This window comes from Phyllostomus hastatus, unplaced genomic scaffold, assembly GCF_019186645.2.
Source record: "Phyllostomus hastatus isolate PE091 unplaced genomic scaffold, TTU_PhHast_1.1 phas_scaffold_55, whole genome shotgun sequence".
In the NCBI taxonomy this organism is placed as follows: domain Eukaryota; kingdom Metazoa; phylum Chordata; class Mammalia; order Chiroptera; family Phyllostomidae; genus Phyllostomus; species Phyllostomus hastatus.
In genome coordinates, this window is record NW_025334035.1 from 3,508,875 (window position 1) to 3,778,142 (window position 269,268).

Here is a 269,268-nt window from a genome sequence, read left to right on the forward strand (position 1 = left end):
TGCCATATCTACGAACGCGCCCCAGGCACAGGAATTCGGGGATCTCCTCCCGCCTCCGGTGCCACCCCAAAAACCCACCAACTCTGCTACTACAAAGCCATATCGCTGCTACTACAGCCGCCTCCTTGGGGCGCGGTTAAGGGGACGGGGAGGCGCCCCGGCTCGGAAGGCTGTGTGCGACCTGGCGGGGTGCGCCGAGGTCACTGCAGCCAGCCACCGGCCCTCCCTCGGAGGTGGGGTGCAGGTGGGGAAGGAGGTTGGGGCGCGGGGACCGCTCCCCCTTTGACCACCACCTGCTTTCCCAGGGCTGCGCTGGCGCAGCGCGGAAAGTGAGGGGACACAGTCCGCCGTGCGACACGGGTGTATGCTGCACTCCGCCCGGGGACCTGCTCCCCGCGCGCCGCTGTCGCAGCTGACGAGCAGCTTTTGGCTTATTAGGCGGCAACTGGCTAATAATGTATAATCAGCCCCTTCTTCCTGGAGGCCCCCCGCGCCAGCCTCCCTCTCTAGCCGCACTCTGCTCAAGGCTCCCCTCCCCTGCGCTCTCTGGGCCCCTGCAGGTTAACCGCGTCCAGCGTCCTGGGCCCGGACGCCACCGCTGTGGCTAGCCCCTGCTCCCTGAACTCGTTGCCAGGACGCTGCGCCTCCTTGGCCTATGCTTGTTCTTCCTTCTCGCCTCCGCCGGCTCTTCCTCGCCCCCTCCTGGCAGCCAGAGCCACTTCGGTGCGTACCCAGCGCTGCCGGCTGGCGCCAGCAGCAGCAGCTGCAGCAACTGGAGCGGGCGCAGGCTCAGGCCGCCCGAGTCGGGAGGGAAGGAGGCTTGCAGCGCTAGCTCGCCTTGACTCGGGGCTGGGCGGCAGCAGGAGGATCCCTCAGCGGCGGCCAGGCGTGTACCCCTGACCTCCAGTGAACGGGGACAGCGCCCCGAACCCAAGGGCGGGACCCACACCTTTCTCCAACGTGCCGCGCCCCCAGCGGAGCTCCCTGGGGGTCCCGAAGAGGATGGTCGGACGCTGGTGGCAGGCCGTTTTCCCCAAAGGAGACTCCAGTGGGGAGGAGAGGAGTGACCAGCTGTGGACTCGATTCCACAAGCCGACGCCTCAAGATTCTCCAGCTCCGGGATTGAGGAGGACCCTTCTTCAAGATACACACCCTAGTTCGACTACCTTTAATCCTTAGCTGGCTTTTCCCTTCCTCAGTCCAGGGTGCTCCAGTGCCGTGGGTGACTGGAAGGGCCACCCGGAAAGCTGGTGTGTGGTCCCTGGCTTTGAAGCAGCAGGTGGTTTTTCTACCTTTTCCTCCTGAAGCGACAGAGGCCGCCTAAGAAAGGGCGGGGGGGGGGCGGGGGCGGGGGGACTGGCCTCAGGGGCTGTGCAGATTCCAACCTGCAGGATCCCCTGAAGTCGCTTTCTTTCATGTAGCTTCAGACTCCATCAGGTGAGGAGAGCGGCTAGGAGAAGGGGGGTCCCAGGCTCCATTCTAGCCCACCTTTCCCCAATTAGGGCCTTCCCCATTTAAAGATGAAGGGGTTTGGGTTTGTTCAGCAGCCTCTATCCCTTCAACACCAAGGGAATCAATCCCCCTTCTGACACTCTCAGAAACTGCTCTCTTGCGGTACCAGCTGGACCACAGGTTTTCCCAGTGCTAGTTCAAGGGGTGCTGATCACCGTCCCTTCATTGCCCACAGTGGTTTCCTCAAAGTTTCCAGCTCATTGGTTTAAGCTAATTGGAATTCGCAGGTTCCTTTCAGCCCTTCCTGTGATGCAAGCCAAGTCAGCACCCTTCACTGCACAGGCCAGTGCTGTTTCTGCCGGGCTCAGCCCTCCCCCTTGTCCTTGTGTTGTGGGTGGAAACCAGGCTCTTCCACCCAAGGGATCACAAGGGAAGCATTCCAAGGACCCACACAGGGAAGATTGCAGTGCAGCAACAATTTATTCAGGTGGAAATAGAAGCTGTCCCCTAAGTTTCCAAAGTTCCATCTCTGTCCATCCCACCATGGAAAAAGTCCAAACTTGTCCTCAGCAAGACCAAAGTAAAAGCTAGTGTCCAGAGTTTCTGCTTCATGTCAAAGCTCAGTCCTTTTGAGCCCACTAGTCTGCTGCAGCCCCTGTGACAGAAAAGCAACTTCAGGGTTTACGAAGTGGAGTTTTATTCACCCATGCGGACGCAGAGGAGGCAGTCTCCAAATTCTGGGCCCTGAGCTCAGGCTGGGGCTTACTTATATTCTTGCTGCAAAGGCAGAAGCAGGAGAGGGGAGGAGCGCAGTCTCTCACGGGAAGCGGGCTTACAGAAGCAGAATGCAGGGGTTAGCATGTGACCTTGAGATAACTGCTAAGAATGGCTACCTCTCAGTTACATCCTGTCACACCCCTGTAGTTGCCAGACCCACATGGCCATGGGCTCCCAGGCAAGAGAGAACATGTAAATGCACAAGGCGAGTGCAGCTCCTGAGGGGGGGTAGGGAGGAGAGATTCTTTGTTCCTCTGGGATTATATTAGTTTGGGTTTGGGATGGACCAGATGTTTTTTCAAAAGAATCAATCAACTTCCCAAACTTTCATGGGCTTTTTGATAGGTCTACCCCCTGGTTAGCCTGACAGGCCTCTATGATCAAGCTCTTCCCCCTGCATCCCCCAATAACCACACAGTACCAGAGGGGGAAGGAGGATTGTTAGCCCACTTGGTAGAGCAATGCTATGATTCACTTGGAGTGGTAGCTGTAGCTTCTTGGTGAATCACACAGGCTCATGCTCCCGGGTTATTAAACTCAATATCCAATTCCCTTTGCTCTCTTTCCTTTATTAACTAGCTATGGTGCCTAGACTGCTGTGGTTCAGTTGGTTGGGTGTCGTCCCACAAAGTGAAAGGTCACCAGTTCAATTCCGTGTCAGGACATATGCCTGTGTTGAAGGTTCAGTACCCAGTCAGGGCATGTACAAGAGGCAACCAATCAATATTTCTCTCTCACATCAATGTTTCTCTCCCTCTCCTCCCTCCCTTCTCCTCTAAAAATAAATAAATAAAATCTTTAAAAGAAATAATTAGCCCCAGGAACACTTGGAGGCCCTCCAGTGCAAGGGAGGACCTGGCAAGGGAGGCCCAGCTGGGCAGAGGCTGACGGGGATGTTTGCGGCTTCTCGAGCGTTATTCAGAACACATTCACTGGATTCAGGACTCACATTCCTTAGAAAAGAGTCAAGGTCAAAGGGGAAAATGGAATGAGATTGAGTCCTTAAGTGTTTGGTACTCAAAAGCAATATGTAAAAGGGAGCTACAGCCCTGGCCAGGTGGCTCAGTTGGTTGGAGCATCATCCTGTACATCAAAAGGTTACAGGTTTGATCCTCGGTTGGGGTTTGTAGGAGAGGCAACCAATCAATGTTTCTCTTTCACATCAATGTTCTTCTCTCACTCTCCTCACCTCTCCCTCCCTCCCTCTCTCTCTAAAATCAATAAAACATATCCTCCAGTGAGGATTTTTAAAAAATGGAGGGAGAGTGTGCATGGGTGTGGGGCATCTGGATGGTTGAAAGGAAGGAAGACCTTCTCCCCTGGAGGACCTGATTGTATAATGCTCAATTTTCAGAATAGGACTGAGCTCCATAAGGGCTAACACAGGCACAGCGCTTACAGCTTGCCAGACACTGTCCCTAAGCACTTCGTGGCATTAACTCTGCACAACAATGCTCTGAGTGGTGCTGTGACTATCCCCATCTTACATATAAGTAACCTTGGTCACAGAGAGGCTGAGGAGATTGGCCAAGGTGACATAGCTAGAGCATCTACACTAGGATTGAATCCAGACAATTTGGTTAGCAGCGCCTAACCTCCCCATTGCACCACCATCAACCAGAAGCACGGATCAGTCACTGCTGCTGTGCCCGGCGTGCCCATATAAATCTTTTGAGACCCCAGTATTCTGGCTTCTGACCTGCCACTTGGAACCTGCTTAAGCTTTCCAACTTGAGCTGTTGCTCACCAATATCACCACCAAGTACCTCAATGAATTCTGACAATAATATTTTTTTGTATTTCTTGTGGATTAGAGAGCTCTGATGTATAACCAAACTACAATGTTATAGGTTTCTTAAAAGATTTAAAAATGGCACATCAATATAATGTATAATGACCATTTATTTTCTCCTCATCTGTTTCATACTATAATGCAATACCTATGATGCAAAGAAGAGCGGCCTTTGACCCTAAACTCATAGAGTAGCCACCTCTGTACCCTAAATGAGTCCCAAGGATGATCTGTCCCAATTAACAACACTTTCTAGCCTGGTGTCACTAAGGGGGCACCAGTGGGTGAGATATGATCTCTGCCTTCAATTGCTTGTCTCCTGGAGTTACTGAGTGTGAACAACAGTTACACTACAACACAGTGAGTGGTGCCGGAGAAGTGTCCAAATGCTTCGGGACCAGAAAGAAAAAGAACCTTGCCCTTGCTCGGAGAGCTGCAGGAAAAGAAGCTCAGCAGGAGACTGGGGTCCGATTGTACATGGCTGAACAGCCCGAACAGTCTCACCAGAGACAGGGAGACACTGAAGGCTCGAGGTGGGGGTACAGTTCAGAAAGATCAGCCTTCTAGATGCATGGAGGGAAGGAGGTTAGAGGGGAAAAGAATCAGTGAGAGTCCAGGCAAGAGATGAGGGTTAAACCAAGGCAAGGCACTGAAGATGGAAAAGAAACAATGTATTCAAGAGGGGAAAAAATCAAAGGTGACGTAGATAGGGCTTTTTTTTTCTCCTGTTCACTTCAGCTTCAGATTTATTTGTCATAAAAAATAAAAAAATAACTTCAGGCCCCGACTGGTGTGGCTCAATGGGTTGGGCGTCATCCCATAAAGCCAAAGGTCTGACAAAGCCAAAGGTCACTGGTTTGATTTCCAGTCAGGGCACATGCCTGGGTTTCTGTCCAGGTTCCTGAGGCAACCGATGGTTGTTTCTCTCCCTCTTTCTTCCTCCCCTCCCCTCTCTTTAAAAATAAATAAATAAATAAAATCTTTTTTAAAAATTAAAAAACAATAATAACTTTGGGCCCCAATCACTGAGCCACCACCTAGTACTCAGCAGCCTCCCTGCTCGCTTACCAATGCTCTGCCCACCCCTTCTCCCACCCCAGCCTTCCTCGGGCAGTTTCCAGTGAAGAAAAAGGAAAAATGAATCACACAGTGCGTCTGCTGTCCAGAACCTCCACTCTTTCGGCCCCTTTGCAGATGCCAGTATGGGTGATGGTCTGTTTCCTTCTGACACTAAGGATTACACCCACATAAGACTTCAACAGAGAACCAGTAGGAAGACCCTTATTACAGGAAGTCTAAGAAATCACTGGTGATTATAATAATAAAAAAACTAGTGAAAGCATTAAAGAAAGTTGCCTGCAATGTTACTGTAATTGAGCATCCAGAATATGGAAAGGTAATTCAGCTACGAGGTGACCAGTGCAAGAAAATACACCAGTTCCTCACAGAGATTGGATGGGGCTGAGTTGACCAGCTGAAGATTCATGGTTTTAAGTGCTTTTGTCTCACTGAGGCTAAGTGAGGACTTTCTTGCAATGACTGGAATTTCCCCTCTGTCCCTTGTCACAAGTTTAAAAACCTCGCAGCTTATATAATGTAACCATTTGAGGTCTGTAGTTAGACCTACTGCTTTTAACTGGGATTAGTATAACTGCTTTGTGCAATAAACTGAAAAGAGCTCTGCAAAAATAAATAAATACCTAACTTTGCGTCTGTCTCTGACCAAGGCTAAACAATCACGGAGACCTGGTTTCTAGGTTAGGTAATTTCAAACTTCCAGGAAATGAAAGTCAGATCAAAGGACCAGATTTCAAATCATGTCTGTCTGCTGTGGAGCAAGACACATTCTCTGAAACTCACTCACAGCATTTGCAAAGTGAGAATACTATCTACCTCTGAGTTTGTGGTGCCATTCACTTACCTGAGTGCCAATATAACTCCGCCATTTACTGAGCACTCACTATGTGCCAGCTACTATTCTAACAAGCATTAACTCATTTAATCCTCACAACAACCTTAGGAGATAGGTACTATTATTATCATCATTCTGCAGATAAACGGAGGCAAAAAGAGATGCAGTAATTTGCCAACTTCTCATAGCCTGGGGCAAAACAAGGGCGTAAACTCAATAGAACCACCTCTCATAATTGCCTCAGCAGCCTCCTACCCTATGTACAAGAGGTCCAGACTCTCCCTCCTGAGTCCTCTTTCTCCTCAGTCCTTCCTCTTCTCCTGTTCAGTCCAAGAACTTGACTCCTTCAGTCCTGCTTCCTGGCACCAGGTGGACAAACAAGCTCAGCTCTCTGATGTCATTTTCAGATATTGCCACTAGGTGTCAGTATCAAAAGCCAATCCTACAAGGCTGGTACAGGTGGTCTGTTGGTAGGATGCTCTTATTGGTTCAGGTTCCTGTCCAAGCTACAGTGGGATCCCACGCTGGGGCTCAAAGGCTTCATTTCTTCCATATTCTCACCCATGTGCCTTGATATTGTTCCTCAGATCACACTGGGAGTCGGGGCCAAGGGTGGTTTGAATCCAATGGGGCTCCTAGCCCCTTGTTGGTTCTGGACCTCTAACCTGTTTCCTACCCCAGTGCCATGGGCAGGGCCATGCCAATTGACCTCACTAGTTCCACCTTACTTCAAGTTTCAGGAAGCAACTGCACTCGTGGTCACAGTGTGTCTACATACAGGAGACCCTCACTGCACACCTTGTACAAACTGACACACCCCCGATGAGTCTGACTAAAGGGAGAAATAGCATTCTCTAAGCACACACACACACACATACATACTAAAAAGAAAAGAAAGAAAAAACCAACGAGATGTCCCATTGTGTCTTTTTTTTTTTTCAGGATAGTGGGTGTCAGGTCCCCTGGCCTATGCATAACTAAGAGGTGCTCAAGTGACTGCTCTCTGAACAAAAACCTACAGCAGAGTATACAGTTCAGTTCATTGACATGTCCAAGTGCTAGAAGCTTCTTTCCCTGTGACTAAAAAGGTTATTACGTACTTAGTGACCATTAGGGACCCTCTTCTATGCCAAGTAAAAGCTTACCACAGCCAAGGGACCACCAAGACCTTATGAAGTGTTATGAAAGTTTATTTGCAGACTTAATTTAAAAGGTTGATAAATGCGGTTGTCTCTCCCGGGTGGAGAGAATCTGAGGCTGAAATCTACTGTAAACACAAACCTCTTCATGAAACAGAGTCCCAAGACTGATCCTCAGCAAAAGCAGGGTAACGCCACAGAATATCAGAGGTACCCTATAGTGTGGACACAACTAGCCAGAGTTAGCAAATAAAAACAGAAGATGCTCAGCTGAGTATGGATTTCAGATCAGCAACAATAATTGTTAGGATAAGCATGTCACCTACAATATTTAAGAGAAAGACAAACTTTCTCTTAAAAATTATTGGTCACTTATTTGAAATTCAAATTTAGCCAAACATCCTGTATTTTATCCATCAACCCTACTTCTGGAGTATAACCATAATCAGAAGCAAATCAAAGTCCTAAGATAACAAAGTCAAAGTTACTTAACTTCAGTTAAAATTCATTCAGCTACTAAACACTGACCAAACTTTCTTTTATCTAAAACAGTGGCTCAGTGGCCTAGGCGCCTTCCTGCAAACTGAAAGGTCACTGTTTTGATTCCTGGTTAGGGCACATGCCTGGGTTGTGGGCCAGGTCCCTGAATGGGGGTGTGCGAGAGGCAACTGATTGATGTTTTCCCACACATAAGTAACATAAGTAAAAGTAAAATGCATTGAAAACAATAGCAAAAAGGTCAGGAGGGACAAATGGAATTATACTATTGCAAGATTCTCATACTATTGATGAAGTTACAAAATATTACTGGAAGATAGATTGTGATAAGCTAAAGATTTACATTAAAAACCATAGAGCAATCACTAAATTAACAAAACCTGAGTCATAGCTACTGAATTAATACAGTAAATAAAATAAAATACTAAAATGTATTCAATCCACAAGCAGAAAGAAAAAGGAAAAAGGAAACAAAAAACAGATGGGACAAATAGAAAACAAATAGCAAGACAGTAGATTTAAATGTAATAACACCAATCATTACATTAAATGGAAATGGTCTGATCTTGCTAATTAAAAGATAGAGTTGTCACACTGGATTAAAAAAGCAAAAGCCAACAATACATGTCTACAAGAACTATCTTCAGTAGAAAGATACAAACAGGCTAAAAGAATAAAAAATAGGCTAGGCTAATACTAATCAAAAGAAAGCTGGAGTGGCAATATTTCTATAAGACAAAGTCAATGTCAAAGCAAAGAATATTACCAGGGATAAAGAAGGTTATTTCATCAAAACAGAAAGGTCAATTAATGAAGATGATATAACCAAAACATTTATGTACCTGGTAACAGAGCTTCGAAATGTATGAAGGAAACATGAGAATGACAAGGAGAAACGAATCCACAATTGCAGTTGGATACTTCAGCATCCCTCCTTCAATCAGTGATAGAATAAGTAGATAGAAAACCAGTAAGGATAGAGAAGACTTGAACAACACTATCAACCTACTTGATATTTATAGAACACTCCACCCAAAATCAGAAGAATGCACATTTTTTTCTCAAGTGGACACATAAGATTTACCAAAGTAAATCATATTGTGACTTATTACCAGGATTTACTGGCCATAAAATTAGTCTCAATAAATTTAAAAGGGTTTTAGTCACTCAACATCTTTTCTCTGACCACAGTGTAATTAAATCAGAAATTAACAGACCTAAAAAAAAAATCTCCAAACATTTGATAACTAAAAAACATGCTTCTAAGGAACCCTATAGGTCAAAGAAGAAACCACAAGGGAAATTAAAGCTATTCTGAATGAACTGAAATTGAAAACACGGATGTCAACATGGGGCATGTTGCTAAAGCAATACTCCGCTGCTTCTGCTTCCACCTTAAGAAACAAACAAACAAACAAAAAGAGCAAATTACAGAGTAAGGAGAAAGGATGATAAACATAATAAAGATGAAAGCAGATAAATAAAATGGGAAGGAGAAAACTGGAGCTATTGAGTGAAATGACAAAACAGTTCTTAGGGAAGACCATGCAAAAAAAAATGAAACTAGACCAGCAACTTATGCCATACACAAGAATAAACTGAAAATGTATAAAAGACTTAAATGAAAGACACAAAACCATAAAAATCCTAGAAAAAAAACAGGCACTAAAATCTTGGGCATCTCTCAAAGCAATATTTTACAACAGCATGGGTGGACCCAGAGAGCATTATGCTAATTGAAATAAACCAGTCAGAGAAAGACAAGTACCATATGATCTCATTAGATGTGGAATCTAATGAACAAAATAAACTAACAAACAAAACAGAAACAGACTCACAGAGACAGAGAACAGGCTGACAGCTGTCAGAGGGGAGGGAGTTGGGGTGCTGAGTGACAAAGGGGAAAGGATTAAGCAAAAAACCTCACAGACACACACAGAGAAATGTTGTTCTCGATGATTTTTTAAAATATATCTTATTTGAAGAGAAAAAGTTAAATATTTTGTATTAGCCCTTTGCTGTAGGACAATAGGACAGGTGAAAGGTAGCTCACAAACTATGGGTACCTTTCTCACCTGTTACCTTCCCCCCATACTTCCCTATGCAGGTCCAGACCAATGGGCTGTTTCCTTACTATTAACTGAGGAAACAGAGAATTGAGGACTGAAGCATATCGTCACTGTCCAGACCGTACTGAAATCCTAACAGCTTTAGCTTTAAAAAAAAAAATGTCCCAAGCAGGCAGTAAAAATAAACTTAAAATAGGACAAACTCCAAAACTGTCTATGGTAGAATCCCAAGGCAAGCTGACAAAACTGGTTCCTTGGAAAGCAATCGGAGAAATAAGCAGAGTGACCTAGACCCTGCTCCCTTGCGTTTGAAGCACTTTGGGGATGGATCGGCCCCTTCCCTTTACTGTGTATTCACCTACACAGGTCTGTGACCATGAGAGCGCGAGCCCCCGCCTGGTGCTCCTCAGTGCAAGACCTCTGGCTGCCTCATGCAAATCCTTTCTCAGGGAGCAAAGCCTAAAGAATCTGAAAAGGTGGAGCTGTGTTTTAATCTGAGTCCTGAGAAAAAGCCTTGAAGAGGAGTCCCTGGCAGCGAGGCAGGAACAGCGGAAGCAGCAAGGGCCCTAGAATCAGACAGACCTGGGTTTAAATTGGCTATCATTTCCTGGTGAAGTCACTCAACTAATGAACACGTCTGAGTCTTACTTAGTATTGTGACATTAACCTCATAAGGCGGCTTGAGAATTAAATAAAACAGCATCTGCACAGAGTAGGCGCCAAGCAGTAATGATGTCGTATCTGCACTGGGCAGTGGTCGGAAGCGCTGGGGAAGCCTGCAGGTGGCAGGGCCAGGTGCTGCGGAAGCATGAGATTCTTTGGGGACAAGGAGCGCTCTGCTCTGAAGTTCCTGTTCAAGTTAGAAACCAAGTTCGACATACAGTGCCCGAAATGCCAAACTGTCGTCGTTCAGCTCCTATTACAAGGGAATGCAGAGTTGCACAGAAAACTGCTAGCAAAGCTCGTGATTCTGCCGCTTATTAACAGTGTGAACCGAGGCGGTTATCCAACGCCTCTGAGTTCTGATGAGGATGATGATACCTGCGTCAGAAGAGCTGCTGGGAAAATGAAAATGAGATGCAGTATGAGGCGACGTATTGAGCATTTGCCGTTTGCCAAGCACTATTCTAAGAGCTTTAGGTACGCGATATTACTTGTATAATAAGTAAGAACACTAAATATAGTGCCTGAAACATAATAAGCGCCTACTTAATGTAGATTTACATTTATTAAATGTTAAAGAAACATTACAGGGCAGAGGAAGAATCACTATGCTTTTGAGAGAAAGAAAATACCTTATAATACAGATGGGAATACCTTATAATAAGATGGAGTTGGAAGAAGAAAGGTAGCTGCTGGGTGCAGCAACCTCAAAACGTTTGAACTACTACAAACAAAACAACCACCCTTCGTCCCAAAGGACAGACCCCAGTTGGTATTTTCGTCGTCAATGTTTATGCCTTTCTGAATCCAGGAAGACGCTGCCAGGATCCACTATGCTCACGGCTATCAACGGAAACCAGCCCCGGCTACTTGACCATGTCTGTGCGACCACAGCTCAGCGGCCTTCGCAGTGAGGCCACACCCACCTCGCCGATGTTCTCCAAAGCGGGGTAAACAACTCAAAAGGGATATGGCTTGGTTTCCTCTTGTTCTCCCTCAGTGCTTACGATCTTGGCACAATGTGGATGTACCATGGACAAGCCAGGCTCTATCGGGGTAATACATTGACTTCCTGTATTGTAGCACCCTTCGTTGTCAGAATCAATGAAGTGAACTAAAATAATTTTTTTTAAATAAGACATCAGTCTGGACCTGTGTAGGTGAATGAAATAGAAGCACTCTAAAGTCAGGGGGGAAAAGTATACTTAACATGTAGGATTATCAACCACTGTTGGTTTTCTATAACATATTTCATTACTGATTTCATCTGAAAGAGATTATGACTACCATTCAAAAAACATCACTTTATTAAGACACTGTTGGTATGTCTTTGAGGTGGATTTCAGATTCAAAATAGACCCTTTCCCACACTGCTAACTTATTCTGTCAGTGTTTGTCAATAACATAGAAACCTCATTCAAGAAATTTATTGAATTATAATTACCTGAAACCCAGGGGTAAATCAAGGTTTTGTGGAGCCTGAACCTCATCTGTTTTGGGAAATCCTAATACAAACATGCACAATCATGAATATGAAAATTGCTGGGCCCCACCAGAGACCTTGGAAGGGGCCTCAATGTGAGTGAAGAGCCCCGAAACTTACGTTTCACTCAATTCATGATAAATCCACCTCAAACTTCTTGCAGACTTATTTAATGCAGGAGGAAATAGTGTTTCAACTTATAAAAACCCAGTAATATATCACATAGATGATAAAATGACTGAACTCAGGGGGTGGCATCCCCCCACGGCAAATTGCCTTTGGAAAGAGATGCAATAAAGTTTATACCTCAATATGGCAAATGTTTCCTGAAGCAAATTAGCTTTGTTAGAAAGATTTGGCCCAAAACAAAGGAGCTCAGCCCCTGACACACACTTACGGTATTGTGACAATCTTTCAAAAGTAACTGTGATTTAGTTGTAGAAGTGTAACTCTATTCAAATCACATGATAGGAATATTGATTTTTTCCCTAACACCAGCCAGCTGCGATTCCTTTATTACCTTTTCCTGTCATTTAAGATGAAACCAGAAACTCAACATAAACAAGTTGGTGCTTCCTCTATTAGGAAGCTTTTCCAGCCCACCGCCCGTTCCCCACTTTGTCTCCCTCCTATCTGGTTCCCCTGCTGTAGAGATGTTGGCCCGGTTCTCCTTGCTTCCCCATCAGCATCCATCTTCCTCCTTCCAGCCTCAAAGTTTTCTGGGGATAAAGTCCCTGTCAAATTCCTCTTTGTATCCCCAGCACTTAGTACAGTGCTGACATGCAGCGGGTGTGACACCTAGTGAATGTTCTTGAATGAATTCATTAATTTTTATCAACGGTGATTCCACATGTCCCCCCCCCCCCGTGTTGCATTCATAAATACAGGGAAACGCAGATTCTTATAAGGGACTCTCAGTGTTACATGCTGCTTAGTAAAGGCGGTGCGTTTAAGACATTGGATTGACTCTACCAAAACCTCTGGGTGTAAGAACACAATGAGGAAAACTGACTCTCAGTGTTCTGTCCCCAAGCTAGGCATCGGCAAATCAATGAGGGAAGAGGGGAGGCTGCTACAGATGGGCATCTGCAGGAACTGTCAGTCTAGCCCCAGACACACCCTGAACATCTGCATCTAACCCAGAACGAATTTCGGGAAACTGGACTTCTGAACAACAAGACAGTAAGGCAGTCTTCCAAAGGCAGGCTTAGAGGACAATCTTCTTCACCTTGAGTCTAACATCCCTTTCAGGCTGATGAACATACCCACCTATGATCTGCTCATGTCACAGAGAAACCACGGAATTTTTAAGCTGAAAGGGAATAAAACTCACACTTCTTATTGAGGAGCAGTCAGGAAAAAATTGAAATTAGGCTACAGCTATTATTTTCTTTATGAATATTTTTTCACACCACAGCATAACACAACCTATTTTCCCATACCTCAAAGGTCCCCATTGCCACAGACAATTCACTTCAGAGGCATATACTTTCTGAAAAAGAGTGTTCTAGGTGACTGGGGAGAGAAGTGCCCTGTGGCAGGTTTTTAAGAATTCTTTCTGTTTTACCGTTTAAAAGAGACTCGTGGCTTAGGAAGCACCCACACCTTTTGCTCCCTGGAGAACTCCAAACTAAACTTAATTCTTTCAGTTCTGTGCTGCCTGCATTTAGGCAGTTAGACACTTTGTGCATGAGCAGGAATCAAAGTCACATCCAGAGGTGGAATTTCAAGGACCAGTCACATAGCAGAGCAGCAGCACCGCTGGGACAGGCATGACAGAGCTACTTTGAGAGTTGTTTGCTCGGTGTCTCCCACTGCCCTTGCCAAGGAGCAGCACCGGGAAAGCGGAGCCTGCCACAGGTGAGTCACACAGGCCTCCTGGCCGCTTCGTTCCTTAGTTTCCTCATCTGAAGGAAAAAAATGCATGGCTCTAATGCCACACTTTTCAGAGTTCAAACTGGGCTTTCATCCAGCTAACCAATTACTGTATGTTATCTTTACACGTAGCTTTTTACATGTATTCATCTCCTATTTCACTTACATGTGTATAACTGTGTTCCATGCCAGGCCTGAAACATTCCAGAGCTCAGTTCTGTGAGTAAACTGCAACCAAGATTTTTACAAAAAAGAAAAAAAGAAAAAAAAAAGAAAAAGAAACACAAGCAAAAGAAGCCTGCAAAATATTCTTTCAGATCATTTATACTTTGGCAGTGATTCTAATTTATATACCATAAAAACAACTTCAATACTCTCTCCACACACTAAGTATATCTATCACACTGTGGAAGATATTTGCTTATGATTTACGCTTTCACAATTATACATGTGCTGCATTAGATATAAAACCGTAAGTGCTCAATAAGTACCGTATGAAGTGATCTTTAATTCTCTAGAATAGGGTCCTACAACTTCAACACTACTGACAGTTTGAGCTAGATAATTCTTTGTTACAGGGCACTGTCCTGTGCATTGTAGGATGTTGAACAGCAACTCTGGCCTCTGCCTGATAAATGCCAGCAGCGTATCCAGGGCTCTGACAACTAAAATGTATTTGGATATTGCCAAATGTCCCCTGGGTGCAAGATCACCCCTGTTGAGGACCACTGCTGTAGAATGCTTCATTCCAATCCGTGAGATTGTTCTCACACTGGTCTGTGCTAGAGACAAAAAGGGTTTGCTACATAATTTTAGTAGCTTTCTACTAATAAAATTGTGATGTTCGAAATGAATAACAAAGAAGTTTACAACTAAATTTTATAAACTTCTAAGCATAATGAAATTATAGTTATAACTTTCATAAACTGCAAAAAAGGTATGGTTTAAATGTACACCTTTTTAAAAAAGATTTTGTTTATTTATTTTTAAAGAGAGGGGAAGGGAGGGAGAAAGAGAGGGAGAGAATCACTGATGTGTGAGAGATACACAGATTGGTTGCCTCTGGGATGCCCTGCAGTTGGGAGCCAGCCACCACCCAGGCATGTGTCCTGGCTGAGAATCAAACCAGTGACCCTTCTGTTCTCAGGCTGGCGCTGAATCCACTAAGCCACACCAGCCAGGGCTAAATATCCATCTTTTAGTAGACTGTATGTTATTGCAGGATAAATTTCTAGGAAAAGTAAAAGAAAAATAGTGCCTCAATTATCTGTTAGATATCTAGTTAGCAGGAATAACCAGTACAGGTTAGAATGATAACACTGAATTGTAGCTTTTGTCGAAAATTCTAAACCTTAGCAATTGTGGTTTGAATCTTCCAGAGCCCCTAACCCTGATTTCACCTCTGTTAAGAGTCTCACCTTCATGATCTTCATAAATAAAATATACAACTATAAATTTTGATAGGTTTAAAGATAAACTTTCCTGGGAGCAGAATTGATTTTATGACCCTTTATGGTCTCATCAAATTTATATTATGAACTCAAAGTTTTTTATCTTCATATATAATTATAATTTCTCTTTTTAAAAAAAAATTATTTATTTTTAGAGAGAGGGGAAGGAAGGGGGAAAGAGAGGGAGAGAAATATCAATGTGTGGTTGCCTCTTGCACACCCCATACTGGGGACCTGGCCTGCAACGCAGGCATGAGCTCTGACTGGGAATCGAACCAGCAACCCATTGGTTCACCTGCTGGCACTCAATCCACTGAGCCACACCAGCCAGGGCTGTAATTCCTAATATTAAAAGGAAAAGTCTCATACATACATACCTTCCTGATTTAGTTCTGTTTTTCCAGGCCAATTCAATACCAGAAGAAATAAGGATGCCTTTTCACATAACTTGAAAAGAAGTTGCTCCTCTAATTAATACAGAACTTTAACTCAGAATGATACTTTCTATTATATTAATAGAAATTCAATTTTTTATTTTACATTGCTTTAATAATCCATGAATTTAATTGCTTCAGTTGTAGAGTGGTGGGACAACAAAAAACAATGTGGTACTGGATTTTTATTTGAAAACACCCACTCTTGTCTGTTACAGTTGACTGTCTTATTTTCATTGATTCCGGCTGCGGTCCTCACTTTTCATCTAGATGGGTATAACTGTCTTCTGACTGGTGTTTCCATCTCTAGTCTCTCCCTTTCTGATCTACTCTGCACATAGTCACCACAGAAGTGGTTCTCAGATACCAGCCAGCATCCCTTGGGAATTTATTGAAGACGCAAATTCTCAGCCCTACTCTGGACTGACTGAATCAGTAACTGGGGGTAGTGCTTGAGGTTTAACAAGCCCTCCAGGTGATTCTATTGTAGGCTAAAGTTTGTCCTAGTGGACTGGTGGGAAAGCCTGGTAGCTTGGCATGTGACCCCTGGCTTGACCTTCAAAGCCCTAGAAGGTCTGACTCTAATCTCCTTCTCTCCCTGCTTGTACTCTACAGGCACTCAAGGTATTTTTCCTGTGTTTGGCCTTCCCCCATGCTCCTTTTGCAAGCTTATTCTACCCACGATGTCTGTCTGATAATCCCCAGGGGCCCTCAAGGTCCTATTCAAACAGCATTGCTCCAGTAACATCTTCAGTGATCCAAATCGAAGTGTCTTTTCCATCTGCTGTGTCCCAAAACCAGTTTATACCTTGTTGCCCATATCCATTTCTTTTTTTAATATTTTATTTATTTATTTTTAGAGAGATGAGAAAGGAGGGAGAAAGAGAGGGAGAGAAACATGGATGTGTAAGAAATACATCAATTGGTTGCTTCTCATGTGCCCCCAACTGGGGACCTGGCCCACAACCCAGACATGTGCCCTGACTGGGAATTGAACTGGCAACCCTTTAGTTCACAGACTGGCGCTCAATCCACTGAGCCACACCAGCCAGGGCTCATTTCTTCTTTTTAATACAGTTATTTTTGCATCCTATTTTTCCTGAGCATAAACTCCTAAAAAGTGTGGACTAGGTCTTGCTCATGTGTACTGTCTACTGTGTTTAAAACTCACATGTGATCATATGCAAACTCAAATATTTGTAAAATAAACAAATAGCTGGGAAGTAGAGGGAGAAAAATGACTTTTAATAGAAATGTACTTTTATTACTTCATGACCCCTCTTGTGTGCCTCTGCAGCCCTCTGTCTTCCATGTTGTAATTGTGCTTTGTGGTTTGGGCTTATATGTTTATTTTCCCTGTGAGACCTTGAGTCACTGGAAGGAGAGGGGCCCTGTCTCCCCCATCTTTGGACCTAGAAGACTAGGTATAGTGCTTGACACATTCTTTTTTTAGCTTTATTGGTTGGCATTTTTAATGAATGGGAATACTTATCCTGGCATGAAATAATTAGCTGACCAAGTATTTCACAACAGAAGTAATGAGTGACCTAATCTATTAAGCAGTTACCTCATTTGTTTTTCTCCAGACGGTTTGTAAGGCCTGGAGCCCAGATGGCAGAGACACCCAAGAAGACAAATACAGAAGTGGCTTGGAAGGTTTGCTCATTCAAAGGACTATTTTTAGTGTCACATGAAGCACTTCGTACTCACTTCCCTTAAGCCTTCTACATTTGCAAAAAGAGGCTGGAGAGATTTTTATTTTGTAATTAGTGAAGTTAGGAGCATTTCTGATATGCTTATTTAGTGTAGACATTTCTAACTATACCACTTAACCATTTTAAGCATTTAATATTGGTATAGCAACTTCTGCATTGAAATCCTTAACACCAGTCTGTTCTCTTGGTAACTTACTATGTTCTTAATAATACTGTTTACATAATTTATCTGCTTAAACATTTAATGTGTAAATGTTAATCTAATTTAGATTAATTTATCAAAATATTCTGGGTTAACAGCATTCAAATAAATGTAAAAAGGTTCTATATTTTCTTGTCCTATAGGTGACTTGAGGTTGACTTGAATTCCTCTCATTTTACTAAATCAACATTTTAAAACTTTTTTTGTAAAGGCCAGGCAGTAAATATTTTAGGTTTTGCAGGCCACAGACAGTCTGTCTTGCATATTCTTCCTTGTTTCTTTCTCTCTCTTTTTTTCTTTTACAGCTCTTTAAAAGTGTAAAGATCATTTTCAACTTACAGGCTAAATGAAAACAGACCATAGGCTTGATGTGATCCATGGGCCCTTCACTAAATACAAGCAGATGACACATGAATGCTGATACACAGAGGTTCATGTGAGTATCTACAATTATTCGGACATCATCACCACTTTTCCACTATAACTGGAGTTTTTCCAATCTATATCTTATCTATATGCTTAAAAAAAATTAAAATGCATAAAAGATATTAAATGCTAGAGATGGGTTGGAGCCCTATGCAAACTTTCAGAATTGTAGAATTTCATTGCTGGGAGAAATTGTAGAGATTATCTAACTCAAACCCTTTATTTATTATATAGGTAATATAACTAAAAACTCATAAATAAATATAATTAAATAACTTACGAGTACTGGATGGATAGCAGGCCTTGAAATGAATCCTATGTACAATAATTCACTCAAATAATTTCCACTGAGAATTCTAAAAAATTACAAGGTTATCCTTGGATCAAAATGCAAAATAACGACAACTATTTACTATACAGAAATATACGTGGGGAAACCCAGGTAACGGCGCCATGGAAACACCCTAATTTTATTTAATTCAGAGATGGGGATCACTGCCCTGTTTTTCCTCTTGCCTTCTCCTGTATGTCCACCTCTCTCCATCACACACACACTCCCGCCCACTTTTTCCACCAAATCACGTATTCAATGCCTATTGTCTAAATCACAAAGTCTCCATTGGAACCCAACTCTGGGAGGCACCAATATTTGCAGAACTGCCATTTCCTCCTCTCTTTTCCCAAAACTTACCATGGAGGCCCAACACAGAACTACGTCAGAGCTGCAGGTGAAGTCATTCAATATTGCCCCCATTAAAAACTCCTTTTGAGAATTAAAATGCGCACAACATAACTGGAATACCCACATGACAAGGCTCACATCCAGGACGATCGCGGCCAGCACCCAGGGGCCCCAGGACGCCCTTCCCATCACAGCCCTGTGCCGACTCCCGTCATGTCAGCAGCAGCCTGGGTGCGCAATGAGACTTCGTCAACTATAAATTTATAAAATCTAAATAAACATCAAGTATTTCTGATAAAAATTTAGCAACCAAAATGAGATTTCTTTGTTTTTTAAGATTTTATTTATTTATTTTTACAGAGGGAAAGGAGGGAGAAGGAGAGAGAGAGAAACATCAATGTGCATGTGTGGTTGCTGGGGGTCATGGCCTGCAACCCAGGCATGTACCCTGACTGGGAAATGAACCTGCGACACTTTGGTTCGCAGCCCGTGCTCAGTCCACTGAGCTACGCCAGCCAGGCCAAAATGAGATTTCAGAGACTTAGTATGGAAAAAAGAATGTGAGCTCTCTCATTAATAATATTTATACTGATTCCGGGTAGAAATGACAATACTTTGGATATTTTGAAGACTTAATGTGAATAAAATGTAGATTATTAACAGTGTATATAATTATTATATGTTGAGAAGATAACATTTTGGATATGAGTTAAATAAAATATATTAACATTTATTTCACTGTTTCTTTTACTTTTATTTTTAAGTGGTTACCAGAAAATTAAGATTACTACTGTGGCTTGCATGATGCATCTAAAGCATAGTATTCCATTGTATGGTATACCAACATTATTTATTCTACCATTGGTGGGTACTGAGAGTTGTCTAGGTTTTAGTTATTACAATGCTACTTTGGACATTCTTGTACTTGTACCCTGACACACATTTGCCTGAGTTACTCTAGGATATATTAAGGGTACAAAATTGTTTTCCTAAGAAGTTAATGCTTTTTCAAGTTGGCAGATTGAGACATGCCAAATCTCTACCCCTCCAACATCCACCAAAATTCCCAAGAATAATGGAAAAGATAAAATTTTAAAATCACAACCTTAGCTCAAAACATGGGAGCAGCTGCACAAATGCTCCCGTTCCAGAAACACCCTGGAGCACCCTGCAGGTGGGCCCTCAGGACACTGCAGTGGGAACCGCTGGTAGCACCTCAGCCCCACATCTTCTCCAGGTGGGAGCAAACTGACCATCACAGCCCTGTGCTGTCCCCATTAGAGGGGACAGGGTCCCAGGCCACTGGAGAAAAGGTGCACCAGTGCCCTGACTGGCCGAGAGAAGGCATCTCTGCTGCAGGTGGGCACAGGTAACCAGGTTCTTGGTGATGGCGAATAATAAATTGAACCGAACGCACAGAGCTTATAGCAGAAAGGAAGAGAACAGATTTATTAAGTAATAATACACTCTACAGAACATGGGAATGGGCCAACTCCGAGCAGAGATTGATCCTCAGTGCTAGAGGGGGTCTATTCTTATAGGGCAGATATGTGCTGTCTAGTTTTGGTGGGCTTTTATTGCACATGTGCAAGCAGTTATATTTCTTTTAAGCTACTGCACATGCAATCTCCCATGATTTTGCCCACAGCAGGAGGGGGTCCCAAAATGTTGGTTTATTATAATGCTATTATAATGAAGCAGGGGTCATGTAGCATCTTCTGTGCAGGTACTTTCATGAGTCACTATGATTCAGCACCTTGTCAGAAAGCAGGAACAACTGGTCTTAGAACAGGGTCTCTCTCCTGCATAGATGTCCTTTGTCTTAGCCCTGGGGCACCTCGGGAGTTTCCTCCTCCTGACTATCTCCTGCCTCATCTCCACTTCCTTATTCTTGGGGACTTCAAGGGAATGACAAGCCCCAGCAGTTCCTTTCACCTCTGCCCTGGAGCCAGAAGACAGAAGTGATAGGATCTCAATTACAAAGATAAATTGCACTCAGGGATGACCAAACAACTTGTGAAAGCCAACTCCATTAAGGAAGGAAAACAAATACAAAGAGTTTAGAGCCAATGAATCAGAGTTAACAGGGAAAGCACTAGAGGACTTCAGAGTAGCATAATTAATATCCTCAGACAGATGTAAGCAGATAGTATAACCACTGAAAAGGATCAACTCAAGATTATACAAATGAAATGTTATCATTCATTAAAAAAAAGAGAAAAAACCTTAGTATATAAGCAGCAGAAATGACAGCTGATTAAATTAGAAAACTGAGAGACCCAGCCAATGATTTTGCCATAATGAAAGAGGAAGGCAACATGCCTGGCAGGTGTGGCTCAATGGATTGAGTGTCGTCCCGTGAACCAAAGGGTCTGCGGTTCGATTCCCAGTCAGGGCACATGCCTGGGTTGCAGACTAGGTCCCCAGTAGGGGGCGCACAAGAGGCAACCACACACTGATGTTTTTCTCCTTCTCTTTCTCCGTCCCTTCCCCTCTCTAAAAATAAATAAATAAAATCTTTTTAAAAAAAGAAAAAGGAAGGCAACAGAAATGATCCGCAGACAAGCCTGACACTGGGTCTGCCCAAGAAATGTTAAGGCCTTTGCTTTACCTAGGAACATGCTTGGGGTAAGGGTGGGGTGAGCGAGTAGTTTGCACTCGTACTTTATACCTGAGACGCAGAAAGGCACATAGATAATGCTCCAAGTGTGTAGTGAGTGGTAGTGGTACCGAAAAAGTTGGCATTCGAGTCTTTTTGGGTATTTTATTCAGACAGCTGGTGATTTGAAAAGGTGGCCTAACAGACCATCTTACATTCCATTTCAAATAGATCCTTTTTATAAGGAGAAGAAAAGTATAGGTAAGGGGTTTGGAATTCAGGGGAAAAGTTAATCAGATAAAAAGGTGCAGAATTCTATCATCTGTTTGTTTGTTTGTTTGTTAAGATGTTATTTGTTTATTTTTTAGAGGGGGGAAGGGAGGGAGAGGGAGAGAAACATCCATGTGTCATTGCCTCTCACACACCCCGCTCTGGGGGCCAGGCCCCCGACCCAGGCATGTGCCCTGACTGGGAATCAAACTGACAACCCTTTGGTTTGCAGGCCCACCCTCAATCCTCTGGGCTACACCAGTCAGGGCTCTTTCATCTGTTGACTGGTGATTCTTTATCTATGTTCTTGGCAGTGGACATCCTCACCCTGGAGCACAATGGCTCAGATACCATCTGGAATTGCCTGCAGTCCTCCTGAGACTCAAAGGTGGAACTGTTGATGGTCTCCTGAAGTCAGGGTGGGTCACACCTTAAGTTCCTGGAACAGTAGCTTTTTACATGCATTGATTACTAAGCTTACTGCCTATTACCTAAAACTAAAATTTGCACAGTCAGTAGAGAACCATTATAGAAGCTCTGCAAAATGTCAAAGGTAAGTAAGTGTGTGTTGCTGCGAGAAACCCCATCCTTGCACGTAACATTAAGTTGTACATCCTTCCAAGTCTTGGGGATCTGAAAACATACTATGCTGCCCTGTGAAATTATTTCCATCAAGTTCAGCTTTTGAAACGTTCTGCTTTCCTCCACAGTGTCTGTCGGCCACATAGTTATATTAATTCCATCTCATAGCATCACTCTCCCTCAAAGCTTAATTCTTTATTCATAGCTAATGGCAAAATATTACTACCCAGAAACTCTGCAACTGAAGTCAAGGACAGTTCTCAGTTATAAGATGGTTCATATTATGCAGAATATAATTACATTTTTTAAAAGACCATTAAAATAAAAACAGAAAAACTGCAATTTCCACAAAGAACTCTTGGAGTCCTGAGAATACATCAGAGACCCTGAACTCAACTGGAAGTTCACCACATTAGAAGGAAGAGCAGTGACGGTCGGAACTGTATGAAGGGGGGATGGTCAGAGGTGATGCTGTGACTGGTTGTTTCCTCACCAACCTCAGGTAATTCCTTCATGTTTCCATGGAAATAATCCAAAAAGAAAAAACAAATCAATAGGCCAACAATGTTTATAATAATCCTTTTCATGAGTATGAAACGTTAGAAAAAAACTGTACCTCCATACCTCTTAACAAAACTGTATGTGTATAATATAGCTGATATACCAAAAAGTCACAGGAAATAATGGTATATGAAAAAAATCAAGACAAAAATCAAAGTTGTATAAACTAATTATAACTTTAAAAAATATAAACATGACAAAGATTCAATAAGAACAGAGAAGAAATGGGGAATAATCCTCAGCTGCTTATAACAGAGTCTCCTCCGACTGGCTGCTGCCCACGTCAGACTACCCGGCGGAGAGTCTGGACGGCATGGTGAGGTGGGGAGTGACGAAGGGCAGGAATGTGTCTCCAGTTAGTGGGGGCTTCTTTTTGTGAAGCTGTTTGGATGAAAGGATACTAAAGATTTTTAAATAGCAAAATAAATTAAACCTGGAAGGAAAGCTTAAACTGAAAATGAGTCAGTTGCCAAAATAAGCTACTAACTGGAGTAAAACACACTAATCTGTGCAACTCCAAATACTCATTTTGACTAAAGCAAAAAATGTTAATAAGGAATCAGAGTTAAAGCCAGATCTATATTTCCTCAACAACATAAAAATATCAACACCAGGAATGAACTGACATTTAAGAAATACCCATGTTTGACTTCCTTTAAGTTTAAATTCCTTTAGGTGATACAAGCTTCTAAATTTTACAATATTCACTCTTGAGCCCATATCATTGACAACTATCCTTAGCCCCACCTCTGTAACTTCTAGAAATTGAGAAGTCTCAGGGTGTTTTTGGAGAACTTAACTATACACATGGTACAAACAATAGGCCATTCTAGAGTTGATTCATTTTCCTTCCCCAGCTTTCTTTCCTTCCAAAGAACTTATCAATACTTGAAATTGTATCTATTTATTAAATTTATATATTGTTTTTATATTATATATTTGTAAGCCCCTTAATAGCCAGGGTACTTTGTCTGTTCTATCCTTGGGCCTGTGACCATGGCACGTAAAACAGTGCCTGGCACACGGCGGATGCTCCATGAATATTTGTTCAATGAGTTCAGAAAGTGTCAGGTATAAATTTTCAGATATAGTGCTTTTATTTTTTAAAAAAAACATCCATTTGCCCTGGCTGGTGTGGCTCAGTGGATTGAGCATCACCCTGGGAACCAGGTCACAGGGTCAAGTGCCAGTCAGGGTACATGCCTGGGTTGGGGGCCAGGTCCCTAGTAGGGGGTGTGTGAGAACACATTGATGCTTCTCTCCCTCCCTTTCTCCCTCCCTTCCCCTCTCTAAAAAAATAAATAAATAAAATAGTTATTTTAAAAACTATCCATTTATTATATCACTCATGAGGGGAAGTATAGCTTTGCAGGGAAAGAAAGGTCTTTTTTCTTCTCTACGTTTGTGACTCAATCTTTTGAGACAAGAGGACTGTGAGATTTTCATAAAAGCTATGGGCTTTTTCCCTAGAAAACTGCACTTTCTTGAATATGTGCAAAACAGTGTGCATGTAATTCCCATTTGTGGATCATCCCTTTAAGGCAGAAGTCAATGGATAAAATTGAATGGATTTAATTCAGGGGGAAGCAACCTGAATGAGAGATAAAATTACATCTCTGTTCTCACAAGAAATGCTAACTAAAATTAGTATTGCACGCATTATGAATGTAGGCAACAAACCAAAGCAGATTAGCAGTGGAGTAGTTAATTTGGTCCCCAATAGAAATCACAGACATTTTCATATTTCATATTTGTTGCAAATATCTCAAACTATCATATATTCATTCTCATCACTACCTAGAAGTTATTAGACTTATCACTGTAGCTTATTTGATATGTTAAGAGAAGCAGATTTATTACTATACCAATAACCTTTTTTAAGAATATTTTGAAAACTGTATTTCAATTATAGGTTTCCTTTATTTTCTTATATATTTTAACTTATAAGTTGTTTTATCTTTTTATATTTTTTAGATAATATTTATTTATTTTTAGAGAGAGGGGAAGGAAAAGACAAAGAGAGGGAGAAAAAAACATTAATGTGTGGTTGCCTCTCATGTGCCCCCTACCAGGGACCTGGCCTGCAACCCAGGCATGTGCTCTGACAGGGAATTGAACTGGCAACCCTTTGATTCACATGCCTGCATTCAATCCACTGAGCTACACCAACCAGGAATTTGTAAATTATTTTAAAACATAGTCCCCAAGAACATAGGCTTCTGAAGATAAAGAGACATACAGGAAAAGACATAAAGGGCAGGAAATGCTGCCCTGGGGGTCCATCAGCCCCAAGTCAGGAACCTCTCCCATACAAGGTATGAATCTCAAGCTGACTTAGAAATCTTCAGACTCACCAGATCGATGTTATTGTGTATAAACTCCCAAACATGTGTTTTTTAAAGTAATGTTTAATTTTCAATTTATTTTAAAAATATGTAACATATATTCTCATGGCTCAAAATTTCCAAATGTATATAGTACACAATCAAGTTGTTTCTCCTACACAGTCTGTCAGGCTACCCCACTCCCTCTACTCCTCAGAGGAAACTAATGTAATTTATTTCTTGTGCTAAATGACTTTCATTGTTCTTACAAGTTTGGGAAATAAAATCTCCAAGTCAGATACTATCATGGGAAGTATAAACTATATATAGTTTCTTTAAATTCTAAGTTTAAAAAACTGCCTGGTGCTAACACTTTTTTTGCTTACCAATAAGACATCAGACTAAGAAAGGTATCTTTTAACATGGCCATAAGCCCTGTTTTTAGATTACTATGACTATTATGTCTTTTATTATTAATTCAGAAGTTATTTCCAACTTTCCTATTCAAGTTGAACTAATAATATGATACATAAATTGTCATGAAAAATGTCAGGTTTTTTTAATGTAAACATTTTTGCCCAACTTATGTGCCTAAACTGACTGTTCTTTTTTTTATTTTTATTTTTATTTCTTTTCTTTCTTTTTTTTTTTTTTTAGAGAGAAAGAGAAGAGAAGGGAAGGAAAAAGAGAGGGAGAGAAACATCAATGTGCAGTTGCCTCCCATGCAACCCCTACCACAAACCTGGCCTGCAACCCAGGCATATGCCCTGACTGGGAATTGAACTGGGAATTGAACCGGGAATTGAACCTTTGGTTCACAGGTCCACGCTCAATCCACTGAGCTACTCCAGCTAGGGTTAAACTGACTTTTCTACAAATTAATTGTTTTTAAAAAGGTAAACAGAAAAAAATAGGCAAAAAAGGACAGGGAAAAGTCAGAGAAGAAACACAAATATTCAGTAAATATATAAAGATATTCAAATTCACAAGTAATGAGAAAACTTGAAATTCAGATGGGATCTCTTTATTCACCCATTAGATCAGCCAGAAATGGAGATTGCCCCGTGGTGGAGGGCGGAGGGAAATGGACGCTGTCATGGCCTGTTGACTGGAGCGTACATTGGCGCAACTTCTGTGAGGGCAATTAAAATGTTACATCAATATAGTCTTCATAGCAACAATTCCATTTCTAAATACCAGTTCTATAGAAATACCTGCCCATGTTCACAAAGATGCATGTACAAGAATGTTCGTTGCAGCAATTCACGTAACAAGAAAACTAGACACATAATCTAAACATCCATCAACAAGGGGATGTTAAATCGCAGTACTTTCATACGATGGAATATTATGCAGGCATTTAAATGAATTGGGGAGCCCTCTAGGTAACAAAAAGGAAATAAATCTAAGACATATCATGAGGTGAAACAACCAAGTTGTAGGATGTATCATTTAGGTGAAAAAAAGATATGAAAACCACACAACACACCTTTAAATGTGTGTGTAGGCAAATGTGTAGGGAGAAGTCTGGAAGGATACGTAGTAAACTCGAAGCAGGGGTTGCCTTAAGGGCGAGGGATAAGGGCACAAGCAAGGTTTTCATTATACCTGTTACTTAACTTTACATATTGAGGACATAATAATGTATTACTTGTTATAGTGCAAAGTAAGTTTAAATTGACTCTTACTTATTTTAAAGAGGGCCTGCCAAGTTTAATTTCCAAAATAAACACAGAATTACAATCAGTAGAGGTTGATTTGGGATACAGGGGGAAATACCTTTTCTTCGGCTGCTGACCTCAAAATTCTGGACCAAGAAAGATCTTACAGTGCAGTTAGGTTTTCACATTCATTTCTGGAGAGAATATACTCACAATTTCTCAGCCCAGTGGTATGAGTTCCATATGTGTTCATCAATATAAGATTAGAATTTTCTTGGAAATTTCTATGAAGAAATTTCTATGAGACACAGCTCATAACCTTGAATACATACAAAAATAATGAACAGAATAAATACAACAATCATGGCAACCTTGTGGGGATTATCCAAATGCAGGAAACACCAGCTTTCTCACTTCCGCAGCTTTCACCTTCCCAGTCTGCACAATTACAGGTCCCCCCAGGTGCGGACCCTGGCACAAACAATGAGGCCTCTCCTCAGAACCTAAACTTCTTATCTTGGATAGGTAATACCTGTTAATTACTTTGAATGCATTTATTTCCAAGATCACTTGTGTCTAATATAACTCGTTCTACAAATCAATGAGAAAAAATAATTCAACAGAAAAATGGGAAAATTTTATTATTATCAGCAAATAAATATAAAGAAACTTTATGCCAGGCCACACCAAAGCTTTGGCTCTGTGGAAATCTCTCTGAGTGTTAGAAGGATGGGGCAATTAGAAATGAGAGGGACTAATATGGAAAAATTTTATAGACATATTTGATAGAGAAAAGCACAAATCACTGAGCAAGGAATAAAATATTGCCTCATTAGGGGAAAAATATTAAAAAAGAGAGAGAGAGAGACTGGAAGGATAGACACATACCAAAATGTTAGCATGAGTGGTGGAAAAGGGTTGGGTGAGATTTTCACACCTTATCCTATATACTTCTGTGACCATTTCTTTAAAAGGCTGTGAGAACATGTCCATGAATTACATGTGTTCAGAGGAAGCTGTTAAATTCCTGAGGTTCAGTTTCAACCACTAACTCTGTGGATGACTTTAAATCTTCACCTTTCGCTTCGCCCCCTTCCCTCCACAACAACTTCCCTATTTGGTTTCTATGCACATTTCTCGAGAAGGTCAGAAAAGGCAAATAGAACCCCATCTTCCCCTCCACCTAGGGGGCATTTCCACTGAACCAGGAGCCTTCTGCTTGCTTTATGCTCACCAATAAAAGATGCCCAAAAGAACTCATCACTGGCTCTCCTTCCCAACTGCAGTATGTCCGCCTGTCATGCCACCATTGTCCACCTGATCATCCAGGACAGAAACTTTATAGGGTCACATTTGATTTTTATCTTTCCTGTCCGTCCCACCCCCCAACTCTACTCAGTTACCCAATCTTGTCAGTTCTCCTTACACTGTCCCCAGGATCTTCTGTCGACTCCTGTAACAGCCACTCCAATTCGGCGCCTTCTCACTTGACTCCTAGATTTTACTAGAGCATTCTATTTGGTCTCCCTACATCAAGCTTTCCACTCTAGATTGCTCTACATATGGAACCTAAAATAAGCCTCTTATTTTAATCATCTGTCTCTCTCTCCCGAAAACTTTCAGTGGCTCTCCCTGTCTCCGTATAACTTTCAAACCCCTGTAGCTGATAGCCAAGTTTTTCCATAATCATATTTTTCACTGCTTCCTAAACCAATTTTTTTACCACCAGACTAGCCTATTAAGTCCTGGCCATTCCTGCATCCATGCCTTTGCTTAGACTCTACTCACCCTTTAAGTCCCAAGTAAACATCTCGCTTATCTGCACAGCTGTCCTGGACTTCCACATCCCAGGGACTACAGAGTCTGGTGAACCACAGTGCCTCTGGTCTGCGTCTCCTGTAGTACTTCATTAACTATGTTCTATAGACAACGTCATACTTCTGTGGATCCCACAGCAGTTATCCCTGGGTCGGGCATGCGATGGGTGATACCTAGAAAGCCAAGGGGTGACAAGGAGCTCCGGGTGTAACTGAGGGATCAAACAAGACTGGCTAACATGCATACCTGTCGGGCGCAGATATAACTGCTTCACACAGATTAATTCAACCAAATCTCATGGCAGTCCTATGAGGTAGTAACTATCATAATCCTCATTTTACAGATGAGAAAACTGAGTCCCAACACTAATGAATGACAAACCTGGGTTAAAACCCAGTGACTCTGGCTGTAAAGAGAATGGAACCAAAGTGGGAGGAGAGTAGAGGTTAAGGAATTAAATGATGGGGCTAAAAAATGGATGAGGAAAAATAATACATGCAATTACAAGACTGGTGAAGGGAAGAACAATAGTAAGAAAAATGAAAATAAGAAAAAGGTGACAAAAGATAAAAACAGAGTCCCTCAGTGTGGGTTGGGGAAGGTGGGGAGTGCCCAAGAAGACCTCGAGGCAAAGGCTGCCACATTAGGCAGAATGCAGAGAACAAATGTCGGTGCTGGGCTGTGATACAGGCACTCTGTGGAGCCTCTGCTGTGGGCAGAGGCCCACACACAACAGTGTCTCATTACTGCACACTCACGTATGTCCATGGTGGCATTCTGTCCAGTTGGAAAAACTGGCTCAGATGACTCTGGTTGCTGAGTGACGGTAACTTCCAGGTGGATGCTGACCCTGAACCTGCTCTGGATGTAGAACTATCACCTCAGGGCGCTTAGGAGAAGTAGCTATAGTCTTCGTCAGGTCCCACCTCAGCTAGGCGGCTCCCCTCTGTGATGGTCCACTCCAATCTGCCCTGCTCCACACCAATGAGAAGTCTTTAGTGTCTCAGCCAGGAAAACATACTCTGTCTTCCATGGAAAATGCGCCATCCTGGCCAGAGGGGAGCTTGCTTATATAGACAGAAATCCCTGCCCCCAGTCCTTGATTGGTTTTGCATGAGGACAACAAATCCTCACAGTTTGATTGATTAATCATACCATCATGATTGCTCAGAATAGAGCCATTGTGATTGGTTGGAGCTGCTCAGCTCCAGTTGGATGGAAAAGCCTCAGTCCTGTGGGTTGGGATAGGACTCCAGGAAACCTTTTAAGGGCTGGCTCTGCCAGAGAAACAAAGTGCAGGCAGGGAGTTTAGCTGTGCCGAGGCAGGCCGTCCAGCACAGAAACTTCTTTGAAAAGTGCAGTTGGTGTGAGAGGCCCCGGTGCAGAAATGGCTGCTAGGCTCTGCTTTTTGTTTTTGAGAACAGTTAGCCACCAGGAGCTCGTTTGGGTAGGTGTCCTTTTTTTTTTGCTTCTCCTTTTCAGAGGTCACAGTACTGATGTATAGCAGCACTTCCAGGTTCCCACCCAGCCCAGTTACTGCAGACTCCTCCCCCATGTCCTATCACCTCCCCTCCTTCTAACTCCCTGTCTGGTCTCCCTAACCCCCTAACCCCCAAACCCCCACAAGAGAGGGAAAATGCAAGACACATCAAATGACCAAAAAAAAAAAAACTAGCCCTGGCTGGTGTGGCTCAGTGGATTGAGCATGGGCTGCAAACCAAAGGATCGCTGGTTCAATTCCCAGTTAGGGCACATGTCTGGGTTGCGGACCAGGTCCCCAGTAGAATGCATGAGAGCTAACCACACATTGATGTTTTTCTCCTTGTCTTTCTCCCTGCCTTCCCCTCTACAATAAATAAATAAATAAAATCTAAGAAAAAAAGAGTCCATGGAAAGATATATGGCAGAAATAATAACAAATAAAAATAAAATTTAAAAAGCTAGACTTACCAGAGGAAAAAGGCACATTGTTCAAAATGGAGATGACACTGTTGCAGTCTGCAGGCCACACTCCGGCTTGCTCTCCTTCTCTTTCCTCAAGCCCCTCCTTTCCTGCAAAATTTGTGCCAGTGCAGGACCCATCCTCATTCTCTCTTCCCTTGTGTTGGTTTGGTTTTTTGGAAGGAAAGAAGCCTCTGGTTTTACAGACCTTTCTGCATTTCCAATGTAGTTTCATTCATTCATTCATTCATTCATTCATTCATTCATTTATTTATTTTTAACTCCCACCCAAGGACACACTTATTGATTTTAGAGAGAAGGGAAGTGGGGGGAGAAACATCAATGCATGAATATGAGAGAGAAACAGCCACTGGCTTCCCTTTTTACACACCCTGACTGGGGACTGAGCCCATAACCCAGACATGTGCCTTGACCAGGGATCAAACTCATGACCTTTTGGTCTGTGGGACAATGCCCAACCAACTGAGCCACACTAGATTTGTATCATATATCCGTTCATTAAAAGGGAATTGAGGGTTTAGACAGGTTGTAGCACATGCACACACACACACACACACACACACACACACACAGGCTCCTCTTTGCACCACCAGCCGTGTGGTTTCAAAATTGTAGTGAGGAAATGGATCAGTTTTGGTTAGTAAGGGAGTCTTACGTGGTCCTGTGTTTGTTTTTATTCTTTTCTTTAAGATTTTATTTATTTATTTTTAGAAAGAGGGGAAGGGAGGGAGAGAAATATCAGTGTGTGGTTGCCTCTCATGTGCCCCCTACTGGGGATTTGGCCCACAACCCAGGCACATGCCCAGACTGGGATCAAACTGGTGACCCTTTGGTTCATAGGCCTGCATTCAATCCACTGAGACATACCAGTCAGGGCTAATTTTATTCTTGTGTGCTAATGGGCTTGTGCAACAGTTGCTAGTGAATGGCTGATTAAAAAGCAAAACAGAAAATCAAAACAAATGTAATTCATCCAACCCAAAGTCATTTCTTTTTCATCCTAACCCAAAGATATGTCCATTGATCTGAGAGAGAAACATCTATTGGTTGCCTCAGGCCTCAACTGAGGATTGAACTGGCTACCTGGATATGTGCCCTGAGCAGAAATCAAACCCACAACCTTTTGGTGCACGGGATGATGCTCCAACCAACCAAGCCACCTGGCCAGGGCAATGACCTTTTCCTTTTTCTTTTTTTTTAAGATTGTATTTATTTTTTAGTTTGTAGAACGACACCCAATCCATTGAGCCACATCGGTCAGGGCTTATTTATTTTTAGAGAGAGGGGAAGGGAGGAAGAAAGAGAGGGAGAGAAACATCAATGTGTGGTTGCCTCTCATGCCACCAGGGATCTGACCTGCAACCCAGGAATGTGACCTAACTGGAAACCAAACTGGTGACCCTCTGGTTCACAGGCCAGCACTCAATCCACTGAGCCACACCAGCCAAGGCAATAACCTTTTTCTTTTTTCTTTCTTTTCTTTTAAGATTTTATTTATTTATTTTTAGAGAGGGAAGGGAGGGAGAAAGAGAGAGAGAGAGAGAGAAACATCAATGTGCGGTTGCTGGGGGCCGTGGCCTGCAACCCAGGTATGTGGCCTAACTGGGAATCGAACCTGCGACACTTTGGTTCGCAGCCCGCGCTCAATCTACTGAGCTATGCCAGCCAGGGCTGCAATAACCTTTTTCTTAAACTCAGCTAATTACTTAACAAAAATTACAAATTTCCACATTAGAAAGGTGATAGATTTGTTTTTAATGTCTGTGTAGGTTGTACCTCTGGTGTAGAATTTATGTTTTAAGTGTTTATTCACAGGTTGATTTGTTTTTAACTGTGCTCTCTGCATCCCTAAACCCAGAAGGTGCCAATAATAAAGAGTTCATTTGTTCCTAAAACAAACCTAGTTTTTATTCCATCAGTGGGAACATGACCCAGTATTGTGAGGTCCTTAAAACATCTGCAGTAAAGATACAATTAGTCAGTGTACCTAAATGGCCTGTTTAAGGGTGTAGCACCTCCCTTGGACAATGCCCCATATTCTTCAGCCTAGAAACATCCCCTTGCTAGGGGACATGGGATTATCTTTTTATTATGTTTCTAAACATTTTCCAAAGAAAAAAACTCCAGTTGTTAGATCAAACAAATGTTATTGTAAATTGGATTGAATTTTAAAGAGCTACTTTTGTATTTTAGACCTGTGAGATGTTCTCTTTCGCTCCATAAAAGCAGAAAGCACAACCCTGCTGTGAAAGGTGGTGGGGAGACAGAACAGTCACTCCCGACAATAGAGCCTTCAGCTGCAACGGGGAGAAGCAGCTGGAAGAGGGGGACTACAAAATCCAAATCAAAGTTAAAAACTGACTAGTGAACTTTTGTTCCTGTTGTCTTAAGAAATGTCCAAAACTGTACAGAATTTTTATAAGAGTTCAAGTCAAACAGAGCATATATTTGTAAGCAATGTCAACAGACTGAGAAAATGCTTTCAAGAATAAATTTGCAGCTTCTTTTATGCATTTGGAATTAGGGAGAATTAAAGAGGGAACTAAGGAAGATTACAAGAACATGGGAGAAAGCCGGGTGGGGATCTTATTACAGGATAATTAGTGAGACTACATCCCCTCTCTTCAGGGTCATCACCCTTTAGAAAGAGGAGTCTGAAAAGAGGCGTTAACCTAGATGCACAGAAACAACGACAGGGCGTGTGTAAGGCAAAGGTAAGCCTTTCACTAAGGAAGTTATATTCCTGAGGGAGAGAAGCATCTGTGAGAGAGAAACACATTGATTGGCTGCCTCTCACATGTGCCCCAACCTGAGACTCAACCCTCAACCCAGGCATGTGTTGCGGCCAGGAATCAAGCTAGAAAGCTTTTGCTTTGCAGGATGACACCCAACCGAGCCGCACTGCTCAGGGCTCCTCCTTAATTATTAAAGGAAGACTCTTGTTTTCTACATTCGCAGCACGTCTGACACTAAATGTGTGGGGGATTTGTCCACACCAACCAATTCTCCGACTCTGCTGACATCAACTAGATGTCCCACAATTCAATTCCGACTCTACTACCTAAAGTTAGTGCAGACCCCACAGGTTAAGAGCTCAGTCCCACAAGACTGCCCGCACTTCGGATGCCATGCATAGTCTTAGGTTGTCACCTGGACTTCTGGCCAACCAGGTATTAATCAGTGTTCCCACGATCCCCTCCTGAGATTTAGTAATTGGCTATAATGGCTCTCAGAACTGGGGCATCACTTACTTACATTTACTGGTTTATTATACAGCATATAATAAAGGGTACAGATGAACAGCCAGATGAAGAGATAAAAAAGGTGGGTCTAGAAGGGTCCGAGCTCAGGAGCATCTGTCCCTGTGGACAGAGGGCTCTGCTCTCCTGGTACATAAGTATGTTTACCAACCAGGAAGCTCTCCAAAACCTATAGTGTAGGGATTTTTATGGAGGCCTCATCATGTAGACATTATCAATTATTTACTCAATCTCGAGGTCTTCTACGCAGAATGGAGGGTGGGCTAAAAGCCCTAAAGCTTCTAATCATGGTCTTTCTAGTGAACAGCCTCCACTCAGGAGCCCACCAACAGTTGCCTCATTGGAACAAAAGATGCTCCTATCACCCAAAGATTTCAAGGGATTTAGGAGCTCAGTGTGGGGAACTGGGGACATAGACCAACCATATATTTGTTATTGTGTCACAGCTATCTACTAGATTCCCCTACGTACTTGGATGTAATAAATCTCCTTTTGGTTTGCCCACCCCCACCTCCAACCCCCAAATCATCCTATTTCTGTGAACCTCCCCCTTCTTTCCATATGGTCACTGCAGCAGCCGCCCTGACATGACCCTGACCTTGGCTTCAGTTTATTGACACAGTGTTAGTTGACCCAGAAAGAGCCAATCAAAGTTAAAGGATGAAAGTGTCTGTGTCTCCTGTGTGAGTCTGGAGAGAGAGAGAGAGAGAGAGAGAATGTCAGCTATAAAACTCAGGAGTGTTGTAAGGACAAACTGAAAAGCAGAGAAGCCAGTCAGCGATCCGAGAAATCGATGCGATAGATGCTCTAAAGGAGTAGAGCCGATACACAGAGAGAACTTCCCTTGTCCCTTAGTCCCCATTTGCATACATGAGGTCCCACTGTATCCCTGTCCAGAGATCCCAAGAGGTACTCCACATTCCTGATACACTCCCTTCTTTGTGTAAGCTGGTTCTCGTTGTATTTCTGTCATTTTTTAAACAAAACAGCCCAGATTAATTCCCGGGATCCGTTTCTGGAGTCTATTCCATGTCATTGGTTCATCTGTCCATTCCTGGGCCAGTGCCAAGTATGTTTTAATTACTTATTTTATAATACATTTTAATATCCAATAGGATAAGTCCCCTGACTATTATTCTTTTTAAAGATTTTATTTATTTATTTATTTATTTATTTTACAGAAGGGGAAGGGAAGGAGAGGGAGGGGGAGACAAACACTGATGTTTTGCCTCCCACGTGTGCCCGACCAGGGACAAACCTGCAGCCCAGGCACGTGACCCAAACAGGAACCAAACCGGCAACTTTCACTTCGAAAGATGACACCCAATCAACTGAGCCACACCAGTCAGGGCTGATTTTTGTTCTCTTTAAATTTTTCTGCTGGCTACTCTCACACATTTGTTCTTCCAGGTAAATTTAGAATTGTGTTGTCAAATTCCAAAGAAACATCACATAGGAATTTTGATTGGATAACCTTGAATTTACACATTAACGTAGGGAAAGCTCACATCACCGCACTACCAGGACTCCCAAGCCAAGAATGAGGCAGCTGTATTTCAGTTCTTTTTACGACCTTCATTAGAGTTTCACAGCTGTTTCCATACACATCTTGCACAGCGCTTCGGTTCATTCTCAGGTGTTTTACATATCGGTTGCTATTGGGCATCCTCATCCTCCTTTCTGGGCTCTGGGTGCGGGGCTCGGAGTGGAAACATCCAGTGCCCATATCACGTCCTTCGACCCACCTGACCACAGCCACCATAGAGGTGGACAGATCCGTGAGAGCTCAGTCGGGTCTTCCTGCTGACAGCAGCACACCCACCTCCAGCGGGAGCCACACATGTCCAATGTTCCACTCAAGTCCTCTCTTCAAGCCCTGCAGTTTCTGATTCAGCACCAATGAACAAACTATGCACGAACGTGAGAGAATAGTACGTTGAACACCCATGCACCCATCACTTGCTTCAGCAGGTACCCGCAGACCACATTTTGTTTCCTCTACACCAGTCCCACCTCCCCCAGCCCTCCCTGCTGAAATTGTTCCAGAGCTAATGCCAGATACATCGTATCAGCACATATCTCTAAAAGAGAGAATCTTTTGTTTTTAGCTTAACTACAATGCTATTATCATACCAAAAATAATTGACAATAATGCCTTATGCAATAAGTATTCAAATTTACCTGATTTTCCCATATTGTCTTTTTACAATTGGTTTGCTCAGATCAGGATCCAAAGTCCCCACACTGCCTGTACGAGGTCTTGTAAAGCTCTTCTAACCTAGAAAACTTGCCCCGCCTCGTTCCTTGTCTTTGTTGAATAGGCTGGATATTGACTCTGTGACATCCTCCCCCAGCCCAAGGTTTGAAGGGGTGCGGGCCAGTGGGCGTGCTCCTCTCCCCGCAGAATTCCCTGGACTGGTAGCTTGTGCCAAAAGTGTCAACGGGCGCAGGGCCTGGAACCTCTGTCGCAAAAGCCACAAACCTTTCACGGGTGATGCTGTGTCGCCCCCAGGCACCACAATGGAGATAGAGAACGTCTGCAATGTTTAAAATTGACCTCTCCTCTCTCGTATTTTTATCCTCATTTTTCACTCTGCATCGACCTCCAGAAGTAGTGCAGGTGGTGATTCCCCTCCTTCTCTGACGGGTCCCCCGGGGGCTGTTTCTCAGTGCTCCCCTTTAAGGACCCCAGGGGGTGCAGGCTGACCTGCACGTAGAATTCGTTCCTTCCTCCGGCTCCTCAGTGCGCAGCGCGCTCAGACTCCCTCTGTTGGAGACACTGCTCTCTTGTTGACGTTTCCCCTCCATGCTGGCTGCACATCCCACTCTCCTCCCTCCCTCAGGCAACCACCTGAATGGATCCTTGAAAACTGCGTGGCGCTGTTGTGCGCGGCCTATTGATTGTTACCAATGTTCTTGTGCTCCAGACCGCACCCCATTTTTTACTTTTTTCATTCAACACTGACTTTAAGTCTTCCCACACTATTGTGTGTGCACATAGTCACTGTTTCTTTTTCTTTTCTGTTCAATACACCCAGGTTTTTTTCCTAGCTTTGCTGAGGTATGATGTACAAACAAAAATTGTATGTATTTAGGTTGTACAATGTGATTTTTAAGGTGTACAGCATGATTTAATATACATACACATGTAAACTGATCACCACAATCAAGTTAATTCCTCACATAGTTACTATTTTGGGATGTGTGGTGAGAACACTTAAGATCTGCTCTCAGCAAATTTCTATTACACAATCCAGTGTTATTAACCGTAATCACCACGCTGTGTGGTAGGCAGGTACCCAGAACTCCATCCTGCATAACTAAAACTTTGTGTGCTCTGAACGACCTCTCTCCATTTCTCTCACCCCAGCCCTTGGCAACCACCATTCCATCCTCTGGTTGTAAGAGTTTAACTTTTTTAGATTCCATATATAAGTGAGATCATACAGTATTTGTCTTCCTCTGTCTGGCTTATTTCACTGTGCATAATGCCCTCCAGGTTCATCCATGCTGTTGCAAATGGCAGGGTTTTCTTCTTCTGAGATTGAATAACATTCATATGTATACAGTGGTACCTGGTACTCGTCGGCTTCAGAACTCATCAAACCTGATACTCATTACATTTTGATGAGAAAAAAATGTTTCAGCACTCGGTGCTTACTTGCCACTCTAGAACTTGTATGAGTCATGACGCCACCCCACAAGAGAAAATGCTTCATCAGTCATCACTTGCTCACAACTCATTGGAACAAATTAGTGACAAGTACCAAGATACCACTGTATACACCACATTTTATTTGTTTATTCATCCATTCACCACCAGACAGCCAGGCTGTTTCCATATCTAGGCTGCTGTGAATGACGCTGCAGTCAACATGGAGGTGCAGGTATCTCTTTGACATACTAGTTTCATTTCCTTTGGATATATGCCCAGAAGTCGCTGGATCATGTGATAGTTCTAGTTTTAATATCTGAGGACCCTCCATGCTGTTCTCCGCAGCAGCTACGCCATAGTCACCGTTTCTAAGTGCTGGGCTTTAGTCCCTCAGACACACTCACCACATTCTGGTGTCAGCAGGCACCTAAGTTGCCTCTGGTTCCTGCTTCCCAAACAGCACCGCAGTACACGTCTTCACAGTGTCCCATAAAGGGCCAATGAGAGAAGTCTCTGGCATGTGCAGCAGACGGAGGATGGCAAGGAGTCTGGCATATGTGCATTCTAATTCCACCAAATACCTTTCACAATGGCTATTCCACACCATACTCCCATCAGCAGTGCATAAGGTTCTCATTCCCCGCATCCTTGCCAAACTTGACTTCTTCGCTAAGTTTTGTCAGTCAGATGAATGTAAGGAGATGGCTCACTGATGCTTTACATTGGGTTTCTCTCACTACTAATTATTATAAGCATGTCTTCATATGTGTATGAACCCCAGGAGTTTCTCTCCTGTGAACTGCCTGGTTATATCCCTTGCTACTTCTCTAGTAGGTTTCCAATGTGTTTCTTTGTCTCTAGGCTCTTTCAGTGTTGCGTGTCTTCCCCTTGCCCCTCCACATCCAGTGGCCTTGAAGGCGGAGCTGTATGGCTGCATCAAATGGCCCTTGCCATCTGGTTTCCAGCACCAGCAGGAAATCAGAGGGACAAAGAAGAGTGAAGCCAGGACAGTGGCTCCCCCAAACCTTCCCTTCAGAGGAGCTGTGGGAAGCTGCTTCCTGTAACCAAAAGTCACAACAGACTGACGGAGTCACAGCTTTTGTCAGGAGACCCTCTCCATGAAGCTTTCTCTCTCCCTGGACTCCCAGAGGTGCCCACAACCCCTGCTGCAGGGATACCTGGGTCCCTGTCCTATTTCTTGTGGCTTCCCTAATTCTGCTCACACTTTCATAAATCATCCTTTTATTAATCTCCTCCAATTACCTGTTTCAAGTATGCCATCTGTTTCCTGTGGGGACCCTAGCTGATACATTGTCATTGAGCTAAAATTTTTCATTTTCATGCAGTCAATTTTACTTTTGTTTTGCTTTGTTTTTTGGTATGTGCTTTAGAGCACATTATTTATAAGGTGTTTCTGTACCTCTATGTGAAAATATTCTTTCTTCTTTTTTTTCTTAATCCTTTTATAATTTTACCTTTTATGTTTAGGTCTTGAATCTATCCAGCCCACCTTTGTATCTGATGGAATTTTTGCATGGAGTTATTTTTTTGCACAGAGAACCAGTTTTCCCAGTATTGTCCCTCCTCCACCTGTCGGAGGTGCCCGTAACTGCACATTACATTCCCTTGTATGCGTGTTTTTTCTTTGAGCTCCCTGCTCCACGCCATTGGTCTATGTGCCTGCTATTCTAGAGTCACTGTACTGTTATTATAAATATGGCTTTGTAACACATTCTAATGTCTTTTTTCCTTTTTCCTGGTTCTTGTTTTTCCCCACAAGTTAATTTTTATTTTGTGTCTATATTTTAAAAATAGACTAAGTTGTTTTTAAAAATCCAACTGAGTTTTACATTTTATTGCATTGAATTTCTGTTTTAATTTGGAAATTATTTTAATTTTTTCTTAGATGCTCTTTTTTAAATATTTCAATTTATTTATTTTTTAATATATTTTATTGATTATGCTATTACAGTTGTCCCATTTTACCCCTTTCACTCCCCTCCACCCTGTACACCCTCTCCCACCCATATCCCCCCTTTAGTCATGTCCATGTGTCATACTTATAAGTTCTTTAGCTTCTACATTTCCCATACTATTCTTGCCCTCCCCCTATCTATTTTCAACCTACAATCTATGCTACTTATTCTCTGTACCTTTTTCCCCTCTCTCCTCCCCCCACTCCCCTGTTGCTAACCTTCCATGTGATCTCCATTTCTGTGGTTCTGTTCCTGTTCTAGTTGTTTGCTTAGTTTCTTTTGGTTTTGCTTTAGGTGTGGTTGTTAATAATTGTGAGTTTGTTCTCCTTTTACTATACATGTTTTTTCTTTATCTTCTTTTCTTAGATAAGTCCCTTTAACATTTCATAAAATAAGGGCTTGGTGATGATGAACTCCTTTAACTTGACCTTATCTGAGAAGCACTTTATCTGCCCTTCCATTCTAAATGAAAGCTTTGCTGGATAGAGTAATCTGGGATATAGGTCCTTGTCTTTCATGACTTGGAATACTTCTTTCCAGCCCCTTCTTGCCTATAAGTTCTCTTGAGAAATCAGCTGACAGTCTGATGGGAACTCCTTTGTAGGTTACTGTCCCCTTATCTCTTGCTGCTTCTAGGATTCTCTCCTTCATTTTTACCTTGGTTAATGTAGTTATGATGTGCCTTGGTGTGTTTCTTCTTGGGTCCAACTTCTTTGGGGCTCTCTGAGCTTCCTGGATTTCCTGGAAGTCTATTTCCTTTGCCAGAATGGGGAAGTTCTCCTTTATTATTTGTTCAAATACATGTTCAATCTGTTGCTTTTCCTCTTCCCCTTCTGGTACCCCTATAATTCAGATGTTGGAACGTTTAAAGATGTCCTGGAGGTTCCTAAGCTTCTCCTCGTTTTTTTGAATTCTTATTTCTCCATTCTTTCCTGTTTGGTTGTTTCTTTCTTCCTTCTGGTCCACTCTATTGTTTTGAGTCCCAGTTTCCTTCCCATCCCTATTGGTTCTCTGTGCATCTTCCTTCATCTCTTTTATGGTAAGCTGCATTTTTTTTCATCTAATTTGCACCCAAAATCAACCAGTTCTGTGAGCTTCCTGATCACCAGTGTTTTGAACTGTGCATCTGATAGATTAGCTATCCCTTGGTCACTCAAAAGGATGAGTCCTGGAGCATTGATCTGTTCTTCTGTTGGAGACATCTCTCTCTCCCTCTCTCTCCCTCTCTCTCTCCCTCTCTCTCTCTCTCTCTCTCTCTCTCTCTTTTTATTGGTCTAGTCGCTCCTGTTACGGTGAGGGGCTGGGCACCCCAGTCGCTAGATTGTGACGTTGTATGTGGGGGCGGGGGTGGGAGGGAACAATGGTGGTAGCTCCATTCTCCTGGGACCTCAGTCCCTTCTCTGGGATCCTGGGTTGCGTGCTCTGCCCTGGTCCACAATCACCACCTCACTGGGTCCGCCAGCTGCCACTTGCGTACTCAGGGTCCACCTGCTGTGATCTTGTGTGCCCCAGATGCACTCCCGGTCGCCTTATGCGCCCCATTCCCCCTGTTCTCTGCACACCGCAACCCGTTCCAGCTTCTCCTCTCTGCCCCTCCTACCGGTCTGGATGAATGGCTCTACTTCAACTTCTTGGCTGTCCGACTTCCATTCAGATAAATTCTCTATCAGTTCTGGTTGTTATTCTGCCTCTCAATTGTTGTTGTTCTAATCTTGGTTGTTCGTGGGGGTATGGTGCGTCCACCTATGCCTCCATCTTGCCAGAAGTCCTCCTAATTTATTTATTTTTAAAGAGGAGAACAAAGGGAGAAAGAGGGAGAGACATATCAATGTGCCATTGCCTCTCATGCACCTTCTACTGGGGACCTGGCCTGCAACCCAGGCATGTGCCTTAGACTGAGAATCAAACCAGCAACCCTTTGATTTACAGTCCAGCACTCAATCCACTAAGCTGCATGTGTTGCTGCCCTTCAAAACCAGGCATGCTCATGGTATTTGTGCAGATAGAAAAATATTCACAGAGCCATTGGGATGTCTGGCATTCTTTTATTCACAGGTGGGTGAGCCATGCATGCTGCAAACTCCCCAGCATGGCACCCATTGTGGCACCTGTCCCCTTGCATATCTCTCATTATCATCATGCCCAGCAGGGAATCCCTACCTGTTTAAACACTAGAGGGGAACAAAGCTGGAAAACTGCCGGAACATTACATAACATAACAATTCTGCACATGCGAGCCCACTTCATGTCACGGGCACAGTTTATCAGACCCAGTCTCAAGGCTGTGAGAACACTGGTTATCAGGCCCCTCCAAGGCTATGGGAACACAGTTTCCCTTAGCCACCCAGACACCTGGGTGAGGAAGCCAGACTGCCTCCACTTAACCTACCATCCACCCATTTTGGGTTCCTCATCTTACAATCTACGTGAGGAAATCTTCCACAAGGTCCCTTGGTGAGGAGGGCAGAGCCCTGCACCCATAACCCACAATAGCAGTCAGGGCTACAGCAACAAGCAAGCAAAACACAAGTGCTGCCACAGCAGCAGTGCAAGCTTCAATAGCACACAGCCAAGACAGAGGCAATCAGGCCACCCCTAGGTACAACGGCCAGTCCAATTTCCATACAAGTAAGGCCACTCATGTGGGTCACCCACCCAGAGTGTCCAAGTGGGAACAGCAGCCCATGCACCATTCTGTGCCTCCCAGCATGTCCAAGTATATGGGTCTGACATAGACCCGTAGGAGTCCAGCCCATCTGGGCTTGTCCTTCATAGTTCTCAGTGCAAAGGGGAGCTGATCCAGCCAGCTATGAGCCACCCAAGTCATCCCATACGGAGTAGCCACTTAATGGCCTGGGCCAGTCATACTGCTGCTTAGCCCCAGCATAGATGTCAGTCCAGGGAGCATTCCACAAGGGATGTTCACTGTTCCACTGGTTCTGAAGCCAAGTCCAGTTTGAGACAGGAGCAGGAGAGATGCGCCCTGGGAGGCAGACCAACCTGCTCAGGGGCAGTTCGGCACAGACCCGGCATGCTGATTGGTTAGCCACTGAAGCATAAGTATGAACCCAGTCCACTAAGGTGTTAGGTTGCACCCTTAGGGAAAAAAGACAGAGTAGTTATAGGCACCAGTAAAGGCAAGTTAGGGCCCTCAAGCAATATACAAGCCAGCTTCTGGTCAGCTGATAAGACAGTGGCTGGAGAGGGGGTCTTCCTGGGCATGGACACCAGACCTGTTGTGCCTCAATGGGGGGCTCAGCATCTACTTGCAGTAACAGGGAAGACTCATAATGGGCCATAGGGAAATCAAAAAGGTGCCACAAAGAAGCATTTTGTTGTCTGCTGGCCCTGGATATGTCACCTTTAGGACTGGGGGCCATGTCCCAATCACCCAGGGCACTATTTGTAAGTTTATCTCCACCCCTTGGCCCCAAGGGGCAACAAGAGCCACCCAACACATGTGAGAGGCTTTTGTTTCCCAAGGCCATGTCCAAGTGGCTGTTTGCCTGCACTCCAGGCCCTCTGGAGCAGGCAAGAGAATATTCCCCTGTTTTCCCATGTCCAGTTACAGCAAAGCACCCTTAGTCTGCACCTGCAGTTGAATTGGAGCTGCAGTCCAGTGGAGCAACACTTCCACCAGAGCTGGGACTCCCCTCCGACTCCAACGGAGGACAGTCCATAAGCATTTCATCCAACCCCCAGTGTAGGGGTGGCAGCTGCAGCTCACAGGCCCTGCTCTAAGAGACCATTTTACTGTTCAGTCATTCAGCAGCTTGAGGGTGATAGGCCACATGGAACTTCTAGTCAATCTGCAAGTCCAGAGCCCACTGCTATAGCAAGGTCCCAGTAAAATGTGTCCCCTGATCACTTTCAATGATTAAGGGTTGCACATAAGTAGAGCATAACCACCCCAGCACAGCAATTACTGCTTTCTGATCTGGGTGTCAGGTGGGATAAGCAGCTAAAAGTCCTGTGGTCATGTCCATACCTGTGATAGAATACTTATATCACTTTGAACTAGGTAGGGGCCCAATTACATTCACCTGCCACCAGGTCAGCAGTACCCATCCCAGCACTACCTGTCCAGAAGTTCCCATAGGTCTTCGGGGATGCTCTCACGAGCAGACAACACAGGTCTCACAGGCTTCTTGTGCCTCTGTCAATGTAACAGGTGACCCCCAAGTTTTGATAGTGGACCACATGATCTTCTGCCCAGCATGTAAGAGGCGATGGTATAGCCAGTGGACTACTTCCCTCCCTGAGGGACTGGCAGGTTTCCCTGTTTCTAGCCACTGCTCCTTGGCTAGAGTATCAGCCTCATCATTCCCAGGGGAAGCATGAGGAGCATGTCCAGTAACACGATGTACAGTGATTTGTTTCTGGTGGCCTAACTCCCATAAGTCTTGCCACAAAGCCTGTCTCCACAATGGTTTATGCATAACCATCCACTTATTTGTAAGTGTGTCAGAGACTTCTAATTGACCCCAATGTCCATTCTCCCCTCTTCTCTACATGTAGAGTCACAGATATTTCCTGTACAGGGTCACATAGCAAATACTTGCCAGCTTTGTCACAACTACTCAACTCTGCTTACAGCTTGAAAGCAGTGGTGAGCGGCATGTAGACAAATGAGCATGGCAAGACCCAACACATAGGTGTTCTACATAATACGCAGAAACAAACACAGGGAGGCTGCCAAAGTGAGCAGACAAAGAAACATGGGCCAAATGGAAGAACAGATCAAAACTCCCAAAAAAGAACAAAACAAAATGGAGATAAGCAATCTACGAGATGCAGAGTTCAAAACGCTAGTTATGCCCTGGCTGGTATGGCTCAGTGGATTAAGCACTGGCCTGCAAACCAAAGGATCATCAGTTCGATTCCCAGTCAGGGCACATGCCTGGGTTGTAGGACAGGTCCCCAGTTGGAGGTGTGCGAGAGGCAACCATACAGTAATGTTTCTCTCCCTCCCTTCCTCCCTCCCTTCCCCTTTCTATTTAAAAAATCTTAAAAATGAAAACAAAAAAATACTCGTTATAAGGATGCTCAAGGAATTTAGTGAGGACCTCAACAGCATAAAAAAGATCCAATCAGAAATGAAGGACACACTAATTAAAATAAAGAACAATTTACAGGCAAACAAGAGTAGAGTGGATGAAGCCAAGAATCAAAGCAATGACCTTGGGACATAAGGGGTCATGGATGGAGCAGGGCAGAAATGTGACAAAACCCACAAGTTGAGAAAAATACAGCAACAAAATAGCAGGAGCCAAGATCCTAAAAGATTTTATAGTAAGTGTTGAACTTTTGCCAAGAGCTTTTTCTGCATTGTGTGATTTTTTTCTTTTGTACACCATTAATCTAGTCTTCTGTCCTCCCTAAGTCTATTTTATTAATAAATGTTTTCTGATGTTAAACCATTTGGATTCTTGGTATATATGTCACTTGAACATATCTCTTTTAATATACTCTTTGATTGAACTAGCTAATGTTTTATATAGGAATTTTACATTTCTAATCCTTGCAGTGAATTTTCTCTATTTGCTCAATTTTTTTAAATGCCCCTTTTCAAAATGTTCCTGAAAAGAATGTATATTCTGTAGGTAAGGAATGCAGTGTACTAGATAGGTGACACGGACACCGGCCCTCAGTGTCCACGGTGTTATGGATGAAACAAGATACATTCACACGGACTACTGAGTCCTATGGAGGAAAAGGGACAGCACAGCTACTCTCTCAAGGGGAGAGTGCCTCAGAGCGGCCTGGCCACTATCTCAAAAGGAGAGTGCCAAGTGCCTTTGCCTTGACAGGCCTTTATTGCGTTCAATTTGCACAGGAATACAGGTAAAGCTCATTAATCATTGTCAAGCAGTAAGGATCAAACAATAGATAGCATACAAAGAACTACAAGGGCTTATTCTGAGTCAGGGTCTGTTACCTAAAGGGCTACAAAACTTTGGGAAATGACCTCATTTCCTGCTCAGACCCTTATCATTTAATTGAGAGCATTCTTAGCAAAGCAGATTTCACAGGATTTTATGTATTCTTTCTCAGGCCTGATCACCTGGGGAACCCACCCTTTCCAGCACAGGGCTGCACTGCCCTCTGTCATTGTTTCAGGCTTAAGTTGGGCAGGGGAAGTAAGGCAGCCAAGAGATTAGGAGACTTCTTGCAGACAGAATGAGGACTCAGGCTATGTCAAAGCTGAGGGGCGAGGGTCCATCACCCCTTTTTGCTATAGCCCTCCAAATCCTTCCCTGGGGCCTCCCTGTGATCCTGCCTGTCTTAGGTCATTCCCCCCTTGGGGAATCTTACCCGTCATTGGCTAACCAACCAAGCATTGGGGGCCAGTTATGGATGAAGTAAAAGGAGCAGAAGCAGTGCTCCTGCCAGGGAGATAAGCTTTGTCTCCTTAGTGGCTTATGGTCCAAAGGTTGCTCAGCCTTAGCCTTGGTGGGGGTTGCAGCTTCTAAAACCAGGCAGGGCGGTTCCCAACAAATAGGTCTGTTGGATGATAAAGTGCACCCTAGCGTTCAAAACATCTGTTTCCTTGGTGATTGGTTTGTCTGTTTGATCTATCAATTACTAGAGAGATGTATTACAATCTCCTACAATATAGATTTGTCAATTTGTTCTTGTATTTCCAAAATTTTAGTTTTATATATTTTGGGGCCACGCACATAAATTTAATACCAATGTATTTTCCTGTTGAATTAAACCTTTTATCATTAGGAAGAGACCCTCTTTATTTCTAATAACACTTTGTTATAAACTATACTTTATATGATAATTGATTTAATTAGAACTTGCTTACCATATCCTTTTCATGCTTTTGCTTTCATCTCTCTGTTTTAGATATGCATCTTGGGCATATGGTTGGATCTTATTTTTTATTCTGTCTGCAAGTTCTTTTCCTTTAACAAGATAATTTAGTCCTTTGCATTTAATATAACCAGCAGCACGTCTAGACTCAGCACTAGCCTCTTTCTTTGTGCCTTTTCTTATCTGCCAATTTTATTTCCTTTTCTCTTTTTCCTGCCTTCTTTTAAATTAACTTTTTTTTCATCTTCCTCTTACTAAGTTTGGAAGTTATAAGCTCTGTTTCTAAGGGATTAGCCTAAAAATTACCCCAACGGTGGGAAACACTGTCTTTACTCTGCTGCTTCAGATCCGGAAGTGGGACATGACCGCATCCTCGGTCCTGTGCTTCTCTAACCTGCTCCTTTCTGACGTCCAGTGTCTGTGTTTCCCTTTCTCTCCTTCATATTATTTTGTTCACCTTTCCCAAGAATTCGATTTTTCTTTTATGGGTCATACTTATATTTTTATATTCTAGTTCATTAATTTTTGCTTTTGAAAAAATAAATCCCTTTCTTCTATTTTGGGGTTTGATTTTATTATTGTTTTTGAAGTTCTTTGAGTTAAAACTTAGCTTATTTCAATTCTGTCATTCTTGTTTTTAATAAATGTGCTAACAGCTTCCACAGCTCCTTCCAGGAGCCGCTTCAGACCGTCCCACGACCTCACTGTGCGGTGCTCTCCTTGTTCGTGTCTAATTCACTTCAGTGTACTTTGATTTTTCCCTTAAAGTTATCTACAAAGATGGTGAGAAATGTGTATGTTGTAGATCATTTTTGGCTCTACTTTTGTGTTCATGTCTAACTGTGTTTCATTGCAGTCAGAGCATTCCTCCTTTTTAGAACTAATTGGGAACTTACTTGTAGCTACATCTTGTCAGTTTTTGTTAATGACCAGTGTCTGTAAGTCTTGATCTGTTTGTCTGTTAACTCCTATCTTGGGTTACAGATTCTATTTACCTGGGGTTTCCCTTCCATGAACTGCTCTTCCTCGAATGTTTGGTGACTCTTGGTTGGGCCTCCACTTTGATTCATTGTATTTGTTGCCTGTGGATTCTGCTTCTCTTCACTATAATGCACACAACAGACACCAAGGAGTTTCATCTGAAGCTTTGGAAGCACTCAGCACAGAGGGGTGATTCTAATTCTGGGGCGTTGCTGGAAGGGGAATGGTCCCCATAACAGCACTGTTTTCTGGCTGAGACCCAGAGAACAAAGTAACTTGCCCTAAACCACATGCCTGTAAATAATGAATCTGCCGTCCAACCAAAAGCCCATACTGTTCTCCCAGTAACCCATGACCTGCCCAGGGCTTCCTGCTGCCAGCAAGCCCCCTCCCCTTCCTAATCCCCAATAAACCAGACAGATGAAAATGTTTCATATATTTCTCTTCTTTTTACTCTAAAAAAAGTTTACAATAACAAACTGCAAACTGCAGAAAGTGGCATGGTTTCAATGTCCCCAGCCCTCCGAACATCATTTTCATTCCTCAGACACCATCCTCTCCCTTTCCCTTAAAATCCTGCATGAAAACCCCCGAGAACATGAAGAGACCCCCAGAGAGGAGGATCCCCTTCAATAGGAGGAGGCACTGAGAAAATAAATTAGTGGGGAGGAGGCTCCTTGCTGGCCCTGTGCAGCTCTGTCTCACAGACCCAGCGGTAGGGCCTCCTGCAGACGTCATCGTTCCAGCGGCCGTCAGCCGTGAGGTGGGCACAGTCCTCGCCTCCCCCCAGCCCGTGCCCATGCCAGTCGTCCGGCTGATCTGGTCTCCAGTTCCTAGGAAGAAGAGGCAGATTGGGCCCCAGGGAGCCAACGCTCAGCCAAGCTGAGGAGCCCCTCTTGCCCATGGACCCGCCCAGCTGGGACAGCAGGGCCCAGGTAAAAGGGACAGGATGCAGAGCACACACTCACCGAAAGCCCTTCTCATAGTCTGAACCATCCACCCATTTCCAGGACCCAGTGTGGTCGGTGAGGCCAATCCAGGTGTTCCCAGGGCCCATGTGGTGCTGGACAAATTTCTGGGGAGAGAGGAGGGTGGTGACCTCCCCGGCAGAATGGCCAGACTCCCAGATGAGCCCTTCAGAGCCCTTACCTGCTCCTCCAAGGAGCCGATCACCACCAGGGTCGCGTTCTCCAGCTGGCAGTACTTCTCAGCTTCGGACCAGGACTTCCCAGTGTGAGAGAACCAATAGCAGCTGCCTTCATGCTCCACCCAGTTGACAGGGCAGCAGCTATTTTCAGAGCCTGGGAGCAGGAGAGGTGCACAGGGAGGGTCAAGGGGCTAAGGCTCCTCCTGGAGGAGAAATAGGCAGAAAAGAAGGGCTGGGCACCCCTGCCTCCTCACCATTGCCCTGGAGTATGGCCAGCTGACAGTTCAGGCTTCGCAAGTCAGACACAAACGTCTTCACATGGAGCAGCAAGCTGGAGTGATCTGGGGAGACAGGGTGGGAGAGGGGAAGGTTGAGAGTGAGGAGGGCAAGGAGGGCGATGTGAACACTGAGGGCTGGGAAAGGTCTGCATGTGTGTGCAGGACCGAAGATCAATCACAGATGCCCCTGCCACAAGACCCCTTGGTTTAGGTGAGAAATAAAAATTGCTGTCAGTAAAACATCTGAGAATTGTAGGGGGGGAAAACTGCAGCCCAGACCCCTTGGTTTGGCCTGGGAGAGCCCTGTATTCCACACACAGATGCTGACATGCATGCCCCCTCTCTGACCTTGACTCAGGTCCTCCTGCTGTTTCTCCATCTGGGACTCCAGGGCTTTCATCTTTCTGCCCACCCCTCCTCCTGCGGGAGAAACTGCTCAGTGTCCTAACATCCCTAGCATCCCACAGCTGCCCCCAGCCTCAGCCCCAGACCCCTCACCATGGGTGCGCAGGTCCTTGAACTCGGCCTCTGTGCTCACTGTGAGGTTGCTGACCATCTCTCGCAGGGTCCGCAGCTCTTCCTGCAGCTTGGAGTCTGAGCAAGAGAGGGTGCTGGGTCCACTATCACAGCTACCAGCACCCCACCACCACTGCTCCCACCAACCCTCCACATTGCTCCCTTCCCTGCCCCTCCCACCCCCGGCAGGCACCCACTCTGGGATCCGATCACACAGACAACCACCAGCAGCAGGAGACTGAGGCCCAGGGAGAGCAGGAGGAGGCAGGGTCCAGAGCAGAGCCGCTGAAATAGTGGTTGGGGAGGAGGTGGCCCTGCAAAAGGAGAGGGCATCGGGGTCTCAGGAACATGCCAGTCTGCGCAGCTCTGAGTCTTAGGAGGAGAGCAGGCTAAGGCTTCTCCAGCAGACTAGAAGGAATCACAAAGACTAAGAAATGTGGGCAGTGAGTGACTCTGAGGGTCCAGAAGCAACTAGAAGTGGGGAAGCCGAGAGGGTTAACAGAGGAAAGCAAAACTTTGACCCCGCCTTAGCCCTAGCCAGGCCCTGGGTCTTTGCTGACACCTAGTGGCCTAGCTGTGTCAGGGCAGCTGATGAACCTCATCAGAACCTTAAGGATGGAGTTTGTGAGCTGGGGAGTCCGGTGGAATGAGACACCAGCTGGGGAATCACTGCCCCTCCCTGAAAGTGCGGCAAGAGAAGTCAGTGTCTTTCTCTCTCCATGAATCTCACTGCTGTTTGGCTGGGTGCAGGAAGACCTCAGGTCCCTCAAGTTGCTTCCACCCAGGGAGTCCTATCTCAGTGAGCTGGAATGTGCGGAGCCTGCTTTCCGTTCTCTCCTCCCCAGCATCGCCTTTCCCCATCAAAAGGCACTGTGCACTCCCACCCCCAGGAACTGGGTCCTCACTTGGCCCAAACAACATCCCTGCTTAAATGAGAAAAACTAGGGCTTTGTTTTTCATGTAGGAGGGCCTCACCCTCCCTCTGATCAGAAATCCCGCGGCCCCTTCACAGAAATCTTACTCACCCCTCAACCAAAATGATTCCAGAAACCCCAGACATACGCGCATGCATGCGTGTGTGTGTGTGTGTGTGTGTGTGTGCGCGCACACACACGCCAAAGGCTCACCAGTATTGAAAAAGGAAAGGACAGCCCCAATCCTGTGGGCCCACCCCCTCCTCAAGATCATGAGAAGTGGGGGACACGTCAGGGGTTGGGCAGCATGCAGAAGCCTTGGGTCCCCATCACCAAGAAAGGGACTCCAGCCCCACACCCAACACCTCTCCTAAGAGGGGCAACTATGTTCTTGTGACAGGGGCAGACCCAGAGACAGGGTCACAGGTCACAGAAAGAAGCAGGAGCTGAGGTAAGAAAGCCAAAGCCACCTAATGCTCTCCTTTCAGAAATAGGAGGAGGTGTCCCTTCACCTTGTCTGAACTGATGGTCATTCTCCTCATTGTCCAGGTGCTGAAAATCTTGATACTCCTTTGTCATGTTAGGGCTGGCTGGACCTGGGACTAGGCCAAGACTGGCATTAGGATCGAGATAGGGTCTGAACAGAGTTGGTGTGTGGGGTCTTGTCCCTTTCTAAGTGATCGGTGGCTACATGAAGATCTTTCTTCTTTCCCTCGTTCCCTCCCAGACCTGTCACCCAAATTCATCCTCTGAGGTTTTTCCACCCAGCCCGTCCCCTCCTGACAGCTGGTTCCCTCCACTGCTCCCCCAATCCACCCCAGTCAATCCCCCTGCTTTTCTTCCCCTTTTACTTGCTGGTGGTGGCGAGGGTGACTCCTGGATCCCTCAATGCTGTGTAGATCCCAGTCTAAGTAGGAAGCTGAAGCCTGGAGCAGTGGGTGTGCAGACAGCCCTGGACAACAGGGGAGGGAGGGCCAGGGTCCATACAAGGGCCCTGAGTGCTGTGCTAGCGCGTGTCCGTTTGTGTGTTTCTAGTGTGCCGAACCTGGCATGTCCAATGCCAGAGACTTTGGACTTAAACAGAGGTGGGAATGGATTTGGAACTCAGATGTGTGGGGGTGGAAGCCAGGGGGGATGGGCTGCCTCTGCTTTCCTCTCTGGGAGGGGGAGTCTCTGGGTATATCCCCCTCACCTCCGCACACTGGTCACCTCACTACTCATTGCATGGTTTGGGAGGGGAGCCCAGAGGCCTGAGGTGCTGTTCAATGTTTCCCCTCCGCCCCTCCCTCTGTCACTTCCTGACTAAATTCCCAGAATTGTTGGTGTCTCTAAATACCCCCTGCCAAGATCAGAGGGATCTGTTATCCTCCACTCTTGCCCAACCTAGGCCTGTGACCCTGGCACCTGAGCCTAGGCCCCACTCAGGGGCTCAGCCCCCAGACTCCCCAGCTCAGGCTGACTGGCTTCAGTCTCCTGGGGAGGCAAGTTCCCCAGCAGTGTGGCAGACAAATGCGGGGAGAGGCAGCAGGGCAGGCTTTCCCCACTTCGCCAGAGGCTGGTGCCGACAAACCTCCACAGATGACTACTGCGTGCCTGTGCTTTTTAGTTGTTAACTCTTTCCGTTATCCCCAGAGCACTTCCGCAGATGAGGAAACTCAGACCCAGAAAAGTAAGAGCTTACCCAGGTTCATACTGCAAGGAAGCAGCAGAGGCACAGCCCGAATGCAGGACTTTGTGCGGTCACCACAGTCACGATGGCTGAGCCCTGAGGTCCCAGAGGCACTAAACCATGGTCCCTCACAGCTCCGTGGGGGTGGGGGTGGGTTCAAATAGGGTTGTGTTCAGAGAGAAGTATGTGAATTTATTTTTTAAATATATTTTATTGATTATGCTATTACAGTTGTCCCATTCCCCCCCTTCATTCCCCTCCACCCTGCATACCCTCTCCCACCCACATTTCCCACCTTTAGTTCATGTCCATGTGTCCTAAGTTCTTTAGCTTCTACATTTCCCATACTATTCTTACCCTCCCCCTGTCTATTTTCTACCTACCATCTATGCTACTTATTCTCTGCACTTTTTCCCCCTCTCTCCCCCTCCCACTCCCCTGTTGATAACCCTCCATGTGATCTCCATTTCTGTGGTTCTGTTCCTGTTCTAGTTGATTGCTTAGTTTGTGTTTGTTTTTGTTTCTGTTTTAGGTATGGTTGTTAATAATTATGAGTTTGCTGTCATTTTACTATACATGTTTTTTATCTTCTTTTTCTTAGATAAGTCCCTTTGACATTTCATATAATAAGGGCTGGGTGATGATGAACTCCTTTAACTTGACCTCATGTAGGAAGCACTTCATCTGCCCTTCCATTCTAAATGAAAGCTTTGCTGGACAGAGCAATCTGGGATATAGGTCCTTGTCTTTCATGACTTGGAATACTTCTTTCCAGCCCCTTCTTGCCTGCAAGGTCTCTTTTGAGAAATCAGCTGACAGTCTGATGGGAACTCCTTTGTAGGTTACTGTCCCCTTATCTCTTGCTGCTTCTAGGATTTTCTCCTTCATTTTTACCTTGGCTAATGTAATTATGATGTGTCTTGGTGTGTTCCGTCTTGGGTCCAACTCCTTTGGGACTCTCTGAGCTTCCTGGATTTCCTGGAAGTCTATTTCCTTTGCCAGGTTGGGGAAATTCTCCTTTATTATTTGTTCAAATAACTTTTCCACTTGTTGCTCTTCCTCTTCCCCTTCTGGCACCCCTATAATTCAGATGTTGGAACATTTAAAAGATGTTCTGCAGGTTCCTAAACCTCTCCTCATTTTTTTGAATTCTTATTTCTTCCTTCTTTTCTGTTTGGATGTTTCTTTCTCCCTTCTGGTCCACACTGTTGATGTGCGTCCCAGTTTCTTTCCCATCACTAATGGTTCCCTGTACATTTTCCTTTATTTCACTTAGCATAGCCTTCATTTTTTCATCTAATTTGCAACCAGATTCAACCAATTCTTTGAGCATCCTGATTACCAGTGTTTTGAACTGTGCATCTGATAGGTTGGCTATGTCTTCATCACTTAATTGTATTTCTTCTGGAGGTTTGATCTATTCTTTTGTTTGGGCCATTTTTTTTGTCTTGATGTGCCTGTTACATATGAGGGTCGGAGCCTCAGTTGTTTACCCAGGTGGGGCAACCCATGTTGCCTGTATGTGGGGGAGGGGTCCAAGAGGGAACAATGGCACTTGCTCTGCTCTCTGCTGGATTTCAATCACTTCCCCCATTTCTCACAAACAAATTGGGCCCTTCTGGTGCTGATTCCTGGGTGGGTGGGCTTGTGTGCATTCTAGGACCCGGTGGGTCTCTCCAATAAGCTCTCCTGTGAGGCTGGGAGTTTCTCCCGCTGCCTCAATCCCCACAGGTGTTTTCAATCAGTGGTTTGAGGCTTTATTTCCCCACACTGGGACCCTGGGTTTCACAGTCTGTCACACTCCCCAGTTGTTCCTCCCAGTTTATCGATGCACAAATGTGGGACCACCCCAGTTAGCAATCCACCACCTTGCCGGGTCCACCCGCTGCAGCCTTGTGTGCCGGCGCTCAACAATCTGACTCTGGGTCCACCACCTGCCACCTTTCCAACTACTGCGCTGCCACAAGTCCTCTCTGCCCAGCTGCCCGTCTCCACCCCTCCTACCGGTCTGGATGAATGTATCTTCTTTAACTCCTTGGTTGTTGGACTTCCATACAGTTCAATTTTCTTTCAGTTCTGCTTGTTTTTTGTTTTTAAATTGTTGTTGTCCTTCTTTTGGTTGTGTGAAGAGGCACAGTGTGTCTACCTATACCTCCATCTTGGCCGGAAGTCTCTGAATTTATTTTTTTAAGAATTCATTTATTTATCTTTTAGAGAGAGGGAAAGAGAAAGACGGGGAGAGAAATATTATTGTATGAGAAATACATCGATTGGTTGCCTCTCACAAGCACCCAAATGGGGACCCAGCCTGAAACACAGGCATGTGCCCTGGCTGGGAATTGAACCGGCAACCTTTAGGTTCATAGGGTGACACTCAATCCATTGAGCCACACCAGCCAGGGCAGAAGAGTGTGTGAATTTAAAGTGTGCAAAATTACTGTTGGTAGGATTGCAGATTGGTGCAACCACTGTGGAAAACAGTATGGAATTTCCTCAGAAAATTAAAAATAAAACTGCCTTTCAACCCAGCAATTCCATGGCTAGTATTATATCCTAAGAACCCTGAAACACCAATCAAAAAGACCCTATGCACCCCAATGTTCATAGCAGCACAATTTACAATAGCCGAGTGCTGGAAGCAACCTAAGTGCCCATCAGTAAATGAATGGGTCAAAAAAATTATGGTACATTTACACAACGGAATTCTATGCAGCAGAAAAAAGAAGGAGCTCCTACCCTTCGCGATAGTATGGATGGAACTGGAGAGCATTATCCTAAGTGAAATGAGCCAGGCAGTGAAAGACAAATACCATATGATCTCACCTTTAACTGGAACCTAATCAACAAAATGAACAAGCAAGCAAAATATAACCAGAGACATTGAAATTGAGAACAGGCTGATATTGATCAGAGAGGAGAGGGGAGGGGATAATGGGGGAAAAGGGTGAAAGATTTACAGGAGCAATTATAAAGGACACATGGACAATAACAAGGGAGGGTGGAAAAAGGGGAAGGAGGTGGGGGACTGGGGTAATGGGGAGGGTTGGGGTGGGGGGAGACAGATAACTACTTGAACAATGATAGAAAAATAAATTTGAAAAAAATAGTCTACTTTGAGACATATTTGGGTTAATTTCTTCGTTTTACTCTTAGAAATTTTGTTTCAGTAAATAATTTTTCAGTCAACCTTGTGCACACAGGCAAATATTTATGTGGGATACAATCCTAGATGTAGAACATTGTGTTAAAGAATATGTAACCTTCAAATGTTCAATGGAGATTGCTAAGCCATTGTGAACAAAGACTGTTGGATTCCCACTCTGCCAATGTTGATGAAAGAACCTTATTTAGAAGGCATTGTTACTTGGTTTATTTTTTCCCAATGTGTAGGATAGTATTGACATTTCACTGTTGGGTTAAGTTGAATTTTTATTGTTGAGGAGATTAAGTGTATTTTTAAATGTGTAGTATAGATATTTACATTTTGTTCTGTGGTTTGTGTATTCATGACTTTTATCCAAGTTTCCTATTGGATTTTTGTCTTTTTATAAAAATTTTCTTATAATAGCACTTTGATATGGAAATTAAAATTTTCTGTGTCAAAAAATAAATAAAGTGCAAAATTAGAAATTGGGCAATATTATAGACATTCATCTGTCTCACTTTAGGCTCTAAATATGAAATCATGCAAATCCTATTACAATTATTTCATGAAAATACTATACTTCAGTTATGAGAGTTTTACATTAGGAGACATTCCCTTGCATCAAGTGTGAAAAACTTGGCTACACACTTGTTTGCCTGTGTCTTGAAAAGGTAGTAATTTTGGTTACTGTTGGGCTGTTACTTTAGCATTCTCTGGTATTATGACATATAATCTGGTTTATTCAGGCAAATAAACCCTACGCTGCTGTTTGGGGCAGAATAGTGGTTGCCCTACAGGAGTAGTGACTGAAGGGAGCGCAGGGAGGTTCTGGGGTTACAGAAATGTTCAGCTTCTTGACCTGGACTCTAGTTGCACAGGTGTGTTCAGTTTGTGAAAGTGCAGAAAGCTGTACATGTATGTAGACAGCAGTGCCTAGGACCACTTTCCCTAAACCCATTAATTAGGGAGCAGTTTTTGGACCAGTGCTGAAAACACCCCCAATGCCAATAACTTTAGAATAGGAGTCAAAGGTAATAAAACACTGTGATGAAAGCCAGACAAACAACATGGAACATCCAGTTGCTAATTTACAAGGAAGCCCTCATTAAAATACTAGAGATTGCCCTGGCTGGTGCAACTCAGTGGACTGAGCACCAACCTGTGAACCAAAGTGTTGCTGGTTTGATTCCCAGTCAGGGCACATACCTAGGTCATGGACCAGGTCCCCAGTGGGGAGCACATGAGAGGCAACGACACATTGATGTTTCTTTCCCTCTCTTCCTTCCTCCCTTCCCCTCTGTCTAAAAGGGGGTAATAAAAATAAAATAAATGTTTAAAATATCTTTAAAAAATAAAAAATTGTTATAAAAAAGAGTTTATACCTTGAATTATGCAAGGTCTTCAGGGACAAAGCCTTTTGTATTGCTTTTTGTATGGCTAAACTACAACTTACCAAAAACTTAGTGTCTTAAAACAACATCTACTCATTAGCTCATGGTTCTGTAGGGCAGAAGTCCAACTAGAATTTCTGCTCATGGTCTCACAGAGCCAAGGTCAAGGTGCTGGCAGAGCTGTATTCATTTCTGGAGGCAAAGGAGAAGAATCTGCTTCTAAACCCATTCACATTGTTGACAGGATCCAGTTCTTGCAACTACATGATTGAGGTCCTCATTTTCTTCCTAGCTGTCAACCAGGGAACATCCTCTGCTCCCAGAGGCCTCTACATTCCTTACCACGTGGCTCCTGCATCTTCAAAGTCAGCAACAGTGACCGGAATCTTTCTCATGCTTCAGATCTCTCTGACTTCCTCTGTACTTCTAAAGGGGCTCCTGTGATTAGATTAGATCAACCTGAATAATCTTCCTGTCTTAAGGCCAACTGTGCACACAACATATATATACACAGTTAAGTCCTAACTTAACATCATCAATAGGTCTGTGACTTTAAATGAAATTATGTATAATGAAACCAATTTTACCATAGGCTAATTGATATAAACAAGAGTTAAACTCCTACTGCATCTCATCGTTATAACAAAATGACATTGAATGAAACATTATTCAAGGTCCTGCTGTATACACACTCATACATAAGATTAACTACACATAACATAACTGTGAGTGATAGCTCATCATATTCACCTGCTCCAGGATAACAGTGTGGAATACTGGGGGCCAGTTTTTTTTTTGGTTTTTTTTTTATTGATGGATTTGAGAGAGAGAAACTTCAATTTTTTGTTTCACTTATTTATGCATTCATTGGTTGATTCTTACTTGTGCCCTGACCAGAGGATCAAATTCGCACCCCTGGTATATTGAGACAGCGTCCTAACCAACTAAGCTACCCGGCCAGAGCTAGGGGCCACTTTCAGAACTCTTCCTACCACACTTCATACAAAGCAACACTGCCCCCTCTGAGTGCATCCCCTGTAGGATGTGGAGCATGTACAGCGAACAATTCACCACAGAGAGGCTCAATAACCCCTCCAGACCTGCCAACCCCACCTCCAGGGAAACCGAGAATGGCTCCCTAGAGAAGGACTGCAATGTTGGCTGGGCAGGGTTTTATCAGTGGGAATAAACAAGTGACTCTGGGGAGAGGAAACAGCAGCAGAAGAGAAATGGCCAGAGAGGTAGCTTGAGGCACCCTAAGATGGGCCCTGAATCTCAGGGTGAGACGTTTTGAATATCATTCAAAAGCACAGAGGTCTCCAAAGTAGGGTACATGCACCCTAGGGATCTATAGTGTGGCAAGAAAACATTAGAACCTCATTTATATATTCTGATCCATTTTCTTTAGATTTCTACTTGGGAATATATTTTATTATATAAAGTACATAGCAGATGTGTCCAGTGGTCCATGTGTATCAGTAATCTATTCCTGTAAAATGATCACTCCAAAACTTAGCAACTTAAAACAGCTGTTTATCATCTCACTCGGTTTCTGAGGGTCAGCAATCCGGGTGCAGCTTAGCTGGTGGGCTATGACTCAGAGTCTCTCGTGAGGCTACAGTCAGGATGTCATTGGAAGACCTGACAGGCTTGAGGACCATCTTCCAAGGCGATACCCACACAGCTGGCCAGTTAGTGCTGGCTGTTGGCAGGAGGCCTCAGCTCCTCATCCCATGGGGCTCTCCGCAGGGCTGCTTAACTATCTTCACAACATGGCAGCTGGCTTCCCCCCGAGTGATCCAAAGCACAAGACAGAAGCTGCAATTTCTTTTGTGACCTAGCCTCAGAAGTAACGCTGCCTGATCCCCACAATATCCTGGTGGCTACACAGTCAGCCTACTCCTATGTGGAAGGGAACGGCACAGGAGTGTAAATGCCAGGGGTGAGAATAATCAGGGACCATCTCGAAGGCAGCTACCACAACAAATATAGAACTATTAGGTGAGTGAGTATAAACTGGGGGACACACACCCAAAAACACTTCACTGATGGGCCCTGAACAACAAAGTTAAAGAGTGACTACAGACTATGGGACTTATGAAGAGCTGCAGACAGTATAGTGGTGGGGTCCGATCTGCGAGCTGAACAATGGACGGGCCTTGGGATGAGTGCTGGGTCAGATGTGGGCCACTGAGAGGCAGGGAGCTCAGTCAGGAGGCTGCTGGGTTGGTCTCAGTGAGAATCCAAGAGGCTCGAGGCCAGACAGGGAAGGCCACTTGGGCAGAACTTAGCAGAGGAATGGAGTGGACCTGGTGGCTGCTGGACATGTAATAGAGACGAGGGGATGGAGCAGGGGGAAGACAGCAGTGCACCTGACCAGGGCCAGAAGGCTGATGGAAGTGGCTCTGGAATCCACAGAGATTTCTGGGCTGGAGACATGGGAGCCAGAATCGTGGATGTGGCCCAGGTGTGGCAAAGTGCCCGTGATGACCTCCACCAAGTGAGAGGGCACAGTGAGAAGAAAGCAGCCCAGGACAGAGTCCTGCCAGTAGGACAAACAGAAGAAAGAGCCAGTCATACACACTGGAAGAGGAAGAGACCTTCAGGGGATCCCAGGGCTAGGTTCAAGGCTGCCAAGGAGGGAGAGAGATGGGCCTCTTATCAGGGTGAGTTGGGAAGAGAGAAGCGCTCTTCAGGTGGGGAGAAACCTGGGCAACTGGTGAGCATTGAAGGGGCTGGCAGAGAGTAAGAGCGTGCAAATGCTGAGAAGGAAAGATGCTGGAGGTCCCAGGGAGGATGGGAAGGGGTGAAAGGCTAGGATGACAGCAGAAAAAGCCTGAAGGCCACTATCAGATCTGAGTTCACCTTCCCCACATCTGGAAAGTGGGCTTAATGCTCATCTCAGAGAGTTATTGTCAAGGTTAAGTGAGAAAATGAGTGAAAACACGTAATATAGTGCCTGACACTAAGTGCTGGGCACATCCTATTTCCATTTTTATTATCATCACTAGCAGCACAGCCAAGAGTTGTGTTAGACCTCCACAGCCTCTGAATGTGGGAGAAGATTGGGTCAGGAGAGCAGAGGATACCTCTCCCCACATCCCAGAGGGTGGTTAGCAACGTCCCTGGAATGGAAGTGGGGCCCTGGGGTGCTGAATTATGAAGGATCCCTGGGTTCTGAGCGCTCTCTGCCCTTGCCCACCCCCAGACCACTTTCTCTTTTTTAAAGATTTTATTTATTTATTTTTAGAGAGAGGGGGAGGGAAGAAGAAAGAGAGGGAGAAAAACATCAATGTGTGGTTGCCTCCCACGAGCCCCCTACTGGGCACCTGGCTCACAACCCAGGCATGTGCCTTGACTGGGAATCAACCAGTGACCTTTTGGTTTGCAGGCTGGCACTCAATCCACTGAGTCACACCAGCCAGAGCCCCCAGAGTACTTTCAACCTTGTGTTTGGATGGGGCCTGCCTCGCTCTTGCCCCAGACCCTCATTCCCCTGGGCACCCAGCACACCTCAAGGACAGGTGAATGAACAAGTAGGAAGTAGACAGAGTGGAGAAGAGGGGCTCAGTGATTCCTTTCCAAAGAGGGTGACCTATGGTTCCCCAAATCTAGGAGAGGCTGAGCAGGGCTTGGGTGGCAATGAAGCAGGAGATGCTGTAGGAGGTACACTGGGGCTGAAGGGCTCAGTGCCAGGTCCAGCAGCAAGGGACGAGGGGCCCCCCCAGGGCTGGCAGGAAGAGATGACCGCTGAAAACAAGTTGAAAACAGGAACCCAAACCACCTACTCAGGGTTTCAGTATCCACTCCCTGCTGCCCGCGGCGCCTGACAGCCCGCAGCCTCCTCCTCCCTCCTGGCTTTCTCCTCCGCAGCCCTCCGTCTCTATCCCGCACACACCCCCGCCTCTCAGTACTGGCACGGCTGGGATTCTGTGACCCAGGACCCGCTCTGCTCATCTTTCCTACCTTCATTCGGAGGGTTAAATTTCTAGAAAAAATTTAAAACTTCAAATGTTTCTGGGTGTTATTTAACTTTCAAGTTTACCCAGTGATCGAGACTAGACCATTAAGCCAATGGCAAAAATTATTACCATTTTCTAAGTGTGCCAGGAAGGGCACCAAAGGCTTTACATGGATTATTCCCCTTATTCCTCACAGGCATCCTGGGAGGTGGATGGTTAGGTAATATCCCCATTTTACAGCTAAGGAAAATGAGGCTCGGGGTAGTTAAGCTCTTTGCCTGGTTACATACAGTGACACTACATCTCTCATTCTAACCTCCCCACCACCTCGGGACTGGCTCTCTACTGCCCCCTACCGTTCGTTCTCCACCAGCGTGGTTGGAGGAACCGGGCTGCTCCCTTCCTACAGCCTCCAACAGGCCTTTTTACGGCACTATTTTAAAAATTCATATAAAGCCCTCAGTCAGGCCTTGCTTACTTCTGTGATCGTATTACTATTTATCTCCCTCCTCCTACCCTGCCCTGCCCTCTTCCTCCTCCTGTCCACCAACAATCCAAACTTCTTCCTATCTTGCTGCCTCTCTCCACCTCTCACATACCCAGACCCCAGGCTTCCTTATCATTCAAGTCTCAACTCAAATGTTCCTCCAAGAAGAAGCCTCCGTGACCACCCTGTCTAAGCTAGCAAGCACACATACCCAGCAGTCATGTTCTTTGCTTAACAGCACCATCACTATCTCACATTACCTGCATTCCTTTACTCCCTACTGTCTGTTGCCTCCCCTCTCCAGGACCTCAGGTTCCCTGAAGGAAGGGAGGGATGTTACATCCCCAGCATTTTAAACACTACCTAGCACCAAGGAACATCCAAGTATTTGTTGAAGCAGACAGATTGGGATGGAGGAGACAGAATTTGAGGCCCAGTCTGTTTGGGAACCAGGGTGCCTATCCATTCACAGTCACCTTAAATGGCCAGGGACAAGCTTTATCTGTTTGGACGACTACATCCCCTCTGAGGCCTATGTGGAATGACAGGGAGAGGGAACTTTTTTTATATATATGTTAGTTGATTTTAGAGAAAGAGTAAGGGAGAGAGACAGAGAGAAACACTGATCCATCGATCGGTTGCCTTCCGTGTTCCCCCAACCAGGAATCAAGCCTGCACCCTAGGTACGTGCCCTGACTGGGGATGAGACCTGCAACCTACAGGGCAACGCTTCAACCACTCGAGCCACCTGGCCAGGGCGGGACATTTTGAGGTTTTTGTAGTCATATGTATGTCTATATTTATTTGAGTTTTTGTAAGGTACATATATTACTTTTGTAATCTAAAAAACAATGCATGCAAGACTAGGTAATTTCACCCTTTCTCAGTGAGCTCTCTACGGCCCTTGATAGCCAGGCACAACCTGCACACACCTTCCTCAGTTTGGGCTTCTCTGTCAGCTAATAATGGCAGAGAACATCAACATAGCCTCGAGTCTGTTCCTACAAGATTGAAAAACATCCTGGGAAGCAGAGCTTCTCCACCCAGCAAGACATGAGAAATCACCTGGGAGGTCTCCTGAAGTGCAGACCCCTGGGCCGCATCCCAGGCTCGGGTTCCATTGCATGGACTACTGCACAGAAAACTGTGCAGGGCAGCCCACAGGGAGGACCACTGGTCCAAGTGACACACCTCCGGAGCGCCTGCCTGTCCTCAGGACACTGTAGGCTGGGGCCGCCATGCCGTCCCCAGATCACTACTCTGGGGGGACTGGTCTCTCACATCCAACCCTCAGTTTCTGTCAGGGGTGGCTATAAAAACCACCCTTCTGCACTGTCTGGGACTTGACCACTGCGACTCTTAATACCTCTGCCTCAGCCTTCCCCACTGCGGCGCCTGAGTCAGGAGAAAGGGGCAGTTTCACAGCTGGTGCCAGCAATGGCTCCTTTACGTGGCAGCTGAGGCCTCCAGGGTGGGAGCCTGTCCAGGTGAACGGTGGCAGACGGACAGCTGAGAAGCGCCGCCCTGCACAGCCTAGCCATGTCTGAGGAGCTTCCATTTGGACTAAGGGCCAGGAAAATCTAACCCCCTAAAAGGATTAAAAATTTGCCCTTATATCCAATAATAATAATATATGTGTATGTGAAATATAATAATAGGTAATGGGCCATTTTCTTTTTTTTCCTAGTCTATCAGGAAGCTCAGATATCATCTTTACCCTCATAGCTATAGCAGCTGCCTCTCCTATTTGTATCTTTGGTATTAAGTCCTATTTCCCTCCCCTTATTATTTATAAAACTGCTTCAAATCTTTCCTATAGAGATGAGGCATAAAGAAACCCAATGAATAAATATTCACACAGCATTTCTTATCACCACACCTCTGTGAAGATCATCACCAGGGCCCAGCTCTGTGCACAACGCTGTGAACTCAAACAAAGACAGTTTCCTCTGCGTTTTCCTTACCGGAACGTCACGCTGCCTGACAGGACCGAGACAGCCCAGGGGAGTGCCCAGGGTTGAGCCACGCTTTCAGGAACCTGTGCCAAGTCTGTCCTCTTTCTGGCAACCCTGGACAGAGCTCCAGCCCCTCCAGGGCCACGCCTCACTACTGGCTCTGCACCCTTGAGTTGCAGGTTTCCTCCAAGGCCCCTTCAGGCCCCTCCGTCCTCTGGGAGGGAGGGGGGTGTAGAGAAGGATCCAACTTTTCCAGACTTGTCGCTGTGCTCACACCCTGTCTCCCACCTCACCCAGGTCCCAAATAATCAGGCCACACACCAGGTTTCAAGTATCTGTCTCTTCCTTTCACTCTCTCAAAAGAAAATAAATAAATAAATTGCAGAAGGCGGCAGCATTTCCAGTCTTCCCCTGGACACCCAACCCCTAACCCCTGCCCCCCACCCTCCCTCCCACATTCCCACTCCCTAGACCCATCCCTCCCCTTCCCCCCCAAAAAAAAAAATCCCAGGGGAAAAAAAAAGCCAAAATTAGACCTTCCACTCATGCAAACCGGCAAAGAAAAAAGGCGGGGGGGCATGTGGAAGGCAGGGAGCCCACAGTGGAGTCCCCCACTTATCCCCCCAAAAAACCACCTTTGAGAAGAAAAAAAATGGAAAAAATAAATGAGAAATCAAGGGACATGGGAGTCACGGTGTGGGCAGGGGTGCCCCAGGCCCTGCCTCAGGAGAGGGTGGAGGCCTGTGGCCCTGCATCCCTGCAGCAGGTGCTCCTTGAGGGGGGCCTGGCTTCTGGAATGTGTGTGTGGGAGCAGACAGGAAGTGGCGGCCCCCCAGTGGGTTCATGTGTGCGTTGGGGGCGGGCAGGGCCAAGGAGTCCTAAGGAGCGAGGGCCAGGGACCAGGAGCCCGGCTCCCCCCAGACCCCAGGTTCCTGGGGTTCAGGCACCCAGTTCTGGGGTGTGGGGATACATGCAGAGGAGTGTCCCCCCTCCAATGGGCTGGATCCAGTTAGAAAGGAAATAAATAAGAAGGGGTGGGAGGGAGGCTGGGGAGTGCGAAGGGCTTGCTTGGGCAATTCAGTCCAGATCAAGGGCCCAGGCGATGGAGGCGGGGTGAATCCAGGCCAAGCCAGGGCAGACATCAGAGTCTCTCTCGGGCTGGGACCCAGATATAGGGGCCTGAGAGGTCCTCAATGACGCGCTTCACCTTGTGGTAGATCTCCTCAAAGCTGTCGCCCTCCACGATGGCTGGGGGTGGGGTAGAACAGGGAGTGAGGCCAGATGCCTGGCCAGGGGCGCGGCAAGAGCCCAAAGGGGCACCTTTCTCCAGTTCTCTAAGCCATGAGCCATGGGTCTGCACCCCTCAAAGGGGGCACCTCTTTCTAAACCATCCACCCAATGGTCTCCACTCCCCTCTCCCACTCTTCTGCTACCTTATTTTCCTTTTTCAACTCTGAGCAAAGACGGACGTATCACGTGCTGGTAAGGGGCTGGCAGCAGCCTCACCTGAGAAGCACTCGGTGAATTCCTGCTCCAGTTTGGTGGCTCTGTCGAAGGCTTTGCGGGCTTGCTCCTCTGTGATCCGCTTATTAATTTCTCTGTGGAGACGGAGAGAGACACAGACCTGAGGGAGGGGTCCCACCTTGCCTTTTACCTCCTCCATCCAGGAATGTTAAATTGCTAACAGTATTTTCTTATTTGGAGCACAAAGCAAAACAATAAATAATTCCCAATACCCTCTGGGGCTGCAGATGACAGTCCCCCACCCCCACTACCCACAACCCACCCAGCCAGGTATGGTCACTCCAGGGACCTCTCCAGAGCCTCATCCTCCCAGCCTTCCGCCCCAGAGAAGGGATGCAGATTCCAACTCCCAACAGCCCTAGAGGCCCTGGCTCACCCCAGCTGTGTGTGCCCCAGGGCCTGCTGGGAGTTGTAGTCCTGCCTAACCCAAGGAAGAAAAAGAGGGGAGAGGCCTGAGATTTCCTGCATCCTCTAGGTTCCAGCTCTCTGTACAGATGCCCCTCAAGGGCTGCTACAGCCACTGCCCAAGGTTGTGAGGAGAAGAGTTCAACACAGAGGCCTTCTGAGGCCCAGGGCGACAGGTATGGGGGAGTGCAGGGGAGCCCCCTCCAATGACCATACTCACAGCACATTCTCCAGGGACCGGGGGCGGATGAAGATGGCGATAGGGTGCAGGTGGGCCGCCTGCAGCCGCCGCACGGCATTGGCTGAGACATCAAGGATGCAGTGCTTCCCCTGGGGGCAGGCAGGTTGGGCGGAAGGGGACCAGCAGGTGGCAGGAAAGGACAGACAGAGGTACCAGAACAGGACACAGTATATGGAAAGGCAAGGAACAGGAGGTTGGCCAAAGGGAAGTGACATGGATGTCAAAAGACACATTGGCAGAAAGAGTCAAGGTAGGAAGGGCATATGGACAGAATGAAAGACAGAGAGAAGAAAGGAGGTGGCAGAGAGAGAGCAAGGGAAGGGAGCAGCACAGCAGGAGGGAATTGGAGAGATGGACGAGGGTAGGGAGCAGGCAAGGAGGGAACCCAAAACAAGAGGTAGAGCAAGGCAAGAGGGGCAGAACAGAGTGGGGGAATTGAAGGCAGGACAAGACAGATGGGGCAAGAAAGAAAAGGAATAGGAGAAAGGAAGTAGGATAGAGGGAGGAGGGAGGGGAGGACGGACAGAGGACAGACAGATGGAAGGAACAAGGAGAGGCAGATGGGAGGAAGGAGAGGCAGATGGAGAAAGGATCCGTGGAGGGAGAGAGGGCAGGGTGGGGGCAGCAGGGGGAAGCAGGTAGCAGAGGAGTGGGAGAGGAAAGTGGAGACCCCAGGAACAAGTGAGAGGAGGGGATAGGGCCACAGGGGAGTCAGGCAGAAGGATGGGGTCAAAGTGGGGGAAGCCAAGCCACCAAGGGCAAGGCCACAGGGAGAGAGGAGAAATGGGACAAGGAGGAGGGAGGGGGAGCAGAGCAGGGCCAGATGGCGGTGCCGAGTTTGGGGTCAGGAAGCACGGGAGGTAGGCAGGGGGAGCGAGGCACAGAGAGCAGGCGGTCAGACAGAGTGGCCCAAGAGGAGAAGGAGGTGGAGCAGTGCAGTCGAGACCCAGCAGGGAAAGAGACAGAGAGAAAGAGAGTTAGAGAGAGCTGGAGGAAGGCCATGGGGTAGGGAGAAGGGAGGAGGCAGAGTAGGAGGCGCCCACCAGGCCCTACCTGCTCTGCCACTTCTCGCACGGACTGCACGCTGGTTCCGTACAGGTGGCTGTTGTACTGGCCGGCCTCAATGAACTTGTGCGCTTGAATGTCCTTCTCCATTTTTTCCCGGGACGACACAAAGTGGTAATCCCGGCCATCTATCTCATACTCCCTCTTGGGCCGTGTCGTATCTGCCAGGAAGTCACCATACCCCCTGAAGATCTAACAACCATCCCTCTAGCTCAAAGGCTGCCCATGTCAGCACCCCAGAGTGCTCAGCTTGTCCTTCAGTGGAAGGGGTCACTAGGGAAACCCAGACTGACTGAGACAGAACTGCCCTCCCAGCACCCGCTGGTCCTCCAAGTCTGGCCTCAAATGGCAACATGCATGGGACGTGAGCATGGCTGAGAAGCACCCCTCCTCTTCGAATCCCAGTGTCCTTCTGTACCCCAACACCCAAAAGTGGCTCTGCCCCCACCCCCACCTCCATCCCAGGGCCCGGCACTCACGAGGAACACAGGATCCAAACTTGTCAGGGAACTCAGAGAGAAGATCATCATTGGCACGGTCCTTGGTGGGCCCAAGGATGATGATGGGGCGAGCGTAGTGCACTGAGGGGAGAGAGCTGGCTCAGCGGAGAGCAGAGCCAGGGCGTGGGCGTGGCTGGGGCCAAGGCAGGGCGCAGGGCTCACCTTCCATCTGTGTCACCGTCTCGTAGCTCAGAACCGAGTCTTCCCGACCTAGTGAAAGGTAGGGCATATGTGAGGGGCTCTGAGACAGGGGGCTCGGGGTTCCATGTTGCCTCCCTGAGAAGCTCAGGGCTCCTCTCACCCAGGTCTTCCCAAATTGACCCTACCTACCCTGTGATCCAGAGCTGGAGCCCCAATCCTAGGAGGAAAGAGCAAGCCATGTGATTGGTTAAGAGTTTACCCCATGTGTCCCCACTCTTCCACCCAAGCTCACCCCCTCTTCCACCTACCTTGGCCTTTAACCTTGACCACTCCCGTCGCTCAACCCTATGGGAAACATGGAGGGAGGGAGGAGGGATAGGGAAATGTCCAGTGAGGGGTCCTACTCCCACTGGACCAGTCGATAACCCCATCTCCCAGCAGTCCCGGGGCCCCTGTGATCCTAAATAAGATGTTTGCCCCAAAGGCTCATGGGAGTTATGGTGCCCAGGAGGGCCAGCAGGCATATTACCCGGAAGTTAGAGGGCAAACCCATGCCCTCTTGGCTGCCCACCCTGGGGACCTTGGGAGATTTGGTGCCTGTGGCAGGAAGGCTGAAGGCCCTGGGAACCTCACCGCCGTTTGCTGGGGATAAAACCGATGTCATCAGTCTCACTGTCAGAGTGTACTCGCCGTGCCTGCCACCACTCCTCATCACTGGCGTCAATTACGTGCAGCACGTCCCCAAAGTGAAAGCTGAGGGCCTGGCTCAGGAAGCCGCAGTCCTTGGTCTTGTCATAGTCAAATAGGGCCCTGGAGAGCAGAGGGCCACTGGTCAGAGCATGGCTGAGGACCCCAGCCACCCTCAGACCCAGCTCAGAGGTTCAGGGTCAGGGGTCTACAGCAAAGCACAGCTGACAATGGCACTCCCACAGGGCCCGTGGGCTCTGAGGACCCCAAGAACTGAGTGGGTCCTCAGTTCTACAGTAGAACAGTAGAACAAAAGCTCTACTGTTACTCATAGTCACCACAACTATTAACTGGCATTCAATCAACGCCACATCAGCGATCAGACAGGCTATGGATTCAGTGCGATCTCTAAAGTAAAACCTAGGACACCACTCCCCCGGGAAAGCAGTCTGCAATACCTATGCACACCACAGTCATGGAGGTGATGTGGAATCTGCTCAAATTCATAAAAAAATTTTTTTCCTTAAATCATTCTTTGCAGACTCTGGTTACCCTTAATAGTATCAAGTTCCTGTCAGTCAGCCCCAGCCCCTGGTGTCAAGGCAAGGGGAGAAATAACCACTGAGAGAGGAAAGATGAAGAGCAGGGCAGTGGGACAGGAAGAGGAGGAGGCGCCAGGGTTGCTCAGCATCATCTGTGAGTCAGAACTGGACCTCAGCAGGGAGGGAAGGGCCAAGCAAGGCTCCCAATTAAGAGCGGATGGTGGTGCTGGTCAGCGAGAGAGAAAACACTGATTCGGCAAGACAGAAAGCACAGGTACACAGAAGAAAGAGATGAGCTCAGTTGGGACATGTTGAATGGAAGACGCCTGTGGGGCATCCCAGCAGACAGGTCCAGAAAGCAGATGGCCAGAAGCGCAGGTCTGGGGAGAGGCCAGGCCAGAGCAGACGGTTCCAAGACAGAGCTGCAGAGCAGAGCAGCAGACTAGACCAAGTGAGTGCACAGGAGCCCAGAGGGAGAGAAGGAAAGAAGCATAAGATACCTGGGGAGGGTGGAAAAGAGGAGCCAGTGGGAGAAAGAGCCCTGAGAAGGAAGCAAATGCCACTGGAGAGCAAAGGGGCTACATGAGAGAGAGATTGTAGCTCACCTTTCCAGACGGCCTCATCTAGAAGGGAGGGGCAGGCTGGGGCAACATTCTGGATAGCCTAAGGGCTCCCTGCTCTGGCAGGCATTAACCTTTGAGTTTCCAAATTGTTGGGCAACTGGCTGTGGTGGGGGCAGGGTTCTAAGAAAAGTGTCAGGGTAACCAGGGGCTAAAAGGCTGTAAGGATACCTGAGGCTGAGGCTGTTTTCCAATTGACACGGAGTATTTCAAAATGCTAATATGTGCAGCTGAGCCCATGAACACCAGCTGAGTGTCAGGACTGGATGGGAAGTGGCAGCAAGGCAGGGTTAGGGGAAGACATGGCTGGGGTGGGGGTGGTCACAGAATGAAGAGGAACCCAGCCCAGGAAGCATCCAACCTGATATAGAAACCCCTTTTGGGGTTGCTCCGCAGGGAGGCGGTTCCTGAGCCCAGGCTGCTGTTCATGAGCTGTTCCCGAAGATCGTGGATCTTGGCCTCAAATCGGCTGTACTCTGAGGAAGGACAAAAAGGTTCCTGAGCTCTGGCTCCACCCTCCCACCACCCTCCCGCCACCCTCCCTCTGTCCCCACTGAAGCAGGAGCTGAGGAGGCAGGGTCCTGACGACCATCTTAGCCCACAGGAGGAGCAGCATCCGGCCTGGTACCTTCTGGTTTATACTGAGCGATAATCGTGACTGTCTGACCCGCATTCTTCAGGGCTATGGCAGCCTGCTCATGGCTGGCATTGCGGAGGTCAACACCATTGACCTAGAGGGAGGAGGAGAGACTGAGGCCCTGGAGATGAGGGCCAGGCTCCAGCCTACCCAAGCCCCTGCCCAAGAGCCCTGGGCCCTGCCCTGAGAGGAAGGGTGGTATGGGCAGGGGCTGGCCTTCTCTCACCGAGAGGATCTGGTCCCCTTTCCGCAGCTCCCCACTGAGGTCTGCAGGGCCCCCAGCCAGGATAAAGGAGATGAAGATGCCTTCACCATCCTCGCCCCCAACAATGTTGAAGCCCAGGCCCGTGGAGCCTCGGTGAATGACAATCCGCCTTGGTTCTCGGGGAATGTCTTCCTCCCCCAGTAGGTCCTTGGCTACTGGGGAATAGCGCCGAGGGGATGTGGGGGTCATGGCTGTGGGGTAGTCAGTGCCCAGGTAGCTGCTGTGACTGATCTCGTTGTCCAGGTGCTGGGAATAAGCTGAGGGAAGACAAGGAATAAAGGGTGGCATGGAAATGCATGGAGGGAGACAGCACCCACCACCCCGCTTCTCTCTAGGGAACCAGGACAGCCACTCAGGTGCAGGGGAGTCATTCTGCCAAAGATACTAGGGTGGGTGGGAACCAGATCACAGAGATGCTGGGAGCAGGAATTCACAGGTGACGTCAGGGGTTGGTTCTCCTAGGGATGATGGGTTTGAGGTTCTATGTCCTAGGTACACTAGGACAATGAAGTCGAGGAGTATCAACACCAGGTTTTGGGGGCTTTCTTTGGGCTGTAGAATCTCTTCATCTATAAAATGCCTCTCCGTCTTTTGTTTTCTCTTGGCCATCCATTGGGGGGCGAGAAATGAGGTCATTTGTCAAACAGAAGTTCTCACATTCTATTAGGGAAACTCTGATAGGGGAACCACTGTTTGCATCCCAGTGGTGGTAACATGTGCCCCTGCCCTGTATCTCCTGTAAGCTGGTGGTTCATACTAGAGACCTAGTTAGATTCAAGTCCAACTTTTTAGTAAGAATATTTCATAGATGGTGCTGTGTACTTTCTGCTGCACCGTAACAGGACACGTGTTCTCATTAGTAAGACTAACCAGTCAGCCAGGCATTGTGAGTCTTTCACCTAAGACTTTTAGTGGCCACTGATGATCACTTCCTGGTTCTAATATATCAATGGGGACAGAAAATTGGTGATGTTCCACCTTTTTTTTTTGAGGGAGGAGTATTTATTGGTGGGAATTCTTCTATAAAAGAACAACTTTCCCCGTATTAACCATTTGGTTACTCTAAGGTACGTTTGTACAAGAATAGGAGAATAAATGCTTTACTCTTTCCCTTGATTTGCCAGTTTTCAGAAAAAATGGGTTCCTAAGCACCCTCCAAAGGTACCCCATTATTTCGAAGTACCATTATGATTTCATGGATTTTAACATATTCAATGAGTTTAGTTGAATGGCCAGTAGAAGCGCCTTCAACTTGGCTCCAGTGTCTGCTGCACAGCCTTAGCAGCCTTAGCTCCCTCGCTTTCTGGGATAAAAACTGTTATGAGCTCATCTTCTACATTTCTTGCCCAAGATTCACAATCAGCCCTTTTTTCCAAGGAGCCAAGGTTCCTTTTGGTAGGGTATGGTATTTAGAAATACTACCACATGACTTTAATATAGTTTTACAATATAATTTCATATTTTGTAGGGTCAGTCCTGCCTCATTATTCTTTTCCAAAAACTTCTTAGCTATTCTCTCAAATATATTTTTCCAGTTAAACTTTAGAATCAATCTGCCAAGTTTCCAGGGAAAGTAGAGGGTGGGGTGGGGAGGAGACATTAAAATTCTGATTAGGGTTACATAAAATGTACAGATTAATTTGGAGAGGGTTGAGATCTTTCACATACTAAGTTTTTCCATTACATATTACATATGGCAACATGCTTAACTTTCCATATTATCTCTAAGTTATTCAATTATTTCACTTAGGTTTTAATATAGACAGACAATAGTATAACTTACAAATACAGATGAGTTTGTTTTTCCCTTTTCAAATGTAACATCTATTTATTCTTCTTGTTTTAATACACTGCCTGAAATCTCTAAAGCAGTGATTCTCAAGCACTCCCAGGGGACATCTGGCAATGTCTCAAGACGTTTTTGGTTGTTCTGACTGGTGAGGAGGGCACCATTGTCATCTGATGGAGGCCAGGGCTGTTGTCCAACATCCTGCATGCACCAAACCACCCCCCACAACAAAGAACTATCAAGTCCAAAATGGCAACAGAACCAACCTTGAGAAGAAGCCCTCCTCTCAAGCCATGCGGAATAACAGCAACAATAAGAGATATGCTTGCCTAGTTCCTAACTGAATGTACACATTGCAAAGATTTTATCATTAGGAAATGTTTGTTGTTGTTTTCTGTTAACTACTACTCTTTGCCACATTAAGGAAAATTCCTCTGTTCCTGGTCTACTAAGTTTTCATCTGAAACTAGATGTTAAATTCCATCAAAAGCTTTTCCGACATCTATTTGAAATGACCTCGGTTTTCTTCCCTTAACTTTTAATATAATGAATCAAATTAAGAGGTTTCCTAATATGGAACCACCTTTAGTTTTCTGAAGCAAACCCTATTTTGTTCTTTTAAAAGATTTTATTTATTCATCTTTAGAGAGAGGTGAAGGGAGGGAGAGAAACATTGATGTGTGAAAGACACACCAATTGGTTGCCTCTTGCACACCAACTGGGGACCTGGCCTGAAACCCAGGCCTGTGCCTTCGTTGGGAATTGAATGGGTGACCTTTTCGGTTCACAGGCCGGCACTCAATCCACTGAGCCACACCAGCCAATACTATAAACTCTACTTTGTGACAATGCTATTCCTTTAATCTGCTGCTGTGTCTGGTTTGCCATTGTTACTATAGACTTTTACATCTCTATTCAGAAGCTAAATTGGCCTGTACTTTCTTTTATATTATCTTTGTGACCATTTGAACTGAATGAAATGTGAAACTTTTTATCATTTCCCATACTCAGGGAGAGCATAAGAATAATCCATTCCTTGAGGATTTGATAAAATTAGCCATAAAACCATCTGGGCGCCTGCCTTGTCAGGCGGGAGGAGACTTTTGACAATATTTTCTTGGTTACATAGATGCTATTATCTCTTCCATGGTGACCGATTTTCCATCCATTCTCCAACCACAGTAAGTAGCAGGAGTTGTGGCTATTTTGCGGAGAGCAGCTGAAATGGAACAGTCATGGGGGGACATGGGATGAGTCATGGGGGGACATGGGATGGGTCACGGGGAGCTTTGGGCTTGGAGGACTCTCACAGGTTGTGATGTCTGGGGGAGCGTAGCTGTCACTCAGGTAGGCATTGCTGGGCTTGGCCACCTTTAGGTAGACAACATCATACGTGTTCTTCAGGGCTGCCACAGCATCCTCATGCATGACGTCCTCCAGCCCCACACTGTTGACCTGTGGTCAAGGGAAGCAGAGCTCAGACAGAGCCAGAAACAGCCTCAAGACAAAGGCATTGGGGGTGAGAAAATAAGGAAGCCTGGGTCTACTCAGGGCCTTAAGCAAGACCCAAGTGTGGGCTAGGCAAGTGACAGGGGTCCTCACCGCCAAAATCTTGTCTCCAATCTGCAACCTCCCATCCTTGTGGGCGGCACCCCCTTCGATAATCTTGGTTACATAGATGCTATTATCTCCAGGGATGTGCTGGTTCCCTACACCTCCTGCGATGCTGAAGCCAAGACCTAGATGGAGGGAAGACAGAGGTGGGTGCCTGGGAAGCAAGCCTTAGGCAGTGGACAGTGGACACAGGGGTGGTGACATAATGGGTTACTACCTTTAGGCCCCTTGATGAGCTTGATCTCCATGAGTTTCTCAGCCGGGGGCTTCCGGCGCATGACATAGAGGCGCACGATGGAGCCTGCCTCCTTGAGGGCCTCCACCGCAGCTGAGTGGGTCACCTCTCGCACATCCACTTCATTTACAAATAAGATGCTATCGTTGACCCTGAGAGCAGCAAGGTGGGCCTGAGCCACGAGCTTCCTGCTGCCCTGGCCCTCCCTTTCAAGGGAACCAACATCCTAACCCGTCTCCTCTCCCCACCTGAGGCGGCCATCCTGGGCCGCAGCCCCACCAGGAATGATCTTGGTGATGAAAATGGATGGGTCGTCACCGATGTGTGGGTTGTCAGTGCCACCTGCGATGCTGAAGCCCAGACCTGAGTTACCCTGAGCAGAAGGAGGGGAAGAAGGTCAGCTCCCCTTACTTCCTACTTTTGGCAAAGCAAATGGGAAGAATGGGTTGGGGAACTGTGATCAGAGCAAAAAGGGACAGGCTTACAAGGCTGGCCACCTAGAAAACATGGGCACAGAGAAAAGCACAGACAGGGAGCAAGGGGACCTCAGATGGAGAAGCCTGCTCACCCTTTCCAAAGTTATCTCCTCGTATTCCATTTCCCCCTCGGTCCCGTTCACCTGCAACTCCAGCATGGACCAGAAACACAGAAACAGTGAGACAGACATTCCTACCTGAGAAGCTGCCCCTTCCCTACTGCTGGAACCCAGGCTAACCCTCTCTCCCTCCTTCCTTCTTCAATGGCCCCAAAATCTAAACAACTCACATATCCTGGAGCTTCTAGGGTGTCTGTGTTGACAATCACAGGGGGAGAATTGGCCTGTGAGGGGGGGAAAGGAGATGAGAAGCTTCCTGAGCCTTGGCTCTAGAGGGAGTCCATAATTAAGAGTCCCACCAGCCTGGCTACCCTTTCAGCCTCTTAACCAAGCCCCCTCTGCTACCTTACAGTCCCTCAAGGACCCAGCCTCAATCCATATTACATACGCACATGCACACGTACATGGACTTAACTCTGCCCAGCCCAGGCCCCCTGCATGTAGGAGACATTTGAGAAGCCTGAAGGAAGAGACAGCCAGACAGGGAGCAGCAGATGGTAAAGAGTGGGGGTAGGGAGACTGGCTGGGGGGAGCCTCTCACCGGATGTAACACCACAGGGTGTTACATGCCTTATGTGCTACACACATAAACCCCAGGGCTTATGTCTACAGGGTCCTGCTCCCCTCTTCTTGACCCTATCCCTGTCTCTATCCACCCACACACACAGATACCTTCACAACTCTCCCTCAGATTTGCACCTCACCTTTACACACATTTGCCCCAAATCCTTGTACACGATAACCAGGGGTTCCCCCAGATGGAAGCCTCTCTCTCACCCACTCGCTATCTAACCCACCCCTTCCTCTAGAGACCTTGTTGCCTAGCAGGAGTATCTAAGCCCAGCAAAGGCCAGGGAAGACCCACCTCCAGGAGGCCCTGTCGTCAAGACAACGGGAGGGGTGGGGGCGTGGCCTAGAGGCAAGCAGACTCCCCAACGCAGAAGAGATCAGCTAGCCACGCCTCTCCTGCCCTGGGCCCCGCCCCCAGTAAGCTAGCCGGAGAGACGTCCAGGCTGAAGTGGTCTGTGGGAACAGCGCATTCTGAACAACCTCCCTTCCTCCCTCCCCTGTACCCCTCACCCTATGCAGTGCAAAGCACGTCAAGAGGGGAAAGAGTGAAAGACATCCGGGTCCTTCGATCCCTTCGATCTATTCCTCCCCCAACACACTTCATTAAAGAAAGAGTTAAAGTGGGGTGTGCCAAGGCCCCTGACGTCAGTAGCCTCGAAATAGCAGGGTCTCCAGACTCTGGGGCGGGGCCAGCTTTAGGCCGGTCCTAGGGGCTTCCCCAGTTGCCAGGGCAACAGAAGCCACATCTCCATGGCAATGGAGAAGGCTGCCCAGAGCCTCCTTCTGGGGTCCCCAACCTATTGCCGGCTCTTTAAACAAATATTTATTTGGAGTTTACCAAACACGAGGCATTCTCCAGGCTCCTCTTTCTCCCCCTCCAAAGGGGTCTCCTCTCTCCTGCCGCTGTCTCTCAATACTATATATACAACACTATTTTCAAGCTCTGCAATAGATTTCATAATCATAAATCTATTGACACTATCCGCTGACCCTCCACATCTCAGTAAATGCTGTTATCCAATAGCCAGACACCAAAATCTCATCCACTTGTCCATCCTCCATCCCGTGGCCTAACCTGAATTCCCATGCCCACCCTAGAACCCCTTTCCTCAGACCTCTTCATCCACACCTTTTTACCTCACCCCACATCCTCCACCTACATTCCTGTCCCATCCTTCAATCTCCATCTTCCAACTCCAGCCTCCAGCCTCCATCTGCTTCCCTGTCTCTCTCCCACCCTCCAGCCCCATCCCTTATCAGTCTCCTGCCCTTTCCCTCCACCCTAATTTCTGGTTCCCTCACCTCACCCTCAAACCCTCAAGATTCCATCCCCACATCACGACACTTCATTCTCAACCCACTCCCCATGGCTTCTGAAGATGCAGTTTCTCCTAGCTGCCGGCCCAGGCCCTGACCTAAGACCTCCCACACACACTTAGGCCTCCAGCACTTGCTCCTTCCACTGCCCTCTGCTTCCTGAGCTCCGACTGCAGCACTCCCCAGCACTGTACCTACTGCCACCTCTCAAACCTCCCTTCGCTCACTTTCCCTCTCCAGGGACTTAGTGGCCCCATCTAAAAAAAAAAAGGCATCTCTGTTCTTCTTTCCTCTACTCCTTGCAGCCCCCAGAGTTTCTCAGGAATACTCTGCACCATTTCCCCATATCCAGGGCCTTACTTTCCTTCCTTTCTATCAGCTCAACCTGCTGCCCTGATTTCAGTCCCATCCTAGTCTGTCCCCTGCCCTGGGACCACTTACCCTTCTGTTGTCTCTCCATTTTGCCACAAGCCAGAGAACACTCTCTATCCAACTCCTCTCCTGCCAGCCTCCTCCTTCTCACCAGACCCTGCTGCTGCCCCTCTCTGCCTCTTATCCCTAGGCTCTGAAACCCCCTCCCCACCTCTTGGTACTGTCAGCAGCCTCCCTCATCCCAAGGCACACCACAAGATCCTAAACCCCAGCCCTGACCCTACAATGTTCCCCTCAATCTCACAGCTTGCCTGGTACTCTCCATCCCTCCCCATCCTGTGCCCCCGCAAAAGGAGACTGCGAGGGAAGAAGATGGAAAGTGGCCTGCAGAATGGAAGGTCTCAGAAACAAGGCCTCCCCAAGACTGGAGGAGGATATTCAGATGTGAGGACACAGGAGAAGGGGAAATAGATAGTCATAAATAATAATGGAGGACAGACAGGGTACAGGCAAAATATCTGGGCAGAGGTGAGAGCCCACGAGGATAAGAGAGGGAAGCATGAAAGGACAGGAGAGAAATGATGAACAGTGAAGGGGGTAAGTGGGAGGGCGTGGGGTGCTGGCTGACCGATGAACAGGACTAAGCAGGCCACAGAGGGCCAGAGCTGGGGAACCGGGGAGAGGGAGGAGAGTGCGTGGGAGGGAGAGAGAGACAGCATATCAAGAACCAGCCAGCTAGCCAGCAGGGAGGGAAGGGCAGCAAAGAGGGGAGGAAGCACGGGAGCAGAGCGAAGCCTGGGTCAGGGGACAGAGGCAGAAGGGCCCCAGAAGTAGAAGTCTCAGGCCTGACAGATGGAAAGGGCTGGAGACTAGGCAGACAGGGAGAGCCAAGCCCAAGAGCAAGAAGTGGGGGGAGGAGGCAGGGAAGGGACAGAGCAAATGAGGGCAGCAGGAGCTCTGAACAGAGCTCTGGACACAGAGAACGTAAACAGAGGTAGGGAATGTAAAGGAATGAAGAAGTCCTGGGCTTGGTGAGCATCCTCCACACATCTCAACACGTAAGCGAGCAGACACGCAGGCATGCACACACATGCGCACACATCCTGGCTTTAAGCTCTACACCCACTCCCACAGCCTGGCCTCTGTTTCTCCTCTGTAGGAACAAGGTGTTTCTAGCACCTCCCCCAAACACTCTTTCCCCCAGGCCTGAGGACCCTAAGCCCCAGGCACCCCAGCCCCAGCCTTCCTCCACCTTCATCTGGGCTCTAGCCCTACCGGCCCTTGGGGGTGGCTGTAGCTCCGAGGCTCCAAGGGGGCGACACTGGGGAGGGGAGCTGCCTGAGTCTCCTACCTTGAGGGGGGAGAGGTGGGTGTGACCCACGACCCCGTGGACAGCCTTGAGGTGGGACAAGTTCCTCTCCGCCACGTGCACCAGTTCGGGGGCGTTTACCTGGTTGGGGAGGTGGGCCGGGCTGTGCTCCAGAGGGGGCGTGTCTTCATCTTGGTAGCGGTATTTCTGGGGACAGGATGGAAGTGTCACTGGGGCCGACCCAGAGCTTCAGGGCTGCAGGCTGCCAACCCCGGCAGCCTCCTCTTCCCCCAGCCAGTGCGGTGCGGGAAGGCCCCGGGGCCTGACCAGCTCCTCCCCCTCCCTCTCCTCCAGCCCATTGGTTCCCCTCTCTCCACCCTTCCCACAGCCCCTTCTCCTGCCAGGCCTTGGCACCTCTCATTTCTTCCCAAATCCCAGCTCCATGCCCCAACTCCTCCTCCTCCCATCCTAGAACCCTCAGCCTTCTTCTACCCAGCACACTCCCTCCTCTGGCCTCTGATTCTTCACCCCTTTCCCAGGCCTTCATTGCAAGTCCCTCCATCCTTCCAGAGCTCCAGCCCTTCTGACAGTGGTACCCATATTCTCTTCATCCATCCCCAAAGTCTTTGCTTCTCTCATCATCTTCATGCCACTCCCCTAATTACCTTAATCCTTCTCCCTACATTGTAACCTCCTTCCTCCCTACTCCAGTTGCTGCTGCTGCTCTCTACTTCATCCTATGGTCACCCCACCCTCATTGCCTCAGTCTCCCCACTGCAGCCTCTACCTCATAAGACTGGCTCTCCAGTACCTCCCACACAGGAGGCAGGGACCGAGTTCAGGCCCTTCAGCTAGCACGTATTTGGCAGCAGCCCCCCAGGCAGAATGAAGCTAAACCTGGCCAGTTCTTTCTCCAAAGGTCCTGCTGGTTCCCAAGTAGTCAGCAGTAGGCTCCCCCCAGAGCCCAGCCCCACCCTAAAAAATGCCCATAGCCCAGCCAGCTAATCGGATATACTAGAAGGGGATGGGAGAGAAAGGGGGAGGACAGAGGCAATAGGGTTCAGGAAGGGGATGGAATGGGTGTAGGTTCCAGGTCCCAGATTCCCTGAAGAGAGTGGAGTGCTAAGCCTCAGGGTGAACTCCTGGCCTCCCTCTGGCCTACTGGAGTGAAAGCCCCAACATCACCTCGACTCTCTTCCCAACTAACCACCGGTCATCTCAAGGGCCTCCTGTGCTAGCTTAGCAGGGACACCAGTAAATGAGATTAACTAGGGGTCAGACAGCAAGGAAAAGGGCAGCTGGAGACAGCAGTGAAGGGCAGCAACTGTGCCAGGGTCCTCCCGCATCTGCCTCAGACCTCATGCTGCTCCCCTCCTCAGGAGTTGCCCCCCAGAGAAGCAAGCCCTCCTTAACTCCAGGCTCAGGCACTGAGCAGAAGGGTGCCATATGCAGGGCTCTCTCAGGGAGTGAGGATGACAGAATATACTCCCCAGTACACGTGGGTAAAAAAAAGAATTTCCCTCGCAAAAAAGTATCTGAGAAGCTGAGAGTACCCCAACATTTGGAGGGCAACAGTTGCAAGATCCAACTGGAGGAAGCTTATCAAAGTCAGTGCCTGATACTAGAGTATGATTCTGAAATTTCTCAGGATGATGAACCGCGGCTGAGGTTCATCAACTGGCTTTTAGCTCAGGGTACAGGAAGAGAATGGGAGGAGGGACAAGATGCTGACATGACAACGATGCTCAAACCCAGGAAATAGAGACAAATAGCATCAAGATGTATCTTGATACATTTGAAGAGCCTTAAAGAAGGAAAATAGGGCTCGTGAAGATACACTCCATTTTCTGGCCCACAGACATGAAGACAGTAGTATCCTGAGCTCCGGTTTCAATTCTATTGGCACAAAAAAACAGTGAAGAAGGAAAAGGACAGGGGAGTATAAGCTAAATAGCCCTCCTCAAAGACTGGGCCATCTTGGATAACAGAATTCAATGAACTGAAAAAGGCTGTTCATTCCACATCCTGAAAAGGTGATCAGCAGCCTGAACAGTGCAAGAGCTGAAGGACAGTGCCCAGAAACTGGGGGGCTCAGGCAGCTTTCCTCTCTCTTCACAAGGCCCCCAATCCTCTGATAAATGAGGCAGGGCCAAGGGTTGCAGCTTCAAGTTTAGGAGTCTGGGAGGGTGTTTGAGCCCAATGCCCCTCCATCTTCACCCTATCTCACAGAGAAAATTCCTGAATCTCATGATGAAATGCCAGGTGCACATAAAAAAAATGGAAGCATGGAAGGGGGCATTTCATCGTTTATTCTAGAGAGGAAATGAAGGTAAATTTTTATCACAGTGAGGCTATAGACACATCTCTCTGCCCCGCCCCCATGAGGGATTGGGGGCCCAGGATTGAGGAAAAGTCTCCTCGGGATTGGGAGACAATGTGACCAAACTAGGAACCAGGAAAGGGTACAAAGTACCCAGAATGTGGCTGAAGGAGGTTAGGGCCTATGTTCAGCCCTTGGAAATTTTCAAAGTGCTTGTAGCAAGGGGTGGGGGATGGAAATCTGGAGCCTTGGGGGTAGGGGAGAGTAATTCTGAAACTGCAAACTGGGAGGTGGGGGCTGTGGCAAGCACCTCTCAGTCCTGGATTACAGGACAACTAAAGCAGAACAAGCACAAAAAAAAGGATCCCCTCTTTTACCCTACCGGGACCGCGACAGCTCAACTGCTATTGGGACCAAGTCTGAACCCCCAAAATATTAGGGCACAAGACAAGTAAAAGGCTTGGGGGTCACTGTTGTTCCTCTCCCCTTGGCCCCCTCCTCACTGTAGTCCCAGCTGCATAAAATAACCTGGAACCAAGGCTTGCACCCCCATAAGAGAGGGGTATGAAAGTGGATGATGATAAGAGGGGCGACCCACTGCGCCTGTCCGCGACACACTGCAACCCAGAGACCCCGAGCCAAGAAGGAACAGCGACAGGGCTTGAAGCTTGCACCCTGAGATTCGGAGGGTCCGGGAAGAGGGGAGCGGGCCGAAGCCCGTACCGCGGCACGTACCACGCAGAGACACAGGGAGGCGAATCTGTTCCGAGCCGACATGGAGAAAGGGAGGGGGACTCAGGGGTGGGATGGGTGGGAGAGCAAGGGTCCCGGGGCTGGGGAGGGGGAGGGGCAGAGGGGCGGGGGCTGCGGCGGCCGCAGCAACCGATGGCTGCGGCGGGGGGGGCACCGCGCCTGCGCAGTGCGGGAGAGCGTCACGATGGGAGAGAGAGGGTGAGGGGAGACCCTCTAGGCCATCAACTTTCCTGGTTCCAGCTGTTTCTTGTAGACTTCACTTTCCACAGTCTACTCCTATTCTGACCCCTCTACAAATAGAGACACTCTTAAAATTTGCCAATTTATCGCTGTGGTTCTCAAGGGCCCCTTTTTCTATCTAATCTTCCACCCTAAAATCACCAGGCCCCTAACTATTCCAAAACCTTACCAGACTGCTCATCACTACTGGACTCCCAAGGTACAGGGAAGGAAGGAAGGAGCACTTCTTTCACTTAAAGACCCCCAAGAGATCTAAATTTTCTCCCACAAGCCCCTCCCCCCACATCCCCAAAGACTGTTAATATGGACAGCATCCCATCAGATGCAGACATCTCCTGTTCTAACCAGCAGTCCAGCCCCACCTGATAGCCAGACAAGGCAGTCTCAAGAGTTTAAGAACCACAGGTCCTTGTGCCTCGAATTAATCTTCCCCTTAAATCATCCATTTTAAAATCATCCCTATCCCTCCATCCACTAACAGAGACCTTTAAATTAGTGCAAATAGTACCCTTGCTCTAATGTAAACATCCAAAGAAGCAGTTCTCAAATTCATTCGGGGTCCACTGTCCAAATCCCTGAATCTAATGAAATACTCATGACCTTCTAATATACCAGTCCGCAATACCACAACTCTCCAAATTAAATTGGAACTTCTTCTATTTATTCCCAAACCCTTAAATTAAGAGACAATTTCCCTATTCCTTTTCTTTACCCCTCAGTTTCATACATCAGTCCCTTTTCTGACTGCCCTCTCTACAGCTCAACATCTCCTTCATGATTCCGAATTCTGTGTTGGAAGATTGCTCCCGAATATATCAATCTGTCCCACACCCCAGCCTCAAAAAATATCCACGGAAGTAAGATACAGCCTGCAATTTGCAGTGACACACAGATCTTCCAGAACACCTAAAACCAACTGCCTCAAGTCTCTTCAGAGGCTTCCATTTTCTCCCAAACTACTGGACCTGAAAGCATCTGTTCCAAATATTCTCCCATTGAACGACCACCTTTCCAACTCTTTAAACCCAGTCTCTTCAAATCTTGTTCTCTGGCTTCTCTAAAATGCTCACACATGGCACAAAGGACAGACTTCCCTAAAATCCCGCCTGTGTTTCCTCTTTCCTGTTAACCAGTCTGTTGGATGCGCCCCCAAGATGACCCCCAATGCCCTAGTTTCATATCTGGACAGAATGCTTGGATCCTCAAAGGAAACCAGTGAGGAAGGGGCTGGGCTCGAAATGTCTTCTAGAATAGAAAAATCACAGTTCTCCACCAGTAGGCGCTATGACCCATTAAGACCCTCCTCCCAGCCCCCATTTCCTTTTTCCCTCCATTTTCCGTTTCCCGGTTGCCTAGCAACGCAGCTATCAAGGACTTTGCTGTCGCCTAGCAACCGTCTCCTTGGAACATAGAGCTGAGGTAGGAGGTTGTGCTCTGATGAAATCTGAACAGGCCTCCATCTTGGGAAAATTGAGACGTCAGATCGCCCAACCCCCGGATTCTCCTTTCCAAAGACCCCCGTGCCCCTCAGTTACTTAGACAAGTCCCTCAAACCCTGTCTCATTTTGGCACATGGGACCATGCGCACTCCCCTGCCAGGTCAGATCCGCCCTCACTTCAGTTGGGTTACTCGGCCCTAAGACCCCGCCCCTTTTCGAGGGCAGTTGCCCGCCAACTTAGAGTAAGCCAGACCTCGCCCACCTGCCTCCAGAAGACCACGCCTCCGTCCACTCCCCGCCTATTTGCTTCCCCAGCCTCGCCCATACTGTCCCTTCGCCACGCCCCTGTCGGCCAATGAATGAGGCTGTTGGCCACACTGCCCCGCCCCCGTCATCTTAGCTTGGCCCAATAAGGACCACCCGGAGGGGTTAACCGCTTCGCCTCCGGTGGCCAAATACCCCTGGTCTTTCCCCACCCTCCCCCTCCCGCATTTGTTCTGCTCCACCCTCGCCCGGTCCTCAAGTCCGCCACGCAACTTCAGTCGTCGCCGGTTACCATGGCAACGGCGGCAGCAGTGCGGGGAGAAGGGGGAGGGACGGGGGCGGAGTGGGAGAAAGAGATGCTCAGAGATCGAGAGACTCCTGCAGAGAGAGGCACAAAGTAAGAGTAAGTGATAGCTATAAAAGCAGAGGGCCTGGCACATGGTAGGCATTCAATAAGTGTTCCTTAAATTATTGCAGCAGGAATCTAAATATAGGCAAATAAAGATGGAGAACTCTCAGACGGAGCTGGGAAGCTCAACGACCTGAGCACCCCCTACCCCACCCAGTATTTCGAGGGTATAGGGGTGGGGACAAGAGCCATGTGCCCCCTGCTGGCTCCTCCAGGGCTACCCTCCGCTGCCCTGGATAGAGATGAACCACAACTCCCAACAGCCCCATTGGCAGCAATCCTCTAACAATGAGTGATCTTATGCTTCAAGGCCTTATGGGAGTTGAAGTCCCCGCCACCCCGCAACTGACAAGTTTTCCGGCCAAGGAATGTGGCAAGCCTTAGTCTCCACGCCTCTGTAAAACCCCAAATGCATGATCCTCTGTGCAAGACTCCTTTCTTCAGGGATGTTCAACCCTGCGCTCCATGGAAGAAGCAGGAGTCTAGAAGGGAGATGGATAAATCACCCCCTCCCAGAATAGCTCCCAGTGCAAGCAAGCCCCTCACCCTCGCTCGCATATGTGCTCGCGTGTTGGAAGCAGAGCCCACACATTCCAAATGGCTTTTTGTGTACACCTGAACACAGGACCACAGCCAGAGAGCCTAAATCTAAGAAGCAGGCTAAGAGCAGGACACAGGAGGAGCTGAAGCCCAGAGGACAGTAAAGGAGAGCAGGCCAGAGAAACTGAAGCCCCCAAAATCTACTGAAACTACGGAGGATTTGGGGGGGACCACTGCCAAGAAGCAGCATGAGAGAAATCTCACAGAAAAAAAGACAAGCAAGTAGCCCTGGAGAGTGGGTGGGGGCTCCAGACCTAAAGGCCCTCAGCCCTCAATCTCTTCTATCCATGCTCATACACCCACGATGCATGTATACACACGTGTGAGTTTATGACAGGGAACATGTGTGTCCTCAGCTCCCTCTCGTGAAAAGCTGCAGTTCCCACTAAATATAACCCCCTCCCCAGCTTGTGACTCACCCGGACCCCGCCTCCCCGGCCCCCACTTCCTGTCCCACCCCCCCCCAACCCCCAGCTGCCTGCCACCAGGCAAGGCCCCTCTCCACACACCAGGCACCCAGCTTCCCAGTCCCAGAGTCTCACAGCCAAGACCTAGGTATTCTGCATCCACCAGGAGCTTACTTGTGCTCCTCATCCTTGATCTCCTGGCCCTTTCCAGCCTTTCCAAACTCCAACCACAGGGACACCCTGGTACAGATCCTCACTGCCTTCCTCCTACTCCTTTTCACCCCAGTCACCTTAAATCCAGGTGTTCTCCTCCACCTTCATCCCAAGTGTCAGGGGTAACAGGAACGTTTCCCTCCATCTACTCTTCTCCCTCTTTCTAAACCAAGGGTAAATACAGTGTGGGAAGAGAAGGGGATATTGGGCACCTGCCTAGACCATCCCCAAATTTTGCACCACCCACCTGGTCCCCTCCTCAAATCCCCTCTTTCCCAAAACCTCTCATCCTCCTCCTCAGGAACTGGCAACCTCAGCTGCTGCATCCTTCTACCTCCCATGGGAGTACCCCGGATCCTAACCTTACCTGGTCCATTCCCTCAGGTAATCCTACAGAAGGCCCCAGCCCTCTGACAACTCCCAACTCTCCCCATCCCATATGATCGAACCCTAAATTAACAGTTCTTGCTAATTGAGCAAGCACCCCCAAATGTATCTACCAGAAGACGCTGGTTCTATAGCCTGAAGGCCCACCCCTTCCCACCGGCTGACACCGCCAGACCTGTCAGGCACTCACAACCAATAACCTTCTACCCCTGTGTGAGAAGCCTCCTTAAATTGGACATGGCACCAGGAGGCCAGCATGCCCCCCAGGAGGAAAGAGAATCCCCCACACATAGTCCACCTTTCAACATACACGAGCAGGACTCCCATGTGAGCCAGGCTTCTCCTTAAATAAGTCTCTCGCAAATATGTTCGGTAAACCCCAAAACCCAGCAGACCCCCAAACCACAGAGTACCCCCAAATTTCCATTTCTCTACAGGTACAAAGGGATGACTCTAGGGGGCACCTGTGGCCAAACCCAGCGTTTTCTCAAATGTGAACCCCCAAACTAAATTAGGACCCCAAATACATCTTCTGATGCTCCCCAGGGCCCCCAGCCCCAGATTAGGTCTGCCTAACCTCTCCCCATAAACTCATACCCTCCCTCCAGTTTAGAGCCCCCAACCATGCTTACCTTGGTTGTCACTATACAGAGACAGTCCATGTTGGGGGGCCTGACCTCGGCGGCGGGTAAGGGGCTCTGACTTCATCGGAGTTTCGTTCCTCCCCTCCGTGGGTTCTCACCCCTCCCCCCTCCGCACCCCACTTTTGCAGGGGTGGCCAGGATGGGGGGAGGGGTGAGAGGGGAAAGAGGGGTTTGGAGAAGGGAACGGTAGGGGAGCGTGGGAGAGAGGGGAAGGGGGCCCTAAAAGGGGGTCCCCAATGGAGGGGGGGCTTGGGGAGCACACCCCGGTGCTCAGGAGGGACGGGGGCACCGGGGGCTAGCAGCCCCGGAGTTCGGGGGCTGGGGCATGAGCTGAGGTGGGGGAAGGGAACTGGATTTCGGGGAGCCCCAGGGAGGGGGGTATCTTGCCTACCGGCCAGGGGCTAGGGGCCTTAGTGGGAGGAGTGGGGGGGGGGGGGTTGGAGGCGGCAGCGGCGAGGGAGCCGTAGAGCCAGAGGAGGGAAGAGAAGAGAGGAGGAGAGAGGAAGCAGGGGGAGGGAGGGAGCCAGGAGCCAGAATGAAGGGGGGGGGGGGCCCTTGGCAGAGTTAACTCCTTCAGTGCTGGCAGGAACCCGGATAATGGAAAAGGAGATGGAAGCAGAAGCAGAAAGGCCCTGAAGCAAACATGGAGGCCTGGCCAGCTACCAGAGATGACAGCAGACATGATAAGGATAAATTTCATTTCTTAGAGGAGGAAGCACCATAGCTGGGCTGGGATCACCCAAGGTTGTTTAAATACTGGAGAGAGGCCATAGCAGGGGGTAGGAGTGAGGGAGGGTTGGCAAGAGGGAATACCAGGGGTCTAGCTCTCCCTCAAAATCCACAAGAGGAAACCTGAAAAATAATTATATCCTAAACTCTTTGGTGCTTGAAACTGGGGCAGGCAAAGAAAAGGGGGAAGCAAGAGGGAGAAGGGGCCTAAGGAGAGGAGAGTCTATTCTCTGGGCCCCAGAGAATAGGATTTTGTTTCCTGGGTCCCCAAGTCTCAGTTCAATATCAGCAGCACTTTGCTCAACCCTCCAGCTCTGCCCACTTCCTCAGTAAGTTAGGCCCCCATTCTTGCCCCCTTACCTGACTTTCTGAGATGGAAGCTTCATAATAGTCCAGGATGTCTGTCACAGGAACAACAGGGAGTTACCCTCTCCCCATGCCCTGCCTCCCTGGCCACCCCAACCATCACCTTGCCTCCTGCTGTCTGGTAAGGGAGGAGCTCCTCCAGCCAAAACTGGTGGGCACTGAGGAGGGACACTGGGGGGATGATCCCTGCCTGAGGCTCCTCTTGGACCAAATGATCTCCAGGCTCCCAACCAGCCCCCGAGTTTGGTAATTACTCACAGGCCCAGGCCAGCCTTTTCCACCACTGTTCCTTGGAAAATTGGGACTACTCACCCAGCAAGGCCTGGAAAAGGTCACTGTGCAGCACTGTGAGGAAAGAGGGTGCCCATCGCAATAGTGGGGGGGCCAGGAGCCAGAGGACTGACCTGGGAGCTGGTGAAATGCAAGTGAGAGTGGATTGGGAAAAGAGACAGACCAACGTAGGCACTCACCTCATCTTCCCAGGCTTTGCCCTTTCACCCCAGACTCTATGGAAAGGTTGAGGGAGAAGGATCCCCAGAATTTTAGTCCTCCACTCCCACCCCAGGCCTCTCCTCCCACAAGGACTCCTGTTTTTCACCTCTTGGTCTTTCCTGTTTTTCACCTCTTGGTCTTTCCGACATCTCTCTTTTCTCTTACGTCAATCTCCCTAATCCTCCAGGATTAGAGCTGAGCTGTCTTCTCCCCACCCAGTTCCAGCTGCAAGGTAAAGCAGGCACTCTCTGAACCACACAGATGTCCCATCCTTCTTCAGGTCCCCAGGCACCACTACCATTACCTTGCTCCACATACCCTGGCCCCTTCCCAAAGCCAGGCACAACGTAGCTACACCTCCCTAAGTGACTGAGGAAGAGGGTTATCCCCTAGGAGACTCCAAGAGCTCAAAAATAAAAGAAGTTGAGCCCAGCTCTCTCTCTCCTCCTGGGCCTGTCCCCAATGGGAATGGCAGAAAGAGGGACAAAAATGGCCTGGGACTTCTTGACCTAAGGCTAGAGAAGTGTAGGAGAGGGAAGAGACATGAGAATTCCTAAAGTTCCTATCAGGCCTGGGAAAACTCCACCTGCGCGGAGATCTAGCCTGAGCAGTCTCAGGAAGAAACAGAAGGCAGGCAGAGTGAGGTGGATGTTGAAGAAGGTCTGAGAGACCTAAAGGAAAGGCAGTGAACCCTAGGAGAGAAGGGAAATCCTCCTAGGTCTCAGGAGAATATGTTTGGGACACTCACACACCAGTTTGAGTCTCCCACCCCACCATTTCCCTCCCTCTTGTAGATTTCACAGACGATACCAGAGTCTTCTTTCCAAATCTCTGCCTCTGGCATCTATCCTATACTTTTGTCTTCCCACCTTTCTAACTCCACCTGGGAAGTTTTCCTTTCAGTCTATCCTCCATCCCTCCGGCTACAGTTACCTAAGCTCCTCCCTCTTCAGTCCCGGCGTATCCCATAACCCCTTTTGAGAACTACACTCTAGTTCGGACAGGCGGGATGAAAGAGTTCGGGGGAAACAAGGGATGTTTGGAGATCACCCTACGTCCACCAGAATGCTGGGCTGGCGGGGGGAGCTCCGAGACTACAGCCCCCAGCATGCACCGGGGGCCGGAAGCCCCGCCCACCTCCCGGTGCATTGTGGAGGATGAGTCAGGGGTTAGGAGGCACCCAGACTTTGGCAGAACAGATCTGAGCGCTAGGTCAACGCTCGAAGCACCGGCGAGTGGCGGCCGGAGTGGTTCAGAAATGCAGGCGGCGAGGATGGCCCCAAGCATGGGGCGGCAGTTGCTGAGGTTCGGGGGCGGAAAGTGTGTGTGTGTGTGCTAGCAGTGATGGGGGCAGCGGGCCTGGGGACCGGGCCAGGACTGAACCCCAACTCCCCACAGCTCCCGACCCTGTGCTCTCTTGGGGCAGCTCCAGCCCTACCCAGTCCGACGACCCTATGCCAGTGGGGCGGCCCAGGTGAGTGACGACGACCTTGGAGCGGGGAGCTCGGTCGGGGTGGGTTCCCCCCTGGGTTCCTGTGTCCCTGCCACAGCCAACAGGGGTCTCCCTCTTGGTGCTTATCACCTGCCGACCGACCTGGCACCAAAAGTAGGGGAAAGGGCAGGCCAGGGTGTCCAGTGATGAAACTAGAGGAAGGTCACCAGACTTGCCCTTCCGCCACCTAGCTCTTCCCTTCTGCTTTCCTTGCCATTTCGGCAGCCCCTTCACCAGCCTTGGTAACTATCCCTTTCCCCAGGCTGTGCTGGACAAGTCAGATGCTGTTTCCTCTGAGGTCTCAACACGAGAAAAACCAGCCAAGGTGGTATGTAGCCTCCGATGCTGGGCGGAGCTGAAGCCCGGGGCAGACCCATCCCAGCCAGCTTCCTGAAACCTGCTTCTGTTGCAGGAATCTAAGTCCTTTGCAGCGGGGATGTTCAAGGGCCAGCTCACCACAGATCAGGTGTTCCCGTACCCTTCAGGTAAGGGAAGGGGTAGCCAGAGCTGCAAGGATGGCAGGGCAGGTTCCCCAGACCACCTGGCCTGACCTGCCTGTCTCTGCTCCCACTCAGTGCTCAACGAGGAGCAGACACAGTTTCTCAAAGAGCTGGTAGGGCCTGTGTCCCGTTTCTTCGAGGTAAGGAATGACTGAGCCTGGGGAATAGAGCTTGGTCCCTGATAGGGTGGTAGAGATGGTAAGGACTTTTAAAGGAGCCTGGATGTGGGGTCCTGTGCCTTCCCCAGGAGGTGAATAATCCTGCCAAGAATGACTCGCTGGAACAGGTTGAAGAGACCACTATGCAGGGCCTCAAGGAGCTGGGGGCCTTTGGTCTGCAAGTGCCCAATGAACTGGGAGGTGTGGGCCTCTGCAACACTCAGGTGAGGGACCCCCCACCATCACTTCCCAGCATCCCAGTCTAAGCTGGCTGGTTCAGCTCCTTCTTCACAGTTGGGGCTAAGGTGTCTGCCAAGCACCTGCGGGATGTTGACTCTCCCCATAAGTACACATCCCTTGCAAACACACCACGGAACTACATACCAGTCCCCTAGGACCATGGACCTCACCCAGGCTCCCAAATCCTAATGACTAAGGTAGGAACTACCTGACAGGGTAGGAAGCCACCAAAACCTGGGATGGACACCAGTCAGCTAGTGTTCTCTGACATGGTCCCACTTCCTCTCGCCTGGGAATGCCCAAGTCAGGCCCTGCCCTGTTGGTCACCATCCTAAGGGCAGGTCTGCACAGCCAGTTACAGCAAATGCCTGTTTCCCCTCCAGTATGCCCGCTTGGTGGAGATCGTGGGCATGCATGACCTGGGTGTGGGCATCACCCTGGGGGCCCATCAGAGCATCGGTTTCAAAGGCATCCTGCTCTTTGGCACAAAGGCCCAGAAAGAAAAATACCTCCCCAAACTGGCATCAGGTAAGGCAGGCCAATAGTCCCAGGCATTAGTGGTGTCCTGGGTTTGGTCGGGCTCGTGCTGCTTAGACCACCACATAGTTGGACATGTCGGTTGAGGGAGACTCTGGGAAGGCATGACAGGGTGCTAATAGAGAATCGGGAAGAAATTGAATGTTGCCTGAGGTATTAAGGGCTAACTTGGTGGGGGTAGGGGGTTGGCACTGAGGGGGCCTTCAACACCCATGAAGATCCAGCGATGGGCCCAGTATAAAGGAGCTCTTGTCCAACAGGGGAGACTATTGCAGCTTTCTGTCTAACTGAGCCCTCGAGTGGGTCAGATGCAGCCTCCATCCGAAGCTCAGCTGTGCCCAGTCCCTGTGGAAAATATTATACCCTCAATGGAAGCAAGATTTGGATCAGGCAATCTTCTTCCCATTTCTCCCCTCCTCTTCACCTCTGCCCAATTCCAGGCCACACTGCTGTCCTCCATGCCCTGACTGCCCTTGTTTTTCTACAGTAATGGAGGCCTGGCAGACATCTTCACAGTCTTTGCCAAAACACCAGTTACAGATCCAGCCACAGGGGTCGTGAAGGAGAAGATCACAGCATTTGTGGTGGAGAGGAGCTTTGGAGGTGTTACCCAGTGAGTGGGTTTGGGGAAGAAAGGTTAAGCCAGGAAGGAGGGCAGTCTGAGTGCTAGAGCTGATGGCTGTCAACAGGGCACTTTGTGTGTGTGTCGGGGGGGGGGGGGGTGTGCAAAAGCCAAAGCAGTGGGACAGTGTGTTCCTGTTGGGATTAAGACGTATGGAACAGATCTAAAGCTCTGGCTCCAACAACCAGTGAGCCCGGCACATGGAAGCCGGAGGGAGCTGGGCCTCCTCAGCACTCTGGGAAAGCAGGGAACTGCTGCCTGCAGGCTGGGAGTAGCTCCTCCTGGTTCGAAAGGGGTGAAGGGACAGTTTTACCTGCAACTTGTTGAACACACTTCTGCTTCTCTGCCCTGCCCTGTCATAGTGGGCCCCCTGAGAAGAAAATGGGCATCAAGGCCTCGAACACAGCAGAGGTGTACTTTGATGGAGTACGGGTGCCATCAGAGAACGTGCTGGGTGAGGTCGGGGGCGGCTTCAAGGTTGCCATGCACATTCTCAACAATGGAAGGTTTGGCATGGCTGCAGCCCTTGCAGGTACCATGAAGGGCATCATTGCTAAGGCGGTGAGTACCCTACTTAAGTCCCTAGTTAAAAGTCCAAGTCACACCAAGTCCCTCCCCGGTGTGTCCCTGTTCCCTTGCAGGCACTCCCTCCACCAGAGACCCCTCCCCCACCAGCAGCTCTAGACCTGCTGACTTAGATCCCTATCTAGCCTAGACCGAACCCTTCTTGGCTGTGGCCAAAGCCCAGCCCAACTCCTCCCCTGGGATGATAACACAGGTGCCCTTTTCCAGGTGGACCATGCTGCAAATCGTACCCAGTTTGGGGAGAAAATTCACAACTTTGGGCTGATCCAGGAGAAGCTGGCCCGAATGGCTATGCTGCAGTATGTGACAGAGGTGAGAATCCTCCCAGGTTTCTCCTGTAGCCTTCCCAGTTGGGTCAGACTACAACTCCCAGCAGCACCTGGGGCAGTGGGTCTCCAGCTTTACACCAATGCCCTAGGGGATGCGGGGAGGCATAGTCAGCTCAGCTGCTGCAGAAGAGGGAGAACCATGCTGATCTGCTGAGGTGCTTTTCAGAGGTACCTGAAGTTTATTCTATGCCCACACCCACGCTTACTTCTTCACCCCTTTCAAGAAGTCAAATGCCTAGAAGCCCCTGATGAACTGGCTCAGGGGACGAAGTATTTCAGTATCCCTGACATGGAGTTAGAAGGTGAAGACAAGGGCCACAGGGAGCTGGAGCAGATCTGGTCTTGGAGATTTGAGTGATTGGGTCAAATCTGATGCAGCCCTTTTCGTTTCCATGTCCCAACCATGCAACCTCAGTCCATGGCTTATATGGTGAGTGCCAACATGGACCAGGGATCCACAGACTTCCAGATAGAGGCCGCCATCAGCAAAATCTTTGGCTCGGTGAGGTTCCAGGTCTGCAGGGTGGGACACCCAGTTTGGGAGCCGGCCTTCAAACCCAATCTTGCATGGTTCTTTATCCCCAGGAGGCGGCCTGGAAGGTGACAGACGAATGCATCCAAATTATGGGAGGCATGGGCTTCATGAAGGTACAGGATGGTTTTCTGCCCTTGATAGCCACAGTTGGGCTGGGAGGAGTAGGCAGACACATTTTGCTCAACAGGGGTGTGTGATTTGTCTTTCCCCATGCTAGGAGCCTGGGGTAGAGCGCGTGCTCCGAGACCTTCGCATCTTTCGGATCTTTGAGGGGACGAATGACATTCTCCGTCTGTTTGTAGCTCTGCAGGGCTGTATGGTAAGGAGGAAAGAATTGAGGGGACGAGGTAGGGAGGACAGGGAATCTTGACTGTTGGACCTCCTCCCCACAGGACAAAGGAAAGGAACTCTCTGGGCTTGGCAAAGCTCTGAAGAATCCTTTTGGGAATGCCGGCCTCCTGCTAGGCGAAGCAGGCAAACAGCTGAGGCGGTAAGCTTAGGGGCTGCAGCAGGGCAGGGCAGTCAGTGTATGGCAATTAACCACTCACTTTTTCCTTTCCTCTAAGGCGGGCAGGGCTGGGCAGTGGCCTGAGTCTCAGTGGCACCATCCATCCAGAGTTGAGTCGGAGTGGTGAACTGGTAAGCAGTCAAGACTTGGAGGGCTGAGGGACGGCCTGCATCAGAAACTAATGCGGCTATGCCCCCCTCTGAGCCCTGAGCACCCTCCTCATCTCTTCAGGCAGTACAGGCTCTGGAGCAGTTTGCCACTGTGGTGGAGGCCAAGCTGATAAAACACAAAAAGGAGATTGTCAGTGAGTGAACCCTACCGCATTCCCACCGCCCCCCCTTTTCCTCTCCCTCCAACTAACACCCCTCCCCCCATCCCATCTACCTGACAGATGAACAGTTTGTGCTGCAGCGTCTGGCAGACAGTGCCATTGACCTCTATGCCATGGTGGTGGTTCTTTCCAGGTGAGAGGCAGTGTGGGAAGCCTGAGCTGCAGGGGGTCCTCAGACAGGGTTACAGCCCTGACTTATTGTCTCTTCCTGCTTCCCACCAGAGCCTCAAGATCCCTGAATGAGGGCCACCCCACAGCCCAGCATGAGAAAATGCTCTGTGACAGCTGGTGTATTGAGGTGAGATTCAGGGTTGTCAAGAGCAGGTTGGGGGTTCAAGGCATGGTCCTGAACCCTTCCTTCCCTCTCCCCAGGCTGCAGCCCGGATCCGGGAAAATATGTCTGCTCTGCAGTCTGACCCCCAGCAGCAGCTCTTCCGTAACTTCAAAAGCATCTCCAAGGCCTTGGTAGAACGAGGTGGTGTGGTCACTGGCAACCCCCTTGGCTTCTGAATATTCCAAGCCAGGGCCTGACCAGGAGCGTGCCTTCTCTCAAGCCAAAGCCCAGGCCCCTTTCCTGCGGGCTCTGGCTCTGCCTCGAAGGGGCCTCGCCTCAGGACTGTGCCTGCTCTTGGAGGGAGCACTCATGCCTTACAAATAAAGTCTTTAGCAAGTCATGCTTTGCTACTGTGTCTGAGCCCTTTCCCTCGCTGCCTGCCTCCCTCCCAAAGAAAGGAGCCAAAGGCATAGGGAATTTGCCCCTATTGCTTTATTTAGTGTTTTATACAGTAACTAAAATAAATAGAATAACAAAAGCAGCTACATGGCCCCAATACCAAATACCCCAGGTTCCTTTGACTGTTGTCAAGGGTGATCAACCCCCTCCTCCCAGGGGAGCAGGACAGAGCTAACAACTGGGTGAATGGAGTAGGAGGTCACATTTTGGGGTTAAAAGAAGGGGCCCGGGAGACAGGAATTCTTCATATAAAAGAGGAAATGCCTACTAAAAAATAACCTAGAAGTGTAGAAAAGTCTATTTTAACCTTCAAAAAGGCTTACAAAATAACAATAAAGCTAGAAATAACCAAAGGTCCCCTGAACACCCCTGAGGGAAGGGGCAGGAGCCAGGCACTGCTGGTTAAGAGTCACAGTGGTAACCTCCTAGCAGGCAGCAGGCAGCCCACAGGCTGAGCCCAGGCACCATGGGAGGAGTAATGAGCATGTGACTGACAAGACTTCCAATCACAAGACAGGAACACCAGGCACTGACAGGACAGGCCAAGGGTAGAGATCCAAGATGGCCCGCTGTTGGCTCTACATAACATCCACAAAGAACTCACTGGGGTTGCCCATGGCCATGTGGAAGCTTTGGCGACTGGCTGTCAGCTCTGGGGGAACTGAGCCTAGGTCTCTGACTGGAGGAGCACCTGGGGGCTGCACTGCTGAAGGGACAGGTGGGGGAGGTGGAGGCATCATGACCACCATCATGGGGTTATAAGGGAGGGCCATACCAGGGGGTGGTCCATAGGGATGGAGCCCTGGGTGGGCTCGGAGATTAGGAACACCCCCTGATGAGCTCCTGGAAGGGAGAGGGCCCCCATCACTAGTCCCACCAGGTTCCCCACCCCTCCGAAGGCTGCCCCCGCGGCTGGAGGGCTCAGACTCACTGCCGCTGCCAGACTTGGACTCGGGGGCCCGCTCCTCAGGCCTCCCTGTGCGCCCTGCCCCCCCATCGCTTCGTGTGGACCCACTGCTCCGGCTCCCTGTTGGGGGAGAGGGAAGGGGGGGGCAACTGAGCCCTAGCCCAGGGTCCCTCAGCCTCCCTAGCCCCTGTTCCTTGCCTCCTCCCCCCGCACAACTGTACTGATAGCTGGCAGTTACTTACCTTCACTATGCTGGCTGCTGGCACTGCCTCCACCATAGGTGTAGGATGAGAGCTCATGGTAGGGTGGGGGCTGGGGGCTGTATGGGTGTGGGGCTGGATACTGGTAGGGAAAGGTGGGCAGCAGGGGCCAAGGGGTGGCCCCAGGCAGAGGAGCCAAGGTGTCCTGGTCCGAAGCCCCACTGGAGCCGTCATTATCATTCAGAGACAGGTTGACTAGGTCTGAAAAGGAGGTAAAGAGACTGAGTCATTGCTTCAAGGGGCCAGGACACCAAGGCATTGAATGTAGAGGAACTGGGAACCTTTTCCTCAGGACCACCCATGATGGGGGTTAAAACGAGGGCCTTAAAATTCCCCACCTGCCACTGCTACCAGGGCAGGAAATCAGCCAGGGCTACCACAAGTCCCATATGCTTTTATGAGACTCAGAAAAAGGTGCTCCTGCCCCCAGCAGACACAGCTCTGAGCCTGGTACACAACTTGTCCAGCACAACACTGGGGTACGTTAGCCCCGACTTGTGTCATTGGGCCAGTGCAGGGCCTAGTGCAGGGCACATACTGCTCAATGCTCCGGCTGTTCTCTGAGCAAGGTCTGGGGTTCTGGAGGGCACTCACAACTCTCACAGCCACCACTGAGGTCTCCAAAGACATAATAGCACTGCTCGGAGAAGGTGATCTTGTTTACGGTGTGCCGGATAAGGCCTGCCTTGAGCAGTCCACTGGCATACTTTCTGGCCTCCCGTCGCTCAGGAAAGCCCTCCACATGATGATAGAGCCAGTCAACCACGTCGGAACCTGGAACCACCCAGGGCAGAAAAAGGCCTCAGGTTCTCCTCCTCGACTTCTATTTCACCCCTGGCTGGGGCCATTCCCACCTTTGGCCTCCTCCTTGTCCTGCTCCCTCTTCCCATGCCACCCCCCCAAGGCCCGGCCATACCCAGAAAGGCATTAGGGATGGTAATCTTAAGCCACATGCGGTCCCGAACTTCTAGTCCAGACTCTGGAGAGGCCATGGCCTTGGTCACAGATGCCATGTCTGTGTGGATGGAGAGGCCTCGGCCCTCACAGCCTGACAGAGAAGGAGGGAGTCAGAGGCAGAGCCCACTTCCAAGGAGTGATGGGGTCACAACATTGCTGAGGGGCCTTCTGGGAAGTGGGGACGAGGCGGGCCTGGGAGCTCACCATCAGGCAAAGAGGACCCAGATGTAATGGTGCTCATGGATGAGGAGCCTGGATAGGCTGGGAAGGTGCCAGTCAATGCAGCTGAGTGTGAGACCCAGGCAGCGGGGTCAATTGGCTGTATAGGCTCATCTGGAACACAGAAAGCCGCCAAGATGATCACTTCCTAGTCCCACAGAGCCATCCCTGTCCCGGCCTGACACCAATTTGACCTTCCTTCACCCATTCCCCATCACCTTGGGACCCACCCCAGCCCTCCCACCCTCTCAGCTGCAGACCCTTCTGAGCATCACTCACTTCGGGGAAGAGTGAAATAGGCCTGGGGAGAGGGATCCCAGCACTTGGCCACAGTCAGCACGATGGGGCTGTGGGGGAGAGAAGGCCAGTCAAGCAGGACGTGGGGAGAGACCTCAGGAGGTGGGGGCCTAGAATGAGAAGGGGTGGAAGGACAGAAAGAGGGAGAGAAGCAAAAGCACACAAACATGGCTGGGCCCAAGAAAGGGAGGGTGGAGGGCTCCATCCACAATGTACATGACTCACCAACACGCATAACTCTTAAAAACATACTGAGTCAGACAAGAGAGTACACAATGTACAATTCCATTCAGAGAGAGCCCCCAAAACAGGTAAAACTAAACCATGCCGTTCAACGATACAGGCATGAGTGGTAAAGCTACCAAGTGAAGATTTTGTCACAATAATAACCAAAAAATCAGGAGCATGATTACCCCTGGGGCAGTGAGGAGGGTGGGAGCCAGAAGGGACACTGAAGGTAACTTCTAGGGTGTCAGCAATCTTCTATTTCATGATCTAGGCAATGGTGACAGGCGTACTCATTCACTCTGGAATTACTCATTACATTATACATTTTTTGTGTCATGTACTTTTTAGATGAGTGTTATTGTACTACTTTTTAAAATTATAAGACAAAAAGGTGAAAAGGCAAAGCCAAGAGGACTGAAGACCTGAGACCAGTTCAGAGGCTCACCCCGGCTTATGCACAATGTCTCTCAGCACCCGTACCGCATCATCATTGCTCATGTTCTCAAAGTTCATGTCATTCACCTGCAAAGTGAGGGAAAGTGGGTCAGAGGCAGGGTGGGAGAGGCTGAGAGCCCCTGCCCAAGTGCCCTGCCCCAGCACACCTGCAAAAGCATGTCCCCTGGCTCGATGCGCCCGTCAGCTGCCACGGCCCCACCCTTCATAATGGAGCCGATGTAGATGCCCCCGTCTCCCCGCTCATTGCTCTGGCCCACAATGGAGATGCCCAGGAAGTTGTACTTCTCTGTGGAAGAAGTCCATGTGACGAGGGGAAGCCCAAGCCACCTGACCCCAAGCCCTAGAGACCAGGTCCCCTAATCCCCCAGTCCCCAGCTCCCTCCATACCCATGTTGAGTGTGACTGTGATGATGTTGAGAGACATGGTGGAATCCGTAACGCTGCTGAAGGATGAGGTCTGTGGTGGGAAAAGGGGAAGGAGCTAGACTGCCTTCAACAACCAAGGGCCAAGTCCGGGATTGTCTGTGCCCTTGTATCCACTGAACCAAGACCCAGGCCCCCAACGTCCCCAAGATCCAGTTGTCCCACGAGACCCTCTCACCCTCTCCAGGCGAGGTGGCCGCTGTTTCCTCCGCCGCCGGTGGCGCTTGAGGAGGCGAGAGGCACTGCTTTGTTCTGTGGAGCTGCTGAACCTGTCAGGAGGTTGGGAAGGGAGCACTTGTAGGTGGAGGTTGTCATAGGCCAAGAGAAAATGAGAGGATTGGCTGAAGGAGGGAAAAGAAGGGGCTGATGCCCAGGGGAGAAGGGGCTGATGCCCAGGGGAGAGATCCATGGAGCCATACCTGCTCATGGTGTCATCCTCATCGGAGTCCCCCAGGCTGGTGCTCTCTAGTTCACTGGTCATGAGGGTTGACGAACTCTCGTACCCAGCCAGGTGGCGCTCCAACCTTGAGGGGCCACTGGGCCTGTGGCCACCAGCTGAGTATGAATAGCAACTTCAGGAACCAGGCCTTAGGTTCCTCACCCTCATCAAATCTTGGGTCTTATCCAACCCCTTCCCAATTCCAGTCTACCCAACCTCAGGGCCCAACCCCCCTCACCGCCATGCTCACTGCTGTCTCTCCTGCGAGGCCGCTCCCGCCTCAGAGACACTACTGACTCTGTTTCGGTCTCAGGCTCCAGATTTTCCCGGCTGCTGGACACGTTAGGGCTAGGTGGGCAGAGATGGTGCCAACCCAAGTCAGTGGGACAGAGCTCCAAATCCTTGGTTTCCCCTCCCAAGAAGCTTGGGTTCCCTTCTCACCTCCCACCCCTGGACTCAAGAATCTCAAGGACTCACTGAAAGGATGGAGGCCTAGAGTCCCCAATGCCACTGGTCCTCTCCGGTGGCAAAGGGGGTAATGGTGGAGTTGGAGGTGCCAATTCAGTTCGAGGCTCCTGGGCTTGGGGAGCTATCTCAGGTTGAGGGTTATCTGATGACACAAGCTGGAAGGGTACAAATGATTAAAAAAAAAAACTCTACCAGGAAGTGAGGCGTATGACAAGGGAGAAAGGGAAAGGACTAGAAAAGGGAGAGACAGGATCTAAGCACCTGAAGAAAAACACAAAAAAAGCAGCAGCAAGCATTAGAGGCTCCAGAAGGAGAAGGCTGAGGGGCTCCAACTGGCTCTCCAAACAGGTAGAGAAGCAAAGAGCTAGGACCTCCAACAACTAATCAGGGACTGGGTTGCAAGGCCAGACTAAGACTTGGAGGAGCTTAGAAATACAGGAGGGACTGGGCCGTCACAGCTGGGCCCCTTACCCAGGAGACTACCCTTCCGTTGAAACAGGGAAGGCGGGCATTGTCATCTGAAATTTCTTCTTTGACCACCCTGCAGAGAGACAGGATGAAGGTCAGTGAGCCTGGACTAGCTCCCCCCACTCCTATCCCCAAGGTTTCTCCCAATCTTCCTTTTTTTCTAAATCACAAATAGGATTTCAATTTGTCACCATTAAAAGTCTGAATTTTAAACAGATCTTGGACTGAGGGCTCATATCCATCAGTTCACTTAACTCGAGTACCTGTGTCATCCCCAATAGCTTTCCAGAACGGCTACGTTCACCATGAAGTTTTCCCAAATCAAACTTGGACTCCTTCAGCATTTTGACTTTTCTAACAAAGATATCATGGAGCAGATAAATAGATTGGCAAGCCTTCCCCAGTACAATTTGGAATCAATTTATTGACCACTTCTTTCAAGTCATTTGTCTGCACCTCTAGAGTCATGATTTTCATCATCTCCTTTCAGATCTGGCAGACCTGTGGATGCTGAGCCTAAGAGGTCTTCCAAATCGGATAGCTGCATTTTTTAGTAAAACCAACCCAGAACAGACAAAGCAAATAACCATCGGTAGTCTTGACATCATGAGCTTTAACTGTGGTCTTCCACTTTTTGACCATGAAGCACATTTTGTCACAGGTAAGATCCGTGCCACGGAAATCAGTTGGGCAGTTTTTAACCCCGAATGTCCTCAGCAATTAGCTTGAATTTTCTAGAGGTAACTTCATCATTCTGTAATCTAGGCTCACTTCAAAAACACAGCCCTTGAGACATGTGATTTTGGTTTCTAGAGTTCTCTTAACTAGAGTTTTTCCAGTATTTCTTATAATGAACACAACTGGAGCTTTCACCTCATACCAATCTTTTTTTGAAAATGGATCAATCACTTTTTTTTTGGCTTCCTTTAGTGCCGCCTTTCATGAGGTGCTTGATCTTGCTGACCACCCATGGTGCTGTTCAGAGAGCCAAACGGGCTCTCCCAATCTTCATCCAGTTCAAGGATGTTGACTTTCTCCCACCCTGTCCAAGTCCTCTTCTCTCACATTAAAAAACTTCACTCTTACACCTAAAATATCTCCAAACTCAGTTCCCTTTCCTTATTCCTCCTTCTCTCAATGCTCCTCTAAAGATCTCCTCGAGTCTGATTCAAACCTCTTAGCCAAATTTCAAAGGTCATTCCCTAAGGTTATCCCAGTTGCCCCAAGTATCTATTTAACCTTAGGAGCCTTGCTGGCAGCCTCCTCCGACCCCGACACAGTTCCTCACACACCTTCCCAAAAAAATATCTTTGGTCCTCATCTAAGATTCTACTCTTATGCTTTCTTTAGTTTTCCCCTACTTCCAGAGAGCTACCCAAACAAACTATCTTTGCCTAAGTAAAAATACCCATTAGACCAAAGAATGGGACTTCCCATTAGGCTGAGAGCTCCCAAGGAGAGATGAGGTTCAGCTTCCCATTCCTCTTTGCCTCACCTGGCACAAAACTCTACACTAGGCAATCTGTTCCACCTGACAGACTCCAATGCCCAGCACTGGGGTTACCTCCCCCATGGGTTCCTTGCAATGGACTGGACTTACCCCTTCTTCTCAACCACCATATGAAATCTTTTAATGTTCAACACCATGTCCTGGCCACACAACAAAGGACCTGACACTTTGTAAACATCAACAGATACTTGTTGACTAAAGGAATACACATTTACTATAAGGCTCTCTGCCCTGAACAGAATCAATCTCTCCCTCCTTCCCTTTCTCTCTTTCACACACACCACACACACCCTCACCCTCAAATTAGGACATCCTGTCTGATTAACCCTGTAGCCTAATATGGTCTAGAAGCCTGGATATATGCCAACTTAATCCCATTTACTTTCAATGTCACAAACATAGCCCAGTCACCACCAATCTGTCTGTGTAATGTAGTATTCTTTACAACATAATACCAACCTGTCTCAGCATGCCCAAGCCTACCAAACTATTTGTCTGTATTACCATACCCTAGTTTATAGACTAGTCAGACTCAATATTGTAACACCTATCACTGACCAAGACTTTACCGTGTGCCATGAATTATACCTATATTAAGCATTTCACTCTATTTCTATTTCACAGATGAGATCAAGGCAAAAAAAAAGTTTTAAAGCTTACCCAATTACACTGCTCACAAATAGAACCTTGATTTAAATCCAAGGTAACTCCCAAGACAGTACCACTTTCCCAATGGCCAACAATCTTTCTAGATAGAGCCTGGTCGATTAGGCTCTCCTAGAACCCAGCCATCCCAGCCTAATTCAGCCTGCCTTCAAGAGCTGAGATTGAGGACCCCAGAGGGTTCAATACCAAAAACTGTCAACACAAAAGGGCTTACTCTGCATTATTTAAAGTTGCAGTTTAGCCCAGAATGTCCCAAATTACCCCAGGATAGCCCAATCTATTCTAGTACAGCCTAGAATGTCCGCACATGCAGCTGTCTGCACCAATATAGATTAGAATATCCCCACACAGCTGTCTGTATTAGCTTAGACACTTAAAGCCCTGCCTGCCTAGTACTCAGTGTTCCAATAAAAACTAGGCCCCAATACAAAGATCAACCAATTCAACCCAGTAGAGATCAGAATGGCCCAAGTTTCTCCCGAATAGCTCAATCTACCCTACAGCCTAGAACACCCCAAAACAGCGTGCTCTACATTAGTACAGATTACAATGTCCAAAAATAATTCTAGCTGCCCTAGTATGGGACAGAATGTCTCAAGTTGCCCCAGTAAAGCCCAATCTACATCAGGAGATTCCACAGTATCACACAATAACCCTGTGTGCTACAGGGCTGCTCAGAATTAGCTACACTAGTAGAGGATAGATCGATCTACCTCGGCACGCACTAGAACATCCCAAAATAAACCAGTGTGCCCCACTCTATTCCAGTACAGCCTGATCTTCTCTAATCTGGTTTATGGTTTGGTATAGCCCAGTCTTCCTCCTACAGCTCCTTGGGCTTCAGTCTGTCCAAGCATAACCTTGTCCGCCCTGGGATATCCAAGATGCCTCAAGACAGTACAGTACAGTTTGCTATTTTAAAAAAGAAGAGCCCACAATCTGCTCCAGATAACTCAGAAAAATCACAGTATGGCCCAGACTAAACCTGTGCCTCTCAATATTGCCCAATGAATTCCAGCACAGCCCCCATCTGTCCCAGTCTAGGCCTCGCGCTCACCCGAAATCCTGATCCATAGACTTGAAAAAGTACTTAGCGCCCGCGGGCCGCTGCAGGACACTCTTGAAATCGCCGAGAGTGATGCGCTCGGCGGGAACAGGGATCTTCACCAAGTAGGGAGTCTCTTCTTCATCCAGGTGGTAAATCACCTTCGTCTCCCCGACACTACCGCCCCCCATGCTGCCGCCCGCCATGGTCTCGCCCGCGCGCTCTCCGGCTCCACCGCCCACCCAACTGGGCTAACCGCCCCTACCGCGCCTGCGCACACCCGCAAACTGACGTGCGAGCGCGGACTGGACTGCCCCAGTACAAGAGAAATGTAAAAGGCAGGCAGGCGGGGAGTCGGCAAGATGAGGGGCTGTGGGGGTACGACCCACAGCCGCAGACTAAGCCACCACCTCGAACACCCTTCAGCGCCCCGCCCACCTTCCCAAGTCACGTGACCCAGGCCAGTCCCACCACGTCACGTGATTCAGGCCCCCTATCCCCACCACGTGATCGTTTTTAGCAATGGTTCCCCAAACCTGGAGGGCCCGCCCCCAAATGTACCCTCCCACCCCGCATCCTTCGAGTACCCTAGCCAACTTGGCTTCTGCCCTCAGAAGGCAGGCAACCGATACCCACCTCCCTTAACCCCTCAGGCGGGAAGCTCCCTCACCTCTGCCAACCAACTTTGATTTGCCGAGGCGGGCAAGCGTGCAGCGAGGGTGGAGTTGTGGGGTCCTAAACTGGGAGTTAAACGGTGCAAAGCCGATGAAGGCCACAGAATTGCTGGGCAAGACGTAGAGCCCAGTGATTTTCAGCTTGAACTTTAAACAGAGGTAAGTTTCAGGACCACCTCCAGCCATCTTCTGTATCTTTTCCAAAGCCTCCCTCCCAAGCAGGACAGTCAGTGAGGGCTATTAACACAAAAGAGCCCACTCTGCTTTATTCACAACACGCAGGCCATCTGCACAAACAGCCGGCCAATATCATTAAAAACAAGAGGTGAGAATGGTCACCTGCTTCCATTCTTTCCTCTGCCAGCCTCTCTGGTTGGCACTCCACCTCTAAGCAGCCATGCCCAAAAGGGGAAGTCCAAAATTAAAAATAAAACCAGTGTAGAATAAATGGGGAGCAAGAAAAGATGAGGGAGGGAAGTGCTATATTTACACTAGCGTTTTATAGACAACTGTCCCATTCCATCCCAATTCCAACCCTGGCCCAGAAAATGAGAGGTGACAGGTCAGGGATAGAGATTAAGTGTCTAGGAATCCAGACAGCCTCCCACCCCCAACCATAATGGGTCCCAGTTCAAATCCACAAGGTGGGAAGAGTCGAGTAGGAACTCATTTCCAAACCAGTCTCCCTTGGGAATTCCTGCCTTGAAATGGGGCAATATCCAAGCTTCAGGGGATAGGCTGAGGACCCTGAGGCTCAGTTCCCAAGTCATTTTGTCATTTGGAAGGTCCAGCTTAGACAGTGATGTCAGGGCTCTCCAGATTTAGGAGGCCCCGCTAACCGCCGGGCCTCTGGCCGCAGTTCCTTGCACTTCTGGCAGTAAAAGAAGTCGGGGACATTCGTCTTCTTAATCTTAGCACAGGAGAGGTGGATCCATGTTCCACAGAGGCTACACTCAATCATGGGCCTCCCGGCAAAGGGCTTTCGGCAGTAACACGTGATCAGGTCCCATGAGTCATCACCTGCGGAAAAAATTGGTTTGGTGTTGTATCTGAGCTGTTGCACCCACAACTCCATACCCATCATCCCGGCTGTCCCTGGGCAGCCCCAAACCTCTCACCTGATTCTACCATGATGTCCTCATCCATGACCCGCATCTCGCCTTCACTGGAGCTGGCATCTCCATCTTGGCTTGTTTCAGTGCTGCCCACCTCCTTGCTTTCACTGTCAGTGGGAGGGGCTCCTTCAGGGTGCACTGTGGCAGGGGGTCTAGGAGCCTCAGGGGGTGCTGACAGCACAGAGGCTGGGGCATCACCCCCTACCATTGATACCATCTCTTCCTCCTCCTCCTCCTCCTCTTCTTCCTCCTCCTCCTCTTCAGAGTCTGTATCACTGGGAGGTGCCCGGGGAGGCCCAGGAGGTGGGAGTCTATCCCCTCGTTCTGCCTTTTTCAACTTCCGCTTCTTGCTCTTCTTGATTCGAGACCTCTTTTCCCCATCCCCAGGGGTTGGACGAGGCCTCCGAAGCACCCCAAAGCCAGCCCCTGCTCCTGGCCCCAATTTTCGGTTCTTTCGGTCCTTCTTTCGAGGAGGCTGGGAAAGATCCCCCTGGGAAAGGGGCACTGGGGTAAGAGCAGCTGGGGGCCGGGAGGCATGTGTGAGGGATGAGGGGGACAGTGGAGATGCCATTTTGGGCCCATCTAGATCAAAAAGAGAGTCCTTGAGCTTCATCTTCTCAAGCAGGGTGGCACTGTCAGGGGCCTGCAGACGAGAGAAAGTGGACCTTGGGGGTCCTGCCTGGGTGGGACCTGCTTGAGCAGCCCGTCTCTTGGATGACTTTGCTTTCTTAACAAAGGTCTGGATAGTTCGGAGATCTGAGGGGGCCGAGTCCCAGCCATCACTGTCTGCTGCACTCTCACCTCGCAATGGAGAGCTGGAGCCAGAGGCTGGCCAGTCACTTTCCTTAAAGGGGAGACAAGACCAGGGTCAAAAGGGGGCCTAGTGTCATTTCACTCAGTTCCTCTACAAACCCAGCTTAAAAACTAGAGACTCCCTGGCTGGTGTGGCTCAGTGGATTGAGTGCTGGCCTATAAACCAAAGGGTCACTGGTTCAATTCTATGTCAGGGCACATGCCTGGGTTGTGGGCCAGGTCCCCAATAGAGGGTGTGTGAGAAGCAACCACACATTGATGTTTCCCTCTCTCTCTAAAAATAAATTAAAATCTTTAAAAATTTATCCCATCCCAACTCCTACTAGCATCTCCTCTTAAGCACCTCCCATGTTACATCTTCCTTTAAGTTCTAGCCATCTCCCCAATTCCCACTGCCTTTGCAACACTGTATTTCCCTAACAAAAGCTGTTTCTCTACAGCACAGGTGGCAAACATAAGGCCCGCCACCTTGTTTTATCCTGCCCAGTACCTTGTTTCTACCTGCGGCAGCATGGAGCTCTAGCTTAACTATTAAGGAGTAGTTACATTTATACAGTCCTAAAATTACATTCGACCCTTTGAAGGCAACTGTGAGGCTGATGTGGCCTCTGGTGAAAATGAGTTTGACACCCCTGTTCTACAGCCTCATTGGTTATCTCTTCCAGCTTCCCATAGTTTATCCAAAGCACCTTCCATTAACAGCTGCTCAAAATGATTGACTGCTGCTCAACCACCTATCTCTATTAATACCACACCCACCCCAAATACTGGTGTTCCTACTAGAGTTTCTAATCACCCTGGTCTTACATGTAATTTTTGGTAGGCTTCTATAAATAAATACAGTTCCATTTGCTCAATGGACCCTCTATAATCCTAGGCAACCACCCTCCAGTCAATTGACCTCCTGTTCCTACCTCTTTGCTAGGGGGAATGTAACCTGCATAGGCCAATACAAAACTGCAGAATTTGTTGAAATCTTCAATTGTTCTCCGCCGTTTCTCTGGTGGCTGAAAAGAAGGACACTTTTATCACATGGAGTTTAACGGAGTCATTTCCAAAGGAACAGTCCCAGGAATAAGGAACCTGGAAAGGTAGGAGAGAGAGCCAGAGGCTGGGGAGAAGAGGGTTGGACAGTAATACTAGGCTGCAAAGGTAAGGAGAACCTCACCTGAGTCTCTGGCTTAAGGGTCGGAGGTGGATCTGTGAAAGCAATAAAAGCTGAGTCAAGGCACTAGGCAAGAGTCTGGGTAGAAACCCCACCTCTAAACCTTGCAGATCCCAACTAAACCCCCTGCTCTCCCAGGTCCCTCAGCTTGGCCAGCAAGCCCCTGCGGCGCTGGGCCCGCCCCAGCTCCCCCCTCCAATCCGCGAGGGGCGGAGCCTAGGCGCGGCGCCCTCTCGTGCCTCGATATAACGCTCCCCTTCCCCCCACCAAGGCCTGGCGCCCCGCCCCCCCTCACGGTTTCTCTAGACTTGTCTACTCGGATCTCTGAGTGCCCCACCCCGCCATACAGCTCCTGGGACCGGGCTGTCTCCTGCCCCTACCCTTCTTAGGCGCCCAGTACCCGGAGTTCCTGCCGAGCCGCCCTCTACCATCCTGGTCCCTCCGAGACCGTACTCGCCGCCCGCCGGCCCCCGGGGTCTAGGATGACCACGCTGAGCCGTTCCCCGCCCTCCGGCCCCTTCTACTGGAGCACGAGGCTCGGCGCGCCCCTCACCCCCACCTTAAACACACACAGGCTCACACATCCAACGCCACTTTGCGTCCGGGACAGACTAGAGAGCTTTAACCCGGACGCGGCCCCACCTGCCCCCACACAGCACGGTCCCCACAATTTCACTGTCCCTCCGCCCCCATCCGGGGCTTTGGCCCCTCCCCGCCTCGAGCTTCTCAGGCTCCTCGCCGGGCCCCCGGACCTAGTTCGGCGCTCTCTCCGCCCCCTGCCCCCCATCCTCGTCTCCGTACTCACCACTAAGTCACCCCCACCCCCGTACTCACCACCAAGTCAGTAGGCTACGGACCCCTTAAACTCTAGCCCCCCGCCCAGCTACTCTCCCCCTCCACAGCAACCCCCCCGCTGCTGCTGCCGCTGCCCCCTCACCCTCCGCAACTCCCAAGCTTTAACCCTCTCCGACCAACTCCCCCACTCCACCTCTCAACCCGCGGGTCTTAATCCCCCCCACCCCGCCCCACCGCCGCTAAACTGCCCAGCTCTCCTCGCTTCACGGCCGGCTCTCTCTCCCTACAACTAACCCGGTACAGGTCCCTTACCACAGACAATACCCAGACTCCCTCTTCTCCCCACAACTATCTTCCCACTCCTCCAACAATCACCCGGCCATCTCCAGCGGCAACTACCCGGAGCTCCGGCACCACCGCCGCAAACTCCCCCACCTTAGCGAACTACCGGGCTCCTCACTCAGCTCTCCTCTACCGCCTCCTTCCTCAACTCCTCTCCGGCCCCCAGGTTTCCCCAGCCACTCAGCTTCAGGGCCCCAGCCCGCCGGAGGCCCTTTCGGCCCGTAACACCCGAAGCTCCGAATTTCCAGCTCCCACTCCCCACCTCTGCCCCCCACCCCCCAGCATCTGATCTCCAACTATCCCCAGCTCAGTCTCCCACTCCTCTTTCTCCAAGGTCTCTCAACTCGTCGTCGCTCTCCCACCTCCGGGGGCAGGCCCCCGAACCCCTCCCCACGCTCCCTCGCTGGGCTCCGGGCATCGACCTCCAAGTTTGCCAATTGATTCCTTGACCGCCACCCTCCAGCTCAGCGCTCGGTGCCGGTCGAGAGCTCGCTCACCTTCGGGACTAGGCTCCGCCATGGCTTCCAGCATCGCCCCCTCCCCTCCTCCCGGTCCGGCGCCCCCCTCCCCTGAGCCGGGGATCCCGGTGCCGCCTCCGGTGCTCGGTGTTCCTGCTGCCTCCCTCCGCAGAGATGTCTGCCTCGACCCAGTTGTGACTCGAGTCCGCTAGCCACTGCCGCCACCTCCCTCTACCACTGCCTCCCGCACTCCCGGACCGAGCCCCCTCCCCCCGCGCCGCCGGCCGCCTGCTCCCTCCTCCTCTCCACTCCCCCCCTCCCTCCCCTCCCTTTCCTCCCTTCGCGGGCGCCGACGCGCAATGCATCAAGGAGCTTGTAGTCCGCCTGGGGGCAGCGGGAAAGGAACGGCATAAGCCTTGGGAACTTCAGTTCCCAGCAAGCCACGGATTAGCGCAGGCGCACTAAGCCCCTCCCCTCCCCCTGGGAGTGGCGGGGAGATTGGGAGCGCAGGGTAGAGCGGAAAAGCGCGCGCAGGCTCCTGGGAAATGTAGGCTGGGCGGGACAGGGGAAAGAAGGGATTAAAACTCTCGGCCACCATACTGTCTCATTCTGCAGCTTCTTTCTCTCCCTCCCTCCCCTCCCAGGGGACCGCCCACTTCCGGCTAGACAGGGAAGTGGTTGCTGGGAGATGAAGTTCTCGTGGTGATGGTGGATTCCCTCCTCCTAGTCTTCTCCCTCCTTTGGATTCCACTGCTACACACCCGCCCAAAGTCTGACCAAGTGACATGCAACTGAGGATTAAGAACTTTTTACCAGCCTCCACACATGAAAATCTTTCTTCCTGCAAAAGGTTATAATGAATTGGGATGTATTTATCTAAAGCAGGTAGTTTCAAACTTTCTCCAAAGGAACCCACAGTAAAAAAGTTACTCATTACATTAGGACCCAAAACACACATATGTACAACTTTAGCTTCAAGAAACAATACTCAGAGTATCCCATCCATCACAACAAAAGCACCCGTTTTGTGCATAAGGAAAAGTCCCACATCAACAGAATAAACCAAAATATATCACTACCCCTCCAACCTCATTTCTCCCCACAGACCACCAAAAGACAGAAGGGGGAGAGTAGCAACACAAAGCAAAATCCAGTTCAACTTGGTGGTTTCCTCTTTATTGATGTGCCTCCTACCTTCCCCAACAATTTCAGTCCCTTCCATCTACCCCCAAAAAAGGTAGTGAAAGGAAAAGATTGCTGGGGTTCTGAGCCCCTTGGCAGTTAGAAAGGGAACAGAAACCAAAACAATCACTTGATGTGACAGAGATGGACAATCAAATCTAAAGCAAAAAAGGAAAAGGTGGTAAAGAAAGAGGAAGGAAGGAGAAAAGAGAGGTACTAGAAGCGATCTCCCCCATTGACCCTCTTGCTAAGAGGTTCTGGAGAAGAGCCTCAAACATTAGGAAGTGCAGGTCCTGAAGAGAGGAGGTCAAGGAAGGGGAGGCCACCTCTCTCTTTGTAGAATGGAACCCCCCACCACAGGCGCAGCAGCTTCACAGGCCATAGACACTTTCATCACTGTAGGCAATGTATAGAAAGAAGTCTTCTTCATGGTGTTCCTGGGGTGAAAGCAGAAAATAATGGTACTCAGGCATCTGGCCGTTAGTTGTTTGATCCACCCACTGCCCAAACATATTCTTCAAAAACCACTTTTTGAAGACCCCCAAAACCAGAGCCCTCACTTGCTCCAGGACCTGGCAGCCTAGTAGGATTATCCTTAAGAACAGCCCTAGGCAAAAGTAAAAAATTAAAAATTAAAAAAAAAAAGTCCAATCATCCTCTGCTGTCTTGGAATGAGAAGGGGACTAGAACTGAGGAGAATCTATATCAGAACAGTTGCTCCAGCTCGCTATTCTCCATTCTGTCTCCCACCACCCTGTCCAAACTCCCAACCCAGAACTACCCAGAAATTTTAAGGCCAAAGAAAAAATGGAGAGCTAAGCAAGCCTGCTGGTCCAAGAACTGCTGACCTAAAACTTTCTTCCACTCAAGCTCTTCCAACTCCCTCTCCAAAGCTTCCACTACTTCCCAGTCACCATACCTGGTACAGTTGACCCATCGTGGCACTAGTGGGTGGAATGACGTTGTTGACAAAGAAAAACAAGGCATCCTCAGCTCGGAGATGAATTCGCTTCCGGATCAAGAAATAGAACTGACCGACTGCCAAAAATACAAAGTCTGATAAAGTCACAAATATCACAAATGCCCTCAAAAGAACAGCTTCTATTTGGAGCCTCCTCCCACAGGTAGCAAACCTGGGTGTTGGGGTCAGGTCCCCACCTGTAAGATCAGAAGGCACCAGGTATTTCTTTTTGTCCAGGTCTCCTATCCGAGCTTTGGGAGCCTTTTCTACTATCACCTGATAAAGAAAAGATAAAAATTAGAAGACACTAAATATTACAGCCCCACAGCTGTAATATCTAACTCCACCTGTCAGGAATTCAAACAACAATATACCTAACACCCAAACCTACTCCAAATTCATTTCTCTTTGTCTCTGAACATACTGTGTAGCCAGCCCTAAGTAGACAGCCGGAGCCCACTGACTCCACTCAACCTCCAGGTCCCCGAATAGGGGGCATTATAATAAACAACTATCTTAATCAGACGGGAATAACCTGTATGGGCCGACTACAGCTTCAATCTCAAAAATCTCGCAGCTGAGAGGAATGACCATGTGACATTCAGACTGTCAAATTCCCTATAGCCTCCTCCGACTTGAACCCGAAGGCCTATCTCTCCCATCTACATCCCCTCACCCGCAGCTACCACTATCCCTCCTTTCACCTCCAGTTCCAAAGACGACAGTTTCAGAATCGTTCCCAACCCCACCACGGCCGAAAGCCTGACGACTACGCTGACTGCTCCAAACACAAGCCCAGGCTGTGGCGTCAGTTCCAGCGCCCCGCACCCTCGGCCCTGGCTACCGTCCTCACCGGGACCCGGTCCGGGTATTTCTTTCGGATCTTCTCGCCCTCAGAGCGGCGCTTCTCGAACGGATGCTCCTCTTTATACACGAACTTCATCCTCCCGGGAACCGGGCTGGACCGGACTGGGCTGAGGGAACCCAGGGAGGGGGGGGGCCCGGGACAGGGGGCGGTGGCAGCGACGACGGTGGCGACGGCGCAGGCGGATTCAGCGGAGGGATCTCAGGATTTGCGCCACTTCCCTATTCGCCAACCCCGCCCCCGCCCATCAAGGGTCCTCTTGCTTGCTGGTTACGCCAGCAGCGCAGCAGCCCTAACGCTGCTAACTTAGCACCACCTACTGACACCCCACCCCCCTCCACCGTCAGCGTAATCACTTTGGAATCTATTTGTGGGCTAAGCCAGCGACGTAGCAAAGGTAGTTGCTATTTCTACCGTGAATAACAAAAACCATTTCTCAACCTTCCTACGAAAGTGGGGATAAAAAGCTAGGAGATAATCATAATTTGAGATTCGGCTCTCCAAAATTTCTTTTTGTACATAAGGTAGAGAAAAAGCTGATACAAGGGCAGCTATTCACGAAACGTGCTGATACGCTCAAGACGGCCGTTGACACCAAAACAACGTAGTACCCAAGTGGAGACGGTGGTTCGGAAATAAAGGGCATAAACTAAATACATGTTTGGAGAGACGCACAGAAAGCTTAGGTTTCAGGAGCGTGGACCAATAGGGACTGCCGGGTAGGTCCGAAAGGTGGGGACTACATCAACGCGGAGGAACACTTTACACACTTGCAGCAATAAAATCATGTGATCTGAAAGGGCGGAGCATCACGTGGCAGCTGCTAGGAAGTAGAGCCGGCTTCTGGGAGGAGGGCCCCGGGAGGTGGGGCCCGCAGCTGCAGGAGCGGGAGCTGGAGGCTTAGTAACCCAGGAAGAGCAAGGCTGGGGGAACTTGGTGCCTGGCGGAATAGCCCGTTTAGCTTGTCTAGTCAGTCCCCCTGACTGGCTTCTTTCCAGCTATATGCCTTTTCTGGCGTCTAGGTTTCTCCTCCTTTCATATGTCTGTGTCCTATGGCTCTGATCCTCAATTCCCTCAGGCCATACAGTTGTCCTTTCCCTCCCAGCCAGGAGGCCCATTCTGTCAAAAACATCTGATGTGGTCGTTCACTACTCCATCCCTGCAAAGCCACCACCGCCTATCCCCCCTACCAACAGCAGTCTCTCCCCTCTGCCCTTAATTTCCCAAAACCCCAGAGAAGGACCTGGGGCAGCTTTGGTTTCAAAGTTATAATGAATGGTTTAAAAGAGAGGAGGGGGGAAAAAACAAACAGTAAGCTGGTTACAGGTCTGAGGGAATCTAGGAAAGGAAAATATAGAGAAAAGTAAGGGGGGTACAAGTTTGGGTGAAATCCAGTGGCCCAAATCCCAGTTTCCCACCCACAACCCAGCCCTTGGAGTGAAGAATTAGATCAGTTTTGTACAAGAGTTTTTTAAAAAATCAAATCACAACAAAGCTGACTTGGCTTCTCTCTGAGCCTCCCAGATTATTGAATGTCTCACTCTGGCCAGTCCTCTCTCTCCACCACAGACAATGTTTCGGCTCTGCTAGTCCTCCGCTCATGTCCCAGTCTGGGGTTTCCAGGGAGTGCGAACACGAAGTTAGAGAGAGGCTGCTTCACAGTCTGGCCTATGTGTCCATCCAGACTCCATATGGAGTGCAGGGCTCCCAGGGCAGAGGGGCAGGAGGGACAGACCCTGCCCAAGCAGTCCTCACCATTGGACAAAGCATCAGACAGGCATCCTGAGGGCTCACCCTCCCTTTCCCCCCCACCCCAACTCAGGTGGAGGGGGAGCAGCTGTCACCAGAGCCTATGTTGGTGAAGGTTTCGGCTCAGCACAGAACGAACATCAGCGGTGAACCTGGGATGACAATAATTTGCATTGGTAGAGTCCTTATAGTTCATATCCCCACACTAGTGTCAGGCAGCCTCAGTGGAGATGTGGGGCAGTCACCATTTTCACATGATGAGACTGAGGTTTAGTTGGCCCAAAACCCAAGCCAAGCGCTAAAAGTGAGCAGCTTTAGTATAAGACCTGGGTTCAAATGCTAAATGCTTAAGGGAAGAGAGATAAGTAAAACAGGACAAACTTTTATTCCCTCTTAGGATTCCCCCACCACCTCCTTTCCTCTGAAATCTAAGTGTCTAGCTACCCTTACCTGAGGGCATCCAGCATGGGAAGCAGGTTAAGAAGGGCTGTGTCACTGGGGTCACTGAACCAGGACTTGATGGGGATGGCATTGTCTAGATTAAGTGAAAGACGCACGTGAGAAGAAATAAAGAATTCAAGAGGGATGGCGTTTTTTCTTTTGTTTGGGAGTAGGGATCATTACAGGGGTGGGCAAAAGTAGGTTTAGTTATGAGTGGCATTCTTTTGACTTAATAAAGCTATTGTAATCATCGTAACCTGCATGTCTTTTTTCATATGAACTATAAACCTGCTTTTGCCTACTCCTATATGTTTCTCACTACCACCCGCCCACCCAAGTCAAAATCTAAGCAAGAATCTTCCTGACTTATACTCCAAAATTAAATTTAATTTCAATCACCATTTCTCATACTAGTGTGAGGCTTCTAGTCAAATAGTGCCATTGTATTTCACCTGAAGCAAATCTGATTTATAAAACAGACATGTGGGAGAGGGTGAAACATCTCACTTAAAACAGGAACAATACCATCCTAACTTACAGTAAAACAAGATATCAAGATACCTTCTCAGAACCACTTCCTCGTCCTGCCAGACTCACCACATTCCCCCATACCTGGATGGCTCCTGTAAGCCCCGGGGGAGTTATCCAGGATCACAATGCTGGAGAGGTCACTGTGGACCACAGAGAGGTCCTTGATGTAGCTGCCCAATTCCAAAGTGCAGTGCTGGAAGACAGGGTGAGCTGGGTATCAAAAGGAGACTCATCCTCTGTAATTGCTCCCCCAATCCTAACTACACCATGGGCAGCCAAATTCCAACAAAGGAGATCATGCAGTATGCCTCCCTCATGTCCCCAAAAGGTTCCATTCCAGGACAATTGCTTTAAACTCAAATCCCTCCCTGGTGGCCTGCCTTTAGAGCTTCACTCTTAGCCCTGGATTCTAGCCCCTTACCTGTCTGTAGTATCTTCTCTTAAGAATGCTTCTGCTATTGTCCAGTTTATCTGCCACAGCAGAGCCATAAATCTCCATGCTTGCTGTGAACACTACCAGCTCATACCATTGGCTCACCTGAAGTAGACAGGGGAAGAAGGAGGTGACAGAAGAGGTGATCACTCATTTATTTTATTGTTTTTAAATATTTTATTTATTTATTTTTTAGAGAGAAGAGAAGGGAGGGAGAAAGGGAGAGAAATATCGATGTGTGTAAAACATGCCCTGAATCGAACCAGGCATGTGACCTGGCATGTGACCTGACCAGGAATCGAACCAGTGACCTTTCACTTTGTGGAGCAACACCCAACCCACTGAGCCACACCAGTCAGGGCTTATTTACACATACAGTTCCCTTTCACTAGCACTCTAGCCTTGTCATTCAGGACACTTAGCAATTATCAAATATCTCTGAGAACACAAAAATTCCGAACTTAAGCGTCTTAGGCACCATAAGCCCTTAAGATTCCGAGATGCAAGAACAAAAGAGCAGGAAACCTGTGAAAGAATAATTATACCAGCAAAGCAAATAACCAAACTACCAAAAGCCATTCTCCAACCATTCCACAACCTCCCTTCTCCAAAATTGCCCTTACCCATATCTCACCCCTTACTTCCTCCAAATCTTCTAAATTCCCAGAACCCTAAAACCATTCCTTCATCATAGAGCTTCCTTTGGCTTCTGCAAACTCACCACTTCTAAGAAGAAATCCACATGGGGCCTCTTATGTACAAAAAACCGGACAGGATGTTTGTCTATTACCACCTGTAGAGGAACAAGGAAGGGCTGGGGGAAGTCCTCAGCACCATAGTACCTGAAGGATACCCCCCACCTTCCCACTGCTTGCTTCCCTTCTTCAGGCTGACGCTGGTACCAGGGGATGGGGGGACGGGCATAACACATTCCGGAATTAGAAAAGGTCCAAGTAGAATAGCAGACATAATGATTCCACCACTTCCCACCCCCACACACCTTGAGGATGAAGTCAGGAGGTGTTCCAGGTCGTACCGTGGGCCTCAGAACCCCATCATGATGGGAGTGAATAAGTGTCTCATCCAGATCCAGCACCAGAATCTTCCTCTTCACCTGGCCTGAACCACAACAGGAAGGAATAATACCAACCAACCTCCAGCCCAGACCTTGAAACCTACCTCACCTTAAAGAATCTCCCCAGCCAGCACACTCACCTAGCCGATTCCGGGACACAGGAGATAATGGAAGGATGTCATATCGGACAGTTTGGTACTGAATCACCTGAGAACAAATCAGGATTAGAACCCTTGACAAGGAAATCTTCCCCAGTAACAACAGGTAGCACGTGTTGAACATTTACCATATGTTGGGCACCATGAAGTGATGATTTAGGATTATGTCATTCATTTCTCAAAACAACAACAACAACAACATCTCTGTTTTAAGAATAAAGAAACTGAAGCTTGGAGAGTATAAATACCTTGCCTAAGGCCACACAGATAGGAATTATCTTATTTAGTTGTTTGTCCAAATTAGAATGAAAGCACAGATTTTGTCTCCATCATGGCTGTATTCCTAGAACACTGTAGCAGGGGTGGTCAGTTAATATTAGAATCGATAAAATGGTGGAGCCAGGATTGTATCCTGCAGTCTAATGCAAGAACCTACTCTCTTAACCAAGATATTATCTTGCTACACTGAACAAAGAAATATACAGCTCTCCCCAACTCCAACCTGAGGATTCTTTGTGACAACTCCCATCAGCCTGAGATTCCTTAGTGGACACAGAGTAGGAGTCAAGGGAAGTCTTTGGATCCCTAGGCAGAATAGAGGATGAGGGAATCCAGGGGTTGTCAGGTCAGCTAAGTTCCTCTGGCTAGGGGTCACCAGGCCTATTTTAACCAGCCACCTGTCCATTTCTGTCTCTACAAGCCAAGTCACAAGTTGCAAAGAACCCCAGCCTTTTGAACGGCCTCCTTTTCCTGGTACCTAGGGCAAGGCAGAGGACACTGGAAAGCCCCACCCACCAGACTGACTAATAGGGTGTGGAGAAGGCCAGAGTGCAGTAAAGGCTGTAAGTGAGAGGTGAAGATGGGACAAGGACATCACCAACTCAGCCTTCCAATTTCTCCAAGCCTTCTCCAGAGACTCCTGTTTCTAACACTCGGATCTCCCCCATGCAAAGCCTGGCAATTCCCTTGTCTACTCTTTTCTTCTAAGGCACAAACAGACAAATGTTCTTTAGTTCATTCATAGGCCCTCAGCCTCATGAAAACTAGACTTCCCCTTGCAAACCAAAGAGCCCTCACCCCTCATCCCAAGGCACCTGCCCTTCTTTTCTCCCTGGGCCATGATGAGGGCCGCAATAGCTCGGGTATCCTGCCCTGCTATCTCGGGTTGCACATGCTGGGCATGTAGGGACTGCTCTAAGCAACTGCCAGAAAGGGGGTGGGGGAAGAAACCAGATTGGAAGGGAAGACAAGACAAAAGGCTGTGGGGTCAGTGCCACTCAAAGAAAAGCAACTAGCCTCTGGGTGGCCGAAGCACTGCTCCCTGCACCCAGAACAAAAACTGATGTGTTAGAGAAAGAGAGTAGGCTGCTTAGAGCAAGTCCAGGCAGAGAGAGATGGCAGGTAACATGTGAAGAAAACCCCAGGTGCTAACTCTATACACATATCAGCATCTCCGACCTGAAATTCTTCTTGGCTCCTAACTCTTGTCTCAGTGAAACAGCCCTGCTTACAACCATGACTACCCAGAACAATCCTCACTCTAACTCAGCAAACAGAAGGAGCAGAATGGTAAAAGAGACACTAAATGCAAGGCCAGGCCCATCCTCCCAAATCAGCAAGTCCACTAGCAGTACCACCCAGGATTTTCTGGAAATTCCTTGACCTACACAGCCCCTACCTGGTTTTATTCTTTCAGGCTTTACTAAGGTATGCCAAAGAGTACAGACCAGCAAACCCCAGCTCACTTAATTCTCCCCAGTGATGATGAGAACACAAGAACCCATTCATTACACGATGTTGGCCTAAGGAGCTCTGACTTTGGAAAAAAGCTACAGGGGAGGGAACCCAGAGATACTTGTATACGTGTACAGTTTCCACCACCCACAGTATCCCTCACAATGATAGGGGTCTCAGGGAGAAACCAAGGGTGCCTTTCCCTGGGATCCAAGCCTGCAACTGACAAACATGGTCTTCTGAATGGAACACTCTAACTTTAATGTGCTCCCTTCCACAACTAAAGAAGCCCAAAATAAAAAAGCATCTTAGTCCCAGGATCTCAATAAATTCAAACACTCACACTGTGAAGTAAGTTTTCTGGGCCTTTTTGGAGGAGTTCCCTTCATGCAAACAAACCTCAGGGGCTTCTTCTTCAAACCCAGGGCTTTTCCCAAGTTTCCATTCTTGTTTGTCACATATGCCCTCCCACCCACCTCCACTCTTGACACATAAGCCTGTCTCTCCCTTGTTATAAGACCAAACACACACGGAGTTTTCTAATAAGAGGGGGATCTTTCACAAGCCCACATCAACATCTGTTTGCTGCCATCAAACAGGTGTTCCCTGCCTCTCGGTTTCTTCAACAGCAATTCCAGCTTTCTTAAGAGCGCCCCACCCACCATCCTAGCCCCCAAGAGTTGCCAGAACCTGTCCCTAATTCCCCGATCTCCGTTCTACTACAAGGGTCTCCCTCCTCCCCTTCCCACCCCATACCTTGCTAAAGGTGCCCTGATTGTTTAAGGAGAGAAGCCGCCGCCAGGACCAAAGAAGAGGCCCGACACTTTCCGAAATCCCGTGAGCACCGCTGACAGAAGTCCCTACCACGACCAGCACCCACCCAGGCTCACCGTGCGGATCTGCCTCCGCAAAAGGTAAATGAAGAAGCTCCACAGCTTGGCGGCGAAGGCCACGAATGTGCGCAGCCCCAGCAGACACTGCGTCCGCATCATCCCGATGACCCCGGCACCGCCGGCCCCGGGGCCCCCGCGGCCCAGCTCCGCCAGCCCCCCGGGGGCAGCCCCCCGCCGCCGGGAGGGGGAACGGGGGCCCCGAATGGCAGGAGAGGCTGCAGAGAGGGGTACGGAGCGGGCGGCTCAGAAAGCCACCCCTGGCGAGGGGAAAGCCCAGCGGAACCAGGAGCTGGGGGACAAGCGTGGGCAGCCCGCAGGGGCCCACATGGGCAGGGAGTGGCACCGACGGCTTCGCGGAGATTGCGGGCCGAGATAGATCGGGATAGGATGGGGTCCTCCGAGACCAGAAGGGAAGGGGATGGAGAGTTGGGGGAGGGGGTAATGGGGGGAGGGGGCTAGGGAGAAAGAAGGGGGAGGGGAAGGAGGAAGCGGAGGGTGGCCCGCTGCGCAGGCGCGCTAGGGGGCTGCCCGCGAAAAAGGGGCGGGCGGGGGCCGCGGCACGAGAAGGACCGCGGCGACGAACAGGCTGGCTGAACGAAGGAGCGGCAAGGAGGGGGAGGGGGAGCCGAGAAGCGCGGATGGCTGAACCGGAGCGGCCTCCCCCTCCCCGAGGTCAGGGATGCCTTAGCCGCTGGGAAGTGGGGCTGCAGTTTCTGCAGCTGGATTTCCCACTCTGATAGGCGCCATTTTATCACCCAAAGGGCTCCCTCCTCCTTTCTTCCCCCCTCCTCTTCCCCTCTGACACTACTTCCGGTGGTGACGTGTATTCGCTTCACCGGGACTAAGTTCGGGACTCGGTCTACGGGGGTGGGTATAAGGAAAGGAGAATGTACCCCCCCCCCCCAACAAGGCCGCAGTACTGCGCAGGTGCGGAAGGTGGCGGTGGGGCGGGACCTGGAGCGCCTGCAGGCCCCGCCTCTAAAGGGGTGAAAGGGGCAGAGTGATGTCAGTTGACCCCGAGTTCGGGCCGACTGACTAGCTCGTGCAGCGGTCTCCCATTTACAACTGCTCCAACCGCTTTTCCCGCCCTAGTCACTGTAAAAATGTGGAGAGGGGCGTCGTCCGTACGTCTGTACGTTTGTGCGCCGAGGCATGAGAGCGGTGTCTCCGCGTGAGCCACCTTGGGAACATTGAACTTATTCATCTCCCATTGCAAACTATGCCAGGTCTTAGTGGTGGGAGGGATCATGAATTGCCCGCCCCTTTCCCTGGGGGCGGGGCAACAAGTCATGACGCCATCAAAGGGCGTCGGAGAAAGAACGATACGCAAGTTGGAGATGTTGGAGTCAGTTTTAGCTCTTGGCGGCTTTGTCCTTCTTCGAGGTGAGGGTCACAGGCCCGGGGGCTTTGGAGCCGGGCTTAAAGGGCGGAAGCGAAGAGGAAGGACCAAGGGTCACTGGCTAGAGGCGCACTTGGGACGGGTTCGTGAAGGTGGAAACCTCTGTTCTCATGCTGTTTATCCGTCTCTCATTCTTCCCCAGACTCTGTGGAGTGGGAGGGCCGCAGTCTTTTGAAGGCGCTAATCAAGAAATCTGCGCTGTGGTGAGTAGCCCGCAGCCACTTCCGGACCTCCGCGGTGGTCCGGAAGCTTGGACCCCACTCTGACATTCTGCCTCATATGTTCCTCAGTGGAGAGCAGGTCCACGTCCTGGGCTGTGAAGTGAGCGAGGAAGAGTTTCGCGAAGGTTTTGACTCCAGTATCAACAGCCAGTAAGTACAAATTGGAAGAATTAATTGGATGTGCGATCTCTATTACTAAGGAATTTCCCTTGCAGCAACAAGCGAAGAACCTAGTATGTGGTAGTAGCTACTTATTTATTGAATAAATGGATATGGGCTTTTCAGGAAGCAAGAATTAATAAGAAGAATGAGGAGCGTTAAGTATCTGGAGAATCCAAAGCAGAGATTATAGAGTGAGAGAAATAGAGGGTAAAGGCCAACAGAACAGTTTAACACTGGAAGCTGTACTGGAGAAGAAAAATAAACATGCTCTGCCTTTGCGTTACTCAGAATCTAGTGATGTTTAATCCAGACATGGATTCCAAACTTGCATCATCGCTTAACTGCAAGCTCCTGGGGGACTTGTCCTACAGGCAGAGGGAACAGCATATGCAGAATTAGGGAGGTATGGGAAGGCATACCTGTTCATGAAGATGGAAGAGCTTACTGAAATCAGATTTAAAGAGTAAACCTGATAGTGAAAAGTCTGAAAAGGAATTTAGATGTTATTATAAAGGTAGTGGGGAGTCATTTTGAAAATTTGGGAGGGAAGTAATACCATCGTTCCTGTCAGAAAGATTCAGTGACTACAAGGTTGAGAAGGGTTGACAGGGGCCTGGAGATAGGGAGACCAGATGGGAAGTCTGTTGCAGTAATCCATGTTCACTTGGACAGGATATGTACTGAGCACCAACTGTGAACCAGTACTAAGCACTGGAGATACAGCCAGGAATGAGGCAGATATGATTCCTGTTCTAATGAGTCTTAGAAAATAATAGTAGGAGATGACAGAGGCCTGGCTTGAGGAAGTGGCAAAAGGGATGGGGAGTTTAGGACAAATGTGAGAGGGCTTTAGCAGGTAGGCTTCCAGATCTTAACAGATGTGGAGTAAAGGAAAGCATCCAGATCAGGAGCTCCATGAACCCACCTATGTTGCCTGGTTAAGAAAGATTACTTCCTAGTCAGGGTAGCTCTGTGGATTATAACAGTGTATATCTGTCTATTGAACCCTAATTTTGTACCAGCCATTGTGAGAGAGCTGATGCTGTATGTTCAGATGACATCCACAAGGGAAGCAGAAGATAGAAAGGTGTGTAGGAACAAGTTCTGCCACTATGAAGCTTTCCCAGGATTTTTATCCCACACCAGTCTCCCTTCCCTGAATTGATGTTTTATATATAGGTAGTACCACATAACTTAATTCTTGACCTTTGCTAAACTGTTCTACAGGCTGGAACCATTTCTCGTGTTCTTTCCTTTCTCTTTTTCCATTCAGAGAATGATACAGTTTAGGCACCACTCAGGATATATTTGACGGTGACAGTAGCTGACATATTTATCAAGTATTTAGTGTGTATCAAGCACTGTGCTAAATGTCAAGAGGTTTGTATCCCTGTTTTACAAATGAAGAAACTGAGTCTTAGGTTAAGAAATTTATCTCAGGTGACCTTGGGCAATTAGCAAACTGAAGCTTGGAGCTCAGGGCTGTCTAATGCCAAAGTCTGTGCACTCAGTGACTACATTCTACTTCTCAGTTATTATTTTTCACTGGTATTCAAGATATTAGTGAAAATTGAGAAAACTGAGCCACAAAGATCAGAGAATTTCAAGATTGGGGGTAAGTGACAGTATTATGTTGTCTTGTTTTTTTCCCCTTGCAGGCTAGTTTACCATGACCTTTTCAGAGACCCTCTCAACTGGTCAAAGACTGGGGAGGCCCTTCCTGGGGGACCCCTGGGAGTCTTGAGAGCCATGTGCAGGAGGACAGGTCCTGGTCCTGTCACCATTGCTCTTGATTCACTTAGCTGGCTGCTGCTTCACCTTCCCTGCACCACAGTCTGCCAGACCCTGCATGCTCTGAGCCATCAGGACTCCCGCCCTGGTGAGACTCCTTCTCCATTACTTCCCCTTATACATCTCCCCCTGCTAAGGAATGTGCTCCTTTCTACCCTAAGAAAAAACATACCTTTATACTAGTTCTTGACTTCTCTGTAATGCTACCCAGCAATCACTTGTTTTGTTTCCAAATTTGTTTTTTTCTTAATCCTCACCTGAGGATAAGTTTCTTTTTTTTTTTTTTAAGATTTTATTTATTTATTTTTTTTAGAGAGGGAAGGGAGGGAGAGAGAGAGAGAGAAACATCAATGTGTGGTTGCTGGGGACCGTGGCCTGCAACCCAGGCATGTGCCCTGACTGGGAATCGAACCTGCGACACTTTGGTTAGCAGCCCACGCTCAATCCACTGAGCTACGCCAGCCAGGGCGAGGATAAGTTTCTTAATTTGAGAGAGACCTGAGAGGGGAAACATTGATCAGCTGCCTCCCACCCCAATTGGGGATTGAACCCACAACTCAGACATGTGCCCTGACGCGGGATGAAACCCACAACCTTTTTGGTGTCTAGGATGACACTCCAATCAACTGAGCCACGTGTTAGGGTTCCACATTCTTTTTTAGACTTCTATTTTATTCACTCATTCAACAAACATTAATTTCATTCTCAATGTGTCAGATATAACTTTAGATAATGGGAAAATAAAGACTAACTATAGTCAGGTCCTTGTCTTCCAGGAGCTCAAAGTTTTATCACGGATACAGACAAGTAAGCAAGCAATTACAAGATATTCTAATAAGAGCCATGATGATAAAGGAGCATGCACAGACTACCTAAAGGAAGGAACTGTCTTGGAGCAAGAGATCAGCCCTGCAAATTTGGCCCGGCTCATGACACTAGGACTAGCCTTGAAGTACAGGGTGGGGCAAAAAGTAGGTTTACTTTTGTGAGTGCATGAAAATCATTTATTTATTGTCTTACTTTCCATAGGAACAACTATAAACCTACTTTGACCCACCCTGTATACTGTGGCTACTAACAAGCATGGGCTTTGGAGTCAGATACCTAGCTTTGTATTAAGGTATTTGATCTCTCTGCTTTAGCTTTCTTTGTAAAAGTGTGGAATTGCCACTTTTATAGTGTTTAGTGCAGTGCCTGACACTCCAAATGCTGCCCCACCCAAAAGGGAAGGAATCAAAGGCACTGACTCAGATCTTGGCAAGTTCCAAAAACTGTAAGTTATTCAGTACGTAAGAGATAACAGGGAGCAGATGATGAAAGTGTTAATTCATCCTGAAGACCTGTGGATTGTAGTCAGAGTGGTGCCTTAATCAGATTTACATTAGAATAAGAAAGTACATGAAAGGTGAGAACCCAAAGAGGCTCAGGGCAGGGCATGAAACTGGGCAAAGTAAGTTGGGAGTGTGGCAGAGCTGTAATGGAATGGGGGCCTGCCTCTCCTTTTTTCCTCTTCATTATTTGGTCCCAGGTCTCAACCCTGAATGATGCTCCCTACTGCCCTTTCTGACCTATATGTCTTGTCCTCTCTAGGTGACAGCTCCCCAGTAGAACACGTGCATGTGCTGGGCCTGCTACATGGAGAGCTTCATGGCCCAGGCCCCATGGGAACATTGAGTGCCCTTGCTCGGACTGAGGTGACCCTGAGCGGTACTGGGAGCCAGGCCTCAGCTCACATTCTCTATAGGAGGCCCCAACAGCGTCCAACACATGAGGTTAGAAGTGCGGGAGGAGATTGGGGTCACACAGGAGAAGAGCAGTAACAAAGCTGATGTGATGGAGCACTTCTTTGTGCTTTCATCATTTCATTATCTCCCCTCATTTAATCTTCATGGCTAACCTGTGAAGATAGCTTTTCTTTGAAAGATTTTATTTTTTTTATGCCCTGGCTGGCGTAGCTCAGTGGATTGAGCGCGGGCTGCGAACCAAAGCGTCGCAGGTTCGATTCCCAGCCAGGGCACATGCCTGGGTTGCAGGCCACGGCCCCCCCAGCAACCACACATTGATGTTTCTCTCCCTCTCTCCCTCTCTCCCTCCCCTCTCTAAAAATAAATAAAATCTAAAAAAAAAAAGATTTTATTTTTAGAGAGCGGGGAGATACAGCAATGTGTGGTTGCCTCTTGAACGCCCCCTACTGAGCACCTGGCCTACAACCCAGGCTTGTGCCCTGACTGGGAATCGAACCCGTGGCCCTTTGGTTCACAGGCCGACACTCAATCCACTGAGCCACACCAGTCAGGGCCTGTGAATAGTTTTCTTATCCCTGTTTTGCAGCCTAGGAAACTGAGATCCTATGAGCTTAACCAATGAAAGATACTGCCTTCTAGGAAATGGAAAAGGAGAAAAGACTAGGAGTGGTTACTAGCAGGGAGAAGGAACAAGTCCATAGGGAGCAGAAAGGTTTGAAGGAGGGGTGAGAAGTGGAGAGCAAGAACTTAAAGCAGCCATTTACATAGCTGATTAGGACCAGAGGTATTAGCTGTATAGATCTCTGGTTTCTTCAGCAAGATGGGGAAAAAAAACACTTTACTACTCTCCTTTCTTTCCACCAGACTCACTGGTTCTCCATCCTGTCTGACTTCGGCGTGGATCTCCAGGGGGTGTCTCCCCTGAAGTCCCAGCCCCACCCAGATCCTCTTACACCCCCGGTATCTAAGAGTGCTGGGGCCAGAACAAGAGAATGGAGTTTGGGGTCTGGCAAGAATAAAAACTGCACGGGTTGGGGGTGGGGTCAGATTACAGGAATGGAACACAGTGGCAGCATCCTTTGTACCTACAGGTGGATCCCACTACTCACTTGACTTTTAACCTTCACCTGTCCAAGAAAGAGAAGGAAGCCAAAGATAGCCTGACCCTGCCCTTCCAGTTCAGCTCTGAAAAGTAAGGTTGGGGCCTATGTACCCTGGTCCTTGAATTGAGCCCAGCATCTGGGCTTGAGAGGTGGGGCAACAACTGGTTATTGATTAACGTATCAGACTTTATAGGGGTTGAAGTCCATCTCCAGAGCCAAGTCTGGGGAGTGGTTCTTTACCCACCTATAACCCAACAATGGCAAAGAGCCTTTGTCTCTTCTCTCCATTACTGCCTTGGGTCCCAACTCCACAGTTGTCCCTAGAGCAACCTGGGTCTGGGCTGAACCAGACCAGACCCTCAGGAAATGTCCCAATCTCCAGACAACGGTGCTAGGACAGGAAACTAGATGGGGAGGGCAAAGGCAGGTTAGTAAGGGCTTAGATGCCTGTTGTTCTGTGCCCAGTGTGTGGGTGGATGAAACAAGACTGGCAGGATCCTTGCCCTCAAGCTGCTGAGAATGAGAACTTAGAGAGTATTATTAGGAGAGCAGTGTAAGAGTATCTATTCCAGTACCAAATGGTGCTTCAGTACTAACTAAACCAGGAGGTCAGAGAAGGGACTTGGATAGAGAAAACATGGAAGACAAAGAGGAGTCATAGTCACTAGGTATAGGGTTTTCAGACAGGACTTGTTACCCACCCTTACAGCACCAATTCTTCTCTTATCTCCTAGACAGCAGGCTCTCCTGTGCCGTGGTCTCGGCCAGGCTACCAGCCGCATCTTCTATGAACCAGATGCTTACGATGACCTGGACCAAGAGGACCCAGATGATGACCTAGATATTTGACTGGCCATGCGATTTGATTAGACTGGAGGCGGTTAGGGAAACCTTGGGCCCATAACCATCCTTTCATTGTTTAAGTTGGCCTTACCCTGTCCCATCTTTGTTTCCTCCATCTCTGGAGGCTCTTCCTATGACTCATGAGCCAGAGAGTAGCATCCAGTCAGGAGAAAGGATGGGAGTAGAGAGGAGGGTGAGAGACTAGGAAATCTGCCCCTCAAGCCTAATAAACTTTTGTTTGTAGTTAAACTAAAAAAACTGGCAGCTATTTAAGCAAGAGTTGGGACTGGAGAATGGGAAACCAAGCACCTGAGTGGGCCCGAATGATGAAACGGTGAAATAAGGGTGACTGGGTACACCATTGAGACTCAGTGTTTTTGTTTGTTTGTTCAGCTGAAATAGGCATACTTTAGGTTCCAGGCTCCCTACAAGGATCTCAGTAGGAAGAAAAAGTCCCTGAAGGGAGAAGCAAGAACACTACTTTCCAAAACATATTTATTATTACTGTACAAAAAGCACACCCACCCCTCTTCTGGTCTCTTTAACCCAGCCCCCAAGGAACTGTACATGGTGTGCAAGACTGCAGTGACCCTAAGGCATCTGGTGCACAGGCTGAGCTCTCTGCCTCAGGTCCTTTCAAGTGTTTGGGCACACAGGCTGCCAGGCTGGGGCAAGGGGGCTTCCAGCTCACACGTACTCTTTGGCAGAGTTGGGCTTAGGGTAGGAGTGAGGTGCACGGTACCCAGCTTTGCTCTCACTCCCAGGACAGGAGCAAGAGAGCAGTGCACCTCCCAAGAGGGTCAGAGCAGACCCTGCCCAGCCAATGAAGATGGCAGGACCAAACTCATACCTGTGGAGAGAAGGGATTGGGGTCAGAAACCCTGGCCTGCCTCCCAACCCCTGACCTGTTCCCTCAGTAAACAGGAGTTCCATACTTACTTAATATTCATGGGGACCAAAGGGTTATAAAAGTCTGTGACAATCATGTGACCATACCAGGAGCAAGCTGTCAAAGCGGCAAGACCTGGAGAGGCAAGAGGATTGGATACTGTGAGACCCCCCCAAACCATCACCTTGCCCACCTTCACTCATAAGTGTCCTTGAGGTCACCTTGGACCTGTGATTCACCTGCTACGATGAAAATGATGCCTCCGGTCATGGCTATACGGGCCTTCTTCACTTTGTCGTCTCCCCCGCAGCGTGTACACTTCATGCCCATTGTGGCCACCAACATGGCCAGGACGCCCAGCACCAGGGATACCACCATTAGGGCTCGCGTGGCCTGAATGGCCGCTGCAGGGAAGGGGGAAGGCATTGCTGGAAGTGCAGGCAGCCCAACAACGGTTCCAGCCTTCCAACTGCCCGAGCTGCCTGCAACCGGCCTGGCATACACTTGGTGTCCACGTCCCGGCCAGTTTGGGGTGGATCCCGACTCTGCAGCCTTCCAACTCCGCCCCGCCCTCTCTCTCTGCTCTCGGACCCGCCCGGGGCGACCGGGTTTCGATGAAACTGCCCCGAGTAGGGGGAAGGGTGAAAGGGTGAAAGGGGACTCCGCAGGGGCCGCAAATGACGGCCCGGGGTCCCAGTTCTGACCCCACTACGGAGGCCACAGAGTTTGTGGCTTCGTCTAATCGGTGGATGAGATTAGAGACCGCAGGCATCCGCCAACTGACAAGAGCGCACGCCTCCTCCGCCGGACCCCGTGGCCTTCTAGCCAAGCCACCCTTTGTCCGAGAGAAAAGAGCGGGAGTGGGTGAGGCCACTGCCAGCTTTGGGCTGTAGGGAAGAACAGGCCCACGGCTCGGCTACCCCGTGAGGAGCTGGGGTTGGAAGAAGGGTGCAGCGGGCTGGGTGCGGGTCCACGTGTAGCCCCCCGAAACCCCGGCGTCCCCACTGCCCCGTCCTGACTGCTTCCGCTCCCTCCTCTCCCCTCCGCCTCCAGAGCAACCCCGGGCGTCAGGCCGCAGGGCCCCAGCCCTGCCCCGCAACCGCCCCGTGACCTCGGCCCTCTAGGCGCGTCCGCCCCGTCGGTCTCGCGGCCTTACCCGGCAGGGCGAGCACCGAGTCGTACATTTTGCAGTTCATCACTCCCGTGCTCTGCGTGACGCAGTCCATCCACAGCCCCTTGTACATGGCCTGGGCTGTGATGATGTTGTCGCCCGCGTACGAACTCATCTGCCACTGCGGAATGGCGGTGCACGCCACCAGGCCCACCCAGCCCAGCAGGGCCATGGAGAAGCCCAGCAGCTGCAAGCCCGAATTGGCCATTCCGCCTCAGAAGGGACTGGGGGCGCCGGGCTGGCGCCTCAGCAGTAAAGCAAACAAACTGAGGGGCAACCCCACAAGTCAATTTGGGGTAGAGTTGTAAGTCGCCTAAAGAACAAAAAAAAAGTTTTCTGTCGAGTGACTGCAAATTTCTTATCACCCGAAGAAAAGACAAATCGCCCCGCCGGTCGGCGAGGGTCTCACAGCAGAGAGAGCAGACTACGCCCGGAGGACTGGTAGCTTACAAAGGCGACTCTCGAAGGCCAGGCCGTTCCCTCCGGCACTCTCCCAGACGCTACCCAAACAGAAGGTGGAGGGGCCTTGTGGGCAGTCCTGGGTGCTGGAAGTCCCCAAAGTACCCTCGGCTGTCCGCCCGAGGTTAAGGTGCAAGCAAGCAGCGGCGAGCGGGCAGATGCGGTCGGACAGGTGCGGCGCACCTGAGTATATGTAGGGCGTGGGTGGCGCGCCCCCGCCGGCACTGGGAACTAGAGGGGGAGCGGAACAGGAGGGGCAGCCAAGGGTGACCTGACGTCACCGAAGGGACACTCACCTGGGCCGGAAGTCCTGGCCCCAGGTGTAGAGGAAGAAACCCGAGCACCAGGGTCACGCCCCTTCACTAGCTGGTCTGTGACTGCAGGTGGGGAGAAGGCGGAGTTTTCTCGGAAGTCATCCCCTCTGGACCGGGCTTCACTTGGGCACCAGGATACCCCTTCCCTTCTCCCCAGCAGGTGTACCAGGGACCCTGGGGAACCAGAGAACGGGGACGCCCCTGGCCAGCCTTCGCTCCACCCGTCTCCCCCCACCTCCCGCAGGGACTCTAGCTTCAACCCTAGGTGCTCTTCGTCTTGCCCTACTTTACCCCCACCCCCACCTTCTTCTCTACTTTTTCTTGTCTCCTAGCCTAGCCTACCCCACCTTCAGGGGCCCGGGCTCCAATTCCTCAGAATCTTACTTAGGCAGCCAAGTGGGAGTTGCTGCCCGGGGCCACCACCCTGGCACATCCTCCCGGTCCCCTGTCCGTCGCCCTTCTACCCTGCCTTCCAACAGACACCCAGCTTTCAGGCAAGACTTCCCACCTTCTTGCCCCCCTCCATTCAAATCCCTGACATGACTTAATGCCTGGGCCCTTAGCACTCCACCTCCCAGGTCACTATCCCCTCCCAAGTCAAGGGTCCTTGTAACATAACAGAAGGAAGAAACCACTGAGACCAGAAGCCAGCAGAGGATGGGGAGCAGGGTAAGGCTTCCTATACAGCCTTGGCCACACCCCTCACTCCCTCCCTTGGAGTCTTTCGAAACTTGTTCACCCTTCCCTCTTACCTCCCCTCCTCCCCCCAGCCTTCCCGCCCCGGGCTATGCACACATTTCTCTCTCATTCTGAGCTTGGACCTGTCTATTTCTATCTGGGTTCGCTCTCCCATCCTGTGCCCTCCCTAACATCTGGCTCTAAAGTGACTTTTGATTCAGCTCTCAGACTCCCGCCTCATCCCCCGGTTTTGTTTTGTTTTGTTTTGTTTTGTTTTTCACTCTCTCCAAACTATTGCCCCATCGTTCCCCTGGATGTCTCTTCCCAGCATCCCCCCATTTGCTCATTCCTCCCTCATCATTTATCATCTCCCCTTTCCTGCCTTTCCACTTCCTGTTCCACTTCCCTCTTTTAGTTTGCCTTTATTCCCGTCCTATCTCTAGTCCCCTTAGACCAGCATCACCAGTTAGTCTCTCTTCATCTTCCTGCCCAGTTTCTTCCCAATCTTCCTCTCCTCCCACCTTGTCACACCTCCAAACTCGAACACATTTCTTATTGTCTCTTATTTTATTTTTCTCTCTCCTTTCCCCCCTCAACTATCTTGCATTTCCCATTTTTGTCCTTTCCTCTTAAACCTTTCTCTGCAGAACTTTCCTTCTTGAATTCAATAAACAAAGGGCCCCTTATACTAAACTAAGTAACCCTGTAACCCTTTTTTTTCCTGTAAAATGCTGATTTTAGTGAACTCTTTTATTCATTTTTTCCTACTTTTTGGTTAATGGTGTTTTTTAAAGGTGCTTTCCAGCTCTGAAATTCCATGTTCCTCATTACTTAAGTATATTTAACTTCTCTTAGATGAGATCAGGTGCGTTCAGGGTGTTGTGGCCATAGATTATTTAACTTCTCTTCAAGCTCACTGCCATCACCTCTTGCCTGGACATTGTAACTGCCTCCAAAGCAACCCCTCTGTTTCCCTTCTTGTCTTTCTAAAATCTAGTCTCTGGAAGTCCCTTTTCTTCTTTTTTTTCTCTTTTTTTTTTAAAAAAAATATTTATTTATTTATTTTTAGACAGAGGGAAGGGAGGGTAAGAAACATCAATGCATGGTTGCCTCTTGTTCACCTCCCACCAGAAATCAAACTGGTGACCCTTTGGTTTGCAGGCCAGCGCTCAATCCACTGAGTCACACTAGCCAGGACATGACTTTTCTTTAAAAAACAAACAAACAAACAAACAAACTTAGATCTTGTCACTTCCTGTTGAAAATTCTGAAATCTTCCAATGGCACTCTTTTGTCCCTATTGCTGTACTAGATTTGTCAAATGCCATACCATGCCTTACCAGACTCTGCTTCAGCCACACCAGTATCTTTCTGTTCTTGAAACATACTTCCTGCTAAAGTGCCTTTGTACACCCTGTTCTGTATGTCTAGATGTTCTCCATTTACCCCCACCCACCTTCCTCTACCCAGCTAGCCAACTAATTCTTCAACCGTCAGCTCAAGAATGACTTCTTCTAGGAAGCCTGGCCTGACTACCCCACCCTGGACTGAGTCAGATCTCCTGCTGAATGCTCTGACCGCTACTTACACTTTCAAAGCTCTTATCATAGTTTGAAACTATTTACTTTGTGTGGTTATTTATTCAATGTCAGTCTCCCACTGTACTAAGTTCCAAGAGGGCAGAGATGTGTCTGGGTTTATCACCAATAAATATTTGATGAATAAATGAATATTGAAAACTAACAATATTTTCATCCACTTGTTCAACCAGTATTTTCTGAGTGCCTATATAATGTGCCAGACACCTGTACACTGAGGATACAACTGTAAACAAGACATTGTACTCATGTAATTTAGATTCTAGGGAGAGGAAGCAGACCATAAAGACATAAACAAGCCCTGATTGGTGTGGATGAGTGGATTGAGCACCAACCTGCAAACCAAAACATCCCTGATTCGATTCCCAGTCAGGGCACATGCCTGGCCTGGGGCCAGGTCCCCAGCTGGGGCTATTCAAGAAGCAATCAATTGATGTATCTCTCACACATTGATGTTTCTCTCTCTTTCTCCCTCTCCCTAAAAATAAATAAATATTTTTTAAAAGACACAAAAACAAAATGGTACATGTTTTGAAGGCAATAAAACAGGTTAATTTGACGTGTTTGGATCCACTCCAGAGTGAGGTCAGGGAGACCTTTCTAGGTAGTGCAGATAATGAGCCAGCCATGAAAGAACCGTGTTAGAGCCAGAGGAAGTAGCAAGCTCTAAATCCCTGTGTCGGTTGTCCCTTTAAGACTTGTATTAATTTAAAGCAGGATTGCTAAACTTCACACTATTGACATTGGGAGCCAGATAATTCTTTGATGTGGGTGACAGTCCAGTGCATTATAAGATATTTAGCATCCTTAACTTTTACTGGTCAGATGCCAGGAGAATCTTCCCTTGAACCCCAGTGTGACAATAAAAATATGAGTGCAAGGAGCAAGTAGTTCAATAGTTAGAATTAACCAAGGTTGTTAGCTAAAAAAGAAAGAGAAAGGATTTTAAGGTATTTGCAAGAGAGTGTTTTATGTGTTAGATCATTGATATATAGGGTAAGAAGGAGAGTAAGCATAAAAAAGGGTTAGTAGATGGTAAAAAACTGATAGGGTCAATGGTTTAGAAGTGAAAGGAGTACATGAGTAAAGACCCAAGTAAATGAGCCTGAAAGGCTAGGAAGTCATCATTAGAAGTGGGAGGCTCAGCCCTGGCTGGCGTAGCTCAGCGGATTGAGCGCAGGCTGCGAACCAAAGTGTCGCAGATTTGATTCCCAGCCAGGGTACATGCCTGAGTTGCAGGCCATAACCCCAGCAACTGCACATTGATGTTTCTCTCTCTCTCTCTTTCTCCCTCCCTTCCCTCTCTAAAAATAAATAAATAAAATCTTTAAAAAAAAGATAAACTACTTTCTTAAAAAAAAAGACCCATAAAAAAAAGTGGGAGGCTCAAGTTCAATAAAATGAAGGAGGTTGTTTTTGAAGATGACAAAGCCTGGGGGTGGACTAGAGAGGGAAATCATTGGAGATGAGACTGGAGACTGGAGGCTACAATGAGATGGAGTACCCTGATGGATTTTGAAGTCAACAGCAATAATGACAGGGACATATATGTAAAGAGGAAGATGGTGAGCCAGATGCTAAAGTCATCAGTGAATGTAGGTGAATAAGCAGGCTGAAAGGCCCTAGCAACAATTAGAGGTAGTGAATTTGCAGACATGAACTTCAAAGGAGCAGAGGATATTGAAGGATGAAGGAAAAATAATGGCCTATATAGAAGCAGCATAAGGAGCAATATTTCCAGCTCCAGACCCTGAGGTATAAGAAATAAGACCAAAAATAAGCCTCTGTTAAGAGGGCTGCCAGGGAAGTGTATTCTCCAAGACAGACAGTTTTCAGTAAGGTCTAGAAAGGAACATTCAGAGAACAAGCTGGGAATAGAAGGATGATCATAGACAAGTCCAAAAGTCACAGAGGAAGGGTTTGAAAGATCAAGTCTGGTAAGGGGATTGGGTCAGATTAGGGACATACACCACAGCATGGGGATGACAGGTGACAGGATGAGGTAAGCAGCCTGGTGTGGAAACCCAACCAACTTGTTTGTTTCCATAGGAAGGTGTGTTCTGAGTTCTGAAAAAGTGATAAATAAGTGAACTTTGGAAACTTGGAAATATTTTAATATTATGCATTATTACTCAAAAACTAATTATTATACTGATCACTGATTATTATTTTACTGGTTAAACCAAGAAGTGATAGTCCCAAAGCAGATAAAATATTCCAAGTTCTAATTCTACCTCACTTATTTTTAAAATTAACTAATTTATTAATTAATTTATTTTTTGAGAGAGAGAAAACATTGACTTGTTCCACTCACCCATACATTCACTGATGATTCCCATATGTGCCCGACCAAGGATGGAACCCACAACCCTGGGGTATCAGGATGATGCTCCAACCAGGTGAGCTACCTGGCCAGGGCTAATTCCACCTCATTTGGAAATATATTCTTGGACTTCAATTGTCTTATCTATAAAAGAGGAGTGAAGGTATTTTGCCTACTTAGGAAACAGGAGTCCAGGCCAGATTATCTCCTGTGGTTCTGCCTGGAGTGCATTTTTGAGATAGAGTTGTAGAGAAGGAGTGACAAAGTGACCAGCTCATTTTATGAGGCTAGGGTAATCTTGCCTCTGAAATCAGCTAAAGATAGTGTGAGAAAAGTATTAAAGGCCTATTTCATCTATAACTATAGACACAAAATATTACTTAATCAAACGTAAAAGTGTATTTGAAGGCAATACATTACGAACAAGGACAATTTATCCCAGGGATACAAGTGTCTCAATATTAGAAAACCCATCAATATAATTCACCACATTAATAGACTAAAGAAAAAATTATGTGGTTACCTCAATCAATAATTTATTTATTTTTTTTTAAAGATTTTATTTATTTATTTTTAGAGAGGGAAGGGAGGGAGATAGAGAGAGAAAGGGAGAGAGAGAGAGAGAGAGAGAGAGAGAGAGAAACATCAATGTGCGGTTGCTGGGGGTTATGGCCTGCAACCCAGGCATGTACCCTGGCTGGGAATCGAACCTGGGACACTTTGGTTCCCAGCCCGCACTCAATCCACTGAGCTACGCCAGCCAGGTCAATCAATAATTTAAAAAGCATTTGATAAGGTTTCAACACCTACTTATGATAAGTTTTAGAAAACAAAGATTAGAAAGGAAATTCTTTTTTTAATTTTTATGAGTTTATTTCAGCCAAACTGGGAGCAAGACCTCAAATGCTCCCAGAAAGGAAATTCATTTTTATTTTTAAGACTTATTTATTTATTTTTAGAGATAGGGGGAAGGAGGGAGAAAGAGAGGGAGAGAAGCATCAATGCATGGTTACCTCTCATGTGGCCCCCACTGGGGACCTGGCCCACAACCCAGGCATGTGCCCCTACTGGGAATCAAACTAGTAACCCATCAGTTTGCAACCTGTGCTCAATCCACTGAGCTACACCAACCAGGGCAGGAAATTCTTGTACTTAAGAAATTTTAGACTCAACTCTTTTATTAGGGGGTAAAGGACAAAGATGTTCACCATTGCCCCTTTTGTTTGACAAAATCCTGAAGTTCGTGATCAAGACTACGAGGCAGTAAAATGAGTAAGTAGTGTAAAAATTGAAAAGGACAGCATAAAACTGACTTATAGATGATTTAATCATCTACTTGGAAAAGTGAATGGAATCAGCAAGGATGTTCAGCAAGGTAGCTGTACACAAGATCAACCTACAAAAAAATTAACTAGTATTTTACTACACTGATAATAACAAATTAGAAAATATAATTAAAAGTAGCATCGAATTTGCATCAGTGACAAAATCACAGAGAAGCTAGGAATTAGCCAAGTATTCATAAGACCTCAGTGGAAAAAAAATTTTTCTAATAAATGACATAGAAGATGGCCTGAATAAATAAATAGTTCATTACACAGATATCAGCTGTCCCCAGAGAAATTTATAATTTGATATATTACCAATTTTAAAAAAAGATTTTGAATCCTGATTGGTGTGACTCAGTTGGTTGGGTGTTGTCTCTCAAAGCAAAAAGTCACGGGTTCAATTCCCAGTCAGGGCACATGGGTTGCAGGTTCATTACAGGTAGGTTGAGAATGTAGGAAAAGCAACCTATTGATGTTTCTCTCTCACATTGATGTTTCTCTCTCACATCAATGTTTCTCTCCCTCTCTTCCTTCCTCCCTCTCTCTATAAACATAAAAAAATAAAATATTTTTTAAAAAGATCTTGATAAGTTTACCCCAAAATTTGTATGTAGCAATAAAAGAGCACAAATGGTAAGTTGACATTGAAAAGGAAGAGTAACAAGAGAAGTCTTGCCCTTCCAGAAATTTAATCTTGCTACAAAGCATTGTAAAAAACAGCAACTTGTAGTATTAGCTGTAATTGTAATAACAGTGTAGCCCTGGCTGGTGTGGCTCAGTGGATTGAGTGTCACCCTGCTAACTGAAAGGTCACGAGTTCAATTCCCAGTTGAAGCACATGCCTGGGTTGCAGGCCAGGCCCCAGGTTGGGGATATATAAGAGGCAACCAATGTTTCTCTCCTTCTCTTTATCCCTCCCTTCTCTTCTCTCTTAATTAATTAATTAAATAACAGTGCAGTGTTAATACGAGAACAGAGAGATATACCAATGAAACAATATGACCTCAGAGACAGATAGTTTTATATATCAGATTTTGATATGTGGTAAATGTAGCTTAGTAAGAGCACCCAAAACAAAGATGTACTCCAGATGGATTAAAAAGACCTAAATATGCCCTGGCCAAGTGGCTCAGTTGGCTGGAGTGTTGCTAGAACATCAAAGGGTTGCAGGTTTGATTCCCCATCAGGGCACATACCTAGGTTGTGGATTTGAACCCCAGTCGGGGCACGTATGGGAGGCACCCAATCAATCTTTCTCTCTCTCTCAAATCAATAAAACACATCAAAAGTAAATAAATAATAAAATGACCTAGATGTGATAAGTAAACTATAAAGTTATTGAAAGAAAATATTTTTTAAAATGTTTGTTGTGCAAAGATGGAAAAGAACATATGCAAACTTTCAAAATCATTAACCATAAAGGGAAACAAATTGTCATTTTGATTATACCAAAAATAGGATTTATATTCAATGGAGTTCATGGAGGAAAATTTAATAGGCAGATGATAAAATGAGAGAAAATATTTGCAATGTTTAAATCTGACAAAGAACTGATATGATTTTTTAAATGTTGCAATCAACAAGAAAAATATTCTAAGAGAAAACAGGCAGAGACTATAAGGAGAAAAATAAAAAAAAAAGCCCAAGTACTCACAAGTGTTTAAAGGAATGCTTCAAGCCACGACTCATCAGACACAACTTCAGTAAGATATCATCTTTCCCTTATTGAACTGACGAATATTAGAAATCCAGACCAATTCTCATGTATTTGATTAAAACCTGATATAGTCCACTCTGGAGCTTAGGAGACTGACTACCTTGAAATATCAACTTTTGTGACAACATAGGTAGGTCTTGAGAGTATCATGCTAAAGGAAATAGCCAGGTGGAAAAGGACAAGAACCATATGATTTCACTCATATCTGAAATATAAAACAAAAAGCAATGAATGAAAAAACAAATAAATTCATAAATGCAGACAACAGAATGATGGTTACCAGAGGGAAAGGGCATTGGGGGAAGGACTGAGGGTAAAGGGTCAGATGTATGGCGACAGAGGCAATTAGACTTTGGGTGGTGGGCACACATGTATTATTGTAAAATTGTCCTTCTGGTATTTATATAATATTATTACCCAAAGTTACCCCAATAAATGTAATTAATTTTTTTAAATAAAAAAAAAGACTGACCATTTTACATGTCAGTGAGAGTGTAGAGGAATTAGAACTCTCATACACTGCTAATGGGAGTGTAAAACGCTACAGCCACTTTGGAAAACAGCTTGGCACTTTCATAAAAAGTAACACAAACACCTGTCACACTATCCAGCCATTCTACTCCTCGGTGTTTTCCAAAAGAAACAAAAGCACATGTCCTTACAAAGACACTTGTGCATGAATGTTTCCTAACAGCTTTATTTGTAATAGCCTAATGTTGGAAATAACCCAAATGTCCATCAACAGGTGAATGGGTAATCAGGTGAATGGGTAATCAGACTGATTACTATTGACAATCAAATCAATAATATTCAACAATACAAGGGAATGAATTATTGACACATGGAACAACATAGAAGAATCTCAAAATTATTGATACGTGAAAGAAGCTTGACAAAAGGATACATTCTACCCATTCACATAAAGTCCTAAAAAATTCAAACTAGTCCATAATAACAAAACAGATTTCTGGTTGCCTAAGGGGTGGGGAAAGAGCTAAAGGGAAGGATTACAAAGAAGCATAAGAAAACTTTGAGGAATGATGAATATGTTCATTATCTTAATTATTCAGACAGTTTCATGGGCGTACACACATGCCAAAACTTAAATTGTAGCCCTGGCTGGGTAGCTCAGTTGGTTAAACCATCATCGCAATACACCAAGGTTGTGAATTCGATCCCTAGTCAAGACACATATAAGAATCAATCAGTGAATGCATAAATAAGCAGAACAATAAATCAATGTTTCTCTCTCTCTTTTTAAAATTAATAAAACATTTAAAAACTTAAATTGTACACTTAAAATATATGCAATTTATTTTTTGTCAATTATGCCTCATTAAAATTGTTTTAAAAAACAGAAACAAATAACCTAATCCAGCCCTAGCTCAGTTGGTTGGGCATTGTCCTGCAAACCAAAAGGCAGACAGTTTGATTCTCAGTCAGGGCACATGCCTGGGTTGTGAGTTTGAACTCCAGTTGAGGCACATACAAGAGACAACCTGACTGATGTTTTTATCACACATCGATGATTCTCTCCCTCTCTTTCTCCCTCCCTTCCCCTCTCTCTAGAATCAATAAAAGAAAAAAAAGGGTTTTTAAAACCTCATTCAGTTTAATCTATTCTAAGCATTATGTGAGTATTACATTATTCACCTTCATTAAAACCCTAAGGTGTAGATACTATTATTATCTCCCCTCTCATTTTACAGATGAGATAAATAAGGCACAAAGAACTTCGGTAACTTTCCCAATGGCACAAAGTCAGTTAAGCATCAGAGCGGAGGCTCCAACTCAGGCTGTTTGGGACCAGAGTCCATACTCTTTATGCAGTTCTCACTCGAGGATATGTTCAGTGATTTTGGAGAGAGAGGAAGAGAGAGAGAGAGAAGGAAAGAGGGAAACATCGATGTGAGAAACATCGATCGGTTGCCCTCCACACATGCCTGACCAGGGATCTAAGCTGCAACCCAGGTATGTGCCCTGACTGAGAGTTGAACTTGCAGTCTTCTGATGCATGGGACAACGCTCCAAAGAACAGAGCAGCTCAGCCAGGGCAGAGTCCATACTCCTAACTATGCTGCCTCTGGGTGGATAGTGACTGAGAGGGTGTGGTGGTAACAGAACACTTCCACATTGCTGATGGAAGTGGAGACTGGGACAGTCATTCTTAACAGCAAGCTGGTAGCACTTAGTCATACTAGATATAAGCATACCCTATGACTCAGCAATTCCACTTGTGGAGAAAGATATAAATAAAGACACAGACACAGGCAAAGGGAGAGATATTTCTCCAAAAGAAGTTCTCATAGGAGTTCATAATGAACCTTGTATGAAAATGTTCATTGTCACATTCTTTGTTGTGGTTGGGAGCTAAAGTGACAAGGGTGCTCATCAAAAGGATTATAAAATGTGGTGTGACTGATACTGTGGAGTACTATGCAACAATAAATTTGATAATCACAGAGCAAGAATGAGTTTTCAAAACAGTGCTTTTCAAAATAAGTAAGATCTTGTCCTGACCATGTGGCTCATTTGGTTGGAGTGTCGTCCTGTAACCAAAGGGTTGTGAGTTTGATTCTCAGTTGGGGCACATACCTAGATTGCAGGTTTGTCCCAAGTCAGGCACATGGGGAAGGCAGCCAATTAATGTTTCTCTATCACATCAATGTTTCTCCCTTCCTCTCTCTCTGAAAGCAATGAGAAAATGTCCTCTAGTGAGGATTAAAAAGAAAAGGAAAGAAGATCAGAAAGAAAGAAATAGCCCTGGCCGGGTGGTTCAGTTGGTTGGAGCATCAACCCGATATGTCAATGTTGTGGGTTCAATCACAGGTCAGGGCACATACAAGAATCATCCGATGAATTCATAAATAAGTGGAAGAGCAAATCTCTCTCTTTCTCTCTTCCTCCCTCTCTGTCTAAAATCAATCAATAAAAACAATTTTTAAAATGATTTTGGAAAAGAACAAAAGAGCTCTGACTGGTGTAGCTCAGTAGATTGAGCATGGGTTGTGAATCAAAGGGTTGTCAGTTCAATTCCCAGTCAGAGCACATGCCTGGGTTACAAGCCAGGTCTCCAGTGGGGGCCACATGAGAGGCAACCACACATTGATGTTTCTCTCCTGTTTCTCCCTCCCTTCTCCTCTCTCCAAAATAAATAAATAAAATCTTTAAAAATAAATTAAAGAAAAAGAACAAAAGATATTACAAAATGCTATTTATATGGATTTAAAATGCACACAAAACAATTTGTAGTTTACAGGAGCAAAAACAAATAATGAGCATTAAAGCCATTGCAAGGGTTGCCTTTGAAAGGGGACAAACAAGAAATGGATATGTATGTAGAAGAGAATAGTTTTAAACATAGAAATAAAATAAGGCATAGATCAATGAAGAAAATGTACCAACAACTCTGTTGTTCATTCAGTCCTCCACACCTGAGACTCTAATGTGTAGACAAAATGCAGTGAAAGAACAAAGGGAGGAGATAGCATTACTGAAGCTCAGGAGTCAAGGTTCCCCTCTAGAACCTGGAAGCAAAGTGGGTCTGTATGGTAGGAGCTAGGGACAGAGTGGGGGCTATTGTGTGAAGGAATATGCTGGCATTCTCCTGCCTGTCCATCTCTTTACCAACCCATGGGGCAAACCCAACCAGAAAGCAGTGAATGCAGGAGCTTGGATAACAAAAGCCTGCAGGATTTAGCTCCCCATGATATAGGGCAGAGTTTAGGAAGGGCTACCACTTGTTCTGAAATTACATGGGCCAAGGATTACTGTGCAAAATCAACACACACACATTCATGAGCTCCAATTCAAAGTTCCCACTGTGTTGTTTGTTTCTCCTTCATTTTCAGTCCTGTCGGTCAACATCTTTCCCCCACCTTCCATGCCATTTTTCTCTCTCCCAACACTCTCCTTATTTCTTTTTTGTCTTCTCTTCTACTTCCCCATCACTTCTCCACATTCTCTAAACTACTCTTCCTCTCATATCTAGTTCTGACTTTCTTTCTTTAATTCTGCTTTTCCTGGGGTTTAAACCCTTAGACTGGTCCCTGAGAAGCATCAGAAAACAAAGCATCTGACCAAGAGCAGGAATGCATCTTAACCCAAAGAGCAGGACGGAACCCAGGGTGCTGGACCCCAGCCCTGTACTTCACCTGCACTCACTTTCATCTGTCCCCAACCTGTGCCTCCCTCCTACTTTCTTTTTTCCCCTTGGCACCTTTCCCTGCTTTTCCTTCTCCCTGACCCACTCTCTTTGTGATATTCCAGCATTCCTTGGTTCTCCTTTTACCTTCCTGATTGGTCCTGTCTGCTTCCATCTATCGCTTCTGCTCCCTTTTGCTCACATATGATTGGTTCTGCTTAATGGTCACACCTTAGTTCTTCATTTACACCCCCTCGTCAGATAGGTGGAGCCATTTAGCAAATGGTTCCCTCCTTTGTGATTGCTCTCCAACCTATGTTCTTGGCCATTGGGAGCAGACCTACCTTTTACTCATTCAACAAACATTTACTGAGTGCCTGACCCTAGGCTGGGTGCTGGGGATACAAAGGTAAACAAGGTGATCTTCCGCCCTCAGTGGTTCAAGTACAGAGAAGAAATGATGATGATATACTGTACTGGGGGCACATGGCTTTCTGGAGGTTTCACAGAGGGGAGAGTTTTTTTTTAAAAGGATGAATAGGAGTCCTCTGGTATTCCAGACTGAGGGATTATTAATATGACAAAGACACCATGAATAAAACAGCACTGTGTCCTGGGCACAGAAAGTAGTTAGATATTGAGTGAAGAAGATAGAAGGTGAGGAAGAAACAGGAGAGGAGAGAGGCAGGAGGATTGTGCACTCTGAAAAGTGATTTGAAATGGAAAGCGGGGGCAAACAAAGCCAGTGACTTTTTGGGTGAGAGTGATGAGGGTGAACTGTTTTGTATTATACTCTGCCCTCCATGTAAGGGAAAAGGAGGGGCAGGAACACTAATCAGAGTGAGGGTGATCTGGACCAAATTGGCAGCAGAACAGGTGAAGAAAATCAGATGATTGTGAGTTTAGGAAGTCAAAACACCAATGTTAGTAACTAACTGGATAAAGGGGGCTGCAGGAGAGGAGAAAATAAGCATGATTTCCAGGATTTTCATAGAAGTGATAGGGTGGCTATTGAAACCATTCACTGAGATGAGAAAATTAGGAAGAGCAGGTTTGGACTCCATCCAGGCGGTAGCTGAACATTCGGATCTGGAGCTCCAGAAAGAGGCCTCAGTTTGATGTAACAGAAGCCTTAGAAAGGTAGAATGGCCAGGGACGAGGGGCCAGAACCTATCCTGGACCCCATCTGTAAGCGGGTCCTCACTCTCCCTCCAGGTGGCACTACAGCCCCGCGCTTCGGAGCCCTGTGTTTGTGAGCTGAGCGCGTTCTGTATTCCTTGTTCAGCTTTTGCCTGGACGAGCCCACTCTAGGTCACGTCCTCCTCGCATGGCAGGATTTAGCTACGGATTCAAACCGGGAGTGGCCTCCAGAAAGCGTGTCCAAGTTGTCCACGCGACCAGCACATGTGTGGGGGCTCAGGGACCTCAGGACTGGTGGCGTGACTGGTGTGACCACCTGTCCCTCGGGCCGCCTCCAGGAACCAACGTGAGGAACAGGGGAGGGGTACGGAAAAGGCCAGATAGGTAGTTCCCGGAGCAGGGATGAATAGAACCCGTTAGGAGCGGAATTTCCCGTCCTCCAGGGCTACCCCCGCGTGGGAAACGTGTTGCGGGCCCTTTAAGGTTCCATCTCCCTGTCTTCCCCAGCCTGGGACAGGCCGGGACACCCGGGACCTGACATTTGGCTTCTCCCAACGTGTGAGCTAAAAATAACCGCCGTGGGTTACTTTAGGCCATTGCCCCTCACGCACCCCGCGAGCCGTCTTGCCCGCCGTCTCAGGCCACCCCAGTTCCCTCCCGGGCAAGTATACCTGGCCATTCCCTCCTCTCGGACCCCTCTGTCCCAACCCACGGCGTAGCACTTTTAAGTCGCCTCTTCAGCCCAAAACTGAGTTGGGCTGATGGGAAGAATCTTCACACGACGGGGACTGGGCCTTCTATGCTCCAAGCAATTTTTCCCAAAACTTCCCAGCAAGAAGCTGGAAGGAACCTGAGGGGCGTGTCTCGTCGGGCACGCTGAGGGGTGTGACCTGGCTGCGCAACCCGCTGTCTGGTGCCAAATTCTAAATCCCAGGCTTAGGGAGGGGCGTGGCCTTCTGGGGTGTGCGGGCTCCTAGCCAATGGGTGTTGTGAAGGGCGTGGCCCGTGGGGGCTGTGGGGGCTCCTCAGGTCTTCCATCAAGCCCGGCTCCGCCAGATCCCCCGGAGCCTTGCCGCTCTCGGGCTCCTTGGCTTTGGCTGTGGGTCCCGCTGGGCCCGCCCTCCGCATTTTACTCCGGGACCCCTGTCGCCCCCGCGCCCTTTGCCTGCCAGGCTGGGTCGCAGACCCCAGCCGTCTCCCTCTCGTTAACTGCAGCTCCAGCTCCTAGGACAAGATGCCGTCGGGCTTCCAACAGATCGGCTCAGAAGTAGGGTTCAGCATGCGATGGTGGGATGGGGGCACGGGTCTCGCTTTTCTTGGGCTGGGGTCGCAGTTTGGATCAGCTAAGGGACGGTCCCTGCACAGGCTCAGGGGTGGGGGTGGGAACCTGGCTATTTATACTCGGGCCGGACAACCCGTGACTGTCGTATTCCAGTACCTCTAAAAGACTGAGTGGGTCCGGGGGAGACCGTTCAGGGGCACTGACTACAGCTGGGGTTTGTGAGGAAAGGGCTCACCCCCTTCTCTAGTGCACGGTGCATAGCGCCAGAATCAGGGACACTTTGTCCTCGATCCAATTTGAGAAAGCAGATCCAGGCGGGTCTCCAGGAGCTCTCCGTCTGTCCCGGCTCCTGGGAAGGTTTAGAGGACCAGAGGCCCTCCGTTGGCCCCCACCCTCCACCCCTGGCGGTTCTCCAGAACGCTGAACTTTCCCTTGGCCCCATGGTTAGTGGAGGGGCAGAGAGGATTGGCAACCTCCCCGCCCCCCACTCCCCCAGCTCAGGTTTCTGCTTGGAGACAGTCTGTGCCGCCAGTGAGCGGCCACCACAGCCACCGCCCCTCACACCACTTTCCCGCCCCCATCCCCTGGGCAAGGCTCTTCCAGGCAGAAGCCGGCAAGGTCCCGCGCCCTTTGTTGGGGCTTAGAGAGGGAGGGGAGACAGGGGTGGGGTGTGAGGTATGTGTGTGTGTGGAGATAGAGAAGGCCACCACAAGGTCCATAGGCCGGGAGGAATGACCTCGATGTCCTTTTTGGAATTGCTCTTTTTGAGCCTGTTGGGGGCCTCCAGGCGATAACTGAGAGAACCCCCAGAGGGAAGGGAAGAGAACAGAGGTTGATGATGATAATGCACTGTCAGTTTATAAGACCAGTCCTGTCCAGGATGCTGTTAACATTTTATTTTGATTTTCACACTTTCATTGACAGGTAGGCAAAGCAAGCAACATTCCCCCTACCTCTCCTAACATAGAACAGGAAATCTATGTTCAAAGTGGGGAAGTGACTTGCCCAAGGTCACACAAACTGAACTCAGGTCTCTTCAGGCCAAGCCTGTCCCAAGGTCACAGAGGAATTGTGAGACCTAGGTCCTCAAACATTGCTCTGCTGGCTGGACTCAAACATCCGGTTTCTCCTCCATGCCCTGGTTACTGTGGGGTTCTTTCTGCTCCTGTTTACACTCAGATCTTCCCACAAGTCCTAATATGGCCCAGTTTCTCTCACCCAACACGTTGGATGGAACCCAGTAACATAAGGCTCTGGCTGGGCACAAGCCCAGGCCCCTGAAGGAAGGAAAGAAACTATGTTTCCATGTGACATGCCTCCTCTCTACTTCTGCCTGCCCAGGAAGGGGAACCCCCTCAGCAGCGAGTCACTGGGACCCTGGTCCTCGCGGTGTTCTCTGCTGTACTTGGCTCCCTGCAGTTTGGCTACAACATTGGGGTCATCAATGCCCCACAGAAGGTGAGGGTCTTGTGGCTGATAGATTGGGGGTGCCCAAACAAGGAAGGCAGGGGACAGTAGGGATGAAAAGAGAGGGAAGGGTCTGTGGGAACTCACTCCTCTGCTGTCTCCCCAGGTGATCGAACAGAGTTACAATGAGACGTGGCTGGGGAGACAGGGGCCAGAGGGACCTGGCTCCATCCCCCCAGGCACCCTCACAACCCTCTGGGCTCTCTCCGTGGCCATCTTTTCTGTGGGCGGCATGGTCTCCTCCTTCCTCATTGGCATCATCTCTCAGTGGCTGGGAAGGTACGGGGCCTGAAGGACAAGGGTAGGGAACAGGAAGGGAGCCACAGCACAGGCACCCTAACTCTCACAGCCCCACTCTCTGCCTGCCAGGAAGAGGGCGATGCTGGTCAACAATGCCCTGGCAGTGCTGGGGGGCACCCTCATGGGCCTGGCCAACGCTGCTGCCTCCTATGAGATGCTCATCCTTGGACGGTTCCTCATTGGTGCCTACTCAGGTACCCACAGGCACCATGGCCCTGCCCAGTGCCCTGCTCTCTTTCACCATCCTGGGTTTGGTGGGAAGGAGCGTGCAGCTGCCTCAGCCCTCTCTTCTTCCCTCTGCACAGGGCTGACGTCGGGGCTGGTGCCCATGTACGTGGGGGAGATTGCCCCCACTCACCTGCGGGGCGCCTTGGGGACACTCAACCAACTAGCTATCGTCATTGGCATTCTGATTGCCCAGGTGACTGGGACTGGCCTCATAGGAGGATAGGACCCACCCTTGGAGTCAGTCTGTGCCACCAGTGAGAGGCCACCACAGCCACTGCCCCTCACACCACTTTCTGGCCCCTATCCCCTAAGCATGGCTTTTCCAGGCAGAAGCCAGCAAGGTCCCCCGCTCTTTGTTGGGGTTTAGAGGGGGAGGGGAGACCGGGGTGGAGATAGAGAAGGGAGGGGCTTGGGGAGGGGCTGTGGGAAACAGGCTGAATGGCCTGCCTTTCTTCTCTCACAGGTGCTGGGCTTAGAGTCCATGCTGGGCACTGCCACCCTATGGCCACTACTCCTGGGCATCACAATCCTGCCTGCCCTCATGCAGATGATCCTGCTTCCCTTCTGCCCAGAGAGCCCCCGCTACCTCTACATCATCCGGAACCTGGAGGGGCCTGCCAAAAGGAGTGAGCTTCTACCTAATCTTGCTAGTGCCTATCCCCCTCCCAGACCTTCTCCTTGTCCTCTCAGGCCTGACCCCCCTCACCTCCAGGTCTGAAGCGCCTGACAGGCTGGGCCGATGTGTCTGGAGCACTGGCTGAGCTGAAGGAGGAGAAGCGGAAGCTGGAGCGAGAGCGGCCACTATCCCTGCTGCAGCTCCTGGGAAGCCGTACCCACCGGCAGCCCCTAATCATTGCAGTTGTGCTGCAGCTGAGCCAGCAGCTTTCAGGCATCAATGCCGTATGTATGCCACAGCCTCCAGGAAGGACAGGGTTAGGGAACAGCCCTAGAGGAGAGGAGAAGGGAACAAGCCCAACTCCCTTAAAACTCAGGGTGAGTCCAGCTTGGTGTGCCTGCAGGGGAGGGACGGACATCCCTGCCATCCCTTTTCTTGCCCCCCACTTCTAGGTTTTCTATTACTCAACCAGCATTTTTGAGACGGCGGGGGTGACTCAGCCAGCATATGCCACCATAGGAGCTGGTGTGGTCAACACCATCTTCACCTTGGTCTCGGTAACTGCTGGCCTCTGGAATGGCTATCACCACTGGCTTCACATCCCTTTGTTGTCTCCACCCACCCAATCCCTCCCACATCCCATGCCCTGAAGCCCCCTGCCAAGCCCTGACTCTCCCCACAGGTGCTTTTGGTGGAGCGGGCTGGGCGCCGGACCCTCCATCTTCTGGGCCTGGCAGGAATGTGTGGCTGCGCCATCTTGATGACTGTGGCTCTGCTTCTGCTGGTGAGGCCTGGGAGTAGGAAGGTGACCGATTGCCCAACCCATGGGGACCTCCCCAAGAGGCTCTGTGTCCAGTCAGGGCTGTTCCGCAACATATGTGCCCTTGATCCTGGAGTGAGCCTGCATGCTAGGACCGTGGTCTGTGCTCCCAAAGGACCCAGGCAGCACTTCCTCCCACACTGGGGGGAAGCGGTAGAGCAGCACAACTCTGGCAGCCAGGAGGGAGAGCTGCTGTCCAGCCCTGGGAGCAATAATTCCTAAGGACCCAGCTTTAGAACCATGGGAAACTGATCACCTTTTTGTTGTTGTTGTTGTTGTTGTTGTTGTTGTTGCTGCTGTTGTTTTTGTTGTTCTATTATTTTTTTTCTTGTCTTTGGGAATTGATTATATTAATAGCTGAGAGTCCATAATATTCCTTCTGCTTCGAATCAGCACCAGGCAGTCAGCTGAATGTCAGTGTTCAGAAGTGCTCAAGAGCCTGTTTTAACTGAGGGTAGCAGCCTCCCTCCCCATGAGCTGCTGGGAGGGGTTGATTTCAGTTCTCTGGGTTGAGCACAAAGAAAGATCCAGAGAGATCTGACCTGAATTCCCACCCTCCCTGCCTGGTCCCCAGGAGCGGGTTCCAGCCATGAGCTATGTCTCCATTGTGGCCATCTTCGGCTTTGTGGCATTCTTCGAGATTGGTCCTGGCCCCATCCCCTGGTTCATTGTGGCCGAGCTCTTCAGCCAGGGACCCCGCCCAGCAGCCATGGCTGTGGCCAGTTTCTCCAACTGGACGTGCAACTTCCTCATTGGCATGTGTTTCCAGTATGTTGCGGTAGGTGGCCTGCTCCTGTCCACTCTCCCACAACCATAGGCCAGAGGGGGACAACTCTCGGCTAGCACATTGGCTTTCCAGTCAGGCACCTCCCTATCCCTGCTGGTCTATTGGTAGATGATGTGGGCCCTAAAGACCACCCACTCCACCAGAATCAAAAGAAAGGAATTGAACTAGGTCACAAAGCAACAGAGGTGTCTTCAAAACAAACTAGTGGCATAATTTATTTAGACTAGGAATAAAATTATAAACTTCATATTAATACAGTGAATGGCTGGGAGTCCACTCTGAGTGTAGCAACTCAGGATGGTAAAAGGGTGAAAAACTATAGGAGAATTGGGGTTCAGAGGATCAGTTTTTCACTAAATTCTCATTCCTGGTTATTTCCATTGCCCTGAAAAGCAGCCACCTGCCCTCTGCAGTATCCTGGCTCCCTATGAGAGACTTTAGTTCCTGAGACTGCCCTTCCCCTCCCCTTTGTCACACCTCTTTCTCTGCCTATCCCAGGATGCTATGGGTCCCTACGTCTTCCTTCTATTTGCTGTCCTCCTACTCGGCTTCTTCATTTTCACCTTCTTAAGAGTGCCTGAAACCCGAGGCCGGACGTTTGACCAGATCTCAGCTGCCTTCCGTCGGACACCCTCTCTTTTAGAGCAGGAGGTGAAGCCCAGCACAGAGCTTGAGTACTTAGGGCCAGACGAGAATGACTGAGGGGACAGGCAGGGGTAGGAGAGCCAGTCCTCTCCATGCCCCCGGGAACCCCCTCCTTTCCTTTGTGGCACTTTAACCCTCTCTTCCCCATCACTTCTGGGGTGGAGAAAGCCCCTGCAGCCTGGTGGAATTGGAAAGCTGGAGGGTGGGTGTAGTCTGAGCACCCCCTCTTTCCCCTTGTGTGACTCTTGGATTATTTATATGTTATGGGTAGGCTGTGGTCATCAGGGTGGGCCGTTCTCCCCTTTTGCCCACCTCCTACTTTCTCCATAATTCACCCCCATCCTGCCTCAGCTCCAGAATTTACTTTTTCCCCTCTGCTAGAGAAGAGGGATTGGAGGAGAGGCTCTACAACTGACTTTAGTGTGGGTGAACTGAAGTACAGAGCAGGAATGGAGAAGGGAAACAACTTCCTGTCACCTTGGACTCCTCCTACTCTCTGGCACTTTCTCTGAGTTCTTGCCACATAGACTCTGGGTGAAGAGGGCTCTCTGGACCCCTCCAAGGCAAAGGATGCACCTTCCCAATGTTTAACCTCACCTCTCACTGCAGGCTCAGTCCTCCTGCTCAACCTTCTAGGGCGGGAGGGAACACCTGCCCACACGTGGTAAAAGAAAGGGACAGCAAGTTCCTGCCTCTAAACCTAGGGCTCTGGGCTGTACCCTGACTGTGCCCCAAGGCCCCAACTCTTCCCTCCTCTCCCATTCTAGAAGGGTGTTGTATCCATAGGCTTTTGACCAACTAAGGGAAAGAGATTTGAAAGGCTGCCTGTAAACACTGGGCTGGGAGGAATCTTCAGATATTTTTGTATTGTTTGAAAAAGGGGTAGGGAGAAGAAACCAAGTCTGTTGTACTAAATGTAAATATACAGATACATATATAAAATCACTGTATGAGATGAGTGTCCTGTTGTGGAGGCACTGAAGGTTGGGCTCGGGGACCATAACTTCCCCTCCCCTCTCTCCCTCCCTCTGTCCCACCTCAGCCCTAGGTCAAAGGATCCTCTGGTGCTATCACTCATGCCCCCACTTATATTTCTAGTCATTGCTTTAATTAGCAGTAAATGCTAATAAGCTGTAGGTACAAGTAGCAGACTGCGCTCTCAGCACTTTACAGAACACTCCTCTGCAGGGGACATATTATCCCCATTTTACAGATGGGGAGGTGGCTCTCACAGGGATGAGAACACTTGCTCAGAGCTCCGCAGGTAGAAACATGGGGACAGGGTTCACAACCAGGCCCCTCCCACTGCCGCCCCCCCGCACATTCTCCTCCTCCCCAAGTTCACCAGCAAGTTACCAGTGATTTGCTGAACAGAAAAGAGGCAGAGACCAAGACACAAGAAAGCCTGTTTTTGGTTTTACTGGAGGCTCAGGTGGCACATGACAGTTCATAAAATGGCTTCAGAAGGAGCGAGTAGAGGGGAAACAAAAAATAAACTGGGGTGGGAAAGAAAAACAACCAGGAGGAGGTAAGAGCTGGCTGGTTTCTTCTCAGCCTGATTTAGGGGAGGGAGTTGATGCCTCTGAACAAAAAGCATGGATCCCTTCCTTCAACCCTTGGTAGGGGAGAGAGGAAAAAAAAATGCTGTTGCTTTGGCCCTCCTGAGTCTCATGGAAAACGGGGAAAAGCTGGTGTTTTGATGTCATGAATTATGGGAAAGGGGGCAGAGGGGTGCTGGGTAGGGTGCAGGTCAGTTGGAAAAACTGGCAGATACCTGAGAGAGAAGAAAGGACAAGTCATGATTAGTAAGTTATCAGGACCCTGTTCCCCGCCCTCTTGGCTCCCCACCCTGGGCCCTCTCAGAGAGCAGCCATTCACCAGATGGTAGTTCTGGGTGTCCTTGAGTTGGAATCACTCCAGCATGGTGGTGGGGGGGTCCCCACTGTTGATGGCGGCTGAGGTCTAGAGAGAACAGGGTGGTCGTTGAGACTCTCTTGTTCTTTAGAGTCCTCCAATTTCAACACTCTCCCACCTCTTCTCTTCCCATTCCTCCCTCGGTTTACATCCATAGCTGGTGTTGTGGCTCAAGCAGAGCTTAGAAGGGTGTCTGCAGGGGCTGACACAGGATAAACTGCCTCTGCTGGGGCTTCCTGGTGAATGGGGGGAACTGCCAGTGGTGCACCCAGCAGTACTGACTCTAGTGTCAGGCTGCATGAAAGGGGGTGGGGGCAGGGGATGTGGGAACAGAAGGATAGAGTAATATGGGGAGGGGGAGAAGGGAAAGAGGAAAGAAAGGAGAGGGGGAAGTTGGTGCCACAGTAGATTGACAGTCCAAATGAGGTCCTCACCTCCTGGGCTGTGGGCTGCCTGGGTCCAGGGGGCTGCTGCCGTCGCCGCTGGAAGTAGGGGCGGTTTCGTGGGCGCTGGGGCTCAGGCCGGGAACCATCAGAGGAACCTTGGCTGGGCTTGGTCTTGCCATCCCCACCTTCTGTGGTAGGCTGCTGGGGTGGCCTGGGGCGGAAAGGCCTGGGGAGAGAAGTGTGGACACCAAAGGGTGTGGGAAGCCCTGTATAGACTACCTCTCTCCCTTCCTCCCAGGACCTCCCCAGGAGAGGTGAACCAGCCAGCTTCCCCATCCCCCACTCCACCCCCAGGAGCCAAGCTTTCAGCCCCAGGAGCTGCTTCCCCAGAGCACCTATGCAGTGACCTCTCAGCTCCCCTCCCCATCTCCTACATCACTAGCTTCAGGCGTGTCTGAGAGCTTAGCTCTTCCCCTTCCCATCCTCCTTACCCCTCCCATATCCCTATACCTACCACCCCTGTCCAATACTGGACAGTGAAGGGAAAGGTAGGGCCTGGAAAAGAAGGACCCTATAAAGGAAGTCTTACCTTCGGTATCTGGGCCGGAATCTGGGTGGAGGGACCCGCTCATCTCCCTGCTGTTGGTCCCCCTCCAATGGGTCTGTCTCTTTAGGTTCTACCCCATCAGTGCCCTGGGAACATACAGAGGCCCTGGTGAGCTGGGGTAACAGCAGCTTCCCAGGACCCAGGTGTCCACAGTTCTTCTCAACCCTGGGTTCCACTTCCTCTGGGGACCCTGTGATCTCTCTCTCCACCAGCTCCCAGGCCTTTCCTAGGATGTGGGTAGCTGGTTCTACATTCCCAGTTCCCCTCTCACCTCTATAGGCTGCTGCTGGTTGGGGGGCCTTGGGCCTCGCACAAAGCGACGTCGGTAGAAGAAGGGTGGTGGGCGCCGTCGTCTGGGCCTTTGCCCAGGGTCTTCAGCTCGTTCCCCTTCGATGCCTGGTTCTGTCCCACCTGATGGAGCCTCCGCCACCATGGGCGGTGGAGCAGCTGGGCGAGGTCGGGGGATGAATCTGCGGAACCTACGTCGATTGGGGGCATAGCGGCTGCCCTTCACTGGCACGCCCCCAGGCCCAGTCACATTAGCAGCTTCTGCACCCTGGAAAAGGGGTGGAGAGAACTTGCTCCAACAACAAACACACAACATTCCCAAAGTGGCTCTAATCATTAGTCTCCTCCTTCTTCCAGCTGAATCCTCTCTTCAGCTTTCTCTAACTTCAGCCCCTCTAACTTCTTTTCACCCTCCCCCAGAGGGGCAATGGTGTGTTTGGACCCTTCTAGGAGGGTCTTCCTCTGCAACTTGTCCTTTTGAAATAGCTGCTACTGGGCCCTCTTGAGCTTAAGATGGGAGGTGGGGGGTGTGGATGGAGAAAGGTCTGGCAGCAACTGTCCATCTTACAAGAGGGCTGACTCAGAGCCTGTGAACAGGGTCCCAAGTGGAGAACAGACATGTGCTTGAACTACAAAGAAACCCAGATATTAACTACTAAGTGATAACAGGGACTTGTTCTTTAGAACGTCCCTTAGAGCAGCCCAGGTGTTAAAGATGACATCTGCCTGAGAACACACTCTGGGCTGATGAGCCTGAGGAAGGAGCTGGCCTCAGGAGGGGCAAAGCCTGGGACGACATCCAGGCCACCCTCCCACTCTATATCCCACCACAGCCCCCAAACCTTCTCTCCTTCCACGACATCAAACTCCACAGTCTCCCCATCTCCAACGCTGCGCAGAAACTTCCTGGGGTTGTTTCTTTTAATAGCTGTCTGGTTAGGGGAAAGGCCATGAGAAAGGTGAGGACTAGTCTCTCTCACCCCTGCTGGGCCCACCACCCAATTTTATTCTTTTCACCATTTTACTTGTGGGCTAGGGCTGGAGGGTGGAGCAACGAGAAGGTAGTCCGAGTTAATAGGGGGAAAGCCATAAACTAGGGGCCTCAAGAATGATTCTGTAGTTACCACTGTCTCCAGAACACACCCCCTCCTCCCTTTACCCCTCAGGGATTTTAAAAGGGGAGGCAAGAAACATGAGCTCAGAATAAAAAAGCAGAGACAGTCTTAAACTGCAAAGTGGGTAAAATGTACTGCACTGCTTACCTCAATCCCACTGAGAGCTCTTTCCAGAGCTGTGGCCTGCATCAGAATCACCTGGAGAGCTAGTTAAAACAGATCACCAGCCCCTCCCCCAAGCCTGATTGATTCCATCAGTAGGTCTGGGGCCAGAGATTTTGGATGTCAGGCAATGCTGTCGGTGCAGGGGCCACATTTTGAGAACCACTGCACTCAAGTATCTGAAGCCTGTGTCCTTTTCTCTGAACAATGTCTGTGATTCACTCCCCTGGTGTTAACATGTTCCAGTAGGTACTGAGTATGCCGTGCCCAGGGGGCAACACAAATATTTCTTAGAGAGACAACCCATCACAAGTGGAGCCAATGGCAGTAATTCAGGCACCTGATGCAGACAGGGAGGGAAACTATTTCCTGGTGGGCATGCTGTTGAGGTCAAAGGGGTGAAGAAGCACGAGCTGGAGAAGCTGGAGAAGCACGATCTGTGCTGCTAAGAATCATGGCAAAAGTCTTTGAAGAGAGGGCAGTTTCCTCCCCTCAGAAAGCCAACCTAGCTCTTACCTGGTGAACAAAGACATCCTCCTTGGTGTCATTCCTGCAGAACAGGATGCATTGTTAGGGGGTGGCTTTGGTGAGTTACTCACCTCCCCCGAGGGCTCCCTAGCTGCCTCGTCCTAAAATCAGTAGGCTCATCCTCTCCAGCCTTCCATGGCAGCTTGGAGATTGACAAGACCCCCAGAAGCTGATACGAAGAGAAGTATACCTAAGACCTCAGTGGAAAACCTGGACTTCATGAAGAAAGGGTGCAGGGGGAAGGCAAATTCACCTTGCAGGCACTGAGCACTCCATCCTCTACCACTTGGAACCTGGTAGTGCTGGGTGTAACTGTCCCTAGTCAATACCTCCTCTTCCCCAACCCCCATCACTGTTGGAAAATTCCGCTCCTGCCCTGGCTGGTGTAACGCAGTGGATTGAGCATGGTCTGTGAACCAAAGGGTCGCTGATTCCATTTCGAGCCAGGGCACATGCCTGGGTTACAGGCCAGGTCCCCAGTAGGGGTGTGTGAGAAGCAACCACACATTGATGTTTCTGTCCCTCTCTTTCTCCTTCCCTTCCCCTCTAAATAAATAAAATCTTAAGGAAAGAAAATTCCGCTCCTGACTCCTTCCTTCTAGAGTCAAGGAGGAGCGAGAAAGTGGGGATGGGGAAAAGGTGCAGAACAAGTTTGAGATAGGGACAATATGTCAAGAACTTGCTCTAAACAGCCCCCAAACTTTATTCTCAGCCTCAACCAGGAGATGAAGCCCACAGTGAGGCCCTCTTTCAACACACCAAGGGACCAAGGGTGAGAGAGGATAATATCCCATCATTCTCTATTACTATTTGCCTATTACCCCAGTTTATCCCAGCACCCCAATGTGGGGGAGGGGAGAGGCTTTCCTTCAGAACCTCCCAGGAGTCCTCAGTTTCCAGAATTAGAGAAGAGCCCTTCCCTAGAACAAATATTCTAGCTGTAAAGCACTTGGATCTGCACAAAGGTCAGTCTGCTAAGAGGGAACTAGGGCCTCCCAGGAGGTCTGGGCTGGGCAAGGTGCCCTGGCTGGGGAAGAGCCCATAGGGGAAGACCTGGATTTGCTCAGAATCTGCCGCTAGGGCCCCTCCCAGTGCCTGGAGGGAGTAAGGCTGCCAAAGAGAAGAAAAGCAGCAGCCTCTGACTGGGCTGGCTCCTTCCCCAACCCCCACCAGCCTCAGTCTCATCAGGTGGGAGGGTTCAAATGAGCCAATAACTTTCTAAGGAAGATGAATTATAAGAATGCTATATGTGCTGCCCTAAAGAGGAAATGAGTGAGGCCTGAGCTCTGGGGTGCAGAGCAGGTACATTCTGCCCCAAAGGTGAGGCAAACTAAACTAGAAGGTGAGACAAACGAGCTGGGAGGGTCAGAGCCAGGTTTGCCAACTTCCTAAATCAACCCTCTGCTGCCCTTGAAGATGAGGAACATCATCTTGCCCACATTTGTGCTACCATTTAAAGACTTTCGATCAGTGTCAGCTGGAGACTGCAACCATGTGCCTTGGCCAGGGTAGAAATGAGGTTGGGAAGGTGTCCAGTCCCACAGGCCAGTTTGGAAGACACCCATTCCACACCCTCCCTGAGTTCCTCAGATACCTGTTGATGAATCCGTAACCATTCCGGACGTTGAACCATTTGACAGTGCCCAGGACCTGGATTGCTGCCAGGCAGAGATGCAGTAGGGACAGTAAGATGGGGGAAGAGATGGAGCTGGACTCAGTTTTGAGAAACTCCAAAACCTAACCTACCTCCCTATTGTCTAGTAAGCTTAGCTTCAAATGGAAGCGCCCACACAGCGAAGCTCAGGCTTTCAAAACCCTTCCAACTCTAAGACATGTTCGTGGTAGCCTACAAATCCAGACCTTTCAGCTAGGATCGCATACTCACCTGGTCCACAAAGGGTGGCCCTCAGGTCATACCTGAGGAGTTTTCTAGCCGTCTTAAAGGGTCCCCAGTGCACCTGCTTCGCAGGCTTAGAGATTTACCTGGTACTAACCTGAGTCACCTAGGCCAAGTCTCCCGCCCTGGGGGCGTGGCCAGACCCTGAGGCTTTTTCTCCACCCCAAGGCCCTAGCTGGACCTGCTTACCACGCCCTCCCGCCCAGGAAGGCACTTCAGGACTTCCCACTAGAGAAACCCAGTAGGGTCCTCTGCCCCTAGTCCAGCTAGTCCTTTGAGCCTCCGGGCCAGGCCCGCCTTCGGTTTTCTGGACCGCCCCCGGGCTCCACGACGCCCTTCACCCAGCCCGCCCACCCCCTTAGAACCGCCCTGGCACGCGTCCCCCCCTCACCCAGCACCGGCTTGTCCGCCTGACTCCGGGCTGAGGGCGCGGGGGTTCCCGAGGCCGCCGTCGCCGGGTTGCCAGGGGTGTGGGGGCCCGGCGCTGATGGGGTCCCAGCAGCTGGGCCCGAGGCAGCTCCGACCCCGAAGCCGCCCGCCCCGCTGCCTGCTTTCTGTGGCTCCCCCGCCGGCACTGGTACCACCACCGCTACCACCCCTGCGGCCGTCGTGGGCACCGTGGCCGCGGGGGCCGCTGACGCCACCGCTGCAGCCTCCACCTCGCTCATCCCGCCGGGTCCAGTACCGGCCCCCGCCGCCACCACCTCCTCCTCCGCCGCCACCGCCGCCGCCACCGCCCCAGCCTCTCCCCCCGGCTCGCGAACCCACCACCCCACTAGGTCCTCGCGCCCCGAAGCTCGCCCGCAAGCCGACAGCGGGCCCAGAACTCAGGCCAATCGCAGCCTGCAGCCGCAGCGCGCGCAGGCCCCGCCTGCTGGCCACAGGCCAATCCTAGCAGAGCAGCCCCCAACCCACACGCCCGCCCCGCCTCCCGGACCTCGAGTCGTGGCGGAGGCCCTCGCCCACCGCCCCGTAAGTACACCTGGGCCCCGCCCCGAGGTTGACACGTGACTGTACACTGCCCCACCCATTGGTCCACAGCCCCTTTCCCCTCCCCCCGCCCCTTTCCACCGGCCGCGGGAAATCAAACGGGCTGGTGGCGCCCCAACCGCCACCTGGCCTCGGCGCGAAGGGCGGGGTAGGGTGGGCAGCTCCAAGGTTGCCCCTAACGACCTGAGTCGGGGCCGGGACTCAGCAGTCTCTGTCTGGCCTCGAGACCGCCCTGGCTCGTATGCTGCTTGGGTGTGAATGCCTTCCCCCTGCCTGCCCCCACCCTCTCTCTAGAGGATGCCTACAGAGCCCCGACTGCAGTATTTGCGTGCTTCAAGCTGGAAGACACAGAACGACTTTCCTAGCTCACGGTTGCTTTCACAAGCCGGGGACTTTCACCTTTTGTTTTTAAGGTAAAATTTACATACAAACAAAATGCACAGCTCTTCACTGAGTTTGATAAACATGTTAATCCAGGTAGTCAGTACCCTAATCAAGCTATTCTTCCTTCGCCCTCTGATGTCTATCACCCTAGAGCAGTTTCAGGGTCAGTCGTGCTGGGCGCTGTGATCTCCGGTGAGGCGGGGCCTCCCTCGCCCTGGCCGTTCCCTTCTCTTTTCTCCAACTAGCCAGGCTCAAGACCTTTGCACAGGTAGTTTCCTCTGCCTAGACGTGCCCTCTGTGTCTCCCAGGGTGACTTCTTCAAATACCAGCTTACATATCACTTCTATTACATCATCCTTTATTTTTCTCATGGCATTTTTGAAAATATGAGAGCATCCTGTTTGTTCTTTTGCTTCTTTATTCTATTCCCCAGCCTCCCTATCCCCTTCCCCCATTCCCTCCGCAACGCTAGACTGTGAACTCCACAGCAATAACAGTTCTGACGCCTGGAACAGTGCCAGACACAACAAAGGCTCTCCATATTTCTTATTTTAAAAAAATGGTTCCCATTCCACAGATGAGAAGACTGGGGTCTAGTGGGAAGCCTGCCTCGGGTTCTCAGGAACCCGGGAGGTCCGTCCTGGGAGGCGCAATCTCCCTTCCAGAATAACGCGGCTCCAGAAGTCGCTCCTCCCGAGGGCCGCCTCCACGACCCAGGGAGGACATGGTCGCGTTGGGCAGCTCGTATTTTTAGCTAGGACAGAGAGCCCGGGGCAGCACACGTGCCCCCACGCGCCGCTCCTCTCCACGTGCGCTTCCCTAGTCCAGGTGTCCCCTGCCAGACAGGGCCCTCAGCTCTCCACCAACAGGCAGCAGGAGCCGCCGCCGCCAATCCCTGTCCTGGAGCGCCCTCTCCTGGCCATTACCGGGGGCCTCCTGCACCGGCTTCCTTGCTGTTACTTAATCGTGTGCCCCTCTCACCCCACAGTTTCGGAGTTCTGTTTCCCAGGAAAAAAGAAAAGAAAAGATGAGAAAACAGCTAAATCACAAGGCGAGGCGGTGAAAGATACAGAATTGACTACCCTTCTTTAACCTGTTAAGGACCGATTTACCTGTGTCCACCCCTAAGCTCAAAGGATGCCAGAAACAGGAGACCAAGGCTGGGGAAAAGCAAGCAAGATAGTTACAACATGTCTCCGGTAACAAAAAAATCTCATGGAAGGTACAGAAAGAGTTCAGGTGTAGACTAAGTTTAACTGTAAGTTTTACGGGTGAAATGAGAGGAAGCTCGTGGGAAGGGTGAGCCCTATTTGTAGTACGAATAAAAATTGGCTAGGAGACCGGGGGTGGGGATACTGCAGGGAAAAGTACTCCCAAGGCCTCTGAACCATGAAACAACACGTGTACGTACAACAGTTACATGTTCTCTATTCCCGTGGGTAAGAATTAGCAGATGCCACAGAGAAATGCAATTAATTTTCCTGTTCAGTTGAAGAGTTTGTGCACATAATTTTCTGGTTATTTAAATATTTTTATGGGTTCCAGGCATTCTAGGGAAAAAGGCTTCCTGCTTTCTGTCACTGTCTTTTCATTTGCTCCTGCCCACCTGAAGTTGTCTCACTCTCTCCTGTCACTGTAACAAAAAGCCCCACCCTGCCTCCTTAACTATTGCCCAGTAGTACATTTCCATTAATTTAACACCAAACTTCTTGAAATCAGTCTTGACTCTCTACTCCCTAATCTTTCTTTCACACCTCACCAACTCCACTGAGTTGGCTTTAGCAATGGTCTACAATCCCTTCTCTCTCTCTTCTCTCTTTATTAATGTCCCTTCTTTTTTTTTTTAAGATTTATTTTTTAGAGAGATGGGGAAGGGAAAAAGAGGGAAAGAAACATCAATGTGTGGTTGCCTCCCACGTGCCTCCCACTGGGGACCTGGCCAGCAACCCAGGCATGTGCCTGGGATCAAACTAGGAATCAAACTGGTGACCCTTTGGTTTGTAGGCTGGCACTCAATCCATTGAGCCACACCAACCAGGGCTGATGGCTGGCTCTTAAACCCATGTTTCCAGCCCTGAGTCCTTCCTCTTTTTTTCCTTTTATTTTTAAATATTGTATTTATTTACTTTTAGAGAGAGTGGAAGGGAGGGAGACAGAGAGGGAGAGAAACATCGATGTGCAAGAGAAGCATTAATCGGTTGCCTCTCGCATGCCCCCAACTGGGGACCCAGCCCACAACCCAGGCATGCGTCCTGATTGAGAATCAAACTGGTGACCTTTTGGCTCACAGGCCGGCACTCAATCCACTGAGTCACGCCAGCCAGGGTATTCCCACCTCTGTTAGACTCTCTTTCTGAAATGCGACATGCCCACATCTCAGCTCCATTTTTTCTCCTTCCAACCATTTCTTGCTGAGTTATATCACCACATTCCCATAAGGGGTCATTCTTTAGTGTCCATTCCTCATCTGTAGAAAAGTTTCTCCTTGATGTCTAGGCTTAGCACAGCAAAAGTGGAGATTTGTGGTATCAAACTGAGATAATATTTGAAAGATTTAAAAGGTGGTGTCCCCTCAGTCCACTAGTACCAAATATTCCCAACAACTTTCCCTTCCAACTTTCTTCTTGCAGTTCAAATCGGAGGTTACTTCTCCGAATTTCTGCTCTGTCATTTCTCAACTGCTGTGGAGAGAGTATTGATACCTACAGCCTCCATCTTCTCTTTTCCCATCTATTCTTTAGCTACCATTACTTACCTTTGTCTTCCCTTCTTTCTAGGCTCTGCTAGCACTCTGCCAAATCCTTGATCTTTTTCCACCCTCTACCTCCTTGTCCTATCTACCATATCTGATATTACTTACTACCTCCTTTGAAACATCCTTCCTTGTTTTTTTAACCTACTGTAACAAAATACCACAGTAAGAGCTAATATTTGTTGAGCATTTATCATGTGCCATATACCATTCTATGCATATTAGATGCCTTCAGTCATTTAGTCCTTACAACAACCCTGGGAAGTGGATACTATGTTAATTTTCCCAGTTTTTCAGATAAGGAAATTGAGATATAGTCAAGTGAAGCAACCATCCTAAACTTACACCACTGAGGAACATACTAAGCTGGGATTCAAATGCAGATCAGCCTAATACCAGAGCCCAATTTCCAAGTCACCAACCTCCATCCACTGTGCTAGGACTACACTTTCCCATCTTCTTCAACAATCCCTTGGCCAAAACAGACATAAGCCTGCCCAGATCCATCAGACCTTTTGATGGGGAATGGCAAACTCACAGGTTAAGAGCATGTGAGATGAGAAATGCTACTGTGACAATCCTTGGATAATATAGGGTAACCTGCCATCTGACCACAACAATTACATTACTTCCATATGCAAAATGTACTACACCCTCCCTAAGAACTCCAAAGTCTCAATCCATATGGCATCAGGAGTTTCAGACCTCATCCTCTAAATCAGGTCCAAGTGCAGACTAGGCTCCCCAGAAGTGGTTTCTCAAATAGAGTTCCTCTTGATTTGAAGACTATTTTTATTACATGTCTGGACCTTCTAAAACAAAACAGTAATTACTAGTTCTCCTATGTATCATTGGTTGCCAAACTGATGCATAAACAATCTGAGCTTTCATCTCCCTATAGGAGAGCCCACAGTGCAGGGTTGATATCCAACTAACATTTCTTTCTTTTTAAAAAATATTTATTTAGCCTTGGCTGGTGTAGATCAGTGGATTGAGCGCAAGCTGTGAACCAAAGGGTTGCCAGTTCAATTCCCAGTCAGGGCACATGCCTGGGTTGCTGGCTAGGTTCCAAGTAAGGGGTGTGCAAAAGGCAACCACACACTGATGCTTCTCTCCTTCTCTTTCTCCTTCTCTTCCCCTCTCTCTGAAAGTGAATAAATAAAATCACTAAAAAATCTTACGGAAAACACTTTAAAAATTTTATTGATTGGTTTTTAGATAGAGGAAGGGGGAGAAAGAAACATTGATTTGTTGTTCTACTTATTTATGCATTCATTGGTTATTTCTTGTATGTGCCCTAATTGGGGATCAAACCTACAGCCTTGATATATTGGGGCAATGTTCTAACCAACTGAGCTATCTGGCCAGGGCCTAGCTAATGTTTCTTTATCTCTTGCCCACAGAACTCCCAGACCCTTCCTTGCCCTGTTCAGAGCTGGTCCTTCTTCAGAAATCCTCAGCTTTGATGCCTCCACTGCTAAAAGACCTGCCAGGCTTCCAGGCTGGCTTTGGCTCCATCGTGGTGCTCACTCAAACCCACATTCTCTGCGATGGGCTGCATCACACTTTTCTGCAATTGCCTGGCTAGCTTTGAATTCTCCCGACTGGCCATATGGCCTGACACAGAGCAAGCCTTCTGTGACCACCTGGAGAGTGAATGAATGAGCAAATGGATCATCATAGTCAACACTATATAGTCATTTGTGATTGGCTTATTGAGTTTCCTTCCTCTATGAGCTGGGTCTATAGTCTTCCGCCAGCCTTACTCCTACTCACTTGATCCAGTTTCTAAGAAACTGTCTGACTTCTCTCTACCATCCAGGTTGAACAAGGCCTCTGGGAATGGAGGGTAGGGAGGACTTTTTGATAAGGGTTTTCCTCCAGGATAAGAAGTCTCCTTCTTCTTCACCCACACCATCTTTTTTTTTTTTGTTTTAACTTCCAAAGAAGCAAAGTCAAAATCACAAAGATCCTCAGGCATCCTCAGGGTGGTCCTCCTCCTCTTCTGTCAACTCTCATTTATAAACCCATCATTCATTGGTGGTACCTAGGTACTGGCCTGAGCACACAGACCAACATTAGATATTTATTTATTATCTGAAAATTCCCCCCAACCCCCCCAACCATGGGGCACAGATCATACTATCAAGCTCACCCTCCTTATATCCCAAGTCTCTAGTACTTAAGCGCAGTAAATATTAACTGAGTGAATGGATGAGTGAGTGCAGTCTAGATTTTTGCTATGATCCCAGCAGCAGAGCACTGTGAGGACAGGTTTAAGACTATCCACCCTTCCCTGAAGAGTCACCTATTTGCTTATTCTCAAGGTCCATTTGATGTGTTTGACTTTTATGCAAGCCCTAGAGGGTGGAAGGAAGAATAGTCCCTGCCTAGGTCCCTTAGATACGGATCAATTCACTGTGAAATATTTGTACCACAGAGAACCCCCACCTCAACCCCAACCTATGCCTGTTCTTTTTCTACCTGGGAATTCTTTCTATCAGATGACTTAAGATGACTTAATTTACCTTCACATGCAACACAGAGACAGTTCACTATGATCTCAGATGTATTTTTTTTAAGACATAGAAAAAGTTTGGAGGAAAATATGTTTAAACATTAATAGCAGTTGCCTCTGGGTGTGGAGTTTATGGTTAATTTTTTTTTTTATGTTTTTCAAAAATTTTCTACAATGGACTCCTATTTTCATAATAAAGAAATTTTGGCAGAATCTTTTTAATCATGTAAAACTATTCTTCTTGATAAACTGGAACCCTTTACCTTCCAGATGAGGGACAAGTACAAAAAAAAATAGCTGGTTTGTCCCCATTCTTACCTACCTTCCTGAGCCCAGCTTTGCTCTGAGACTAATGTGCTCATTTCATCCAACTCTGAGCTTGAATCTCAGAATCCCAGAACCTTAAGAGGATTTCCCAGTTCCTGTATGACTGCATTTGCCTTCAGGAATGTCTTGATCACTGTGTTATATCTCCCAGTCACACAGACTGAAGGCACTTGTGACTTACACTTTGACTTTATCTTCCTCATTAATTAACCACCAAGTCCCATCAGTTAGATTTCCAAAATGTCTTTGGTACTCATCTTTCCCTCCCAGTGCTACTACCACTGCCTTGATCCAGGTCTTCATTTGTGCTCCCTTGGGTTACTGTCAGATGCTCTTCACTGGTCTCTTGCATCCAGTCCAGCTCCAACCCTTCACCCCCAAATATAACTTTACTTTTTAGAGCAGTTTTATGTTCACAACAAAAGGCATACAAGATCTGCCCTAGAAAGTATCCAGCCATGTAATATAAAGACTAGAGACATTTACTGAAGAAGATACAAGAAACATTGTACATAGGACAATGATGGCCCAGTCCCCTTCAAAGTAGGCACCTTGGGACCTCCCACAGTTCTCCTAGTGTCTCTTCTACTGTTCAAAGCACTCTGCAAATTCCTTTGTTGGAATCACCAACCCGTCGCATTGGCTGCCCTGTTGTATTTTCCTGAATCTCATTGATGGTCTGATAACTTCCCTTTCAAAGGTGATTTTGTTTTTATTTTTTAAGACAGAGGGGCAGGGAGCAAGAAGAGAGGTTGCCTCTTGCATGCCCCCTGCTGGGGACCCAGGCATGTGCCCTGGCTGGGAATTGAACTGATAACTCTTTGGTTTATAGGCTGGCACTCAATCCACTGAGTCATACCAGCCAGAGCTCAAAGGTGATTTTAGTTTTGGGAAAAGTCAGAAGGCTCATTGGTAACAGTTTGAATCAAGTAATTTGCAACTGCAGCATGATGTTCCTTCTGCTGTGGTAGTAGAAGCCACAGAACAAATTCATGCCAAGATCCTGTATCAAAATCTGAGACACAGTAGTTTTGGGAATCCTCAGATCAGCTTCTACTTCTTGCATTGTCATTCACTGATCTTTGTTGATTGCAGCCCATACACATTCAACATTCTCAGGTGTTTTGCTTGTTGTAGGCCTTCAAGAACTATATCACTTTTGACAGATTCTCAACCATCTTTGAAATGGTGGTGCCACACTTTCATTTGCACTGCACTCATTGAATTGTCCCCAAAAGCCTTCTGAATCATCCAAATAGTTTTTGCAGAGGAACATTCAAGTTTAACACAAAATTTGATGCAGATTCATTGCTCTACTCATTCAGTCATTTTGAATGCAACAGCCACATGGTACACAGGCTCACTCAGCGGGGTCTACCACCTCCACTGAGTAGTACAGTAAAGTTGTCATTGTTCACACAAGCGCATTCCAGTCCATTATTCTTGGCTGCCAGGTTACATTGATGTCTTGAAAACCATTCTCATTATATTAACAATGGCTAGACTTTTTTTTCTAGACAGACCTGGCATATAGTTCCCACATACCTCCTGCCCCACACATGCACAATCTCTACCATTATTACCATTTTAACTTTTTTTTTAGTACAGATTTTATTTACTTCTTTTTAGCGAGAGGGGAAAGGAGGGAGGAGAGGGAAAGAATCATGATGTGCAAGAGAAACAGTGATCAGTTGCCTTTCTTATGCCCCCAACTAGGGACCTGGCCCGCAACCTGGAATGTTCACGGACTAGGAATTGAACTGGTAACCTTTCCATCTACAGGCCGGGACTCAATCCACTGAACCATACCAGCCAAGGTATCATCACTTTAACTTTTAAATGATGCACCCAGAAAGCTTTGTTTTACAAAGGGCAGAAACTCCAGAAAACTGAGTGGAATGAGCTGGGGGAGGGGCGGTGATAGTTTAATGCGCTACATAAACTTATTAAGTCAAGCTTATATTTGCAGTTCACATCAATCATGTCTCAGGAGCGTTAAAACAAAAAACAAGTTCAGGGTTTTGGATGCTAAGCCTGGATACTTAATTGTTTTGTTTCACAGTACTGTTATTGTTCACCAAGCTTACTGAAGCAAACAAGATAGCTGTGAAAGTAGTGCTGGAAACCTAGAAACGAGGGAGACTAGAAAGTTTCAGGAAAAGCAGCAGCTTTCTTTCCTAAAACGAGGGACAGGGACATGCATTCCAAAAGATAGCTTGTTTCCAGCTTCACGGTCATCTTCTATAATTTAACAGGACGTCAGGGTAATTTAACATAACATTCTCATAATTTTCTAAGGGTGCTCCAAAATTGTTCTGGAGACTGCAAAGAACAGCAGAAAAAAGAAAAATGACGAGTAAGTCTCTTTACTGAGGAGTAGAATAGCCTCCATGGGAGCCATGGGGACCCATGCAGACCAAGGCTTTAAACAAGATGGTGGCTAGGCCTGGGCCGCTCTATCTTTCCGAGTGAAACTCTATGGCAGAACAGAGCCGTACCGTTGAGAACTGAAGCCGAGATGTGTGATAATCCGACCACCGGAAGACAAACGGAGACTATTCTCCCGCGCATGTGTGTAACGGGAGCCCTAGAAGGGGGGCGGGGGATGGGGGATGGGCTTTGACACAAGGGGCCCATCCCATAGCTGAAGTTTTCTGAAACGTGTGAGTGTTTAAATCGAGTTTAATCCAAGGTGGGGCGTTTCCTACAACGCATGCGTTCTAGTCGAGACAGGCGCTACAGTGGCGTGGTCTTTTCAACGTCCTACGTACCGACGACAACTGAGGTAGAAGGGGTGGTCAAGATTTCCTTTACGCATGCTCCATGAGGTCGAGGCGTTTCCTTCAAAGGGTGCGGAGTTTAGGACTCCTTATTGCGCAGGCGCAAGGACTGTCCGGTAGGGCTAGTGGTCTGTCATGGGGAGGGAAGAGGAGGTTAAAGGGATTAAAAAACCGGGTACGCCTGCGCGTTGCGTACTGGTGGGCGGAACTTTGGCTCCCTGAGGGGGCGGGGCCACATTTACGCGTCGTTGGATGGGTAGGTGGGAGGGAGGGTGGAGCTCGGAGAGGGTCTGTGCGCTTGCGCAGTGCGGGGATGGTGGGCGGAGAAACTAGATAGCACGCTTGCGCGGCTGTCACAGGGCTGCTTGGTTGGTCAGTGGGGAGTCGGCGCCTGCGTACTAAGACCCGTGTGCAGCAGCGGCGGCGGCGGCGGCGGCGGCAGCGGGCTCAGAGGCAGCGGTTGGGCTCGCGGCGAACGGACGGCGTCGAGTCATTGCGTTCGCGCGAGGTGAGAGCGGGAAGGACGCGCGTGCGCGGAACCTTGGCTTGAGCCTGGGAGTAGAGATGGGACTGTGCGGGGGTCGGGGAGGGGACAGAAGGGAGCGGCGGTGGCTGCCGCACGGGGTTCTGTCGGCGAGCGGCGCGAGGTGCGGAAAGGCGCGGGCGCGCGCCAGGGTTAGCGCGCGGGGTGACGGTTGAGGCCTGCCGGGTGACGTTGGAGCTACGCAGGGTGGGGGACGGCGAGCCGCGAGGCCACCACGCGGGAGAGGCCGCCAGGCGGGGCAAGGGCCGGGGGTCAGATTGGCCCCCCCCGGGGCAAGGGTACCCGGGCCGTTGAGAACCAGACGCCGCGCGGCCACGTGAGGTGGGGGAGGGGGCTGTTCGGTGAGAGGGCATTTAGGGGGGGCTGGCTGCCGGCGGGGGGAGGGGAGGTGGCGTGGCTTCGGCCCGGCGCGGCCTTTGAGGAGGGGGCAGCTGTAGCACCGGAAGTGCCCCCCAAGGGAGGCTGCCCTTGGGGTCGAAGGCCGCATGGCCGAACGTGGACTGGGTCCGCAAGGCGGCGTGGGGACCCCTCCCCCCAGTTCCCGGCCACCGGAAGCCCCGGGCGGCCACATGTTGGGCGGGAACCGGCAACTCTCTGTGAGAAGAACAGGTCCACGCGGGTGCCTAAGGGAACTTGGAAATTTGAGGAGTGGGAGAAGCCGGAGACCTGGATCCTGATCACCCGAAAGAACCCGCTGCCGGCATATGTTAGCGCTCTCCCATCTCATGGGCCCCTGGAGCTTTACCCCAAAATCTCAGGTGAAGTGAGGGGGCCAACCAGGTGTAAGTGGCAGTGTTTTTTGCTGGAACAGGGAAACCGAGGGCAATTGGACGGGAGCCCAACTCAGTCGTGCTGAAAGCGCCTTAAGGTCCTTGGCAGATAAGGTCCCTGCTGTTATAGGTGCTCCAAACTTGTCACCATTTTCCTCGATGTGTATATTTTGGGGGTTTCTGGTTTTAGAGTCCTTAATTCTACTAGCTTAGTGTAAGTTACACTACTCATTACTACCAGCCTTTCACTTTCATTTTATTGTCATTCACCATTCCCCACTCCCCCACTTTCTACTGATTTACAGGTCTGAAAAGCCGACAGGACTGTTGCATCTTGGGAAAAGTGGGAGGGCCCTCCACGAGAGACTGGGTTCCCGAGTTCCCTTTGGGAAACGCGATCGAGGTGTTTGGCAGTGGGGTCAGTTAGAAAACAACTTCACTTTCTCCCCCTTGACTGCCTCTGCAAACGCATGTTACAGAGGTGGGAATCCCCCAAAGAGGCCTTGTGGTTTCCTGTACCAATGACTGGCTTGTGTGTGGATATGGTGGGGGGGTGTAACATAGACGGGTGGGGCGCTGTCCTCTGGTATCCACCCTCCCTTCTCCCCTCTACATTAGCTCCGCCCTTTTGCTGGCTCATAGCTACTCACCTAATTATAGCCCTGGTTATGTGTGGGCTAAAGGGGTGGTTGGTTTCAGTGGCAGGCAACACCTGAGTCCTACCCCTCCAAGGGATTAGGTCTTCGTCTGTTTCAGAGATTTGTCATCCTAATGCCCCAAGACTTCCTTTCCCAAACCGAGTTTAGGTTTTATTGGGTTGGGGATCCAGCTTATTCCCCCCACAATACACACATAAGTTCTCAAGCATGTGTAATCCCAGTCAATACTTAGTCTCGGAATTTTGGCAATATTTTAATTTTAGGAGAGTAATGGAATTAACACCTGGGAAGAAAATGAGACAATGTCTCAGTATAAATTGGAGATACTGTTAACCTCTATCCTTACCCCAGTTGTTTCCCCCCCCCCCCTTGACTCTAGTTGGAATCAAAGCCTCTTAAAATGGCAGATGATTTGGACTTCGAGACAGGAGATGCAGGGGCCTCTGCCACCTTCCCAATGCAGTGCTCAGCATTACGTAAGAATGGCTTTGTGGTGCTCAAAGGACGGCCATGTAAGATTGTGGAGATGTCCACCTCCAAGACTGGCAAGCACGGCCATGCCAAGGTTAGAATTTCACCTGTTCATATCTTGCCTTCCCCATACCTCCCAAGTCTGTGTGGCTCTTGACAGCAAGCTGTCATCTGTCCTAGCCCTCAGTCTTTAACTCTTTTCTTACCTACCATCCCATTCCTTCTGTTCAGCACTCAGCCCTGGATACCTTTCCTACTATTCTTGCTCCTGGATTTGGGCCTCTTCAACTATCATTCTCTGGTGACCCCTCTTTCTGTCTTTGTGTGAGTCTCTAACTTCTCTTGATAGTACTTTATGCTCTGGCTATTCACCTGCTCTTTCCTTATTCCTGGGTTTTACTTTTTCTGTTTATTTCTTTTCCCTTGAATCTTTGTAGGTGATCTTTGTTTTTATCATTTTTTCCCAGGGTTTCTCCAATCTTGTGATGGAATACAGCCTTCCCTGAAGGGGGCCACTGTAGCTCTGAACTTCCAAATAACCTAGCTGTCACCTTTCCTTGAGTTCTTAGAGTCTCTTTGCTTGGGTCATAATGTTAGCACTTGCCTAGTGCTTTCCTTGATAGTTTAGACTTCTTTCCTCAAAAGTTCAACCTGGTCATCCTTGAACATATTTCTTGTTATTTTGTTTCCTAATCAATTTTTTTTTAATTTTCTGTTGACTTGGCATTCATCCTTCTCTGTGTTCTTTCTAGTTTCCTTATTTCCTAGTTGCTTAATTCTCTCTGATCTCCCCCAAGTCACTTTTTCTTTTCAGCGGTCTTCCTTTCTCAGTCCTTTATTGTCAGCTTTCCCTTTTATCTTCCTTATTTGCTAAGTTCTTGGCCTTTTTTCCTGATGTCTAGAAAACTAAACTTTTATCTAGATTGATTCCTCCTACTTCTAGGCTCCTAGCCTTTTATTTGTCAATTATTTGATAGCTGGGGGTAATTGATTGTTCCAAGTCTGGCCTAGTTTCCTTTGTGCTATCAATCCAATCTCAACAGTGGTCTTTTGACCTCAGGTTCTTTTTAGAGGCTTGAGTGTTTCTTGATTCTATAGTTCATTCCCCACTTCCCCAATGTTTGCTCAAAGAATTTAGTCTGATTTCCCTCATCAGCCAGGGACACCTTGAGCTTTTATCTCCTCCATCCTAGAGTTTGGTTGGGTGTCTCTTTAACATGATGCGTATATACAGGTTCACCTGGTTGGTATTGACATCTTTACTGGGAAGAAATATGAAGATATCTGCCCATCAACTCATAATATGGATGTCCCCAACATCAAAAGGAATGATTTCCAGGTACGTAGATGGGTTAGTAGTTGGGGGTGGGAATACAGATTAACCAGAAGAGCTTGTGATGGGAGAGAGGAAAGAAAGGGCAGGAGAGGGTATTTGGTATTAGCACTTTGCCACCCTAGTTTGTCTATCAGACCTTTTATCCTCAACCTTCAGCTTCATTCCCTATCTGCCCCCAGCTGATTGGCATCCAGGATGGGTATCTATCACTGCTCCAGGACAGTGGGGAGGTGCGAGAGGACCTCCGCCTGCCTGAAGGGGACCTTGGCAAGGAGATTGAGCAGAAGTATGACTGTGGAGAGGAGATCCTGGTATGGTGTCCCATCCCTTTCTTTTGTGCCCAACTTTACTCTGTGCTTTGTTTCTGAGTTCAGACTTCTGACTCTGTCTTGTTCCTCACAGATTACAGTGCTCTCTGCCATGACAGAGGAGGCAGCTGTTGCAATCAAGGCCATGGCAAAATAACTGGCTCCCATGTGAGTGTGACAGACTCCCCCCAGGTTCCCTTTACATACTTTGCGGTTGCTTTAGTCTTAATTGTTCCAGGCTTTCTGGTCTCAGCATTGTCCTCACCCCTCTTCTTGTTGAAGGTATTATCCTGTCTTACCTGGTTTTTCTCTCCTACCTAGGATGGCCATGGTGGAAGCAGTGATCCTCGAGCCTGCAGAGGCCCCCTCCCCCAGCCTGGCCCGGCTCTGGCTGGGACCTTGGCTGGACTCCTACACAATTTATTTGACGTTTTATTTTGGTTTCCCCCACCCCCTCATTCTGTTGGGGAGCCCCTGCCCTTCATCCTGTTCCCTTGGCCAGGAGTGAGCGAGCCATGGCCTTGGTGAAGCCGCCCTCCTCTTCTCCCCTGGAACTACAGCACTGATGGGGGAGTAGGGGTGGGTGCTGCTTGTGGTTTAGGGGTGTTTTGTTTTGTTTTGGGGTTTTTTCTTTTTAATTCATTTTGGAATCAGAAATCTGTGGATTCTGGCAACTAGTCCTTGTGCCCCACCCCCCCCTACTCATCCCTGGTCTGGTCCCTGTTCCCATAGCCCTTTACCCCAAACACCATCTCCACAGACTGGGGACCAGCCTCCTCCCCATGCCTAACTCTCTTTCCCCAAATTCCTTTAGCAGGAGAAGGAAGGGGAAGAGAGAAGGGGACCTGCCCCCTCCTGAGGCATCTGGGAGGGCCCTGCCCCCGTGGGCTTCACCCTTTCCTGTGGGCTCTCTCCCTGACATATTTGTTAAAAATCAAACCTGAATAAAACTACAAGTTTAATATGAAGCCCCAACTTGGCTACTTTGAATCAAAGGCATTTGGTGATTAGAAAGGAAATCTGAGAACCAAAGATACAGATGGGACTGTGACCACCAAGTTCATTGTAACCAACTCACTGCCCCACTGTGACCTGCGAGCTACTTCTGCTCCCCCACCCCAAGCATCCCTGGCCTAGTCCAAGTGGAAGGTAACACAAACAGCACCAGCCAGGGGCATTGGCAGATAGATTTTATTGGCCTAGGACTAGGATCTTCACCCATGGTAGGGGGTGGGGTGAGGTTGATAATATTTGATGGTCACTTGTGGTAGAATCTTGAATTCTGGCTGTGCTGGAGAAAAGGAAGCCGGGGGCCGGGTTGGCTGGTAGCTGCAAAGCTTGACTGGCAGTAGTATTGAAAGGTGGTTTTGTCAGTGTACATGCTCCCTTCTAACTCCACACCCGTTCAACCACCCCCCAAAAAAGGAAAAGCCAAGATGTGTGTGGGCTACCGGCCTACCCAATCCTGTTTTCCCTGGTAGTATAGGGGTTGGGGTAGGCAGGTATGATTTATCATCCTTACCTTCCCTGCTGGTTGCATCTGCACAGGGAGCTGGGGAGAGGCAAGGAGTCCTGGGGCTGGATGCAAAGCTTGGGGGTGCATGGGGCGCAGGGAGGACTGCAGAGAAGAGAGTCAGGACCTGAGGCAGCCTGAGGTTACCCTTAACACAGCCCTTCCTCTCACCTCCCAGTGCTCTACACTCACTGAGTCGGAGAAGCCAGTCTGCTGGTTAGCATGTTCCATTTGCTTTTGCAGGGACAGGGTACCACTAGGCTGGAGGAACCCTAGGTAGATAAAAAAGGTGTGTGAAATTACTCGTAGAGAATGGGAAAAGGACTTGCGGAACTAGGGCCCCTGAGTGGGGTGTTATCACCTGTCTGAGTCGGCTGGAAGTGGCTGTGCACGGCATAAGGCTGTGGCTGTGGCTGAGACAAGTACTGCACTGCAGGAAAGGCTGAAGGTGCTGAGAAAAGCAGGAGGCACAGCCATCAGCAAGTCCTTTTAGTCTGTTTACAACACTCCTCCTTGTGGGCCTTGAGAAAAGCCCCCTCCCCCTTTTCCCATCACTCACCTCTGAGCTGCTGACTAGGGCTATAGGCCGGTTGGGTGGGTCCATAGTGAGGTGGGGGTTGAGCAGTGCCATAAGCACCGCCTGGGCTGCCTTGGAATTGCCCATGTTCTGGAGTCCCTGCGAAAGCTGCTGAGCCCACATAATGCCGGGTCTGAGGATGAGAACTCACTGTAAATTCCTTGACAGCAGAGTCTCAAGTGACTCATGTCCCACTTTCCCCCACACAGGTGTTACACTCATGATTTGAGTACTGGTTTAGTACAGTGGGTGAAAAAAATTAGGGAAAACAATCCTACTCTTACTGTAAGCACTTGGGGTCCAAACATCTGTTTGGCTCTGTCAGCTGCCATGAGGGTGCCTGGGCGATTGTGTCCTCCAGGGCTTCCTAGAGAGGAAGAGAGGCTTCATGATGCTGAACCGGTAGTCTACAGGATCCAGGAGGATCCATTCTGACAGTGGTTTCTTTAATCCTCACCCTGCATGCTGAGGAGATGAGTTCCTGTGTGAACAGTCAGACTCTGTGGGTATGCAGCTGATGTCAGAGTGGTTAAGTCACTAGAGTAAAAAGAATGCAGGTCAAAAATCAAGGACAAATGCTCCCTCAACATTAAACAATAATCTTTTGTTACCTGACTCAATTATATTTTTTGCTCCCAATTTAAACTTTAGCTCTCCAGTCCCACCTCTGTTCCTTTCGCCTTCGTTTTTCTTCCTCATGTAAAACTTTCTTGAGCTGCAGGAAAAGCTGGTGCTTCTCTTCCTGTAGGGCCAAAAGCTTCTCTTGCAACTTCAGGATCTGGGAAAGGAAGGAAGAGAAGATGAAAGTAGGAAAGCCAAAGAAGAAAAAGCTGGGAGAGATCAAGGGACTGATGATACATACTTGTTCTTTGGTCTCCTCTAGTGACATTCTCTCTTCCATCTCTTTTTTCTTTCTTCTCTCCTGTTCTTCCTTCATCTTCTGTTCCATCATCTTGTCTACTTCTTCTTCCTCTGGAAGAAGAGTCAAAAAGGACGGAAAAGTGGCAGGGTGGTTAATATAATTAGAACGTTAGAGACTGAAGACGAGCCAAAACTGGTTATCCCAATGATCTTTTATGCTCTTGAAAAGACTACAGGGGACAGGGAGAGGTAAGTTTCATTAGGTGCTCTCCAAGGTCCTTCCCAGCTCAAGGTTTCTGGAGTTCAGACCTGGTGATTTAAACTCCTACCACAGCAGGGCTGTTCCATCCCTCCTCTAGCTTCAGCCGCCGGTGCACTGGTCTGCTAGCGGTACCGCCATAGGTGTGTGCCCTCCCGCTTTAGCCCGGACTCACCCTGCCGCTTGCGCTCCCGTTCCATCATGATGTGCCGGTGCAATGCCCTGGCCATGGCGTTGGAAAGCTTGGGGCGCTCCAGGAGCGCAGGCATGGTGCTGCCGGGGGTACTTGGGCCGTGGACGCCCGACTCTGTCGCTGACTGCCAGACCTCGGACTGGGCCTGCAGGAAGGCGAGTACTCAGAGGTTACCGCGCCCTGTCGGCCCAGACGGAAGGCCGCCCGCTGCCTGCCCCGGTCACATGGACAGTGACCACGCGGCTCCAGCGCGCTTGCGCGTAGGGGTCTATAGCCTGGGGTTCCCGCCCCCTTCCCCGCCAGCCCCGGCTCCAGCCCCTCCCTACCCGCTTTTTCTTCGCTTCCTCCGCAGCCTCCTGCGCACCCTGACCCTGCGTCACATCCGGTGGCAGGGGTTGATCCTTCCGAGGTCAGAACATCAGCGGCTTCAGATTGGGCAGGGAGGGAAAGGCGGAAATGCCGGGGACGGGTGCCTGTGAAGTCCAAACCCTTCCACTTGGACCACCCCACGCCAACCACCCTTGAACGTAGCTCCTGTTGGCCCGGCAGCTGCAAAAGCCGGCTCCAGTCTGGCGGATCCTGCAGCGGGGACCCTGATTGGGCAGGCCAGTGATGCCCTTAGGGCGTGCAAGAAAGGCGAGACAAATGCTCAGAGACGGTGTTTATTGGCTCCTTCGAAATCAGAGTAGTGACAACTGTACAGAGGACCCAACCCCTCCACCACGCTCGCTCGCCCTTCCCCATTCCCGCCTGGGGGCCACAGGGAAAAGCAGCCTCATGTGGGCCACAGAGAGACTCCTTTGGGATTCACAGTAACCAAGAACAAAAACAAATAAATTAAGTGATACGGGGGTGGGGAGTCTTAGGTAGGGAGTCCTGTTCCCCAAGTCAGTGCATGAACAGGGGTTACCCAGGGCCTGCAGCTGGGCTCCCCACAAACTCATTTGCCTCAGAGTGAGTGTTCTGGGGCCCTGGACACAGAGATGTGCTCCACTTCCCATCTAAATTTGAAAGACTGCCTACATGCTCCTGTGCGTCTGCCAGACTGAGCACCATGCATGCTGTGGGTCACTGGAATGAGGTGGAGGCAGTCGTCACTCAGAGTCCGTGGGCCCAAAGCCCAACTGTGCTTGTAGTAGTGAGGTCTCCCCTCCTCATTCCACCCGTACCAGCAGGGCATAGAGGAGTGTGGCCCCTTTCTCCTTGGTTACCCACTCAAGTTCAGCTGGGCTGAAGTGAGGATCAGGAGGTTCTCTGAGGACAGTAGAAGGAGGGCCAGGAGTGTAGGAGCCAGGACGCACACACACCTGGAAAGCCACCTGGGCTTGGTGTGTCCGCTGGAATTTGGGGTCCCGGAATCTGTCAGGCAAAAAGTAAAAACAGGGTGGTGAGGCTTCTGTCGCCTCTCCCCCTTGCTAACTGCAACCACTACACTGGCCGTGCTGTTCCTAGGAATCACTCCCACTTTAGAAGGGACTTGAATCTAGCTCTTCTATCTAAATGGTATTCTTCCCAATGCTTGTTCAGCTAAATTCCTCACCTCCTTCTCCAGCCTTTGTTCAAATCTCACCTTAATGATACCTAACCTGACGATCCTATTTAGTATGCCTGTTCCGACCACACACTTTTTAAAAAAAATTTATTTATTGACTTTGAGAGAGAGAAAAAGGAAGGGAGAAAGAGGGGGATGTGTGATACTGATGTGTGAGAGAAACATCAACCAGTTGCCTCTTGCATGCCCCCAACTAGGTACCTGGCCCGCAACCCAGGCATGTGCCCTGACTGAGAATCAAACTGGCGACCTTTACTTTGCAGGCCGGTGCTCAATCCACTGAGCCACACCAGGCAGGACTTCAACCACACTTTTAATCCACTTCTCTAGCACTCTTTTTGTTTCCATAGTACTACTTTCACCTTTAAAAATACTAAATACTCATTATGTATAAACATTCTAGAGAGAAAACTTAAGTTCCACAAGAACAAGTTTTCCCTTTTGCTCACTGAGATATCACAAAAGAAGTGGCATTTTTTCAACAAACATGTGAAGAAAGGGTTGGGATGGAGACTGAGGAACTAGCAAAACAAGGTGGGAGCAGGGAGGGCAAATCATGGAGATTTTAGAGGCTCTGAGGCATCCCATGTACTTACTGCACTTTGGATGCCAGGGTCTCGGCCCCAGCATATTGGATGGAGGGAGAAAGCAGAACTGGAGGGGGCTGCTCCTCCCGAGGAGGTGCGCAGTTCTCGCCTGGCTCCTCAAATCCTCCCCTAGGCTCTCCCTTCAAGGGCCGACAGCTCAGGATGGAGGCAGTGCCTGGGAGGAGAACTAGGTCAGGATAACCCTACTTCAGCCCACAGGCCCAGCCTGCTCTGGTTCTGCCAGGGCTACGGTACCTGCTCCCAACTCCCCGAGGTCCAGCACCCTTCGGATGACTGCCACATTGCTGCCGTGATATGCCATGTGCCACTTCTTGGTTAGTGTCCCAGCCTCCAGGTGAGGATTCACCCTAGCAAGTGAATAGACAGGGCAGATAGGACAAAAGTCACTGGCTCCCCAAGATTATCCCCTAGATACGAAGTTCTGTCACTTCATGTACCCTCTTGGGATCCTCCTTTCTCAAGAGGGCAAAGAACAGCAAGGGATACACACGATCCTGCCCCATATGTACCTGAGGTTGAACCTGCACCAGCCAAAGGGTAGGGCGTATTCCCTGGGAGGTTCGCCACGGCGCCTGTGGGCCTCATCCCCTCGCATCTTCCGGCAAGACTCACAGTAGCACAGGCTACGCTTCGGTGGAGGCATAAAATAATCCTCTGTGGGAGAGTAAGTGGCAGATTTGGTGCTATGGTTCCTGCCCTGAGTCTCAACCACATAGTCTTCTGACTGAGGCAGGTTCTAGGGGACTGGGTACTCACCAGGAAGCAGCAACAGTTCTTGGAAACGGGAGCAAAGGGCATGGTACTCGCAGCTCTTGAGAGGGCTGGCAGTGGGCAGTGGACCCCAGCATATACTCTCCTTGATCCCTGAGAGAGCAGAGGGGGCAGAGATCACAAGAAATGGGGTTAGATGTACAGGGTGAGGTGGGGTAGGGTCCTGGTCCCTTCGGGCTGGCTCACCATCCACCATGTCAGCTTTCTCCATGTCCCCTTGGGTTCCAGCACTCTTCAAACTGGCAGCTCCTGGTTCAGGACTCACAATTGTCACCTGCAGAACAGAGGGGTGGTCAGCTAGAGTGTGACTAGCCTCCAGGGCCTGCTGATCCCCTCCTTTTTAGACTCCTTTATATCCCTTCCTTTCAGACAACAGACTTCCTCTTTACTTGGACAGCCATCTCCCAGGCCCTCCCACCTCCCTGCCTCCATTGCCACTAACCTGCTCACATTGCCCATAGAGGTCCACGAGTGCATGGCAAGGCTGAGGGACATCTGGCACAGCCACCCCCTGGTCCATCCCATTGACATGGAGATGCAGACTCCCAGAGCTGTCTAGCCGAAGTCCCAGGATGGTGCCTTCAGGACACGTGTCCAGATTTGGCCCAAACTTCTCACAGATCTGGGAGGAGAGACCCACTGTCTTCCCAGAGATCAGACTCCCAGCAGCAGCCACCCCAACCCTTCACTCTGTTTTGGGTTGCTCCCAAGGGGGCTTTGCCTCCACACTTGTCCACTGTCCGGGCTCTACCTCCCCTTTCCCCAACTGCAACATTCTCAAGTGTAGGGACATAGGAAGAGGCAGAATGCCCAAGACTGTCCAGGTAAATAATACTCACGCCTCAGGGCCCCCCTCCTCCTTTTGGACCAGCCCCTCCCTACCCAGGGACCTGGCTGCCCACTTCTCTCCGCTCCCTACCCACCTTGAGGCCATTGTGGAAGACCCCACGGCCCCGCACCAGCCAGGCTGCCCGTTTAAGGGCACAGGCAGAAGCAGGGAAGTTGAGTCTCTCAGGTGGGCAGGTGATGACTCCCAGAACAAGGGAAGATGTCCACTGCCGGTTTAGGAAGTCTATCCGTATCTGGAGGAGAAGGTGGCTTTCCCCAGTCATGGCCTCCCGGAAAGAAGCCACACACCCAGCACATCCACGCTTCTCATAGTATCCAGGGAGGAATGACACCTCCCAGAGTGTGGCCTGGGGTGCTGTCCCTTCTAAGGCTTAGAGGGACCAGAAACGGAAAATTCACTGAATTCCTTCCCTCTTTCAGCCTTGGTCTTCTGTTGACTCTAAGGATTCTTGTTCATAGAGGCTTCCTTCCCCTGGCTAACAGTGACATCTTTCAGTAAGCAGCAGAAGGGCCTCTCCTCTGGAAAGCCCTCCCTGCTCCCACATCAAGGATTAGGCACCTCCCCTGGAATCCTCCAGCTCTTCCCTACTGCTTCATCAGTCACTAAGGTGGGCACTTCCTGGTAACCGACCTGCAACTCCCATCACAGGGCATGAACAAAATCTCATTCAAGGGACTTACCTTCGACTTTGTCCTAAATCTAGAAAGGCCTTGCTCCAGTAGGGTTGGCCCTGGGTCACCCTGAGCAAGAGTTGCTGGGGACAAGGAAGGGATAAGGAGAGGAGGCCCACCTGGACCAGCAGCTGGGGCACCAGGGGCTGGCTGATGACAACGATGCCCTGATTGTAGCTGGCCACCCGTGTAGCTGTACGGTTCCCATTGGATAGGAGGATATTCTTCCCATGGTTTTCCAGGAACTCGAGGGCTGTAGGCATAATGGCCACCTGATCCTGGCCCTGATGTGGAGGACAGACTGAGCTGCTGGGGTTACTGATGCAGGGCCCAAGCCACCCCACTAGAGTTTATGCAGAGCTTGCACGCAGGCTTTTATCCATCCAGGATAGGACTAAGGAACCCAAAAATGAGCTGGTGGCCAATGGCCCACCAAACCTCTCATCCATGTGCCCAGAGGGCCTTGCTGCAGCCTCTTACTCCCAGGCCATGCTCCTCATCCTCATCGTCTTCATCGCCCTCACTTCCAGTGTCAGAGCTGGGGGAAGGAGGCTGTGTGCCTTCTGACTCCTCTAGCCTTGTGGAGCTGACAATAGACACACTCCGCACTGGCCCGTATAGATCCAACACTGCCCACACGTTCTGGAGACACAAAAGACCCAGGAAGTTGGAGATGAGCAGAACACCTCAACCCCACCCCCAGAATCTAAGGTAAGTCTTGGGTCTACCTTGGCAATGCCAGTAGCTGCTGGCCCCATATCCTCTCCATCTACCAGGACATGCATCGAGTCATCTGTCCCCCGCCGAATGCCCACACAGCTCCCGACCTAGGACCAAGGTGGGACAACAACAGATGCTCAACCCACCACTCCCTACCACCCCCACCCCCACTCCCACCCTTATCTCTGGATCCAGCTGCTTCACCCCCAGCCTCTCTAGGTTCCAGCCATAGTTCATCCTCTGGAGCAGCCCGTCTCGCCTCACTTCACAACTGGACACCATCCAGGTCGTCTTAGTCCGGAGTTCTGGCAGGGAGGGAGGCAGGCCAGGGCCACCACCTGCTCCAGGCCCCATCTCCCCTGGCACTAGTGTGGTCAGCCCTATCCGGAGGGAACCTGCCCACTTCTCATCCAGTTCTTCCACTTTCACCTGTGTGAGACAATATTAGCTTGCACTATGTGGGGGCAGGGGGGCAGAAAGCAGTCTGGCCCTGTTGTGAAGGGCCTGGAAGGCTCCTTTGTTATATCTCCACAGCCCACCTCAAAGACTTCCTCAGTCTTGAGCTCCTTGGTGCTAAAGACAAGGCCATGAGCGTAGCCAGTAGCACGCACCGCCCTTGTGCCATCCTCCTCCAGAGTGACATTCTTGCCACAAGTACTGTGGAATCGGTGAGCCACGCCAGCCACTGTGGAAAGATGGCACCGAAGGAAAGGGTAGAATTGGGGCAGCAAGCTTCAGACAGGATGCAGAGCAAAGCTTTCAGGTGAAACAGGAAGCTGACATAAGGTGCCATCAGCCATCACTCCTTTAAGACCTCTGACACCTCTTTTCACCACATCAAGACTCGTTCCCAAATCTGGTATGCCCAGCTCATTGTGTCCTGGCCCCTTTGTGGCAGGGAAGTATCCAGGCCCCGTGCACTAGGTGTGGTTCTCCTGCCATCTTCCTGGCTGCTTTCCACCATGGGATTTTCCCTCCCCTTTCCCTGCCCTGGAAGCTGTATATATCAAACCCACAGCAGGCAAGCAGAGCCCACCCTCCCTCCCTGTTGGCTGCACCTGGGGAGTGCAGGGGGAATGACTTCTCAGTAGCAGTGTTGCTGGTTGCCAGGCTGTTGTCCATGGGGCCAGTAGCATTGGTGATGGACACTTGGACACACTGGCCATAGAGATCCACTACCGCATACACCTCTGGGTAGGAAAGGAAGGAGTCAGAACCTTGAGAGCCCAGGGTGGGCCAGGCTGAGGGTGGCAGGTTGAAAGCCACAGAGTAGTCACCTTTACCCGGAGGTAAGCCTGAGCAGGCAGCGCCTTGGTCCTGGCCATTGATGAAGTAGTGCAGATCACCCTTGGAGGTTCGCATCATGCCTATGCGTGAACCAGTGCCCAGTGCGTCAAGGTCACACCCATAGTTGTTGCGCATTGTATTACCATCTTGCATGATAGCTGTGCCACTGGGGGAATGGCAAAAGGGGCAAATCAGCCACCCAGCTTCCTCCCCACACAGGTCCCTGTCCAGTCTCTACCTGTCTCTACCTTTTGAGTGCCTTGATTGGGATCTCAATCTGGGATCTGAGACCCAATTCTGTCTCCTACATCCCTGGGATCCCTCTCACAAAAAAGTGGTAAATACCACCTTTATAAGGAAGGAGGGTTGAGCCAGTTTCCAAGAATTAAAGAGAAGAGGCAGCCAGATTCCCTAGGTCTATTACTGTTCATGGATACCACAGGTCCAAAACCCTGCTTCCCTCATCCCAACCAGCTCTACCCAGCCCTGCCCAGCTGGTGCCCAAAGCAAGCAGCCCAACCTTAGCATCCAAGTATCGTAGTCAATGTCTGTCATAGTGTTGGGGAATTCAAGGTCCTCTGGCCGAATGGCAGTCACTCCTAGGAGGAGGCAGGAGGAGGTCAGAGCCAAGCCCCCAGCTATAGGCAGCCAGCACCTCCCCCAGCACATGTGCAAATACACACACACACACACACAGGTCCCTCACCAGCCTCAATAGAGCCTGACCAGCGATCCACCATCTTCTGAATGACAATTTCAAACAGCTCTCCATCCCGCAGCGCCCTGCCAGGGACAGTGGCAATCAGACAGGCCCTACTAGGTTGCTGAGGCTGGGCAGCAGGAAAGTGGGGGCATGTAAGTCCAGACACTGACCGGTTGGAGATAACAATGGCATCATTGAACTCGCTGCGGCAGTTGTGTCGGAGCGCAGTGCGGCCCCCATTAGTGATGACTGCATTATTGCCATGCAGCTGGTGGAAGCGCAGGTCAGAGCCACAGGCTCCTGATGATGGAGAACTTGGAGACATCTGGTTGTTCCCCTCAGGGAGTGGCTCAGGGACTGGAGTCACCTCTGCAAGAGGGGACACCACCCATTAGGCATACAGATATCTCTGAGTCCTCCCGAAACCACCCTCCTGCCCTTGCCCAGCCAGGCCCTCACCCACGTCGTCCACAATGGTGGCCTGGGCCGCCTGGCCGTAGAGATCCACAACAGCATAGACGCCCGGAGGCACATTCCAGGCAGCAGGGCCCTGAGTCATCCCATTGACAAAGAAGTGGAGAGTCCCGTCCTCCCGCCGAACCACGCCCACCGTGTCCCCTGCCTTGGAAGAAGGGGGCTGGAGTGAGGAGTCAGGTAGAGTCCCTGCCTGGGCTGGTCCTGCAGCAGCCCCACCTTGGCTACTCCCCAATGTTGAGACCTGGCAGCGCATCCACTCTCCCACCTTGAGGCGGTCCAGATTGTGCCCGTATTCATCCAAGATGGTTGTCCCATTGTGCATCACCCCATTCCCAGTCATCATCCAGGTCCCTAGGGGGACAAGGAGTTGCAGAGGACATGAGGGAGAAGCCAGGACTCCTCTCCTTCATGCAGCAGTCCCCATGTTACTCCCCAAAGCCTTCAGCCCAGTCTGCCTTTATTCTGTCAGCTTTCTTTCCAGGGAAGGACAAGAAAACTGCTGTTCCCAAGCCAGCCACAGGCCCCATCCATGCGGCACTCCTCAGCCACTGAATCAGTCGTCACAGTGTGACAAGTGAAAAAGAGGCTGGGGAACAAGAGTCAGGGCTATGAGGACAGCTTCCTCCCTAGGATCCTATCCTGGCCCTGCCCTTCTTAGGAGCTCACCAGAACGCAAGTTGGTCATGGTGGAGGGCAATTGGAGGTAGGCAGGATTGTGGGTGGTGACACCAATCTCAATGGAGCCAGCCCATTTGTCCACCATCTTGTCGATGCGCACCTGGAATACCTCTCCGTCCCGCAGGGCTCTGCTGCTCAGCACCACACCGTGATTGAAGTCATCAGTGGCACTGAGGGCACAGCAAATGGGGACTCAGACCTCTAACACAAGCTCCAAACGTGCCAGATCTCAGTCCAAATCAACCAGATAAATATCACACTCAGAAGGCTCACCCCTTTTCTGTCTAAGACATCCCGGATCAGACTCACTCTAGCTCCCATTTCCCCACCTCTTCCCCCGATTCCATTAGAGTCCCTTCTGCAGGCTTCTCCCCACCCCATGGGCCATACTGGGGCCTCAGAGCAGTGCGTCCCTCGTGGGTAATGGCTGCCTTCTGCCCACAGTTGGGATGGAAGAGCAGGCGCTCAGGTTCTGCCTGGGCAGCAGGAGCAGCACGGCGGAGAGCACCCTCAGGAGACAGCGCCCGCAAGATGGCATTATTCCGGCGTAAACGGTCACTGTGGTTGTTATTGTGGACGATGGTCACCTTCACTGCCATCCCATACAAGTCCACTACACCATATACCACTGGAGGTGTCAATGGGGTAGCCACGCCTATAGGGGTGGAAAGCACAGGAATAGGGGGCTGAGGGGAGAAGAATCAAATACAGGGAGATCGAGTAACAAAGAGACAGGAGGATGAGGTACATACCACCCTGTCCCCAAAGCCTTCTCTGAACTTCCCCTTACCCTGATCAATGCCATTAATGAAGAAGTGGAGGGCAGAATTGGACTTCCTCGTGAGACCAATGTGATCACCCTCCTGTTCAAAACAGAAAAATGACAGTCTGGAATTCATCTACAATTAGGCTCCAGACATTTGCAGGAACCATGAGAACAGGCAGTCCTAGAGCCTTCTGACCACCCCACATCACAGGGGAACAGCTTCGAACAGCTCCTGTGAGTCTTAAGACCACCCTGAATGTTTAATGCAAGTCAGGCACTGCAGTGAGTCACCCTATAACCATCAATTTGTTTAAACTTTACAACTATCTCTAAAACACAACTAACATGCTCACTTTAGACGTTTAAGGAAAAGAACAAAAAAAGTACCAAAGAGGGTAAGCTTATCACCTCAGGTCACTAACCACAACACATCTGACTCCAAAGATCTGAGTGCCTAACTGTTGGACAACCTTGCCTTCTTAGAAGGAATCTTCAGGCAAAAGATAAAGGGGCTTGCTCTAGACCATGGTGCCCAGGCAGGGATGTAGTATCCTGGGACTCCCCTGGAGAGTGGCCCAAGCTGTGTCTCACCCTCACCTGCAGTTCATCCAGACTGAATTCACAGTACTCCCTGCGGGTGCCCTTGCCATTGGTTAGTATTCCACAGCCGCTCATCATGATGGTGCCTAGGGGAAAGCACACACCCTGGTTAGGGTACAAGCTTCCTTCACTTCAGTGAGCCCAGGCATGTGCCCCCACCCCACCAATAGCTGGTACCTGACTGCAGATTGGTCATGGTGGCTGGGTATTCCAAATTGTTGGGGTTGTGGGTAGTGACACCAATCTCAATGGAGCCTGACCACTTATCTACGAGCTTATCGATGCGGATCTGGGGTGGGGTATTAGCAGAAGGGAGAAGTGGGCATGTAAATGCAGAGGAAAGAGCCACAGCCCTTGGTCCTTCCCCAGTCCCCAACCTTCCAGTAGCGAGGATCAAGCCCTTTCAGTTCCCAGAGGGTGAGGTGTCAGCTAGACCCTAGGATCTTGCACACCTCAAACATCTCATTGTCCCGGAGTGGGCGGTTGGTCATGACAACCCCATTGTTGAACTCATCCAGGGGCCGGCGACGCTCAGCCGTCTTATTGTTGTTGCTGAGTTTGATGAGAGTTCCACACTTCTCATGGAAGAGCAGGGCGTCGTTGGAAGTAAGGATGGGCGAGGTGGCAGCACAGCTAGACCCTAGTCCTTCCCCTGCTGGTGGGGAGCTCAGATTCACATTTAGGAGCCCCCCATTATAAGCAGACAGGATGGCATTACTCACCACCTCAGAGAGCTCCATGCTGGCAAAGTCTACAGCAGCAGGATAAGGGAAGGAAGCTGAAATGAGGCTCTACACCTGCAGGTTTGCAGTCGTCTCCCTACCCCTCTCCTGAGGCCCCTCCCTTGTCCACCTCACTTCCCACTCCCCTTCCCAGGGCCTCCCAGAAGCCCTCACCATTATGCGATTCAAGGCTGTTAGGAAACGTCTCCGGCCGGGCCTGTGCTGGGGGCACCATGAAGGCTGGGGACCAGGCAGGATGGGAGGGGAATAAGGGTTCAGCACCTGCTGCAGGGCCCACAGCCAGGAGAGCCCCTCCTCTAGCCCTCACTCTCCCCTTCAACAGACTCAGGGGTCTGAGTGGCCCTGCCCACACCCAGCCTCGCTGATCACTACATTTCCCTTCAGCCATCCCCTCTACCCCACCCCTCCACCACTGCCCTAGCTGTGTTCTCACCTTCATCCCTAGAGGTCCCCTGTTCAGCCAAAGCAGAATCTTCAGGGGGAGCGGAGAGCTCAAGGGGAGGTGTAGGGATGGGAGTAGGAGGGCTGAAGCCTGGCTCAGGAGGTAGCACAGTGATTTGGGTGCACTTGCCATAAAGGTCCACAACAGCCCAGACACGAGCAGGCAGGCCTGTGGCAGCCACACCACAATCTCGCCCATTCACCCACAGCCGCAGTTCCCCAGCAACTGTGCGCTCCACGCCCACACGGTCCCCTTCACCAAGCTGGTCCAGGTCCTGACCATACTCCTCCAGCACAGAACGTCCATCCCTCAGCACCGAGCAGCCCGACACTACCCATGAACCCCCCTTCAGCCCTGTGGCGCTGCTTGGGAAGTCCAGCACACTGGGGTCCAGTGCCGTCACCCCAATTTCAATGGAGCCACTCCAGGAGTTGACCTGTGATAGGGGTGGTGGACAGAGGCTCAGGATGGGCCACCAATGGGTCTCCCACCACTAGGAAACCAAAATTCATAGGCCACTGTGTCCTCCTCCCCCCACCTCTCAGACAGCTTAACTGACTTTTCTCTTTTGAGACATGAGACGCTAATCCAGAGGTGCAGTCCTACAGGTAATTTTCTGCACTCAATCTCAGGAATTGTTTGGTCCACTGTCCCTGGCAACTGTGCTCTTTACTCTGAATGCTCAGTGTCTACATCTGTCCTTTCCCTTTCATGCTGGCTAAATTCCCTGGCTCCAGCTCCCTGCCTCCTCTAACTTTGTTGGTCTCTGTGGCTTCTCAACCGCCCAAATTCACAGCTCTCTATGCCTATATTCCTTGTTCTTGTATATCACTCTCTTTTTGCTGGCCCAATTCTCTCCTAAACTCTGGCTCCACTCAGATTCACTGTCCTCTTCAGTAAATCACACACAAGCACACAAACCTCCCTCTCCGAGTAGCTCTCCTTAACCATTTTTCCCACCCAACCGTGAGTCTGTCCTTCAAAGGTTTGTTCTTTCCTAAGTTATTATCTTTCTTCTCTGCCCATCATATATTTGACATTTCTCCATCCTCCATCTCCCAGAAATGGTTCCAGGTCTGTTCCCTAGTAGTTCTACAGCATGAGGTCCCATGTCCCTTACCTGCTCCTGGAACTTAAAGAAATTCGAGCTCTCCTTGTTCTTCAGGCTGAATGTTTCTATTTCATGCTCCCTTCCTGTCCGTCACCTGCTGTCCTAAGTCTGTCAGTTCCCCTTTGGTACCTGATGATGTGGACTACGCTGTCTATCCTACCCCGTCTCCCTTTGGTCTCCTCCCATCCTCCACATCTTGGTTGTGCATCCCCAGCTTCGCACCTTGCGGTCGATGCGGACAGTGAAGACGCGTCCGTCGCGCAAGGGTTCCCGACTCAACACCAGCCCGTGGTTAAACTCCTGGCCTGGTTGCTGCCGCCGCGCTGTACGCCCACAGGTCGACAGGCTCACCAAGCGCCCAGTGCGCGGGTGCAGCTCTCCGCCGCTGCCCAAACTCACGCCAGACCCCGGTCCCGGGCCGCTGCCGCTGGGGCCTCCACCACCCCCAGGCCCCGGCCCGGGGCCTCCCCCAGATCCCCCACTCCCACCCGACCCCGCCGCCATCGCCGCTGACGCCGGGGCCGCGCGGCAACCGCGTTAGGCGGCACCGTAGCAACCTCGGTGCCCAAACACCCTAAGGGAAGAAGACCCAGGGCTGGGGCCAGATATGCTTTACGGCACTGCCGGGCACTGAAGCATCCCGGGCTAAGGAATTAACGACTATCACGATGGGAACAGAAGGACGATGGGGTCGGGAAGGTTTGCTTTACGGCACGACGAGGTGACAGTGGCTCCGAGATGGGTGAAGACTTGGGCAGGGAGTTTTTGCGACAGTGAAAGAAAAGACTGCCGCAGCCATCTTTAAGACGGAAGGGGGCGTGCTCGCGCCTAAAACGTTTTCAGCTTTGCAATAGTGCTACCGACGACCCCGCCCTCGTAGAGGCTGGCGACCCCTTGAAGTATTCACTTTACGGCCAGAGGAGGTGTCTTCTCGCTGCAGGCTTCGAAGCTGTGTGAGTGGAAACTGGTAACTTTATAAATAGAAACCTGTTTCCTCCGCATCGTGACCAAATGTCTTGCGACAGTGTCGCAATCCCACCACTTTGTATCACACCTCTCGGGGGAGGCAGAGGGGACGTAGTTTAGTACAAGAGGGCTTTGAACTCCAATCCCATCAAATTTAGATTTTAAAGCCACGAATAAAAGGTACAAAGAACCTCCGGCAGGCAGTTTCAAATAACGGTGCTGACGGTCCCAAAAGATTCCCCCAGAGTTATTAACAAGCCACCAGCCCAACTCCCACGCTCGCACTACGGTTGTATGACTTTGACGTCACAAGGGTCACGCTGGGAGAAGTACGGCAGCAAATACCAGAGACAAAGATTTGGGTGGGTACACAAAGGGAGGGGCAAGCAGGGCCGGGGAAGGCTCCCAGCCCGAGTTCCCCTTGCAGTCTGGATCCCGCCCACCGTGACTCAGGACCCTAGACTCGCCCAGCTCCGTGTCCCCCGTCTAGCTGCGGTGGGGGCGGGGCCTCGGGAGGGTGCTATGTGGAGCTGAGAGGCGGGGCGGGGTAGCTGAGAGTGTGCCCCCTGGTGGGGCAATGGAGAAGCAGTAATCTCTAGGGGTAGCAGGCGGCCTCAACGGGGAATCCCCTGGAGGGGCAACCGGGGTAGTGCCAGGAGGCATCAGAGGAGTCGAGGCAGGCGCCGGCTGGCCCTCCGACGTAGTTTTGTGTCATGATTCTGGGCGCCCCTTATGCTCTGGGGGAATCTTAATTAGAAGTCTTGGTTCCAGCCGGCCCTCCGAAGTGGTAGCGGTTCACGGTTCCAGGCCCAATCAGCATTCTGGGAAGATTGTGGGCCACATCCTAGCGTCCGGCACGTGCCTTGGAGGATTTAATACCCCTTTTCCTGAAACCTCTGTATCCAGGATGTCCAGCTTTGAGTCCGAGGGGCATGGAGTGCACAACTCGGGATGCAGTCTGAGCTCCGGGTCAACTTGCTTGCACCCCCACAAACCCTATGAGGATCGGCCCCGTAGCATCCTAAAAACCAACAGCTCCACCCTGATGCATAAATCCCCCCATGCAGAAAAGTGAGGACCACAGTTCAGCTTGCAGGCCGCAAAGAGCACTAAGGGAGGGGTTCCGGACACTGGAGGGGGCGGGGCCGAGACGAAAGGGGCGGGGTCCTGAGAACAAAAACAGTAGGGTGAGGGCAATTGAGGAAGGAATGTGAAGTTCCTAGCCTTTGGAAGCAGCAGGTACCGGGTAGGATAAATTGTGACTGCGTAGTACATGGTTATCATTAGGTGTGACCCCCATCTCCAGCCTCCACCTCTGGAACTGCAAGGGAGTAGAAGAAAAAGTTTCTGAATGACTGAAGGAACTAGGGAGAACTATAAAGAAGGGGTCACTAGAAGGTTCCCCTTTCCCATCCCCCCTTTTTTGTGTCCTTCCCCCACCACAGGAGAAAGTCTCAGCACTGGGATGAAATGAATATCATGGCCACCTACCACCCAGCTGACAAGGACTACGGATCTATGAAGGTGGATGAGCCCAGCACTCCCTACCACAGGTGCTGAGCCTGTGGCCTAGCCCCTAAACCCACGCTCTCTTCCCTATTCAAAGGCGGGGATGGACTGGAGGGGGAGTGCAGGGGAAGAGGCAAAGAGGCCTCAGGGACTGGATAGTGCCTGATGGCCCCACTCTCTGCACTGTTTCCTCCCACCTGTGCAGGCTGCAGGACAGTGATGAGAACCTGCTCGCAGGGCCTTCCCACACAGTGACTCCTGAGGCACTAGCAGAGAGGTGAGAGTCCTGTCAGAGATCAGTAGGAATGTGGGGCATCTTCCTCCCTCCACTCCTGAACTCTGGGATCTGAGCCATCTCTGCTTTTGGCTCCACCAAATGGGGGGATACTATATTTCCCAGCAGGCCAAGGCCAAGGTGGGAGAGTCAGCCAGCTTGGCCCTATCTGTCACCTGCCCCCATTGTTTTTTCCCTTTGGTGTCCCTAAGTAGACTCCCTCCCCCCTTCAGGTTTGCAACAACAGACAATTTGTGGCCCAAGGTCCTCCAGGGCAGTGATGACAGAAACTCAGGGTCTTCAGACAACTTTCTCAAAACACGTGAGATGAGGGCTGGGAACTGAATGGATGGGGAAGTGGAGTGAACCTTCAGCAAGAGCATGGTAGGAAAGCTGAGCTCTTAAACTGGCCCACAGACTCCAGTGATTTTGAGAAGCACCGCAAGGCACACTACAGTGAAGGAAATGTCTTCAAGACTAAGAAAAACCTACCCTTTGGTAATAACAAGAACAGCAGTGAGGGTAGTGAAAGTTTGGGAAGTGGCAGTCAAGGTGTGGTACTGGACCCAGGGTCAAAGTCTGTGGAAAGAGGCTGCTGTGCAGGAGGACTGGCCAGAGGAGTCAAAGATGAGATTGGCCTGGTGACCAGGAACCACATCCTAGAAGCCAAGGGTTAGTAGCTACGGTGGGATCCCAGAGACTCAAGGGAATTGTAGTCCAAAACCTTCTCCACCATAGTCTGTCTTTCTCAATTGGCATTGATTAGCCAAGGGTCCTCTGCCTGAGGGGGACGTAATGCTGAGAGGTGACCCCAGGGAAGACAGAGGGGCAGCTGGGGTGAGTTCCCCATCAGGATAGTCCCCAGAGAAGTCTGGCTGGTGAGGAGGAACAGAAAACCCAAGAGACCTGTGGGGGACAGAGATGTCACTAAAGGTTTTCTAAAATGGGAGGAGGTAACAGAAGTGAGACCAGAACCTGGGGCTTGAGCTTCTCCCCTGTGGTTGGGGGGTGGTTCACAGTGGCCTGGACATCCTAGGTGACCATAAGACTCAGATTAATTTGGGTGACTCCTCAGATTCCACTACCTTCAGAAATCAGTCCCCAGCTTCTGCCATTATTACATTGGGCAAAGAGGTTGATCTGCAACGAAAGGAGTATTATAGCAAAGGTAGATACCTGAGATGCTGTCCTCTCCCAGAGCTTGAGGAAGACATGGAAGATGAGCAGCCAGACAGTGAGTGCTGGGCTGGGTCAGCCTGGTAGTGGGAGGGCTGAGAACCAAGAGACTGATAGGTGCCCCAACCCTGATTCTGTGATGCTTCCAGGTTCTGCAAGCCTAAATTGGATGAGTGAGAATCCCATAAGAACTGAGGTCTGTTTGCTGGACCACACGGGAAGCCCACTTCTGGATCACAGGCCATCAAGAACTCCCTGACAGTGACAATGACACCACTGCAGCTTGGTGAGAGCACCAGGACACCGTGTCACTGGGCTTGGATCTTGGCAAGCTCCCAACCCCCAACCCCCAATCCTCTCAGACCAGTAGATCAGCACCAGGTGCTAGGGCCCTAACCATCCTGATGTGCAAGGCCCACATTTGTACAGAGAGAAACCAGGGAGGATCAGAAGTTGTTGGGACCCCCTCCAGCTTGACACCATCTGCTGGTCCCAAGCCTCCCTGACTTCTCTCCTCCACCTCCCCCACTCCTATCTTCCTAAAAAGTGGGTCCCAAGCAGTATTTGGCTGGTGTCAATGTCTGGTATCTAAGGGGTTGAACTGCCAAAGCCCAGAAAGCTCAGAGAGGGAACCTAGAAGCAACTCAAACTCCCCAAATCAAAATAGTGCAGTTATGAGCCTGGGCAGGGGGTAAGGGGTTGCTGCACTAGCCACAGAGGGAGAGGGGGCAAAGGTAGGTTCTAGGGAGGCTGGGAGTTGCGTGAGCCAGATCTCAAGCCTACTGTAAGAAAACCACTCACCTAACCCCTTCTCTTCAGATGAATCCCTGAAGCTTTGATGGACTCAGGAGGAGGAAGCCAAACAACAGAAAATGTAGCCAGCTGGACATGGGGTGGGGGCCAACCTTCCTCTGCCTTCAGCACCCTAGGGGTAGAAAATAAAGAGAAGAGCAGGAGTCTGGGTGCTTTGAATTGGGAGCCCAGGAGGGACCTGCCCGGTCACTGAAGAGAGGGGAGGGAGAAGAGAAGGGAAGCTCACACACAGGAAACCACGAGCAGCCAAAGCAGAGAAGAAAGCTCAGAGTAGTCTGGGCAATTGGGGTCTGAAAAGGCCCACCTGCAGCAGGGTGATGATGATTGACATGATTCAGTCAACCATAAATTCACTAATATTTTACTGTAACTCTTACAACCCTGGAGGCAGGGCTGAGGAATAAGAGAGCTTCCCCAGGGTCATCCAATCTCTAAGTGACAGAGCCAGGATTTGAACGCATATCTGCCAGGCTCCCAAAACTCTACCACTAAAGGAGAAAGAAGCAGAAAGAGTCTGGCCGCCAGTAGGAAGGTGCCAGTGGAGAGTCTCTGAGGGCGTGGCTGCGGCTTCTCTGATCTCAGGCCCCTCTCCTCTGCCCAGGCCCCGCCTCTGCCCCTCCCAGCATTGCCTGGAAGTGTGGGGTGAGAGCTTCTCCTAGGACACCCCTTCCCTTTGGGGTAAAGAATTGCGACCACCTCAGGCTCTACCGAGGAGAGAACCTTTTCTCCTTCCTCATCAACGCCCCTCCTGGGGCAGAGAGTGCCTCCACCTGCATCCCCACCCGCCTGGCCCCAGGGACCACTGGCTGAAGTGATCAAGCTGAGATGACAGTCAAGCTGGATTTTGAGGAGTGTCTTAAGGACTCACCCCGCTTCCGGTAAGTGTGTACAGGTTTGGGGGGCAGAGGAGAGGTGGTCTGACACCCCCCAACACACACGCGCGCGCACACACACACACATACACAACACAGTCCCTTCCCCAGGCCAGATGTCCTAGCAGGGAGTAAGTCTCAAATGGATAAGATCAACTAGTGGGTCAAAGAAGTACCTCTGCTATCAAACTCAGAGGGGGCTCCCAATCTCTCACCCCCAGAGCTGGCATTCCATCTTTCCTCTCACAGGGACCCATGCCCTTCCCCCAGCACCTACTCTGGGCGGTTAGCAACTTCCTGCCCTCACCACATCCACCCTTCTTCTACCCTTCCTGCTCTGGTCTAGCCTGGGCCATAGTAGCTCCCACACTGTGGAGTGAGTGAGCAGAAGAGGGCTGGTGGGTGGGCCTTTTTAACCCACCAGCTTTTTCTGTCTATGCCCTCCACCCACTAACCCCAACCCCTGACCTGACCCTGCCAAGGTGAACAGACCAGGTGAACCCAAACTCTGTTGCCTTTACACCATCCTTCCTTTCCCAGAGCCTCTATTGAGCTGGTGGAAGCCGAAGTGTCAGAATTGGAGACCCGTCTGGAAAAGGTGACTCAGAACTGGATTAAAATGAGAAGGGCAGAGCCAGGAAGAAAGTTGGAGACAGAGAATGAGTCCCAGGGACTAATGCTAATCACGTAGGGTAGATGTTTGGAGGCTACAGAGAAGCAAAAAGGTGGTTCTGTACCCTCAAGGAGCTGGGGATCTTGGAAAACAAGTCTCATTTGTGGACTTACCCTGTCAGCTCTTGAGCCCTGTATTATGCCAACCCTGGGCTATTGGGTAGAGCAAGATTATTTCTGCCCAAGGAGCCCACAGATGGACTGTGGAGGAGGACAGACCAGTAAGACACCTAAACACAAGGCAGTGAGGTCTTCCTGGCCACCCCGTGTGAAACAGCACATGCCTGTGAGCATACACACACCCGCGCCCTCTCACTGGCTCTGTTTTTCTTACAGCGTTCATCTCAATCTGACGTTACATATTTACTTGCTGTATTAGTTTTCTGTTGCTCTGTAACAATTAGAACAAATGTAATAACTTCACACACATTTTCTATCACAGTCTCTCAGTGGGGCAGGAGTTGGAGACAGCTTAGCTGGTCCTTTGCTCAGGGTCTCACAGGCTGCAGTCAAGATGTTAGTTGAGGCCACAGTCTTACCTGAGGCTCAGGGTTTTCTTCCAATCTCACAGGTTTTGGGACTGAGGCCCTCAACTCCTAGAGGCCACCAAGTCCCCTGCCATGTGGCCTTGTCCATAGGCAACTGCCTATGGACAAGGCCATAGCAAAACTGCCTACTTCATAGCAGTTTACTTGCTTCTTCAAGGCCAACAGGAGGGTCTCCCTCATGTGTGCTGGCAAGATGGTGTCAGTGCATTGGAGCGTGATCGCAGGAGCGAATCATCTTTGCCAAGTGTTGTGACCTAATCATGGGAGTGCCATCCAGTCGCCTTGGCCGTATTCTACAGCTTAGAAGCAGGTCATGGGTCTCACTCACACTCTAGGAGTAGGAATTACACAAGGGCAGGAATCATTGGGGGTCACCTAAGCATATGTCTGTCATGCTGTTTTTGCTAATTTTTTTCTCATGTACTTCTCCTCACTATAGTATAATTGTCATGAGGGACTTTTATGTTTTGGTTTTGCTCTCCCATGGCCTGCAAGTTAGAAGATGACCAACTAATATATACATACATTTTAAAAAATTTTATTTATTGATTTTAGAAAGAGGAAAGGGGAGAGACAGAGAAACATCGATTTGTTGTTCCACAAATTTATGCATTCATTGCTTGATTCATGCTTGTGCCCTGACTGGAGATGGAACCCATAACCTTGGTGTCATAGGACGACACTCTGACCAACTGAGCCATCCGGCCAGGGTCTACATATATTTTTTAAATTTAACTTTTTTATTTGGAGATAATTATAGATTCACAGGAAGTTGCAAACATAGTATAGGGAGGTCCCACATGCCTATCACCCAGCTGCCCCCAGTGGCAGCATCATACATAACTATGGTATACTACCAAGACCAAAAAATTGGTATTGGCACAATGCAATGAACTGCCTATAGACTTTTACATGGATTTTACCTGTTTTGCATATACTCTTTAACAATTTTTTTGTGTGTATAATTCAATGACACTTTGTCATGTGTATAGATTCTTATAACCAGCATCACACTCAGAACACAAAACTCCTATCACCACAAAGAACTCTTCTTCTGTACTACCCATTTTAATGACACCCTCCCTGCCCCCTTCTAATCCGTGATGACCACCCATCTGTTCTCCAGCTCTCTACTTCTGTCGGTTCTAGAGTGTTGTATAGGTGGAATCACACAGTATGTGACCTTTCAAGATTGGCTTTTTCCTCCCACTCAGAATAACATCCTTGAAGTTATTCAAATTGTGCGTATTAATAGTATCAGTAGCTCATTATCAATAGTTCATGTATGAGTAGTTCATTCCTTTGCATTGCTGTGAACCGTTCTGTTGTGCGCATATACTGTTCGTCACTAGTTCAGTCCTATGCAAGTTCCTTACTCAGATAAAAGGGGGAGAGGGGAGTGGATAAGGAAAAACTGGACACTCAGTTCCCCAATGCCACACAGTGGAGTTGTGAGCATCTGGGTCCTTGTGCCTTGTCACAGACACCCCCTAGGGACATCTGATAAGGTCTGATTGTGCCCAGTTTTCTGACCATTACTGACCCTGCTAGCCACCTCCAGCTCCATTTCCCTGAAGCCTTCACTAGCTCTGAAAAGTGGTTTTCAATTTAACAAAAGTTCACGGGGCTGAGCTGACAGGCTCCACAGTCACTTGCTCCGTCCCAGGTACACTGACACAGGCCAGAGCCACATGGCGTCACCTCAGGGGCAATGCAGTTCCTGCAGGGAACAAGGGCTGGGGGTCAGGAGACTTCACTCTGGCTTCTGGCTCAGCCACCTGGCTCTCCCAGAGAAACCCTCCTCAGGCTAGTCACTTGCCCCTTGTTTATCAAGCCTCCTTGTTTGTCAATTGGGACCAGACAGAATGGGCCTTAGGAGCCCCCTAGCATGCAATCGCTACTCTGATCCTGTGGCCTACTGATCAAGTTTATGAGGGAATTTTCAACAAGCACAGAGTGGGACAAGTCCAGATGGCAAATACTGTAGGGTTTATACCAACTAAGTAGAGGGGACAGCCCAAAGGAAGGGGACAGGAAATGGGACAGGAGTGGGGATTGCCACCAACTATGTTGGCACATGGCATGACTCCCAATTCCCCTGTTGCTTCCTAGCTCCTCAAGCTGGGTAATGGCCTCCTGGAAAGTGGGCGTCATTACCTTACTGCCGGCCGTGCCTTCGTTGTTGGCATTTGTGATCTGGCCCGCCTGGGTCCACCAGAGCCCATGATGGCGGTATGTGTAGGATCGGGGCCCGATTCATGGTGGGATGGGGTATGAGGTGAGGAGAGATCCTATGAAAGCCAGGGGAGAGTTGATCTGGGGTCTGCAGGTCCCAGGCCAGAGCAGGGCTGGTGCTGCCATCCAAGACAGCCATAGCAGGCTGGGTCAAAAGACGGGAGGGCCCAGCTTGCCCCTACACCTGGTACTCTCTCTCTCTTTGCCTCTTCTTGCCTAGGAATGCCTGGACAAATTCACTCAGAGCCTGAGCCACAAGCTGGACAGCCACTCGGTGAGAGGGGCTAGGTAGGACAGGTCGGGGGAGTGAGGTTGGCTGTGGTCCTGACTTCCACCTTCCAATTTCTGCTTCTCCTCAGGAGCTTCTAGATGCCACCCAGCATATGCTGCAGCAGCAAATCCAAACCCTGGTCAAGGAGTGAGTGTTGGGAGGGGAACCAATCCTCCAGCCCTTCCAGTTACCACAGGGGCCTTCCTGAATGAAGCTGTGAGACTAGGGGTTTCTGGTGGCCTGAATGCTATCCCCCATCCCAAGAACCCCCTTGGAGTTCTGACTGTGCAGAGACTAACTCAAAGGCTGTGAGCGGGCTGGCTCACAGGACTTCTCTGCTAGGGGCAGATGGGTGTATCTGTGATTCTGCGTATCCCCCCACCCCCAGAGGTCTCCGGGGTTTCCGAGAGGCTCGTCGGGATTTCTGGCGAGGCGCTGAGAGTCTGGAGGCTGCTCTTACCCACAATGCAGAGGTCCCCCGGCGCCGGGTCCAGGAGGCAGAAGAGGCAGTAGCTGCTCTGAAGACAGCTCGAGCCGGGTACCGGGGACGGGCACTGGATTATGCCCTGCAGGTGCCTGCCCTCACCAGTCCTCTTGGAGTACCAGGGTCTCAGTCACCTTAAAGCTAGAGAGTCCCTGGTGTGCCTTGGGAGGGGGCACTGTGTGTTCAAGACTGACCAGAGGTATTTTTGGGCTCTCAGATCAACGTGATTGAGGACAAGAGGAAGTTTGATATCATGGAATTTGTGAGTCGCAGTGGCGGTATAGGCAGGGTGGGGAGAGCCTACTGACGGAGAACAGGAGGGAAAAGGGAAATATTGAGGGTCCTCCCCAGCTTTGCTCCCTGCCCACCTTGACACCAGGTGCTGCGTTTGGTGGAGGCCCAGGCTACACATTTTCAGCAGGGCCACGAGGAGCTGAGCCAGCTGGCCCAGTATCGCAAGGAGCTGGGCGCCCAGGTAGGGCCCCATCAAACAGGCAGGTGGTAGAGGGTAGTGGGTCCTGAAGTGACTTTCCTGGCCTAGTTCAGGGAGACTTGGGCCATCTGAGATGCCCCTCCTGTGCCCAGTTGCACCAGCTGGTCTTGAATTCAGCCAGAGAAAAGAGGGACATGGAGCAAAGACACGTACTGCTGAAACAGAAGGTGAGGCCAGGGGCTGCTGGAGGGAGACAGCTAGGTGCGGGGGACATGCTTTCTGCTCACAAAGTTGCCCTTTGACCTTTCTGTGCCCTCAGGAACTAGGTGGGGAAGAGCCAGAGCCAAGCCTAAAGGAGGGGCCTGGTGGCCTGGTCATGGAGGGCCATCTCTTCAAACGGGCCAGCAATGCATTCAAAACCTGGAGCAGGTGAGGAGAGGATACCCCAGTCATCCAAACCCATCCAATTAACTGTTTTTTGAGTGGTTAGGGTATGCTAAGCACAATAAGGAAAAAGACAAAATCTCTGCCTTCAGAAAGCTTACATTCCATTAGCAAAGAGAGACAATAGTATAATAATTAAGTAAATGTGCTATTATTATACATTATATTGGAAGGTATGGATGCCAGAGAAGTAAAATAATAAAGTAAGGGATTTGGATTGCTGAGGAGGGGTTGCAATTTTAAATAGAGTGGTCAGGGTAGGCCTCATGAGAAGGTGACTTCTTGTGTGAATACTTAGAGGACTTCTGTGGGAAGAATGTAGGCAAAAGGAAGAGCCAGCTTGGCCAAGGCCCTGAGCAACCTGGACTGTTAGGAGGAATGGAGAGGAAGGTGTGGGTGTGGACAGAGGAAGGGAGGAGGAAGTAGTAGGAGATGGAAGTAGTAGTAGTTGGAACCAATAAGTGTGTGAATTATCATAGGGCCTTGTCAGCTTCTGGGGGGACTTGGGCTCCACTCCGAGGGAAATGGGGAGCCATCATGGGGTGTGGAACAGGATGACGATCTGCTCAAACTCAACTCCTTCTCCTTCTGGGGCCGCTGCCAGCCCATGTGGGATCTTGGTGCACCTTAGACCACATATGGGCTCCTTCCCCAAGACACCGAATCCTTTTCCCAAGATACTGCCATTTGCCAAAAAGAAATTATAGCACTGGATTTACTTTATTAGGAAAAGCATTTTACTGTCATCTGCTAGAAAGTTGTTTTCATAAATATATCAAATCTGGGTTGTCCAAGATGTAAACAGTAGTACCTTTTAGACAGTCTGCACAACTGTCCACCCTCCTCTGGAACATCTCATGGGACATCCACCCAGATCTCTCTCCTCTCCGCAAGATCCTTATGGGGCAAAGGGCACAGACCCTCTGCTGTCCCTGTCCTAACCCTATCCTAACACTGCCCATGTCCAAACTCTACTTCCACCCCCTCCAGACGCTGGTTTACTATTCAGAGCAACCAACTGGTTTATCAGAAGAAATACAAGGTGGGTAGCTGGGTGCTGGAGGCCCGGGACCAGGGACATTCAGCCCTTGCTGCTCCTGGCTGGATATCTGCCTCCATATCACCTCCCCCTGTCAGGACCCTGTGACCGTGGTGGTAGAAGACCTGCGTCTCTGCACAGTGAAGCTCTGCCCTGACTCAGAAAGGCGGTTCTGCTTTGAGGTGGTATCCCCCAGCAAGTGAGTGCAGTCCCCAGGGGCAATGCTCTGATGTCTCTAAATCTTTACCAGCTGGGAAGGTAGAGCCAATCACAAAGACATCCCTGGAACAGGGATCTGGAGGCCCCACATGCAGCCCCAGGCATTAACCCTTTGGTGGCTGGATCCTGGGGCAGTGGGGGTCAGGGGAGGGTATAGGGTGATGGGGGTGTTTAGAAGGATATTACCTACTGGTGCAGAAATATTTCAGTATGGCTGGTACCAGTTGAATACTAGCTGAATGTCAGCCTGCCCATCCCACCACAGGCTCCCCAGGCCTCAGACCCCTCCCTGCTCTCCGTCCCCTTTCCTGCCCAGGTCCTGCCTCCTACAGGCTGACTCGGAGCGCCTCCTACAGCTGTGGATCAGTGCTGTGCAGAGCAGCATTGCCACGGCCTTCAGCCAGGCTCACCTTGATGATAGCCCCCGGGGTCCAGGCCAGGTACCTTAACATGGCGGTTCAGGGCCAGGCTTCCCAGGGGCTAGGATAGCCCTTGCCCTAGGCCCCAGAGCCACTCTTTCTTCTCCTGTCTGCCCCAGGGCTTAGGACACCTGGTCATCGGTTCTGCTGCCACCCTGGGCTCTGGCGGGATGACCAGGGGAAGGGAACCTGGCGGAGTGGGGCATGTGGCAGCCCAGGTGCAGAGTGTGGACGGCAATGCCCAGTGTTGTGACTGCCGGGAACCAGCCCCTGAGTGGGCCAGCATCAACCTTGGTGTCACCCTCTGCATTCAGTGCTCCGGCATCCACAGGTCACTGCCCAAGTCCCCAAGCATGGGCCCCATTCCTTCCAACTGCAGTGGTGGGGGGGAACCAAGATAGAGCCCATTGCCCAGGCTCCTCCTTTCTTGCTTTGCCCTGGCTTCCTCCCCTAGATTCTGGCTGTCACTGGGCACAGGCCTGGCCCAAGCCTGTGGGGCACAGGTGGAGGTGGGCCAGCCTCTCAGTGTCCCGGTCTAGATAGGGTTGGGGAATACCCAGAGTAATTTATTGGCTTGATTGGAGGAGGTGTGGGGTCAAGGCTGCGGAGGGTGGGTGAGCCAATGAAGAGCAGAGAGGAGAGATTGTAAGGCAAGTCTTTATGGCCCTCACCCTGAGTCAGTCTGGTAGGAGGGAAGGGGAATGGTGGGAAAGAGTTGTCTAGGCCAAAGTGCCAAGAAAGAAGGGAGGTGAGTGGAGGGGATGAGGCCCTTAAAATGATTTGTAGGAGAAGAAGGGAGAGGGGGTAGTGAAAGGACAGGATCCTGCCAGATGCAGGTCAAGGCTACATGGCCCCCGCTGCCCTGCTGCCTCCTGACCCAGCGCTTCTACGCAGCCCCCATGCAGGGTCTTGTCTCCAAGTCTTTTCAGGTGCAGCGGCAGCTCCCCCAGCTGCTGCCTCCCACAGAGCCTGACTTCCACTCTGGTCCTCCAGGAGCCTTGGAGTTCATTTCTCCAAAGTACGGTCTCTGACACTTGACTCGTGGGAGCCGGAACTAGTGAAGGTGACTTGGGATGTTATGAAAAGTTGGGGGTAGGGTGGGGTGAGGACAGGGCTGCAGAGCCCTAAGGGCTCAGGTGCCACCCCCACCCTACCTAACTGTCTGCCTCTGCCTTGGTGCCTGAAGCTTATGTGCGAGCTGGGAAACGTAGTCATCAACCAGATCTATGAGGCCCGTGTGGAAGCCATGGCCGTGAAGAAGCCAGGGCCCAGCTGCTCCCGGTGAGGCTGCAGGGAGGGGCTGGGGCTGCCCCCTTTTCGGGAAGGGAAGGGGGCCTGGCATGGGAGGAGGTTAGACTGTCCCCTTCTTCTCCCCTCCAGGCAGGAGAAGGAGGCCTGGATTCATGCCAAATATGTGGAGAAGAAGTTCCTGACCAAGCTTCCTGAGATTCGAGGGCGAAGAGGTGGCCGAGGGCCCCCAAGGGGACAGCCTCCTGTGCCCCCAAAGCCTTCCATTAAGCCCCGGCCAGGGAGCTTCAGATCCAAGAAAGGTATAGGGTTGGTTGGGCATTCATTGTACACCTGCTATGTGCTAAGCACTATGCCAAGCCTGGTGAGGTGGTTCAGAGCGTGAGGCCCAGGCCTGCCCCTTTGAGAGTGTTGGGGGAGCCAGGCCACACCAGCACTGGTTTTAGAAGGTGAGAGATCTGGGGGTTACAGTGAAGAGTGGGAAGGATCATGGAGCTGGAAATAGGCAGGGAGGCTGTGTAAGGGTGTCATCCCCATGAGAAAAGTCAGAAGTGAGAATGGGCTAGGGTCTCTAAAGGCCTGTGAAGGTGGTGTGCTTGGCTAGAGCAGAGGGAGCCAAGAGAGCTGAGGTGAACCTTCAGTGAGTCAAGCCACCCACAACATTCCAGCCAGTCAGGGTGGTTAAACAAGAAGAGGTGAACTGATGCTCTCTAGCCCTAGGGGCCCCGCACCATACTCACACACACCTCCACTTCCCACAACAGTCCCAAGAATCTTGAAGGCCTCCCTATAACTGAGAAGGGACCTACCCCATTACTGCATCAGGGGGCCTTTGCTGAAGGTTTTCTTCCCAGACTCAAAGCTGATTCCCCCTAACAGAACCACCCTCTGATGACCTGGTTAGCCTGCACCCTGGGGCCCTGCTGTTTCGAGCTGCTGGGCATCCTCCCTCCCTCCCCACCATGGCTGATGCCCTTGCCCATGGAGCTGATGTCAACTGGGTCAACACGAGTCGGGAGAATGCCACGCCACTGATCCAGGCCACAGCTGCTGTGAGGGTCTTGCTAACCTCCCCACCCCACCCTAAGGCTCCTTTTCTTGCCTGCTTCTGACTTTCTTACCCCTCCCTCCACCTCATAGGGAGTGATAACTAATAGAGACTGCTAAGAGTGTGTGATTTGGAGGCAGACAACCTGGGTTTGAATCCAGGCTCTCACCACTTGTAGTTATGAACCTCTGTCTGCCTCAGTTTCCTCATCTGTAAAATAGGGATCCCATACCTCATTAGGTTGTACTGTGGATGTAATATATGGATACATGTAAAGAGCCAGACACCTAGCTGTGTCCCTAAACTAATCCCACACCCCACCCTCTGAACTGACCCCATTCTAAAAATCTATAAATCTGCCTCTAAAGATGCCACTCTCTCTCCCCATTCTCCACTTCTCTATGCAGAATTCTCTTCTGGCCTGTGAGTTTCTCCTGCAGAACGGGGCAAATGTGAACCAAGCAGACAGCCATGGCCGGGGGCCGCTCCACCACGCAACCATCCTTGGCCACACTGGGTAGCTCCCATCTCTGGGTGGCAGTGATGATAGCCTCGGGGAGGAAGGTTCCGGACAGGGTGAGCTGCTGACTGAATCTGGCTATCTTTTCTAGACTGGCCTGCCTGTTCTTGAAACGGGGAGCTGACCTGGGAGCACAGGACTCTGAAGGCAGAGACCCTCTGACCATTGCCATGGAAACAGCCAATGCTGACATCGTTACCCTGTAAGGATGTGGAGGGGCGGGGCTAGTGTTTGTACCTTTCAAATGAGTGTGGCTAATGCCCAAGAACCCAACTTGCCAAGGAAAGCCTGGGGAAGGGAGGGGTCAGCTCTTGGCCCAGGCAATTAACAGGATGCTCCAAGTGCTGATTGGGGTGTGGAGTAGGCATGGGGTGGGCAGGGTACAAGGATGGTGAGCTCATCCTGAGAGTCACCATTCATCAACTTTGTTAGGTGAACAGATGAATAAACAGCCCAGATCAAAGGATAGGAAGTTGGGGGGGTGGGGGTTGGTGTGCTTTAGATTGTCATTCATTCCTTAACTCCCTCCCCTTTAGGCTCCGATTGGCAAAGATGAGGGAGGTCGAAGCTGCCCAGGGCCAGGCAGGTAAAGTACCTCTACCCCACCCTCACCAGGCTCATCATTGTAACTCTGGGCTTCTGGCCCCTGGTGACCTGTACCCCTCATGTCCAGCTTCACTGGTTAAGTCTAGTATTTACTCAGTAAATACATATGTATTGTGCATATTCCACACACCAGAGCCTCAAAACAGAAAAGGCAAGGGCCGTGCCCTGAGAGCTCAGGTGTCTCCTTCACCTGCTGTTCCCAGCATACTCCCCTAAGCTAGGGGCCCAGCTGTCCCCACTCCCAACCCTTCCTCCCTCCCCTCAGGAGACGAGACATATCTGGACATCTTCCGTGACTTCTCCCTCATGGCATCTGACGACCCAGAGAAGCTGAGCCGGCGTAGTTACGACCTCCACACGCTTTGATTCCAGGCCTTTGAGGCCCTGCGTCCGGCACCCTTCCTAACCCACCACCAGCCTGTGGCCATTAAAAGCTTTGTGCTTTGCTCTTCCCTTCGTAGTTCATTTATTGGGCGCCACCTCTGGACCCGCAGGGGGTTGGGCGCTGTGGCTCCTGGATGCAGAATGGAAGCGAGTTTTCCAGCTGGAATCACACTGAGGGTGACTCCCAGAGAGTGGAGTGGAAGCTGCGGCTTCAGCCCTAGCACAGGGCGGCCCTGGGGTGGGGCTCTTAGGGAAGCTGGCGTCGGGCCGGGCTGGAGAGGCTGGCTCGGCCACCCCGACCCAGAAACCTCCCCGGAATGCAGTGGTTCAGCACCCGCCCCCTCAGAAATTCCCCACGGGAAAGAGAAGAAAACTGCCAGTTCCCAAGCCCTGGAAGGCCGCGCCTCTGTTTCCTCAGAGTGGCGGGATTGGGGACTCCCGCCCCCAGGGAGCTGCAGACGTGAAGTCGGGCACACCTGAGACCCGTGAAGCCGTTGCAGCCACATCCGGAGTGACGTGACTCGGCGGCGCCGCCGGAGTCACCCTCCGGACCCCACCCCCGCTTGCGTCCCCAGCCCAGCCTGCCCTCCCAGTGTCTCCAGTTCGCTGCTCTCAGCTCCCACCTCCACCCCAGCCCTGCGTGCCCCACGGGGGCGGTGGGCGGAGCTGTCTCTTAAAGGACCAGGGGCTGCAGCCCTTCAGCCACTTCCTGGGGGCTGAGAGGACTTCAACAGCTGCCGAGGAACCCCAGTAAGGCGTTAAGGCGGCGGCGCCTGAGTCCGAGACTCCCGGCTGCTTCCATCAGAGTCCTTGGACAATCGCAGCTACCACTTAGGGTGCATCCTTGCTCCCCAGCGGGCACCTCCGGCATCAGCTCCAGGGAGCCCCGCCTCCATCTCTTGGAACCCGCGCCGGAGCCAGGCCAAGGCCAGGCCAGTGTCTGGTGCCCCGGAACCCTGCGGGGGCTCGCTCACAGAGGCAGCGATCTGCCCGAGAACTTGGAAGCTGGACCCTTTAAAGAGTCAGCCTTATACTCGACCGTCACCTGCTGGTTGGATTCCGGAAAGCCACTATCTAAAGACCACAGAAAGGAATCGCAGACCACCTAGAACTGGATGCGTCTGGACCTAAACCTCTCTTCTTCGTGGTCTTTCCTGTGCTCTTTTCATCCGTCCTCTAAACCTTTCGGGCGTTTCTGTGACCGGAAGACATCCCGCACCACCAAGGTAGCTGGGGTGCGCCCGAAATCTTGCTGCCTTGTTCTCCAGCCAGTGCCTCCAGCTTAGAGTCTGAAACTTACAACCCAGTTCTGCACACACCCAGGAAGTTCTGCCTTTTCTTCTCTTTCGGTGTCTCCAGTACTCCCCAAAATTTCCCCCCCTCCTGTGCCCTCTTCACCCCCCTCCTTTGGGGGCCCCGTGACCCTGAATGTGGGGGGCACATTATATTCCACTACTTTGGAGACCCTGACTCGCTTCCCAGACTCCATGCTGGGAGCCATGTTTAGGGCTGGCACTTCCATTCCCCCCAGCCTCAACCCCCAAGGAGGGGGCTACTACTTCATAGACCGAGATGGAAAAGCCTTCCGGCACATTCTCAATTTCCTGCGGCTGGGCCGCCTGGACCTGCCCCTAGGATATGGGGAGACAGCGCTTCTCAGGGCGGAGGCTGACTTCTACCAAATCCAGCCCCTCCTAGATGCTCTGCAGGAACTGGAAGCTTCTCAGGGTGCCCCTGCACCCACAGCTGCCCTGCTCCACGCCGATGTAGATGCTAGCCCCCGTCTGGTGCACTTCTCTGCTCGCCAGGGCCCACATCACTATGAGCTGAGCTCTGCCCAGGTGGATGTCTTCCAGGCCAACCTCTTCTGCACTGACCCAGAGTGTCTGGGTGCCATGAAGGCCCGATTTGGTGTGGCCAGTGAGGAGAGGGCAGAGGCAGGACCACACTTTCGTCTGGAGTGGGCCCCCCGCCCCATGGAACTGCCGGAAGTGGAATACAGGAGACTGGGGCTGCAGCCACTGTGGACTGGGGGGCCAGGACAACGACGGGAAGTGGTGGGCACTCCGGGCTTCCTGGAGGAGGTGCTGCGGGTGGCTCTGGAGCACAGCTTCCGGCTAGACTCTGTTTTCCCTGACCCTGAAGACCTGCTCAACTCCAGATCTCTGCGCTTTGTCCGGCACTGAGCTGAGAACAGCAAATACTGCCCTTAGTTTGACTCTAGGGGAGTAGAGGGGGAAAGAAGGGAGCAGCAAAGGGGACAAATTTTCCCTGAAGCCTCCCCCTAGCTCTGCTTTAGGGGCTATGAGAGCCACAGGTCCCACTGCACCTGACTGGAGCCCAGATGTGGACAGGATTCCCCACACCCAAGCCCGCAAAGGGCTCACAAGTGCTACAGAGGGTATGAACTGGTGCTAATGCTGGAAGGGGTGGGAAAGTTTCCCCTGGCTTGTTTTCACCTGAGGCTGGAGACCTTGGTTGGAGCTCAGTATTCAGGGGTCTGGAAAAGTGGGGACATTTCTCTGCCTATGCTAGGCCTAGCAGAACCCTGCAGGGACACTGAGGTCTGGGAGGAAGAGGAACTTTGCATTGTTCTAATGTGGTCTCCTGGACTGTGACTTCTCCTTCTGGAGCTGAGTGGCCTGGCCTGACCAATGACAGGCCAGAACACTCTGGAACATGGGAAGGGAGATTCTTTGCTGTGTCCCAAGCCACTATGAGGGAGACAGGCTACATGCCACTCTATGCTGGCATAAGGGATCTAGGAGAATCCCCACTAACTATGGGATAGAGCATTCCTCTGGAGATCGAAGTGTTTTAAAGAATCTGTTTTACTGATGGTGGAGCTGGCCATGGGGAGGAGGGTGGCATCTTCTTGGGTCTTGGCCTTACTTCCTTCATGTGTGCGTGTGTGTCAGCATGCATCTGACTGATGTGTGAGCCTCTGATGTCCTGGCTCCGATCTGTGTTGCTGGCGATGGTATGTGTACTGGCCTTTCTGTGGTCTCTACATGTCCAGGCCTGTACGGGGTTGAGAAACTATTTGGGCACCAGGTGTGTCTATGGGTGTGAGTAGACTGAGAATTAATAGCTTAACCACAAGTGGTATGTGTGTTTACACACACATGTGCATTTACATTACCACATATGCAGGCGGGGCCTGTTGGGATTTGAGTCACTAGGATCTTCCTGGTGAGAGAGGTAAGAGAAGTCACTGGGCTTAGCAGGGCCTTGGAGGCCTTTATAGCATTCTTGGTTGCTAAGGCAACCATAGGCCTGTTGCTAGGAGATTGCTGAAGAAGGACCCAAGTCTGCCCAAGGCAGAGAGGAGCTGAATGGAAGAGTTTGGGAGAGTCGGGAGGATATGGGAAGGGATAGGATTTCTGCATCGCTGAAGAGATGGAATAATCATGAACAACTTCTCTGGGAGTCACTTATTATTTATCACTTACAAGAAGAAAAATAAAGTTGCTTTTGGAACCACAAACTTGTAAAGGTTGCTGAGGGTCATGTTGGGGGTGCTGTCTCTCTTGCAGCAGGAGTCCTGCTTTCTCTGCCCCTCTCCTATTAGAGATGTCTTCTCCTGGTCCTCAGTTCCTTTGGCCCAGATTTACCCCAGCCAGGAATAGAGCAGTGACACTATTTTGGAATGCTCTAGAACCTCCAGCTGTTCTGGAACACTCTGCAACTTCCAGGCAAAGGGCTAGAACCAGGATCACAGAGCCTTCATAGCCCAGGTAGGGCCAGCTCCCTCCCTCCAGCACCCTCCATTGGGCTTCATGTGGATGCTGGTACTGGGTGGGGCTTTCCTGGCAGCTGCCCGGGCCTGTGTTTTCTGCCGCCTCCCAGCCCGTGACTTGTCGGGCCGCCTGGCATGGCTCTGTAGCCAGATGGAGGCCCAGTGGAAGGACTGTGAGGCCTCCTGGAACTTCTCAGCCTTTGCCTTAGGTAAGTCTGGACATCCAGGGACGAGCCCATCAACAGTCAACCCCATGCCCCAAGTGAAGTAACATGTGACTTCCCAGATGTGTCCTCAGCTGTCACCTCAGTCCACAGCCCTCCCTAGGCTCACTGACCTCTCCCTCTGGGAGAGCTTCTTTGGACCTTGGGAAAGTCAAGAATCTTCTGGGCTGGTGAGGAACTCCCTGGTCCTTGCCCATCTCCACAGATGAGGTGTCCATGAACAAAGTCACAGAGAAGACTCACAGAGTCCTGAGGGTCATGGGTGAGGTCATTGGGGAACCTCAATCAAGGGGCTTGGATGGGAACCAAGGCAGGGCATGGGAGGGAGGAGCTGGGCAGGCAGGGAAGGAAAGAGGGCCAGTGGAGACAGGAAGGCATGACTGGGGAGGTGCTGGGTGAAAGGGTGGCAGTCAACTGGTGCTGTTGTGGCCCTGGGCAAAATGGCTGCTCTCTGCCTCCCCAGAGATCAAAAAGTCTTTCTCTTCACTCCCTTTATATTGGCAATGGCTTCAAAAGACCAAGCTCCCTGAGTACACCAGAGAAGGTACTGATGGGGGGAAGGATCAAGGGGTGCCTAGGATCTTGGGCAAAGGGCTATGTAGCTAAACTGTTCATCTATGCCCACCCCTCCTTGTCTTTTATTTCAGCTCTCTGCACTCCTGCCTGTTGTGAGTAGAAAAGAAAAGGGTAGCGAGGACAGGGTACCTGAGGAGAGCCTGGCAGTTAGCAGGAGCAAGTGGGATCCTCCGGAAGGGTGGAGTCTGGGCTTCCCCTTCCCAGCTCTGGTCCTGCTGTCTCCTGCAGGGGGCAGCACCATCCTGTACAACTGTTCCACCTGCCAGGGTTTTGAAGTGCACTGCTGGCCCCAAAAACGCTGCTTTCCAGGTCCTTACTCTCCCTCCACCTTGCCTCACGTCACCCAGATCTCTGAGCTCCCAAGCTCCCCCAGTGTCAACGGTGGGGTCCTCTTTCATTGTTTCCTGGGTTCCCCGCAGGAAGTCACGATCTTTGGGAAGCCAGGATTCTGCTCCTCTCTGTCTTTGGAACTGTCCTGGTCGTGGGTGTCCTGAGCCTTGTGGTGGAGTGAGTTGGGGAATAAGGGCAGGAAATAGTCTCACTGCCTCTGACCCATCCAGTACCTTCTACCACCCATCCTTCCTCTTTCCAGTCAGTCCCCCTCCCTTCCCTTCCCAGACTTCCCACCTCCATCTTCCTTCAGGTTCCACCTCCTCGAAGTAAAAAGGGACTTATGAAGATGCTAACAGATCCCAGCCTCCAGCTGTAAGGGAGGTGTCCCCACAACTTCCACTTCCCTTGAGGGGGGCAGCCAGCCCCTTGGTTCCAGCCGCAGAGGTTCAGTCTTCCAGACTCTGAAACTCAGATGTTCTTACAATCCCACTGTCAGAGGGCCTCCAGGAACCCGGGCAGCCACAGCTGGAAAGTTTCTCCCTGCCTGCCCTCACCCAATCAGATAGGGCAGTCACCAATGCCAGGAAAATATCTACAGAAGGAAAGAATCCCCTCCGCACACACTGCCACTCCCACACCCCTTTCTGCCTGTTCCCGTAAAGCGGGGGGCTGTTTGCCCCGGAAGCTACTCTTGGCTCTCCTGTGACTGATTGGGAATCCGGGAATGAGTGTTTTGGAGAACTCCCTCCCTCTCTGAGTGAGACCACATTAGTAAGTCTGCTGGCATGCTCTCCCTCCATTTAACATTGTGAAGCCCTGGCCTCCCACAAAGGCTTCCCTCCTGCCAGGCCCAACTAAACTTGTTGTGAAATGGCCTCCACCCCTGCCTGGGCTCTGTCTGCGACTGGGGCGGGAGGGAGGACAGGAAACTCAATGAGCACAGTGGTTCTCCACCGGGGGGATTTTGCACCCCATGAGACATTTGGTGACATCTGGAGACATTGTTGATTGCTTTGATTGGGGGCAGATATGCTACTGGCATCTAGTGGGTAGAGACCAGGGATGCTCAACATCCTGAAATGCACAGGAGAGTCCTCTCCAGCAAGGAATTATCCATTCCAAAACATCGATAGTATGTGGTTGAGAAAGCCTGGTGTTTCTTCCCCTGGCTGTCAGGAGTTTGGGTTTGGGAGATGAGAGATGGGACGAGAAAAGAGACACCTGTCACCAACCACAGGGCCTAGCCCCAGAAGGGATCCTGGCCCTCACCTGGCTCAGTAGTTTTCAGATTGGGTACTTAGAGGCTCCAGGGTCAAGGTTCTCAACAAGCTGCACATTGGAGTCACCTGGGAAACTTTACAAATTACCCATGCTTGGATCCCATCTTCAGAGATTCTGAAGTTAGTGGTCTTGTATGGGGCCAATCTAACTTATAGCCAGGGTGGGAACCACTGGTTAGGGTGTACCCATAAAGGTCCTGGGATGGGGAGAGAAATGCCTACGCCTTTCAGGAGGGGCTCTTTCATGTTGTTTTACATGTTCTAGTCCAAACCCGGCATTTCTCACACACACACACACACACACACACACACACACGACCCAGAGATCATACAGCAAGATTTTACAACTGGCCCAAGATCATACAACTCATTCATCCACTCATTTGACAAGTAAGTACTTAGTGAGTGCCCACCACATGCCAGATAGCATCACTGCCCAAGCTGGGGTGGGCAGCTGCTCCTCCCTGCTGCCCAGGCAGCACAGCTGTCCTCTGGGCTGCACTGGCTGCCTCGCACTCTCTTATGCTGTACCTTTTTTTCCAGGTTCAACATACGGGAGCTGTCCTTGTTTTCACACTCAGCATGCAGTGGATCAACCACTTCTACCTATTCATGAAGGACCACTACCAGATCTGTCCCCTCTTCCCACCCTATGGCGCCCAGCCCGCTCTAGAACTCTCTCACGATAACTTGTCTCCAAAATATGCCACCTGACTTTGCCTCCTCCCCTCAAATTCATTGCACCCTAAGCAACCACACTGGTCTTAAAACTCCACATGCTCACAACCTCCTGTCGAGCACCAAATGATGGTTAAGAATTTGGGTTTTGGAGTGGAGCTTCAAATCCTGGCTCTGTCTCTTAGTGGATCTTGGGCGAGTTATTTATCTTCTTGATTCCTGATTCTTCATATTTTAAATGCAGATTGTGTGTTTCACTGATTCTATGGCCTTATTTTTCCTGTTTACATTTTAACATCTCTGAAGAGTCCATTTTAAATTGAAGACATGCCATGGCATAATGGTATATATTACAATTGATGACATCTTAAATTCAGTGAAATGCAGTGGTACTCACTTTACAGGATTACTGTGAGGTCCAAATAAGTTCATATAAAATACTTGGGACTGTGCCCAACATATAACGAGCCCTCATTAATCATTAGCCATTATAATCTCTTAGTTGAAATCTTCCCTAGCCCTGGCCAGGTAGCTTAGTTGGTTGGAGTTTCATCTCGTACACCAAAAGGTTGTGCGTTTGATTCCCAGTCAGGGCACATATGTGGCTTGCAGGTTTGCTCCCTGACCAGGGTGCACATTGGAGGCAACCATTCGAGGTTTCTCTCTCTCTTGAAAATCAATTAAAACATATCCTTAGGTGAGGATTCAAAAAAGAAAAAAAGAAAAAACTTCCCTAGTTCCTAGCTCTTCCTTACCTACAGAATATAGTCTTGGCCCTTGACCCTGACATTTAAGGCTCTCCATGAGCAAGCAGCTCCCTTGTCTTATCTGGTCCTCAGGGCAGACCTGTCCAAACACAGATCAACCTGGAATCTCCACTTCACTGCCTCACGGGCATTCAGACTCCACATGTACAAACTCACCTTCCTTCCTGGCCCCACCACCCTCTTGTGATCTCTCCCAGGCTTAATGGCAGTGCCAGCATATCATGGACATCCTCTTCCTTTCATGCCACTTGCTTACTTCTCACCAGTTGTGATCTGTCTTTGTAAGATTTCTCAGAACCCGACCCCAGTGTGTCCCTGGAGCCTGATTCTCTTAGCTCTGCCCACCCACAGTCACTCTGAATCACTCCTAGTTGGCCACTGTTTTCTCCTGTCTCCTTGCCTTTGCCCAGGCTTGTTCCTGTGCCTGGGATGCCCTACTCCTTCAGACACCACTTCTTCTGGGAAGCTTTCACCGAGCCCCTGAAGCAGTAGTATAGATTGTCCCTGCTGTAGACATCTTTCATGTGGCAACTATTGGATCAGGTCATTTTCTTTCTTTTTCTTTCTTTCAGATTTTATTTTATTTATTTTTTTAATTTTTAGAGAGACAGGAAGGGAGGGAGAAAGAGAGGGAGAGAAACATCAATGTGTGGTTGCCTCTTGCGTGCCCCTCACTGGGGAACCCAGCCCACAACCCAGGCATGTGTCCTGACTGGGAATGGAACTGGCAACCTTTTGCTTCGCAGGCCCGAGCTCAATCCACTGAGTTACACCAGCCAGGGCTCGTAGTGTTTCTTTACACATCTTCCCTCTACTCCATCCACTACCCTATAAAGCCACTATTTAAAGTTTTGTCTTTGTTTCCCAAGTGCCTGGCACACAGTAGATGCCAGGAGGCTTCCTGACAACTCCAGCCCCTCCTCTGAACCCTTGTGATATATCCTCCCCATGGAAGCTCTTCCTGAGCACGTAGCACAGGAGGCTGGTAGATTACTGTTTCTCTTCTGTGCACATAAGGCCAACTCACCAGAGTGCAGCCCGCCAGGGCAGGGCTGCTCTTTCTGAGCCCCTCAGCAACAGGGGAGACTGCTGTAGGTATAGCATTTTTTAAAAAAAAGATTTTATTTATTTCCAGATAGAGGGGAAGGGAGGGAGAAAGAGAGGGAGAGAAACATCAATGTGTGGTTGCCAGGTTGCCTCTTGCATGCCCCCAACTGGGGACCTGGCCCACAACCCAGGGATGTGCCCTGACTGGGACTTGAACCAGCAACCCTTTGTTTTGTAGGCTGGCACTCAATCCATTGAGCCATACCAGCCAGGGCAGTACAGCAGTTTTAAATAATGTCCCTCACATTCTCTGATGTGCCTCCAATCCAGAGGTAGGATGTATCCTTCCCTTGAATCTGGGGTTTTTGATGGGTTGACCAATTGAATGTGGCAAAAGTGATGCTGGCTCACTTTCTGGTCTCAGGCCTTAAGAAACTGGTAACTTCCACCCTCTGCCTCTTGGGATGCTCACTTGGGAACCCAATCATCACACTATGAGGATATCCAATCTCCATGAAGAGTCCACATGGAAGAGCTCAGCCAAAATCCAGCATCTACTGCCAGACACAGTAGTAATAGTGCAGCCCCCAGCTGTCAAGTCACCCCAGGCTTTTAATTTTTCCAACTAAAGCCCCAGACATAGTGGAGCAGAGATAAACCATCCCCATAGTGTCCTGCTGGAATTCCAGATTCTCAAAGCCCAGGAGCATAATGAAAAAAAAAATTTCCCACCAGGTACAATAAATAATACATTTCTTATTCAACAGTAGATAACTGGAACAGTGGGGTGTAAAAAGGAGCCTAGAACTCAGCACTAGGGGCCCTTAACATGTGGAGCCTTTCCATCAAGTGCTTGAGCATCCTAGTGACATGGAGTCTGGCTTCCCCTAGAGTGAGTGATTCAGGAGGGGGAGGCAAAAGCCACAATGTCTTTTTTTTTATATTTTATTTATTTATTTTTAGAGAGGGAAAGGAGGGAAAAAGAAAGAGAGAAACATCAATGTGCAGTTACTGGGGCCCTTGGCCTGCAACCCAGGCATGTGACCTGACTGGGAATCAAACCTGCAATGCTTTGGTTCTCAGCCTGCACTCAATCCACTGAGCTACACCAGCCAGGGCTTGCAATGTCTTTTATGACCTACCTCAGAAGGCACACACCATCCTTTTCGTGGTATCTCATCCAGTACACAGACTAGCGCTACTCCCTAGCGCTAGTGTGAAGGCCCTAACAACTATGTCGATACCAGCAAGGGAGGTTCTCGACAGCCATTTTGGAGACTGGCTACCGCACATGTAGGCAACAGTTCATTCTCCAATAACCCCATAAGGTAAGACTCCAAATAGGCTTATCCTGAAGATGAGGAAACAGAAGCATAGAAACATGAAATAACTTGCTCAGATTCACAGGACAGTAAGTGGTAAAGCTAGGATTCAAACTTAGGCAGTCAGGCTACTAAGCTACCATGCTCTAAATGTCCTAAGTGCCACTGTAAGACTGAAGGAATATGGTAGATTTAGGAACACTTCCTCTTGGGAAAGCAAACCAACAGATACGTCCAAGGTGGCGGGCTGCCAGCTCTGAAAACTAGTGAGGCAAATGCAAATTGGGAAAGGATGAAAACTCAGCATCCTGGGAGATGGAGATGGGATGATAAAACAGGAGGGTCTTACCCAAGGATCTGGGAAGAGCCAAACCATGTGGGGCCAGGGAGTACCAAATGGGGAGGGAAGCAGGGATGGGTTCACCAGGAAAATGCTTATGGATTAGATTTGGAAACTCTCATCCCTCATTCCCATCACTCCCAGCAAAGGAGCTCTTTTATTTTATTTTTAGATTTTATCTATTTTTAGAGAGAGGGAAAAAGAGAGGTAGAGAAACATCAATGTGTGATAGACATGTGGATTGGTTGCCTCTGGCACACTCCCAACTACGGATTGGTTGCCTCTTGCATGCCCCCAACTGGGGACCTGCCTCACAACCCAGGCATGTGCCCTGACTGGAAATTGAGCCAGCAACCTTTCAGTTCACAGTCCAGTACTCTGTCCACTGAACCACACCAGCCAGTGAGCTTTTCCTTTTTCAAAAAGATTTTATTTATTGCCCTGGCTGGTGTGGTATTTATCTAGTTTTAGGGAGTAGGGAAGGCAGGGAGAAAGAGGGAGAGAAACATCAATATGTGAGAGAAACACCAATGTGTGAGATACATTGATTGGCACACCCCCAATTGGGGACCCGGCCCTCAAACCAGGCATGTACTCTGACTGGGAATCAAGTTGGCAACCTTTGGTTCACAGGCCAGCACTCAATCCACTGAACCACACCAGCTGGGGCCAAAGGAGCTCTTAATGTCAAAAATCTTTGCTTCACCCTACCCACATGACTATCTCATCAATTTGTTCAACAAATGTTACAGGATACTTGTCATCTGCACCAGGCACTAGACTGGGCATGGGGGACACAACAATGACCAGGCAAAATGAAGTTCTTTACTACCTGAACTTGGAGTCCAGAAGGGGAGACTGACAAGTTACTGGCAAATTCTATCAGGGCAATGAGCACAATGATGAAAAATCACAGGGATCTTAGAGTGCAGGAGAAGAGACCTGATCATTTAGGGATAGGTTTCTTGCACTTAGCAAGGGTGGGAACACTCTTCCAAGCAGAGGGAACAGCTGTTCAAAGGGTGAGAAGAGAAATCCTGAATGCTAAGGTGCTTTCACCTGTTGAGAGGTTGACTTGGGTGAAGTAGAAGGGAGAGCCCAGAGATCTCAGAGATCAGAGTAGAAATGATGCTAAGGGGACACTAATGTGGTTCCCGAAAGAAGCAGAGAGGTTTCTACAGAAGGATGGGTCCCACACCAAGGCCAAACCCAAGGCAGGGGTGGGGGAGGCCACTGAGGTGCCCTCTCTGCTTATCCTCCTGGATCTCTGCCCTGTGAGGAAAGACTTGGCCCCGATGGTGTGAATGTGCTCATCCTTCTCGGATGCAGAGCCTACAGGGCAAGACAGAGGTTGGGGAAAGGTAGGTGGAGGAGGTGGGGCCTGGTCTGGCCTCCAGGTTTAAGTGTTTATCTCAGCCTGAAGGAGGTGCTCCTTGAGGATGGTCAGGATGGTCAGGCTGTACTCCCTGGGTGTGGGCAAAGGTAGGGATGAGAGGACTTTAAATCCAAAAGTAAGAAATGAATAGGGAGAAGGAAGGAGTAAACAGGCCTCCGATTACCTGCTTTTTTTTTCCCAAGCCAAAGACAAAGGTGGGGGATGAGCCTCTACCCCTGACTTCTTGCTGGGATGGGGAGGACTGAGGCAAGGAGTCCAAATGATAGTGGCCCATCATCAGCCTCTTCTCCATCTCATAACCAAGGTGTAGGCAAGGCCAGCCTCTCTCCCCTGAAACAATGGTAAGAGGCTCTTTCTTGAGCTTCCTGCTCCTTCTTCTCTCACCTCTCCCCAGTCTCTTTCTACAGCAGGCTGGTTCTGTCACTCCCTGTTTGAAACCCTTCAGCGGTTCCCAGAGCCATTGGGTAAGGCCCAAGCTCCTGACCATGTTCTGCAAGGCCCTGTAGAATGAATCCCACCAGGGCAGTATGCTTGTTCACCTGAGGCCCCAGAATCTGGTACAGTGAAAGCTTGCTGGAAGAAGGGTAAACAGATGCCTAGTCTGGCTATTGCCAACCTTTCTGGATGCATCTGCCCATATGCTCTACACTCCCCATGTGCTCTACGCTCATGTGTTCATTCAACTCCCAGGGGACACTTGACATTGAGAGGAAAATTGGGTTTCATGTGCTCTTCCCTGAATAAGCTTATGGAGCCATTGTGTTTCCCACCAAGAAATTGTATAACACCAAGATGAATCTCAAAAATGTGTGGAATAGGACTTTTGGCCAAGATGGAGGCATAGGTAGACACACTGTGCCTCCTCACACAACCAAGATAGGGACAACAGCAATTTAGAAACAGAATAACAACCAGAACTGACAGGAAATTGAACTGTATGGAAGTCGGACAACCAAGAAATTAAGATAGACCCATTCATCCAGACCAGTAGGAGGGGTGGAGTCGGGCAGCCGGGTGCGGGTTGTAGCACAGAGGGCAGAGAGTGTTGGGACTGGGTGTGTAAGGCATCTGGGGCATGCAAGACAGCATCGGGTGGACCCTGAGCACGCAAGCGGCAGCTGGCAGACCTCGGCCAAGGGGTGGCAGCTGGCAGACCCAGTGAGGTGGCGATTGTGAGGCAAGGCACTGCACGCAACCCAGGATCACAGTGCTAGGAAATAGAGCCTCGGGACATTGATTGAAAACACCTGTGGGGGGTTGAGGTGCAGGGAGAGACTTCCAGCCTCACAGGAGAGGTCCTTGGAAGGTCCCACAGGGTGCACAAGCTCACCCACACAGGAATCGGCACCAGAGGGGCCCAGTTTGCTCGGGGGAAGTGGCAGAGGGGACTGGGGTCCAACAGAGAGTGGAGAAAGCACCAGTGTTCCCTCTTGGACCCCGCCCCCACATACGACATCATAACCCAGTGACTGGGGTGTCCCGCCCTGGTGAACACCCAAGGCTCCACCCCCATAGGTAACAGGCAAGACCAGACCAAAGGGGAGGGGGAGATGGCTCAAACAGAATTGAAGGCCCCAGAGACAGTATTTTTAAGCGACCGAAAGATAGCCAACCTATCAGATGCACAGTTCAAAGCACTGGTGATCAAGATGCTCACAGAATTGGTTGATTTTGGTTGCAAATTAGATGAACAAATAAATGCAGGCTACAATAAGAGAAATGAAGGAAAATGCACAGGAAACCAATAGTGATGGGAAGGAAACTGGGACTCAAAACAATAGAGTGGATCAGAAGGAAGAAAGAAACAACTAAATAGAAAATAATGAAGAAATAAGAATTCAAAAAAATGAGGAGAAGCTTAGAAACCTCCAGGACATTTTTAAACATTCCAACATCCCAATTATAGGGGTATCAGGAGAAGAGGAAGAGCAACAAGTGGAAAACTTATTTGAACAAATAATAAAGGAGAACTTCCCCATTCTGGCAAAGGAAATAGACTTCCAGGAAGTCCAGGAAGCTCAGAGAGTCCCAAAGAAGTTGGACCCAAGGAGGAAAACACCAAGGCACATCATAATCACATTAGCCAAGGTAAAAATGAAGGAGAGAATCCTAGAAGCAGCAAGAGATAAGGGGACAGTAACCTACAAAGGAGTTCCCATCAGACTGTCAGCTGATTTCTCAAAAGAGACCTTGCAGGCAAGAAGGGGCTGGAAAGAAGTATTCCAAGTCATGAAAGGCAAGGACCTACATCCCAGATTGCTCTATTCAGCAAAACTTTGATTTAGAATGGAAGGGCAGATAAAGTGCTTCCCAGATGAGGTCAAGTTAAAGGAATTCATCATCACCATAAGCCCTTATTATATGAAATGTTAAAGGGACTTATCTAAGAAAAAGAAGACAAAAAAAACCATGTATAGCAAAATGACAGCAAACTCACAATTATTAACAACCACACCTAAAACAAAAACAAAAACAAACTAAGCAATCAACTAGAAAAGGAACATAACCATAGAAATGGAGATCACATGGAGGGTTATCAACAGGGGAGTGGAAGAAGAGAGGGGGACAAGATACAGAGAATAAGTAGCATAGATGGTAGGTAGAAAATAGACAGGGGGAGGGCAAGAATAGTATGGGAAATGTAGAAGCTAAAGAATTTATGACACATGGACATGAACTAAAGGGGGGAATGTGGGTGAGACACGGTGTGCAGTGTGGAGGGGAATGAGGGGGGTAATGGGACAACTGTAATAGCATAATCAATAAAATACATTTTAAAAAATGTGTGGGGTAAAACCAATGAACAAAATAGAAACAAAGACATGGACACATGGAACAGACTGATAGTTGTCACAGGGGAGGGGGAAGGGGGACTGGATGAAAGAAGGTGAAGGGATCAGCCAAAGAACATACATGCATGACCCATGGACACAGACAGCAGTGTGGTGATGGCCAGATGGAAGGGAGAGCAGAGACTGGATGAAGGTGGGCAAGGGGGAGGGGGGAAATGGAAACACCCCCCTGTAATAGTGCCAACAATAAAAATAAAGTTAAAAAAAGAATTAAAACACGTGTTGAATGAAAGAAGCTAAATGCAAATAATAAACACTAACTCCACTGATAAGATCAAGAGCAGACAAAAGTGATCTGTGTGTTTCAGAAATCAGAATAGTAGTGTTACTGAACACAAGGCGGGGGCAAGGGGGACCGATATACTATTACCCAAAAGGAACCCCAAGGTTTGTTATGTCTGCCACCTTATAGGAAAGACATTTCTCAATGCCAGACATTCGTGAAAAGGAAAGAAAATGTTTATTTAATGCTATACAGACTTAAAGTAGTGACCTAATGTCTTCATCAAAATCCCAAAGTCCCTTAAAACACCCACAAACACACACAGTCCTTCCTTCCCCCTTTGCCCAGTCTGGGGTATCGTATCTCAGGAAAAGAACTAGAAGTCTGCGGCTCAGGCAGCCCCTGGTTCTTCCCAGTACTCCATCTCAGCTGGTAGGCCTCCCCTGGTTCCCGGCACCATCAGCTGTGTTGCCGGGATCTCTGCTAAAGCCAGGTGGTGGTTACCCCTACTAAAGTTGCGGGGGTCCCCACTCTGGCAAAGCTGCGTGGTTCTCTCCCTGAGCAATGGCTGCAGGAGTCTCCACTCATCCAAAACTGCGTGGTTCTCCCCTCCTCTGCCCCAGCCTCGAGGTCTTCTCTACACAATGGCTGCGGGAGTCCCCACTCTGGCAAAGCCAAGTGATCCTCTCTCTCCAATGGCTGCCACATCTGGGTTTAAATCCCCGTGCCAATCTTCCTCTGCAGCCTCATTTCCAACTCCTCCCACAATTGGCCACACTTGCCAGCACTCTCATATCCTTTCAGCTTTACTGGGCTGCCATCGTGGATCTGGGCAGGTGTGGCCCCATGTCATGGAGTCAGTCTTCTCCAAGCTTCCACGCAGGCGCTGTAACTCAGGGGACCTGCCCCCAGTTAGGTCTTGGTGGGGAAGTTATTTCCATTCCCCTGGCTCAGAGCAGGGGCACAGTTATTTAACATATCTATGCAACTAGTTAAAGGTTATAGATATGTTAAATAACCACACCAGAGGTTAGCTTCAAGGCTGCTGCTATGCAAAACAGCTCTCAGTGGCCCTGCTCCATTTGTCCCTTCCACCAACCCACACCTGTGGGGGGGGCAGTGAGGACATCCTAGTATTTCCTAGACGCCCTGAGTTCTGGACCCCATTCCAAATCCCTATTTGGGGCCCCCCTCTAGGCTGCACCCTGTTACAGTAGTTGCCTCTGGGGAATGGGATTGACTGCAAATGGGCACAAGGTAACTTTCTGGGCTTTCTGGGTCTTTATCTGCATTCACAGATGTGTATATTTCTTGAAATGCTTTAATCTATACAGTTAAATCTGTATGTGTTACTAAATGGAAGTTATACCTCAATAAAGTACTGTGATCACAGAAAGCAATGTTCATATGACTATAACAACAGGGGGGAAAAAAAACACCTCGTGGTATGTGGGTTCAACAGCACATCTGACATAGCCAAAGAGGTAATTGGTGAACTAGAAGATGGAGGCGAAGAGTTACCTGGACTGCATCATGCCGACAAAAAGAATGGAAACATGGAAGAGAGGTTAAAAGGCACGGAGGACAGAATGGAAAGGTCTAGCATACTTCTAATCAGAGTCCCCAAAGGAAAGAACATAAAAAATGGAGAAAAGAATAGTTGAAGAGATACTGAGAATTTTCCAAAACTGATGAAAGATGCAAATTCATAGATATAGAAACACAACATATTGAGAGGAATAAATAGGAAAGAATCCATACCTAGATACTTAGTAATAGAACTATAGAACACTAATATTCTAAAAGCAGGGAGAAAAGAGATCAGCTACAAAGAAATAACAATTACACTAAGCAGGCTTTTTCAAAATATTCATTGCACTTATTATATGCCTACACTGTCCCAGGTACCTAGAACACAAGATGAACAAGACAGACTCAGCCCTGACCCTGTGGAGCCCACCGTATATCAGGGATGACTGATATGGAGGGAGCAATTACGGTGTGATGAGCTGGCCTAGTTCGAGGGAAGAGAATTGGCAAGAAGACTGTACAGGTGGAACTGTGAACTATTAAGATTTTTCCCATCAATGCTGGAAGATCCCGAGTGTAGCAAGATGGGGTGGGGCTTTTCCTTCCAAGGGACTCTGAGGACTATAGCTGCTATGCTCACAAATCCTGCCTTAGGACAGAAGACAGAAAAGATGTCCTAAGACTGGTGGCTTCCTGAGAACCCCTGAGGGAAAGAAAGAGAGCATGTTCCTTCTCAAAGCCTTCATCAAGGTCTTGGGCTATGTCCCTGCAGCCACAGGCCAAGTAGCAATGCACAGAGCCCTGGGGGTCAGCAGAGGTGACATGGGGAGAGGGAGGTTATACCAGAATGAGGCCAGGAGGTGCCCGTGCTGGGGAGGGGTGTCCTGATGCATGGAATGCTGCCTTTTACTTTTTTTTTTAAATGTTCACCTGAGGGTATACTTATTGATTTAGAGAGAGAGAAAGTGTGTGTGTGGGGGGGAGTAACATCTGTGTGAGAAGGAAACGTTGATCCGTACACTCCCCAACTGGAGATCAAATTCCCAACCCAGGTATGTGCCCTGACTGGGATTGAACCCACAACCTTTTTTGGTATAGGGGACGACGCTCCAAGGAACTGAGCCACCCGGCCAGGGTTGGAGTCCTGCCTTTGACCACAAGACTAGGTACCAAGCTGGGATGGGGCTGAAGAGCCCCTGAGAAGCTCTGCCTCCACCCCAACACACACACATACAAGACTTCCCATGGGTTTCACTCTGGGGAGCTCCAGAAGAGGTCCTGAACTTCAGAGCTGGGAAAAGGAAAATGGCTTGAATCTTGGACTCTGTCTAGAAGGGGGGCTGACTTTCTGTACCACTATCAGCACTTTTCTGCCCTGGCTTCGTTTCAAAACATCCTGTGCTGCCAGCTTTCTCCATTAGAGTGCTGGGGAGCTCTAGGGGTCAGGGACTAAGGCCTGTTTAGCCTTATCTTCCTAGTGCCGGGGCAGGATAGCTCCATCAGATGCTTATTCATTTAAGGGGTGGGGCTCTGGTGAGAGGGGTGAGGATTTGGTGAGAGGGGGTGTGGGGGACAGCACAAAGGAGAAATTCTGGGGAGCGGTGAAAAGTTCTTTGGAGAAGGCTGGAAAGAGGGGGAGAAGGTGGAGAGAGTGTGACGGAAGGCAAGCAAAGGACAGAAGGGAGATTGCTCAGCCTCTGAGCTGGCAGAGGGAGAGGCCGACAACCGCCCTTGTAACCCTCACCATTGCTCACTGGGGGACTTGGGGAGCGGCGCAGGCCAGCTCTGGCCAGCTGCCAGGTCCCGCCCTTCGCGGGCCTCAGGCTCCGCCCTTCTCGGGATTTAGTCCGGCAGCTCGGGAGGCCCTGTAGCCGCGGCTTCCGCCTTTGCCAGGTGAGGGTCCTGGGAAGCTGAAGCGCCGGGGTTGGAGCTGCAGCTGGCGCAGGTGGCGGAGAAGCTATCGCTTGGGGTGTCTCCCCAGGTGCTGAGCTTGTCTGCCCCACCCCCCTTCTTCTGCCCTTCCCTCCTCGGTCCTTTCCTTCTGCGGGAGCTTTTCCTCCTGTCCCCCCTTCTCCTGCTTTCCTCTTCCCACTTTGCAAGCGGTCCTGACAGCCCAGGGTCCTGGGCTTTCTCCTCCCCCGCCCCTGCCCGTGCCCAGTTCCAAGCCCACCTCTGTGTTTCCAAATGGGCCCCAGCTTGTGGTCCTCCGCCTTCTCTGGACTTGACTAAGTGTGTGGGTGTGTGTGGGGGGGGGGTAGAATCCAGGTGCATGTAAGGAAGAGTTGTGCAGGCTGCGCAGGCAGCCGCCACCCAGAGCGCCTAGAGCCTTATTTCATAAAGGCTGATGGAGTTAGTTGCCTTGAAGCTAAGTTAGACCGAGTGACTCAGGTGTGCAGGCGGGGCTCCCTACCTGGACTTGAGGTGACCGTGGGCAGTACCTGAACTTAAACCACAAATGCCTGATTTGATTTTAAATGTTGCTGCCTCCTGTGTAAAGAGGCAGTTACCTGACTGTCTCCGGCATGAGGGGTAAGTGTACCTGCAGAACTCAGGTGTATGTGCACGCTGTTCCTCAGTGCCTTCTGTGCTGTGTGTGTTTCTGTGGACCTTGGTGTCTCAGACCCTTGGGGCAATGTATTTAGAGGGCAGTGAACTGCCCTGTCTCAAGTACAGGTATGTAAGAGGGTATGTGGCAGTAAGCCAGGTAGTTTATGGCAGCACACTGGACCATCTCAGAAGTGAGAGGACACATCTGGGTGTCTCAGGCATCTTTTGTGTGTCAGTATCTGACATGGATCTTTTGCGTATCTGTATGTGTCAGTGTATGTGTGTGTATAGCAGTGCATCTGGGTGTGGGAGGCAGTGTGCCTTTGTGTGTTTGTGCACACATGTTTGTCTGTATCTGTATGTCTGAGGTATGGTGTAGTTAGCATATCTGGGCATCTCTGGTATATATATGGTAGATCAAAATGTCCCACATATATATAAGGTGTCTCAGGTGTGTGCAAGTGTGTGCACTAGGGTATCTCAGATCTGAAAGGGTAGTGTCTCTAGGTGTCCTAAGAGTACAGGGGCATTGTGCCATAATATCTCAAGAGTGAGCAGGGGCCCTCGTTGGTGTGGCTTAGTAGATCAAGCCCCCACCTGCAAACCAAGGGGTCACCAGTGTAATTCCCAATCATGGCAAATGCCTGGGTTTTGGGCCAAGTATCCAGTGGGGGGCACACGAAAGGCAACCACACATTAATGTTTTTCTCCCTTGCTTTCTCCCTCCCTCCCCTCTCCCTAAAAATAAATAAATAAAATCTTTTTTTTTTAAAGAGTGGTCAGGGCAACATACCTCAAATCTATGGTGCTAAAATCTCAGGTGCGAAGGAGGGCAGGTTTCTCAGTGGTGAAAATGGTAGAAGACCTCAGGATTGGGTATGGGGAGCATTTCTCCTGAAGTTTGTCTGTGTGAGTGGCAGGATACCTGGCTCTCTCTGATGTGTCTCTCCTTCTTCCTGAGTGTTTCTTCTGATGGTTGAGGGGGGACCTGGGAACCACATCTCTGGTATCTGAGTGTCTCAGGTGCCTACCCTGGGCTGTGTGTCTGGAGGAGAGTATACCATTATCCTGAGGAGTCGGAGTTCTTTCTCTAGACATGCTCCCGAAGGCAGGTTCCCTGTGGCTGCTGAGGCTACTCCGGGACATCCAGCTGGCCCAGTTCTACCCATCCATACTTGAGAAGCTGAATGTTACCCGGCCAGAGCACTTCGACTATGTGAGACCTGAGGACCTGGATGGCATTGGCATGGGCAGGCCTGGTGAGGGAGTTCTGTCCCAAGGCCCTAGTCTCTCCTCCTACAACCTGTTAGCTGCTACACGCCTCCCCCACTCCCTCTTCCACATACCAGCCCTCTTCTTGCCTTTAAATTCCTTGCATCGTGTCCACCCCTCCCCTCATACTACTCCAGCCCTCTAATTCTGGCCTCCCCCAGCCCAGCGCAGACTGGCTGAAGCTGTGAAGAGGCACCGTTCTGGAAATAAGCCTAAGAACTGGGTCTACAAGGTATGTGTTTAGGGGTGGGGGTGAGAGGTTTAAAGGGCTAGCTTAGGCTGGGGAATGGGCTGAGCTGAGTGGAAGGGGTATGCAGGGTTCCACACACTTGATTTCTCACTGCTGTTTCAGATCCTTGGGGGGTTTGCTCCTGAGCAGAAGGAGACCACCCCACCCTCAGACAGCCCTTCATTCCTCCCTGAGCCAGAGGGGGGACTAAAGTGTCTGATCCCAGATGGTGCTGTGAGCAGGGGGGAGCTGTTGGGCTCCGGCTGCTTTGGCGTGGTGCACCGTGGGCTGTGGACACTGCCTAGCGGTCAGACTGTGAGTACTCACGGAGCCTACTTCGTTGTGGGTACCTGGGTCAGCTGCAAGCCCTGCTCTGACCCTGGGATAGCTGTTCCCTAGGGTGTCTGATGGTACCTCCCCCACCCCTAGGTCCCGGTGGCTATCAAGTCCCTCCGGGTGGCTCCCAAAGGTCCGGTAGGCACAGAGCTGAGGGACTTCCTTCGAGAGGTGTCTGTCATGATGAACTTGGAGCACCCACACTTGCTGCATCTGCATGGACTCGTACTGGGCCAGCCTCTGCAAATGGTGAGCAGGCCTGACCCTGGCTCCTGGGACAGCCCCGGGGCTGAAGTGAGACAGGAGAGTGGGTGGCCAGAGGCCCGTGGGGCCGGACCATCGCTCATGAGGCGTTGTGCTCCTGTAGGTTATGGAACTGGCACCACTGGGCTCCCTGCACGCGCGCTTGACCGCGCCGGCCCCTTCACCCCCGCTGCCTGTAGTCCTGCTGTGCCTCTTCCTGCGGCAGTTGGCGGGAGCCATGGTGTACCTGGGGTCCCGCGGACTGGTGCACCGGGACCTTGCTACACGCAACTTGTTGCTAGCTTCACCGTGCACGATCAAAGTGGCTGACTTTGGGCTGATGCGGCCACTGGGCGGTGCCCTGGGCCGTTACATTATGGGTGGGCCCCGCCCCATCCCCTATGCCTGGTAAGGGTGGTAAGGGCTGGGCCTGGGGGCATAGGTCTCCGAAGGTGGCTGGGAGGGTGGTGATCTGGCATGCAGTAGCTAGCTGAAGGAGTGTGGAGGGAACTGTTCCTCTGAGGGACACTGGGCCCAAAGGAGTGCGTGGGTCTGGAAGGCCTTGGAAAGGAGGACTTCTGAGGACGATGAGAGCACAGGGGCCATGTTCAGGGGCAGATGAGAGCACAGGGGACCTCGGAGGGGCACAGATCCAGCCCCCTTCATCTCCACTTCCCCAGGTGTGCTCCAGAGAGCCTTCGCCAGGGGGCCTTCTCTTCTGCCTCGGACGTGTGGATGTTTGGGGTGACGTTGTGGGAGATGTTCTCTGGGGGCAAGGAGCCCTGGGCCTGGGTCCCGCCCTACCTCATCCTGCAGCGGCTGGAGAAGGACCAAGCCCGGCTGCCTAGGCCTCCTCTCTGCTCCAGGGCTCTCTACGCCCTTGCCTTGCACTGCTGGGCCCTCGACCCTGCTGATCGGCCTAGCTTCTCCTGCCTGGAGGAGCTGATCCAAGAGGTGGGAACCCTTGCCTCCCCAGATACACTCAGTCTCTCTTCCCCTCATCTTCTCTCCTAGGGTTCCATGCACAAGACTAACAATACTGACTCCTGGGCTGGGGTCTAGGACAGAACAGATTCAGCCCCTACCTGCAGGATGCTAAGAGCCCTGGGGAGCAGTTTGGGGCTACACAGATGTAGGCTGAAGGGCTGCAGGCTGAAGCTGGGCCAGAGAAGGAGGAGTACAGAGCAGAGAGCAGTAGAGTAGTTTGCTGTGGGTGTTTGACAGGCAGAGGAGTGTTTCAGCATGGTAGGGGTAGTACAGGTAACAAAGGCAGTGGAGGTACTCAGGAGCTGCCCCATGGAGGTATTTGCAAGGCATGATAAATAACCAGAGTTAACATATAGAGCACTTGATCTGTGTAAGATACTGTACTAAGTGTCTTACATGTACCCTTATGCATGTTCATTCATTTGATTCTCACAACAACCCAGCAAGGTCATTGTGATCTTGACTTTACAGATCACAAAGTTGAGGCACTGACAGTTTAGGGGACTTGCCTAAGAGGAACAGCTGGGATCTGAACCAGTCTATCTGACTTCAGAGCTATTCCCTAAAGCACTGCACTCCACTATTTTGTTTTGTTTTTTGAAACTTTTAAAATCATTTTTTATTTTTCAATACAGTTGACATACAGTATTATATTAGTTTCAGGTGTGCACCCCAGTGATTAGACATTATATAACTTACTGAGTGATCATCCCAATAAATCTCATACCCATCTGACTCAGGGGTGTCCAACCTTTTGGCATCTCTGGGCCACACTGGATAACTTGTCTTGGGCCACACATTAAATTCACAAACACTAACAAAAACTGATAAGCAAAAAACAGGTTTTAAGTAAATTTACAATTTTTTGTTGGGATGCGTTCATAGCCATCCTGGGCTGCATTCAGCCCATGGGCCATGGATTGGACGCCCCTGCTAGTTATTGGAATATTATTGACTATATTCCCTATGCAGTACTTTATACCCCCTTAACCCTTCTGTTACTACCAATTTGTACTTCTTTTTTTTTTTAAGATTTAAAAAATTTATTATTTATTTTTAAAGAGACAGGAAGGGAGGGAGAAACACCAATGTGTGGTTGCCACTCACTCAACCCCCACTGGGGACCTGGCTCACAAGGCATGTGCCCTGACTGGGGATTGAACTGGTGACCCTTTGGTTCACAGGCCAGCACCCAGTCCACCAGGGCCTAATTTGTAATTCTTAACCCCTTCACCTTTTTTATCCAACCCCCAACCCCCCAACCTCCCAACCCCTCTCCTATCTGGCCTTCAAAATGTTCTCTGCATGTTAGTCTGTTTCTGCTCTGCTTATTTATTTATTGTGTTTTTTAGATTCAAATATTGATAGATATGTATTTATGGCTATTTTATTTTTAAAAAATTTTTTAAAGATTTTACTTACTTATTTTTAGAAAGAGGTAAGGGAGAGAGAAAGAGAGGGAGAGAAACATCAATGTGTGGTTGCTTCTCATGTACCCCCCAACCTGGGACCTGGCCTGCAATCCAGGCATGTGCCCTGACTGGGAATCGAACTGGCAACCATTTGGTTTGTAGGCCAGTGCTCAATCCCCTGAGCTGCAACAGCCAGATTGTTGTTCTTATTTTAAAAACCTTATTCTTGTTCTTCAAGAAGACCCTTTAATATTTCATGTAATGCTGGTTTGGTAGTGATGAACTCCTTTAGTTTGTGTGTGTGTGTGTGTGTGTGTGTGTGTGTGTGTTTTGTCTGTGAAGCTCTTTATATGTATTTCCATTCTAAATGATAGCTTTGTTGAGTACAGTAATCTTGGTTGTAGGTCCTTGCTTTTCATCACTTTAAGTATTTCTTGCCAATCCTTTCCAGCCTGCAAAATTTCTGTTGAGAAATCAGCTGACAGTCTTATGGGAACTCCTTTGTAGCTAACTGCTTTTCTCTTGCTGCTTTTAAGGTTCTCTCTTTTGTCTTTAACCTGCATTTTAATTATTTATTTATGTATTTATTTTTAGAGAGGAGAAAGGAGGGAGAGAGAAGGGGAGAGAAACATCAATCAGTTGCCTCTCATACATACCCAGATCAGGGAACAAACCTGCAACCTAGGCATGTGCCCTGGCTGGGAATCAAACCAGTGACCTTTCACTTTGCAGGATGATGCCAAACCAACTGAGCCACACTAGTCAGGGCTCGCATTTTAATTACAATGTGTTTTCATGTGGGCCTCTTTGGGTTCATCTTGTTTGGGATTCTCTGTGCTTCCTGGACTTGTATGTCTATTTCCTTCACCAGATTAGGGAAGTTTTCCCTCATTATTTTTTAAATTAGGTTTTCAATTTCTTACTCTCCCTCTTCTCCTTCTGGCACCCCCATGATGTGAATGTAGGTATGCTTGAAGTTGTCCCTCCCTCTTTCTTTCTTTTCTTTTCTTTTTTCTTTTCTTTTTTTTCTTTCTTTCTTCACACAGCTCAGGAGTACCATCAGGGATGCTGCTGACTGCTTGTCGTTTATTTTCCACTTGGTGGAAAGCACACAGTTATGCTGTGTCAGGAAGGCTCATGTGTGGCTTAGGTAGTAAAGAACAGGGTTCTCTTGACTTCCTTTTTGGTGTTAGGCTGTTTTGATATAAAAAATACCCAGCCACTTCTGCTTGTTGCAGCCTGCCTAGGCTATGGGGTGGGATGAGTTGGGGGTAAGGGGTAGAGAAGGAGGGGTATGGAGAGGGGCTCAAAAGAGCCTAGTGCCTCTGGAAGTCTGGTGGTAGCCATTCAGGTGGAGGCCCAGGGTTGACTTTGCCAGGCTGACTGCCAGATGGCTTCCCAAGCCAGGTCCCAGGTGATCATGCTGCTGGAGTCCTAGGGGGATTTTGAGTGCTTTGGGGATTCAAACACTGACCATGAACAGGAGAGTGGAATTCCACCCCCCCCCCCGCAAAAAGAAGCTCACCAACCAATGACCTAGGTCAGCTTTGGGGAGACTGGGTGGTGGGGGATGTCTTCCCCAGGGTACTTGGCACTTTCGCAGGAGCTGTTACTAAAAGTGGAGCACAGGCGGCACCAGTATTAGTTGCTGGTAGCCATGATCGAGGCACTGGAGGGGATGGCTGCTATGCTCTTGCTTGGGGACTGGTGGAAACCTTGGTGGCTACTCCTGGTGGGCCTCAGTGTGCAATCATGGGTAGCAGGAATAGGCCACAGAGACCATTTGCAAAGGAGAGCATGAGGGGCTGATCCATGACCAAGATGTGTGGGGCTCTTTCTGCTGTACTGATTAGGTCTTTTTTGCTTCCTTATATTCCAAGTCACTGTTTTGATCCTTGGCCTCGTCTACTCTACCTTTGATTCCCTGTAAGTTATTCATTTCAGTTAGTGTATCCTTCATTTTTGACTGTTTCTTTTTTACAGTTTCCATGCCCTTTTTTATGCTGTTAAAGTACACTCTAAGTTCATCTACTCTTTCCCTAAGTTCATTGAGCATCCTTAGAAACAGTGTTTTGAACTCTGCATCTACTAGATTCCTTGTCTCCATTGTGTTTAGCTCTTTTTCTGGAGTTTTGTTCTGTTCTTTCATTTGGGCCACGTTTCTGTCTCCTCATCTTAGCAGCCTCCTGTGTTTGTTTCTATGTATTAGGTAGAACTGCTGCATCTCTGGGGCTTGATAGAGTGGCCTAATGTAGTAGGTGTCCTGTAGGGTCCAGTGGCACAGCCTCCCCATTCACCCGAGCTGGGCACTCCAGGTGTGCCTGCCCCTTCCTGTGTGTTGTAGTTAAGGTTTGATTGCTGTTGAAAGAATTTACTGCCAGGTCGATCAACTGCAAGGTTTGGCTTCAACCACTGTGGAGGATCAGCTACGCAGGGGTCTACCCCACAGATCAGAACTTACATCAGTGGGGGTCTGGTGCCCCCTGAGTCTGCCCTTTGAGTGTGTCACTTGTGGAGGTGGTTGCATGGTGCCTCAAAATGGTCTGAAGCCAAGTGTGCTGGCTCTGGGGCCTCCCAGGAGATGCAGGCCAAAGTCAGCTACTGCTTGCGTTCTGCCTGAGGCCACCTGGCATGAGCTACAAAGTGATCTGTAAATGGCTGCTACCTGTGCTGGGTTTAGAGATGCCTAGAAGAGGCCATGCTGCAAATCAAGGCCAACTGCCACCTGTGCTGGGCCTGGGATTACTTAATGAGAAGTATGGGGCACATGAAGGTCAGATGTTACTTGTTTGAGAGATTTTAGGAAAGTCTGAAGCATGAGCTAAGACAGGCCTTTTGTATGGATAAGCCACTGGAAACAACTTGAGTGGGCCCAAAAGATGATGGGGTGTGATCTCAGGAAATCACCAGGGTGGGGCAAACAGTGGTAGCCAGGTTGATGGAGACTCATATGTATTGACCTTCTGCCAGGTCTGTGGGGGAAAGGCTCAGAAAAGGAACAATGGCCTCTTCCAGTATTTCTATCTGGGAGAAAGCTGCCCCTCTAGCTCTTGTGCTGATATTAGACACTTCATTCCTTCCCTGTATGTCCCTGGTGTTTTTCAAGCTGCTGCTCCAGCGTTGGAGCTCAAAATGAGTGAATCCAAGTAAGTCTGCACAGGACCTTTAAGAGGAACTGTCTGGAACTCCAGAGGTCCTCCAGCTCACCAAGCCATAATACCTGCTGGTTTCCACAGCCAGAAGGTATGGGGACTTCTCTTCCTGGCACTGGAACCCTGAGGTGGGAGGCCTAGTGTGGAGCTGGGACCACTCGCTCCGCAAGGGGGACCTCCAGCCAAGATACCACCACTAATTTTTATTTGCCTTAAGTTGGCATGGGACCAGCCCATTCCACTTCTGTGCCCCTCCTACCAGTCTCACTGTGGCTTCTTTATAATCTTAGTTGTAGGACTTGCACACAGCTAGATTTCAGGTGGTACTGAATGATGGTTGTTCTGTAGTTTAGTTGTATTTTTTATGTGGTTGTGGGAAGATGCAAGTACTGCATTTACCTATGTTGTCGTCTTGACTGGAAGCCTATACTCTTACTGTTAAAGGAGTTTAGTCTTTACTCTGAGGGCACCTGGGAACCATGGAAGAGTTTTGAGCAGGGAAGTAACAAGGCAACTTACATACTGTATCACTCTGGCTTGGTGCAGGAGTGGATTAAAGGGGTGATACTGAAGATGGGAAGACCAGGTAGGAGACAATGGCTGTGAAGTGGAAGTGATATGAAAAGGTCTGAATGAGGGTCAAGACAGTGGAGCTGGAGAGAAATGGAACATTTGCAGAGGTGCTTGGGAGGTGGATGTGACAGTCCTGGGTATGGCATAAAAGCAATATATAGGATAATGCTCCACTTGATCTCCCTAGGAAGAGATAGGCCCCCACCCCACCCCTTTTGTTGCTCTCTGACCCCTGGATTGTGTTCAGCTTGGCATGGAATCCAGGTCTGTCCTCCCTAACTGGACTATATAATTGGGGGGCAGGGATAGTGCCACCCTGGGCCCAGGACAGAGGACACACCTGGTATGGATTTGACCCTGTTGAGTGGGTACATAAAAAGGAGTCTCCTTTCTCACCAGCTCCATGATACCCTTCTGACTCAGAGCACAAGTGCAACCACCCTTTCTTCCTGTCTCTACAGGCCTGGCCTCCTGAGGGGCATTGCGTGAGGGACGTCACGGAGCCAGGTGCTCTGAGGATGGAGCCTGGTGATCCCATCACTATCATTGAGGGCAGGTGAGGGCCTCATGTTCCCTATGAATCCTCCCAACCTGCCTGACTGTTTCCTTTCTGCTTCTCCCCAGCTCCTTCAACTGTGATCCTCTGCTTCATTCCCTCCTTTCCTCATTGGGCCCTGAGAACTCCACCAGGCCTGGCCTCCAGGCTGGAGCCACCATGGGCCCATAGAGCCCTATTGTGTTAGGGAGAAAAAGGCTTTCCTTCCTCCAGGCAGATGTAGCTCTGTGGCACACAACTTGTAAGCTGAATGCGGGCAGGAGCCTGGCCTCCACTCCCACCTTGCTCTCATCCCTATCACAAGTGCTTCTTCCCATAGCCCCAGCTCCACAACCTGGAAGGGCCAGAACAGTCGCACATTGAAAGTGGGCAGCTTCCCAGCCTCAGCAGTGACACTGGCAGACTTGAAAGGCTCCCCAGCCACCTGTCCGGTCCATAAAGGATCCCCTGCCTGGGGAGAGCAACGCCGAGGAAGCACCGATGGGTGAGGACCTGAAAGAGTGGAGGACAGAGCTGGGCTGGGGGAACCAACCAAGTTCAGCAACTGCTCTGGAAGAGAAGCTTGGGGTGGGTCCAGGAAGAAGCGGGGAGGCTGGACTTGCCTTTCAGGTGGAGCTTCCACACTGGGTTTCAGTCAGCCGGGGAGCCCCAGGGATTCTTTGGGAGGGGACATTGATAAGTGTTGAGGGGCTGGGGTGGACAATGAACTGGATCACTCTCCAACAGGGTCAGACCAAAGGCAAAGCTTCGGGAGCTACCTCCAGCAAAGGGTCAGAGAAGGAACATGCCCCTGCAGAGGATAAAAGGTGACTGATGGGAGGCAGGGCCCCAGGTTCTCCGAGATCAAGAGCAACCCTCCAGTTCTGTCCCCTGCTTTGAATCCATGCCTTTACATCTATGATTTCCCCACGTGACTTATTCCCCCGACTCATTCTGCCTGTTGACATCCATCCCAGCTGTCTTAAAGATCTGCCTTCTCCACTGAACAGCATTTCCCCATGCACTCAGTTCTTTGGGTCCTCAAGCCTACGCCTGGGTGTCTGTTATGCACACCTGTCTTATTGTCCCACCTAACACAAGGACCACCTGAAGATAGCACAGACAGGAAATGGGAAGACAGAACCCAGCATCTGGGCTTCCTCTCAAGTTTTGTTTTGTGTCCCCCCCCCAAACTGTGCAGGCATTTCCAAGAGTCTGGAATCTGTTCTGTCCCTGGGCCCCTGCCCCACAGGGGGTGGTTCGAGCCCACCTGAACTTCGACATGCCAGAGGTGCACCCCAGAGACCCCCAGGCCTGCTACCTCGCCCTCCCTTTGCCTCCAGCTCTTTTCAGCTCAGCCAGGCCCCCAGGGAGCAGCCTTCTTGGCCCAAAAGAGAACCCCAACACAATCACCTCTTGGAAGCGCCCAGAGCCAGCAAAGCCACTGTTCCCGATCCCAAGTTGCAGAAGAGGGTTATGGAGGTGAGGTCTCCCTGAGTGGCCCGGTGTCCATAAGGGGTCACAAGCTTAGGTAGGAGCCTAAGTGAGGCTTTGTCCCCCTGCAGGTGGAACTGAGTGTACATGGAGTCACCCACCAGGAGTGCCAAGTGGCACTAAGAGCCACTGGGGGAGATGTAGTTTCTGCCATCCAGAACCTTAAGGTAAAGCCAGACCCTTCTCTTGGGTTCCCACCTCTCCTGTCCCTGTTCTCTGGCAGTCAGCTGCCCTTCCTCCTGTTTCCACAGGTAGACCAGCTCTTCCACCTGAGTAGCCGGTCCAGAGCCGACTGCCGGCGCATCTTGGAGCATTACCAGTGGGACCTCTCAGCAGCCAGTCGCTATGTCCTGGCTCAGCCCTGAGCTCTGCTCCCTTAGACGTGGACACCAGCATGCACCATGGGCCTGACCGTGTGGGACCAAGCAGAACCAGAACAAGGTCCTCCAAGGGCATACTCTCCCGCCTGAAGAGTGCCTGCTATGGGCAGGTACAGGAGGAGCCCCCAGGGTCGGGCCCTGATGAGTGTTTCCTCCTACCCTTGGCCTCTGAAGGCTCAAGCTCCCTTGGCTGGGTCAGAGAAGGACCTGGTTCACCTGCCCACCACATTTCCAACCAAGAGGAGGACTTGGAGGAACAGAGCTGCTGCACACCATACCCATGGGAAGCTTCTGCTTGCTACAGAGAATGATCGAGTGGCCATATGGAACCAGGGGGACAGCCATCCTGAACTGCCACCAGCCACCACAGTGGGCCACCCTGGAGGATGGAAGCAGCCATATGGGCTTGGGCCAGGGACATCATGGGTGATGAAAGTTGCTCCTATGGACTCATGGACACTTGATCCTGGTGGCGTGGGTCACGAGATGGGCAGCCCCCACCCCGCCCAGCTGCCACATTTCCTTTTGTTTCTTCCCACACCAACTCTTTCTTCTACCCTCTCCCATTACATATATCTTCCAGTATCCAAAAAGTTACAAAGTTTATATGAATATAACATACAAAGATGCAGCCTCCTTTGTAGGAACATGGAAGGAGGGATGGTTAAGTAAGGCAGAAGAAGCTGCAGCAAGCACCAGCTATGAGAAAGGCCCACAGGGAAGAGGAGGTCAGCGCTGGGGCCTAGGCCCTAGAGCTGTTGCTGGGGATGTGGGGACCCCCTCTGAGTGCCACGGTCTGAGGCTGAACTAAGTGGTCAAGCTGACACGGCAAAGGATGACCATATCAGCCATCTTTGGTGCTGCTTACGCTCTCCACCCCAGCTTCCTTTGTGAAACCCCACAGCCTTGGATTCCAAAAACCAGAGCAGAGGTCCCAGAAGTGGGTAGGAGGAAGTGAGTAGGGAAAGTCTGAAAGCCAATATGCTGATATGCCTTCTGCTGAGGGATTGCCAGAGACAGTGGTGAGAGGTAGCGGGGGAAGGGCTCTCATACATACCCTTCTGTGGGGGCCACAGGTGAAGGAGGCCAGGGGAATAGGGTAGGGGTAGGGCACCATGGCCCCCAGCCTCTTAGGCATTCCTGTTTGTCCCCTGTAGTGTACATGGAGGAAACAGGCTGCCTCTGAGGAAGGGCCAGGCCAGGCCAGGTGACCATCTTGGATTCTGGTTGCGGTGATAGTCTCCTCACCCTGAGGCAACGTCTAACTGGTGATGGCAGAGGGCCCAGTGCCTCCTCGCTTCTCGAAGAACATGTAGTCCTGAGGAGAGGGTACTGTCAATAGGAGATGAGGCTGGGCCAGCCTGGCTCAGCCACTGCAACCCAGGTCTAGAGCTACAGCCCCCCATAAAGTCTGTACCTGAGCCTCTCCTAGCAGGAGACCAGGGAGTGCAAAAAGCCTCCAGTGGGAGCAAACTCACAATGAGGAATGTGGCTCCCAGCAGTACAGCCTTCACTTTCACATCCAGATCCAGCGGGAACTGCAAGCCAAAGTCATCCGCATCCGTGAGGGCTTCTTGGAGCAGCCCCCCCCACTGCTTGCTGATGCGGCCCACACTGCGGGACTCATCCAGGGTCTTCACCTGTCGGGAAGGGGAGAGGGAAGAAGATAAGACCCAGTTGGAACAGATGAACTGCTCTTGCCTATCTCCAATCTCACTCCCACTGTCAGCCTGTATGAACTGTGCTGGCTCTATATTCAGTGAATCCTCCCAACAGCCTTGGGTTTCCATGTGACTTCTGGGGAAACTGAGTCACCTTTGGGCACACTGTGAAGTATATAGCAAAAATAAGGATTCAGACTTAGATCTGTTCCTCTTGAAGGGCCAGCATTATCTCCCTTATCTTCTTAGTCGCAACCAACAACCATAGGCTGGTTGCTAGGTTTATTTTCATTGCCAACATCCCTGCCACCCACATTTGGTACAGTTTGTGCCCTGCACAAAGTAGCTTGGCCAAAAGGGCAAGGAAGGCTGCTAAAACCCTGGCTGTACCCTATCAGCCAACCAGGCTCCTAGAAGGCTATGTCTGCCCAAAGGGTGTCTTTCCTCTGCAAAGGAGTGAGGACTCTGTCCAGCACTCACACAGGCCTCCACTAGAGGGGATCTAAGCCCACCTTTTGGGGGGAGAAGGCAGCAATTAGCAGCCTCCAAGAGTTTATGTTTCTCTCTTTCTTTCTCCCTTCCTCTCTCTCTAAAATCAATAAACATATCCTTGGGTGAGGGTGAAAAAACAAATTGATCCCTGACCAGTGTGGTTCAGCTGTCTGGGTGCTGTCCTGCAAAGCAAAAGGTCACCAGTTCAGTTCTTGGTCTCAGCACATACTGGGTTGTGGGTTCTGTCCCTGGTAGGGGCCTGTGCAAGGGTCTTTCCACTGAATTTTCTGAGCCCAACAGCAATAGTCCCTGCTGATGTAGGTAGTAATTCACAGTGACTCCCTGGTCCTTTTCCTATGTTCATTCTCCAGTGACTAGAACTAATGTGATTTCCTTCTCTGTTCTTCTCAACCCTTTCCCTCACTGTCCTATACCTTCGAGGCACTTCTTGCAGACTAGTCCCAAGCTGGGCAGGGTCTCTCCAGGGTCTCTCCCAGCCAACCCTGTGGTTCCAAGAGTATGGTCCCAAATATGGACCATCCATAATTATATACAAGGGAGACTGGCCCTGAGAACCCCACAGTTCACACATTCCCATTAGAAGTCACCAAGTAGGCCATGACTGGCGTGGCTCAGTGGACTGAGCACCAGCCTGCAAACCAAAGGGTTGCTAGTTCAATTCCCAGTCAGGGCATATGCCTGGTTTGCAGGCCAGGTCCCCAGTGACAGGTGTGTGAGGTGACACACATTGACGTTTCTCTCCCTCTCTTTCTCCCTCCCTTCCCCTCTCTAAAAATTAAAAAAAAAAATCTTAAAATAGAAATCATCGAGTTGTCTCTTTCCCAATCAGTTTCTGTCAGAATCTCCCCTCAGCTGCTAAAGGGACTCAATTTTCTTAAAAACATTTTATTTGTTTTTAGAGAGAATAGGGGGGAGAAAGAGAGGGAGAGAAACATCAATGTGAGAAACATGAATCATTTGCCCCTTGCACATGTCCCATTTGGCGACAGAACCCACAACCCAGGCATGTGCCCAGACCAAGAACTGAACTGGCGAACTTCTGCTTTATGGGACAGTGCCCAACCAGCTGAGCCACACCAGTCAGGGCTCAGTTTTGTTGTTTTGTTTTTAACCCTCACCTAGGATGTATTTATTGATTTTAGAGAGAGAGGAAGCAGGAGGAGAGAAAAAGAAACATTGACATGAGAGAGAAACATGGATCCGTTGCCTTCTGTACACACCCTGACCAGAGATTGAACCCACAACCTTTTGGTGCATGAGACAACACTCCAACCAACTAAGCCACCTGGCCAGGGAAAGGTGACTCAATTTTTAAAAGTAACCATAAGTAGGACACCTCATCAGATAACTTGGAAAATCTACTGGATTATACCTGTTGTTTCTCCCTTATCTGCATAGGCAATCATCCCTTAAAGAATTCAAGGGTCTGTGAAGTGCCTTCATCTTCGAAGAGCAAAGGTGCTTCGCAGGCCTCACCCTGAAACTGTCACCACTTGAGTTCTCCAGGCTCTACGCTGGTGACAGGAATACATGGTGTGAAGGATATCACCTGGATTCCAGGTTGGAGGGGCCATTTGGAGTTCTAGGTTGGCAAACAAGCCACAGGGTGTTAATACTTTAGTGCTTGCTCCAGGGCCTGAGCTCATAGACTCATGCACAGCAGCTACAATGGTCCAGCCCACAGCAGACTCAATAATCATCCTTCACCCTAAATCCAGCCTGGCCTTAGATTATGCCCCCCCTCAACACAGGGCTGCAGGTAACAAATAACATTTAACAATCCAGATGCAACCCTCTGTCATGTTTTCGTAACACCATGGAGCCATCCTATTTCTGAATGGAGGAACGCTGGAAATGTGGTAGGAGTGTCTTGACCTTAGTGGTGTTGGCCATCCTGCCTGGTAGAAGCTGCCATCTTGATTTATGAAGTTCCCAGGAATTTCCCCTCATTCCCGATACCTCGAAGTTGGTATCTGTGCCGCAACCACAGGTTGAGCAGGGCCCCACCACTCGCAGGACCGTATGGCGATCTGCATCCTGAATGGAGAACTTGGGGAGGAAGGGATGCCAGGTCTGGAGCACGTGGCCAATGGTGGTGCCAGGTGGAGACTGTACTTCCATCTGAAGTGGGAGGCAGATAGGGTTACTGCTGAGTCAGGGCACCCTAGCCCAAGCTCTCACCATTCCAGCTCTGTCTCCTGTGTATCCTCAAAAGACCTCTTCCAAAGATCTCTTTCAGTAGACCACGTTATCCCCCTCACTAGACCTCCAATGCTACCTGTTCACTCCCAGGCCTCATGCTTGTGATGCTCCATCATTGGTCCTCCGCATTACTGCCTGCTCCCTACCCGACCCTCTCCCTGACCCACCCCTCTCCGCCCACCTCCTGGAGGCCACAGGGGCAGCAGCTGCAGCCACAGTGGAGTGGGCGGAGCAGGCGCAGCACCTCTCTGTCCCCGGGGTCCACCAGACGGACACGAAGGGGCCGGCGGGCGCCACAGCACAGACGGGCACAGCAGTTGCTCTCTTCAGCTGCCTGACCCAGGGGCTGTCCGGCCCCTGAGCGCAGTTCATACCGGTTACTTGTCTCCCAGCCTAGGAGCGCTGCCAAGGGGTGACAGGGAGGCTCAGGCACCAGCGCCTGCCCAAGAACCCACTATCTCTGCCCCCGTCACAAGGCCCAACCTACTCGTCCTTCCACTCACTTTCCACTCGTTCAGCCTTCTGGTGAATTAAGATCTGATCAATCTGGAAAGGGAGTAAGGGCCACGCCCACCTCAGCTGGCAGGCCTGCACGCTTTGGTCCCCTCCCTGTCGCTCCTCCCTCCCCACGTCCTACTCACCTGCACCAAGAATTCGAGGCCAGAAGGCACCCCTGGCAGTGGCAAGAGGGGGGCAGCAGGCCCCGGGGCACTGGGGCCAGGCGAGGGGAAGAGAGCGAAGCCAGGAGCTGGGGCAGGCACGTGGGCGGGCAATGGCGCCTGCCCTGGCCCAGGATGCTGTGCTGCCTCTGAGTACCCAGCAGTCACAGGGTAGGGAGGAGGGGGCGAAGGGGTATAGCCTTTGGGGGGCAAGTATCCTGTGGGGGGACAAGGGTAGATAAGAAAGAGACCTGTGGCCATATCCCCTTCCCTTTAGCCTGTGGGAGATCGCGAGGCTGCGGGGGAGGGGGGGGGTGGAACTGTGGCAAGAACAGACAGAAAAAGGTGGGTCTGAGAAGCAGGGCGGAGGCTTCCTGGGAGGAAGGGAGGGGCCCCACCCAGCCAGTCCGAGCGCATTCCCAGAGGATGCGTTCGACACCCAGCTCCCAAGTCCGTGGGGAAGGGATAACGGAGACCCTCAGCCTTGCGTCTACTTACCTGCCATTGGGAAGGGATGGGAGCTCGTGGGTTGTGGGTGTCCCGGAAGCGCTTAGTTCTAGAAGTGGAGGCAAGCTCGGAGACAGCCAGACAGACACAGAGACAGACACAAAGACGGACAGGAAAACGCGAAGAGACAGCTGCGCCCGGCGCCCACCCAGGGTCTTTTGGGCGGCACCTTTCTGACTCGGGGAGAAACCGAAAGTGTCAGCAGTCGGGGCAGAGTACCTGGGACCCTGGATTCCCTCTGGGGTTTCCAGAACCGCCCCCTCCCTTTGTTCTCCCATTCTCCGCGGAGGCGGCTGTTGGCAATTGGCAGGACAGATGGACCCGCAATCAGACCGACGGCCCGACCTCGAGGGAGGTGTCCTGACCCTTCTGCGCCCCGCAGCTCACCTGAAGCCCCTAGAGTAGTGGGGTGCCCAGCGCTCGGAGGCTCACAAGAGCTAGTGGAGGCGGGCCCAGATGTCACCCCGCCCCTTTGACAATCTAGGCCCCACCCCTGGCTTCGGAGCCGCGCTTGCGCAGAAAGGATGCCGACTCTCCAGCCTGGCGGCGGACACAGGAGCTCGGGCTCCTTTGCTTGGTTGGCGTCCCCGCCTCTTCCGTTTGACTGCCGAGGGCCAGAAAGGAAGCTCTCCCGGCTTGGGCAGCCGGCTGAGACCTATCCCTGCTACCCCCGCCACGTCTGCGTACGCTCAGTGCTCAACGGCCCTTGATAGAAAGCGAGGGCAATTGGCACCGCTCGGACCCCAGGCTCCTTCTCCCACGGGCGATTCGGGCCTCGCTGACTTAGCGGAACACCCTTCACATTCATTCATTGGACTCTAGAACTAGTTCCTGGCTCCCTTTCTACCTCCCTGGAGCTCCCTCGCTGTCTCTTCTCCCTGACGCTGCAGTGACCCATATAGATACCTTGCAATAACAGTAGTTACTTCGGGCGTGCCAGGTCACGCCAGTGACAGGCAGTCACATAGTGTCAGTTGTGAGTGTGCAGGATGTTAGATTCAGGGAGACCAGAAGAGGCAGCACAGTTAGCAGGAAAGGCTTACCCCAAAAGGAGTCCCTTCTTTTAGGTCCTAGGCAGGGGCTGCAGGTGTGAGGGAGTCCTGTGCCTTGGGGGCTTATAGGCTGAATGGCAAGAGATGAGTTTAGAGAGGGAGGCCAGCTTATGCGCACAGATGGCCTGTTGGAGTTGGGACTTGGTCCCAAGGGCATCAGGGAGCCCACTGAAAGATTTTTAAGACCATATGTAATTAAGGAAAGTTTAAGGTCTAGTTTTGCTTTAGAAACACCGTTAAAACTGCAATGTGGAGAACAACAGGGAGAGCCAGGCTGGGTTGTTGGCAGTAGTCTGGGGGACAGGGTACTGGGGCAGACAGATTGAAGTGGCAGATTTTGGAGATATTTAGACAATCTAGAACTTGTTTGGAGCCCTGACCTGTGTGGCTCAGTTGGTTGGGTGTTGTACCACAAAGCAAAAGGTCGCTGGTTCAATTGCCTTCCTGTTAGGGAATGTGTCTGGGCTGCAGCCAGGTCCCTAGTGGGGCATGTGCAAGATGCAACCAATCAATGTTTCTCTCACACATTCATGTGTCTCTCCTTCTCTTTCTCCCTCCCTTCCTTTCTCTCTAAGAATAAATAAATAATTCTTGAAAAACAAAACTTGTTTGGGGATGAGATGTGATGGCAAAAAAGTCAAGGATGACCTCAAGTGCCTGCCTATTGATCAGGCAGATGAAGGAGAAACTCATCAAGATAAACATGGGGAGCCCTGGCTGGTGCGGCTCAGTGGATTGAGTGCTGGCCTGCAAACCACAGGATCACTGGTTTGATTCCCAGTCAGGGCACATGCCTGGGTTGTGGGCTGGGTCCCCAGTTGGGGGCATTCAAGAAGCAACCACACATCAATGTTTCTCTCCCTTTCTTTCTCCCTCCCTTCCCCTCACTCTAAAAATAAATAAACAAAATCTTTTCAAAAATAAAATAAAGGCCTGGCTGCTGTAGCTCAGTGGATTGAGCACAGACTCCAAACCAGGGGGTCGCTGGTTTGATTCCCAGTCAAGGCACATGCCTGGGTGGCCGGCCAGGTCCCCAGTGGGGGCCATGTGAGAGGCAACCACACAATGATGTTTCTCTTTCTCTCTTTCTCCCTGCCTTCCCCTCTCTAAAAACAAATAAATAAAAATCTTAAAAAATAAATACATAAAATAAAATAGAGCATGGATTAGGAAGGCTTCACCAGGAAGGTGATAGTTAAGTATAAACTTAAAGGAGGTCAAAGATTAAGACTTAGAAACTTCTGAGCGAAGAGCGTTTAAGTGAAGAGCATTTCAAGCAGAGGCAACAGCGCAAGGGCCTCGAGGCAGAAGCATGCCTTACTTGTTCAGTGAACAAAAAGAAGGCTAATGTAGCTGGAATAGAATGAATGAGAGGAAGGTAAGAGAGGTCACAGGAGGCCAGGTCACATACAGCCATGTAGACCATTGGGTTATACTCTGAGTGAGATGGGAAATGTTGGAGGGTTCGGACAGAGACATGAGACTCATATACTGAAACAATGGTCCTCAACTCTGGCCCCAAGTTAAAATCAGCTGGGGTGCTTAAAAAAATTGGACCCCACTTTATATCATCTAAATTAGAATATCTGGGGTGAGATGCAGACATAACTTTTTGAGAATTCTTCAGCAGATTTTAATGTGCAGCTAAGGCTGAGGACTACTGTGTTAGGAGGTGTCCTCCCCCTGCCCTCCTTTGTCCAGAGTAGGCTATAGGTAAGCAAAGCAGAAGAAGGTCCTTGCAAAAAACTAGGTGACATTTGATGATGGCTTGGGCTAGGGGCCAGAGTGGTAGCAGTGCAGGTGGGAGGAAATGGTAAGATTCCAGCTGTGTTTGAGACAACAGCACTTGATGATGGCTTGGATGTAAGATGTGAGAAAAAGGAAAGTCACAGTTGACTCAGGTTTGGCCCAGGAGATCCTTCAGTGTGGCACTCCAGGCACTCCTGTTTTCTTTCTCTCTTATTTTTTAAAGATTTTTATTAATTTACTTTGAGAGAGGAGAAGAGAGGGAGAAAAAGCAGAGAAACATCAGTGTGTGAGAGATACAGCAATCAGTTGCCTCTTGCATGCCCCCAACTGGGGACCTGGCCCGCAACCCAGGCATGTGCCCTGACTGGGAATGTGACCGGCAACCTTTAGGTTTGTGCGGCATCACCCAACCAACTGAGTCACATCAGTCAGGGCTCCCTCTTATTTTGTTACCAGTATGATTTTGTCCCTTTAACTATGTATGCTGAAAACCCAGTCTCCAAAGGCAAAACAAACCCACTGTTTCAATGTTACAATGTGTTTCTACTTGTAACAGTGAACACAGTATCAAATTATGTTTTAAAGAGTCTGTCTTCACTGTTTTGTTGTTGTTGTTGTTGTATACAAAGTGTGTTTATTGAGATGATTCCCCACTCATCTTGATTCGGGGTAGTTTTAGTGCTGTGTCCTTCTGAAGGAGCATCCTTCTGGAAGCCCGGCTTTTCCTCCTGTAGTCCATCAAAGGACAGCGGAGAAGCCAACACACAAAATGACCACTTGTGCATGGCTAAGACAGTGGTGATTTTACAGCATCCTGGGCACTTTGCATCCATGAAGTAGAAATTGGGACTCCGTACCATGAGCTTATGTTTCCTCTTCTACTCTTCTGGAGAGGGATGAAGGAGATCCTTAGCAAGAGGCATGTTGTCGTGAGGAGGGCATCATCTCCAGAAAGTGTCTTCACTGTTGAAATCTGAGTTTCTTGGTATGTGCATGAAGGAAAGAACTTAGCTCTGGGAATTGGACAGAAGAGAGTTTGAATCACAGCTTACCCAGGTCCTAGCTGTATGACACAGACCAAGTCACTGTATTTCTCTTAGCTTCACTTACACCAACTTTCAGGACTGTTGAGAAGACTGGATGCAATATGTAGTAATAAGAGAGACAAATTATCAAGCAGGACTTATTTATATTGGTTCCTCAAGAGCCAAGCCCAATGGCAGGACCAAAGCTAAGTAAGGTATTAGGGATCACGTTACTGGAGGGCGGCCATTCCAGAAGCCAAGATCTCCCCCACCTAAAGGTTCCCTAAGTCCCAGACATTGCCTGAGATGAAGGATGGAAATGGATCAAGAGCACTAAACTGGGAGATAGGAGCCTGAAGATCCAGTGCATTCTGGGCCACTCTGGAGGTTCCCTTTGGGGTCTTATTTTACTCATCTTTAAATAAATAAAAAAAATTGTGATCTTCTATGCCTCAAATCATGTCTCATTCCCTAGATATAAATGCTTCAGTGGCTCCCCAACATCTTCAGAAAACAGTTCAAGCTCTCAGCAGTCTCCCCACTATTTGGCCCCTGTTGTCAGTACTTTCACAACTACCCTTGCATGATCTTTAAGCCAGTCACCAGGAATCCTTTCAGGTCTTGAATGCACCGGGCTCTCTCCTGCTTCAGGGCTGCCTTGAAAGCTCTTGCCTTGATCTGAAACATGCCCCTTTCTCTCCTCATCACCTAACTGCTTCAAGTCTCCACTCAAGTCTAACACTGCTACACTGCAGCTGCTACAGGAGTTGGATCTCAATAGGAACTAAGGTGGGAGATTGACACTCTGAATTTAAAAGCATGCTGATCCTAATTAAAGTTGTGGGGCTAAATGAGATTACATAAAAATCCTCAATTAGAGAAATGGTCTGTACTTTTTTTAATGCACACCTTCAGAAAAATTAAGTATGCAACTTCAGTATATTATATTGATGTGCAGTTTATAAAACATACACAAAAGTAGAAATTAAAAAGAATGAAATAAAAATATATATACATAAGAGTTCTAATTTTTTCATTAAAATTTGGAAACCAAATTTACACCAAACCTGGCTGGTGTAGCTCAGTGGATTGAGTGTGGTCTGCGAACCAAAGGGTCAACAGTTCAATTCCCAGTCAGGGCACATACCAGGGTTGTGGACCAGGTCCCCAGTGAGGGCCATGTGAGAGGCAACCACACATTGATGTTTCTCTTCCTCTCTTTCTCCCTTCCTTCCCCTCTCTAAAAATAAATAAATAAAATATTTTAAAAATATATAATTAAGTTAAAAATTGGAAACCACTGAATTAAATCACATAAGAGAGGAAAAGCTGGCAAAGTGGCTACAGAGACAGGGAAAAGCAGCAGAGTGCTGTCATGGAAGCAACATGATGTGTTTCAAGGACAGTGTGGCCAACTGTGTCAAATGCTGCAGAGGCTGAGGAAAATGAGATTGAAAATTATCCATTAGATCTGGTAACCAGGAGGTCATAGTAAGTCACAGGATCCTTCCAAGGGCATTTATAGGGAAGAGATGGGATGAAAGACCGACCAGAGTGGATTGCAGAGTAAACCTGAGTCCAGACCTCTCTTACAAGCTCAGACAATTCCCGGAATTACCCAACTACCTGCCTGGCATGTCCAGTAACATCTCTTAGACATTTTGGAAGCAACGTGTCCAAACTGACCTGATTTGCCTCCCACTAATTGCCCCTCCTTCGGTTTTTCCCACCTGAGTAACAGCACCTCTATCCAATCAGGTGTGTAAGCCAGAACTCTCCCTCTCATTCAGTGTGCAAAGCATCAGCAAGTCCTATCAGCACTATCTTAAAACTATATTCTGAATGGGATCACTTTCACCACCTCTCCCACCCTCAGCCAACGTACCATCACCATTTCACCCCTGGACCTTTTCAGTGGCCTCCTGACTGGTCTCTCTGTTGCCATCCTCCAACTGGTTCTCCAGATATTCTAAACATATCAGATTCTAGCTCTTTCACTTTTAAAACCTTTCAATTTATTGCTGCACAACAAAGAAATTCCAAGTGTCTGCCTGCAAGGCCCACACTGGCCATCTAGGCCCCCAGTCACTCACCCAGTGTTGGCCACACTGATTTTACTTCTTCCAACTCATGCAGTTTTCTCCTGCCTCACAGATTTTGAACTGCTCCTTTTTGGCCTGTTTTGCCAGCTAGTTTTTCTGTCTAGAATACACTTCCTTCCAGCTTTGCAAGGCACACCCCCCACTCCTCCACAGTTCTACTGCCTCCGTTCTTTTCCTTCAAGAACAGCACAGCTCCATTGATATATTTGTGTTTAGTTGTTTAAGGTCCATTTCCACTGCTAAACAGAAAGCTCCATTAGGGAAAGAATGGCATCTATCTTGTTCACAGTTGAATTTCCTTTTGATACATGATCAATACTTGATGAGCACTGACTTAATAAATGCTGTCCCCTAAATATCTCCCAGTTCTCCACATGCTGTGGGAGCTACCCCATCCTGCCTTGTCACTTTTTATCACTCCCGTTTTCAGAAACTCAGCTCACATGAATCGTGCCAGGCAGGTAGTTGAGTAATGCCGGGAGTTGTCTGAGCTCCTTTAGTCCCATACTTCTTAGCTCCCACATCTTTGTTCGCTGTGTTTCCTTCACACAACTGAGTTCTTTCAAGGTTCACCTCAAGCATTGTGAAATATTTTCTGACCCCTAGTAGGTGATGTTCTATCCCTTCTTTGAACCCCAAAGTATACTGTGACTACAGTAGCCCCTCTGTATCGAAAGGGGATATGTTCCAAGACTCCCGATGTGTGCCTGAAACTGCAGATAGTACTGAACCCTACATATTCTTTTTTATGTTATCTGTTTTTTCCTGTTTGACTGTTGGCTGAAGTCTTCGTATAGACTCTACGCTTTTTGGCATGGCAGGTTGCCATCTATTGGGACATGTTTCCTCTTCATGTTTTCCACCCAACTTAATGCCTTTTCCATTTTGACGCAGAATTTACCAAGCATTGTGGCTACGACTTTTGCAGTTTAAGGTGTGACAGCAAAATGAGCACAAATTTCTTCCCTTTTCACAACTTCACAGACTGAAGCCTCATTCTGCTGTAAGTCTTAGCAACCTCAGCATGACTTTTTTTTTTCTTTCCTTAAGTCAAGAACTTTCACCTTTTTTCACTTAGAGAAACACTTTACAGCTTCTCTTTGGCATATATGAATTGCCAGCATCAGTACTCTTAGGCTTCGGGGCCATTATTAAGTAAAATAAGGGCTACCAAACACAAGCACTCCAATACCCTAACAGTCAATCTGATAACTGAGATGGCTACTAAGTAAATAATGGGCTGGTAACTCTGGACAAAGGGGTGATTCACATCATAGTGAGACAGTGCAGGATGGCATGAGATTTCATCACTTTACTTAGAACAGCACACCATCTACAACTTACGAATTGTTTATTTCTGGAATTTTCTATTTTGCATTTCTGGGCCACGGATAAAACCATGCAAAGTAAAATCATGGAAAGTAAAACCACAAATAAGAGGGGGCTACTGGAACAGCACTCCTCCTGTCCTGCTTTGTCTTAACACTGACTTCTAGAGTAAGTGAGTGCTCAATACATTTGTGGAATGACAGGGCTGAAAACCACTACCCTACAGTAATCTTCAAATTATTGTGAGCATCTGAACCACTAGAATCTGAAGGTGAGCTTATTAGAATACAGATTCCCAGGCCTCAAAGAGGGCTTCAGTGAGAATCTGCATTATTTCAAGCATTCTTTCTGACTCTGGTACCCACCAGTTTAACAACCTCAAACAAATTAACTTGAGGTGAACAGAATCCCCAGACCCAAAGCTCACTGATTCAGCCTTAGGAAAGGGAGAGAGTTCAGAAGTTGATAACCCCTACCCTTCCTCCTCCAAGAGGTTAGATGAACAAAGACTCCAAAGTTCTTTACTTGCCTTTCTCTTTTAATTCCCTTCCTGCTCCAATTCTCAAAACAGTACCCAGAAATCAAACAAGGAAGTTCAAAGAGCCAAGGCAAGCCAGCCCAAGAGTAGAAGGCTCCCTCCTGCAGGGGCCAAAGTCTGGATGCTGAGGTCTCCACTCAGAGCCTGGTAGTAAAAGCTGGTGCAGAATAAGGTGGTTCCAGAGGCTAGCAGTAATCCGGCCTGAAGGAGATAACAAGGAAGCAAACAAATTAGTAAGGAAATGGCAGACTGAGAAGAAGTTGGTGGGGCTTGGTCAGGGTTAAGCAGGGGGTAAGATTACCCAGAGGGGCTTTCTGCAGTTGGGCACCGCTAACAGGGCCAGGCTGTGTAAGAAGTGGTGTTTGTTGGCCTTGTCAAAGAGCTGTAAGAAAAAGAGTAACGGGGAAACCTCCTAAGAAACACAGAACCCTTGATCCCATGGGACAAAAGTCCATCCCCAAACTGAAGTTTCAGCCTGCCCATCCTCACGCCTGAGGGTTGCAGCCCTTGCTGCTCCAAAGACTCGCGCTTCCCCCTTCCCTACTTCCCTCAGGGACCCCAGACTTTGTGCCCTGATAAACCAGAAGTCTGGCCAGCCCCAGCGCAGTTACTTCACCTCCTTCCCATAGGCATCTGGAAACTGGGCGCCTGTGTAAAAGAGAAGCAAATGTTACCAGTCCTAATGCCTCAACTCCTGGGAGGACCCTGGTGGACACTGGAGAGAAAGGGCACCCCAGGAGGCTTCTCATTGTTGGAAACACGTCCTGGGAACCTACTGGACTGGGCTGAGGGACTTGAAAAGGTTTAGGGCTGGCAGGCTGTCTGGCCTACGAAAGACCCATTACTTCCCACAGACTCCACCCCGCATCAGACCCCATAGGTCGTCCCAGGCTCAATCGCAGCTCCATCCCCAGCACCCTGACCGTGCGCCCCGTAGGTGGCCAAGCCTAAGGCCCCGGCTCCAGACAAGGCACCCAAGCGACGGAAAGCAGCCCCTGGCCCGGCCATGGTAGTAGATGGTCACGCGCCGGGAAAACACCGCCCAGGACACCAAAAAGGCCAACCAATTCCGGGCTCCCATGCAAATAAGGTGCACAGGTGTCCAATCAGAGCGGTGTTCATTTCAGCGTCCAGGTCCTCACCCGGGTGCTTGCGCCTTTGTAAAACCTCTGTTGAGTGGCGAAGACATCTGGCGGGCGGAGAAATCAGAACCAATTAGGAGCAGAGGAGAGGAGCAGTGGGGGGCGGGGTTGAGGGGCGGTATTACAGGATTTGCGTCACGGATTGGCCCACTTTCCAAGTTGATCTCCTCTTATAACACCCCCTCCCACCTCCTGCCAATTTCCAAAAATCCAGATCCCCATGCAAAGTTCTGGCTCTTTCCCCACAGGCTCTTCCTTTTCTCCTTTAAAACAGACCTGCACGCAAAAAGAGGCGACACCGCAATTACCCAAGCCCCACCCATCTCCATTAAACCCCGCCCACTATACATATGACTCCTCCTCCAGGTCCGAAGGCCCCGCCTTCGTCCTATGATGCCCCGCCCCCTATAGTTCACCCCACCACCACCACCAGTACCACTAACCGCGAAGCCCCGAGGGTGGGATATCTGGGGAGATGTCTACTTCCTGCACGGGACCGCTTCGTTCTTATGTCGGTCTGTCCACTCCCTCCCTTTTCCACCTTCTTCAATCCCCCCACACTCTGGAGGGCGGATGGGCGTACAGGCGGGTGAGAGCGAGGGGTGTGCGCCGCTCTCTCTGCAGGGGGCGGGGGAGGCGGCCGCGCGGTGACGCGCGGGGCTGCTGCGGCTGCTCCGCCGACGGATCATCACTCTCGGGCTGGGATGGACGCGGGGCGGGTGGGCCCTGGCGCGCGGAGCCAGGAGTCCGGGCCTCCCGGCTGCTGAGCGTCCCCCGAAGCCTTCCCTTTACTTCCCCCCCTTTGCCTCCTAGGAGCAGTGCCGACCCCTGTCCCGGGGCTCCAGACTCTACTCCCGCCTTTCTCTGACTCCCAGGACCTCCCACCCCCGCCCGCCCTCGGGATCGACTAGATCCCTCCCTCTCCCCGAGGATTCCGGCTGGATCCCTGCCCCTGCACCGCGGATCCTGCGCTCCCGGGCTCCGGGCCCCTGGGGATTGCCGTGGACTCCTCTCCCCGCACCCGATCCCTTAGGATCCTCCGCCTGGACCGCCTTCTGGTCCCTCGAAGCCGGCCCACGGAGCCAGTGGATCCTCAATCCAGTCTCGTCCCGTTGCCCCCACCTCACTCCTCTATCCCCACTGCGGGGCTCCCTGTTCTCGGCTTCCTCCTGACCCCATCGCCTACCTCTCCCCGGGTATCGACTGGATCCCGGCCCCGCCCCCTGGGGCTGGGGCGATCCCCCTCCCCCGCTGGGTGAGGCGCTGCGGGCGGGGGCTGGGCCTGCGGGACCGCGGGGGCTCAGAGGCCGCCGCCCCCTACTCGGAGCCCTGGATGGAGGCACCACGGCCCCAGGGCTGAGCCAGGTAGGAGCTAAGCCGGGTCTGGTGGAGGGGATTTCGTGGCGGTCCACTGGGGTCTCCCACTCCCCATCTGTCTCCCTGCGCCTGGTTTCCCTCAGCCTGCTCTGTCTGCTGGTCTCCGCCTAGGGATGCTCTCGCCGTGTCTCTCCGTCTCGGTCTCTTTGTCTCTGCCTCTCTCCAGCCCATGAATGATCCTTTGAATGGGCCCACAGACCCCATGTGTTCCCATCTCCCCCTCCCCCTCCTTCTCCCCTTCCCAGCCAAGCCATTTTTCCCCACTGCAGAAAAGGGGGGGCTGCGGCCTGAGCCCCCGTCCCTCAACTCTCGCTGGCTGTGGGAGTCAGGCCTGGCTGGTCAGGAATGGAAAGAGCAAGAGAGAGGAATAGAGAGGAGGGGGGAGCAAGACGTGGCAGACAGAAAGGAGAAAGAAGAGGAGAGAAAATGGGGGAGACAGGGAAAGAGGAGGAGAGAGAGAAACAGAAAAGGCTTGAGGGAGAAATTTGGGGAAGGTATGTGAAGGAGAGAAAAATGAGAAACACTAAGGAGGGAAATATGGAAGAGAGTGATGAAAAGAGACTGAGGGACAGAGACTGAAGGCAAGAGATGGAGCAGTCTGAAAGAGGCTGGGAAAGATGCGCTGAGGGAGCGTTATGGAGAGGAAAGAGGTGGAGGGGGGGTGGCTCCAGAGGGAGGTAAGAAGGGAGAGAAGCTGTCAGGGGGAAGGCCACAGGCCCAAAGTACCTTAAGGGAGAAAGGGTGGCAGAGGCAGATAAACCGAGTTAGTAGGAGGGGGAGGGGATGGCAAGGCCATGGAAGCAGAGCCCACCCTGGCATGGGCAGAGGAAATCCTGAGGGAGCCAGCCCCAAGCCCCCTCCAGGTGATGGGGGAACAGGAGCTTTAGAGGACCTGAAGAGGGGGAGGGTATGACTGAGTGTGTGTGGTAAGGATTCCTGTGTCCTCATCTCTGGAATAAATTGACACCTGCAGAGAGCCACCCGCGGGCTGGCGCCTGGCTCTGAAAACCCCACGTCAGCAAACAGCTTTGGCGGTTGGGGGGGTTGGGGGGTTGCTGAAATGACCTGGGTGTTGCCCCTTCCGTCAGATCTCTTCCCTTGTCCCGCTCCTGCTGCCCTGAGCACCCAGATATCAGAGCAGCATCTGTGGGGGACTGGCAAGGGGAAGGGGAGGTGAATAGCTGAAACAGGATGAGAAAAAGCCTAGGTTTGCCTCCAGGACACCAGTCAAAATACCATGTGTGGAAGAAGAGCTGCCTGGAGTACAAGGCTGTTCAAGACTGTGGGAGGGGGTAGGTGCATCTGACTCTCTCTAAACCCACCTCAACACCCCTTCTCCCCAGCCAGAGGCCTGGTCACTAGGACTAGGCTCTGATTGGCCAACAAGGGCCAAGAGGCGGGTCTTTTAGGGTTCTTTAATGCTTCCAGTCTCCCGCTCCCCTCAACATATATACTTCTTCCTCTATGCTAAGGCTGGGGGAAACTCTAGCTTTCTGACTCATGCCCCTGCCCTCATGCCTAGAACGGACCCCATAACCAAGCCAGTCCCTTCCCCTTTTCCTCCAGACCTGCCCCCCCAACCCCCACCCAGGGTTAAAGCTGCAGCCCGTTGCCGAGGTAACATTGCGGGGCAGCATCCCGTCGCTCAGCAACCGGCTACAGGATCACGCATCTGTCCCTGGATTTGCCCCCCTCCAGCATCCCCTCCTTACTCTAGCCCCTGCCTCAATGCATCTTAACTTCTGAGGGAGGTAATGGAAAGGGCCTGGGGAAAAGGGGTCCCCCCACGGCTACACGAATCCTTAGGGAATGCGATGTCAAAGGGAGGAGAAGGTGCTGGGCTTGTGCAGTCCCAAGGAAGGCCTGGAGTCTGGCCTAGGGTGGGGGTTAAGTGCCATGAAATTACAGCTCAGGAGTAATTAACATGTATAAACAAACCCGCCACTTCCTGCTAATTAATGACTTGGTATTTTTATTTTCTCTTCCTTGTCTATCTCATCCCTCCCAGGGAGGTGGGAACTGGGACTCCCAAGTCCCCAAGGAGAGCCCTCCTGATAGGGAAAAGGCAGATGAAGCACCTGGAAGGTCCTTCCCCCTGGTTGTGTCCTGGACTTTTACCACATCTTGGCCCTACCCCCAGGCTCAGACTTTTCTATCTGGGTCCCTGCTGAAGGAGGGGGTTTTGGGGGTGAGAGGAAGTGCTGGGGGGCCTGAGGGTGGAAGAAGGGGGGCAACTGGTCTGAATTCCACGTCACTAACCACTTGTCTCTTCTGTTTTCCCATTCCCTTCTGTCTGCCCTTCTTCCCTTCCCTTCTTCCACCTTTCCTATGTATTTTTCTGTCTGTCTGTCTGTCTGTCTGTATCTTGCATACCCTCTCCCTCCAACCCACGGGTCCAGCCTGCATTCACCTTTTCCCACTTCCTTCCCCTTCCCCACCCCTTCCCCCCTCCATGGAGAGGAACAGACCCCTTCTCTATCCAATCTAACCCAGGTCCCTTCCCACTCCCCTCCTCCCTCCTTTCCCGCCCCCTCCTCCCTCCTGGGGCGAGGGGGGGCCTCCCTCCCTCTCCCCCCCCTTCTCTCTCTCTCCGAGGGGGGGGTCCCGGGGAGGGAGGGGGGGTCCCCCTATCAGCATGTGGCTCCTGGCGCTGTGTCTGGTGGGGCTGGTGGGGGCTCAACGCGGGGGAGGGGGTCCTGGGGGCGGTGCCCCTGGTGGCCCCGGCCTGGGCCTCAGCAGCCTCGGGGAGGAGCGCTTCCCAGTGGTGAACACGGCCTACGGGCGAGTGCGCGGTGTACGGCGTGAGCTCAACAACGAGATCCTGGGCCCCGTCGTGCAGTTCTTGGGCGTGCCCTACGCCACACCACCCCTGGGCGCCCGCCGCTTCCAGCCTCCCGAGGCCCCGGCCTCGTGGCCCGGCGTGCGCAACGCCACCACCCTGCCACCCGCCTGCCCGCAGAACCTGCACGGGGCGCTGCCAGCCATCATGCTGCCTGTGTGGTTCACCGACAACTTGGAGGCAGCCGCCACCTACGTGCAGAACCAGAGCGAGGACTGCCTGTACCTCAACCTCTACGTGCCCACTGAGGACGGTAAGGGCGCGGGCACCACACGGGCACTCTGGACACAGCCCACAAACACACATGCAGAACCTCAGGCACTGGCACAGTCCAGGATGGGAGCTGGGCTTTGTGGGGACAGTGGGCCGACAGTATGTCCCTAGTGGCTCTGTGTGCCCTCCGAGTGTGGTATGGGTACCTGCCAAGCAGTCCCAGGAATGAATTCCATAGACAGCCACCCCCCCAAGTTCCACCCCCACAGAGACAGCCAGTGGTAAGGTCAACAAGCACGAGGCTGGACTTACCCAGCAGGTCCCCACAAAGGAAGTATCCATCACCTGCCTGGGCACCCATTCCCCTCTACCCCCACCTCCCACACCCACGCCTGGGCCTGTCCCTGGCTTGTCCACTTTAGCAACATCTATAGCTCAAGGACAGCAGACTCCTCCCTTCCCCCAGGCCAGTCCTGCAGGCTTCCATCTGAGACATCACATCCAGAGCCCCTTGCCTAAAGTGAGGGCCTCTTCTCCAGGCACTCTGATCCCTATGTCCTCTGATCCTTATACAATCCTGAAGGATCAGGGCAAGGCCTTGCCAAGGGCCTCTCCACTCACGGCACACCCACCCATCCCCATCAGAACACCTTCCCTGGAGCTCTTCAACTGGCTGTCTTGTCAATAAACTTTGAACTCAGTTCACTACAGCTCTGCTCATGGCCCCAACACACTCTCCCTGGACAGTTCTGCTCCTGCCAACCTCCAGCACACTAAGATTAATCAGAGGACCTTCCAGCTGTCCACAACAGAGGGAGTCAGCACAACTCTAGCCACCAAACAGACCATCCTCACAGCCCCACGCTATCCTTCTTACACCCTATGTCACTACTCTGAAATACCCCAACACCTTGTCAGAGCCCATCTACTCCTACCACACCCCCTACAGGTCATTTTCCAACAACTTTACCCACAGGCCTGGTACCAGGAACCCTTCTGTGTACACCCTACACACCCAACAACCCACCTCATGTATCAAGTCCCTCAACAGATCAGGATCTGTACTACTCAACATTCGGTCATGTGCCCAGCTGATCCAACACTGACCATGTATGTGTTCCAACACCCACTACCACAGCTCCCAGCACCTTTACACAGCACATGCCCCAACATTTTTCTAAAACTGTGTACCCCATCACCCACACCTGTGACTCCCAGTATTCCTGGATATAGGTCATGTGCCTAGTAATACCCATACATAGATAGACCTTTATCCACATAACCCTGCACCTGGACCATGTGCTCCACCAGGCCACTCACACCACAGTCCCTGTACCCAAAGTCCTCTCATGCCAATCACAGAACACTTCCAGCACCTCAATCCACCCACCTTGTTCCCAATGCCTGTGTGAACAATCCACCCTATCTTGCTCATACCAGCCAGGTACCCTAACACCCTAACTACCCCTCCCCATATAAACCATGCCTCGTAGTAACCTGTCCACACAATGCACAGAAGGGGCATTCACTGTAATCTCATTCAGATTCCAAGCACCCTAACAGAACATTGACTGGACAGCCTCTGCATGAGAGGCATCCACTGCACATTCCCCGCTCTCTCATGGAATGTTTACTGCATCCAGCACTCTCCCTCCTGTGAATTCTTCACCCTAGCGCCTTCACAGAGACTGTCCTTCTCAACACTCTCCATTTGTGGGCTCTCCAATTCCACATCCTCACGTAGGCTGTCCAACTCAGTGTCCTCCTCAGTGGAACACCCATCCAGTACTTCCTACCAAAGGGCTGTCTATCCCAACATCTCCACACAAATTGTCCACCCTGCCCCACACCTTTTGTATTTTTTAACCATCGCTTACTGCCATCCCGCTTAGGGGCCTGCTGCACTCAGGTGATCTCACTGAATCTTCACATCAGCTCTGGAAGGAAGAGGCTGACTCAGGCACACACACACATACACTTAATACCTCACATACATGCACGCCTTGCTGACTTTATCCCCATTCCCACCCTGTCACAGAAGAGAACAGGCCCTGACCCTAATGGGTCCCCACAGGGCCATTATTGCCAGTTGGGAAAAGCTTTCCATAGGCTGGCCTGGGCCTTGCTGACCCATCCCTCCTTCTGCTGTTGAGGAGAAACCAGTCAGCTTTTGGGAACCCCCTCAGGCTCCTGGGTTCCAGCTCTCCCCTGAAAGAAACCTGGAGCCAAACTCTGGGCCTAGTCTAGGACCTTTTCTTGACAGTGGGCACACTTCGTGCTTCCGAGCACTTCCTGGCACCTTATGTGTCAGGCTGGCTCAGGGCACTATGTTTCTTATTCCCTGTTTGTGGATTGAACCCCCAATTGGGGAGGGGGGATTCTTGGCATTAGAGAAGGGGTCGGTGAAGGGCTGGTGCCCCTGGTGGGGGATTTACTGTTTGGAGGGAGGAGAGCAGGCCTGGGTAGGGGATGAAGTTTGGAGGGTGGGCAGGGCAGAGGGAAGAGGTGGAGTGGAGGGCAAGACCTGATGACCCCTTTCCCTGCTTCACCCCACATTGGGGACATGGGGTGAGAAGCCAGGCCTGTGAGTGCGGATGGAAGAGAAATGCTGGTGGCTGGGAGGATGGGTAGGTGGGCAGGCCACTTTAGCTGACCTACCCACAGCCCTCCAGACTGGTCCAGAGGGAAGCAAAATGCTTTCTGCTGCAGCCCCTCCTCTCTACAGCCTTGGGGAGCAGGCAGGTGCTTGGCTAGCCCTGAAGAGGGCCTGTGTGAGTGGTGGACCAGGTGGCAAAGCTGGCCTTGGTCTCCTGGGCAGGTTTCCCCTCCCCTCCCACCCCACCTCTAACACTGTTTCATTTCCAGCAATTAGCCAACACATCTACAAGCCAAATCCTTTCCAACCAAGTCAGTGTGTCTTAAGATAGGCCTCAGCCCACTTAGGCACCCCCCCCCCAACGCCCAAAACCAGCCTTTTCTTTGGGGCATGACTTTTTCCGGGGAGGGGAACAAAATTGGGTTGTAAAAAACGTTTTTCTCTTTTCTTGGTTTCTTTTTCTTGCAAACAAATTTTGCTTTTTTTGGCTTATTTTTTCTGCCCCCCACCCTCCCCTTTTCTACTTTCTCTCCTCCCTTCCCCATCCACCACCTCCCCTGACCCCCATCTTTCCCCACAAAATTGTCCTTTTTTCTCTGTTTTGTGTTCCCGGTCTTAGGTCCGCTCACAAAAAAACGTGACGAGGCGACGCTCAATCCGCCAGACACAGGTAGATTTAAAAATCCCGCTGCTGCATGTGGTTGCTGATAAGAGGACGTTCACATTCACGGCCCTGCCCCTCACTAAATACCCCCACAGCCCTGAAGGCCCACAGTTGTTCTCCCCACTAAAAATGAAAAAGAAAAGAAAAGAAAAACTTGTAATATTGGAAAAAAGAATTATGAAAACTTCAAATGAAATATGAACAAAATTGGACCCACTAGAAAAACCTGCAAGAAAAGCTAAATGTGACGAAAATACAGTGAAAAAAAAATTGGAATGTCAGAAAAAAATAGAACACCAAAAACTTGGATAAAATGTTAAGAGTTTGACAAAAATTTGGACTGTTTTGAAACTTGTGAAATGTAGCATTTGAAAAAACTATTTTAATTTGAAGCAAAACAGCATTTGAAAAGAAAATTAAGTTGGCAAATTGATGACACATTGAAACATCAGAAGCCTGCTACAATTTCCAAAGGCCTGTTAGATGCAGAAAATGCAAACATTTGAAGCTAATTAAAGAATTTGGAAATTTTTGAAAACAGGGCCCAATCTCTTGAAGTTTCACCACAAAATTTTGAATTAAAAAATGCAAAGAATTTTTTTCTTTTTTCTTTTTTTCCAAAAAATGGATCTTTTTTTTTTTTTTCTTTTCTTGTTGAATCCGCCCCGAGAACTTCTGGCTTTTTGGTTATTGTTTTTTTCTTTCTTCTTTCTTGATCCTGTTTTTTGTTGTTGTTTTTTAATTCTTGTTGCCCCAGCCCCACTTCCTGCTCCTTCCTTTTCTGATCCCCCCTCCTCCCATACTGGGAGTGGAGGTGCTGGGTGGGGAGGAGGGGGGAGAACTGGGGTGTTTAGGATAGGACCTTGGAGGGAAGGAGACTCAGCCTGAACTTCTTGGAAGGCCACTGGAGGTTCAGGAACAAAGAGAAAAATAGGATTTGGGGAGGACATAAAGGACGCACTGCCCACCTAGGAGCTTCTAGCCAAAGTCAGGCAGAGGAAGGTGTCGGAGAAGGCCCTGAGAGAAAGAAGGCAGGAAGCTGCCTGTAGGGAATGGAGGGAAGTGTCTTAGTGACCTGTTGGTTGATCTCTGGCTAGAAGAAAGTTTCTAGCAGGATGCAGGAGGCTGGCAGAGCCACTGGGGACCAGGCCTGGCTCTTGTTTGCTGAGGGCCCAGGCTAGGCCGAGATTGCAGGTGTCATGAAGGAGGAAGGCCTGTGGGCCAGGGGTCAGCCCAGCCCTGGTGCAGAGGCTGCAGGGGAGGGTACTTACATAGCCTCGGGGACTGTGGCAAGCCCTCTCAGACTCTGACCTTCTCCTGGAATTAGTCACTTTTTAGTCCAGTCTAGAGTGCCTCAAAAGTCTACTATATGTCGCAGTGATTATGGGATCCTTTTGGAACATGACAAGAGAAGGGTCTGGTGCAGAACCCAGAGCTCAGGCCAGTTTGCAGGGGGTTCCAAGACAGGGGAGCTGCACCCTGGCTTCATTAAACAAGCTCTTTCCCACCCTGCCTCCTTCTGCCATAGTAATTAGGCTGGGGGGTTGCCATGGTGACTAGGGAGGTGACCTAGAAAGGAATTAGGGCGGGGAGGAGACCAAGCCCCCAAGGACCCTAGGGCCTGACACCCCCTCATGGATAGACCAGTCTACCATGTGGAGCTGAGGCCCAAGGCCTAAGTCTGAGAAAAGCCCAGGACCCTCCCAGCATCTTTAGCTCCAGTGCCAGCCTTAGGGGCTCACTCCTCCTAGGAGCAGGAAGATTTGCTGTGTGTGTGTGGGGAGGAGGTCCTCTAGATCCAGCACATGCCCTGAGGGGGGCCACCCCCCACCCCTGCCTCTGTTAGGCTTCTTGGAAGATCTGCCTAGCATTTGAAGAAGTATCGTGGAGCAAACTGGCAGGAGGTGGGGAGGGGACCTTCTGCCAGAGCTAGCTGGGGATGGAGGGAGGGGAATCCGGTCTTGCCCCCCAGGGATGGGAATGACATGTCCCCTGAGCTCTGGGCTGGTCTTCAGCAGGCCTGGGAGCTGGGAGGTGCTGCTTCTGGTCTCACTGTGTCCTTGTCCCCATTCCCGGCCCACCTGCCCACCCCCTCCCCACACAGATATCCGAGACTCTGGGAAGAAGCCCGTGATGCTGTTTCTGCACAGCGGCTCCTACATGGAGGGCACCGGGAACATGTTCGATGGCTCTGTCCTGGCCGCCTATGGCAACGTCATTGTAGCCACGCTCAACTACCGGCTTGGGGTGCTTGGTGAGGGAGGGCAACCAACTCTAGGGAGTCTGGGAGGGGACCTGGTGGGTGGGGTCCTTTAAACCCAGGAACAGCAAAATAGCTTCTGGGCTGGGCTGAGCTGTCCAGGTAAGAGGCAAGGACACTGTAACACCCCCCAGGTAGCTCCCTTTCTTTCTTTACCTCCAGGATTTCTCAGCACCGGGGACCAGGCTGCAAAAGGCAACTATGGACTCCTGGACCAGATCCAGGCCCTACGCTGGCTCAGTGAAAACATTGCCCACTTTGGGGGTGACCCTGAGCGCATCACCATCTTTGGGTCTGGGGCAGGCGCATCCTGTGTCAACCTTCTGATCCTTTCTCACCATTCGGAAGGTACCAGCAACCTCATTAGTTTGCCCGTCTTGTCCCCTTTTCTATACCCCTGAACCTACCAGGTCCCCCTTCTCTGTTGGGCTGATACTGCCTGGCCTAACGCCTGCCTATCCCACCAGGGCTGTTCCAGAAAGCCATTGCCCAGAGTGGTACTGCTATTTCCAGCTGGTCTGTCAATTATCAGCCGCTCAAATACACGCGACTACTGGCAGCAAAGGTGGGCTGTGACCGGGAGGACAGTGCTGAAGCTGTGGAGTGTCTGCGTCGGAAGCCGTCCCGGGAGCTGGTGGACCAGGACGTGCAGCCTGCCCGGTATGGGTGTTGGTGTGGGCGTGGGAGAGGGCTGGGTCCAGGCCTTCACCCACCTTGCTGAGTCCAAGGAGGTTGAGGATGAGAGGTGTCTGCAAGTTTGACAAGGAGAGGTGGGCTTCAGGCCCCTCTAGTGGCCCTGCCTTCTTCTCTTGGAAGCCTTCCCTAAGTGGAGTGAGTGGAGGTGCCCAAGCAGGGCAAGTATACACAAGGTGCCATAAAGTGCTTCAGAGAAGACTTCCAAGGCCAAGTGCCCTGAAGGATTTGTAAGAGAGGTTTTTCCCCCTCAGCCCGTGATATGCTTGTTGATTTCAGAGAGAGAGGAAAGGAGGGAGAGAGGGGGACAGAAACTTCAACGTGAGAAACATTGATTGGTTGTCTCTCAAATGTCCCCCAACCAAGGACTGAACCTGCAATGCAGGCATGTGCCCTGACCGGGAATCAAACCCGAGACCCTTTGGTTTATGGGATGATGCTCCAGCCAACTGAGCCACATCAACCCAGGTGGATTCATAGGAGATTTTAACTCCTATGAATCTTCCAGGCAGAGGGTTTAACAAACTGAGTTGAGAGGAGGCCAGTGAGAAGGTGATGAGATTCTGACCTCTTCTCCCCAGTTACCACATCGCCTTTGGGCCCGTGGTGGATGGTGATGTTGTCCCTGATGACCCTGAGATCCTCATGCAGCAAGGAGAATTCCTAAATTATGACATGCTCATTGGCGTCAACCAAGGGGAAGGCCTCAAGTTCGTGGAGGACTCAGCAGAGAGTGAGGATGGAGTATCCGCCAGCGCCTTTGACTTCACAGTCTCCAACTTTGTGGACAACCTATATGGCTACCCAGAGGGCAAGGATGTGCTGCGGGAGACCATCAAGTTTATGTACACAGACTGGGCCGACCGGGACAACGGTGAGATGCGGCGCAAGACCCTGTTGGCGCTCTTTACTGACCACCAGTGGGTGGCACCAGCCGTGGCCACCGCCAAGCTGCATGCTGACTACCAGTCCCCTGTCTACTTTTACACCTTCTACCACCACTGCCAGGCTGAGGGCCGGCCCGAGTGGGCAGATGCAGCGCACGGGGATGAGCTGCCCTACGTCTTTGGTGTGCCCATGGTGGGTGCCACAGACCTCTTCCCCTGCAATTTCTCTAAGAATGATGTCATGCTCAGCGCCGTGGTCATGACCTACTGGACCAACTTCGCCAAGACTGGGTGAGGGCCAGAGGGCCTGGGTGGGGCACTATGCAGGCTGAGGCACACACACCCTCCACTGTCCGCTTCTTCTCTTTCTCACTTCTTCACAAGGCCACCATCTCTACATTACGGCACCTTGCCTTCTCGACTCAGACATCTGCTGGATACCTTCTCTGTGCCAGGCACTGAGTTGCGTGTTGGAGATTCAGCAGAGTTAAACAGAGAGGTCCCTGTCCTTTCTGGGGGTGGGCTCACTTGGTGGCTTTGGCTCCATGGCTGTCTCTTCTTCCCTCCCTTGCCCAGCCACCCTCTCTCTTCTCCCAGTACTCTGCCCTCTGACAGCTCCCATCTGTGTCTGAGCATATGTAGGGGTTTCGGGCTGCCTGTCTCTTTATGGCTGTCTCTACATCTCATACTCTTGAAAGCCATTGATATCTCTCCCTTTCCCTTCAATTGGTTTGCTTTTTGCTTGCTGATTTCACTGTGGTTGTCTTTCATGTGTCTTTATCTTTCTGCCTCTGTATGTCTTTCTCACTCAGTCTCAGCCTCTGCTTCTCTCACTGGCTGTCTCTGTCTCTGCCTATCTCTGTCCCTCTGTCCTCATCTCTGGCTGTCTCCAGCAGTCTGTCTCCATCCCTCATTGTTTTTCTTTCCCTGTCTCTGGGAATTTATCTCTTCTATCTATCTCTGTCTCTCTGCCTCTTGCTTTTTCTCTGACTTTCTTCCGTTTCCCTGGCTCTCTGCATCTCTGTCTCCTTCCACATTCCTCCGCCACCCTCCCACACCTGTTGGAGCTTCACCCTCACTCCTACTTTCCCTGCCCTCCTGTGCCCACAGTGACCCCAACCAGCCAGTGCCGCAGGACACCAAGTTCATCCACACCAAGCCCAACCGCTTCGAGGAGGTGGTATGGAGCAAGTTCAACAGCAAGGAGAAGCAGTACCTGCACATTGGCTTGAAGCCGCGCGTGCGTGACAACTACCGTGCCAACAAGGTGGCCTTCTGGCTGGAGCTTGTGCCCCACCTGCACAACCTGCACACAGAGATCTTTACCACCACCACGCGCTTGCCTCCCTATGCCACGCGCTGGCCACCTCGCCCGCCCCCCGGAGCCCCAGGCACACGCAGGCCCCCACCACCTGCCACTCTGCCACCGGAGCCTGAGCCTGAGCCAGGCCCCAGGGCCTATGATCGCTTCCCCGGGGATTCCCGGGACTACTCCACAGAGCTGAGCGTCACTGTGGCTGTGGGCGCCTCCCTCCTCTTCCTCAACATCCTTGCCTTTGCCGCCCTCTACTACAAGCGGGACCGGCGGCAGGAGCTGCGGTGCAGGAGGCTCAGTCCCCCAGGCGGATCAGGCTCCGGTGTGCCTGGTGGGGGCCCCCTGCTCCCTACCACTGGCCGAGAGCTACCACCAGAAGAGGAGCTGGTGTCATTGCAGCTGAAACGGGGCGGTGGCGTTGGGGCGGACCCTGCTGAGGCCCTGCGCCCCGCCTGCCCACCCGACTACACCCTGGCCCTGCGCCGGGCACCGGACGACGTGCCTCTCTTGGCCCCTGGGGCCCTGACCCTGCTGCCCAGTGGCCTGGGACCACCACCTCCCCCACCGCCACCCTCCCTCCATCCCTTTGGGCCCTTTCCCCCACCTCCCCCCACTGCTACCAGCCACAACAACACTCTACCCCACCCCCACTCCACTACCCGGGTATAGGGGATGGCTTGGGAGGGCCCTCCTCCCCAACCCTCCCACCGGCAGGAGTGCCACTCGGAAGACAGGGAGGAGGACTTTGCAACAGGCTTTTCTCGCCACACATCGAGGAACATTAGACGGACTTAGGTCCCCTCACTGGGATGTGTGTTTTCCCGTGCATAGAGACCCATTTTCTTCTCTGGACCTGGGCCTTCGAACAACTGGGGGGTGTTTTGTCCCCTCCACTGGGACACCAGTCTTCAGTGTGTGGAAGTGTGGAAGGATTTTCCCATGTGGAGGTGTGCTTTCTACAAGGGGGTGTGTTTTCCCATGTGCAGGGTAAGGTTTTTTTTGCCGCCCTGGACACATGTTGGCCCCCTCAAAGAATTTCTGCGGGGATTTGTACCCCAGAATCATATTCCCTCATGCCTTCTCCCACCTCCTCCTGCCTCCTCTCTCTCCTCTGTCCACCCCGTGGAGGCCCTGGAAGTGGTGTGTTCATGTACAGTGACCCTTGGCCACCAGGTAACAGGGTGGTTCTTGGGAAGTAGTGAGAAACCAGTGTCCCCTCCCTGCCGCCCATCCCTCTGCCGTGCCCCCGCCCTCAGCCCTGGAGAAGCATGTATTTCCCCCTTGGCACAAGTCAGGTGGAGCACGGTCTCCCAGGTAGGCCTCGCCTTCCATAGATGACAGACAGAGAATCCCTGCCAGGGGGACGGGAGATCGTGCATCCCTGTACCACCTGGGAACTTGTTTTCCCAGAAGTCCAGGACACACTTCTCTGAGTGCAAACATGTTCTTGCATGTGGATGTATGTTTTCCCATGCAGATGGTCCCTTTCTCTCCAGTACTTCCTCGCATCCCCCAGGCCTCAGGCCCAGCACCAAATTCCTCACACAGCAGGTAGGAAGAGTCTTCAAGCTCTTAGAAGCTGAGGGGGATGTACAAACCCTGAGGGCAGAGCTCTGCCCCTCCCTTCCCCAGAGATGCCAAGTTCAGGGTCAGGGGTGTGTGACCTGCCATCCGTAGAGGCCATGCATGTTTGACCAAAGTCCTCATTGAGGTCTAAGGACAGCCTTTCCCTCAGTCCTCAGACCATTACTCATCTGTGCCAAACTGGGTGGGTGGGTTTGCCAAGGATTCCCCAGTCCTGGGCCACAGCAGGTAAACGTGGGAGCAGGTGGGATACAGGAGAGGGGGAGGTGGCAGGTACAGGGGTTCTACCTGTGTCTCTTATCCCCACCATGTCTCATCCCTTCCTCTGTGCCTCAGTTTCCCTTTTCCACATGTCTCTCCCTCTTTGAAGCCATCTCTGTGTCTCAGTGTCAGACCAGCTTCTCCCCTCAGCAGCTTGTCTCTGTCTCTGCCTCTGCCTATCTCTTTGCCCCCCAAAGAAGGGGGAAGCCATTCCTCTTCTTTGACCTGCCCCTTCTTCCCTCAGCTGCCAAGGCTGAGGAAAACGAGGGGTGGAGGGTGGTGGGGTGGAGAACAAGGGAGAAAGGCTTCATGGTTGGGAAGAGAATGAGGTCAGCTGTGCTGAGAAGCAGATGGAGGGGGCAATGGGTGGCAGGACATGGGCAGACACCAGCAGGAAAAATTTGAAAGGACATGTGTAAGGTGACTGCCCAGAGGGGACCTGAGCCTAGAGGAAACAGAACCTCGTCAGGGACACCAGTGGAGGAGAGAATCCTTGTCTGCTGGCATTTTGTGGGTTGTTAGTGCCAAACTTGAGTAGGGGATGGGTGCTGTCTTCCACTGACACCCAGATCGAGAATCCCTGGTCTTGGCTCCCTAGAACTTTGCCTCTTGACCATCCCTTCTCACACCTTCAACCACTGAAACTTCATTCTCCATATCCCACCCCCGCCCCCACGCCTTTCTCCTGCCTGGTCTAGTTCCTCTCCAAACAGCCATGCCCTCTAAATGCTAGGGACCTGGGCCCTGAACCCTATAGACAGATGTCCCACAAGTTGGGACATGGGAGAGGGGCTGGGGGACCCCATGATTCAGCCACGGACTCCAATGCCCAGCCCTCTCCCCAGAACAGTTCCCTGACAGTCCCATGTCCCCACCCTTTGCAGCTCTGTACACATTTTTAAACCTGGCAAAAGATGAAGAGAATATTGTAAATATAAAGTTTAATGTTGGTTGTGCCTGCTGTGGTGTCCAGGGGCGGGAGAAGGGGTCTCTGGGTCTCTGAAGAAACAAGCCTCAGGGACGCGACTGCTGATGGCAGAGGTCCGCACCCACACCCTTTTTGGTGACTGAGGTCTGAGAGAAAGGGGGAGTGGGTGCTGAGTGAGGTTGCCATGGTAATGGGGCTATTTGGGGAGTTAAGATTAGGACCCGTGTCTGCAGACGACTGAGCTGGGTGTAGAAAAAGCCCCAATGGGCTGACAAGAAGCAGAAGACACCAGGCAGGCCAGAGTGCCTGGCTAGTGGTCCAGGTAGCTGGCTACAAGACAGGCATACAAGGTGAAGGGCTTGGCTTTCGCCAAGGTCTGGACTCAGGCTGGAAGATTAATCCCAGGCTGAGGACTCCCTCTGGGCACATTATGAGGGGGAGCCCCAGCATCATTGTGACCCGCTTACCCCCGAAGCCTCTGGAACAGGCAGGCTGGGTACTGTGGCACAGTGGGCTGGGGGCCTAGGGGCCCTGGTGGCCCTAGGGACCCCCATGGCCATGGCTGAGCAGCCATGGCCCAGGTGTGACTCATATCATAGCCCCAACACCAACAGCTGTCAGGACCTGGGTAACTCCATCCTGTTGCTGCTGGGCCTCATCATCTGCATTAACATTGGCATCAATCTGGTGACGCTGGTCAGGGCAGGGCTGGGTGGGAGGGTGCTGGCAGGTTGGCTGGGGGCAGGTCTGGTGGCCAGGGTTTGCCTGTGGACACTGTGTCCTTCCCTCAGCTCTGGCGCAGACTTCGTGTCTTCTTACACCACATGTTCTGCCATATGGTTTGTGACAAAGGTAAGAGGGGCCTGGGGTTAGGGCAGAGGAAGGGCAGATACCCAGGTGTTTTAGCCTTTGACCCTAAGCTGGCCACGCACCCCCATTATGCCCCCTCAGATTTCCATAGCTGTGTAGCTTCTGTCCCCAACCCTGCCTTTCCACCACTGTAGGAGTCAGTATCCCCCTCACCCCTTACCTCTCCCCTATCCACAGAAGCTTCTAAATTATCCTCACGGGGAAAGACCTCACCCCCAAAGCAGAACTCCCCTGCAGTCCACCTTAGATGCACCATGGACCCTTTGAAAATGACCCTGACACCCCCACCTGCTCGCTGCCTTCGCCATCGAGGCTCATCAGCACGCTGTGCCCACCACCCAACAGCCTGGGCACCTGACACTGACGATGAGGAGAAGGCCCCTCATCAGCATCCAGCAGTCTACTCCCACAACTGGGATCATCCCTCAGACTGGGAAGGCTTCCAATCCACCCAGGGGTTCTGGGCTCCCTGGGCCCAAGACTCTGTGGAGCTGCCTCCCCAGACCATTCGTTTCCAGCAGACCATAGAGGGAAGCCCCCTCAAAAGAGAGATTCGGTCAGAACTGGACCTAGAGGCCTATGTATACCCTGTGAATCCCCCGCCCCCCAGCGCTCAGGTCCCAAACTGTAAAAACAGTGGAGGGGGGACAAGGATCCAAGGGGAGCAGGAGCAGTGCTCCCCTGACCCCCCAGCTCCACCACCAATCAAGGGTCCAGCACTTGTCCCAGATATCCCTCGGCGTCCCTCCTCAGCCCACATAACGTATGATGCCCGTGATGTGAGGCGGCGGCTTCGGGAGCTGACCCGGGAGGTGGAGGCTCTGTCCCACTGTTACCCCATGGCCTCCAGATCCAGTACTGCTGAGGGGATGGGCAAGGACTGGGTATACCGTCCCCTGGCAGAGAGGTGACTAGGAGAATAATTAAAAAAAAAGAAAGGAAGAAAAAAAAGGAGGTGGTTTGTGGTGGAGTGGAGGGTGGGGCAGGGCTAGGGGCCACACAGCTCCCAGAAGGCCTGGTTGCCAAGGAAATGATCTCCCTGGTGACGACCTAGAGAGTCCTGAGGACCCCGATCAACCATCAACCTCTTGGCCTCAATCTCTCCATCAGCCCTGTCCTCAGACCTTTCCCAGGCTCTTCTTGATTCCAAAGTTCCCATCTACCTTTATCCCATTTTCTTTAAGATTTTATTTATTTTTAGAGAGAGGGTAAAGAAAGGAGAAAGAGGGAGGGAAACATTAATGTGTGGTGCCTCTCGCACATCCCCTACTGGGGACCTGGCTCACAACCCACTCATGTGCCCTGACTCGGAATCAAACTGGTGACCCTTTGGTTCTCAGGCCTGTGCTCAATCCACTGAGCCAAACCAGCCAGGGCTATCCAGTTTTCTTTAGTGCCCAGAGAAGGCTCCCCACCAATCCCACCCCAGACATCCAGAGAGTCCTACAGTAAAAGGGAGACCCTCATCCCCATGGCCCTCGGCCCTCAGAGGTCTGGTTCCTGCCAGAGCCCAGGTTTAGGCTGCAGCTGCAGGAGAGGTGTAGCTGCTTCTCAACCCTGGTTTCTTCAGCGGAGGGACCACTGAGAGTGAAGAAGGTGGCCAGGCCCTCACAGTTCCCTGGTCAGAACCTCAGGCTCCTATGAGTTCCTATACCCTCAAGCAGGCTTGGAGGATGAAATACTGGGGACAGTCTTAAGGGCTGCCTCATAATAACACCACCGCCTTCTGTGTCCTTGGTCTTCTGATTCATTCCTCCATGTCACAAGTGAGACTGAAGCCAAGTGACTTATTCATGGTCACACAGACATCAAGGATCAACTTCATGACCTCAGATGCTTCATCCCCCTGCTTCTGCAGGTAGATTCGCATTGCCACTGAGTCAGCCAGGTCCATCAGAGTCTCCTACCTTCCTTAGTTCACATGGCAAACTATCCCATCCACTGGAGAGCAGGGACACCCAGGCAGCTGGGATCACACACATGCACTCACATTTGCACACACACAGCTTGGGAACAAAGAGTCACATGCGTGCACCCAAGCTGAAGGAGCTGGACCTCGTCGTGATACCAGATGGGTTCCTGGAATGTTAGCAGACAAGCCTTTTTTGAATTGCCCCACTTCTCTATTCATTTTCATTCAGCTAATGTCATTGATCGTTTGAAGCTGATTCCATTCAGTAGGTGTGTACTGAGCACCTACTATATTTTTGGAGCCTTGATGGAAATGCCCATTGGCTGTTTTCTGTTTCTGCCAAGTAGTTTATTGTACAAACAAATAACTTGTGGTCCCCAGGGTGCCCTTTTCACAGACCCCAGTGATGAACTTGGTTTAAATCAAAGACTCCTTTGTCAAATCAACAATTACATCTATTTTGTGCTTTGTGATTTCATGTGGTTTTCTTCAGGTGGCAGCTAACAGTCTTTCAACTCGAAGGGGTTGCTCAGTGGAAGGGCAGTTGGCTAATAAGAGAAATCATGGTTTGGGGTGGTGCCCGCCAGAGACAGCAACCCCAACAAGGTAGAGTCAGTCTCGCCCTGAAGCAAAGGGGCTAATGGGCTCAGTGACCATCAACACCTAGGGCTGAAACCCCCCGGCCAGGAAGGGGTGGGTAGGGTAGTACTAGAAGTGTGAGGGAAGTGGGCAGGACAGTTTAGGAATGCACAATGAGGTGACTTCAGAGGGGACTCTTGCTGTCACCATCCATCCATTCCCGAGTAGGCATGGGTAGGAAATACCACCAGGCTGCTATAATCTCTCAAAAGAACAATGAAATAGAGAAATGGTTTATGCATGACTCAGTCTCTGTGAAAACTGTCTCACCACTGTAGCTACCATATTTTCAAATCAGGAATCAGGTGTTGATGTAAGCAAGCTCCCTTGGAGACAGAGGGACAGGCTGAACTCTGGGGTATCTGGGGACTGAGCCAAGGGCAAAAATGGCCATATACAGAGCCAACTGAGTAGATAAAAGAGCCGTCACCTCTACATTGTGACTCCTGCCAATGCACCTCATTATGACCTGGCTCCCTCAGCTGGCAGGTGTCCCCGGATCCTGGCATGAGTGCAGTGTGGGTTGGGGCTGGTGGGGGGGGGGTTGAGGCCCAGGTGGCCCTAGGACCCCCCCACCATGAAAACCCAGCTCTGGTATAACACCCTGGGGTGCTGCAATCAATACCAAGGAAGTCCCCAGGATGCTGAGGACTTTCTACTCCTGCTGCTGGGCCTCATCATTCTTGTCAACATTGGGGTCAACATGGCAACTGCGGTCAGTGGTGGCTGTGGGCTGTCCCTATGTGTGAAGAGGGCTGAGGGTGGGAGCCAGCTTTGGCCTGTATCCCCAGCTGCAAGAACAATCTTGGCTGGGAGCAGTTTGAGGGTTGGGGGTGGAAAGCCTGGTCTTCACTCTCACCCCACCCCACTCCACCTCCAGATGTGGTATGGGCTCCAGAATGCCTTAGACAAGATGATCATTTGGATTAATCAGAAAAGTAAGTATGGCAGCGAGAGGGGTAGGGGGCAGATCTGCCCCCTTCTACCACCACAGCCCTAGGAAGATGGGCCCCAGTGTGTCCAACCGACAATTGCCCTGACCTCATGGACTCTCGCCTCCCCCAGGTAAAATCTTGCAGGCTTGTGAAAGTTCCCCCAAAGACACCCCAGCCAAGGTCCAAGATGTCCACATTCACTGCACCCTGGACCCTGTAGAAGTGAAGATGACCCCGCCCACTTGCTACTCCTCTTCCTCCTACCACAATTTCCGCAACCGCAGTGGCCAGCGCCCACACCATAATCAGCACCGCCGCTCCCCCAGTAGCCACCGGCAGAATCCAAAGAAGCGCAGACAATTCCCCAACAATCGCTCAGTCTTCCATAGCCCACATCACAGCCACAAGATAACACGGCTGCGACCAATGCCCTCTTTTGATCAGGAGGACCTGGACTCCTTCCTGGAGGAGGAAGAGGACAAGCTATCCTTTCCACATCCCAAGTGCCCCCAGCGGGGCTGGGGAGGGCTCTACCAGCACAAGGCAGTGCCCTCCAACCTGGGGCTGTGGGGTCGCCAGGGTGGGATCCTGGCCAGCTTGCCACCACCCTCTCTCTACCTGTCATCTGAGCTGCGCCGCATGCCCAAGCGTGTGGAGGCTAAGTCGGAGTTGAGGCTGCAGTCCTACAGGCCCCACTACTCACAGTCCCGCATCTGGGGCAATATGGAGGCTGAGCAGTGGACCTGGTCTCCACCACCTCCCCACCGGCTGCCCCCTAACCCCACCTGGGTCCCTGGGGGACACAGCCCTTACCCCTCCAAGGGCCAGCTACTGTATGATTCCTGGGATCAGCGACGGCGTGGTCTGGAGAGCTCTGAGCCTCCATCTGCCCTGATGTCCCGGAGCTCCCGTCCTGAGGCCCGGGAGCACTATGCCCCACAGTCCCATCGGCAGAACCTCCCTGGCCATGCTTATAGCCAGCCCACCCGCAGTCCCCACCCATCCACAGGACACTTGACCTGTACCTCCCGGGATCCCCATGAGGTGCGCCGCCGGGCGACCGAATGGGCTGAGGTGATACCCACTCAGCACCCTCTGACTACATCCACCTCCCTCACTGTGTTGGGTGAAGTCTCATACCAACGGGCCCTGACTCCCAGCTCAGCCCTGCTCCCCCACTCCTCCCAGCCCCTACCTGAAGTCCAGGGTACTGAGCCCACCCCACCCCCACACACCTTCATGCCACTCAGCCGGAGCCCAGGGGGCAATGCCAACTACCAGGTGTATGACAGCCTGGAGCTGAAGCGGCAAGTGCAGGAGAACAGAGCACGGTCCAACTCACTGCCACCACCTTCCGGCTCAGCCTCAAGGCCCTCTTTGCACAGGAGCCGGACGGGAAAACTTCACTAACCAGAGGCAAATGTTGTGGGGGCGGGCAGGGCACTAAAAGAGGAATAAAGAGCAACAGAGTCCAGGAAATACTGTGGTGTTCTGTGGCTGGGAAGCACCAAGCCTTCTGCCAGCCTAGACTCTTATCCTTGGCTTTCTGAAACGGGAAACCAGTGTGCCCTTAGTATGAGGTTCCCCTTGGTTTAGTGGCCACGGTCCTGCCTGCAGGCCTCGCCTGGTCCTGCACAAAACACTAAGTAGATCTTGCAGCTGCAGACTCCAAACCACTGGTCTCTGAGCACACACTCTGTGTAAGGCTTTCCCTGTCCCCAAAGGAGGCTCAGAGGCTCAACCCCACACGAGAAGCTGAGGTTAAGTTCCAGACCCAGGGATCCCACATCTGGGTAGATCCAGACCAGCAGCCTAGCAAACAACAGGAAGAAGGCCAAAACTTTGGATTCTAGCAAGGCTTTCCTAAGGGGAATGGGATGCGTGTTTGAATTAATGAGTCAGAAGGCAATGAGGAAAAAAATAAGGGTGAGATGGGAGGTATGTTGGCTTCTGGGTCCAGTTTGACTATCCAGGCTCAGGTTACTTGAACCCGGTTACCAGGTAATGCCACCCCAGACCTTCCTTTTCCTCTCCTTTCTCATTGTGACCCCTAACCCCTGTCCCATTATGACCCAGTTCTCCCCCTCCCCCACCAGAAGTTTGGCTCCTAGTGAGTATGTGGGGGCCAGGGGGCCCAGGTAGTCCTGGGACCCCCAGACATGAGTGAACGAGCCCACCACGGAGCCCCAAGGTGCTCTGGCACCAACCCCAGGAAGTGCCAGGACCTAGGAGACTCAATTCTTCTGATTCTGGGCAGCTTCATCTTGCTCAACGTGGGGATCAATGTGGTGACTCTGGTCAGAATGGTGTCTGGACAGCAGGGTTGGGAGAGCCCTAGGGTCTGCAGTGGGAGGGGGTGAGGGGAGAGGGCTGCTGGGATGTGGCCAGGCTAGGGTTGGACTTCAGGGCTCACCCTACTTTTGGACCCTCTCCTTCCCTGCTTCCTCAGCTCTGGAGGCATCTGAAGAGCTCCTTGAGGATTCTTTTCCATCATTTTTTCCCCAAAGGTGAGTGGTCCTCAGCGTGGGCTCAAGGGGAAAGTGGCCCTATCCCCTTTCTCCTATCTCTGTCTTCATTTTCAGTCCCTCAGGGACCCAGGCTTTGTCTTACCCCACCTTTCCCAGCAGACAAGCAACCCAGCTGTATAGGCAGCCATCCCATGTGTATGCGCTGCTCCATGGATCCCAAGAACCTATGCTCAGAAGTCTCTTCCCACTTCCATCATCACCCAAGCTTCCTGCTCAGGCACCCTAACAACCTTGACTCCTGGATACCAGATATGAATGATGAGAAGGCTTCTAGGTGCTGCTGGATATCGCCTCAATGTGGACACACCAGGGCTCCCATGGAGACTCCCTGGGGACTGTGGAAGGAGGGGATGATAGGAGCTGGAGAGGCCCCTCAGGTCACAGCCTCAAAGGCCCAAGACACCTTTATCTCAAAGCAAGAGACATCTCCCCAGTTCCCCAAGATGAATAAGCTGGATATGGTTCTTCACCACATGCCCCAAGAGAATACGAACAAGACCTCAGACTATGACCCAGCCCAAGCCCCAGCCCCAGCCCAGGCCCAGACCCACTCCCCAGTCCGCCCCCCCGAGCACACCCCCACCCAGGCCCGGACCCACTCCCCAGTCCGCCCCCCCGAGCACACCCCCACCCAGGCCCGGACCCACTCCCCAGTCCGCCCCCCCGAGCACACCCCCACACAGGCCCATGTCCCTGAGCACATCTCAGCCCACACCCTAGCCCAGGCCCCAGCCCAGGACCCCATGCATGCCTTAGCCTGCTCCCTGGGCCACATTCTTGAGCACATAAAAGCTCATACTCCAACCATTGACATGGACCATACTCATCTAACCCATACCTGTGCCCACACCTTGGTCCCTCCCCAAACCTCTGCCCCAGATCCTCCTCTAATGTCTGCCCCTGCTACTACTCCTGCCCCAGCTCCTCCTTTAAAGTCTGTCCCTGCTACTACTCCTGCCCCAGCCCCTACACCAGCCCCTGTCCCATTACCTGCCTCGATCCCTGCTCCAGTACCGGTCATGGCCACAACTACCACTCCAGTTCCTTCTCCTATGCCTACTGTAACCCCTACCCACAGCCTAACTCCTATTCCCTCTACCCTAAATGCCTTCAGCCAAGGCCTGTCCACTGACCATGTGGTCTATGATACCCTCAGGGTAAAGCAGAACTTATCCAATGTGTGCCCCACCCAAAATGCTGAGTGTTCCAGAAAGAACTTGGGTACCCTCTCCAGGCCCCAAGATGGTCAGGGCCTGGTAAACTCTGGTCCAGCAGAGCAAACATCAAAGCAACTCAGTAGGGACACTGACAAGTCCTCCACGGGATCCATACTGGGTTACTCGGAGTTGGGGAATGTGGAATGGAAGATCTCAAATGATGCCAAAGACAAGTTCTTACAGCCCAAGACCATCCCTTACTGCAGCTTCCATCCTTGCAGTTGTGAGAGGAGAAACACAGACTCCGAGCCTCCAGTCTACCCTAAACTCCTTGTCTACTCCAAAGATGCTTCACCTTCTCAACTCTGCCTCCATCCTCCAACCAGTGCCCAGAACTCACCGTGCATTGCTTCTGTACCATGTACTCTTTCTCTGCCTCTTGTTTCTCCCAGATCCTTTGTTCATCAACCTACCAACCACCAGGTGAAGCCCTCCAATTCAATACAAACCCCCATCTTTCCCCCAATCTCCAAGTCTCCTCAGTCCATACCCTGTTCCCAGTTTCCCATCCCTCCCCAGTTCTCCACCATTTCCCAACCCACAATCCAACCCCAATCTCCTGAACTTCATAAGAGTCTAGGCCTCACCCAAGATTCTGGCCTCCAGAGGACCTCAGGCTCTCTAAAAGACTCTGTGGTTGCCAAGAACCCAGGCCTTTATCAAGATCCAGGCCTATACAGGTTCCCAGGCCTTTCCCAGCACCCTCACGTCTGCAAGAAACTGGGTCACTCCCAAGACTCTGGCCTTCACAAGAATTCAATTATTCAAGATCCTGGCCCCCAGAAGAGCCCAGGTCCTCCTCAAGATGTACATATCTCTACGAGCCCATGTCTCACCCAACCCTCTGGCCTCCATAAGAACACACCATTTCCCAAAGCTTCTGACATTCAGAGGAGTTCAGGCTTTGTGCAACACTCTGGAGTTCATAGGAATCCAAAACAAAACCAAGAAACTACACGCTACAAAAGTCAAGATCTCTCCCAAACAACTGGCCTCCATAAGAGCCCAGGGCCTTATCAAGATTCTGAAGGTTGCAAGAGTACAGATAATGCCCAAGATCCAGGAGTCTCTAGGAGTCTAGGCTTTACCCAATATTCTGGCCCACATAAGAGCCCATGCCTTGCTGAAGACTCTGAAGTCAACAAAAGCTCAGGCCTTTCCCAAGAATCTGGTCTCCACAAAAGCCCATGCCTTATCCAAACCTCCGGCTTCCCTAAAGCCTCAGGCCTCACCCAAAATTCAGAAAACTACAGGAATCTGGGCCTGACTCAAGATTCTGACCTCTGGATGAATTCAGTCCTTACCCAGGCCAGTGTAGTAAAAAAGAGATGTGGCCTTACACAAGATGTTGGAATTTACAGGAGCCCAGAAGATACCCAAGGCCCTAACTTCCACAAGTATCCAGGAATTAATCAAGATCCTGGCCAACATAAGGGCCCAGCCATTACCCAAGACTCTGACCTCCCCACGACTCACGGCCTTACCAAGGAATCAAGCCTCCACAAGGGCTCATGCCTTACTCCAAATCCTGACCTCCACAAGAATCCAGGCCTTGCTTTATGTACTAACTCTATCCGAGTCATGGGCCCATCTCAGACCCCAAAGTCCACACTGTCCCTGATGAAATCATTTGTATCTGACAAGGCTCCTTGGAAGAATGCAGAGCAGCATCCTCCATGTACTTCTGACCCACTCAGTCAGAACTCCTGCCCTTCCAAGGCTCGGGTTATCTACAGTGACCTGCAAACCTTCTCAGAGGTACCTGTACTCATTGAGATGCAGCCATCCTCCCAGCGAGCAGGCGGCCAGGACTGGGTTTACTGCCCTGTAGATACAGTTCCTCCAGCCTTCCAGAACTATTGCCAGATGTCTATGCCTCCCAAAGTCAACTGGAAGACCCGCTGTCCTAGGCCATGTACCCAGGTAGGCCATGTGGTCTTTGATGCCCGCCAGAGACAGTTTGGAGTGGGCAGAGACAAGTGTGAAGCTCTATCTTCCAGGCGCCTTCAACAAGAGGCATCTAGCAACTCAGGAGAGACCACGAAGTGGGGATATCAGTGTGTAATGAGGCCCTCAGAAAAAGAGGGGACAAAGATGCACCAGAAATAAAGAGATAACAGAAGTGTTCTGTAATTGTTTGAGGATATTCACCCCAGCCCCACTCCTGACACTGGCCACTCTCAGGGCCTGATGAGGGTTGGAACTGTTCTTGCCCCTGCTTTTTCTCCATAGCTGTAGAGCTAAACCCATTATCCCCAAGGCCCTAGAGCTGCATTTTCCAACACAGTAGCCACTAGCTACCCATGGTTATTAGTTGTGAATTAATTAAAATTAAAATAATTCTGTTCCTTTGTCTCATCTACTGTTCAAGTGCTCAATGCTATGGGTAGCTAGTGGCTACTATATTGAATAGCACAGATTTAGAACATTTTTCATCATTATAGAAAATCCTACTGGACAGCAATGCTTTAGAGTTTAGAGGAACTTTCTTTTCCCTTGTGACCTATCCCCAGCATCTTCAAAACTCCCACGGAACCCAGAGAACTCAGTTCTTTTTAGGGTGGCTCAGAGGCCTCCCTCTGGGGAGGCGGTAAGATGTCGGGATGCCAGATGCCTGACTACCCCAGCCTGTGAGAAGGAGCCCAGTCTTCAGTTTTCCTGATCTGGTTTCTTGGGTCACAACCAGATACATTGAAACCTGCCTTTCCAGTTGTGGGTTGTGTTTGGGGGCTCTGAGTTGCTGAGGAAGAAGAGCTCTCTGTCAGCGTCTAGGAACTCCTGAGATCTGGGCTCCCCTAATTGAGCTCTGAATTTTGAGAGTCCCTTCCTATGCAGGACTCTAATTTTTCTAGGTGTCTCTGCTTAATTCTCTTGCCCATGGACTTAGGCCTATCTCATTCCAGAGAGTCCCCAGGGAAGAAGGAATGTAAGTCCTGGTTCAGCAATGGATAGGTCTGATTTGTAAGCCAGTCCCTGGTTTCCTATCTTTTGTCCCATTATTCTGGCTCCTTGTGTCATTCAGCACTTAAACTGTGTCCCTGATAGCACTGGTTACTGCAAATAATTTCTCCCCCATAATTTCCCTTTGCCTTGCCCTGGCCCAGCTGGGAATTTCCTCTGGATTTGATTTCAGTCCTGATAACTCTTCTGTGTATACACATGACATGTGGAATTCCAAAGTGTTTTCCCCACCACCATTCATGTGTATCTGAGGTGGGTATCACTAATACGTCCCTTCCCTGAATCAGATGTCCATTGCTGGATCACCACTGTGTGTTCTTGTCTAACACCACTCCCACGGATTCCAAGGGGAAATCACCCAGCTGCAGAGCCCCTTTCTAACACTTCTCCAGCTCAGCTCTGATGCTGGACAAGTCATGTACAAGACTTCCTAGGCTGCACTTCAAAGTGAAGTTAGAATTGTATGGAAGAACCCTTCTAGATCTAAATGACCAGGGCTCCTCACATGGGATGTAGAGGTCCCTTTTCATCTCCAGGCTCTAAGGTATCTCCTCCATTATTGTTTGCTGTTCAGATCCATCCAATTACTGATACAGAGAGATCTGATCAGATCACTCGGGAGAAGCAGGGGGAGTTTGCGCAGGCAATGGTAAGCAGTCTAGGATGGGATTGGCTGAGGAGC

General features: G+C 50.1%; 25 protein-coding genes, 1 long non-coding RNA gene and 2 pseudogenes across 73 annotated transcripts; 15 read left to right on the forward strand and 13 right to left on the reverse strand.

The window, feature by feature from the left end:
* Positions 1-4,498: 4,498 nt before the first annotated feature.
* On the forward strand, positions 4,499-5,543 carry LOC123809501 (annotated as a pseudogene).
* A 41,927-nt stretch (positions 5,544-47,470) lies between these two features.
* On the reverse strand, positions 47,471-50,942 carry ASGR1 (asialoglycoprotein receptor 1). Of its 2 annotated transcripts, none has more exons than XM_045824245.1 (9): positions 50,748-50,942; positions 50,409-50,498; positions 49,180-49,296; positions 48,965-49,060; positions 48,815-48,886; positions 48,443-48,529; positions 48,191-48,342; positions 48,010-48,116; positions 47,471-47,874 (listed from the first exon to the last, which is right to left on the reverse strand). In XM_045824245.1, exons 2-9 carry the CDS (start codon positions 50,473-50,475, stop codon positions 47,700-47,702), a joined length of 873 nt encoding a protein of 290 aa, XP_045680201.1. In that variant the 5' UTR covers positions 50,476-50,498; positions 50,748-50,942; the 3' UTR covers positions 47,471-47,699. The 2 variants fall into 2 exon arrangements, with proteins under 2 accessions (XP_045680201.1, XP_045680202.1); XM_045824246.1 differs by having other exon boundaries at positions 50,409-50,509.
* A 12,056-nt stretch (positions 50,943-62,998) lies between these two features.
* Positions 62,999-87,246, reverse strand: DLG4 (discs large MAGUK scaffold protein 4). Of its 18 annotated transcripts, none has more exons than XM_045824207.1 (23): positions 87,130-87,243; positions 86,303-86,421; positions 86,017-86,115; positions 85,699-85,739; positions 76,976-77,140; positions 73,536-73,589; positions 73,339-73,389; positions 73,019-73,143; positions 72,753-72,922; positions 72,524-72,660; positions 72,232-72,376; positions 69,094-69,389; positions 68,859-68,961; positions 68,592-68,706; positions 67,015-67,191; positions 66,690-66,726; positions 66,571-66,598; positions 66,403-66,450; positions 66,220-66,321; positions 65,729-65,901; positions 64,655-64,764; positions 64,012-64,103; positions 62,999-63,753 (listed from the first exon to the last, which is right to left on the reverse strand). In XM_045824207.1, the coding sequence occupies exons 2-23, from the start codon at positions 86,343-86,345 to the stop codon at positions 63,647-63,649; spliced, it is 2,418 nt and encodes an 805-aa protein (XP_045680163.1). In that variant the 5' UTR covers positions 86,346-86,421; positions 87,130-87,243; the 3' UTR covers positions 62,999-63,646. The 18 variants fall into 18 exon arrangements, 17 of the variants coding, with proteins under 17 accessions (XP_045680163.1, XP_045680162.1, XP_045680161.1 ...); XM_045824206.1 differs by having other exon boundaries at positions 73,339-73,395; XM_045824205.1 differs by having other exon boundaries at positions 73,339-73,398.
* A 93-nt stretch (positions 87,247-87,339) lies between these two features.
* On the forward strand, positions 87,340-92,707 carry ACADVL (acyl-CoA dehydrogenase very long chain). Its single transcript, XM_045824225.1, has 20 exons — positions 87,340-87,501; positions 87,595-87,670; positions 87,951-88,016; positions 88,101-88,173; positions 88,264-88,328; positions 88,436-88,570; positions 88,970-89,114; positions 89,384-89,513; positions 89,611-89,736; positions 90,108-90,306; positions 90,538-90,642; positions 91,075-91,161; positions 91,245-91,307; positions 91,412-91,513; positions 91,587-91,684; positions 91,761-91,833; positions 91,934-92,006; positions 92,094-92,166; positions 92,256-92,331; positions 92,406-92,707. Exons 1-20 carry the CDS (start codon positions 87,455-87,457, stop codon positions 92,541-92,543), a joined length of 1,950 nt encoding a protein of 649 aa, XP_045680181.1. The 5' UTR covers positions 87,340-87,454; the 3' UTR covers positions 92,544-92,707.
* Positions 92,708-92,842: 135 nt separating this feature from the next.
* Positions 92,843-101,536, reverse strand: DVL2 (dishevelled segment polarity protein 2). Of its 2 annotated transcripts, none has more exons than XM_045824224.1 (15): positions 101,122-101,536; positions 97,892-97,961; positions 97,430-97,575; positions 97,203-97,300; positions 96,933-97,068; positions 96,692-96,782; positions 96,478-96,547; positions 96,237-96,376; positions 96,080-96,156; positions 95,389-95,456; positions 95,095-95,223; positions 94,850-94,981; positions 94,528-94,707; positions 93,916-94,134; positions 92,843-93,793 (listed from the first exon to the last, which is right to left on the reverse strand). In XM_045824224.1, exons 1-15 carry the CDS (start codon positions 101,313-101,315, stop codon positions 93,345-93,347), a joined length of 2,199 nt encoding a protein of 732 aa, XP_045680180.1. In that variant the 5' UTR covers positions 101,316-101,536; the 3' UTR covers positions 92,843-93,344. The 2 variants fall into 2 exon arrangements, with proteins under 2 accessions (XP_045680180.1, XP_045680179.1); XM_045824223.1 differs by having other exon boundaries at positions 97,191-97,300.
* A 712-nt stretch (positions 101,537-102,248) lies between these two features.
* Positions 102,249-106,758, reverse strand: PHF23 (PHD finger protein 23). Its single transcript, XM_045824232.1, has 5 exons — positions 106,511-106,758; positions 104,880-104,911; positions 104,626-104,718; positions 102,902-103,742; positions 102,249-102,803 (listed from the first exon to the last, which is right to left on the reverse strand). Exons 1-5 carry the CDS (start codon positions 106,542-106,544, stop codon positions 102,589-102,591), a joined length of 1,215 nt encoding a protein of 404 aa, XP_045680188.1. The 5' UTR covers positions 106,545-106,758; the 3' UTR covers positions 102,249-102,588.
* Positions 106,759-107,625: 867 nt separating this feature from the next.
* Positions 107,626-109,641, reverse strand: LOC123809255 (GABA type A receptor-associated protein). The gene is made up of 4 exons (XM_045824252.1): positions 109,468-109,641; positions 108,812-108,890; positions 108,573-108,691; positions 107,626-108,090 (listed from the first exon to the last, which is right to left on the reverse strand). Exons 1-4 carry the CDS (start codon positions 109,555-109,557, stop codon positions 108,025-108,027), a joined length of 354 nt encoding a protein of 117 aa, XP_045680208.1. The 5' UTR covers positions 109,558-109,641; the 3' UTR covers positions 107,626-108,024.
* Positions 109,642-110,732: 1,091 nt separating this feature from the next.
* CTDNEP1 (CTD nuclear envelope phosphatase 1) lies at positions 110,733-116,887 on the reverse strand. 2 transcript variants are annotated; one of them, XM_045824248.1, is made up of 8 exons: positions 116,491-116,878; positions 113,849-113,915; positions 113,634-113,752; positions 113,355-113,426; positions 112,622-112,738; positions 112,282-112,393; positions 111,679-111,763; positions 110,733-111,380 (listed from the first exon to the last, which is right to left on the reverse strand). In XM_045824248.1, exons 1-8 carry the CDS (start codon positions 116,590-116,592, stop codon positions 111,320-111,322), a joined length of 735 nt encoding a protein of 244 aa, XP_045680204.1. In that variant the 5' UTR covers positions 116,593-116,878; the 3' UTR covers positions 110,733-111,319. The 2 variants fall into 2 exon arrangements, with proteins under 2 accessions (XP_045680204.1, XP_045680205.1); XM_045824249.1 differs by lacking the exon at positions 113,355-113,426 and having other exon boundaries at positions 116,491-116,887.
* A 71-nt stretch (positions 116,888-116,958) lies between these two features.
* On the forward strand, positions 116,959-124,015 carry ELP5 (elongator acetyltransferase complex subunit 5). Of its 6 annotated transcripts, none has more exons than XM_045824238.1 (8): positions 116,959-117,165; positions 118,035-118,095; positions 118,183-118,263; positions 119,934-120,154; positions 121,657-121,838; positions 122,676-122,771; positions 122,903-123,003; positions 123,649-124,015. In XM_045824238.1, the coding sequence occupies exons 1-8, from the start codon at positions 117,132-117,134 to the stop codon at positions 123,761-123,763; spliced, it is 891 nt and encodes a 296-aa protein (XP_045680194.1). In that variant the 5' UTR covers positions 116,959-117,131; the 3' UTR covers positions 123,764-124,015. The 6 variants fall into 6 exon arrangements, with proteins under 6 accessions (XP_045680194.1, XP_045680196.1, XP_045680192.1 ...); XM_045824236.1 differs by lacking the exon at positions 116,959-117,165 and adding an exon at positions 117,554-117,876 and having other exon boundaries at positions 123,653-124,015; XM_045824237.1 differs by lacking the exon at positions 116,959-117,165 and adding an exon at positions 117,564-117,876 and having other exon boundaries at positions 121,657-121,760.
* Positions 124,016-124,235: 220 nt separating this feature from the next.
* CLDN7 (claudin 7) lies at positions 124,236-126,483 on the reverse strand. Of its 2 annotated transcripts, XM_045824251.1 has the most exons (5): positions 126,268-126,483; positions 125,803-126,130; positions 124,886-125,050; positions 124,697-124,781; positions 124,236-124,607 (listed from the first exon to the last, which is right to left on the reverse strand). In XM_045824251.1, the coding sequence occupies exons 2-5, from the start codon at positions 126,023-126,025 to the stop codon at positions 124,445-124,447; spliced, it is 636 nt and encodes a 211-aa protein (XP_045680207.1). In that variant the 5' UTR covers positions 126,026-126,130; positions 126,268-126,483; the 3' UTR covers positions 124,236-124,444. The 2 variants fall into 2 exon arrangements, with proteins under 2 accessions (XP_045680207.1, XP_045680206.1); XM_045824250.1 differs by having other exon boundaries at positions 125,803-126,483.
* Positions 126,484-140,539: 14,056 nt separating this feature from the next.
* SLC2A4 (solute carrier family 2 member 4) lies at positions 140,540-146,608 on the forward strand. Its single transcript, XM_045824227.1, has 11 exons — positions 140,540-140,785; positions 142,142-142,258; positions 142,374-142,546; positions 142,637-142,761; positions 142,873-142,988; positions 143,259-143,421; positions 143,508-143,695; positions 143,864-143,968; positions 144,094-144,195; positions 144,806-145,009; positions 145,517-146,608. The coding sequence occupies exons 1-11, from the start codon at positions 140,753-140,755 to the stop codon at positions 145,718-145,720; spliced, it is 1,530 nt and encodes a 509-aa protein (XP_045680183.1). The 5' UTR covers positions 140,540-140,752; the 3' UTR covers positions 145,721-146,608.
* A 464-nt stretch (positions 146,609-147,072) lies between these two features.
* Positions 147,073-153,453, reverse strand: YBX2 (Y-box binding protein 2). The gene is made up of 9 exons (XM_045824233.1): positions 152,952-153,453; positions 152,258-152,321; positions 150,652-150,685; positions 149,701-149,790; positions 148,842-149,126; positions 148,553-148,656; positions 148,012-148,189; positions 147,542-147,625; positions 147,073-147,437 (listed from the first exon to the last, which is right to left on the reverse strand). Exons 1-8 carry the CDS (start codon positions 153,226-153,228, stop codon positions 147,575-147,577), a joined length of 1,083 nt encoding a protein of 360 aa, XP_045680189.1. The 5' UTR covers positions 153,229-153,453; the 3' UTR covers positions 147,073-147,437; positions 147,542-147,574.
* A 236-nt stretch (positions 153,454-153,689) lies between these two features.
* LOC123809411 lies at positions 153,690-159,417 on the forward strand. The gene is made up of 2 exons (XR_006783997.1): positions 153,690-153,963; positions 158,090-159,417. It is a non-coding gene; the product is annotated as an uncharacterized LOC123809411 (long non-coding RNA).
* A 3,245-nt stretch (positions 159,418-162,662) lies between these two features.
* EIF5A (eukaryotic translation initiation factor 5A) lies at positions 162,663-167,367 on the forward strand. Of its 2 annotated transcripts, XM_045824632.1 has the most exons (7): positions 162,667-162,819; positions 163,931-164,043; positions 164,664-164,849; positions 165,990-166,094; positions 166,271-166,402; positions 166,494-166,567; positions 166,721-167,367. In XM_045824632.1, exons 3-6 carry the CDS (start codon positions 164,685-164,687, stop codon positions 166,554-166,556), a joined length of 465 nt encoding a protein of 154 aa, XP_045680588.1. In that variant the 5' UTR covers positions 162,667-162,819; positions 163,931-164,043; positions 164,664-164,684; the 3' UTR covers positions 166,557-166,567; positions 166,721-167,367. The 2 variants fall into 2 exon arrangements, with proteins under 2 accessions (XP_045680587.1, XP_045680588.1); XM_045824631.1 differs by lacking the exon at positions 163,931-164,043 and having other exon boundaries at positions 162,663-162,819.
* Positions 167,368-167,574: 207 nt separating this feature from the next.
* On the reverse strand, positions 167,575-170,245 carry GPS2 (G protein pathway suppressor 2). 3 transcript variants are annotated; one of them, XM_045824437.1, is made up of 11 exons: positions 170,129-170,245; positions 169,785-169,947; positions 169,352-169,461; positions 169,155-169,267; positions 168,947-169,026; positions 168,774-168,856; positions 168,472-168,622; positions 168,274-168,363; positions 168,105-168,184; positions 167,922-168,039; positions 167,575-167,741 (listed from the first exon to the last, which is right to left on the reverse strand). In XM_045824437.1, the coding sequence occupies exons 2-11, from the start codon at positions 169,876-169,878 to the stop codon at positions 167,614-167,616; spliced, it is 1,047 nt and encodes a 348-aa protein (XP_045680393.1). In that variant the 5' UTR covers positions 169,879-169,947; positions 170,129-170,245; the 3' UTR covers positions 167,575-167,613. The 3 variants fall into 3 exon arrangements, with proteins under 3 accessions (XP_045680393.1, XP_045680392.1, XP_045680394.1); XM_045824436.1 differs by lacking the exon at positions 170,129-170,245 and having other exon boundaries at positions 169,785-170,106; XM_045824438.1 differs by lacking the exon at positions 170,129-170,245 and having other exon boundaries at positions 167,922-168,017; positions 169,785-170,103.
* A 203-nt stretch (positions 170,246-170,448) lies between these two features.
* Positions 170,449-182,506, reverse strand: NEURL4 (neuralized E3 ubiquitin protein ligase 4). 8 transcript variants are annotated; one of them, XM_045824514.1, is made up of 30 exons: positions 182,004-182,504; positions 180,662-181,106; positions 180,382-180,447; positions 180,208-180,236; positions 179,938-180,060; positions 179,663-179,774; positions 179,483-179,571; positions 178,910-178,982; positions 178,510-178,774; positions 178,108-178,289; positions 177,707-177,792; positions 177,424-177,601; positions 177,135-177,333; positions 176,968-177,044; positions 176,782-176,860; positions 176,252-176,427; positions 176,033-176,164; positions 175,514-175,659; positions 175,179-175,403; positions 174,983-175,081; positions 174,735-174,896; positions 174,374-174,538; positions 173,657-173,815; positions 173,176-173,355; positions 172,920-173,007; positions 172,719-172,826; positions 172,472-172,616; positions 172,197-172,309; positions 171,951-172,116; positions 170,449-171,161 (listed from the first exon to the last, which is right to left on the reverse strand). In XM_045824514.1, exons 1-30 carry the CDS (start codon positions 182,283-182,285, stop codon positions 170,957-170,959), a joined length of 4,554 nt encoding a protein of 1,517 aa, XP_045680470.1. In that variant the 5' UTR covers positions 182,286-182,504; the 3' UTR covers positions 170,449-170,956. The 8 variants fall into 8 exon arrangements, with proteins under 8 accessions (XP_045680470.1, XP_045680467.1, XP_045680463.1 ...); XM_045824511.1 differs by having other exon boundaries at positions 175,239-175,403; positions 179,938-180,236; positions 182,004-182,506; XM_045824507.1 differs by having other exon boundaries at positions 179,938-180,236.
* An 808-nt stretch (positions 182,507-183,314) lies between these two features.
* On the forward strand, positions 183,315-185,990 carry LOC123809374 (protein phosphatase inhibitor 2-like). Its single transcript, XM_045824520.1, has 4 exons — positions 183,315-183,818; positions 184,193-184,300; positions 184,462-184,533; positions 185,856-185,990. The coding sequence occupies exons 1-4, from the start codon at positions 183,655-183,657 to the stop codon at positions 185,881-185,883; spliced, it is 372 nt and encodes a 123-aa protein (XP_045680476.1). The 5' UTR covers positions 183,315-183,654; the 3' UTR covers positions 185,884-185,990.
* A 1,125-nt stretch (positions 185,991-187,115) lies between these two features.
* On the forward strand, positions 187,116-198,049 carry ACAP1 (ArfGAP with coiled-coil, ankyrin repeat and PH domains 1). Of its 3 annotated transcripts, XM_045824515.1 has the most exons (22): positions 187,116-187,397; positions 187,932-187,989; positions 190,724-190,843; positions 191,067-191,120; positions 191,206-191,264; positions 191,506-191,689; positions 191,819-191,863; positions 191,981-192,076; positions 192,187-192,261; positions 192,354-192,463; positions 193,469-193,520; positions 193,616-193,716; positions 194,053-194,176; positions 194,275-194,486; positions 195,149-195,218; positions 195,342-195,436; positions 195,536-195,705; positions 196,283-196,455; positions 196,859-196,968; positions 197,063-197,173; positions 197,508-197,557; positions 197,843-198,049. In XM_045824515.1, the coding sequence occupies exons 1-22, from the start codon at positions 187,345-187,347 to the stop codon at positions 197,941-197,943; spliced, it is 2,223 nt and encodes a 740-aa protein (XP_045680471.1). In that variant the 5' UTR covers positions 187,116-187,344; the 3' UTR covers positions 197,944-198,049. The 3 variants fall into 3 exon arrangements, with proteins under 3 accessions (XP_045680471.1, XP_045680472.1, XP_045680473.1); XM_045824516.1 differs by lacking the exon at positions 187,932-187,989 and having other exon boundaries at positions 187,117-187,397; XM_045824517.1 differs by lacking the exons at positions 187,932-187,989; positions 190,724-190,843 and having other exon boundaries at positions 187,117-187,397.
* Positions 198,050-198,143: 94 nt separating this feature from the next.
* KCTD11 (potassium channel tetramerization domain containing 11) lies at positions 198,144-201,448 on the forward strand. The gene has a single exon (XM_045824519.1). It carries the CDS (start codon positions 199,449-199,451, stop codon positions 200,145-200,147), a length of 699 nt encoding a protein of 232 aa, XP_045680475.1. The 5' UTR covers positions 198,144-199,448; the 3' UTR covers positions 200,148-201,448.
* Positions 201,449-201,740: 292 nt separating this feature from the next.
* TMEM95 (transmembrane protein 95) lies at positions 201,741-203,209 on the forward strand. The gene is made up of 7 exons (XM_045824006.1): positions 201,741-201,909; positions 202,130-202,186; positions 202,388-202,468; positions 202,572-202,592; positions 202,729-202,809; positions 202,928-203,007; positions 203,144-203,209. Exons 1-7 carry the CDS (start codon positions 201,741-201,743, stop codon positions 203,207-203,209), a joined length of 555 nt encoding a protein of 184 aa, XP_045679962.1.
* Positions 203,210-216,103: 12,894 nt separating this feature from the next.
* Positions 216,104-228,059, forward strand: TNK1 (tyrosine kinase non receptor 1). 4 transcript variants are annotated; one of them, XM_045824468.1, is made up of 13 exons: positions 216,690-216,797; positions 217,910-218,074; positions 218,249-218,319; positions 218,440-218,631; positions 218,746-218,901; positions 219,020-219,303; positions 219,576-219,849; positions 225,481-225,575; positions 225,895-226,059; positions 226,302-226,381; positions 226,756-227,036; positions 227,120-227,215; positions 227,300-228,059. In XM_045824468.1, the coding sequence occupies exons 1-13, from the start codon at positions 216,791-216,793 to the stop codon at positions 227,411-227,413; spliced, it is 1,980 nt and encodes a 659-aa protein (XP_045680424.1). In that variant the 5' UTR covers positions 216,690-216,790; the 3' UTR covers positions 227,414-228,059. The 4 variants fall into 4 exon arrangements, with proteins under 4 accessions (XP_045680422.1, XP_045680423.1, XP_045680420.1 ...); XM_045824466.1 differs by lacking the exon at positions 216,690-216,797 and adding an exon at positions 216,104-216,161 and having other exon boundaries at positions 227,120-228,059; XM_045824467.1 differs by lacking the exon at positions 216,690-216,797 and adding an exon at positions 216,164-216,249 and having other exon boundaries at positions 227,120-228,059.
* PLSCR3 (phospholipid scramblase 3) lies at positions 228,014-233,436 on the reverse strand. Of its 5 annotated transcripts, none has more exons than XM_045824469.1 (8): positions 233,358-233,436; positions 232,962-233,143; positions 232,446-232,681; positions 232,308-232,350; positions 231,986-232,206; positions 231,562-231,723; positions 228,907-229,068; positions 228,014-228,746 (listed from the first exon to the last, which is right to left on the reverse strand). In XM_045824469.1, exons 2-8 carry the CDS (start codon positions 232,966-232,968, stop codon positions 228,690-228,692), a joined length of 888 nt encoding a protein of 295 aa, XP_045680425.1. In that variant the 5' UTR covers positions 232,969-233,143; positions 233,358-233,436; the 3' UTR covers positions 228,014-228,689. The 5 variants fall into 5 exon arrangements, with proteins under 5 accessions (XP_045680425.1, XP_045680427.1, XP_045680426.1 ...); XM_045824471.1 differs by having other exon boundaries at positions 232,962-233,019; positions 233,358-233,414; XM_045824470.1 differs by having other exon boundaries at positions 232,962-233,147; positions 233,358-233,398.
* A 3,010-nt stretch (positions 233,437-236,446) lies between these two features.
* On the reverse strand, positions 236,447-236,694 carry LOC123809379 (annotated as a pseudogene).
* Positions 236,695-240,747: 4,053 nt separating this feature from the next.
* On the reverse strand, positions 240,748-241,834 carry TMEM256 (transmembrane protein 256). Its single transcript, XM_045824199.1, has 4 exons — positions 241,689-241,834; positions 241,382-241,413; positions 241,067-241,147; positions 240,748-240,966 (listed from the first exon to the last, which is right to left on the reverse strand). Exons 1-4 carry the CDS (start codon positions 241,771-241,773, stop codon positions 240,823-240,825), a joined length of 342 nt encoding a protein of 113 aa, XP_045680155.1. The 5' UTR covers positions 241,774-241,834; the 3' UTR covers positions 240,748-240,822.
* Positions 241,835-242,316: 482 nt separating this feature from the next.
* On the forward strand, positions 242,317-257,514 carry NLGN2 (neuroligin 2). 3 transcript variants are annotated; one of them, XM_045824197.1, is made up of 9 exons: positions 242,317-242,422; positions 242,721-243,272; positions 246,244-246,376; positions 249,552-249,602; positions 251,701-251,850; positions 252,019-252,204; positions 252,324-252,516; positions 253,131-253,727; positions 254,547-257,514. In XM_045824197.1, exons 3-9 carry the CDS (start codon positions 246,271-246,273, stop codon positions 255,418-255,420), a joined length of 2,157 nt encoding a protein of 718 aa, XP_045680153.1. In that variant the 5' UTR covers positions 242,317-242,422; positions 242,721-243,272; positions 246,244-246,270; the 3' UTR covers positions 255,421-257,514. The 3 variants fall into 3 exon arrangements, with proteins under 3 accessions (XP_045680153.1, XP_045680152.1, XP_045680154.1); XM_045824196.1 differs by lacking the exons at positions 242,317-242,422; positions 242,721-243,272 and having other exon boundaries at positions 245,920-246,376; XM_045824198.1 differs by lacking the exons at positions 242,317-242,422; positions 242,721-243,272; positions 249,552-249,602 and having other exon boundaries at positions 245,961-246,376.
* Positions 257,515-258,076: 562 nt separating this feature from the next.
* Positions 258,077-259,305, forward strand: SPEM1 (spermatid maturation 1). The gene is made up of 3 exons (XM_045824033.1): positions 258,077-258,220; positions 258,316-258,376; positions 258,572-259,305. Exons 1-3 carry the CDS (start codon positions 258,077-258,079, stop codon positions 259,303-259,305), a joined length of 939 nt encoding a protein of 312 aa, XP_045679989.1.
* A 2,217-nt stretch (positions 259,306-261,522) lies between these two features.
* SPEM2 (SPEM family member 2) lies at positions 261,523-263,290 on the forward strand. The gene is made up of 3 exons (XM_045824034.1): positions 261,523-261,660; positions 261,826-261,883; positions 262,011-263,290. Exons 1-3 carry the CDS (start codon positions 261,523-261,525, stop codon positions 263,288-263,290), a joined length of 1,476 nt encoding a protein of 491 aa, XP_045679990.1.
* A 749-nt stretch (positions 263,291-264,039) lies between these two features.
* SPEM3 (SPEM family member 3) lies at positions 264,040-267,915 on the forward strand. Its single transcript, XM_045824699.1, has 4 exons — positions 264,040-264,177; positions 264,330-264,387; positions 264,508-267,670; positions 267,858-267,915. Exons 1-4 carry the CDS (start codon positions 264,040-264,042, stop codon positions 267,913-267,915), a joined length of 3,417 nt encoding a protein of 1,138 aa, XP_045680655.1.
* The last annotated feature ends 1,353 nt before the right edge of the window (positions 267,916-269,268 follow it).

What these genes read in the sequence shown, in the direction of transcription:
- ASGR1 (XM_045824245.1), bottom strand. Translation starts at nt 50,475, where the DNA reads ATGACAAAGGAGTATCAAGATTTTCAGCACCTGGACAATGAGGAGAAT. An exon ending in GGCCATACTCCAGGGCAATG is followed by an intron (nt 48,343 to 48,442) that starts GTGAGGAGGCAG and finishes TCCTGCTCCCAG; the next exon opens with GCTCTGAAAATAGCTGCTGC. An exon ending in TCGGCTCCTTGGAGGAGCAG is followed by an intron (nt 48,117 to 48,190) that starts GTAAGGGCTCTG and finishes CTCTCTCCCCAG; the next exon opens with AAATTTGTCCAGCACCACAT.
- DLG4 (XM_045824205.1), bottom strand. Translation starts at nt 86,345, where the DNA reads ATGTCGGAAAGACCAAGAGGTGAAAAACAGGAAAGACCAAGAG. An exon ending in TTGGAGACAAGATTTTGGCG is followed by an intron (nt 72,377 to 72,523) that starts GTGAGGACCCCT and finishes CCTTGACCACAG; the next exon opens with GTCAACAGTGTGGGGCTGGA. An exon ending in TGCGAGAAGTGGCAGAGCAG is followed by an intron (nt 64,765 to 65,728) that starts GTAGGGCCTGGT and finishes GCCTGCCCCCAG; the next exon opens with GGGAAGCACTGCATCCTTGA.
- ACADVL (XM_045824225.1), top strand. Translation starts at nt 87,455, where the DNA reads ATGCAGGCGGCGAGGATGGCCCCAAGCATGGGGCGGCAGTTGCTGAG. An exon ending in GGTGTTCCCGTACCCTTCAG is followed by an intron (nt 88,174 to 88,263) that starts GTAAGGGAAGGG and finishes GCTCCCACTCAG; the next exon opens with TGCTCAACGAGGAGCAGACA. An exon ending in TCAGCAAAATCTTTGGCTCG is followed by an intron (nt 91,162 to 91,244) that starts GTGAGGTTCCAG and finishes CTTTATCCCCAG; the next exon opens with GAGGCGGCCTGGAAGGTGAC.
- DVL2 (XM_045824223.1), bottom strand. Translation starts at nt 101,315, where the DNA reads ATGGCGGGCGGCAGCATGGGGGGCGGTAGTGTCGGGGAGACGAAGGTG. An exon ending in TCTATGGATCAGGATTTCGG is followed by an intron (nt 97,962 to 101,121) that starts GTGAGCGCGAGG and finishes GTCTCTCTGCAG; the next exon opens with GGTGGTCAAAGAAGAAATTT. An exon ending in CACAGTCACACTCAACATGG is followed by an intron (nt 96,377 to 96,477) that starts GTATGGAGGGAG and finishes CTTCTTCCACAG; the next exon opens with AGAAGTACAACTTCCTGGGC.
- PHF23 (XM_045824232.1), bottom strand. Translation starts at nt 106,544, where the DNA reads ATGCTGGAAGCCATGGCGGAGCCTAGTCCCGAAG. An exon ending in GGCGGAGCCTAGTCCCGAAG is followed by an intron (nt 104,912 to 106,510) that starts GTGAGCGAGCTC and finishes TTGCTTTCACAG; the next exon opens with ATCCACCTCCGACCCTTAAG. An exon ending in CCCTTAAGCCAGAGACTCAG is followed by an intron (nt 104,719 to 104,879) that starts GTGAGGTTCTCC and finishes CCTTCTTTTCAG; the next exon opens with CCACCAGAGAAACGGCGGAG.
- LOC123809255 (XM_045824252.1), bottom strand. Translation starts at nt 109,557, where the DNA reads ATGAAGTTCGTGTATAAAGAGGAGCATCCGTTCGAGAAGCGCCGCTCT. An exon ending in AATACCCGGACCGGGTCCCG is followed by an intron (nt 108,891 to 109,467) that starts GTGAGGACGGTA and finishes TTTCTTTATCAG; the next exon opens with GTGATAGTAGAAAAGGCTCC. An exon ending in GGTGCCTTCTGATCTTACAG is followed by an intron (nt 108,692 to 108,811) that starts GTGGGGACCTGA and finishes TATTTTTGGCAG; the next exon opens with TCGGTCAGTTCTATTTCTTG.
- CTDNEP1 (XM_045824248.1), bottom strand. Translation starts at nt 116,592, where the DNA reads ATGATGCGGACGCAGTGTCTGCTGGGGCTGCGCACATTCGTGGCCTTC. An exon ending in TGGATTTCTTCTTAGAAGTG is followed by an intron (nt 112,739 to 113,354) that starts GTGAGTTTGCAG and finishes TGTCTACTTCAG; the next exon opens with GTGAGCCAATGGTATGAGCT. An exon ending in CCCATGCTGGATGCCCTCAG is followed by an intron (nt 111,381 to 111,678) that starts GTAAGGGTAGCT and finishes TTGTCATCCCAG; the next exon opens with GTTCACCGCTGATGTTCGTT.
- ELP5 (XM_045824235.1), top strand. Translation starts at nt 117,741, where the DNA reads ATGAATTGCCCGCCCCTTTCCCTGGGGGCGGGGCAACAAGTCATGACG. An exon ending in CGGCTTTGTCCTTCTTCGAG is followed by an intron (nt 117,877 to 118,034) that starts GTGAGGGTCACA and finishes ATTCTTCCCCAG; the next exon opens with ACTCTGTGGAGTGGGAGGGC. An exon ending in CCATCAGGACTCCCGCCCTG is followed by an intron (nt 120,155 to 121,656) that starts GTGAGACTCCTT and finishes TGTCCTCTCTAG; the next exon opens with GTGACAGCTCCCCAGTAGAA.
- CLDN7 (XM_045824251.1), bottom strand. Translation starts at nt 126,025, where the DNA reads ATGGCCAATTCGGGCTTGCAGCTGCTGGGCTTCTCCATGGCCCTGCTG. An exon ending in CTCGGTGCTCGCCCTGCCGG is followed by an intron (nt 125,051 to 125,802) that starts GTAAGGCCGCGA and finishes CCTTCCCTGCAG; the next exon opens with CGGCCATTCAGGCCACGCGA. An exon ending in TTGGTCCCCATGAATATTAA is followed by an intron (nt 124,608 to 124,696) that starts GTAAGTATGGAA and finishes TTCTCTCCACAG; the next exon opens with GTATGAGTTTGGTCCTGCCA.
- SLC2A4 (XM_045824227.1), top strand. Translation starts at nt 140,753, where the DNA reads ATGCCGTCGGGCTTCCAACAGATCGGCTCAGAA. An exon ending in CCTCATTGGTGCCTACTCAG is followed by an intron (nt 142,762 to 142,872) that starts GTACCCACAGGC and finishes CCCTCTGCACAG; the next exon opens with GGCTGACGTCGGGGCTGGTG. An exon ending in TGTGTTTCCAGTATGTTGCG is followed by an intron (nt 145,010 to 145,516) that starts GTAGGTGGCCTG and finishes TGCCTATCCCAG; the next exon opens with GATGCTATGGGTCCCTACGT.
- YBX2 (XM_045824233.1), bottom strand. Translation starts at nt 153,228, where the DNA reads ATGAGCGAGGTGGAGGCTGCAGCGGTGGCGTCAGCGGCCCCCGCGGCC. An exon ending in AGGATGTCTTTGTTCACCAG is followed by an intron (nt 149,791 to 150,651) that starts GTAAGAGCTAGG and finishes TCCCCTAACCAG; the next exon opens with ACAGCTATTAAAAGAAACAA. An exon ending in ACCAGCAGCAGCCTATAGAG is followed by an intron (nt 148,657 to 148,841) that starts GTGAGAGGGGAA and finishes GTATGTTCCCAG; the next exon opens with GGCACTGATGGGGTAGAACC.
- EIF5A (XM_045824631.1), top strand. Translation starts at nt 164,685, where the DNA reads ATGGCAGATGATTTGGACTTCGAGACAGGAGATGCAGGGGCCTCTGCC. An exon ending in GCAAGCACGGCCATGCCAAG is followed by an intron (nt 164,850 to 165,989) that starts GTTAGAATTTCA and finishes GCGTATATACAG; the next exon opens with GTTCACCTGGTTGGTATTGA. An exon ending in ACTGTGGAGAGGAGATCCTG is followed by an intron (nt 166,403 to 166,493) that starts GTATGGTGTCCC and finishes TGTTCCTCACAG; the next exon opens with ATTACAGTGCTCTCTGCCAT.
- GPS2 (XM_045824437.1), bottom strand. Translation starts at nt 169,878, where the DNA reads ATGCCTGCGCTCCTGGAGCGCCCCAAGCTTTCCAACGCCATGGCCAGG. An exon ending in CGAAGGCGAAAGGAACAGAG is followed by an intron (nt 169,027 to 169,154) that starts GTGGGACTGGAG and finishes TTTTTACTCTAG; the next exon opens with TGACTTAACCACTCTGACAT. An exon ending in TCATCTCCTCAGCATGCAGG is followed by an intron (nt 168,857 to 168,946) that starts GTGAGGATTAAA and finishes CTTCCTCTCTAG; the next exon opens with GAAGCCCTGGAGGACACAAT.
- NEURL4 (XM_045824507.1), bottom strand. Translation starts at nt 182,285, where the DNA reads ATGGCGGCGGGGTCGGGTGGGAGTGGGGGATCTGGGGGAGGCCCCGGG. An exon ending in CTGTCCGCATCGACCGCAAG is followed by an intron (nt 181,107 to 182,003) that starts GTGCGAAGCTGG and finishes CCCCTATCACAG; the next exon opens with GTCAACTCCTGGAGTGGCTC. An exon ending in ATTCCCCCTGCACTCCCCAG is followed by an intron (nt 175,660 to 176,032) that starts GTGCAGCCAACA and finishes ATCTTTCCACAG; the next exon opens with TGGCTGGCGTGGCTCACCGA.
- LOC123809374 (XM_045824520.1), top strand. Translation starts at nt 183,655, where the DNA reads ATGTCCAGCTTTGAGTCCGAGGGGCATGGAGTGCACAACTCGGGATGC. An exon ending in AAATCCCCCCATGCAGAAAA is followed by an intron (nt 183,819 to 184,192) that starts GTGAGGACCACA and finishes CCCCCACCACAG; the next exon opens with GAGAAAGTCTCAGCACTGGG. An exon ending in CCTGAGGCACTAGCAGAGAG is followed by an intron (nt 184,534 to 185,855) that starts GTGAGAGTCCTG and finishes TGATGCTTCCAG; the next exon opens with GTTCTGCAAGCCTAAATTGG.
- ACAP1 (XM_045824515.1), top strand. Translation starts at nt 187,345, where the DNA reads ATGACAGTCAAGCTGGATTTTGAGGAGTGTCTTAAGGACTCACCCCGC. An exon ending in CCAGGGCCCAGCTGCTCCCG is followed by an intron (nt 195,437 to 195,535) that starts GTGAGGCTGCAG and finishes TCTCCCCTCCAG; the next exon opens with GCAGGAGAAGGAGGCCTGGA. An exon ending in AGCTGCCCAGGGCCAGGCAG is followed by an intron (nt 197,558 to 197,842) that starts GTAAAGTACCTC and finishes CCCTCCCCTCAG; the next exon opens with GAGACGAGACATATCTGGAC.
- KCTD11 (XM_045824519.1), top strand. Translation starts at nt 199,449, where the DNA reads ATGCTGGGAGCCATGTTTAGGGCTGGCACTTCCATTCCCCCCAGCCTC.
- TMEM95 (XM_045824006.1), top strand. Translation starts at nt 201,741, where the DNA reads ATGTGGATGCTGGTACTGGGTGGGGCTTTCCTGGCAGCTGCCCGGGCC. An exon ending in CTTCTCAGCCTTTGCCTTAG is followed by an intron (nt 201,910 to 202,129) that starts GTAAGTCTGGAC and finishes CCATCTCCACAG; the next exon opens with ATGAGGTGTCCATGAACAAA. An exon ending in CAGAGTCCTGAGGGTCATGG is followed by an intron (nt 202,187 to 202,387) that starts GTGAGGTCATTG and finishes CTGCCTCCCCAG; the next exon opens with AGATCAAAAAGTCTTTCTCT.
- TNK1 (XM_045824464.1), top strand. An exon ending in CTAAGAACTGGGTCTACAAG is followed by an intron (nt 218,320 to 218,439) that starts GTATGTGTTTAG and finishes CTGCTGTTTCAG; the next exon opens with ATCCTTGGGGGGTTTGCTCC. An exon ending in GCCCCTGCAGAGGATAAAAG is followed by an intron (nt 226,382 to 226,755) that starts GTGACTGATGGG and finishes CAAACTGTGCAG; the next exon opens with GCATTTCCAAGAGTCTGGAA.
- PLSCR3 (XM_045824469.1), bottom strand. An exon ending in GAAGGCTGAACGAGTGGAAA is followed by an intron (nt 232,207 to 232,307) that starts GTGAGTGGAAGG and finishes ACCCCTTGGCAG; the next exon opens with CGCTCCTAGGCTGGGAGACA. An exon ending in GCCCCTGTGGCCTCCAGGAG is followed by an intron (nt 231,724 to 231,985) that starts GTGGGCGGAGAG and finishes CTCCCACTTCAG; the next exon opens with ATGGAAGTACAGTCTCCACC.
- TMEM256 (XM_045824199.1), bottom strand. Translation starts at nt 241,773, where the DNA reads ATGGCCGGGCCAGGGGCTGCTTTCCGTCGCTTGGGTGCCTTGTCTGGA. An exon ending in GGCCACCTACGGGGCGCACG is followed by an intron (nt 241,414 to 241,688) that starts GTCAGGGTGCTG and finishes TCTTTTACACAG; the next exon opens with GCGCCCAGTTTCCAGATGCC. An exon ending in ACTGCAGAAAGCCCCTCTGG is followed by an intron (nt 240,967 to 241,066) that starts GTAATCTTACCC and finishes TATCTCCTTCAG; the next exon opens with GCCGGATTACTGCTAGCCTC.
- NLGN2 (XM_045824196.1), top strand. Translation starts at nt 245,920, where the DNA reads ATGTGGCTCCTGGCGCTGTGTCTGGTGGGGCTGGTGGGGGCTCAACGC. An exon ending in GCTCAATCCGCCAGACACAG is followed by an intron (nt 249,603 to 251,700) that starts GTAGATTTAAAA and finishes CTCCCCACACAG; the next exon opens with ATATCCGAGACTCTGGGAAG. An exon ending in CAGGACGTGCAGCCTGCCCG is followed by an intron (nt 252,517 to 253,130) that starts GTATGGGTGTTG and finishes TCTTCTCCCCAG; the next exon opens with TTACCACATCGCCTTTGGGC.
- SPEM1 (XM_045824033.1), top strand. Translation starts at nt 258,077, where the DNA reads ATGGCCATGGCTGAGCAGCCATGGCCCAGGTGTGACTCATATCATAGC. An exon ending in GCATCAATCTGGTGACGCTG is followed by an intron (nt 258,221 to 258,315) that starts GTCAGGGCAGGG and finishes TCCTTCCCTCAG; the next exon opens with CTCTGGCGCAGACTTCGTGT. An exon ending in CCATATGGTTTGTGACAAAG is followed by an intron (nt 258,377 to 258,571) that starts GTAAGAGGGGCC and finishes CCCTATCCACAG; the next exon opens with AAGCTTCTAAATTATCCTCA.
- SPEM2 (XM_045824034.1), top strand. Translation starts at nt 261,523, where the DNA reads ATGAAAACCCAGCTCTGGTATAACACCCTGGGGTGCTGCAATCAATAC. An exon ending in GGGTCAACATGGCAACTGCG is followed by an intron (nt 261,661 to 261,825) that starts GTCAGTGGTGGC and finishes CTCCACCTCCAG; the next exon opens with ATGTGGTATGGGCTCCAGAA. An exon ending in CATTTGGATTAATCAGAAAA is followed by an intron (nt 261,884 to 262,010) that starts GTAAGTATGGCA and finishes CGCCTCCCCCAG; the next exon opens with GTAAAATCTTGCAGGCTTGT.
- SPEM3 (XM_045824699.1), top strand. Translation starts at nt 264,040, where the DNA reads ATGAGTGAACGAGCCCACCACGGAGCCCCAAGGTGCTCTGGCACCAAC. An exon ending in GGATCAATGTGGTGACTCTG is followed by an intron (nt 264,178 to 264,329) that starts GTCAGAATGGTG and finishes CTGCTTCCTCAG; the next exon opens with CTCTGGAGGCATCTGAAGAG. An exon ending in CCATCATTTTTTCCCCAAAG is followed by an intron (nt 264,388 to 264,507) that starts GTGAGTGGTCCT and finishes CTTTCCCAGCAG; the next exon opens with ACAAGCAACCCAGCTGTATA.